Source organism: Corvus hawaiiensis, chromosome 24 (assembly GCF_020740725.1).
Source record: "Corvus hawaiiensis isolate bCorHaw1 chromosome 24, bCorHaw1.pri.cur, whole genome shotgun sequence".
NCBI lineage: Eukaryota > Metazoa > Chordata > Aves > Passeriformes > Corvidae > Corvus > Corvus hawaiiensis.
In genome coordinates this window covers 10647129-10934002 of record NC_063236.1, presented here as the reverse complement: position 1 = coordinate 10934002, position 286874 = coordinate 10647129, and the positions used below count along the sequence as shown (strand labels likewise).

Genomic DNA, 286874 nt, shown 5'->3' with positions numbered 1-286874 from the left:
CTGCTAAAAACAGGGGGCCCAAGGTTCGGAGGCAGCGGCACCAGCTCCGCCAGCGAGGCTGCGAGAGGTTCCTCGCATCTGTCGCCTGGCAGAAACCCAAAGTATTTTTCTGGTACAAGGGGCTTTTTTTCATCACCCAAGAACAGAGCTGCTATTTTTAACTCTAATAAGCATATTTAATTTCCTACTGCCTCGTTTCTACTGTTTTATGCAAGTGGCATTTCTGAGCATGACCCTGGGGAGCAGGTGAGGATCTTGTCTGCATATCTTGATGCATCCCAAACTGATGCTGTTCCCCTCAGCACCACCAAACCCTGGATTCTATGAAGAACAATGTACTGGGGCTGCCCCACATGTAACTCCAAGGCTCCCACCTCCACTGGGGACTGTGGGGTCCTCTGGGCAGGGACCCTGCACACCCCCCAGGACTCCTGTTGATATCTAGGGCAGCAAAGCGTTTCCATTACACAAATAATTAATCAACACAACATCAAAGGTCGCTCATTTGCATTCCAAAGTGGCCACACTGTGCTATAACTCCCAAACTGCCACTGCCATCAGCTCACGGACACCCTGGGCTGTGCTTCCCATCAGCATCTTCTTCGAGGGAGGGAGATTCAAAGCAGGGTCCAAGTTCACTTTCCATCTTTCATTGATTTTGGTTACAAGGGGAGGGGGTGCAAATGCTGAGCTGTGTTATATGACATAAAACCCCCCGGCATCCCCATAACTCACTGCCAAGTCCGGGCTGCAAACACACCCCTAACGAGACAAATAAAATGTATGGGCTGTTCAAACCCCAGTCCTTATCCTCCACTAATCAATATGGCTCATCAGGTTTATGAGACAATCATGTCTTCTGCTACCCGGGCCCAGAACCTCTGAGTAATGGCTTGCCAATGCCTAGTGATTATAATGATGCCTTGCAAGTGAAGCAGAAACAACCAAGTAAACAGATTTAAAGCAGTTTAATCGGGCTGACTTTTCCTTGAGTTCAGTGCCATTCCAATGTTCTTTCAGCCCAGTCTTGCACTTTATGAGATTTACTTGTTGGCTTTCAATAGCTACCCCTCCCCTCCAGCCCTCTGCTCACTGGCCGTACCCTCGGCCTCAGAGCTCTGTCCATGAGGGTGCAGAGCCCTGGGACAGCTGCTCAGGGAGAGCCTGGAGTCTCCCTCTCTGGAGACATCCCAAACCCACCTGGATGCGCTCCTGTGTCCCCTGCTCCAGGTGACCCTGCCTGGGCAGGGGTTGGGCTGGATGATATCCAGAGGTCCCTTCCAACCCTCTTCTGTGATTCTGTACCAGCAGAGCCCATGGAGGAGGCTCAAGGATGGGAGTTTCTCTCCCTACAAGCAGCAGCCAACGTGTTTTGCTGGTGTCTCTTCAGCCCACCCGACACTGTCATCTTCCCCACCAGTTTTCCTGTCCCCCACCCCCCTGGCTGCAGCTGGGCACTGCCCCTGTGCCCCCAGACATCTCTCCCACCACTTCGGAGGCAAGCCCAGCTCCTACAGGCTGATGTTGTGTGGATTACTACCTTGGCAGGGCTTAAATGTTTGCTGCAGACATAAGCCTTGTCATGGCTGATTTTATTTATGGTTGTGTAAGTGTATTCCCAAACAAAACACAAAGTGAACAAATAAACTGGGTGACAGAGCCATAAACCCTGCGCCTGCTCATTCACTTGAAGAAAAGCCTGCTTCAACTAATTAACCTGCGCAAGCCTTGTGCTGTTCATAAACAAGCCAGGAATTAATAGTGGGGGTTTTTTTCACATAGCCAGCATGTGCCAGTAAATATTTATTGGGCAGCAAAACAGAAATAGCTCCCCTTTCTAGGGTAGGTACTGCAACGACAGTGAGAGGCTGAGATCTTAAATGAGAGTAAAATATTAGAACAAGTTTATTTTCTGCTTTTACTGCCTGTACTGAGCACATCTGGGATGTGCTGGAGTGAAGGTTGTGTGAGTGGAAGCTGCAGCCTCCTCAGCACCAGGGGATTACAGAAACAAGCACCAAAACATGGCTTTTCTGCACCAAATCTCCTCACAGATGCAGCGGGAGGATGGATTATACAGTACAACAGTCTGAGAAGCTGAGAGGAGCAGAGACGAGCCTGTGGAATGAGTAAATAAAGCTGGGGATCTGTGGGGATGAGGGGAGGATGATCATGAGATGTGCAAGGAGCGTCTAGGAAAATAAACAATGGGAAATGCTGGGGACAGGGATCTCCTGGCCCCACACAGGTGTGGGCAGGAGGTGTCTGAGGCTTTGCTTTCAGACAAGCCCTGACTGTGCACTGGTCACACACACGTAATGGGAGCCCTGGGAAAATAGAGAGGGGGCAGAAATACAAATCAAGGAGTAACACTTTTGAAGGAGAAATTATAAATTGCAATTTAATCACATAATCACTTTGACACTCTCAAGCAAGCTAATTTCTTCCCTTGCCTCATTTCACCCACTTGGCAAGATGAATCTTGATGAATAATGTCCTATGAATATTTAATTTTTTTGATCAATTTGAATTTTTTTTTTTCTCCTATCCCTACCTGCTGGATAATTCACTTCTCTCCTCTTTTCCTCTCATAAACATACCAAGAACAACAGCTTCTTCTTCAACTTCCATCCTCCCCTGTTTTCATCCTGTTTTCCTCCCCTTTGGAAGTCCTTTTGGCCAAGCAGTGATCATTGTCATCACCCCCTGCCCATCCTCTGCCAACTGGGAAACTGGGGCCAACCAGGGAACTTCCTCAAACCAGGAAATCTTTGCAGACAGGCAAGACAATTGATAATCTCAAATGGTTTAAAAGCAATTTAAATATATCATATTGTTTGTGCAGGAATTTGGTGACTGAGGAGAGGGGAATAATGATGTCCCTGTTAATGAGCACTAGCAGCACCACCCTTACACGTGGGTGACGGGTGGTCTCATCCACAGGACCCTTGGGGTCACCTCCAGCAGCCCCACAGCTCTCGTTCCTTCATAACCACAGATAATGGTGTGGAGACCTCTGCCCATGCAGGCTCCCAGGAATGGGTGTGCCTGCTAGGGTTTACCTGGGAACAGCAAACCACCTCTTGGAGCAGGAGGGAAGGATAAATGGTCCACCCTAGTCCCTGTCTATTTTATTCGCTGTTTTTCTTTGTTTCTCCCAACTGTTCAATACATTTCTGCCTAAAATTGCCAAATTAGGAAAGTGTTTTCAAAGTTAACACTGATCTCAAGCTGGAAATCGATGCCCATGACTTCATAGCACAATCCATCCCCACTACTGCTTCTCCCAACAAGCTGCAGGAATAACCAGACCATGCTGAGGCCACGAGAAATACAGAACTAACTTTACCCTGAAAGCCACTGGATTTGGGGAAAGGGGAAAGCATCCGAGAGCACAAGCCAGGGCTGCAGGAGCCTTTGGATTCCCCCTCCACGCTGCTCCAGCCGAGCTGTTCCACCAGGCTGGTACATGAGCACAAATGCTTCTCTTAAATCCATCGCCCAATATTCAAATCCGCCAACTGTTTGAGCAAGTGAGAGGCTGCAGGAGTGGTTGGCACGTGCTGTTTGTTTAAGCTGTTTATTAAAACTGACAGTCAAATCACCAGCAATCCAGCTGAAACGCCCCCATGGATTTAAGGAAGGAGAAGGAAGCCTGAGTGCTGTGCACAGAGGGTTTATAAGCACGGGGACTGTGCACTGAGTGCTGCCGAGGGAGGATGGAGGGCAGCAAGGCCTTGGGAAGCTGCACAGGCTCTGGATTGCTGTGACCTGTTCCTGCCTCTGCCCCACACTCCCCATTTCCCTCTGTGCAGTTTGGTAGCTCAGACTCCCCCGTGCCCTCTGTGCAATGGCATTTCTTAGAGCCTGTCCTTGCCCTGAAGCTCCCACAGGGTGCAGTGATCCTGTGCACCCAGCAAATGCTCCAGACCAAGCTTCCCACTCTGCCAAGCACCAGTGGAGCACCCAGATGTTTCCTCATCTCCTATTTTTCCTCCGTTGTTGTTGCTTTTAGTTTAGAAATATTCATTTACTGTGTCCTAATCTGTCCCTGCATTCAAAGCAGCTTCCCATGTCCATCATCCCACCTCCACCCATTCCACTGGAATTTCTCAAGCGTCACAGGGAAGTGAGTGACAGTTTATAGACAGAGTTCAGTCCTGTTAGGATGATCTGAGGGAGAGACAGCAATATTCCCTCTCTCAGGTACATTCTTCAGCACGGAGTTTGCCTCTGATGAAGATCCTGGACTGGCACCAGTGGAAAATGGATTGTTTGGAAAGAGCAGCGTGAGCAGGGAGACAGGAGCAGTCACTGCAGGGAGTGACAGAGGCTTCGTGTGCCTGGGGATGATGGTGGAGGCTCTGGGGTTGGTGCTGCAGCCAGGGCAGAGGCAGAACTGCCTGGAAGGAGCTGCTTGGCCACGTCACCTTCTGGCTTTCAACTGCTGCTGTCAGTCCAAGGGCCCGATCTTGTCAGCACATGAAAATGAATCCGAGGGAAACGTGTTTTAAAGCAGTTGTGACACAACACTGTCTGAGGCTGTGGTCATGTTTGATTAGTGTGTGTTGGGTGTGAATCAGGGTGACACAGGCCCTGGTGGCTCAGTCCCTCTGACATCGGGTGCCACAGACACCTCCCATCACTGGGGAAACAGAGGACTCTGCAGGCTGGGCTGATTTTCAGTATTTCCACATTTTCAAGGTATAGAGGCAGCCAGAGTGAGTTTGAACTTACTACAGACCTTGTTTGCAATACACCTGTTCTGAAAGGCTCCAGCCCCTCACCCTGAATCTCAACAGCCATCGACTGGGTGATGATAGTTTCTCTACACTAGAAACAGTTAAAATCACACACAAAGCCTTTCGGAACGATCTGTGATATGCTGGAGAGCAGAACAGCTCAAACAGGCATTTCTGATGTGCAGTGGAGACAGGAGTCCTGCCCAGGGATGAGCTTGGGAGGAAATGAGGACAGAGGGATGTGGGAATAGTAATGAAGAAATGAAAACAAAGAGAGATGGAGATGTCTGTGGGAGGAAGGGCGAGATTCAGATCACAGTACAGCTGGACAAACCATTCCTGCTGGAAATCAACACAGCAGTCCCCAGCTCTGCAGGACACGCACAAGAGCTTTGCTCTTTCACCTGCCCTCATCGTGTTGCCATTTGCTCTCCTGAAAGCGGAGCAGAGTCGTGCTTTGAGACAAGCGGCCCTTGCGAAAGGTTACCCTCCCTCTGGCATTTCCCGAGTGCGAGTCACAGACAAGGAGCTGAAGTTCACAGCCAAGCTGCAGAATTAATACTGCCCCGCACTGCCGAGTTTATTCATTCGATGGATTTAGAGCCAGGGATGGAATTGAAAACAAACCCACCGCAAGAGCCCCCCCTCACTCACTGTCAGAACACTCCAGGGTGAGGTGCTGACACTGAGGGTCCATTCCATGCACAGCACAGTGGAAAACTCCCCTGGAGCAGGTTCAGAGTGGGCTCTTGGAGGACACTGAGCCTCTGCACAAACTAGAGCCCCTCTGCCCTGGCTCCCACCACTGCACTGTTCCAGAGCACCTTCAAAATCTGCCTCCCTGGGCCAAGAAAGCATCTGACAAAACTGCCGGACAGAGACCAAACCTGCTCTTTGTGCGTGCAGCTGTTGGGAAGCATTTCCAGGTAAGCCAATGGATTTTGAATTATGAATAATTAAGTGATTTGGCACATGAAATACGGGAGCCTCATCTCCACATATCCCTTGAATCTCAGAGTCCTCCTGTTACTGGGCTGGAGACTTCCTGGCTACTTCCTCTCCTCTCTCCATCCCTCTCTCCCTCCCACTCAGCAGCATCGATGCAAACCCCTCCTCTGCCCTCAGCATCCCATCAAAACCAGCTGCCACCTTCCCCTTACTCTCCAATTATCCCACAGCTCCTGTCTCTGAGCCCCATCCCGTGACCTCTGCCTCTCAACACCTTTCTCTAAAGCTTATACTAACATGAAGTTAGTCCTGCAGAGACTTACAGGGCGAGAAATACTTCCCATCCATGAAAATTCCAGCACAATTCTCTCTCTCTGTTATTTTAAAGCCTCATCAGCACAACTCCCGTGCTCTGCTGCTGCACAGAATCACATCTCTCTGAAGTCACCTCAACTTCGGTGCTGTGGCTGTGCCTCTCCATGCCCGATTACGTCCCGTCTAAAGCATTTTTCTTCATTTGCAGGAGCAGTGGTGCTGCCTAATGAGGGACGCCGTCCCCTGCTAATGGGAGTCACTTCATTATGAGCTGGGCTCTGCTTCCAACTGTGGCTCCACACTACCAGAGACCTAAATCTTACCACAAGGATTTTAATTTGGGGTTAACCGATCGGGAAATTAGATCACTTGTTACATCAGTCATTCTGCTCCCCCTGTTACCTCGTGGTCCGGATGGCTTGGCTACAGTAGGAACAGGCTCCCCAGGGAACAGTCAGGGCCTCAAGGCTGCCAGAGCTCCAGGAGTGTTTGGACACCACTCTCAGGCACAGCGTGGGTTTTTTGGGTGTCCTGTGCAGGGCCAGGAGCTGGACTGGATGATCCCTGTGGGTCCCTTTCAGCTCAGGATATTCCATAATCTTTATGCTTTAAGTAGGAACCACTTTTATTTGAAAAGTGACACCTGCCTTTATTTCTTTGGGATGAGTCTGGCAAGCAGGTGTGGATCATAAAATCACACAATTGTGGAATGGTTTGGCTGGATGGGACCTTAAAGCTCATCCTGTTACAATCCCTGCCATGGGCTGGGGCACCTTCCACTGTCCCAGGCTGCTCCAAGCCCCACCCAACCTGGCCTTGGACACTGCCAGGGATGGGGCAGCCGCAGCCGCTCTGAGCACCCTGTGCCAGGGCCTCCCCATCCTCACAGGGAAGAATTTCCTCCCAATATCCCACCTAACCCTGGCCCCTGGCAGTGGGAAGCCATTCCCCCTTGTCCTGGCACTCCAGGCCTTTGTAAGCAGTCCCTCTCCACCTTTCTTGTTGTCTCTCTGCAGGTACTGGGAAGTCACAATTATGTCACCCTAAAGCTTCTCTTCTCCAGGCCGAGCAATCCCAATTCTCCTGGATTTTATGCTATGGGTAGACAGGAATTCTTTTGGACTGCAAACTATTTCCAAAAGAAATCTAAATAAAATATTTACATGCTACAAGTAAAATGTGGGAATCCCTTCTCCAAAGTCAAAATTAATTTATTATCCTGTTAAAACCAATATTCTGGAGTACCCATCACCATTTGTGTGTGTGGCCCTGCAGATGAATGCGCACACACGTGCACACACCTTATCTTGTAAATTCCTGCTTTTTGCTCGCACTTCTAGGGCAACACTTAATAGAAGATGCAACATAATAGGAGCCCCAGCTGGGGAAACCATGACACAGCCCAGGCCCCAGAAAGTCAATTACTCTGTAGGAGAGGGTGACGATAACGAAGGAGATTTGCATGGAAATAACTGATCTCCTGACAGAAGGGATCGAACAGGCTGTGCTGGCAGGCAGCGCTGAAGGGAAAGGTGAAGGCAGAGGATCAAAATACACCAGGCATGGCCGTGGTAATCAGCATTTCTTTGTTCCTTTGTTGGAGACGGCCAGGCAGGAGACTGAACTGGTGGAGATCTGGCTGCATTCTTGCAAAAGCCATTCATTGAAAATTAATGGCAGCTTAAGTTTTCAATTAAATTTTAATTTAAACTCTGTGACTGGCGCAAATCAGCATAGTGCCACTTGTGTCAGTGATTTATCTTAGCTGAGGATTTGGCCCCACATGTCAAGCTCTGCCAAAATAAGCTGCAGTAGTGATCCTCTGGCGAGATTCCAAAATGTGCTAAAGCCCTGAAAGGTGTAGATAGGCATGAAATCAGTGCAGCCTGGGACCTCTGAAAGCTCCATTAGGGGCCTGTCTGAATCTCCTGATGTGTAAAGTACTGCCCCAAGTATAAATTTACCATAAAGGAAAAAATCCTGCAATCCCCAAAGCCTCTTTTCTTTACCAAGTGGGATCTGTTCATGGCTCTGCTCAGGGTCCTGGTGAATATCAGAGAATCCCAGAACCTCAGAATGGTTTGGGTTGGAAGGGAGTTTAAAGCTCATCCAGTGCCACCCCCTGCCATGGGAGGGGACACCTTCCACTATCCCAGGCTGCTCCAAGTCCTGTCCAGCCTGGCCTTGGGCACTTCCAAAGGTGTCCTTGGCTGAAACACAGCCTGGAACAAGGAGATAAAACCTGAATCTGTATCTCTTCCATGGAACAGCCTCTCCTGGGCTCACCTGGGGTGCTCTCAGGTGAGCTGGTGGGTCATCTCCCCCAGCCTCCACCAGCATGTGGGGACACAGGGACAGACATGGGCACATTCCCAGTGGCTTCATTCGAGAGGAGGGCTTTGATTTGGACTCTCTGCCTCCTTTACATCCCATTTAATAGATCTGTGGCAGAAAGTCTAATAAGTTAGGAAGTTTAACACACTCTTTTTTTTTCATATGTAATGTAGTCATTTCTCAATCTGCCATTCTCAAGAAATTATTTTTTTTCTCCTTGCTGTTGAAATCTATCTGGATTGAATCATTGAATCATTATTCCCGATGTTCCACAAGTCTTGTTCTGAATATTTTTAGAAGAAAAAAAAAGAGATTTCTGCTTGGGACTTTTTTGTTTATAAATTTTGCATAAATCTGCAATACAAAAGCAGCAAAAAGAATTCAACTGAATCTTTTCAAGAACAGGATCAGCTTGTGATGTGCAGAGCAAAACCATTGGATTTAACAGGCTGAGAGGCTGGAAGAGAATGAAGCAATTAAGGGGAAGGAGGGATGTGGAAATGAGGGTCACTTGCACTTTACAGAAAACCAGACCAACACGGAGTTATCTCTTAAGCTGTGTGGGCTTGGAAAATCCAAGGACAGCAAGGCAAAGGCCCTCTTGACGTGGCTGCTTCCATTCTGACTGGCAGTTACACTGAGGGTGACGAAAGAAACACCTGTCACTGCAGCTTTAGCCCTGAAAGTTCGTGGTTTTGTGCATGAGGCTGGAATAGCCGGTTCCAACTCATCTGGTGATGATTGGGCTGCACCGAACTTACGGAGAGAAGTTCAGGGGAGGTGAATCAGAGCCTCCCCACCCCCGGCATCAGCAGTGACTGGACAAGTTTGACTCACACCTGCAGACTCAATAATATTAATAGAGCACCTTGAAGTACAAGGCTGTGATGAGTGGAATTTGTTGGGCTCATTTGCACTGTTTGGAGAAAACATATTGTGGGTTTGTTCTCAGTGATGTTTGGAAAACTACAGAGCGAGTGGCAGTGATGGATGGGCCCGAAGGAGCAGAGCAGGCAGTGCCAGCTGAGGTGGGAGATGGGAGCTGACAGCAGGAAAGGCTTCTCTGCACATCCACTGCCTCCTCCTGGGGCTCTGCACGTGGGAACAGGCGCGGGGAGCACCGGGATGCTCCTCTGTGCACAACACAGCTCTGGTCCTCCTGGGTGGAGCACAGACCTGTGCCACTTCAGGGTGCTCAGAGCAGCTGTGGCTGCCCCATCCATGCAAGTGTCCCAGGCCAGGTTGGACGGGGCTTGGAGCAACCTGGGGTAGTGGAAGGTGTTCCTGTCCAGGGGGTGGAACTGGATGAGCTTTAAGGTCCCTTCTAACCCAAACTGTTCTGTGATTCTGTGACTTACGGTCACTCCTGGCAGAGATTTTTTGTTTTGGAAGAAAGCCCCTTCCCTCCTCAGCTGCTGCAGCTGCTGCCACTGGTCCCACTGGTGACATGGACAGGCTTTATAAACGTGGGGTTTCTAAGACGGGGCTTAAAGCTTTTAATGCTCCCACATCTCTGAACACAGCAGATGAGAAAGCAAAGTCATTTTCCATCTGTCTGCAAAGGCCTGTTAAGTTCTCATTCATACGTAAAGCAGAGCCAGCAGAGATTGTTACAGGCTCAATGACAGTGCTCTACAAATGTTAATATGGTTTTTAATTGGGAGGAATAATAGCTTGCTGCTGCACGCTTGGCAGACCAGGCTCTGCAGCTACTTGATCCTACCCCTTTTTTAAAACAGAAGGGGAAAATTGCAATTCTGCATTGCAGTCAGGATTTATTTTAAGTAGCTGAGGTGCTGAGCTGACAGCGATGGTGTCCCTTATCCCTCTGGTTATCCTGGGGACGGCAGAGGCAGAGGCACCCTTCCACTGCACAAGTCTTGCTGAGTCCCTGCCACAGCAGGAGGGAGCACCCAGGTCCCGTGGAGGGCAACAGGACTCAGAGTCACTGAATGGTTTGGGTTGGGAGAGACCTTAAAGCTCATCCAGTGCCACCCCCTGCCATGGGAGGGGACACCTTCCACTATCCCAGGCTGCTCCCAGCCTGGGCTGGGCTGAATTCAGTGTGGAGCTTGGTGCATCACCAAGTTCTGCTGAAGTTAATGAGGGCCTGTGTGCCCAGTGAGATCAGGAAAATAATCAGAATTAACTTTTAAATGTATTAGTCAAATTGCATTAAATACCTTTGTAAACACTTTTGTTTAGAATTAAGGTGGACTAACTCGATTTTGTTTGCTTCACTTTAATTCCAAGTAGCACCACATAAACAGAAGCTTGAAGAAATTTAACCAAGCTTACACCTTGATTAGTCCCTAAATCTCCCTAAGAACTCAGAGCAGAGTGTGAGAGACTCCTCAGCTGCCTTGTGGGGTGGGATCTCCATCCTGGGAAACCTCCCAAGAGGGAAGGGACTGCTCTGATCAAGCCTCTGAGTCCCCATGGCCTTGATCTTTGCATTCCAGCCACCCTGTTTACATCTTTCCCTGGGTTTTTGGTCCTCATTGCCAGCTTTGGCACATGGCAGGGCACGGCTTTGCTTCCCCTGGAGCTGGGAGGGCAGACAGAGGGTCCTGGTGCTTCCCAGGAAGCCCCTGGCAGCCCCCGGCCCCTTGTCAGGAGTGTCTGACCTTCAGGAGCCGGCTCAGCGATTTAATTCCTTGCTTCATCTGTGTGGGGAAAATAGAGGCAAAGTGAGAAATCCCACTGTGGCCATGAGGGCACGTGGGGTAATGAGGGTAATGGCTGGTGCTGGCAAACACCAGTGAGTGTTTGCTGCCAAGCCCCTGGCACTGCAGCTTGGCTCGGAAAGTCTCTGTGTCCTCACTGGTGGTGTCCGGGGCAGGGGCTGGACAAGGGCCGTGGGCACTCTCCTTGGGAGAGGAGAAACGCTGGGAACGTGAGACTCCGAGCAGAGCCCATCCTCGGCTCTTCCCTCACACACCCGGGTACGGCTCATCCCGGGGGCAGAGGAAAGGGTGGAAAAAGAGAATTTGCATGCATTCATTCAGGGCATGGTCAGCACCGGGAGGCACTGGGCAGAGCCACCCCACACCACTGTCTCCCCGGCTGGCTCCTGACCCCACGGCCACCCGGCACCCACTGGAACTCTGGTGCAGGGGAAAGGTGGGGGGGGTCTTGGAGAATTGCGGAGTTGGCTGGGAACTGATGTCAGCTGACAGGATTGTCAAGGACAGAGGGAGGTAATTCCTGCCCAGCTTCACTCCCTGTGCAGAACGGAAAGGGCAGCCATGCAGCTCTCTCCCTTTTGGAAGAATTACAATGCAGTTGAACTATTTTTAGTAAGGCCTTAATTAAATCATCAAAATATTTTAGGCTGATGTTCATCAGCAAGTAAATTCAGGGAACAGGACAAGAAAAGAAGCTGTGTATTATTTTTCTGAGTAATGATATTTGGATCTCTGCACTACAGAAAGAGGGGAAAAAAGGTAAATTATACAGAAAATGCTTTCAGGAAGGTTTTAATCTTATTACAAACCTTCATTATAATGTATGATCAAGCATGTAAGTGAAAATCTTAGGACCCAGGGGTAACATATCGATTCCGGCAGACATTAAAATTTCTATTTGATGCTTAAGCAAAATATAATCTGACTTCTGATTTTTCAAAATATTTTAGGGTAATTAGACATGTTTGTGCTTTATTGATTCTTAAAATGAACATAAGTATGTGGGGAATTGCTAACACTCTGGATTAGAGAGAAAAAGACTCCTTGCTTTGCAAAAGTTCCTGTAATTAAATCACTTTCTGCAAATGTGACCCTCATTATCCTGGATGGAAATGAATGCAGAAACAGGTAAGAGAGTTGAAAATCATAATGATCGTAAGAGTGAAGCTTTAGTGTTTAAATGAAAGTTTGTTTTCTCATCGTTTCCCCACAGGCTTTGGGATAAATCGATCATCTGGAGGACTGGGGCTCTGAGCAACCTGGGAGAGTGGAAGGTGTCCCTGCCCAGGGCAGGGGCGAAAGAGATGAGCCTTAGGGCCCCCTCCAACCCAAACCATTCTGGGATTCTGTGATAAAACCCTGAACAGCCTCAGAGCACAGGCTGGGGGAGAATTTCTGTCGGAAATGGGCTTTTGAGAAGTCAAGCTCAGAGCAAACACCGAGGGCAGGGTCGGCACCGCCAGCCCAAGCCCTGACCTGATGCAGACTGTCCCTGTGCTGTGCCTGCCGAGGGAGGGGTCACAGCACCATCCCGAGCATTTCCTCCCAAGAGACCAGTCCTGCCAATCCATCCCGAGCTACAGAAATATTTACTGCTCCATTAACTTTTGCTGCCTTTCCCACAGGAATTTTGGAGGAACGAGGCCAGTTTCATGCAGGAAACCACCACCCCTCCGGAGAGCTTCCTCTCCACGTGGCTGAGCCAGTGTCCTCAGCATCACATCCCTCTCCACTAACCCCATGGCATGCAGCACCGGAGGCTGCAGATCCAGCCCAGCCATGCCAAGGATGCAGCTGGGACCTGGGAGCACGGAGGACAAGGTGCCCTTGGGAGCGAGCCCCGTCCCCACCTCGCAGGGCCCGCACTCCGAGCACCGACGGCTGCGAGGGTGTGAAGTCTGCTCGAAATGCACGAAAGGACAGAAGTTCAGCTGGTTTGAACAGATGGCTGAGTAACATTTGCTGCTGGAGCCCGCAGGTCCCCAGCAGGGCCTTTCTGTTATCATTTGCTGCTCTTGCTGTTTTCCCGGCGATGCAGAGCCACGCGCACGTGTGTGCGCAGCGCTGGGGATGCGCAGCTCGGCCCCTGGCCCCGGCACTGCAGCTCCGATGAAGTCATAAATAAGCAATAAGCAGAGATAAGTGTCTGATTTATTGGGGAGCTCAAAGGCAAAGACAAGCAGTAGCAAGGTCACATCCACGGTTAAGCACGTCCCTGACACAGCTCGCTCCTCTCTCTCCTCCCCTTCTGCTCCCACCAGGTCTGGGAAGGACCAAAACGGAATTTTTATCTGCACTTCCCACTACAGCTTCCTCTGCATGCTGAAAACAGCTCATTTGCTCCAAATCCAGGCAGTTTTCTCCTGCTGCAATGCCAGTGCACCACAGCACAGCGGGGTGATGGCCGATGGCCATGCGGCTCCTGGCTCTCCGTAGCGTGGCAACAAGTGCTAAGCAACACGGAGGCTGCCACCAGGCCCTCGGTCTGGCTTTTATCTGGTGAGGGACCACTTATTTAAGAGCTGATGTCTGTACAAGACTCTGCCCCTCTGCAGGGCTGGCAGCCGTGTTACTCATTGGAACCTGCCTGGAATGGGTGCTCATTTAAGATATATATATCCCTGGTCTGACAGGCAATATGTCAATAATGGGAGCCCACTTTAATCCACATAACTCTGACCCAGGTGCTTTGTCAGGATTACAGCTTGTGATTTTCCATCTAATGGCTTCCCACCTTCCCTTCCCAGGGACGGGGCGGCTTTGGCAGAAGCATGTCTCATGCCTGCTGAGGTTTGTCTCCCTGTAGGTCCCTGACTCTCCCCAGGGGTGGACCCCAGCTCCCCAGGCTCTGATGGATGCCCATTCCCAAGGGCCAGAGCAGTGTCCATGCAGCCCTGTGCCAAGGCATTGCCCTGCTCCTGGGATGGTTTTGGTTGGAAAGGACCTTAAAGCTCATCTCATTCCCACCCCTGCCATGGGCAGGGACACCTCCCACTATCCCAGGTGGCTCCAAGCCCCATCCAGCCTGGCCTTGGCCACTTCCAGGGATGGGGCAGCCACAGCTTCTCTGGGCACCCTGTGCCAGGCCCTCAGCACCCTCACAGGGAAGAATTTCTTCCTAATATCTGATCTAAACTACTCTCTTCCAGTTTAAGCCATTTCCTCTTGTCCTGTCTCTCCAGGCCCTTGCAAAAAGTCCCTCCCTGGCTCTCTTGGAGCCCCATCAGGTTCTGCAAATTGCTGTAACAGGGCTGCTCCTGCCAGGGCTGTCCCGGGAGCAGAGGGGTACCCCCTGCACAGACACATCCCTCTGGAGCCCTGAGCTGCACTGAACGTCAGGATTTCACTGCAGAGCAAGAAACAAGACGAAGTTCCATGTGGCAGGGAGGCGGCTGCCTCGCCTCCAGGCCAGGAACGCAGGCTGGGCAGCAAAATGTGCACTGGGAGAAGCCGTGCCTGAGAGATATCTGGGAGGACAGACTGCTATCTTCTGTCTTTTTGCTGTCTGTCATCACCCGCAGCAGTAAATAAATCCAGGTGGCCAGAGAGAGAAGGCTGAAAGCGATGCTTCCCCATGACACACTGGATTTTCTGTCACTTGGTACTAAATAAGCCAGGGCAGGTTTAAAAGCACCGCGATTGCTGAAAAAATAACAGTACTAAAGTGGGTATAAATAACTGTACAGCAGTATTTCTGCATATTGGAATTGTTTATGCAGGTAAAATTTAATAGCAGAGGTGTGACTGCATTTATAACAGAATAATCAGTGTGTAATTCCACAAACCCAGTGTGTTTGCTCTCAGGAGACAACCCTAATGTCTTTTAAAAAGTCGTTAGATTTAAGTAATAGCCAGCACCCAAGTACTCGATCAAGCAGATAGAGAACAAATCAACTTTTATTGCCAGACAAAAACTAGAAAACCTAATTCCTTGGAAGCTAATAAAAATTTTATAATTTTTTTTTTGAGTCGAATAAGCGCCAGGTTTATTACTTCGTAGAGGTCTTCATAAAACCTGGAGCAAACCTAATCTAGATGAAAACAACAGCTGTGAGGCACAATATATTTGACCAAGATGGATGCCTCAGAGGTATGATATTCATTAGCTCACTAATTCCAAATGGTAAACAAGGTTTAATTAATTTTGATTTCAAGCTACAATGGTCTGCTGGCCATGCAGAGGAATAGAGAACATACAGCTCCTCTAGGAGCAAGTGTCTGCTGGAGAAGCTTGCATGTTCTCCTGACATTTCTGCAGGGAGAGGTTTTGGGAACAGAAGAGGGTGAGTGTTCATCTCCTAATTTTGATCTTTTGCAAGAGCGCTACTGGGGGTGCACGGCGAGGATGAGGAGCTCCTTGGATCAGTGATGTGGCTATGCTTGCATGTATGTAAGTAGAAACATGGTGCCTAATTCATTAATTTTATGTCTAATTTGTACATTCAGTGATGGGGGCAATGTTAGATCTCTTCCCTGGGAGGGTGGGCAGGCCCTGGCACAGGTTGCCCAGAGCACCTGTGACCCAGATCCCAGGATCCCTGGCAGTGTCCAAGGCCAGGCTGGACGGGGCCCTGGGATAGTGGAAGGTGTCCCTGGACTAGTGGAAGGTTTTGCCAGGGCCCTGCCAGGCTGCTGCATCCCAGCCAAGCACTGTTAATAATATATCTTTCAGTGATGGAATTGAGGGAGCCTCCTGATGGGAAGCATTTACTCAAGGAGTATCTAAACAAAGTGGAAAGCCTGAAATATCAGATTTGTGTTGCTGACTTCGGTGACCCGAGAGAACAAAACACTCCCACAGACAACAGTCAGATGCAAAATGGAGATGCACAGAAAGAAGAGGCGAAGAGGAGGCGCTGCCCCGGTGCTGTGTGCCTGTGGCTTCCCAGGCGCCTCAGAGAGGCGTCTCCCTCCCGGACTCATCCGTCATGTCCCTGCCCGCGCAAATACCCCCGGGATCAGCAGCACGAACGCCCTTCAAGGACAAGTGCTTATGGGGAAACGCATCCCATAATTACCGTGATAAATGCCGTGCAGGATGAGTGAGGAGCAGAGCACACACTGCGGTGCCAGGGGCTGCGCTGAGCAGCACCTCCCCTGCCACCCCCTCACTGTGCCAGGGTGCCCCCAGCCCTGACCCCGCATCCCCCATCCTCACCGCTGCTGTTCCCAATTTGGCAAGCCCCTGGAGAGCACCATTCCACCAGGAATTCCCCCTGCCAAGCTGGGTGCAGCTCGCTCCAGCCCCGCAATCCCACCCTCCCCTCCCTGCATCCCACGGGCACAGCATCGCTGTGCCGTGCTACCCCACCTGCTCCTCCAGCTGCGTCAGTTCCTAATCCTTCATTTCTGACCTTCAAAAGAAAAAGACTGTTGATCTCATGGAGGCGCAAGGGACAGGGAGGAGCCCTGGGAAGCTGGTGTTCATCAGGGTGCTGTGGGCTGCCTTTGAAATAACCAAACAACCGCCTTTCAAATCACCTTGCTGTGCTCGCAGAGAACCGACCATTGTTTCCCATTTCTGGCAAAATTCCCTTCAATGACAGTGCAAGAGACAGATTTTTGAGAAAACCTGACATCCTCATCCCTTCAGTGTCCTGACTGGGGTGTTTCACCTCCCTTGTTGTTTCTCCATGCCGTTACCTGTGCTGTGCTTCCACGTGTGAAAGCTCCACTTGCACCGATGAGACTCCAGGGAATGGGAAAGCCGAGAGCAGAGCTCTCCGGAGGGAAGCTACAGGGTGAGAGAGAATCTGTCACTGAGCCATGGCAATGCCCAAGCCTGCAGCAGGAGGGGAGCAGGGCAGGTTTCTCTGAGGAACATCTGGCCCAGCTGCAGCGGTGCCGGAGGCTGCGGAGGGCGGCTCGGAGCGGGAGCACGGCCGCAAGGCTCAGCTCTCCAAGGGCTTTTCACTCCCCAAGGGCAATTCCTAGAAACGAGCTTACAGCTCACGTCTGACTCTACAGCCTTTTTTCCAGCTGCATGAACTTCCCTGCTCTGCACATTCCTGAGTCGCGGTGCCTCCCCCCGGCACAGCTGAGCCCGCGGCACTCACCCTCTCCTGCAAACAGCACCTGCTTTTGAGACGCAGAACTCCCCCAGGCTGCCCAAAATAGCCCTAAACACAGCACGCGGGAGATTTAATTGTTACTCTGATGGATGTGAGTGCCTCCTCTGCTTGGGTGCCCTCGTGCTCATCAGCAGCTGTGCTCGGGAGAGGTTTGGACAAGCTTGGAAAGCACCACGAGCCCGCACGCTCAGAGATTTCCTTCCCTGTGCCACCTCTGGGCAAGGACAGGCATTAATGGAGCTGCTTAGAAAAGAACCTGCTGTTCCGTCTGGAGAAGAGAAGGCTTCGGGGAGGCCCTAGAGTCCCTTCCAGTGCCCAAAGGGGCTCCAAGTCCCACAGCCCAATTCCATGTTAAACAGCCCCAGCTCTGCAGCACAGAGCTGCTCGAGTGAAAACAGGGCGCAGGAACCAAACTTTCATGGACAGAAATCGAAAGTACCACAGGACATAATTTGCTGAAGTATTTCAGAGTTAATGACACGAGCACTGCCTTTATCTCCTCCCGGTGCCCGACAGCTCCGTTGTCCTGTGGGAGGATGGGACACACTGCACCCACCAGTCACGCACCCGTGGAGGGGTCTTGCTCCAAGGGGCCGTGGAAGTGTTTACTGTCACCTCTGAGTGACACCAGGACATGCACTTGTCTTGTATTTGTGAACTAGAAATGTATTTAGTTCAGGCTTGAGGCAAAGTCACGCTCACAGCCCTTTAGTGCACTGCTGAATTTGAAACCAGCTTGAAAAACTGTTCCCAAAATAACCCTGTGAGTCTCTTTTATCCAGAGAAATGTACAAAGTATTTTTGTTCAAAGACAGAGGTGCAAAGAAACTAAATGTCAACACTCCCGTGGAAGGAGAGGATGGGTTTGGGGGTCTATTTTCCAATATGAGTCGGTGCTGGATCCCCGGAGGACAGAGGCCGCGGGGTGTCAAATCCTTGTCTTGGTGAGGTGTGCCTGTCTCCACAGCAGGGTGATGGTACCACTGTGAGAAAAGCTTTCAGAATATATAAAAACCTCGTGCCAGCACCTTTTCCATGGGTTTCCTGTAGCCATCACTGCATATATCCACTTACCTGTCCCCAAAGGCTGCAGGAGGCTCACGTTCCCTGCTACAGGTACAGCAGCTCTCCCTGGATCCTGCCCAGGGCTGGGGACCTGCCAGTGGTGTCACATGCAGGGCTGGACTGACTCAGCTCTCACATGGCTCACCAGGAACCTGCAGCATGGAGATACAGTCATTTATCCACAGGGAAGCTTTGCTAATAAATAACCAGAGCTGGAAATATGCTTTAATGAAGCACAACAACAATTAGCTTTATTCACATTTTCCCCCTCAAAACGTGGACAAATGTATGCACTTAAAGAATGATGATGTTTTGGGTAATCACAGCTAAATAAATAGAATGGAAACTTTGTATACTTTATGCAAAAGACTTTGCTGGCTGCAATATTTCAAGTTTCGTTTAAAAATAATAAGTGGTTGGAATGAAGCCTATACCCCAAACCCATAACTTTGCATTTTTAAGGGCTGTGGCCATAATGTAGCAAGGAATATATGAAAATATCTGTCTTCTTTAGACCATCATCCTATAGTTGCTGTGTCTAGCACAATCTGTCATAACACACCAACAGAAAACCTGAAAGGCACTGAAAAGAAAATTGATTCTCTTGCAAGCCCCTCTTTGTCTGGTTTCTTCACTTGCCCATTAATAGCCCACAGTGCAATTAATTACACACGATTCAGGTACAATCCTCGTACCCCTGCAGAAGAGAGTTGATCAAGTCCTGCAGACATTTCCAGCCTGGGGGTAACATTTCTTCTCCTGCTCTGTGCTGTGGTTTCTGCGGGGACCTGGGTTGCGCACGGCAGCTTGGAGAGCCCAACAGCACCAAAGAACACGCAGGACAAAAACAGTTTGCTTAAAATATTCAGGTCAGTCTTGATGAATAATGAATACATCCATAGAAATGGGGCTCAACCACACACAAAACAGTGGTTAAATTAATCAGGTAATTTAACGGCAAGGAGTAATTTGACATCTTGTGTCTCACGGGTGCTACTTCCACAGCTTTCCTCCAAGCAGCCCGGCTTGTTCTCATCGCTGCAGGCTGGACTGTCTTAATGCAAGGCTTTTAATTATGCAGGCTGGACTTCTTTAATGTGAGGCTTTTAATTATCCTTAGATCAATACTTCTCATCAGCTCTAAGGAAAACCTTCCCCTCCTGGTGTGAGCTGGGCAGTTACAGGAGCACACTCTGTGTTAAAATATTCCCCCTCACCTGGAGGAAAGGGACAGTCCCTGTCCTGAGCTTTGAGCTACCAGGGTGTCACCATCCTGTTCTTTGAGGAGTGGGGGTGTCACATCCCCTGTTTGGAGTACAGGGGTGTCACTGTCCTGTGGTTTAGGAGAGCCACTGGCCAGGCTGGGGGTACCACAGTCCCCTCAGCACCACACTGCCCTTCCAAGACAGACCTACAGGAGGTGGCTGCATCCTCCAGCCTGGATGAGATGGGAAAAAATCAGCCCTAAAGAGCAGCTCCTGCTGTTGTCCTACTGAAACACAAGGAGAATTAATGACGTTATTTTTCATGTTGAGAGCGACTTGAATTATTTACAAAACTCCCATCAAGACTCTCAGCCGGGCATGTGCTTTTTCTCCTTGTTGTTCTCCTTTCCATCTCTCCCTTTGAAAACAGCTGCAGTTGCACCTTCTCACATGGATTTTGCTGCACCATTTCCCCATGTCCAGGACAGCCTGGGGCCAGAGCCCATGTGCCCAGCACTGGCTGGTCCCGTCCCCCTCCTCTCCCCTCCACAGCATCCCTGGCTCCGTGTCGGCATCCCTGGCCCCAGCAGAGGAGTGACTGGAGCTAATGAGTTTGGCCTTGGGCAACCACCTCCCTCGCTAGGTTATTTTAATTTTTTTGGAGCCTTTCAGCCCAGGGTGCTTGTTGCTTCTCCAGCAGCAACAACATTAACAAGCTCTGACATCTCATAAATTTCCCTTGGTAAAACAAAGAGAAACAAATAGAAAAACAAGTTTCAGCAGTACAGGGGGTTTGGTGCTTTGAAATTTTTCCTTCCTTTTCCATGCATTGGGTTTTATTGTGAGCAGCCCCTTTTATCCTGCTGGTGTCTCTCTGCTGCAGCCAAACTGTCTGGGACAACACCAGCTAGAACACACTTGTTTTGGCTTTGGGTAGAAAATGCTGAGGTAAAGTGAGATCTGATTAAGAAAAATATAAATAGATCCAATGCAAGCCCAGCCATAAAAATGTAACAAGTTCAGAACTAAGACAAAGGAGATTAACCCCGCTGATCTTTTCATTCAGCTTAAAGCCATTCCTTGTCCCGTCATAACGATCGAATGATTTATAGAACGTTTTAGGTTGGAAAAGACCTTAAAGATCATTGAGTCCAACCATTAAGCCCACACTTCCCAGTCACTTGTCACACTTTAAGCCATGTCCCCAAGTGGACTATGCAGCTGAACAAGCATCACTGCAAGGTCACTCCCACTCACATGCCTCAGTTTCCCCCTTTAAAATCATGTATAATAATAACTTGTAATTGTAATAAAAATCTTTGGTAATGCTTTATTTAGAAAGTGGGAAGTTAAAAATTGGGATTGATCATCACTGTCACAAGGAGCTTGTTCAAATACTCTCTGCCACGGCAGCCCCAGGCCCTCTCCACACTTTCCTCCTTGCTCTCTGTAATTCTTTGCCAGTGACCAAAATATAAATTTTCTTTCTTAGGGAATGAGGAATCTCCTGCCTCGGAGCCCAGTTTGTGCTCAGGGATGCAGAGCCTGCAGACACTGCCTGCCCCTTCCACCACTGGGAAGCGCCGCTCCGCCGAGGTGCCATCAGGAACTGCAGAGGGATGGAACAACCACGAGCCATTCTCTCTTTTCCTTGCAATTGATTTTCTTAAAATACAGATCCCAGAGCTTCCCAGAGACACCTGAGCAGGGCTCTCCTGTAACTCACTTTGTTGTTGGGAGCTGTATGTGGCACTGCAGCAAGTCAAGCACAAGCTCTGTCCTCCCCGGGCTCACTCTTGGATCAGAGGTTCCAGGAACTCAGCTGAGGGCCTGGCTTTTCCAAGAACGTGTTTTTATCAACATCTACCCCAGTGCAAAGGGGGTCTCAGCTGTGCTAAACCAGTAACACACGGCTTCCAGCAAGGGCACAAAGCCCAGCATCAATGGCAGAGGCCAAAAGGGACTTCACCAAACCCTGTCACCCCCTAACACAGATCCCCAGGCCGGTGTTTTTTCCAGTTACTGCTCCATTGTTATAACAATACATAAATTATCATTTAAATGATGCTACTGGGAGGGAATGTGAGCTGGAAGAGAAAAACTGATTTTCCAAGGACAAAATTATTCAGCAACAACACTGGACATGTGAAATGGCATTTTGGACTCAACATCCACTGCTTTAAAATGAGGCAGAGTATTTTCCTTATGGATCCAGTTCTTGAAGCCCTGGAGCTCCTGACTGTGTCCTCTACTTTACTGCCACAACATAAATATCAGGAGTTATGGTTGCAGCAAGCATTCTGCACACTGCTGAGCTGGTTTGAATTTAATATGAATTTAATATCAGCATCCCATAGTGCCACAGCAGCTGTCAGGAGGCAGCTGTGTTTATCCTGTTTTGCTTTCTGCATTCAGCCTTTGACCCCAGGCACATCATCACTGTGCTTTGGGTGCAGGAGGGGAGCAAGAGGAGTTTCCAATTAAACCACTTAGCAATAACAGGCAGCAGTCAGAAGGACACCTTGGGAAGGTGGACATTTTCACATTTTTGGAGAATATTTGGAAGCTGCTTTATTGTCACTTTTTGGTATTTTTTAATGGATTTTTTTTTATTTAAATACATTTTAATTATTTAATACTAAACACTTTAAATCTCACAGAATCAGAGAATAATACAATGACAGAAGGGTTTGGGTTGAAGGGACCTTAAAGCTCATCTAGTTCCAAGCCCTGCCCTGGTTTACTACAAATTAAGAAAAATCAGTGGTTCTGCATCACCCATCATTGTATATCACATTAACACAATAGCAGAGAGTGTCTGCAGACCTGCAGTAGGCAGGAACTGTTTGTTATGAATCCTGTTCCCCCTGAGATCGGTGCATTTCTTCAAGTAATATGATTTAGGGAGAAAAGTGTATTTCTGACAGATCCAGAACAAATAAAATCTGTGTTCCATCTCGGAAAACTTTTTGGTTATTCTTTTATATTATGCCACAAAGAATGAAAGAAAGAAATAGATATCTAAGGAAGATCTCCCATTGCATAAAGATGAGAACTGAAACCCCCAGCCCTACAAACTGTGATTTATCGATCAGCCAAACCCCAGGACAGCTCCACTTTGACCCATCCTGTGGTTTTATGAGCACAATAAAGCAAATATTTCACAGCACAATCATGAGTTCTGATGTTTGGGAGACTGACAGGACATCTCTGTCAGTTATGTGGGCTCAGAAAATAAAACATCTGAAACAGCATATCTGATTAAAGAGAATAAAACCCTGCGCACATCAAGAGACACTGGAGATGGAAAAAGCAGCAGAGACTGGCAATGCTGGGCTGCTGAAGGCAGTGGAGAAGTGATGGATATTGCAGAGGAAGGAATGAAGAATTTACCAATATCCTGTGCCCAAGAAGATGAATATAATCACAGTTTTAATGTAAATGACAAACTCTGAACAAATCAGACCTCACGTGCAAGTCCCCCACCTCACCCCAGGCCTTCAGCCTGCCTGTTACTCAGGCAATATTCACGTGGGAAGAAACTGGAAGAGCAATCCCTGGGTGAACAGTAATTGGTTTGAACACGAGCTTTCTTCCCTCCAGGGAGACTGGAGTCACAACAAAGATAAGGCACATTTTAAACTTAATTCCCATGTAATTGTATAATGTGCTAAGGGAGCGTGAACACCAACAGATTGATTCCCCCATCTTGGTTGAGAAGGGTCCCAAAGCTGGAGAGATACAGGATGGGAATGCCTGGATAGCAAGATCAGGCCTGGATCAAGAGAAACTGCTTCTGGTGGGATACGGGATGGGAACTCCTGCACATCAGACCCAGCCTGGACAGAGGGGAGGTGTTTAACGAAGGGCTCAGCCCTACTGAAGGGGAAATGGCTTCAAGTTACACCAGGGGAGGTTCAGGTCAGATATTAGGAAAAATTTCTTTGCTGGAAGGGTGGTCAAGCATTGGAATAGGCTGCCCAGGGCAGTGGTAGAGTCACCATCCTCGGAAGTGTTCAAAAACTGAGTAATGTGGCACTTTGTTAAATGGTTTAATGGGCATGGTGGGATTCAGTCAAAGGTTGGCCTTGATGATCTTGGAGGTCTTTTCCAACCCTGATGATTCCAGGATGTGCCATGGAAAACTGAGTAATGTGGCACTTTGTTAAATGGTTTAATGGGCATGGTGGGATTCAGTCAAAGGTTGGCCTTGATGATCTTGGAGGTCTTTTCCAACCCTGATGATTCCAGGATGTGCCATGGAGGGTACAGATGTGCTGCTTGACATTTCTTTAAATCTTCCCCCCAGCCCAGCCCTGCTGAGCGACACCTCCCTCTCCACTGGCATCTCCTCCCAGCAGGATTCTCCTGGTCCTGTCCGGCTCCATCCGTGCTCCGAGGGAGCTGCAGCCTTGTCCATCTGCTCCGGTGGCCCCGTGCCCACCCAGCCCACCAGGCTGCTCTGGGAAGGGCAGTGCCAATCAAAATGGGATTAAATGGGCAGCTGGGGAGAGCGAGCAAAAGCCGCCTCTCCTGCTGGGTGTGTGTGGCTCCTGCCTGGCATTGCCGGCTGGCACGGAGCTCCTTGTCCTGCTGGGAGGGCAGGAATTCAACCCCCTGGGTCTGTCAGCACTGTCCCAACACGAGAACATTGGGTTTGGCACCTCATCCAAACGTAAACGGCCCACAGAGGGTGATGGCACAGAGCTGCTGCCCTTTGGGAAGAGCTGGGCTGGGCTGTGTGCCCGTGGCAGCGCCTTCGGAGTCACGCTGGGGGTTTGGCTCCTTCAGTAGCAACCCCAGAACCAGAGCAGGACACCAGCAGGGCCTGGAGGGGATGAGGGACAAGCACACACGGGCACAGCAGCGAGGTCCTGAGGGGACACAAGGAAGGATGGCAGTTTTTTCCCTGGCTCTCAGAACCACTGGCTGGCTTTGCCAAGAGGAGATAAATTGATACAAACCAAAAAGATTTGAGAATGAACTCTGTGTCAGGCAGCTCTGGCATTATTAAGCTTATCTTGGGAGCAGACAGAAAACTAAGAGACAGAATGTCAATTAATTTGAGTGCAAGTATTCCCCGGGCCGGCGGCTCAAGGAAGGCAGGAGAGATGCCCAGATGGCAGTGTCAGAAGGAAATGGATTTCTCTGCACAGACCCAGAAACTTGAAACCCTTCTCATTTCTATTTGTTTAAAGATTCTGCTCAGTGTAGAACAATTTGGGCTGGATGAATGCTGACTTACAGCAGTAATTGATGCCCTAACAGAGAAGAAAACTCCATATGAACAAAGCCAGTATGGGGCGAGGAGTTCTGGGAAGTGAAGACTCATCCATCAGGGCTGGGACCTGCTCCCAGCAAAACCTTCTCCTCTTGTTCCTTCCCACATTGTCACTGCCATTATTGTTGCAAGGAGGGGACACCTGGGGCTGGCACAGCCCTCACACTGCACTGTGAGGAAAGTGCTTGGCTTGACTTTGAATTTGATCTATAGCAGGATGTTGGGCTTGGGCCGTGGAGGAGCTGACAAATAATGCACAACTCACTGCCTGGCCCTGCAGGTAATTGATCAGCTGGGAATCACACACATCGAGGACGAGCTCATTTAATGTACTCCTGACCTGTCTCCGTGTACCCACAGCAGGCCTAGAAATGCTGTTTGCACCTGGGAAGTCCATCACCGGTGACAGGAGCCAACAAAGTCATTGTCATTATGTCCAAGAGAACAGAGAGGCTCCTCTGCTTTGATTTCTTTCCTGCTCAAACACTGAATTTGGTGCCTCCAACAATCCCCAGGTACTACAGTTTTGCTTTCCACCTGCAAGGCAGGTACAGCCTGATGCCAGAGGATCCCTTCGCTGGTCTGCCCTCCCAGGAGCAAAGGGCAGGGGAGAGGGATGAGGCTGGGACCTGGTTGTTCTTCTCCCTGGCGTAGCTGCAGGCTGATCTAAAACCCGGGGTTCAGCAGCCAAACCCCTTTGAATTCTGTTCTTCTGCATGCCCTGAGACCGCAGCAGGAGCCCCCGAGCTGGACACTGCCCGAGGAACACGGTTCCTGCTGGGCTTGGCACATCAGCGCCTGGCACATCAGCCCTGGCACGCTGCTCCGCAGGGAAGCTGCAATCCTGCATCCTCGCCCCTGAGGCGCTCCCAGAGCGTGGCACAGGGCAAGCCGGGCTCGCCAGCAGCCTCCCCGTGCAGCAGAGCGCAGCCTCGCCCGGGCTGCGACCGTCCCGCCGCTGCCGAGGCTCAGCTCCGCAGAGCCCTCAAGTATTTCAAAGCCTCAGGTGCTGCTGTAATGCAATGCTGACAATGAACTCTGTGGGAACACAGATCCATCCCGGACAGCGAGCAGCGTTTAACCCCGACACGCTCCCCTGCTCACACCCAGCTCCCCCCTCCTGCTCCGGCAGCTTCTGCTGCCAAGGCACTTTCGCTGGTCACAGTCCCGTGGTGCGTGGAGCAAAGTCCTCTTAGCTCCTCCCAGCCAGCTTGGAAGCCCACAGGGCAATATTTAACACCTCCTTTATCATTCTCGCGTTCTGTACAATATGCATTTATGCAGGTTTTCTCCGGAGGATCATTCCCAGCAGCCACATTATATATTTACACTGAACGAGCTCTTGAAGGAACTTGCTGTACCTGCAGCGTGCCCCCGGAATAGCGGAGCTCCCGAAGGATGTTTTCCCCTAAACACTGCTCAGAATAAGCACGATCAGAAAGGGTCAGATTTGTGAGGGGCAAGAGGGAAAATGGGTCTGGTCCCATCTGCCTGCCCTGGCAAGGTCACAGCCAGGGAAAGCCTCCCCTCAGGCAGAGGGACAGCGGCCCCATGGCAAAGCCAAGAGCAGGAGCAGACCTCCGCGAGCACTCAGACATTTGCCACGCCATGAGAGCTGTCCCAGCAATCGCTCCATATGGCAGCACTGCAGGATCCCACCATAGCAATTATGGGATACCTGGGATGCTCTGTGGGGCTCGGGAGCCCTGGCCCACCAATCACCTGGTGGTGGGATATTCCTTCCAGCCCCATCTCCTTTCAAGCTACAGGCAAGCAGCTGTCAAGGCACAAAACTGTTCAAAGGTCTCTTGTGGCCTGATCCATCTCTTTTGGTATTTGCACTAATGTAGGGCAAATTAAAATTAGGTGAGAGTGGGGCTGGTCTGCCGGCTCTTTCTGCATCCCTCCGTGATACTGTGTGGAAGAAAATTTGTAGCTGATGGCCACAAGGCTTGGGGAAAGGTTCCTGCAGATGTGTCAGGAAAATCCTGATGAAAAGCCACATGGACCACGTGCCATCCCACACACTACTCCCCAGGCACAGCCTGCTCTCCATCAGCATTTTCTGCTCTTGATTTCAAAGCTGCTTTTCTCTTGCTACAGTGAAGTGCTGAGAGTTTTCACTCCTGTTAAACACTCCTGTTCCTTGTTTAGGCCCTCCATGGCTGGTGGAAAAAATTTTAATTAAAAGCTGTTCTGCTTTTATGTCCAACATGCTTCAACTGGCAATACATCTTTTTGATGCTGGAATTGCCTGCTTGGTATTTCTTACACCCTCTAAGCAGCTGGTGCAAGGCAGCACTCAAATTAAGAGTAGCTGGATGGAAACTGCCTGGTGTGGCCACAAAATCCTCTGCATCTCTCGTAATGCTGCTAATTATAGCAGTGGCTGGATTCCAGCTGATGTCCTGGGAAAACAAAACTGTAGGCCCAGAGATTAGGGGAAAAGTGCTAAAACCTACCCAGCCACCTCCTCACAGGTGGCTCGCTGTCTTCTGCCACCAGCAATTCATTTCATGACACTGGAAAATGTCTCAAATAAAGGATTGCTCCTCTGCAGAGCCAGAAGGAGAGGTTTCATGGATTAGGAGGAAATCTCCTCTCAAATTTACATGCCCTCTCCTCAGCCTTGAGATGCACAGGAGGTGGCTCACCCACAGCACCTGTGGGTCGGCACGGCATGACCCCACCAAGCTGATCTCAGCCTGTGGGTGACCCACAGGAGCACGGCCTGGGTCACCCCTTTGCCTTTTGGGTTAAAAAAACCCCTCGTCACCTCTGACTAACGGGGTTTATTGTGCTCCCTGGTTCAGGGGGATAATTGCCCACAGCACTGAGTAAGGCACACGGCTTGGCAGAAGAGAAAGCGCTGGGGAATGAAAGAGAATGGGAAATAAGAGGAAAAAGCAGCTGCTGGAGCTTCTGGGCTGCAGAACCACCTGTGGGGCAGCTTTTCCAGCTGCTACACCAGGCACCAACTGCACTTTAGCAGTGGCTCTATCCCCCATGCCCTTATTGAGAACCAGGAGAGGTTTTGGGGTTTCCTTTGGGATTTGCTTGTGGCTGCTTTAATGTCTGAGTCAGGGCTATCCTCTGAGAAAGCAAGACCCAGCAAATCCTGACCACGGCCAAAGAAATTGTGTTTTTTCCTCTCTTTTATCAAGTGAAATGTTAGTAGTAAGCTGCAAAATTGATTCTTTGTCCTTTTATCAAATCAGCCTGCACAGCCTCAAAGCTCCTACCCCTTTCTGGATCTGTGGGATTTTCCAGGAGCCCCAAAATCTACCACCCATCCAATGCCATTACAGGTAGAAACACTGTCAGGCTGTGTACAGGAGTATAGACATTTAAGATGAGAAACTACTTAATAAATTCAGAGCAACTCTTTGTGACATTTCCCACAAGACTTTAGTGCTGTTTACAAATTCTGAAGAACACCCCAAGTCATTTCTGGCACGGACTTATGATTTATTTCAAAGCAAAATGGGTCGGAGTGTGTGGGTCTGTGCTTAATGCAGAAAGGGATTTGGAAATGAGAAGTCAACTGGCATGAAAGATTGCTGGGCAAATGTAAAAGCAGTAAAGCGTGTGGGTGGTCTCTGAGCATGTAATAGGATATTTGTAAGGAAAAGAAACATGCAGGATTCCAAGCTTTAATAAAACAGTTCCTTTTTACCCAATCAATAACGTAATTGTAATTTTCCAAGGCAAATTGCCTCTAAACTGCCTTTTCTCAAGGGAAGAGTGGCACAAATGGGACAAGGATGAGAAATTACTGCAGGACCAACTCTGCACACGTATGGGGGTGACCCTTCCCTGCCTCCCAGGCTGGGGTTGTGCTCCCAGCGGGAGCACCTGCAGCGAGCAGGATCAGGCAGAGCAGGGTTTGGCTCAAGCCAGGGATGGATAACACCCAAACAGGAGGGGTGGAGGATTTTCTGCTCCATCTCAGCTCCATCTTCCCACACACCACTTTAGTGCCTTTGCCAAGGGATGTTCTTGAGCAGCCCTGGTGCTCCGAGTGGCTGCGTTGGGAGAGGAGAGGCCTCACCAGGGAAAGGCTTTGCAGGAGACAAAATGAGGACTGCAGTGGAATTTGGAATGCAGCAAGGTGGTGGAGGAGGTTACAGGGATTGAGGAGGAGCTGGCACAAGGTGCCAGAGCCCAGGGTGGGAAGAACCTCCCCCAGGGACAGAACAGGCAGTGGCAGGACAGGAAAATCACTGATTCAAAATGCAGATAAGAGCAGGGAGTTATTTCTATCTGAGAAGACTTCCCACTAATTGGGCTTTCTGAATCTGCCCAGTAACAGAATCATGGAATGATCACGGCTGAAAAGATCTCTGAGTGCAAGCTCTACATCAGCAGTGCTGCATTCCCCATATCCCATGTCCCCAAGTGCCACATCCACACTCCTTTCGAACACTTCCAGGGATGGTGACTCCACCACTTCCCCGGGCAGCCTGTTCCAATGCCTGACCACCCTTTCAGGGAAGAAATTTTCCCTAATATCCAATCTAAACCTGATGGAAGCCAAGTTACATTCTGAGTCGCATCATCAGAAGTTCCAGGGCATCACATTGAAAACAAATTAATCATTATACTACTGCCTCACATGAAACTAAGCTCCACCTTCTGTTTCAATACTTAGAGAGCTTCAGCATAATTTATTTTTCAAAATTCAGAGGAAACACTTAAAGATGAAGGGCTCACAGGAGTATCTCTGACTGCATCACCATTCCTCAGCAGCTCTCATTGCTCAATGCAGAGCAGACAATTTAATTGCTATGGATTAGTGCACAGCGTTGGCTCAGGCTCATTACTGGGCTCTGTCCCTCTTTTGCCTCACAAGGGTGATTTCCTCCACGTCTTTATTAAGATGCACATCAGCTCCCAGTGGAGAAAATTATACAGGCATGGGGGGGTCTGCCCATTTTTAACCTTTAGGAAATACAACAATTTCAATAGGAAGAAAATGTAATCGCTGTTAGATGTTCTGGACTTGAGTCAAGCAATAAAAACCAGCACGAAGATTGATGCTCCTGTTGGGATGGAATCACAGAATCATGGAATCATAGGCCAAACCTGTGTGATGGCTGGGAAACCTCCCCTGCATCCATTTCTCTGTCAGTGACTCCCCTGGGGGAGTGGCTGGACGTACCCTGTGTGCCATGGAGCAAACTCTTCTGCAGAGGGATTCATCCTTCTGGACAGTTCAGAGGCAGAAATTGGCTTCAGGTCTTCTTTTCTGTAGAGGAGAAAGGAAAACAGTTTGAAAGGCTCTGCCATTATCCTCCAGGACAATAACACAATAATTAAAATCACTCTACACAGTCCATTTTCCTTCCCGATTTGGAAGGCTATAATAGAGAGAATAACAATTGCTAGGACCCTTTTCTTCTCCCCCAGAAGAACCTCACAAGTGACAGAGACTTGAAAGCTCAGAGCTGGCTCTCAGGGAGAAGATAAAATGCTGCTCAGAATATAGATTTTGGTGCCAGCTGGGAATTACAGCCCTGATCCATCCTCTGCTGTCATTGGAGTCTGTGTTGCTCTGTGGGCTAAATGGAAGTGAATACAGTTACTTTCCCTGTCTTGGGGGAAAAAATGACATTCCATTTTGTCTCCAAAAAATACACATTATTTAACTTATAAAATATTTAATCTGTGTAATTAATCCTCTCATGACAGCGCTTTGCACATTTTTCTGGCAATCCATACTTTGAATGGCCTATAGTTATAGCTAACTTTGTTTCCTTTTTCTCATGAAATTAATCAAAGGCTTGTATTCTAAATTATTCAGGAACTGAATGAAGCCTGCTTTCTATGGCTTGCAGCAAGAAAACTCCTATTTCTTTCATGTGCCAGCAATACGGAAAATCCATTTCTCCAAGGGGGAAAGGACTGGAAAGCGGAGGCGATCCAAGGCTGCGGGGTGTCACTGCTGCGCCCTGGTGACACGGCACGGGCTGAGCAGGGGCTGGGTCCTCTCACATCCTCCACCTGCCCGCAAGGAGCAGCAGCATCGAGCAAGGGACTTGCAGGCACCGAGGCTCAGATGAATCATCCCAACAGCGGTGGCCCAATTCCCAGAGAAGTTGGGAGCAGCTGTTGCTCTGCTCCCTTTGATTTGTCATTCCAGTTGCAGTTCTGGGGCTGAACAGGGTGACTTTTCCCTTCAGGACACTCCAGCAGAGGTGAACGGGGGTCGTGGGGGCCACGAGCTCTGGGTACTTTGTGCTCACACCCTCGTCCCTGGGGTGTCGGGGCCGGCAGCTCAGGCTGCTCCCCAAGTGTTCCCTCAACCTGCCCAGCACCACCCTGCCCTGCGCACTCTGCTCTCCTCCCATCCTCCCCTTCCACACACTTTGTTTGGGGGATTTCAGAGCGTTTCATCAGCATTTAGTCCCCACTGGTGCTCAGGGCTGGCCAGAGCCTGGCTCCTGCAGTGGGAGAAAGCTGATCACAGGCTTGGCAGGGTTTTGAAGTGCTTTATCAACACTTGCTCCTCTCAGCTCCACGACGTGCATAAGGCTCTTGCTGGATTCAGAGTTCAGCCCCTTTGAAGTTTTCACCTTCAGGCTAATTTTTTTTCTGCAGAAAATTTTCTCTATCGCCACTTGTGGAGGAGTCATATGGAGAGTCTCACTGCAAGGGAGTCACACTTGCTGTGTCACTGACCTGCATATGAATTTCTTGAGATCATTTTATTTTTCTTAGCAAAAATATTTCCTTTCTCTGAGAAGCCACTACTTGCAGCCCCCCAGGCATATTCTTTCACCTCTGGCTCTTGCCCAGCATCACTCAGGTTTCAGTGACTCCACGGAGCACGAGCAGCAAGAGCTCTGGGTCAGATTTGGGGGCTCTGGACGTGAGGTTTTGGTAGCAGGCAGAACATCACCGCGTTCTGTCACACAGGTTCTCGGAAACCTTCAGAGCTCACAGAGCCTGTCCCCTCCAGACTGACAGAACCTGTTCTCAAGGAAATCAATTACCACTCGGCACTGAAAGGAGACCCAAAGGAGACCCAAAGGGGGCTGACAGTTCATTAACTGTACCCAGGAAAATGTCCTAATCTGCCCTTTACTCTTCAGGCTTTACTTTGGAACTCTGCCTTTGCTACCAAATAATATGTGAAATTGATAGAAAAATCTATTTTCTGGCTGTCCCACTGCCCAGTGGGTTGTCAGCTGCTGGCACTTACAGAAATTCATCCCAGAGCACCCCAGCCTCGTGGCAGGGGAAGGGGTGATGTTTGCTGGAAACCATTCCCAGGGAGCAGTGGGATGGAACAGCCACAATTTCAGTGAGAAAACCTGAAGAGGAAACACAAAGCATCAGTCTTGCTTTGGGAGCCAGCAGCTGCTTTGGCAGAACACAGCAAAGTTTCCATCTCTTGTATCGTTAATCAGCTCTGAAATTCACAGAGAAAGAAACGTAATAAAAATAATTACAAGTGCAAAAGCAAAGCCTTGGTTAAATCATACCCTGCTGCACCACAAATTTCAGTATAGAGAGCTTTGCAGGGCTCTGCCCTAATGCATCAAAACCTCCAGTGCAGCACCCTGGTCCAGATACAGGAAGTCTTCTAATGATCAACCCAGCATTAGGAACATCATTGTTAATCAGGTTTTATGGATTTATGAAACAAATATACACACTTGTCTTGTTTAATATTATTTTCCACTCAGAACCTTAGTTTAATACATATGCCCTGAAATTACACCATTCATAAATAATGCAAGTAATAAAACCTTTCTCTTATTCTCTGGTGCACACAAATGCAAGATTAAATGTGGATTTAACAAAAAAAAAAAAAAAAAAAAGGTAGAACTTCGGGTTTAAAAAACAAAAAGCAAGTGCTAAGTGCCAGCTACTCTGAGAGGAGGAAGTCAGTGCAGCTTCCAGGCTCCAAGGCACAAATGAAAATTGATTTTTAAGGAGAGATTTCATGGCCTTGATTTCGTGGTTAGATTTATACGACTGGGCTGATCTATTTGGTTGGTCTGGACGCAGGGCGTGGGTGCGTGATCCAAGTGGCAGTGGAAGCCCACGCACCCACCCCGGGAGTCATCACCCTGGAGAGCCTCACGGGGCCACGGGGGATGCAGGGGTTGTCATCCCCTCTGCCCACGGGGTTGTCAGAAAGCCCCCACGTTCACACTCTCGGAGGGTGGTGGGAGGAGAGGGAGCTGCTGAGGGAGCTGCTGCAGACAGGTGGAGCTGGACACCCGGCTCGGGAAGCTGCGCTAAACCTGCCAGTGCTTCAGCTTATTTGCTTTGCATCTTCTACATAATTCATGGCCCAGAGACTGCTGAAAATCAGGAACAATAAATAAATAAAGCAGCAAAATTAGTAGTTTGGGCTGGCTTTCACATGGAAAAACACATCTGAAAGAAAACCATGGTCTCCCTTTGCTGAATTTGGCCAAAATCTAACCATGGGCAGAACTGCATTCCCACTCAGTAGGAGACAACTGCCTTTTTCCTTTCGAATTGGACGAATCGATGTGTTTTTAGTGCCCAGAGGCCTGGGACTAACAGGGAGAAGGAATGAAAAGAATCTGTGACCTGTGGGGCATTTTGTCTGCTCTGAGCCCCACCAGTGCCTGCAGAGGCAGAAATGCCAACGAGGTTCCCTGCAGCCGTATCTTCCGCCTCGGTACTTCCCTGCTGCGCATTTCCCAGTATTTTCTAGTCATTTCTCCAGCCAATTCCCAGCTCCTCAGCCGTGAGTCCTCCCCTTCCACTCTGGGCTCAGCACCACGGAGGGCTCAAGGCACAGAGCTCTGGTGACAGCGGCTCCTGCTGCTGTTCCTGTGGCTGTCACACTCTTCCTCCCTCCTTAGGCATGCTGGCACATGGTTTTATGGAATGCATTAGGTCCTCTCTCCTCCAGCCTGCTGGACAGGGAACAGGGCTCCACCGCCTTCCCGGTGAGCCGGGACCAGCAGGGACAGGAGCTGGTGGCACGTCCCGAGCTCCCGGCTCTGCCAGGCTGGGTCCCTGTGGCACCCCAGCAGGACCCAGCAGGACCCAGCAGGACCCAGTACGACCCAGTACGACCCAGTACGACACCTGGCTGCCGACAGCCCCTCTGTGCTTGCCCTCTGCCCGCTGCACACGCGATTGCCCGTGTGAAATGAAATCTATCCCTCAACAGCAGCGAGTCCATCCTCCTCCCAGCCCACGCAGCCCCAGCCCCGCACACGCCTGGCTGGGTGGGAGGCAGGAGAACGGCGGAGGCTGCCGAGATTAGAGCCCGGTGCTCGGGAAGCGCTGCTGACAAACCGCACAGTCATCACTCCCGGAGCCGCCTGCCCAGCCAGCAAACGAGGGGAGGAAATAGGCTCGGTGGCTCGAATAAGCCCCAGAGCCCGCATTTGAATTTACAATGAGCTGCTCAGTGGAGCTCAATCTGTCAGGCACCATGTCCCATTAAGATGAAAATTTGAAGGTCTCAATAGAGGAGATGGAGAATCTCTTTTATTCTCTTTATTAGAGGATGCTTGTGAGGATGGCAGGTCGGGCTGAACACAGAGCCCAGTTTCAACGACCAGGTGATCCTTTTCTTGCTTGTTTGTTTGTTTCTTGGGCTTTTACTGATTCTCAGCTCCCCACATTTGCATGTGCTTATGCCAGTGCCTCAGTCCTGGGGCTCCCTTGCTCCATGATGCTGCTCAGTGCAGGATGTGCTGGGATAAAGCCTCACCTCACCTGGCACCGCCCAGACCCTGCCACAGTTTGGGTAGCCGTGGGCAAAGCTGCCCCATCAAAACAGGCGAGTCGTGGTGGGGCTGTCTCTGAACAAGTCTGAAAGGAGAAAATGGGAATGCCTGGGTTCTACGTCACCTCCTGCCCAGGGTCTGCAGGAGCTGAGCACTCACACCCAGAGCAATGCTTCCATCTCCTCTCTCTCCCTCCTGACAGTAACCCCTGAAAATCCAGCCCTGTGTGAATGCAACTCTCTTCCAAAAAGTGAGAAAAAACTCACTTTTCTGGTTCCTGCATCATTTTAAGAAACAATATTCCCCCTGCTCAGAAATACATTGCACAGATGCAGCTTTGAGAAGGAGCTGCCTTGTTCCCAGTTCAGAGGTGTCAGTGGTGGCAGCTCCTGTGGAAAACCGTGTTCAGATAAAGGATGCTTTTCCCAGTGCCAAAGAAGCAGAAGATGTATGCTGGAACCCTTTCCTGCTGCCCACCCCGGAGCTTCGGGCATCATTACTCCTCCCTTGCCATGTGTTTTGGCTCCTGCAAGCACGGAATATTTGCAAAGCATTCAGCGTTTGTTGAAATACTCTCTCTGGATCAAAGCTCAATATTTCTTGGCTTCTCCACACTTTCTGAGCTGCCTTCTGCTCACTGTTACATATTTGCCTTTCTCTCCTAGGTTGTTAATGGATCTGAACAGCTTTTGTTTATTGGTTGGGCTTCTCTTCCCAGAGAAGGGCAACAGAGCTGGGAAGGGGCTGGAGCCCCAGGAGCGGCTGAGGGAGCTGGGAAAGGGGCTCGGGCTGGAGCAAAGGAGGCTCAGGGGGGACCCTGTGGCTCTGCACAAGTCCCTGACAGGAGGGGGCAGCCGGGGGGGTCGGGCTCTGCTCGCAGGGAACAGGGACAGGAGGAGAGGGAACGGCCTCAGGGTGGGCCAGGGAAGGTCCAGGTTGAATATTAGGGAAAATTTTTTGAGGAAAAATGACGTGATCTTGCCAGAAGCTGCCAGTTCTTCTTACTGAATTTAGAATCAATAGTGCATCAAGTGGCTTGGGATGTTATTAATCAGAAAATTGGCACGAAGGACCAGGAGGTAGTAACACCACAGTGTGCCCACTCTTTTCTTGTGGAGTGGCTGTTCATTACTCCAGATAGTGCTAATTACTCCTTGGGACCTGCTTTTCAGCTGCCTTCCAGACAAGGCAAACTCCAGCTCACAGCGCTGCAAAGCTCAGCTGCTCCCAGTTATTTTCCTGTCACTGTTGTTGTAACCTGCAGCAAAATATTCCATTGCCTTCCCTCCAGCCCAGGAGGAACAGCTGGGGGGAAAGGCACAATTATTTTGGGTCAAAAGACACTAAAAAAAAATATGGGACATCCTGCCAGTGCTGGAAGGGACATACAGCAGCTTCTCCTGATGCTGTTCCTCCCTGGGTTAGTAGGGATGCAGGGGCAGCCACAGCTTCTCTGTGCCAGGCCTCCCCACCCTCCGAGTAAAGGAATATATATAAAATACATGTATTTTCTTTCTCTCTTGGCTGCAGCCACCAACTGTCATTCATCTTTCAGACATTCTCTGGGCCTCAGCTGCTTTTCAGGGAAATTAGTTACTTGTATTCAGAGCATTTAAACCACCTCGTCTACCACCTCCCTGGCACCTCCATCCCAGCTCCCTAAAATGCAGCAGTGTCTCACAGCAAGTTCCATGTGTGTAGCACTGCAGTTTATTAACAGGGAAGATGCTCAGCCCTTAGAAGATTTTCCTATTTTGAAAGATTTGAAACCTTTTCATTTCTTTTTTCACTTGCCTTTTATAAAAATCTCTCTGTTTGCAAGACCTGTTCAGGGTCAACAGATTTAGCAGTATCTCTATAAAAATAACAGGGAATTTCTGAGCCTCTGTATTCCTGGCCTACACAGCACACCAGGGAAAGGAAAATAACTTGAAAAGTATTAGAACATACTTTAATAAGCTCAGGCCTCCTGCCTGTGACCCTGAAAGTGTGTTTATCTTTGGGCTTGTCCTCAGCAATCGTTGTTCCACCACCACCTTAGGATAACCATGAAAGCATGAATTTACAGCTGTAAATCCCATTTGACTGCATGTAATCTAGTGGTTTTCCATGGAAAAAAGGTTTGAAATGCTGCACCTGTCCTGCTTTTGCAGAGAGGGGATTATGGTCTTATATAATTATTGTACGATTGTGTCTAATTGGATTTCCAATGCCATTTATTTCGTCATGAGGCTAACCTGGAAGTCACCTCCAACTGAATTCATTAATCCTAATGAGTTATTAAATTTGTGATTAATAAACACCAAAGGGAGCAGAGGCAAGTATAACCACCACCCCACTGAAATGAGTGCTAGGCACATAAATGAGGGATCTTCTCCCCAAATCATCCTTCCAGATCTCACATATCTCTCCATAACCACAAGGAGTTGGTCTGTCATCAAACGACCTCTAATTTATCAAATTTCTGCTTTCCTGCAGCCTTCCTGGTCTCCCGGGAGAGAGTCTGAGAGTGGATTCTTGTCCCTGCTTCTGCTGCAGCATCTGCCTCAGATTTTTAACCAACATCATCCAGATGCCCTTGGGTTAACACAGACCACGGGGCTGTAAATGGAAACCTGCTGCTCCCACAGTGGGAGCTGGATGCACAATAGAGATGACAAAAGCGACCAGAGAAAGAGATACAGGAGATGGGGGGCACTGGGGGCTTTTCACAGCACCCAAAATTGCTGATCTGGGGGGAGCTGGAAGGGCTCTGGGAAGGAGCAGCAGGGCTGCCTCAGCCAGCACTCCAGTAGATCCCTTCCAGATGAAATATTGTCTCTTCTCTCTTCTCTCTTCATTCCCAGTGCATGGACAGGAGGGAGACAGGGAAAGCAGCTCACATCCTCAGCTCCAGGAGCCTGAGGGATGTTCTCCCTTTTTTACAAGAATCTGGTTGCTACTTTGGATTCTTACAGAAAGTACAGAAAAAAAAGTTGAGAGAGACACTATGGATACAAGACCCAGCACGCCCAGCCTGGCACTGAAAACCCTGCTGGTTTAGAGCAGCTCTTCTGTTCCAGCCACTACTGCTCCTCACCCCCTATCTGATCCCCATGTAGCAGTGAACTAGAGATGCAATTAGCATTTCCCAGATATTATCTGCAGCAATCCATAGCCATAAAAGCCAAGAAGTGATGAAGGCAGAGCCCAGCACAGCACCCACCCAGCTTTCTGCCCGGGCAGCAGATGTGTTTTATATGCTAGGATTTCTGACAAGCACAAATAATTGGAGTTTAACTTTAATTTAAAATGTAGCAATGGCTCCTAGCATAAAACTGGGCTCTGGTTTGTTATCAGAGCACACTGGTGGATAAACACCTCTTTTCATTGCTTTTTCCCTGCAGGTTCCCAATGCAAACACTGACCTGCTCAAGGCTGGTGAGGTTAGAACAGAGTCACACTGTGGAGAGGCACAACTGCCTCTTATTGACCTGCCTGGAAGGAGACCTGGACCCTAAGGTGTGTTTACCTGGACAAGGGGAGCCCTCCAGCCCCACAGCTGACAAGGCAAGGGACCCAGGAGCTGCTGCTCAAGAGCGTGGGCACATTTTCCACACAGTTCCCATCCAAGCCTGTTTGGGGAAGATGAGCGTTGGCACCATGTCAGAGATGAGTTTAATCGCATTATGAATATTCACTTGTTCCATGACAGTTTTCCTTGGAGTCTCAGAGCAGCGGTGGCCGGAGCCGGGCTACTTCCCTGCAGCCCTTCTGGCTCCAAATGCATGGAAACAACTCGGGGGGAAACTCCAGCGTTCAGCAAGTTTATGGGCAATGCAATTTATTTTATTATCAAATTACACCAGGGTAATGCTGCCTTTTGCATCAGACAATTCAGTTCTAGTAATTGCTACCCTGGGGGTCTCTTCTCTTCTCTGAACACCCAGCCCATTTATAACACTGATGGTAGCAGTGTGTGAGCAGAGGGAGGATAATAGACCTTAAATAGCAGCAACATCTTGCTGGAGGAAAGAGAGCTTTATATTTCCAAGACTTGTTGAGCCTTATGGGGTGTGTGCCTGTCCCAGTGAGCTGTGACACATCCCCAAGAGCTGGTGCCACAGGAATGATGGGATCAGGCTGCTCTCCCAGGGTGTCTCGAGGTGTGTTCTGTCTCATACACATGCACACATCCACTGGCCAAGAGTCAAATTTGACTGCAGGTAAGTTGTAAAAAATTGAGGGAAACGTGCAAAGAACTGGTAACAACAACTGGGTACCAAGGACTGGCCCTAAAATCCTTTTACCACCCTCGGGCTGCAGCCCTGGCAGTGGGGCAGCCCCAGGGCTGAAGCTTGGATTTGGGAGGTGTAGGTCCAAGTAGTACCTGCCTGAGGTGCCCACAGGCAGGAATTCCTGCTGCAGAGCAGCCTGTTCAGCCACAACTTAACCCTTCTGTTCTTCCCTTTCCTTTCTCTGAAAGGAAGATCACAGAATCCCAGAGCGGTTTGGGTTGGGAGGGATCTGAAAGCTCATCTCATTGTGGGCAGGGGCATCTTCCACTATCCCAGGCTGCTCCAACCTGGGCTTGGACACCTCCACGGATGGGGCAGCCACAGCCTCTCTGGGCACCCTGTTCCATCTGGAGATGGCATTTTCCTTCCTCAGAGTGCCAGGGGGCCATGCAGCTGATGCCCAGGGAGCTCTGGCACGTGAAGGTCAAAGCCATCGTGTTCAGCACGGATGGATGGGAGGGAGCAGGAGGCTGATCTGTCTCGACTCACGCCTGTCAATGGGGAGGAATCGGGACAAATGACACCGGGTAATGCATTCTGAAAGAATGTCCTCTAGTTTGGGGAAAGTCACACCACAAGCCGTGTTGGAAGCAAGTCTTGATCTATTTAAACTGTTTTGCTTTGAGTTTCAAAAAGACAAGAATTTCTTGGGGGGGAAAAAGCAACAGCAAACTTTCAACCAGCTGTATAATTTCCTATAAATATTCCACTGCCCCTGGGATCCCAACGCCCTCGCTGAACACACGGCGGGGAGCACTGTGGATCATCTTCCCAGTGTGATGAGGCCAGAAAGTGGCTAGAGAAGTCCTGGAGGATGCCTGGATGATTCCAAAGATGAAAGGCAGGCCTTCCATGCTGGCACTGAGTGCCTGGCACTGCCGAGAGCTGGACTAGAGCAGCCTTTTAACCCTGAGTTAGATGGACTCCGAGAAGAAGAAATTATTGACTGATTTTTACCAAGTGCCTCTGTCCCCACCCTTGGAAAGTGGCAGATGAATGGCAGGAGCAGGTACACCCCAGGCTCCTGGAGAAGGTGTTTCTCCCATCCTCATTCCTCATCTCTCATCCCATCCTATCCTCACACTTCCCTCGCCTCAGCTGACTCCTCACCCACTCCCCTGTACTCCACGGGGAGCTCCGTGCCTGCCCCTGTGCTCCATCCGTGCCTGCCATGATTTCCCTCTACCTTTTACCCGTTCCTCCATGTGGGCTGCTTTCCAGCCCTCCTTGCTTTGATCTGGCCCATTAATCTGGTCAATAAGCTATTTTTGGAAGCACCGTTCCAGATGCCTCCGGATCCCGTCGCTGTCTCCGCGGGCGCTGAGCGCACACGAGGCCGTGGCCAGAGGGGACTGGAGGAAGGAGGGAGCAGGGAGAGTCAGGAGGGAGCAGAGAGTGTCAGGAGGGAGCAGCGAGTGTCCCACACAGCCCCTGGCTCCCGGGATCAGGCCGGGGCTTTGCAGGAGCCCAGGTTAACACGAGGTTGCCACGTGCCCTTACACGGCAAGTGACAAAAATCCACTGCCGGCCACAGCAGCCTGGCCACAAGGTATTGATTTACTCTTAACACTTCGTTCCTCAGCAATAGCATAAATCAGCAAGACAAAAAGAGGAATAGGAAATAGCTTCCAGCAATGCTGAATGGACTCTCAGTGCTTACGTGCTGCAACCTTGGATTTACCCAGCAAGGTTACAGCTCGGAGGAGCTGCACCAGGAGCTCAGGGCTTGTGGTTTCCCCCCGTATCCTTACAATAACTTAAAGTGGTTAAGATATTCCCATAAAATCCCTGAGTGAAGAGCAGCTATTGTTCCAGCAGCCAGCTGAAGGGACTGGGAGGACTGGGAGCCATCCTGGAGCCATCAGAGGGGCTGGGGACACGCTGGGGCAGGCTGTGGCTGTGTGGTCCCCTCGGCCACGGCTGTCCCGGTCAGCAAAGCACAGCCCTGGGCTGTCCATCGGCACCCTGCACCTCTGAGCTGCCCCAGCCTCAGCTTGCAGCAGAGGGGAGCAGGGAGGGATGGGCACTAGCAAAGAGCTACAAGGGTTATTTTAAGAATTACAGAGTTCCTGTTAGGAAAAGTGAAGACTCTGCTGATTGTCTTCCATGTGTTGGAGACCTGAAACTGCATAAAGTAACATTATAAGGGGCAGGAAATGGGGACCTGCTGAAACAAAAAATAGACTTTTTCAGCTGAAGATTTCCATTTCTTGTCACGTACGTAGACCCATACACTTTTTCTATGGAATTATTGATCCACATCTGCTCTTAAACATATTTCTCATTTCTTTTCTCCTCTCTGCTAACCAGCCATTCTTGATAAATCTCTGTTCTGTGTGTATAGGCACCTGCACCTGGATGTTCACGCAGTGTGTGCACACACACATCACAGAACCACGGAATGTCCTGAGCTTAAAGGAACCCACAAGAATCACCAAGTCCAGCTCCTGGCCCTGCATGGAACAATCCTGAAATCGCACCCTGTCCTCGTGTGCCTTTGAACACAACTGCTTTGGTGCTTCCAGGTACTCACATCCATGTATTTGGTCTCATCCACTCAATCTGACAGAGATTTCCTGAATAAAATGTCAGTCTCCTTATGGAAATGAAGCTAAATATAAATCTAATACCTGCCTGAGCTCCTGAGCACTTGGAAATGTGGGGGTTTTGGTGTCCAGCCCTCTCTAAACCCAGGGAAAGCACAGCCCTGCTGTTCCATGTCTTGTTGTATCCCTGGCAGGCTCCCTGCCTTTGGACACAGCACAGGGACCTTCTGCAGACAAGCCAAAATAATCCTAATTTGCCAAGAATTTTTGGAGTCTGCACCTCCCACATACCTGTAAGGGTGGATGGGAGCAGTGGGACATTAATCTCAGCCTTTTGTACCTTTTATCAAGTGGAGTGAATGTGGAAACAACATTTTCATTGGCATTTGCTTGTCCTTAGAGCCCGAGTGTCTCGGCTGAGGGGGACACTCATTTCAGGAGCTCAAGCAGCCTGAAACCTGCCAGGTTTTAAATTTATTATTGATTCCTTTTCTGTCTCCAGGGATTGCTGCAAAAGAACCAAGCTAAACCCCTTCTTTATGATGCATGGCATTTTCAGCACAGGATGCTGATGGGGGAGGATTTTGGGTATGGCAATTATTCAGCCACAAACACAGCACTGTTTAACTAATCATCAGTTTTAACATAAAGTCCTCTAATCCCTGAGGACTGGGACATGCCATACATCATCTCACAGTGCCGGGGCTTCTTGGCCTCATTACTAAATAAGCAGAATGGAGTCAAAGATGAGCTGGGTGGGAAATGCACTCCCTGGAGTGTCCTGGGCAGCCCCTCAGCAGGATGGGGACATGGGGAGAGGATCTGGGCACCCGATGGGGACAGGACAGGCCAGGCCAGGCTACTTGGCCAGATCCTGACCCTGCTCCATGGACCTGCTGGAATGAGCGGGTAGGAAAGACTGGGGAAAATATTAAAGGACTAAACCCAATGAAAGTCCTATTCAATTTTTTGGCAGATTCCTTTGGGAGAATGTCCTTAATCAACATCTGCTCTCGAGGGTTACAACACTGGGGGAAAATGTCCTGGGAGGTCTCGCGGGGGTGGAGAGTGGGAAGCCAAAACAGGACCATCTCCAGCCTCGACCCTGGAGGAGCCAGAGCAAGCAGCACCATCCCCACGTGTGCTTGCAGGTTGCTGTGCACCCTTTAGTATTTTAATGAGCATTTGGATTTTGCAGTGAATGTTTTCTATTGTGCCAAAAGGCCTTTTAATGGCTGTGCTGACAGTGAGACACACGTTTGCAGAGAAAACCACTTCCCCCAGAAACAGGACCTCAGATGAGCAGCTCCTACTTGCAAGAAATGAATCTGACAACAGAACTTTTCCTCCCCTTTCACCCTTGGAGGAGAAGGGTGGGGAAGGATTAAGATGGAAAGCGGGTATGGTGCTAGTGAGGTGCAGCAATCCTTTCAACCCCACACCATGCTGTGAGAGAGAGAGAATCTGCACATCATTCTCTTTTTAACTTTTTTTTTCTGCCCTAGAATTGTTGTTCTTCATCCCAATATGGAAACATGTGATCTGAAATATAGTAATGTTTCTTCTTTCTATACCTGGAGTATGCCTGAAGTCAAATACAGATTAAAAATTCACTTTGCTGCTGCCACCACAGATCTTTTTCCGGTAAATTATTCAGCTTTATTAAGTACATAAAGACCTACAAAGTTGGTCTTTTAATGTACTTATATAGACATAAACTAATATCACTGCTATGATTGCATTTTAATGATTTTTTTAATCTTTGCCTAATTTGTATACTTAACAATCACACCAACAGAAACAGAAATGCTCACTGTGGAAGCTTTCTGCTCAGAGATTAGGTGCACGTTTACGCCTCATCCCCAAAGCCGATCAAAGCTTCCTAATTCCTGTTCCCTGCTCTTAATGGCTCCTGTGGAGATAACCCAGCTGCTGTGGTGCCCTGCCTGGTTTGCTCAGCGCCTTGGCACTCTGCAGAGCGGGTTTGAAAAGCTCAGGCTGCTCTGGAAATGCAGCCTCAATCCCATCAGGGCAGATTTGCTCTTCCCTCAAGCCCTGGCTGAGGATTCTGCTGGGACACAAGGAGCACACGTGCCTGGACCCAAGTTTTATGTGGAAAAAGAAAGAATTGTGTCCTAACTTCTTCAGAAAGCACACAGAGATCCAGAACTGCTTGGGATGGTACCACTTGCACCTCACGCTGCCTCTGGTGGACTTTTTGGGTGTGGTTGGGAGCATCCCACGGGCAGGAATCAGGCTAAAGCTTTGCTCTCTCCCACGGACACCCAGGTCCTGTAGGGCTGGAGCTTCTCCTGGCACAGCACTGGGAACTGCCCTGTTACATTTGCCTCATGGGTTGTGATAAAGTTTCCCCATCCCTGGAAGTGTTGGACGGGGCTTGGAGCTACCTGGGACAGTGGAAGGTGTCCCTGCCCATGGCAGGGGGTGGAACGGGATGAGCTTTGAGGTCCCTTCCCACTCAAACCAGTCTGTGATCCTATGAAATACAAGCAGTATTTTAAACTGCCTAATTAACCTTAATTTAGCATTAGTAACAGTTTAGTAACATTTATATCTGTAGATTGCGATGAGTGAGCAAAGCAGAGCTGTTTGCTGACAGCATTTAGGATCCTGTCGGCTGCCACGCCATTCCCAAACAAGATCTATGCACCAATGGTTAATTAAGTTCTCAGCTGAGCATTCCTTGTAATAATTTCTGGTTATTTAGAGAGATCAGAATTACAAATTATTTAACCCTGCTAATAATTACTCTAAGTGGACATTAATTAACATTGACTAATCATGAGATTCTCCCTACACCCACTTGCTTATCCGGAGAATTTCTGCTGTTGATTGATACAGAAATTAAAGCCAGATGAATCAGTAATGTTTAGAGCTTATGGAAAAGGATTGCCCGAGTCAGAAGGAATAAATTAGCTGCTCATTCCAGAAAAGTCAAATGTATAATTATGCTGCCATGAGGTGCCTTGTCCTGTGTCAGGCTCCTGCTGCCGTGGGCAGAGCACAAGAGCCCCGGTACCACCGCACAGGCTCCAACCAGCCCTGTCCAGAGGGAGATCACCCTTTGAGGGCTCTGAGGGGTCCCTGGGCAGCACTGGGGTCTCTTCTCCAGCTGGAGGATGAGCTTAGAAAAAACCACTCAAGCACCGTTAAGGGCAAAGAAGCTGGGAGAGCATCTTCAAGTTCCACGGATGTTTTTTCTTTAAGTAATAGATGTCGAGAGGACTCGAGGCCCCATGAGCGTGTCCTCAAGCGCAGATAGGGATCGAGCCTCGTCTCCCGCCGGCTGTCGGGAGGAGTCCTGCTGTTCCAGGAGCAGAGCTTTGTGCCTCGGGGAGGCTCTCTCTGCGGCACGCTGCCGTGCTGTGCCCTGCTCCTCCCAGCAGCAGTAAATAATCCCCTTGTAGTTAAACTGCAACAAATGAAACAGTTAAACACCTTACACGGGGAGCTGCAAAACCTGAATTCCAAATCTATCCTTTCTATCTTTGTCATGATTTCAAAGTCTTCACATGATGGAATTGGGGTGGGGATTTTTTTTCTCTCTCTCTTTAGCAAGCTGCAAAATGTTTCAGCACACTTTGAGCATTTCCTCCTGTTAACTTCTTATGCACGTTTAATTTTTGTGGGGTTTTTCATTCAATCTCTGAGAATGATGCACAGGTCTCTGCAATCCTTTTCATCTTGGCTCATTGCACACGCGGAAATGGGGCTGCAACACAACATGTTATGGCAAAGTTCCCCTTTCTGCTTCAGGAATGAATTACATTGCAGGGATCTATATTTGGAGCTCTCCGGCACCGCTCTCCATCCTGTGCCTTTTGATGTTTTATACATTTGTCTGAGCCGCCTGTCTGCTGGTTGAGCTGGCTTGAAGTTATCAAAATTTTATCATTTTTCAAGTAGAAAAACACTTTCTCCAGCCCCCTCTCTCCCTCCCCGCTTCCAGCATTTTTCTTCCAGCCTGCAGAGCCCCGGCCCCGGCTCCCGCCCGTGCTGGGCGCTGTTCCCTCGGGATCAGCTCTTGCCTCTGTCACAGCTCGGGGAGGGCAGATCAAAGCGCAGCTGTGGCAGGATTTGGGTGTGGGAGCGGTAGCAGTGGTGATGCTCTGAGCTCCTGACACAGCCCTCATCCAGAGAGCTCCATCTCTTCCCATCACCCCGCCAGCCCTGCACCCCTCAAGAGCCAGGGTGTGCTGTAGGTGTTGGGTGAATGGGGAGGATGCTGAAAATTGCAAAATGCCTCATGTTCTCTTCCTCCTCCACTTGCGTATTTGTTAGTCGCTTGATCCAAATAATTTCAAGCTGCTTAGAGCAGTTTAGCCATAGGGAGTTCAGGTGGAAGTGCTCACCTAGACGGACACAGGACACCTGAAGCTGTGGCTTTGTTCAGCCATGCTGAGTTGGGGTACAACAGCTAATCCCAAACCTTTATCCCTCCAGTAAGCCTTGCAGTTATTTCCAAGTTTTCTGGTGTCTTGAGATGGAACCCACACGACCTGCTTTTCTTGGTCTTCCTCTTTGGAATTGGCAACCCTCTCCTGGAGCCTGCAGCTGCCTGGTGCTCCTGCCAGCCTTTGGCTCAGAGCTGGGGAGAAGGTGGGAAAATGTCTTCTGCTGTAAGTAAGGTCTAGCAAACTGCAGGCAAAAATGAATTTTCATTGCTTCTTAATGATGATTAGTGATTTTGATACCACTGATCACATGCATTCCCAGAACATTTGATTAATGAGACCATTTCTAAGCAGAAATAATAAGCCTGTAGCAAAAATATGACAGGAACAGTGAGATCTGTCTGTACATCTCCCTCATAAAAGTCCCTAACTGTAAAGAAATTCCTAAAAGTTGTAAACAAAATGGTTTTCTTCCTCCCATTTTCCTCTTGCTCTCCCCCAAGACACTTCCATCATTAGGAATCAATGCATTAACTGGAGATCTCTTGCTCTGGGGTTGCAGGCAGAGAATACCAAAGTCTTTCTACTCATAAAAAATGTGAATTTTAGAAGTAAAGGGGAGTCAGAGATCAGCTCCTGCAGATCAGTGGGAGCATCTTCTACCACTGGGAAATCAACACACCAGGTGTCTGTGGGATGGAGCCAAGGGCTGGTGACTGCAGGTTTAGATGGGATGTTGGGAAGGAATCCTTCCCTGTGAGGGTGGGCAGGCCCTGGCACAGGGTGCCCAGAGCAGCTGGGGCTGCCCCTGGATCCCTGGAGTGCCCAAGGCCAGGCTGGACATTGGGGCTTGGAGCAGCCTGGGACAGTGGGAGGTGTCCCTGCCCATGGCAGGGGTGGCACTGGGTGGGCTTTAAGGTCCCTTCCAACCCTGACCACTCTGGGATTCTGTGATTCCATGAAAATGTCTGGCAGACGATGAGTCCAGACCTGGCTGCGAGAGGTTTCCATAACATCCCCTGGATCCAGGGAGACTGGAGCTCTCAGCCACCGGCACCGCCTGAGCTGGGCATTTGCTCTGCCCCAGCCCTTCAGCTCATGGTTCTGGGAGTGAGAGTGGGCAATAAAGGTGCAATTAAGTTGAGACGCAAGAAGAAAGAAGATAAATTATGGCCTTGCATTTATATAGCACATTTCATCCCAAACCATTGAGTTACGTGATTGATACACAAATTACATTTTGAGAGATCACTCTACTCTCTCCATGCTTGACATGCAGATATATATAATGTAATCATTATTTTTTAAAGCAAACTTACTTATTAATGCAAACCCTACAATTGGGGTGAGCTCTTCTGGGCAAAGATGAATCAGAAATGACAAAACTCCACCATCTCATGACGAGCATGCTTAAGAATGAATGGAATAATTTAGATACTTGGATCCCTCCAACACAGCAAGTTCAAAGCCAAACAGAAAACGTCTCTCTTCTCTAAGGATTCAAAACAGAGTTTGCTAAAATGTAATTAAGCAAAAAGTCCCTTGAAATCAATCACTTCCAGAAACTAATACCCACCTTGCTGATTAGACAGTGGGTAAGCCAGGGGCAATTAATGCATTAGTATGAAAATTGTTAACTGTGAGAGCAACCAGTTTTGATGGGATAATTGCTCTGAGAAAGACTACTTGATGGTTAATATCAGAAAAAGTGATGTCTTTGGGAGAGAGGAAGCTACTATGTTAACAGCAGCTAATTAACAGTGACCTACTTCTCATTAATAATCTTTTTGATTGGATACAAACTTGAATCTGGGAGTCTAATTGGAACCATCAGCACATGTCACCCCAGCTGATGGCAGCTGGGAAGTTTCTGCTTTGTCTCAGGGAAAAGAGGGGCTCTTTTCCCACTCTCGTGGCAGTGAGAGGTATTTTGGATCAGAAAGGTGAAGCTCTGGCTCCTCGTTAAGTCATTTTTCAGCCCGTACCAGGGTACAGGTCCATCCCTGCCCACCAGCTCCAGCAGCTCCCTGCCTTGTTCTGTGGAAGAGGGGTTGTAGCTGTGGTGTAATGCTGCAAATGTGGCAGCCAAACTCCGTTCAGTAACCAGAAACCAGCCCAGGGAAATGCAATCCATCGTGTTTAACCACTTTGAGTAACGTGTGATGTTTCTAAATTTTCAAGCATGTGTTTGCTCAGTGTGGCTGAGTGGAAGTGTCAGGGAAAAATGTTTGGTTTTCATACTCCTGCAGTTAATGACTGATTTTCCACAAATCATAATAGTTTTACACCATTAGCTTTATAATTAAGTCTTTATTACGTGATCCTGTTTACTCAGCACACGCTGCAGTTTGACAGCCGCCCCGTGGCCATCAGGCCAGGAATGATTTGTGTCACGGAGCAGCTTCCCACATGACAGCTGAGCTCCTCCAACAGCACCAGAGATCACTCTCCAGGCAAAGAGGAGGCAATTTCAGCAGGAAACACAAAATAACCATGGCACGGTTGGAGCCGGTGTGTGGAGCGCAGCGCTGTCCGTCCCAGCCACTGAGAAACTCCACGCTGGAGCATCGCCTCTGCCAGCTTCCAGGGGGATTCCCTTTGCTCCAGAGGAAGAATCAGCTGTGATGCTATTACAGGCAACTGCCCAGGGGTGGGGAGGACACCCCACACCCGTCAGCATCCCCAGCAGGCAGCGGGTACACAGCTTGGCCTGCTTTGATCACAGCCTCCCAGAATGGTTTGGGTTGGAAGGAACCTCAAAGCCCATCCAGTGCCACCTCTGCCATCAATATTCATTCCAGGAGGGAACAAGGGCTGCAGTTGCTTACATCCCACAGAGGGTGAAAGGTGGCAATCAGTGAATTAATCACTAATTGAGCATTATACCGGTGCCTCCATGGCTGAACAATTAATGACAGAAAAACAACCACAAATAATGTATTGACCAAAAATATCTAAATTATTTGTGTAAATTATTGGCAATAAATAATCTGACCAACCACTGTGAACTCCTTTGCTCATTTCATAGAATCACAAAATATCCCAAGCCAGAAGGGACTCACAAGGATCATCCAAATCCAGCTCCTGGCCCTGTACAGGATGCCCCAAAATCCCACCCTGTGCCTGAGAGCATTGTCCAAATGGTCAGTGTCCCCCAGCCAGGGTCAGCCCTCCCCAAGCACAGGTACCCAGGGAGCAGCACTCCACTGCTGGGCACTGAGCATCACCCTGGGCACTGCCCAGTGGGTGTTTATGCCAACAAAATACCCCAAAAGGCACTGAACTGAGGGGCAGGGCTTGGTGTTCCTGCCCTCTGCTCCATCCCTGCAGGATCTGCTCTTCCTCATTCCCTCCCCCACCGACCCCACCCTCTGCTGCAACTCATTTCACGCTGTTCCAAAACTGCCTCCAGTCACCTCTGAGAATATTCACCAGAGCTAAAGAGGAATCAAGATCTGCTGGACCTGCCTCATTGGCTTCACACCATTTCAGAGAGGATTTAGAGCAGCATAAAGTTGTTGTGGCAGTGCAGGAGCTGAGCAGGTCTTTGTATTTACATTGCGTTTTTCTGCTCGAGATAAAGCCCAACTTAAAATCCCTTAACTCTTTTTGACAACAAATTAGTTTCAGATCAAGGGCTCTTGCTCTGTCTCAAAATATGACTTTCACTTCCAAATTATTCATCTTGCCAGAAGCTGTTGCTCACCAAAAAAAAAAAAAAGAAAAGGCAATTTTTAAGTGGTTTGTATAATGTCTTGTTCACTTTCAGTTTTCTTCATAGAAAATTCTCTTTGTCACTTCACGCCAGAGAGTAAACTCTTCTATCACATTAATTTAGCAAGGCAGCCCAGGCTTTTGGGTAGAAACCTCCCTGTGGGTGTTTTGTGCGACCTCAGAAGGCAGCATCCCCTCCACCTGAGCTGCAGGCTGGGCAGTGATCCACAGCAATCCACAGCCTCAATAACAAAAATAAACAAAACTTAGGACAAAAGTCTCCAAAATCAGAGATATCCCAGTATCCCAGGATACTGGGACTGGTTTGGCAAAGAGTGTGTTCAGTTGTTTTAATTGGTTGGAGAGAGAAAAGCAACTGCAACCCCCCAGGAGCTGCTGGTGTCCTGGGCCAAGGGTGGGCAGGATGCTCCATGAGGATGGAACCCTGCCCTCCTCCTCCTCCGCACCCACTGGAGCCTTTCGCCTGGGAACAGCACATTCCGAGAGGCTGAAGAAGGAATACTACACAGTTCAGGGAGAATAAGGGTATTTCTCCCCTTTTAATTGTTTGCTGCTTGGCTAGTTATTGATTAACTTTTTTGCAGAGTTGCTATTTGTTTTTCTTTGCAATATATTGGCTTCTCGAGGCTTTTAATCAACTGCAATTGATTGTGATTACCACTAGCTGCTCTCCAGCCTGCCTGGCTTACTCCACGTGCTCAAAGCAGGGGTTGCCTTGCTCCGTGTGTGTGGAGACTCCTGCATGCCCTGCCTCCCTCCTTTCCCCCAGCCAAGCCTGAATTTTGGGACAAGTGACATCAGCCAAACACATCAGCAGAAATGAAGGCATTTCTTCTAAAAATTCCCAGTTGTCCTCCACTCCTTACAGAGCTCAAATTGTCATCCCAGCTTCCCTCTCCGCTTTTTAAAGGAGCCCTGGAATATGGGATTAAGCTTTAGGATGGAGCCTGAGTTTTTAAATGGAAGTTTGTGCTTGCTGAACTCGGACGTTTCAGCAGGTGTTCTGGCTGCAGCTGGAGCAACGCTGGGACAAGTCTTCTGTTGGCTTAATGATTAATTGTATCCAGTGGAAAATTATTCCACAGGCACAACAATCAGTACTCAGTGTTTCCAAATGTTAGTTTCTTCTATAAATGGGTGTTAGCAAAAAGCAGATGGCAAAGATAATTCACTGTCTGCTGCACTACCCTCACCCATTGTCTTTGCCTGTTGCTGCTCTCTCCAGTCAGGCTCTATTTACAGTTCTCCCCTCAGCTGCCAGGCCCGTGCCGTGACAGGCTGTGATTTATGAGGATTTTGTCTGCTGGTTTATTTACAAACCTCTTGTTCTGTGATTTGCTTTGAGATAGGAAAGGTCCCTGTGGAGCTGAGAGAAAGGGGTTAATTTTGATGTTCTCCTCAGAGCAGCTCTTTCTACCCCAACAGGTGCTGGGAAGGAGCAAATGCTGGAGGAGGACAATGACATCCTCCAGGGCCGGTGATATTTGGACTTTATGGCTTCTTAACCACTTCCTTTGGCCACCTGAGCAAAGAAAGGTTCAACCACCTGTTAACAGGGAGTACCTGAGTCACAGAAATCACCTGTGGTTCCCTGAGGTTTCTCCTGGTTTCTCCCTCCTGTGCCTTGCAATGCCCAAGAGGAAGACTGGAATGACAGCAGTCCTTTTACAGCATCAAAGGGTCCTGTTTAATTTTTTTAGATTGCTTTTGAGTGAAGAGACTTCCCCTTTGGTATTTGACTGCCCAGATACCCTGGAGTCACCACCAACCTCCCACCAGCTGTCTCTAAGGTCTTTCCCATGTGGATCTCAGCATCCACCTCTGACTGCAGCTGCTGCCATTTCTCCCTGGTGTCCCTTGAGCCAGGTGTTCTCTTTGTTTACTCTTCTAGTAAGGGTTCCTTGATTAAATAAGACTTGGTTGCTTCTTCTGCTTGTCCTCCCCTGCAGACTTTTCTCCACCAGAGCATCTCCCACACAAATGTTTCTGTAATCTGAAGATGAAGTGGTCCCTGCGAGTTGTTCCTTGGCCCCTTTGAGACACCGATCATTGAAAAAGCCCAAGAACCTTAACACTCCCAGCTGCCAAGATGTCACGGAGATTTTGAAACATGTCAACTGCTTATCAGCTGGTGAGACAAGAAATCAGCTAGCTGGAGGCTTCTAGAGAAGCAGCAGAAACCATTCTCCAAACTGAACAATGCCAATTTTCCTCCCCGCATAGCACTGAGAGAAGGTTCTGCTTTCAGCCGCTCCAGTGCAGCTGCTTCATTGCTGTGATTTCTGTGACAGCCCATTAAAGATCATCACTGCCATCTGTTCCCTCTGCCACGGGAAGGGCTGATTTTCCTGGAGCAAGGACTCTGCCCATGCAGCTCCAAGGAGCTCGGGCACGGCACCATTAGCCCTTGGTGGGAGCTGCTGCCCCTGTGGGAGCCCAGCCGGGGTCAGGTAGAGGGATAACCCCTCCAGGACTGCAGAGCCACCCACAGAACTCTCCCCCATTACATTTTCCAGGATGGTGACCGTTCTCTATTTAACACTCTACAGCGTTTCTCCTGAATGCTGTTGTGTTCCACAGAAACCTGCTGATTTAATCCCTGTCAGTGGAAAATCCTCTGGGGACCTGGTGCCTACCAGCTGCTACTGGGTTTTAATGGACATTTAGCAGGGCCTGAGACTCGTATGGGGATCTTTCCAGGCACCATTCCCAGGGCAAAGCTTGACCTGTTCGTTCTGAACATGCAGGTCCTGCTGCCTCGTGCATCAGGGGCTGACATCCCACCTCCCACAGCTCCTCCTGCTTTCTCCTCAAGGCACCACTCACTTGAGAGCAAACCAAAGAAGTCACAGGGGGTCAAATCAGCAACACCGAGAAATGCATTTTCTGCTTCAAGAAAATATCTTGCCATTAAAAAGAAAAGGAGAGCACATCAGGGATGTGTCAAGCAGATGTGATGAAAGACACATGGTCACTTCATTTCTTACCCCAAACTCCAGGAAACACAAGCACTGAAAGCTGCTCTCTCATGGACTTGGAAATGTGAAAAAAACCCTCAACAAACATCAAAGTTTCTGTTCAAACCCATTTGTTTTGGTACTCCAGCTGCAACTTTTCATGGTACAAAAGCATATCCTTCATGATACTCAGATCTGAGTGCTCCTGAACATTGAACTCAAAGTCAAAACTCAAAGCCTTGAAGTCCATGTGTATCACAAGGACAGAGAAACGTCTCTCATCCTCAGAGTCAATGAGTGTATAACTCTCTCTGAGGCCAAATTGCCTGTGTAGGACGTCCCTCACTACAGTAACACCAATAGAAGCCTATTTTGGTACAGCTTTAGCTCTTGGAGACAATCCAGAGGCAGCTCTTACAATCCATGCTGACTCCAGGCTGACTCACACCCTTAACTCACACATGCCATTGTCTTTATTCAGATTTCCCACTTACACTGCAGGCATCTGACATTGCTTAATTACAGCTTTTTTTTTCAGCCTATATTCCTTTTGTTTCTCCCCTTTATATTTAGTACGTTTATAAAGGGGTAGAGCAGGCATTAATGAAGATGTTCGGATTTCAAAAGTCTTTGGTAGCACTGGAGAGGGATGGAAAAATTCTCCCCACAGAGTGAGCAGAGATTTTACCAACCACTGCCTGGTCCTGCCTCGTCAGAGCCACGAGAGCCCGGCGCGGTGCCACCAGGGCCAGCAGCCAGCACGGGCCCAGGGACATCCACCACCTGGAGTAAAAGGCCACTACAGGTCCTTAGAGATGAAATGGCATAAAATTAATTTTTACATCAGAATTTGCCTCCAGCCAGGATCTCCCTGAGGGGTTTGCCGAGGCTCTCACAGTGCAGCTGCCCAGGGAACCAAGGCAGCCTGGTACCAGGGAGAGCCCAGCCCCAGCCGTGGGCACAGGCGCTGTGGGAGCATGGAATCATGGAGTGGCCTGGCCTGGGAGGGAATCACTCTCTCTCCCTTGCCAGTTACACAGGTTTCGAAGCACCCAACCACAACATCCTTGGCTTGGCATGCCTTGCAGCACCAGGAGTGGGATTGAGAACTGTGTCCTCCCCTCTCAGCCAGCATGGCTCTCCTGCCTGAAGCATTCTGTCCTCTGCGAGCCCCAGGCAGATGCAGATGGAAAGCCTCATCCTGCCAGATTTTATGCAAGATGTTTTATTTATACACTCTTCCTCCCTGATTATACCCTGCTTGAAATAGAGCAACACTTTTTATTTCCACCAGTGCTCACCAGTCCTGTGTACTGGTTAATTTGCCTGCAGATGGTGAAAGAAAATTAAAGGGATAAAGATCTCCCTGGCTGAGCACAGCGGCTGGGCCGTGGTGGTGTCTGTGCCCAGGTAAGGTGTCACCTGGCAGCTGTACAAGTGTCCCCAGGGCAAGAACAGAATGAACAATCCCTGCTGCAAAAGAGAAGGAGAATCAGATGGCACAGAAACACCTCGATGACAGCCCAGCTGAGCCGTGAGCCCCGGGGCTGACCAGGAGCACGTCCCTCAGAATTTCCATCTTCCGAGTTATCAAATAAAGTTGGTGCTAGCAGTGCCCCTCACTCCATGCTGGAACCCCTGCCCGGACACCTTTGTGAGCACAGGAGAGCCTTGCTCAGTTTGGTCCCGGCCTGGGGGGACATGGGGAAAGCAGGGGGGTCCAGCATTCCTCCGTTGATTTTACCAGATGTTATTCCCACTTTGTTCTGCCTCCTTTCCTGAGGCTGCTTTGTGAAAGCGCAGAAAATGCGAGAGCTCAAAGTCAAGGCGGAAATGCAGAAAGTGCTGAATAAAACGGCGGCAGAAATCCGAGGGGAAATGGATTTAATGGTCCGAGTGGCTGCTCAGAGCTGCCCCAGCCCAGAGCACGGGGAGTAAGGACACATTAGACTGTAACTGCAGAGGAGAATTGGCCCAAAGCCGCTGCATTTAACAGATTACAGCAGATTATCCTAAATAATGATTGATTTCTTTGGAGCTGGATTTCACACGCCTGGTTTACAGCCCAACCACACAAATTGGCAGAGAGCTGACGTGGGCTGTATGAACAAATGTGAGGGGATGTAAAGCGCTGTTAATGGGCTGTTATTCACAGAAATTCAGGTGTACAATAGTGCAAACTTACACTGACATTTTCCTAACTTCTTCCTACACACTTGTTTCATACAAGGCTGAGATGAGCTGCAGTTGCCAGAGCTGTCTGCAAGCTGTGGAGGTCAACAGAAAGCTTCAAAGAATAAAACTTTGATGAAAACCAGAAACAAAAGTGTATGAAAAGGAGAATGTTCTTTCTGTTTCAAAGAAATTAAGAATTTTTCAGAACATACCATTGGCACTTCTAAACCCAAATACCTACGGATTTAAAAAGAAACAAATTGAGATGTCTCCAGAAACACAAGCAGATAATAAAGACAGCCTTTACCCTTCCTTCCCTTGTCTGTTTTATTTCACAAGGAGAGAGGAAAAGAAAACTGTATGGAAGGCAATTGGAAAAGTCAACACTCAGCAAAGAATTCAAACGGTGTGACCAATGTGGCTTTCAGAATAATAAATGGCTCATTTCACTTATCAGCTGCACTTTTTATTATTATTATTATTTAAGACTGGCTTCAGAATCTTTATTCAGTTACTTGGATCTATTGATGTCTCTTGTGCCAAATCAATACTCCTTCCCAGAGAACATGGAGTAAAAATCCATACTCGTCCTGCTCAGCAGTAAAATCATGGGAGCTTGGAGGTCGTGTGCCCAAGTGGTTGCTCTGTGGCTCGGTTGTTAAAGCTGTCAAGTGTGGATGCTGGGTAATAAAGTAAAAAAATATCCCATTTCCTGCACTGATCTGCACTTGGCCCCTCTTGGCCACTGACCTGGAGCATCATTTGCAGAATACAGGTGCAGAGCACTCCCAGGTGGGGCCCCAAAGGCTCCGGGGCACAGGCAGGGACTTTTCCTACTGGCCCAGAAAGCACAACTGGGAGAGAGATGAGGGCTCATGAGATGAAATATTTCAAAGCTCCTCCTGGAGCACGGGCTCTGCGGAGTGGCTGTCCCAGAGGGAATTCCTCCCGCAGCCCTGGGTGTGGTTCAGCACTGTCACGTTCCCTCAGTGCCTGGGGAGCACAGACCTGCGGTGATGCTCAGTTCCATGTGCCTCTGCTTCTCCATTCGAGTTGTGTTTGTTGTCGGGCTTTTTGTTTGGTTTTTTGCCTTTTTATTTTTTTAAGGAAAGAAGAGAATCTGAAGAGTTATACAATATTTGTAGAGCACGCAGAGACTCATGTGAGACAGTGAGAGTCCAAGAAACGAAACAGGGATGAGATAAAATTTTGGCTTATCCTTATTTTTCCTACTTTATAACAGAATTATAGATGAACTTTTTTTCTGTTTGAACTTTTTTTCTGTTTGAACTTTCTTCTTGAATCCAACTGTCTTTTATTTTCTCTGAATTCCCTCAGGACTGGCCTCTCCATTTCCATGCCTGCTTATTCCAACCTAGGCCAGGCAGCCAGCCTGGATCTGCTTCGCTCCAGAGAAAACAACCAGGAGCGTTTGATTTTGCTCTTGTCTGGGTGCTCCTGCTCAGCTGATGAGCAGATCCTGACTCCTCTTTGAAGAGGCAGATACCGGGCTGGAGTGCTGGGAAGCTCCACACAGTTTCCATAAACAAAGTTCATCAAAGCATGAATAGGAAACTGGATAATTAAAACTTATTAAACCTGCTCCTGTGAAATGCTGGTCCTTGCTCAGGAGAGCAGCACCCTTCATGTACCAACTTTCCCTGTTTTATCAAGGACAAAAAGCCAGAACTGCTCCTGAGACAAAAACCATTTACAAGGATTTGTTTTTTTTATTGCATCTCCAAACCATTTTTTTAACACGGTTGAGTTGATACAAAGTATTTTTAAGCAATTTCTTATTAGCCAGAGAATTAGAAAAGAAAATGTTAGTTGGAACGAAGTGTTCTCTTCAGTGCAAGGGTTTTTCTCTCCCAACCTTCAAACATGCAGAGAGATTAAAGTTTGGTTTATATTGGTTTTTATTTGGTTTATATTTATTTTTTATTTGGTTTATATTACCAAAGGTACTGTACAAGTGTGTATATTTAAGACTGGTTTTTGAGATCAGATTTATTACAGAGTTTAAACCAATCTACATTAAAATGAAAGCTGACCTCATTCACCCCATTTTATGATCATTATAACAACAGCCTAATCTGGACCATTTCTTCCTTCGTGTACAGTACAGGCACTTTGAATGAGTTTGTTGCCGTGGATTTGAGTGGATTTGTATCTTCCTCTCCTTGGCTTTACTATGCCAGGGTTTTTTTAAATTTTTTGCTTGTTTTTCTTCCTTTTTCATTTAGATGTGGGTATGTTATCCCCATCCTGCAGGGCCCGTGGAACCAAACAACCCTCTGGCCATGCCTGGCAGGATGCAAACCCCACCACCCTTCTTCCTTCCCTGCCCCGGTGAACTCAGGGAGCAGGTTTTGTAAGAGGCATGTCAATAATTGATCTTAAAAGGATTTCTGCCTATCTCAGTCATGCTTTCCCTGCCACATTTACTCCAACATATGTCTGCAATCTACTGGGGCAACACGAGCGGATCAGCGTCCACATGACTGCACTTGGGAGCTAAAAATAACCTGCTGAAGCGAATACATTAAGTTCTTTATGCAAAATGCCTCGTGTTAAGTCTCTGTTTGCACTGCTGATAAAATGTGTGTTGAAATATCCACGGCCTTGATGTCTCGTATTCACAGAAAAGGGCTTTGGCAGCCAAAAATCCCACCTACCACAAAGGCTTAAATAGCAGGCACATTAATCTGTTTAATTTCTCCATTCTTGGCTGTTTTGAAGGTCAGGTATTTGCCTACTACACCTAAACAGCTTCCAACCTGCAAAACAAAGAATAGTTAAAATTAGACAATTAGGGCTTAGAGAGAAGTGTCTCCAAGTAGTCATTCAAATCCAAGAGGAAATTTCAATTAGATCATGCTTGTTACTCCTTGGTGTTTGCTCTCTGCTAATCTCCGAGCATTCGAGCGCTGAGAACACGAAATAGCCTGTCTGTCCCTCCGAGTGCGAGCTGATGGAGGGCTGGTGAGGAGGAGCCAAACCTCCACCTCCATCTGGAACCGAGCGCTTGCAGCAGCTACAGAAATTACAGCCAGTGCTCTTCTCTCACTGGTAGTAACTAATTATCAGCTCCTAAACGAGGAGGAGAAATACTGAACCTTAGAATCACAGAATATCCTGAGCTGGAAGGGCCCCACAAGATCAGTGAGTCCAAGCGCTGGCCCTGCACAGCACACCCCAACAATCCCCCGTGCCTGAGGCAGCAGCTGCCTTTGCTCCTGCCGAGAGAAACATGGAATTACTCGGAAACCAGTGGGATTTGCGGCAAGGCAGCAGTGACTGCAGCCAGGAGCAGAGCGTGGCACGGGCTCCTCAGCACCAGCCCTGGGGCAGAACCAGCCGCCTCCTCCCTCCACGCAGCTTTTCCAGGGATGTGAAACACAGCTCTGGCCTTTCCATTCCAGTGCAAAAGTCAGCCCTGAACTACTGCAACCACAGAGTAATTCTTTCACTGCAGCAGCTTTGGACAATCCATACTGTCAACGTTTGCTGCTTTATCTAGTTTGATTACATCCTTTAATATTTTTCCAAAAGATCCAGTGCTTAAAACAGAGTTCACTGAGGCTGAACGCTTTCCAAGGTTCAGATTTTTGGTACAAGTCCTTAAGCATTTTCTTGATTTTCTCAGTATTTGCTTTTACCTGCAATTATTGACTTTTAATGGATGAGTGTTTATGGGCACACTCCCACAATCACAGAATCCCCGAGGTTGGAAAAGCCCTGTAAGACCACCCAGTCCAACCATTCACCCAGCACTGCCAGGAGGGAACGTGTTCCCAAGTGCCACATCCACACATCTTTTAAACCCCTGCAGGGGTGGTGATCCCACCACTGCCCTGAGCAGCTCTGCCAGGGCTGGACAACACTTTTGGTGAAGAAATTTTCCCTAATATCCAATCTAAGTCTTGTTCCCTGGGAAAAAAGATCAATCCCCCACCTCTCTACCTTTCAGGGACTTGTAGAGAGCAATGTGGTCCCCAGTGTGCTCAAATATATACACATTTATTTATTCACAGGTCATAACCTTTCCCATTAGTAACCTCAAAACATTTCTGTAAAGCAAAGTAAAACTATTTATGGGAGGGAGGAGAGACAGCAGAGTTGGTTTGAGGACAGACTCATTTTCCTCCATTCTGAGCTCTCTAGCTGGATGTTGTGCATCTGCATAACACAGCTCCATGCCATGAAAATCAAAAAGCCTGAGCCCTCTGAGTAACAAACATTAGTGAAAATGCGTTAAAAAAAAATCCATTATAATTTTTGCTGCAGAGCAAGATACAGCTTTGGGGGTTTATGAGCTTTTCATGAAAGATGCAAAGGACTGCAAAGAACTGAACTGCCTGTCTGGGCAAAGGAAACACAACTTGGTGCTTTCATGTTGGCAGGAACTTCTTCCTGAATGGGCCTTTGTGCCATTCATCCCTCCCGGAGCCGAGCCAGAGCAGCAGAGGATCCCTGCAAACACAGGGATCTGTTGTCAGAACAGCATCAGCAGGAGCTGACTCCCTCCACGCTGCCCAGCGCTCCCAGCAGAGCGGGCTGGAGGTGAATGCAGTGGATTTGCCATCTCTGGGATGTGCGAGCAGGAATAAAGAAGGAGCTCTGTGACAGAGAGAGCTGGGATGGAGAGAGGAGGTGCATGGGCAGAGCAGAGGAACGGGCTGAGCTGGCCTGGGAGCCTTCTGGCTCAGAAAATCCTCATATTTTGAAAATAATCTCTACTTAGTATAACACTTCAGGAGCAGCCTTTGTTCTTTCATGAAGAAATTACTGCATGGGAGCTGATGAGTGTTGGTACCTTTTCCACTAAGATAGCTCTGCTATGGGAACTCCTTGCCAGCAGGAACACCTGACTGCCCTGGAAATGCAATCCTGTACATGAAACCAGTGCTGAGGGGAGCAGAGGACAGCAGCTGCTCCCCGTGGCAGAGCAACGTGCTGGCCACTCGTCCCAGCTGCCCAGAGCCCCATCAACAGTGTCACCCACGGTGTCACCCAGGTGACACAGGCACCTCCCCCTAACATTTCCTGAGGTTTTAGTCCAAGAATCTTCTCTTTGGGGCTGTCAGCAAATGTGACACGCAGATACAAAGCAGCAAAGACTGCTTTTGACAGCTCACGTAAAAGAAATATGAGGGAAAACGGATTGAAATAAAATAAAGAATGAGGTGACAGAAGGGGCTTTATTTGATAGAAAGGATTTTAAAGTGGGATGTCTGATGGGCCTCGTTAATCATCATCTGCAAACAGGAAAAGGCTTTCATTTAGGATCATGGAATTGCTAAGGTTGGAAATGACCTTTAAGATCATCAAGTCCAACTGTCAGCCCAGCACCAGCACCGTGTTCACCACTAAACCGTGTCCTCAAGTGCCACATCCACATGTTTTTTGAACACTTCCAGGGATGGGGACTCCACTGCCCTGGGTGTTTGGTTCATGCCCCTGTTTTATTTCTACTCCTGCCTGAGAGCTCACCTGAGAATTGCTGGGAGCGAGGCTCTGGGCACAGACCAAAGGGACACCCCTCACCCCAGAGCCGGCTCCCCCTGCCCAGGCAGCCGAGCCTCACTTCACTCCTCCTGCCTTGTCCCAAAGAACTGATCTCTGAGTAAACTTCACAATGGAAAAACCTACAGAGTGCATTTCTAAACCTCAAATGCTCCACGCACCCTCCTTGCACTGATCAGCCCAAGCCTTTTGGTAGGCTCACACTGCAAAAAAAAAAAAAATCCTTTGTCAATTGTTTTGAAGTGAGCAAAGTCTGGTAAATGTTCCTAATTGCTGTGGGGGTCCTTATTCTGTGTGCTGGTTTAGACCACATTTGGGTTATTACATTTTCGTGTGAGCACTTTCACATTATGATGAGGGGAATTATGGCTTAGGGGAAGGTGCCTTGGGAATGGCTTTGGGAGTGCACAGCACTGTGTGTGTGTTTCTAGAGAACTGATGCCACTGCCACTTCCAGCATTTTCACATGGACCTGGGGCCTCCCTCCCTCCCCAGGCAAACAGGGAACACGGGAGGTGGTGACGCCGAACAACACAACTGGGCGATTTAAAGGATTTTCCAGGCCCTGCCCTGGTCCACCGCCAGCCCTCTGGAATATCAATATAATTTTTAAACCCCATCTATTCAACAGGATCTCAGTGAGGGCTGCCTGCTGGCTGTGGCACTGGCACAAGTGCCCTAAGGTGCTTCTCTAATTCTTCTAACTGATATTTCCATAATAAGCTTTTCACTGGAGAGAGAACTCACATTAAGTAGCTTTTCTTGTCCAATGTTCCTTCTCATTTTTCTTCCTTGTCTCTTACTAACATCTGTTGGACAAAACTGATAACAACAGGGGATCCATTGCAGTCATTCCAGGGCTGCACCATCAATCCCGATGCTTGGGAAGTTAAAATCAAAAATACCCTCATGCTCAAAAGGAAGGGCAAAGCTCAGTATATCTGCTTTATCACTAAAAAAATGAATCTTTATGGAAGCTGTGATATCTGGTTACGCAGCTTATGAATGTTCTGTGCTTCCCCCGTGTGTAGCTCCCTGTTTGTTTGCTGTTGTTTATTTAGAGTCAGCCCACGTTATCTCGTGGCATCGCCCTGTCCTCGTGTGCCTGGCATGGGGCCAGTTTTGTCCTGCCAGGAGATTAATCCTGACAATGCACCTGGGGTTTGGCTCATTCTTGCTTTGCCTTTTAATAGACATGTCCCCACGCGCTCAATTTATTGCCTTGTTTATATCAAAGAGCCAACTGAAGAGCTGTGCACCTGAGTAAATCACCTCAATTTTCAAGCTCAGCTACTTGACCAAAGGCTTTAAACCACTATATATTTATAGTTAAAACTCTGCACTCAGCTGCACAAAGGTATCTTAGTTTGCATCCCATAATACATGTCCACCCCAGAGAGACAATACACTTGTATGGGTTTGTGTGCTCTTTATATCAGCAATCCTTTAGGAGTTCTCTGGGCAGGCAGCTGTTCCAGGTAAGGATCTGAAAGCACTTGAGGGCTGTAATGATGTGCTCAAGTGGAGAACCTCCCATCCGCGGCTGCTGATCCAATATTGCCACCCTGGAGACTGCAGCTCTTGGATTTCCCACCCCAGGTTAAGATAGATTTGAGTAGAACATGCAAACGCTTTAGACATGTGGAGAATAAATAACAATAAGGCAAGTAGTTCATCACAGATGTGCTAGCAAAAACGAACAAAACAAGGTCCTGTAATGACTGAGATAAATGAAAGCAATCCCTCAAGCCCCTGATAGTTTTTCTACTTCTCCAAAGCCTTATGAGTCTCTTGTTTCTGCAAAATTAAGCCAGAAATCTAAAAATCATTAGCTATATTCTAGTTTTTTTCCCTGCTATTGCCATTTCTGGTCTAATTAGCAATCCCTCAAAAACAGATTCTCTCCTCTGGTGTTTCAAATCCCTGCAGGAGCAGTGTCTGCTGTTCAGCAGGAGATGCAGCTCCCGTGGGGGCAGAAGCCTGAAAACCCGACCAGCTCTGGCTGGAGCAGGGCATTGCTGACACCACAGAGGCTCCGTTCCCACCGAAATCCTGGGAGGGATGTCAGGCTCAGGTGCCACCGAGCCAGCTGCCCTCACACAGATCCAGCCAGCAGTGAGGTTATTGATGAGCACTGGGGGAGGAATCCTCCTGAGCACCGGGGAAATCAGAGCTGAGCTGTTGCAGGGAGCAGCAGCAGCTCAGGAACACAGGCCACCGAGTGTGTCAGCAGCCAGAGAGCCAGGCAGGCTCTGGCACACTCGGGAAACCTCCAGAAACACCCTTGTCTGCTTTCAGTCAATATTTAGACTTTCACTAGGCATCAGCCCCTTATTCTGTTAACACTCAGAGCTGGGAGACAGGTTTGGAATTGAAACAGCCACGTTTCCTGGCACCTTCTCCTCCAAATAACTGGCAAATTTATTTTTGATACATATTTGCATTTCGACAAAGCTCTCTGTTCGGATGGATTTTCCCCATTTTTGTGCAGGGTAATGTAGCACTCAGAGTTTCCCTGTCTGGAGACAAGGACAGGACACAGTTTTGTGAGCAGAGGGCACAGAGATTTGGAGTGAGGGGGTTTAACATCATTCGCTCTTTTAACATCATCCCCTGCTCTCTTTCTCGTGCTCATTTGTACCGGGGACTGGGCTGCAGAGTTATCACTTCTTTCATTCCACACCACAATCACTTTCACTTCCCAAAGCCTCTCTCTGAGTCCTGGCTGTTTGTTAATGATCACTCCATCATCCTCAGCCCAGAAACCCATCCAAGCTGGCAAATATTTGGGTTTATAATTATGCTGGTGAATTCCAGATTTCGCATCTCGTGCCTCAGTGGGGGAGTGAGACTGACGCCGGTGTGAGTTCATTTCGCACTCACAGCAGACAGACTCACATTTGCAGACAGCTGCTGTCTCTGCCCTGACTGAAGGATGCTGCTACCGAGGCCTCGTACTCAGAAAGCTCCCAATACTTCATAAATCCCACCACAGCCCAGTTAAACATTTTCCTGAGTTTTAGACCAGGCTCTGACTCAAAGCAGGCTGCACACAGGAAAAAAAAAAAGGTATTTTTGACATGTTTTGACCAATTTTACTGTTGCCACAAAGTGCTTTTTTCTTCTGACATCCAGAGGAGGAATTGTTCCGTCTCCACTCCAAAGGGATGTCATTAATACAGGCGTCTGTGTTATAAATGTGTGTTTTGCTGATATGTTCTGTGTGTCTTTCAAAGCCAAGCCTCTCCCATCTCATAGTTCTGCAGCACAACAACTATCACAGTCTGGAGCAATGCACCATTGAGGAAAATAATTATCCAAAAAGTAATTAAATTAATTGACCAGGGAAGTGATTATGTGAGACTGTGGGGATAATTAAAACTAACACATGTTTTGATGCATTTATAGCATAAATGCTCAGGGGCACAATGTTAACTGGCCTTTTCAGCACTGCTCTTCAGCCAGTGCAGCCGTCCAGGCGTCCATCATCCTGTCCATCAGTGCAAGCTGCAGCCACAACTGTCACTGAGTCCCAGAATGGTTTGAGTGGGAAGGGACCTTAAAGCCCGTCCAGTGCCACCCCCTGCCCTGGGCAGGGACACCTCCCACTGTCCCAGGCTGCTCCAAGCCCCATCCAGCCTGGCCTTGGACGCTTCCAGGGATGAAAATATGAATATGCAGTTTTTTTCTTAATGGTATTCCTGTGAATGGGACCGCCACTCTCAGGGTCACAAGGAACACAACTGATATTTGCAATGTCATAAAGGCAGAAGAGAAGATCAAAGCAGAATCCTTCACCAAATCCCTCAGAACTCATGGAAGCTGCCTGGGATGATGTTTGAATGTGATAAAAGAGGGGTTCTTGAATTGTCTGGTTTTAGTTCAACTTTTAGAGCAGATAGTGAGCTGGGAAATGTTGCCAGGGGAGGCTGTGAAGCCAGAGGAGGGAAAAGGAATTAAGTGGATTCATGGACAGCAGGTCTGTAAACAGCTACTGAGAGCAGCAGGCAGGGACTCACCCTGATACGGAGCTCAAAGAATCAGATCTTCTACCCCTGCTTGGCCTGGGGTGTCCCCTCGCTCTGCTGGGGACAGACCTGGGGGCTCTGTGCCACAGGTTCCCTCGTGCCAGGAGATGTCCCAGCACCCCTGTGAGTGCCCTGGAGGGACATCAGTGCCCCAGTTTTGGGGAGCACCACGAGGCTCATGCTCAGATGGCTGCAGAGGCTCTGGTATCTGCTGAAAGCAAGTTTCCTTGGATGGACATAAACTCCAGAGAACAAAGATCATCTGAGCAGGAGAAAGATGGATGGACAGTCTTAATTAACTGTTTCTTGTGTCATATTCTTAATAATTTGGTTGATATTCCTGCAGTCTGTTACAAACTTCATTAAATTTACTTCCCTCAAGGGCATTTCTACCTCTTATAATCAGCCTCTCTCCTGTCAAAGATAAATTGCCTGATGGGATAAGTTGATCCTACACAAACGGGGCTTGCTTTGAACTTGAGGTGATAAGTAGCACCAGACAGGAGGTTTTTCTGTGGTTTATCTTTGTAGTGATATGGCATGAAATAAAAATGGGTGTCGCTTTGCTTGCTGAGCCGCATCCATCAGGCTGAGCAGAGGTTAGAAAATACTACTCACCCTAAAGAAACAAAAGGAAGTAAACTGGAGCACTTAAGAATAGACTTTTAGTCTTTTGATGTGTGCATTTAATATTGATGTGCTGATGTGATCATCTTCAAAATTTAATCTTTTCCAGTAGATCAAAACCAAGCTCCACAGTTTTATTCATTGAATGGTTTTGGGCTGGAAGGAACCTCAGAGCTCATCTCTGTAGCTCCTATGTTTGAGGAACAGTTGACAAGAGTCCCTGTGTCCTACACCTGCTGTGACTTCACAGCCTCCTAACATCTCTGTGCTTCTGCCCTCTCTTCTCCAAAGGATGGAACTCCTCCCACCTGGGGAATGCCTCAGCACGTTCCTTGGAGCAGAACAAGGAGCCTCAGCACAGCTCTCCAACCCCGCTGTTTAATTTGCTGCCCCGCGCCTTTCTAAGTTCTTTTCCTGGTGTGGGCTGAGCCATCCCACAGAAACCAGACCAAGGGGACTCCTGGCTGCTCTGTCATGGTTGGAGAGACCAGAATCGGTTCCATAATTGCAGCAGCTACAGTGCTTTAGTGCTGATGTGGATGTAATCTCTTAATTAACTCATATTTTAAAAAGCACTTAATTCCTATGATAAAAAAGCATTGAAACTAACTCAATGCACTAACTCAGTAACAGCATAACCTACTTTCTTCCAAGTAAGAAAGCAGGGAATTATGAGACATCAATGCATCATTCGCTAATGAGTTGTAATTCTGTATTAATTTACCAACTAGCTGATTAGATACGAGAGATTTACAAAATATATTAGAGATTGTGGTTCCAGGAAACCAGCTCAACATCAGGGAAAAGAAGTTATTAAATTTTTCTCCATGGTGCACCTGAAATTATTAATTAGTTGGCATTTAAGTAAAATTCTTTAAAAAATAGTCTGAACTGACAGATTATAACATTGGAAATAACACAGGCAATAGCACAAACACTCCACTGCAGTGCTCAGGAGAACAAGGATTGCACACATTAAAGCATTGCCAGGTTTAGGTTTGAGAATACTTGTGTAAATTCTGTATACTGGCCCCATCAAGGATCAGCTGCTACTCAAAAGTCCTATCAACACCATCCTTATTTTTAAAAAATCTACAACAACCCAACAATTTTCCAATGGAATTTCAAACCTACCCACTTGGGATACTTGAGGGGCTGCAGAACTGCAGATACCACACATCAAAAGGATCTGTGCAATCAGTGAAACCAGTGCTTCACACACCTTACAGGTAGGTCAGACTCTAAACAAGTTCCTGCTTGTTTTTTGCTCCTTTAATACAGCTTTTTGTCATCTCAGTCCTACCAAAGCCCTGACAGGAATTTCCAGAGGGTGGGAAGTGCTCAGTGTGCACTAGGAGAGAACTCCCTCGTGCTGCTGAAGTTTCCCTTCTCTGTTTTAAACATTTACTGCTTTGTTTTTCAGTTTCTAATTTTGGATTCCTTTAAGCACGTTGGATTTCTGTCTCTGGGAAAGAACTGTGATCACACTAAAATACTGCACATTATCTTGAGTCTGTCATAACTCAAAAACATACATCAAGGAGAAGTGTCACAATGTTAATTTTGGGAATAAGATCAGTAATTTTTCTGTTACATGTCCCCTGCTTGTTTTGCCAGTTGCGACACAAACTCAGATCTATTGACTATCTGGAAGTGCAGCCCATAGATGTAAAGACTCAGATTCATCTCCCACTCTTGAAGGAAACTGATTTTAGATATTTTCAGGATCTGCCTAATTATATTCTGTACAAAGCAAATGTGAGTTTTTCAATTGTCTCTTTTGTGTCAGATGTTTTTCTTCAAAATGGCTGAGGAATTCCACGCCTCCCCTGCTTTTGAAACCACCTTGAAAATTGCATGTTTTCTATGAGCTGAGTTGTGACAAAATGTTAAATGCAAGTAAGAAAAAAACACTGCAAATGAATTGAACTAAATCTTAAAACAACTTGTTTGAGCAAGAAGACACAGAAATCCTCCCATGCCTTTTCCCATTTAATGTGTTAATCCCAACAGTTCCTGACAATGGTACCAACAGGAAAAATCAGGCAAATCCAGTGCCTTGTGAATAAGGAAGCAGAGTGCTGAGAGGTCTCAGAGCAGAAAGAGCAGCAGAAAAGCAAAGATGACATTTCTCACAGTGAGAAGTGTCTTGCCCCGCTGAAACTTGAAATAGGCAAGAAGAAAGAACTTACATAAAAAGCTCTTGCATATCTTGAACAGCTGCAACATCAGGAGGGAAAATAGCACAAGAGACATGAGTTATTGTTGCCCTGGACTGTGAAGTATTTTTGTCCACACACCCAGAGCTGAGCTACTTCTGTACATTAAATCCTAAATGAGAAATACCCACAGGAAGCACCCAGTGATCTGCTCACACCATTTGTCATTGCAGCAGGGGGAAAAAATCCCACAAAACCTCAAAACCCACAAGACCCCTAATTCTCTGATTTCTCTCCAGCCAAAGGGAAATCTGAGCTCCCATCCCGGGTGTCCTGCACAGGACACAGCTCTGTGGTCGGTGCTTCTGCCCCAAGGGGCCGAAGTGCTCCCAGTGTCAGTAACAGATGCTCCAGGTCTGATAAATGAAGCGAGCAAATGGCCTTGGAGTGAAGAAATGCCTCTTTCTGTGCACTAAGGTGGGGCTCAAACACCAAAGTTCTCCCTGTGCCTCCTCCAAACCCAAGGCTGGCTGCACATTCCCTCTGTCATTCCTTACCTTTCTCCATAGAAGATCTGAGCTGACAGTACCTAGATTATTTATAAGGATTAACTCCCACGGGGCTCCCCTGCATGTGCAGCCAACACTTGTTATTCTGCCATCCCATCCTGGTGGAAACCCCCCGGTGCTGGACCAGGAATCGCTCTCCTGCAGAACAAGGACTTTTAAAACAAACCCAGCAGGCTCAAATGGGGAAGTGGCTCAAGGTTTGCTCTCATTCCCCTGTGGCTCTAATTCCCTTTCCAGTTCTCACTCTGACAGACCAGCAACAGCAAGAGTAGGTGCTTCTCCATAAAATTGGAGCTCCTCACGATGCCCCATGCACTTCCTTCAGGAGCTGTCCCTCTGCATGGAGAGCACACCCAGAGTGTGACACATCCAAGCAGGGATTTTTAATTTTTGTATTGGCCCTTCTTACAGAGTTTATCAGTACAATACCTCTAAAGCCAGAGCAGATGTTTTGGTGCAAGCACTATAACCTTTCCAGGGCCTGAGTTAAGGTGACTCTCGCAGCTGCAGGAAATGCCAGGCACCTCATTTGAGTCATCCCATCAGGAGACATCCCCAGCCTGCCAACCCCAACACATTTTAGAGGCTAATCAGGGTCAAATGAGGGGAATAATTTGGTGCGCATTCCCTGGCCATTTCCGAATTCCTTGCTGCTTTTCACAAGGAGCCAGGTGCAAAGGGCAGCACCTTGGCTGAGCTGGCACTGAGGAACAGGCACCATGCTCAGCAGATTCCATGCACTGGTCACGCTTGTTCTTTAGCTGCAAACTGGAAACAGCCAAAGAGACCCTCAGCTGGGCTGCTGCCAGCAGGGACAGCCGCTGGCAGGGACGTGGCTGTGTCACAGACCAGCCCGGCCCCCACGAGGAGTCCCCAGGCACCGGAGTCCTTCCGCAGCCAGGCCAGGGGTACAGAACCAGGGCATGAAAACTCCTGGGCTGGGGCCCACAGGGGGGATGAAATGGCCCATTCTGGTTTTGGAAACACTGACATCTTTGGAAATAAAGTGTTGCACTTTGCTACCGAGAGAAAAATCAGCTTTTCTTTTTGAAATCAGCTCAACTTCCCTACCAGGGAGGGAACAGAACCTGCAGCTGTGCTCCCCCAGCTTGGGAAGAACATTCCCGTCAGGCCTGACCTCACAGCACAGCACCAGCCCAGGGCTGGGATCATCTGCAAATATCCCAGCAGGGAGAACCCTTTACAGCAGCCCCTAATCTGCAAGAAACACCATAAATGCTAAAACAATAACCCTCAGCTCGTGCCCTCCCACGCAGCCCTGCCCTCACGGCGCCTTGGAGGGCCCAACTTCTGCAGTCACAGTCAATGTAGGTGGGTTGAAAAAAGGAAAACATGTTCTTTTCTGATAAAGAAAAGCTCCAGCAGCCACAGGAAAGATGTGAGAGTCCAGCGTGGTGGGCCCTGCAGGGCACAGAGCATGGGGCATGGTGAAGGCAATGGATCAGGCACTATTTCAAGCTTCTGATCTGTTCCAAGCTCTGCCTAATTACCTTTACTTCACTCCAAATTTAAGGTTTCGTTGAATTCAGTTTAAATTCCAGTGCAGACCTTTGATAAGAGAGTGAGCAGGAGGCTCAGGACTGGGGGGAGCATGGTGAGGGCGATGTGGGGCACAGCCCAGTCCTGGCTGCCTCGGCAGAGCTGGGGCTCCCACACAAACCCCAAAGCCATGTCAGGAACACCTCTGCCTCACTGCCCACGCAGCCACGCTGGCCGGGCTTGCTCTGCTCCCAGCTTGCATCTTCTGCATTACCCCAGCCCTGAGAAACACCATTTCGTTCTATTTGGGCTTTCTTCTCCCTGCTGCAGCAGGGTATAAACCCAAAAGCGTGCACGATGCTTGATATTTTCCCGAACTTTATGCATAACCATCACAGCAGACAATAAGGGCCACAAATAATTCCGGTGCTTCCAAAGAAAATCAATGCCCTTATCAACAGCAAATGGTAGCTGCAGTTATGAATATTTAACATAGAGTGTTGCCATGAGTTTAGAAACGCCTTGTATGCCCCCAACACAGCCCTGTAATAAATGCCATGGTCTTGTGGGATACTTTTTAATAAAAAGAAATCAGAAACATTAAAGCTAAGCCATTAAGTGCTGGAAGTAGTCCTGAATGCCAAATGCAATCTGTGCAACTCATTGCTTTATCCCAGCCTTAAGTCTGGGCCCTTCCTCATAGATTTCGAATTTATTCTTTTTGTATGAATAAACAGCAAGTGCAGGTCACTTTAGCATGGTACCAGTACTTAAGTGAAATGAATAATAAATCAAGGCCAGGGCCAGGCCCATTCTTGCACATGCAAATGCTGTTATTGTTGCTGCAGTCCATCCAGGAAAACCAGAGTTTTCCCAGATTTGCCATTGTGGGATGCTGGAGGTGATGGAGTCATCACTCAGGAGCACCGAACCCAACACATCTGGCCGAACACCTGGACTGAACCTGTCATTATTAGAAGGTCCAAGCCAAGCCATCCCCACCCCTCTGCGGCCGTAGGGTGAGGACACAGCCCCTGCCCAGCGCCCTGAGCCTCTGCTCAGCCCAGCAGCTTTCACTCCCTTCTCCCCCACTGGGAATTTTCAGCTGCTTTTCCCAGTGAGGAGTTCTAGACCTGCCTGGCTGCTGCTGTTCCTCTCCTCTCTCTCACTTGCCAGCTAAACCCTGCAGGTTCCCAGACAAACACAGAAACCAGCCCAGTCCCAGTAACAACACATCCAATTGCTCCTTCCCCAGGCTCAGGAAACACTTTCCAGCTCATTCCAATGCATTTCCAAGAAGGATATATTCTGGCTTTATTTCTCAAAAATCTTTTCAAATCCTTTCAAAATTTATAAAGTTATTAACAAAATTAATATTTGAAAATGACAGTATTTTGTAGCTACATCCATTACATTTAAATAACAAGCCAAAAATGGATTTTTTTTCTTAGAACATTAAGTCCTGAAGTCTTCCTGAGAAGTTCCAGTGCCAAAGTGTTGGAGTTTGGGCTGTGTTCTGCTGCCACGTGTGCAGTGATGCAGCAGCCCCTGCTGCAGGAGGGGGTCGTGCCCATGCTGGGGTGAAAGTATTTGAATTAATTATTTTTGTATTTTTCATACAAGATCGCGGATTTTTAAAGTAGGTTATACAATTTCTGGATTAATACTCAAGCTTTTAATGGAGATCACCCAAAGCCATTTTCTGGGTAGGAAGGGATGGGAATTAGTGAAGTTGAATAAATACTTGATGTTAAAATTTCACTTAAGTAAATGACTTGTGTGCATAAATAACATGGGAGCTGTCAATAAAATCATCCTCAAATTCTGTCAAATAGAAGAGTAATTATGGCGTCTGCTTGTTACTAATAAAGTGAAACGTTAGCTGAGCTTACACAAAAACAAACACCTTCTGATTTCATTGAAGATTAATGCTAATGTGCCAAATTGCCAGCATAAACTTAATTGCTCTTTTTTATCTCCCTTAAATGATGAGAAGCAGCCACAGAAGTGGTTCTGGTGACCTTGGATTTACACAGGCCTTTGGTCACAGGAAATTGACTGCTTTTATTTCTGACTCAGTAACTTCACTGGGGGCTGCAGGATCCCAGGTGCCCTTCCAGGTTTCTATCCTGCTCTGCAGAGCTCGGCTTGAGGTTCACGTTTAATGGGATTCATCTGAACCCCCACAGTCCAAGGGAATCATTTTTCCCTCTGTGTGACGACCTAAACCCAAATTTTGTACTTCTTTAGAGACAACGTGGCTCCTTTTCCTTCCCCGTTTGTGTTTTGCAACAACGTATTTGCAGAACTAAAAAATATCGCCCAGCTACTTCCCATCTCCATGGCAACCTCCTGCTCTGGCTCCAATTGATAAATGCTTCCCAGAGCCTATTACTGTAGGTTAGTTGCTGCAAAAATTATACATTATCACTCACAAAGAAGTCCACAGTATTTAGCACATTCCCCGGGTGGACAGCACAGCCTGATTTTAGCCCTTGTACACCTGAGCATCCTTCATTTATCCTGGTTTTCCAGTCAGTAACTGCAAACACGGTTCAATCCATTTCTGTGTCCAAGCTGTGACTTCGCAGGTTTTTGTTAAGGGTCACAAGCACTAAACGGCTTCACCCGAGCCCACGGGACAGGGGGAAAACAAGGCCCCTCCTCCAACCCCCAGCCAGAGAAAGCTGCTGTTGCACATCTGTCCAACACCTGCTCCTCCCACCCCAAATGCTCCTCCATGGGCTGGCCAGAGCAGAGGAATGTCCTTGCTCATCTCCTGGGGCTGAAACCTGAGTAGGACTGAGAACAAAACCAGGGGAGAAGGGAAGTTTTCCACGTTTGTGCCCAGGGGCAGAGCTGTGCAAATGAACTGGAAATGCCTGTCCCTGTCCCTGTCCCTGTCCCTGGCCTTGCTCGTCCTTGTTGACTCTTGTTTAGTGGGAGGTGTCTTCTTTGAGCTGCAGCCTCACAGGCTGGCCCTGCTGGAGGGGCCCTCCAGGCAAATCTCAAATGACCAATTACTGTCCCTGGGTCCTTTTAATCTGCTATCACAGCTTGCAAAGGTTGAGTCAGTAACCTTTAAAATGCGAAGTTTATCGTGGGATGTCTGCAGCTGCACCCTCTCCCATCACCGCCTGCTGAGGGAACTCTGGGGTTGTGGTCTCATCCTCTCCTGTCTGAACTACTTTGAGACTTTCCCAGCACACAAACCAGATCCTGACCCGGGGGAACTGGCCAGACCCCAGCACACAGAAGAGCCCTGGAGGGTGACGCTGCTTTGAGCCCAGCCCCTGCTCCTGGCTGGTCCCTGCAAGCCGTGCCTCAGCCAGAGCCTCAGCTGCCAGAGCAGCCCTGCACGCCCCAGCCCAGGCAGGACACCTCAGGAAGGATGACACAGCCCAGGAAAGCACCTGGGCAACATCTTGGGATATTTGTGGATCCAGAGGGTAAAATTATCTTGGGCTGCCTGGGAGGTAACAGGCAATCAGTGCCTGTGACATCAGAGCAGGTCACTCTGGAAAGTGATCTGGATCTGAAGGCATCCAGAATAGAGAGTACTACTCTGTACTGCAGTCAAATTTTCTCAGTAGCTAATGGTCCTCAAAGTTCAAAATTTCTACCTTGTTAATTGGATTTTTCTGGCTTCAACTTAAATCTATTAGGTCTTTTTGTGACTTTCTCTGAAGAAAATGCCTTTCAGGACCTGGAGCTGCGAAGGTACTTATCCATAGAAATTAAGTTACAAGCTTCTTCATGATAAGAAACACAGACTGAGCTCCTTAAGTCTATCACTGTAAAATATCCTCTGCAGCCCTTAATCATTCTTTATTAATCTTTTCAGCTCGGTGACATGGCAGCAGAAAGGTAAAATAAATAAATAAATCCGGAAACAAGCAGGAAAAGAGAAAGGAGATACAGGGATATGATCTCCTAGGATTTCACAAAGTGTGTTAAAACCGTGATACAACTGTATTAGAAATTTATTCCAGAGACTTCCCGAGGTGCAGCACTGCTGCTCTGAGTGGAGAGAGGCTCAGGAAGCCGAGGGAGCTGCCTTGTGCCAGGCTGAGATAAATGTACATCCCCTGCACTGCTCAGAGTGTCTGAGACAGGGACTTGGAGTGGGACTGATAACGTCAGGGATGTCACCATGGAATTCACCATGGAATTCAACATGTTCTTACAAAACGCCTCACAGATGCACATCAACACCAGAGGAAGAGGCAGATTCCTATCACAGCACTTGGGAAACCGCAGCAGGGACCACTTCAAAGATTAGTTCATAATGAACATAAACTGGGCCTGAATTAGGTGGTGCAAACCAGTCAGCTGGGATTTCTGCACATTACAGTTATTGATTTACAGATTTATTTGCAGTGTGCAAGTCAGCAAGTGCTCCCAGGGTAAAGCAGCCCCCTGAGATCACACTGGGAATTCCCAAGGCTCTGTGCTCACACACAGCTCCTTCCTCTGCTCACAACTGCTGTGCCAGACCAGAGGGGCACCACAGCCCCCAGATTCCCTCAGGGATGGTGAGAGCAGCTCACCTGGCCCTGGGGCACAAGCTGCTCCTTTCCCAGCCCAGGGAAGTCCACAGCAGGAATGCCCTACTATGGAAAACACAAAGAATTCATTTTGGTACCAAAATAAAAGTCACTATTTTTGAACTGGTCATAACAGTTCCTCCAAGAGGGAAATTTGGGATTGGCTCCATGGACAGAGATGTCCAAGGGGCTGTGCAGGTGCTGGATTATGCCCAAGGAACACGGCACAGACAGAGAACCAGACCCATCTGTGTTTCCCTTTTCTGGAAGCCCCAGGCCAGCGGGAAGAGCAGGACCCCCGTCCCCCCACGCTGCCCCAGCCGTAGCTGTGACACAGCGATGGTTCCTCTGCCACAACACTGAGAATTAATGCTCCTTTTTGCTCCTTTGGCAGATGCAGTGAAGGAAAATATGGCCAGAGTAATTCCTATCTCCTAAAAATCCTTCTCTCAACTCTCGATAGCCAGCACCAGTTGACACTTGCAATTCTCATTTCATTTTAAAAACCTGGTTCACTTACATATGACAGTGACAATGACAGTGTCATTTGTTATATCACTGACCCTTTCACTTGATTCATTTATAATTTAATTGTCAGTTCAATTTGATCAAATATTTCTGAATTGAAACTATTTGCATTAAAAATAACACCTTTGTCTTTTTAGTCCCTGTATTGTGGCAGGTATTGCTTGAAAATTCAATTGATGCCAGCCAAAAGCTGATGTTTAATTAATAAGAAAACGGCTAATAAGGGAAGAAACCATGGGCCTGGATGAAGATCCCTGATGAAAATGTATCTTGGTAAGGACCATGAAACTCCGACATTCTCGTTTCCACTTTTGCTGGATTGAGACCTGGACCTTCCTGAGGATGGTGGTAAAGGCACAGCCATGGCTGTGGGATGGGATTCACAGACCCCAATCTCCAAGTGATACATGCATATATAATATAGATATAATATAGATATATCAGTGAGGAACAGGACTTTTCCCTGATTCATATATTGTAATTAATTCTCTGAAGAATCCTTGCTTAGGAACGTTATTAAATCCCATTAAGGCTAATGAATTGTTGTTGTTTCCTAATTATACAGTTGTTTCTAGTTTAATGAAGTGTATATTAATTGACTTATAGAATAGAGATTTTACTTTCAGGATGGAAATACGTTAAATAAGAGATATATATTCTTGCTAATGGCATCAGTTGTCAGTTACAATCTCTTTTAATGAATCTGTTGGAAAATCCTGTCCTTTTGAATACAGATTTTGCTTATTTTGTTAGCTAAAGAGGCAACAAAAGGCTCCAAATTAAATGTGTTCTGATGTTTTATGTATAGCTGATATTTTTCCTCTGATAATTCAATTTCTCATTGCAAAACAAGATCTCCAGGCCTCTGCAAGCAGCTGAATGCTTCTGACTCGAGTGAGATCACGAAGGAAAAGCGGAGCAGTGCAGGAGGGAGCCCTGTGAGAGGTTTGATCTTCACAGGATAAATCATGGATGCTTTTCCAGCTGAAACCCACCTGGAATGAGGCACCTGTGCTGCCAGACCCGCCAGCCCAGCCCGGGCCGAGCCCTCCAGCACCACGCGGCTGGGAGCAAGCCCTGCTCAGGATGCACAAGGCAGCAGCAGGCAGGACAAGCTGGGGTGAGCCCCACGGTGACACTCAGCAGCTGCTCTGGCCTGGCCTGGCCTGGCCACACACCAGAGCACACCTGCCCATCGGGCAGAGGCGCTGACTGTGTCCTCCTTACTAAAAACGCATTTTCAGGACAATTTGCAGGCACCCATCAGTTCCTCAGCCCATGCAGGTGACAGCCCTACGTGGGGGGGGCTGTGCTTCATTAATTCCCTTCCAGCCTTCCTAACCAGGTCCTTCCTCAGCCACCTCAGGAGTCATCTGTTACCTGAACCAGCTGAACTGAGAAGCTGCTGTACCTCCATCAGCTTTGGAGTCTCACTGCAGGGTCCACATTGGTGTCCAGGGCAGGAATAAAGGACAACATGGTCAAAAATTCGGGCCTTGTCCATCTGTTTTCCATGAACTGGCCCAGCACGGTTCAGCAGCTGCACAGTCACGCAGCCAATTTCATCCAAAGAAGTAAACCCAGTTCCTCTGCCAATGCCTCCTAAACTTTTCCTGAGGATGTTTTGTAGGGTGAAATAGATACACTCCTAAAATAGGAGCTGCTTGTAAAATAAGAACTGCTACTGCTTAAAAAAGTCATCATCTGGAATGCTAATACAGATAATCTTCAACAGACTGCAGCCACACCACAGATTAATTTCAGTACAGAGATTATGTTAATACATGAAAAAAGAAGTTGTGATATTGAGTTAGATCAAAGATTTTTCATTTTAGTCACTGTCTTTGGCACCAGGCAGCAATGCCTGTTTCAAAGTAAAGTCAAAGGCCTCCATAAAGCACTGGGTTGAACAGTAATTATTACAGGGAAAGGCATAAAGTTTAGACCAGAGTGTTGCTTGATCTTGATCTGACATTAGTTGCTTAAAGTAAAGGGAGTTTGATGAGGAATGACAAACTTGTAGGGAAGTCCTGAAAAATCCCAGCCCTTTGGTGCTCCTGGAAAAGGCTTTTTGCAGGGAAGAGGGTCCGAAGGTGTTGGCAGGGGGTGATGTGCTTCCCTGCCTTCGGAAAAATCTTCTTCCCCTCCCTGCGGCTGCAAAGCAGACTTTAGAAAACAGACATCCAGCACCTCAGACTGACAACTGAGTGCTTGAATCTTGTCACAACATAAGCCCTGAGTACTTCCCAGCCAGAGGAAAATAATGCCATTAATACAGCAAAGGGATGGAGCTGCATTAGCTGCACCCGAGAGAGGGCTCGCCTGCACAGCTCAGCACCCGCGACAGCAGATGCAAAAGCAGTTTGAGAGGAGTTTGACAAGCAGGTCTCTTCCCTTGTTCCATTTAGGAAAGCTCTGAATCACACAGGCATGGAAACAGAGGCCTCCTTCCCCCAGGAAGCACTAAAGGAGCTCAGGCTGCCTGGAGCAGGTTGTGTTTTGGTGCTCTGAGGAGCCCTGCAGAGGCTCCGGCAGGCAGCTCTGTGTCCGTGGAGCCCACGCCAGTCCAGCACGCAGGGACACGCGGCCACTGCCGTCAGGGAAGGGCTCCAGAGCTGCCTCTGCCCCGGGGCAGTTGTGAGAGTTCATGGCTCTGGAGAGGGAAGCCCCAGCCTGCCCAGGCTGCCACCATCTCCCTGCACAGGGAGCAGCTCTGCGAGCCACGGGTGTTACCTGCTCCAAACGCCAGCCACAAACCCCAGCTACACGGTGAGTTGAATTAATTCTTCCCTTATGCATCCATAGGCTGTGACATGGATTGAGGAACCAAGAACATACAGAGTGAGCCATCATCATCTTGAGGCGAGTTTAAACTTTACAGGTTTAAATCTCAACTGGATTGTTTTGCAAAAAGAAACCAGAGCTTTGTAATATTCATGTGAAAGTGCAATATTGAGTCCCCAGGCCTGGAGGGATGTAAAAACGTGTGAATGTGGCCCTTGGGGACATGGGTCGGTGGTGAGCTTGGCAGTGCTGGGGGAATGGTTGGACTCAATGATGTTAAAGATTTTCCCAACCTAAACAATTCTGTGATTTCCACCCACAGCTGAAGTGAGCAACAGGGTAGCAGCCAAATTCCTTACACGTCACCTCAAGGATCTGAAGAGGCCTGGAGCCAGCTGCAGGCTGTGCACCAGTGCTGGCGTGTGCCACCCAGCCGGCATCTCCCTGTGACACGGAAGGAGGGGAGCATCGCCGGTTATGGCTTGAGAGGGGACCATAAAGAGCATCTTGCTAAGAGCTTTCTCGTTAGTAGTAGAGAGCTGGAGATGGCATGATTCATCATCCCCTTTTTGGAAAGCTTGCAGAGTACGGAAAGAGCACAAATACAATTCCAGCAGCCACGAAACACCGTGCCTTTGCACATTAGCTTTTCAGGGCAGTCATAATCATCTCCATTTATTTTATTTAATCTTTTAAGTGCACAAATGTGAAATGGTTCTGTAAGTACTGAGAGGATAAACGAGGTTAAAACATTCATGGGCAGTGGAATCAAGTGAGGCTTACTTTGGTGCTTTGCACCTTCAGCCCTCTGTCATTTTTGTTGGAACCATCACTGAGCAATCAGCTTTAAACATTTCAGACCTTGGTGCAGAGCTTCTGTGTAAAATGTCTCTGCTTTTAGGGAAATCCAACTCTTCATTATAAAAGAGCTGCACAGAAAAGATAAAATGGAATAAACACCCCTCACTCTAGAATAATTGGAGTGGAATTAGGAAGAAACTGCAGGTTTTTTGACGAGAGACTGATTTTAACAGAACCCTGGGAAAGCAGATCAGCTCTGGTCTGCTGGATCCCAGGATGGAGGCAGCACAGCTCCAGATCCCAGCTCTCTGTGGAGAAGGGATGTGCTCACAGACAGCCACGGGGAGCTGAAAGGGAAGAGAGGCTGAAGCAGGGCAGGGAACCAGCAGCCCCAAGGGCAGGAGGAGAGGGAACCCAGGCTCCAGTTCCTCTTCCTCAGCCACTGCTGCTGCCACGCCTCCACAAGTTTTTAAGCTCAGATACTTTAATTCATTTCATTTACCACCTTAATGTAAATTTACAGTATGAAAATGAGGAATAATTTAACACTAGGAAAGGAAAAGATGAAACAAAAGCCTGGAAATCTTGGCAGTCTCTTTGAAAGCAAAGGAAATGTCACAACTCTTTTAACAGCATCTTTGTTTTTGCAGGCAAATTACAAGTCCAGGTTCAGAAGTGTTTTTGTGCTGCCATTCTGCTGTGACAGTGTCTGCTGGCAGCCTCTAATTCATTCAGGAAAATCCACAACAGCAGTGAAGAGGAGGAAATGACAACAGCTTTGTGCAGCTCTTCTTCCCTCCCTGCCAGGCAGCAGCAAACACTGACTTTCAGTGGAAAGGGGTTTTAGGACTTCTTAAGCCCTTCTTGACACTGCTCAGGCTCTTGTCTGTGCCTCTGGAGTTTTAACTCCGGATGATCTACGGCTGAATCACCCCAAGCCCTTGGTTCACCTGACAGCTCGTTTTATCTGACGAGCTCCTGTGCCTTATCAGACCAGATATAAAAGGCAAATTAGATGCACAATAATTAACACAGAAGATCTGGGCTGCTCCTGTAGCCAAGATTAATTCAATACATTTTCAGAGCCCTCGGGGATATAGATTCTGGGAGTCTGATCTATGGTTATTATTCTTTTAAAGGAAAATAGATTTACCTAATTTACAATCAGTTCTGATGGTGGGAGGAGGAATTTAATTCTTTTTTTCTTTTGATAAATATACTGCAACTTTTCTATAATCCCTATTAATCTGATCTCCTAGCGAAAATTTTGCTGATCCATCATCTTGTGGCAGCCTTAATTCCCTTAGTGCCTCCAGGCAGGAGAAATGGATTTCCTCAGACTATGCCTCTAAAACCTCGAGTGAAAACTCTCCGGGGAACTCAGCCCCTGTCCGTGAGAAGGAAACTGTCTGTGGAGGCCGGAGCAAAGGGGCTGCGGGGAGTCACTGCAGCGATTCCTAAAGCATTCCCATGGAAAAGCTGCAGTGCTGCAGGTCCCTCCCTCGCTGGCTGCTCGTGCAGACACAGACACCATTCACCACTCGCCGTTCAAAAGCAACAGGGAGAGAACATCTGTTGAAAAATAAATGCAGGACTAATTATATATGATTGAGGATTTGAAACTGCTATTTTTAGCTTTGCCTTAAAAAGACGCGATGAATCAAAGGTTTGTGCTCAGCATTTTGATCGAGAAGAGGAGCGGGGTGTTGACCTGCCGAGGAGGAACCCCCAGAGCGGCGGTGCCGCCGGGGGGCTGTGCCTCCCTCGGCACCGGGGCACACGGGGGCAACCAGAAAATCATTTCAGTGGCAACGTCTCTGGTTTTCCTGTCAGGATGAGAGGCAGCAGGTGAACATCAAGGCTCTTTTCATTATCAAGTTTGCTTCAGCTCGTTCTGCGGGAAGATCCAAGCGGGGCGTTGTGGTGGCACATCTGAGGACGAGCATCAAAGGGCCGGGAGCATCCTCTGGAAGGCAGCGCGTCCCACGGGAGGGCTCCTGGCTCCTGCCGGGCTCTGATCCCGCATCCCGCGATGGTGTCATTGGCAGAGAATCACAAGAAAATCCTGACAGAATTGGTTTTCATCTGCTGCATTAAAAAGTAAATTGAGTCAGTGGAGGTGTTCGAGAAGGGCCATAAATAGAGGGAGGGCGAGGCTGCGGCGAGAGCCTGGCAGGCTGGATGCCCCCTCCAGGAAATTCTGTGTTTAAAGAACAATCTGGAGACATAAAAGGAAGATGGACTCGGTTCTGGTGGGTGCCAAGAGAGCCATAAATGCCCAGAGCACACATATTTGCTCAAGTGATGGGATTGCTCCCAGCGCCAGCCTCCGAGCCGGGGGTGCTGCTCTGAGCCGCGGGCTCCCGGGCTGGGAACCGCAGGAGCAGCAGGACAGCGGCTCCTGGGGCTGTGAGGAGCCCCCAGAGCACAGCCAGGGGGGCGCGGGGGGAGCAGCGTGTGTTCCCCACATCCCCCAGTGCTGGGAAAGGCAAAAGGAGCTGCTCTTCCTGCTGGAAACCCGGGAGCTGCTCCACAGCCCAGGGAAGAGCGAGCCACGTGCAATCCAAAGAAAAGCTGTTTTTCACACTTATTGCCCTTGAATTGGCAGAGGGAGACATCATGTTTTATATTAACTTCATAATAATTACAGTTATTACTGAATTCATGTATACCAAAGAAGCTACAGCTCCCTAGGAAAGCTCATAATATTTTTAAGAGAGATGCCAGTCCATTGGCAGTCTCGTGTAACAAGCTAATTCAAACATTTTGATATTAGACAGCACACCTCCAAAAATGCATGGATTTGTGCCTGGTCTCTGGGATCAATGGCAGCGACATGTCTGGCACGCACGGAGTTGTCCTTTGGGAAAAAAATGCTTTATAAAGCACAAGTATCACGGCCCAAGAACAGCAATAAGTGCTGCCTTTAAAATTTAAAGCAGTGAAAATAAAGCTAAAGATTTTTGATATAGGGGAATGCTGTGAGAAATGAAGGAATTGCAGCTAGCTGTGGAAAACCAATGGAAAGGAAGATTTTGTCTGTAAGAGATGTTAAGGAATTCACCCAGCCTCTTCCCATCCTTTCCGCACGATTAATTGCAGAGATTTGATTTAATTTCTCTGGGCATGTGTTCACATCGGCAAACAAACTTTTCCATCAGATTAGAAGAGGTGACCCATCTCCAGAGCAGCTGTTGTTGTTGCTTGAAGTTCTGCAGAGTGGCTAAAGGAGTCAGAAAAGGTCAGCTTTGCACCAGAAGCTGGGGGGGGACAGCAGCTGCTGGCAGCAGGCAGGGAAATCCTGGCACAAGGGAGAAATGTTTGTGCTCGGGATGTCAGAGATTGGGGCAGATCCATCCCATCCCTGCACGGATAGTGGAGCAGGGATTCAGTCTTGTGACTGGTGTCAAAGTGACATAAACTCAGCCTGGGCCTGTAACCTCACATCGATTTTTACTGTAAATCTAATACTTGAAGTCTGCCATCAAATGAATTGTTGCACATAAAACCCAACCGTCCAAAGCCAGGAGGAAAATCAGGCAGAGCTTGATTCCAGGACTGTTGCAATTTCCTCCATAATGTCAGGCTGTAGCAACACACACATCTTTCACAAAAATTAAATTGCTATTAAACTTTCTGCCCATCTTTGTAAATTAACCTCTCTTTCATCTCAGCTTTTGATTTAGCAGGAAATAATTTTTGGAGCACTTTCCAGACTTCTTCCATTAGGCGTTTGGGCTGTGGTCAATAAGGCTGAGTTAATTGCCTGCCTAACCAGATCACACTGCTGTGCAAACTGGGGCCTCATCTGTGCTGCAAATGCTGCGTTTCTTTCTTCTTAAAGGTGAAGCCAAACCCCCAGGACAACCCCCTGGAAGCTGCAGCCACAATTTGCTTTACATTTTTCCAGTGCAGGGCTTGGGAACCTGGCACCCTGGACCGTAAGGACTTGGGAGAGCAGCTGGGAACATCCCAGATGCTGGATTTGCCACAGCCTGGAGAACCTTTGCATCCACAGACTGGGAGGGTGACCACAGGCTGTGGTCAGCACTTGAACCCACCCCGCAGCTTCGGCCCCAAACCAGCAGCCCACGTGCTCAGCCTGTACAGTCAAGGGCGAAAAACAGCACCCAAACCTCTTTCCCTCCTTTTTAATGGGTGCTTTTCACGTGAAGGTCCTGGCCCACAATCAGACAAGGCTGTGTCCAAGCCAGGTGAACCCTCACTTATTCAGTATCAACAGAGCCCTAACTGAGAGATCAATTGGGAACCTGCCTCTTCATGCACAATTTGGAGAGCTGACAAAGGCACCTGTAGGGGCTGGAAAATAAGTTCTGCCTCATTACAAAAGAAATTGCATCTAAATGAAAACCAACATATAATAAGAGCTCTAAAGCACCTGCAAAATGCTGCCAAGCAGACAGGTAATGCGGTGATGGATAGCACACACCCTGCCTGGGACAAGGGTCACCCTTAATTATTCAGCAATTGAAGGAGCTGAACTCATTTCCCCAAAGGATTAAATGTTTTTTATGATGATCTGTAAATTCCAGGGCAGAGAATTAGCTGTCCAGACCCTAAGAATTGCATCCTTTTGATAGATTAGAACCTAAAGAATCACATATAGCAATGCAGGGACACATTTTTCCACTAATACTTGGAAAAGTCAGGATACCCTTCAAACATTCTCCTCCCCTTCTGTTTGGCTGTGGCTGTTTTTAAAATTTTAATGGCCTAAACAGCAAAATATTTAATAAATCTGGGAAAGGCTGCATTAGCACATCTCCAGCTTTATCTTGTTTAGCTGAAAAATGTGCACTTTATAATTACTTACATAATTACTCATGTACTACTTGGAGGTTGGACTTGGAGGCAATTTCCAGCATTAATGCTTCTGTGATTCTATTCTTCCACAAGTAAATTTGATCCCATCACATCTACTTTGTGTGTGATTGAGATCTTTTAAGTCATTATTTATTATTATTTTTGTTTTTTAAAGCAGCTCCCCCACCTGTGGGCATACAGGGGCGAGTCCAGCTGCCAAGGAGACCTGGCCAGCCTGGATTTCTCCAGTGGGTTTGGTGGGGAGCCTTGGGCTTGGGACTGGTGCTGAACAGGAGCAGAAAGGCTCTTCCCTCTTGCCGCAGTCTTTCATAAACCTGAGGGAATAGAGCCAACCCTGTGCCACTTTCTGGGCTGCAAAATGAGATCAGGATAATAAAAGACATCCTGGAAATAGACAATAATGGTAAAATGATGTTTTGACACGGAGGCCATATATGGTTGATGGGAAAAAATGAACAAAGTAGATGATTGAGGAGGTGCTGGAAAAATAGTCTCCGTCAGCTGATGAGGCTCCTATTCAGCAGATCCCAGACAAATGTGATGGATTTCATTGAATAAATCCTTGGCTGTCTTGGTTTATCTCCACACTTCTCCACTTTCTTTCCTTTAGGGTTACATAATCCTTTTTTTTTCTTTCCCCTTTTTGAGGGCTGTTTCCATTGTGTCCTGCAGTGCAAACACCCCGTGCAAGTGCCAGGGCAGAGGCGGTGATGGAGTTTAGAGGCCACCTGGACAGGGAGGAGCTGCAGGAGCCGGGCACTGGCAGCTCGCATCAGGTCACCCCACGGCTGTTCTGTGAGAGACCCCTGGTGCTCCCAGGGGACGATGGTGAGAAACCCCCGGTGCTGTGGGCACAGGGTCACCTCTGGGGTCCCCAACCACCCTCCTGCTCTGTCCCCTCTCCTCCACGAGGGTCCCACCTTTCCCCTCTCCCTTCCCAGAGCCGCATCCCCACCACGCGCAGGACCCCGCACCTGCGGCCCGCGGGCACCTCCAGCACTGCCAGTGCCCCTGGCCCGGCTCTCCCAGGGCACAGACACCACAAACCGGTGCCTGAGGAGGTTTTCCCCGCCTCAGCCCTCCCTGAGGATGCGCTGGAGCGCTGTTGGCGTTGGCAGCCGCGCCAGCCCACTGCAGAACAACACCTCAATGCAAGATTAATGAACAGAGGGGAACATCGTCAGCGATTAAAAATAAAAGGTACAAGATGCTACTGTTGCAGGCAGGAGCCCCAGCAGCTGCATCGGGATCTATATTGTTTAATAATGCACATTAAATTATTACAGACTTTTTTAAAAGCTGACTCTGTGTAGCACCGATGTAAATCTGTTGCCAATGCAGGATAATCCTCCAACACATTTCTTTGTATTATTTTATTCCTTCCACATGTTTCTCTGTAGCCTCAACACATTCAGCAAAGTACAAGTTTGTGCCACAGCACCCCAACATCCTGCTATCCACCTCTAGTTTCATATCACTTGGGAAAAGCTTGGAAAAACAAGCGCAAGACAAGCCCAGAGACAGAAAATTCCACTGAGGCCAAGGGGTGTTGGAGCACCCGCCGGGCTCGTGTCTGCAGTCAAGGGGCACAAACGCCCTGCTCCAGCTCAGCAGACCTGGGGTGATGGATTTCTCATGGGCTAAGCCAAAAGAATGGGGGAATATTTGGAATCAACCTGGAAAATGTTATGTTTTCTTTCCAAACTGAAGTCGCCCAATATTTGTTTATAATTTTTGTATTTTGTTGATTTTGAACCTTAGCAAAATACTGGTTTGTTTTTCAGGGGTTAGTATTAGTTTCAAAGTAAATCTTACTAATATTTAGAATGAAAAGCTATTTCAGACCTTAAAATGTAGATGTTGCATTTAATAAGCATCAATAGTAAATGTTTTGATTTTCTGAAAAATGTTTTATGTACTGAAACCCTTTGACAAATGCAACATGAATTTACAAGCACTTGCAACTGATTCAAACCTGCATTTTTTTCACCAAATAAAACATTCAGCTGCAATGTTTTTCCCAACTCTAATGTTTGTCCTGTGCCTAGGGGTGAATTTCGCTCAGTGTGAATAACAATGCAGCACAGACAAGATCAATAAATCTCATATTTCATTTGATTCACTGTCGTGTTCTGGGCGGACCTGGCACAGCTGTGGCATCACCACCCAGCACTCACAGCGTGCCTTTAATGCCATTGAACAAGGAGAAAAATGCCTTCAAATGGAGGTTGCACGCAGAGTGGATGGGGAGCCCAGAGGGTGCTTGGGGTGCTCAGAGGAGAGTGGGGACGTGGCTGGGGCTCTGCGGGGGCCCCGTGCGGACCCGGGGAGCTCCACCCGGCACAGCCCCTGTGCCTGCAGGGCACTGGCCCCAGCAGCTCCCTTCCCTCCCAGCCGAGGCAGGCAGGGTAACAGAGCTGAGCCCTGCTTGTTCTCTATCCCCAGGGAGAGCCCAGGCAGCTCCCCAGGGACGGGACACCCAGCTGGGGACAGCCGCTCCCACGTGCGCTGGGGCTGGCACGGGCACCAGGGCCCTGCAGATCCCTCCTGCCCGTGAGCAAGGGCTGCCCCAGGAGCACAGAACCACTGATGATCCAAGATCCTCCAGTCCAACCCCCTGCCCACTAAACCATAACGTGAAGTGCCACATCCACCCTTTTGTGAACATCTTGTTCCTTTCCAGCCTTGCACTTCATTCCTCTGCTGCCTTTGCTGCTCCCTGCCATCCTACCCAAAACAACCCCTGCTCTGTTTTATTTGTCTTAATATGAACTACAAAGGGATTCCGTAAATCGGTGGATTTGGTATTTCTCGTTTGGAGAACAGAACAAACAGATGTGAAGGGGGAGTTGCCCAGAGGTTACAGCAATAACAATGGGAGGGTCAGAAAGTGATTTATGACTGTGCCTTGTGGTGCCTGAGCCCAGCAGGGAGATGCTGGTGGCACAAGGGGACACATTCCCAGCACTCTGTGACTGTGTAATGGAAACAGGTTCATAGAATTATGGGATCAGTAAGGTTGGAAAAGACCTACAAAATCATCAAATCCAGCCTTTGACTGAATCCCACCATGTCCAATAAATCATCAGTATCGGGCTGAGGAAAAGGGAGATGCCAAACACCAATTTCTGCTTCACCACGGAAAGGTTTTAGGACGATGTAATGCTGTTAGAGCATTCTGAGGAACTTGTAATACGTTGGCCACGTTACAAAAGTGTTTGGGTAATGAGCTCCTGAAAGGAGAGATTAATCCGCTGGAGTGAAATAATTGTGGGTTCACTTTGGTACGTGCTCTGTTCTGCATCTGATGACTAATCATCAGCATCTAATAAGAGAATGTTATCTTTAAATCATGAAAAGGGTAAATGCTTTTACGTGGTGCTGAAGACTGCCCACATGAGAAGGCTGAATATTTCTTTTATTGCCATGTTTATCTGTTTTTATCCGCATTGAGTAGAAAATACTCTGCTTTAAAAATACGTTGTGGCTTCTTTGATTTCCTAAATAGATTTATAATTATCTCCAAATTGAACACACTCAGCTTCTGTCCAAGTAATTGCCAGGCACTGTCCTTCACAGGAAGTGCAGCCCTTGGCAGATTTTCACCGGGCTCTTTGGATGCAGGAAATGAGGAGGAATGAGATAAATCAGTGCAGGTTCTGTGGAGCTCTGGGGTGAGGGCACACACACGGTCAGGCATTCACAGTACTGGGTTGGGTATTTTTTCCTCAGACCTGACTGCAGGAAAATTTAGGACCGCACTGGACAAGGCTGGAGCAAAGAGTGTGGAGACAAACTGCAGCTCCTCAGGGTGCACCTGCACTGGCTTTTCTCTCCCACATCACTGAAAGCACTACAAGGTCCTGATCCCACACTCTCCATCCTCTCCTCACGTCAACCTTCCCACCCAGCTCCTTCAGAGCTCTCTCTGCACTTCACTCCAGCGGCCATCCCAAGATTCCAAAAATTCATCCTTCTTAGAGCTGTGATTTATGCAAGCCTCCTCTGCAGTCTGTGGGAACAGGCACCTCCAGAGCATCATTCAAAGAACAAAGCCAAAGATTCAGGATCCTGCTGTGAGTCACCATCCCAAAGAGCCTCTTGCCACTGGCGAGACTGAGAGCAAATGGGATCTGGTGGAGACAGGAAGATGCCAAAGCTGACAGGATAAATCTGAGCCAATATCTACAGTGGGGGCATCCAGTGAGCCTCCAGTAGGATCCAGCCCCTGAAACTTCACATCGACTCAGAGGTCAGCCTGGATATCAAAATTCTCTATTCACACCAACAAAGGGGCAGGAAAAGTGAAGTGCTGGGGGAAGAAAAGCGAAAACTGCTCCCAGGTAGTTCTGGCCCTGGTTGAGAGGGGAAGAGCTGAGCTTCCTGGAAGAGATCCCACTCTCACACGATCACATCAGTGTCACAGCCAAGGTTCATCTGATCTCTCTGTGCTTTTCTGAACTTCTCCCTTTTTTTTTTTTTTTTTTGTGATCTAAGGTTCAATCCTCCAGTGCAAATGGCTCACAGCCAGCTGTTTCCATGCCAGATTTAGGAATAATTTGTGTAATTTTTGTAACCTGAGAGAATGTTGTTAGCTTGTCCTCAAAAGAAATTGAGCAAAATAACTACAAGGTAGAACAAAATAACATAAGCAGGTTTTAACTCTGCAAAACCTAGGGAATTAAAGCTCCTCTGTTTAAATACCATTCAGTGCTGTTAAATTAAACACATGGCCAAAAGAAAGGTTTTCTGAGAACAAATAAGAAAATAATCACATCTAAAACAAATGAGTTTAGGTTCAGGGCTATTGCAGAGCCCCAGTGTTTCAGTGACACCTTTCAGCAGTGACGTTTCTGGAGCCAGGAGTCAGCCAGCAGAGATGGCAACAGCCAGTTTGTGGTCTGTTAGAGTTTACACTTGTTTGCTGTTGTGGAAGTAGACCAGACACTGATCTAAGAAATTGGGAGGGAAATTGTTTGAGCAAAGTGTGTCCTTGTCAAGAAAATCATTTGACTCTGGTCTTTGTGCCTCAAACTGCAGCAATAACCCCTTGTAGGAAGACTGGCACTGCTGAGAGCGAAATGGGAACGTGGAGGAGTCAGCAGCTCCTGCAGCACAGCCCCACTTCAGCATTAATTTAAAGCTCACACTGGACATCTAAGTGCCTTTTATCACAGAATATTTTAAAAGGAACAACATTTTCTGACATAAATGTCTCTGCTAATGACAAAGACCAGAAGTAGCTTGTGGCCAAAGAATAAATGTTTTTAAAAAGCTTAGCAACAGCTCACGCTCTGAATGTCATCATCCTCCTGGGAAGCCTGTTGCTGTATTCTCAAGATTAGGTAAAATTATCCTGAGTCCTGTTTGCAATTTTTTGTGGCTGTGCATCTTATCCTTCTGTCTGAAGGTCAGATGAGAATTCTCCATCCCTACTTTTGTTCCTGAAGAAAAGCTATGAGTAGAAGTCAGGAAGTGGTAATCATAATTATTTATTCTTAATAGCACTTTTTGTTACTATAGCACTTGTGAAAACTCCAGGAATTTGAGCTGGTGCAGAGAAAAAGGCTCATTTAGCAGCCCTGGGCAGGGCTGTCGGCAGGATTGACCAGTCCCTGAGGCAAATTCTCTTCTCTTCTGCTCTGATTCTCCCCTGCAGGAGCTGCTAATGCCGAATCTGGATCTTGATGGAAGCGAGTTAGAGCAGGTGCTGCTCCAGGAGGGAGATCTGGGCCTGTACCATGACTCATCCCTTGCACGGCTCTGTGTTCACAAAGAAATGTGTTGGAAGTGTGATCCCAGTCCCTCAAGCAGCTGGGGCCTCAGGTAAGTGATACATATATTGGTTTAGACAACATTCCAGCACTAGTTAGAACCTAAAGTCCTGCTTATTTCATGATTTCATTTTGTTGTTTAGAATTGTAAATGCTTGTTTTCCTTGCCAGCAGAATTTGTTTTTCAGACGTGCTCTCCTGCAGGGTCCCTCAGGATGAACCCAGGGAAACGTCTCGATGGCGTGCGGGGCTCTGGTCTTGCTCTGTGAACCACCAGCAACTCTAAATGAACATTTTTCATGAGTCTACTTGCACTGGATTAATTAGTAGATAATCATAACCCCTCTCTTCTCCTCGGTGCTGTTGCCATGCCAAGGAAGGGCTGTAGCTGATTCCGCTCAGCTGCCCGAGGAGCCCAGGGCACAAAACCTCCACTGCAGCAGCAGGTCCGAGTGCCATGTGAGAGCTTTCATTATCAGCTGGGTCTAAAATCCACATTTTAATAGGGGCTGGGATCCTACAGAATCAGCCCCTGGCTACAGCCCAGCGAAGCACTTAGTGCCTGTTTACTCCATGTGCGTTAGCAGCCTCTTGACTGGCTGGGCCTTCAGGATCTTCATTTCAAACACAGGCTGAAGTATTTCTGAATGCTCCAAAGAGCCAGCACCTCGCAGGGCTGAGTGCTCAGGGTTAGCTCTGCCGGGCCCCGGGGCACAGCCCTGCTCTGTGTCCTCTGCCATGGACTGAGCCACCCCCAGCCTCTCCCCCAAAATCAGCTTTCAGGAGGGACTCCTGGAAATAAGCAATCACAGAAACTCAGCAAGCAGATTTACCCCTACCTTGGCCTGCATGTTTGAGCACTTTAGATGATTTATCTGCTCAGAGAAGGATTATTTTTGAGCCTCTCTTTGCCAAAAAATGTAAGCCTTATCAGATGGAAATCAGAATCTATTCTTTGGATCAGCAGCCTGGATCACAGCTCAGGTAAAAAGCAGGTCACATAAAATCAGACCTTTCATGAATATTTATCTTGCTTTTCATTAAACTTTACATCTGAGGATCTGATCCTGAACCCACTGAGTGCCTGCACAGAGTGCTGCCGGTTCCCGGCCCCTAACGCAGCCAGGGAATAAGGTACAGTCTTGTTTGGATCTATAATATATGGATAATAGATAATAAATTAATTCCTTTCTTTCTGCTGCTGTTTGCAGTAGCAATAAAGGCATTGTCAGATCCAAATTCCTAATCACCCGTGTCATTCCTGCAGGATAATTTAACCCTGTTCCTCAGCTTCCTCATGCAGATGAAGGCCATATCCCAGGCAATGGGTCTTTGCAACAAATAAACTGTGAGGAAAGATTCTTCAACATTTTCAAAACTGAGAAAAAGAGGAATTTTATCTGCCTCCATTTCTGCCATCAACAGAAATAAAGAGCTGCTTCTCGTGGTCTGAGAAACTGAACAATGTCTGCAAACTCAGAGCTCTCCAAACAAGAAGTGTCATAAATTGAGACATTTCATCAAGAGCAAAGCCATCATTTGGATGGAACTCCATTCAAATGCTATAACATGGAGTTATTGTTGGCCATTTCAACGTTTGCTGTATTCCCATTTAAGCTGGGTGTATTGTCCTGCTACATCATCCCAGACTGTGCCGTGTTCTGCATGTTCTTCCTTGTACACAGGGTTAGAAAATACATTATCTGAGCATTCAGCTACAACAGTAAAGGTTATCTTATCTAATTGAAAAAAGGAGCTGGTGTAACTCATTCCTTGGTGAGCAATATGAGTTTTCATTACAGAGGATTTCTTGGTCAGAAAGATGAGCACAGTGATTTTGAAAAATCCCATTCTTTTGATTTGCCAGCTTCTCCCCTTATACAAACCCAGAATTACCAATGACTTTGGCCCTGAAGTTTGCTATAAGCAAACCCAGTTGTATTTAACAAGACGTGCCAGTATGTCTTGATTAGCCTCCCTTCTCCCTGCAATAAAGGTAACATCACTCAACACCAATAAATCTTGCATTTTGGGTGATGTGACACATTTTCCTAACAAGCCCGACAGTTGTGTCTTTTTACATGAAGAGCAAGAACACCTCCTGCTCAGATAGATGTTTGCATAAATATCCCTTTTGAGCTCCTTGAAAGGCTTAGATGAGAGATTTTCCATTCATGAAGAGCTTCCTTTGGCTCTGGACTATCCAAAAATACTAACTGAATTTACTTTCAAGCTATCAGCTACTGCTGCTGCTGGGAGCAAGTTGAAATTTTTGCATTAACAAAAGCTTTCTTTCTCTCTCAAAGGTCTGTACTGAGGATTAAGATCTGAATTCCAGGTTAGCCCTTACTGACACATAGATGCACCTTCCCTTTAGCTGGGAGACTACATCCTGCTAGAGCATGGCAGAAATAATGATCTTATTAGATTCAATATTAAAAAAAATAAGATTAAGCTTGAATTCTAGTTAAAGAATTTGTCTGCAGGTAAAGTTATTTTTAATCTGTTCCAAGATAAAGGAATAAATTTATTTCTGCCTATTAGAATTCTCATATATAGAGAGGAGTTCGGTATGATAAATTGGTTTGGGGCTAAATCCACCTCTTGGGGTTTTTTTCCTCAGCAATGTGTGGGGACCCTCCAACCCTGGCCATTAGGAAATGTTGGGAAAACCTGTCCATGTCTGGAGGTCCAGGCTCACCTGGTGGAGGAACATGGACAATCTCACTCCCAAATTTCTTCTCCATTCCCCCACATATAATAATAATAAAAAAGAATTATGATAGTACAGGACTCATTCCCCAGACAATATCTAGGCAGGCTGGATACTGCTTTATGGCTGTTGACTTGATTTAAAACGCACTCTTTGAAATGAAAGAACAACTCCTTAAATTTGCAGTAAGTGTATAGTTCCCCAGACCTGATTTACTGGTTATGAGCCACCAAAAAACTGCAATTCCAATTTATTGTGTTGTTGACTGTGGCAGCAAAACCCTTGGCATCACTCAATCTCTGGTAATCATTCCAAACCTGATAATTTAACATTGATCATTTATTTTAGGTTGGCTTGGGCTTTGTTGGGGGTTTTTTGCTATTCTTTAATTGGGCTCTCCACTGGCAGCAGCTGAGGATGATTGCTTTGATGGTGACGGGTTAACCCACGAGCGTGAGATCAAAGCAGTGCACTTGCCTTGTGCTCTGCTCACTTTGGAGCTTTTTAGCCTGGGTCGGCTCATAATTACAAGAATTCCCAACTGGCTGGAAGCAAATCTTGCAAAAGGAACTTGCTGCAGAGCAGTTGGATAAAGAGCAAAGTGTAAAGTCCTGCCTGGGCTGTCAGACATGAAAACTGCATGGGAAATGGGCCTGGGCCATGGAGTGCACCGGGAAGGGACACAGGACAGAGGACAATCAGTCAGAGCCCTGATTCGGTGTCACTCCTGCCCTTCAAGGGTCTTTTCCCTCCACTGTCGTGTGTGACCCTTTCTCCATTCATTAACATCAGCTGCGCAGAAAATGTTGCAGCTGCTGGGTAACTGTCACTGCTGCTGGACCCCATCCACGGCTCCTTCCTCTCCCCTTTCAGGAAGAAGTGGTAGAATGCAGCTGAGGCTTTATTTTGGGTTGGAAAATCTCCAGACACAGAGGGGGAAAAAACTGATCACGATGTGAATCAGAGATGGCCTTGAACCAAAGCCCTTGGTTTCCAAAGGCCCACAGGCCCGGCGAGGCTGCAGAGCGGGGCTGGGATAGGGGCTTCCATCGGAATCCAATGTTTGGCAGTGTTTTTCTGTCTCAAAGAAAATTTAGATTGGTCCTAGTGAAGATCATTTCCACCCCCAAAGCAGACACTGCATTTTCTGCACGAGAGACACACGAGGAAGGGGCTTGAACCGATTTTGCCAGACCTGTGGCATCAAGGCGCTGAAGCACACTTTTAATTTTAAGGTTACAAAGACCGACTCTTTCGCATAATCACATTAATGACCTTTCTTTAATTTATGCAGGTGTTTTCACCAGCTTGGAGCCAAAGCAAGGGAACTGTTAGCACAGTCTATGGGACACAATCAGACTACAAAGCTCCGGTGTTATGGGAGCTGTAATTTCAGGCAGCCAGGCTGTGTTCCTGCAGCTGTCACTGCAGAACTTCTGCAGCACAGCCACGAGGTGAATGGGGTATTTAGATGCAGAATTTATGCAGAAGAGTACCCAATGTAGAGAACAAACACAATAAATAAAATACACTATAGAGGCATAGGATAAAAACACAGAAGAAAATGTAAGGGGAAAAAAATTAAGTGAACTATATTTAATATTGATATTTAACCATGATAGTTCATTCCATAATTTCCCTGGTTACATGGCTTGTTTTAACACCAGCAGGTTCTACTTTTCAGTAGTAGAATGAGAAAAAGTTTTTCAAAAAGTTTTAATAAAATCTATAATTGGGGCAGTAGGACCTAAGGAGTAATTCCTAGAAAAGAGAGAGAAGGGGAAAGGCAGAGTGAGAGAGCAAAACGAAAAGAGGGAAAGAAGAGAGACTTAAAGAGAGAAGAGAGAAAAAGAAACAGAGAAAATATATTGATTAAAAAAAGTAAGAGAAGAAGGAATATTTTCACTTCAGACTATCTGCAGCAAGCTTGCTTTTGACTTTCATACTCTATTTAAAAATACGAAATTGGGAGCATTGAAAAAGAGTTCCCAAATTAGCTTTTTAATAGAGATGGGAAGTTAAAAGGGGCCGAGTCATGGGGGAAAAGCGATTCAGAATCACAGCCAGGGCAGCACCAGCAGAGAGTGAGGCCAGAGCACGCCCCAGCGAGAGAGGAGTCAGGAAGTTTTATGAAGTGGTGACACTGTAAATCACAGAAAAATCTCTTATACCAGCAAAAGCCAAATGACATTTCTGGTTCTGCTTTCTTCTGAGCATCTGCAAGAGGGAAAGAGCAAGTGGAGATACAGGGAGGGTTTAAAAGTGGAAAGCAGCTCTGAAGACATCTAATAAAGATGGATTCAGGGTGCTCTGATATGTTTAAATTCTTACAGCCGCTGAAAGTTTCTCATAGAAGTTTTAGGATTCAGTTTGCACACAACTATTCTTGTGTCCAGTACACAACTCTTAATACCCGTGATCCAAAGATTATAATGCACTGTGTTTGCATGAACTTGTGAACTACTCTGCAGACACTGTAATGAATATTACAGATGTTATTGGGGAAGGACTGGGTTTGGGAAGGGTTACTCAGGACCTGATATTCAGAAATCAGTGTTGTTTTTTAATAATTGCATTGAATTATCAGAAATTAGACCCTGAATTAGATCTATCAGGTTGAGGTTGGGTTTTATCTTAGGAAAAATTTCAGCACTGAAAGTGTGGTCAGGCATTGGAACAAGCTGTCCAGGGAAGTGGTGAAGTCACCATGCCTGGAAGTGTTCCAAAAATGAGTAGATGTGGCACTTTGTGATACGGTTTAGTGGGCATGGTAGGATTCAGTCACAGGTTGGACTTCATGATTTTGGAGGTCTTTTGTGGTCTTACTAATTCAATGGTCAGGGTCCTGGTTTCAGAGTTTCTAGAACCAGACCGTTGATGCGTTGAAATATTGAGTATCTGGAGATATTTCCCTATTTTTATTTGGTTGGGGTTTTTTTGTTTGTTTTTGTTTTTGGTTTGGTTTTTTTTGTTTGTTTGTTTGTTTGTTTGTTTGTTTGTTTTGGTTGTTTTCTTTTTCTTTAAGAAGGTCTTGGGTTTAGAGTTCTGGGAAGAAAGGCACCTGGAAAACGGCCCCTGGTCATTGCTGGCTGTACCAAGTCCCTGTTTCCCTTATTTTAAGAGGCACATCGGACCTCCCAACACACACCCCTTGCTCACAGTGATGCAGCTGAGGGAGCATCTCCTGCCCCTGACAGTGCAACCCCTGCAGCCCCCGGAACCTGCTGGACCCCTCCCTACACACCCCTCCTCCCCGGCTCGGGAACTCGGGCGCGGGGCCCCCGTTGCGGGAGTGCTGTGGCCACCGGCCATCCCCTGCCCTGCGCTGCCCTCTGCCCTGGGGGTCCCGCACCCCTCTCCCCTCGCCCAGCGCTGCCTCCATCCCGGGGGTCCCGCGCCCCGCTCCCCTCGCCCAGCGCTGCCTCCATCCCGGGGGTCCCGCGCCCCGCTCCCCTCGCCCAGCGCTGCCTCCATCCCCGGCTGCCGCGCCCGGCGCCGCTCGCTCCGGGTGACACCTGCCGGCGGCTCTGCGGGCGGGCGGCGGGCGGGGACGCGGCCGTGTGCGGGGAGCCCCCGCCGCCCCCCGCCCCGCGCCGCCTCCCCTCTGCGCGGAGCTGTCCCCGGCCCCGCCGATCGCCGCCGTTCGCCAGCCCCGTGCCCATCGCCGCTCTCCGCCGCGCGGTGCCGACAGCTCCTCATCACTCCCCATCGCTCCCCATCGCTCCCCGTCGCTCCCCGTCGCTCCCCATCGCTCCCCATCGCTCTCCGCCGCCGCCCCGCGCCCGCGCACTCCGCGCAGCCCCGCGCTCCGCTCCCGGCAGCCTCATGGCCGCGGAGGCACCGGGCGGGCGGCCGCGGCCGGGAGCGCCCTGCGGAGGTGAGGGGGTCCACCGGGAGGGCGGGGGCAGGAAAGGGACCGGCCCCGGCGGATGCGGGGGACACTGGCCCGGGGGGATGCGGGGCGCGCCGGCCCGGGGGTTCACCTGCGGGCGGGGCGGGGGCAGCGGGTGCCCCCGGGCGCTCCCACCCCCGGCCCCGGTTCCCTCCCGCCCCTCGCCGCTGCCGATCCCGGCCCGTGGCCGCACAGCCCGTGCCAGCCCCGCACTGCCGGCGATAAAGTGCGGAGCTGAGCCGCGCAGGGAGGCGAGGCAATGGCGAGGCAGGCGAGCCTCGCTCGCTCGTGTACGTATCGCTCTCACTTTATGGAAGTCATCAACTATCGCTGCGGCGCATCAGTCACCGCCGGGAGCTGCCCGGCAGAGCAGGGCAAGGCTGGCTCGCTCTGATTTGGGCTTACGGTTATTTACTTAATGGAGATTCGACAGCAAACAGATAAATGAGCGAGGCTGCCGGGTCTCTGAGCGTGCCGAGTCCAACTTCTGACCGTGGATGAAAGAGGGATGCTGAGGTGGTGTGGAGACAGGACTGGTAAGAGCTGCAAAGGAGCAGAGCGAGCCAGAACAGCAGGGCGAGGGGCAAAGGGAAAGGTGGTGGGAAGGAAGAAGGGAGAAGAAGATAGGGAAAGACCGGTTTAAATCTGAATGATTTCTTTTTATTCCTGAATGTAGCCTTCTGCCCTGGCCAAGGTGTTGGTTGTAGGTTTGTGATGCCGGAGGAATAGCTCAGTTCCTGGTCCAGAAGGAATCCCTCCTGCCTTGTCCCCGCCTGACCGAGAGCCAGGAGGGACACACAGGGAGCTCCGGGAGAGACCCGCGAAGTTCATCCCATACTTTTCCCCCCTTCATCTCCCCCTTGGCACATTAGCATGCAGGGTAGGCTCTGGTGTGTATTTAACGACTCCATTTGCCGGCGTCTCTGTCAGCTCACACCGCCCTTCTCCAGCCGCGCTCCACCGCCTGCCTCCCTGGACCAGCCGGGTCCAGCTCCGGCCGCGGCCACCCCGGCGGATCTCCCGGACCCGGGTGCCGTTCCCAGCTGGGCTGGGCAGCGAAGGGAAAGCTCCGAGCGGTGCTGGAAGGGAAAGGGGCAACGCGAAGCGAGCTCAGGCGAGAGAGGCAGGGAGAGCCTCCGTCTCGGCAGCAATGAGGGAGAAGCTGTTTAGTCATCTCTCTATATATACTTTCACAATGATGATCACATTTACTGATTGCTTCTGACTGCATTTAGAGAGGGAGTCAAGAGGCAGGCAGCACAGTTCACCTTTTATCCTGAGGAGTGACTGCTCCCCCTTCCTTCCCGTTCCCCACATTCAGCCCTACTTTTGGGCGCCGAGTGTCTTTTCTTGCCAGGTAAGGCAGCGCTGCGAGCCGGCAAGATGGGGTTCTCTGGGCTCGCTGAGAGGGAGGGAGGGGAGAAGTTTGCATGCATGTATCCTAAGCCTGTTGCTTTTGCTCCTAAATCTCCCCAACAGACTGAGGGAGTGAGTGTTTTGCAGAAAGTTTTATTTTCTGGTGTTGCTGTGTAGGAAAAGGAATGTGTGACTGACAGAAGACACCGAGGCTTTAGCTGACATATTTTGCTTTAAAGCAAAGGTGTCTTTGCTGCCTGAGCCTGACCCAACAAGGATAGGAGAGGGAAGAAGGAATGATCTCCAGGCTCTTCACTCCCGTTAGCAGTTTTCATCAAGAAACTTGCAGTATGTTTATCGGTTGGATTTCAGACCAGCCCTGTCTGCTTCTAGAAAGGGAAACACTGAGATTTTTGGTTTGTCTCTGCTCTCTTGAGATGATGAAGAGACACTGATCAGTGTGGCATTGCTGTGGGAGCTGAAGTGGTAAGAATCCATCCTTTATTTCTTGACCCTTTAGGTGAACAGTCATAACTGTTCTCTATCGAGTTTTCCTCCAGAGCTTTCCTGGCCCAGCCTTGGCTGTTGGGGTTTTGTTCCAAACTGGGATGAGACCACGGTGCCCCCGGAGCGGCTGCAGCGGAGTCAGCAGTGGTCGGGAGGGATCCGATGGGGTCGGGAGTCCTGGGAGGGGGACGGAGGGCTCATGCTCAGACTTTTCTATCAGATTTGCTTGACTGTTTCACTGTCCCCACAGCTACCTAAAGAAAACAGCTTCTTCTCTCTACAGATACTTTTTTAAATCAGGAGGCAAATCATTCTATTTTGTGTACCAGTCTTCTAAATGTCATCAGCAGGGTGCCGGTCTGCTGTCAACCAGTTCCTTTTAAATTACATGCAGAAATTATGGTAATTAAAATTAGAAATATGGATATAGCTAAATATATGCTTGTTAGAATTAAAGTGTGTCTGTTTTCTATGAGAGCTCCAGAGACTGTCAACAGTACATTAGATTTTGAGTCCAGCCAATTGCTCACCAGCCTAAATAGGCTGGTTAGCAGTTACCAAAATCCAATCAGGCAGAAAAGGAGGATTCTTTCTACATTCTGGAATTCTACATTCTAGATAAATTGGTTACTTCATCTTTTTTTTTTTACTCAGCTTAGGTTGTGCAGTTCAGAATTATAAATCCAGTCCTCTCTCTCTCCCAATTTTCTTTCACTTCCTTCAGGGAGTGGTAGAGTTTCAAGGAGTCATGGACAAGAAAAAGCAAAACCTCTGCAAGAGGGAATTTCACTACTCTTCTCACTCTTGTTCCTTCAGATAATTTATAGCTGAAAAAGAGTCATCTTTTGTGTCTTTTGAGGATCAAATGGGACAGATTCAATGTAACTTTGAAAATTAAGCTGGGTGCGCTCTGTTTTCCTATCCCGCCACATCTCTTGGACCCAGAGAAATGGGAACTAAACTTCCACAGAAGAATTCCCCTTTCTTTCTCTTTTGCTTTAATCTCCCGTCCCTTTCATAGCTGAGATATTTATAGCTTCCCCACATATACTGCCAGCATGAAAGGACCCATTTTATCTTTTAAAAATGGATTTAAAAATGTCTAAGTCACTTATGAGTTACCAGTGCTTTATTGGAACAATTATATGTGAAGTATTTATAGTGCCTCAGCAGCTAATGTAGGTAACCTGGAATCCACAACCAAAGTTATGAAAGTACAGAAGAGATTTCTAACGTGGTTCCCCTGAGAAATCAGGGAAGATGAGGATCCAATGTGCTGAAACTGGTCAGGTCACCAGTCAGTCCTGGCAGAAGGACTCTGGTGATGGTGCTAAGTGAAATCAAAACCCAGGGAAGACAGTTTGTCAGCAGGGAAAGCCGGAACGAGATGCCTTTTCTTGGTTTCTCAGTTATTTGCCTGTATATATTTGGTGATTAATGAATGAAATAGTTCTTATTTTGCTGCCTCCTGTTCTTAAATGTTTCATAAAAGGTAAAGGATCCACCACTGGCGGTAGAAAGCTGCAGTCTGAGCCCACTGAGCCCCTGGAGATGCCTTTTCAGCTGAGGGCTGGGGGAGATTTTCAAAGTCATGCGGAGAAAGTTTTCAGTGCTGAGCTCTGCCTCACGCAGATGACAGAGCCTGGTCCCCAGGGTGGCCAGTCTGGCACCATCAACGCAATAACTTCTCTCTTTAGGGGGAGACAAAAAGTGGTGCTTTGTAATACTGAACAATTCTTTAGAGGGAAATATTGTGGGATGTTTGCTCCAGTGCCATGTAGATGAGCAAAGTGTCTCCTTGGGATAAGCATCACTATGGATTATTACATGTTTCGTAATTGCAAAAGCTCTCAGCAGCAATAAGATGCTCGCACGAGGGATTTCAATTGTCCTTTAGATAGTAAAATTGCAGAGAAAGATGCTCCACATTAAGGTGATGAATGTTAATTTGCCCCGAAGAGGAAGAGCATTTCTGTGAGCACTTCAGTCGTTTTCACCACAGACTGATTCCATCATTTTTTATTCAGTATTTTGATGGCCTGTTGGAATCAATAAGGCTGCAGCCTTACTGGCTGGAATGGCAGCTTTCATGTAAGTTAAAAACTTTAGAGTAAAACTGCCTACAAAGACACAATTAAGCTCTGAGGGCCTGAGTCAGTGGAATCAATGGAATTTCCATTGATAAATTGACTTTTGATAGGGCTCCTAATGCATCTCATATGATGATGGCACCTTTGTTCAGATAACTTCATGGTAGAATTAGAAAAGCTCTAGGGAAGTGAAAGTAAATGCAAGTTAAAACAAAAGTTAATGACTGTAGGAACTCTGACCAAAGATCAGAAAGATAAATTCATGGCTAGATCAGAACACAAAAACTACTCAAACTTCAAGAGAATGCTGGCCTCCAGTGGCTGAGGATCTGGACAACTTGGGATATTTCTCATACAAAAATCCAAGAGTGCAGTAAACATACTTTGTTTCAGCCTAAGAGTCCTTCAGTTCTTCAGCTGAAGGACTTCTGCCCCTGTTAGCCAGGAAACAGGCAAAGCATCTTCCTGCTGGAAAGAAATTCTCCAGCTTTGGAGCCTTCCTTCATTCCGATGTTCTTGGTACTTGGTAGCTTAATCCATCAGCTGTCACACCTGGGATTGAAGCTTACTGGTGCTCAGGTATTCTGAACAAAGTTTCCCCAAAAATCAGAATTTTGCTCTGGTCCAGTGGAGGGCTGCAATATTTCCCAAGAATAAACCCCACCTCTAAATGAAAGAGAGCAGCAGCAAACTGCTGCTGAGGCCAGGCCTAGCATTAAAGATGGAAGACAACTGGTGAAAACCAGAGAAAACTTTCCATTTCTTTCAACTAAAGATGTTCTTAGTGCGAGGTTCAGAACATACTGAGCTTCTTTAGGACTGGAAATGCAGCTAAGCCCAGTCGCGGGTTTTCGTGGTGTACGATTCCACTGCAGGCTGATTTCACTGGAGTTCCCAGCTCTTTCTTGACAGCTGTAGTTAAACTGATGAGCACATGAGGCTTACACCTGGGGAATTATGGATTAGTCTTGTTTGTGAGGAAGCAAATATAAATTACTGTGTTTATGCTACTTTTAAAATGCTTTTAATGAGGAATCATTTGCTATTCAAAATTTCAATCCATAATAATGCCATAACCCCGCTGAGCTGATTATCATGTGCCTTGTTCAGCATCATTCTTCACCTGGGAGGTGGGGGCAAGCCAGTGGTTTTAAATTCTCGCGTCTGTGCTGATCCTGGACTCTTCAACCCAACGGGGCAGGACGCCCCGTGTGACTGTGTGCTGTGTTCTCTTCTGTTTTGTGTTTTAGATGGAACTGGTCTGACTCCCAGCAGGTCCCAGGAACATCCCAAGCCTCATCTCCAGTAACACGGCCTGGGCTCATCATGGCAGCAGGAGTAGCAGCGTGGTTGCCCTTCGCCAGGGCAGCTGCCATAGGATGGATGCCAGTGGCCAACTGTCCCATGCCACTGGCTCCAACGGAGAAAAATAAGAGGCAAGATGAGCTGATCATCCTCAATGTGAGTGGCAGGCGCTTCCAGACCTGGAGGACTACACTGGAGAGGTACCCGGACACTCTCCTGGGCAGCACAGAGAAGGAGTTCTTCTTCAACGAAGACACCAAGGAATACTTCTTTGACCGGGACCCCGAGGTCTTCAGGTGCATCCTCAATTTTTATAGAACTGGCAAGCTGCACTACCCCAGGTACGAGTGCATCTCTGCTTACGACGAAGAGCTCGCCTTCTACGGGATCCTCCCTGAAATCATCGGGGACTGCTGCTACGAAGAGTACAAGGACAGGAAGCGGGAGAACGCAGAGCGGCTGATGGATGACAACGACTCCGAGAACAACCAGGAGGGCTCCATGCCCTCGCTGAGCTTCCGGCAGACCATGTGGCGAGCCTTCGAGAACCCCCACACCAGCACCTTAGCCTTAGTCTTTTACTACGTCACCGGGTTCTTTATCGCCGTCTCTGTGATCACCAACGTCGTGGAAACCGTGCCCTGCGGCACTGTGCCGGGGAACAAGGAGCTGCCCTGTGGGGAGCGCTACGCGGTGGCTTTCTTTTGCCTGGACACGGCGTGCGTGATGATCTTCACCGTCGAGTACCTGTTGAGACTCTTTGCGGCGCCGAGCCGCTACCGCTTCATCCGCAGCGTGATGAGCATCATCGACGTGGTGGCCATCATGCCCTACTACATTGGCCTGGTGATGACCAACAACGAGGACGTCAGTGGAGCCTTTGTCACACTAAGGGTTTTTAGGGTTTTCAGGATTTTCAAGTTCTCTCGCCATTCCCAAGGCCTGAGAATCTTGGGCTACACTTTGAAGAGCTGTGCCTCCGAGCTTGGCTTTCTCCTCTTTTCCCTCACTATGGCAATCATCATCTTTGCAACTGTGATGTTTTATGCAGAGAAAGGGTCCTCGGCAAGCAAATTCACCAGTATTCCTGCTTCCTTTTGGTACACTATTGTAACCATGACAACACTGGGGTGAGTATTACTTTTCCTTTTCCTGAGCAGCAGGCAAGCATGTACTGGGAGCTTGACTTCAGCTCCTCCTCAGCATTTTCCTAGGTGCATGTTCGAGAAGGGGCTCAAAGTGTTGAGGGTTTGATTGTTCTTTGCCTTACAACTCCTGCAATTTGTGTGCAGTTGTATAAACCAGAAAAAGCACTTACACCCACTTGGCAAATGCTCGGCACCACGGTAAATGAGTGCAGGAGGAGCAAGGTGGTGGAGTAGCAGGTCCTGATTCATTTTTGCAGGAGGGAAAAGCTGACCCGAGTACAAGGGGCTGGGAGAGAGAGCTCTGCTCTCTCTGACATTCACTCCAGCCATGCCGTTCACACAAAGCTGCTGATGTATCTGTTGTGTCTCGTTGCGGTGTCAGTCGTTGTTTCTTCACTTGACTTGCCAGGAACTACAGATTTGCTGAACTCAAGTGGATGTTGTGGGTCGCCGTACTGAAAATACTCAGTGATGGCCAGGACATGATCTGGTTTCTACTTAATCGAGCAGGATAGGGGCTTCTTGTCTGTGTTTAGCTGTGAGTTTGAAAACTGAGTGTGCTGCAGCAGTTGCAGTAGAATTTCAAACATTACCATGGACAGGTACAAAGATAATGAAATCAAAGCAAGGGGAATGTAGCCTGGAGGGCACTTTTCCCCCTTATATTTCATTTCCGTCTTACAGATGTTGCGACTGAGATTACAGATTTGAGCTTCTGCTGCTCTGAACTAAAACCTCTGCGAGCAGAACGGCCAAACCCTCACCCTGACAAGGTTATGTAGAGGAAAGTAGGCATTGCAGGCTGCTGCTTTGGGCGCACACAAAGCCAGGATCAAGTGCAATCTCTGCATCCCATTCGTATGGGAAATTTAGAGTTACTTTGCAAAGAGGTTTCCCACTGGAGAGTTCACATAGTTTAATATTCAGAGGTAGACAATTCTCCTCCTTGTAATGCAGTGACCACTTTTTCTCTAAACTGCTTTTGATTTTAAACACTACTCTGTGCCTATTATACATGAACAGGCTCACAGTAGCACTTTTAAATTATTAAAATCATAATTCAGCTGTCAGAAAGGCGCTGAATCTGGGCATATGACAACTGAAAGTCTGAATTTCTTCATTAGGTGAAATGTAGAACCTGTTTGTCATAGTCACCTAAAGATCTCTTATTCTTCCTTTTTAATATCGAAGCAAAGTTTGCAAATTCATGGCAAAAGCTGTTCCTTACCCTGGGAAGGCCAGCGCTTACTTAGAAATCAAAGCTGGGCTTTGCATCCCAGCACTGCCCCACGCTGTAGCTCAACTTCCCATGTTCTGACTGGTCCATACTGGTCTGTTCCCTGCCCATCCCACCACTGTGTCTGATCAGCTTCAGGGGGACACCTGCCTGGGGTGGCTCCTTCACGTGTCTCTGCACAAGGGGAGATGCGTGAAAATCCAGTTCTATTTTCAGATTCCTGTTTAATAATGATCACACCCATCCTTCCATGGACACAGGCCTGCACCCATTCACGCTCGTGCTGTTACATCTTTGTGACAGGAGACTTGGGGCCGAGGGACCGTCCTGTGCTGCTTGGGAACAGCCCCAGTACGTGCAGAATGTGCTGGAGAGCAGCTGAGGCTCTGCTCCCGCCAGGGCAGTGCCTTGGTTTGCATCCCTTTCCCTCCCTTTCTGAACGCAGGGACAGACCCGAGTGCTCCCAAGGACCTCAGAGGGTTCTCAATTTGTTGTAATCACAGAAATCATAGAGGTACAAGTGCTGGAAATGAGCTGACAAGGATTTAAGAAATTAGACATTTAAACATGGCCTTGTAAGGGTTCATTGGAAAGGGACCTATAAAAGGCTGTCAAAGTCTTAAAACTGAGACTTCTGGTGTTACTGATTTGGGACTTTGTAGTGGTTTGGTCATTTTAGGTCATTTCCACCTTCCTGACTCCCATCATCCTGGAGGAGTTCACCACCCAGGGCTAACCCTCCTGGCCCCCTTCATTTCCCCAAAAGTCCTTCCAGTTCTGACAAACTGGCACTTTCAGACAATATTTCATATACATCTCTCTTCAGAAGTCATTTCAATCTGTTTGGAAGGATCTTGTTACTAATGAGAGTCCTGGCAATTCCTCCTGCACAGACGCTGCCAGAAATGCAGCCAAGGTCTCCAACGTGCTCCCTAATCCATCAGACTTCCCCTCCTCAGTGATGGCCACTTCACTGCTTGGATTTCAGCAGCACTCAGAGCTTTTATCGAGATCTTAAATATTTCCTGCCTTTTGCCCTTAATAATTCAGCCAGCATTTAAAACAAGAAACTATAAAGCACAACAGTTTTTAACTCAAAACCATGCATATATATATATATATATGTAGCTTGCTTTCACCACCAGTACGTTTAAATCCAGGTAAGTGAGGGTTTCCCTGATGCTGGAATCTCAGCATTGCTTTGACAGAGTGCCTTAGAGGAGTGATCTGGAACATGCAGGATAACTTCTTCCCTGTTACTAAGATTAGCTCCATTTGTATAAAACAAAAGTTTACTTACAGCAAACAACCAAAGCGAACAGTAGGAGACCATAAACCCTCCCCCTGTACTGTGCATCCGCTGCTCTCCCAGATTCCCAAGTATCTTTAGGATACAATCACATTTCCAGATTGTCTTGTAAAAAAAAAGGCAATAAAAGTGTTTTTCTTCTTGAAGGTGAAGCCCAGCGTCAATAAATAACCACTGCTTTTGGTGGGGTTACCATGCAAATCAGTTTAGAGAAATTCGGGATGGCTTTGGGGCTCCTTAGGCAGTTAACAGCCCAGGGAGACAGGTACAGCAGCTTTTCTGGAGTGGGAAACAAAGCAAAGGAATTAAATTATACTGACCCTGCATCTCTGATCCCTCTGCTGTGCTCATCAGCCCTGGTTTAACAGAGGCTGTTTTTAATTTAACACGATTTAAATTTTGCTCAGGAGGCTTTATAATGAAAGCATTATTCTTGGGTGCATCTTAAATCAATCTGAATTACTGAAACAACTATTCAAAATTAATTCAAAATCGGCTCTCCAGTTCATGCAGAAACATTTTTCTCAAGAGGCCAACAGCTCCCATCTCCTCTCTCGTCCCTCTCGAAAGCCCCAGTGCAATGAGCTCTGCCTTTGCCAGACCCTTCCTGTGTTCTGTGGGGGGTTCTGACCCCTGGGACCCCCCGCTCGGGAATGCAAGTGCTGCCAAGAGCAGCAGAGGAGCGGTCCCTGTCCTGGCTTTCAGCTAATTCCATATGCGATCACTGGGTTTACATCTATAGGTAAATGTGTTAATTAGAGTGAATTTGGTTCCCTTGTTACCAGTGCATTGGTTTTCATGGAATCATAGAGTGGCTGGGGTAGGAAGGAACCTTAAAGGCTACCTCATTCCAACCCTCTGCCATGGGCAGGGACACTTTCCACTAGCCCAGGTTGCTCCAAGCCCCACCCAATATTCAGTTTTATTCACTTTTAGGGAGTGATATGGATGGGGAAGCCTCAGGTTCTGCTGCTGCCCCTCGCGTGCAACACAAACACGAGACCTCTCTCACCCCACTAAACCCCATGCCACTTTTGCCCAGAGAATGTGTTTTTCTAAGCTTTTTAGAGCTGCTTTCATTTCATCTGACAGCAGCAATATGTTTCAGACTCCTAGGCAGTGTCTATGACCTGCAGCAGAGGCATCAAACTGTAGCTGTGAAACCCTGAGTGCCACATCCTCCTGCACCACTGCGGGCACGGAGAGGCTCCCAGGGCCCTGCTGGGCATCACAGGCAGGCTGCCCATGGTGCCCCAGACAGGGGAAGAGAGTCCTGGAATGGTTTGAGTGGGAAGGGACCTTAAAGCCCATCCAGTTCCACCCCTGCCCTGGGCAGGGACACCTCCCACTGTCCCAGGCTGCTCCAAGCCCTGTCCAGCCTGGCCTTGGGCACTGCCAGGGATCCAGGGGCAGCCGCAGCTGCTCTGGGCACCCTGTGCCAGGGCCTGCCCACCCTCCCAGGGGACAGTTCCTTCCCAATATCCCATCTGACCCTGCCCTCTCACAGTGGGAAACTATTCCCCCTGTGTCCTGTCAGTCCATGCCCATGTAAAATGTCCTGCTCCAGCTCTCCTGGAGCCCCTTTAGGCACTGTAAGGTGCTATAAGGAGGGAATATTCCTGGGGGAAATTGTGATTGTCATGGGGGAATTTGAGCCATTTTTGTCAAGAAAGCAGCAGCACCACAGGCCAGGGAACAGAGGCTGGTGCTGGGTTTGGTTTGTCCTTAGGGACATACTGTGTGGTTTTCTCTTGCATAGAAAGGCTGAGCTCCCTCAGCTCAGCACCCTTGGGGTGCTCCGTGGAGAATCTCTCTGGCTGAGTGTCGCCCTCATAATCTGCAAGAACATAATGGCTTTGAGAGCACTATCCCTCTTTCAGGTTCAGCTGCACTGGTCAATCAGTTTGAAAGACACAGCTCAGTGCACTTGGACAACACAGGCCCATCTGTATAATTCATTTAAGGAACCAGGTTAACGCTGGAAAGTCGATAAAACAGCCCTGCTGGCCTGGTTATGTCAACAGCCTGATCTGGAGAAAGAGCTGAAATTTCTTAGAGGGTTTATTAGCCGAGTGTGTAGAGAGCGGGGATTTGGGGGTACGGTCTGGTTTGGTCCAGTTTTGCCTCTGTGGAATGTGGATCAGAGAGAACAGGAGCGAACGGGCGCCTGAGCAACCGCCCTGAAAGAAACATCAGTCTCTGTTTTGCTTATTTCTTGGGTTTTCTTTTTTTCTTGGTGTTCGGTTGTGGACAGGAGTGGGGAGGGAGTGTGAGCAGTGCAGTGGCACGTGAGGGCCGTGGTGCCAAAGTGCTGCCAGCTGGGCTGAACCCTGAGCACGTTTCAGCGATTGGTGCCAGGCACCGTGAGAGCAGAGCGAGCTCTGCTCTGATTTCTGCACAGCAAAACCACTCAAGCTGATAGTAACCTTCATTCACCCTCCTTCTCGCAGACTAAGAGGAGTTTGCGAAGTAAGGAAAATAATAAATCATCTCTGGAGCACTGCCATTCCCACTCCTCTGGAAAGATTGTTGTTTGGGCCAGGAATCACACTGTGCGTGTCAGGGCTTTGGGAACTGCCATTAAACTGAATCAGGAAAAACTTCTTGAATAGAAACACCACTTTGCATACTTAACATCACCAATGGGAAGAGGGATGAGATGTGGGATGTTTCCTTTGTGAAGGAAGGTGCTGGAATTTCATCACTCTCACCATTTCCCACACAGTCAGCAATTCCTATATCCATGGGCCAAAGAACTACTTGAATTTAATACACACAAAGTCCAATCAAACCATGAATTGATGGAGCTACACAAAGAGGCCATTTCCTTGAGCTTTCATTCTCTTCACTCCGGCTTCATCTTATACCAAACGTGTATCAATTCTCTCCTCCTAATGGATTTACAGATATTGTGTGCGAAATGTCTTTGTATCAGAAACTACAGATGGAACCTTTTCCCTTCACCATCTTGATATAAATCTCAGGCAAGCATCTCATTTTTGCGCTATTTGTATTCACCAGAACCCCAGAAGTATTAAGACACCTTTATTCATTCTCAGAGCAAGTGAAATTCACTGGATTATTTTTTTTCCTCTCTTAAAAAAAAATTATCCATCCTTGTGCTTTTCGTGGCTTTGGATATTTGTAACGATTGCACGTATGTGCAAACGCACCATTTTTAATGTGCAAGACAAAATAACTTGCCTTTAGGGTAACTCATTGTGTGAGAAGTGAATTATTTTGAATAAGGCTAAGAAATGTTGCTGACTAAAATTGTAACGTGACTGCTAAATTTACCAGTGGAAGCCTTGGCAGGGATGCATCTATAGCAACTGATTTACAGATTTTTTTCTGATCTCCTCTTTCTTTTTTCCCCCCTTTTCTTTCTAACCTGCCTTACAGTAAGTGCCTGAGAAATACAGATTAAAGATAACATTGCATTTTCATTGGAGATGAAGGGAAGTGATTGGCGTGCTGACTGGATCTGGGCTATTTTTAGTCGCATAAAATGATAATTTCATAACAGAGCTGACCCAGTAAAAGTAATCAGTTTACAGACATCAGCTGAAAATAAGGGACAAAGTAGCCACTGTCAGTCAGAGAGCAGAGAGAGGGGAAGAGAAGTTAAAGGCCCTGCAACAAATTAGCCAAAACTAATTACGTGTCTCAGCTGATTACAGCCCATGGGAGTGGACAGGGAGAGGAGCACAGGGAGCTGCTGAGTGCCCCCAGTCTCTGCAGGAGCTTCATCCCGCCAACACCCATCTTCATCCTCACAGGGACATCCAGGCCCCACATCCTTGCCCAGCCCTGCTCCCTTGGCACGGGTTTAGCATGGGGCACGAACCTGAGATAAACCCCCGCCACATTTTGATGTCAGGAAAATAATAAGAGAAGTTTTTACTGCAATTTCTTAAGGGATCTGTGCTTTCAAGAGAATGAAGTGACAGGGCAAGGGGGAATGGCTTCAAAATGCAAGAGAGTAGGTTTAGATTGGATATTGGGGAGAAATGTGAGGGTGGGCAGGCCCTGGCACAGGGTGCCAGAGCAGCTGTGGCTGCCCCTGGATCCCTGGCAGTGCCCAAGGCCAGGCTGGACTGGGCTTGGAGCAGCCTGGGACAGTGGGAGGTGTCCCTGCCCATGGAGGATTAAAAACAAGATGATCTTTAAAGTCTTTTCCACCTCAAACCAATCTGTGATTCTGGGTATGGGGATACCTGTGACAAAAGCCGGCCTATGTCCAGGCTGTGTCCCAGGCGCTGTAATGGAATCACCTCATCAAGAAAAAAAAAAATACAAAAAAGTGTAAGATAAACAGAGAAACTTTTCCTGAGCATGAACCAGCACCTTTCCCTGCCAGCCACCTCACACCCAGCTCGGCACCTCGGTGCTCACGGAACATTTGCCCTCTGATCCACGGAACGGGTTTGGTGTCAGGGGAAGCAATGAACCATTGGCACTGAACACAGGTTGTGGCTTCCTGCCCTTGTCCCCGGTGCCTGCAGAGCACACAGGAGCTGCCCAAGCTCACTGCCAGAGGATGGGGCTGGCTTATGGTTTATTTATCTTTATCACAGCACAAGCTCCAGACGGGGATATCCGAGCGGGGCAGCCGGTGCTGGCACTGCCCGTGGACAAAGTGCAGCCACAGGAGCAGGGCCAGCCCCAGGCAGCTCTCGAGGCTCAGGCAAGGCTGCTGGCAGTGATATCCCATCGTGAGCATCGCTGCTCTGTAGAAGTTGAAGAGGAAAAGAGCTGCAGTTTGGTCCTTTACCCACTGCTTCCCACTCTCGCTGCCTTCACCACCCAGCACAGAATTTTTCTTCTGTCAAATCCCACCACATCCATCGTGAATTTGTTAATATTTTCCTCCAGTGAAGGCAGATGAATGTTTTTCCTACAGACCAGAAGACAGGCAGCATTCAGCCAAGCTCTGCCTTCTCCTGGACAGACAATGCCTGCAGAAACAGATTGTGTCTCTTTAACTACTTACCACTGCTACATTACAACACACTCAAGGGCTGTAATTCACCTCTTAAAGTTACAAGTAAGTGTGGAAGAGGTATTTTAAAATCAATATCTAACAGAATGCCATTGTTCCAACATTAAAACCTGCTGGGAAATTACTGGGAGGCATGTGGCAAGTCAAATCACTGCCTGCCAGAGGAGGAAACAATTCATTACTCCTTTTAAAGGTGCAAGCCTTTACTGGCTTTTCATTCTGCTTTGCAGCCTCAGAAATTACGCTGGAGCATCTGGCTCCTTCTTTCCCTCATTCTTCCCTGATTTCGCTCTTTTGTTCTGCCTTTCCATTGTGGGTTTTTCTTACTTTCCACACGGGGCCGTACGGCGTTCGGGGCTGGCGCCGGGCGCTGCCAGGGCATTGTCCCCGCTGTCGCTCCCGATGCCGAGTGGCAGCTCTGAGGATGAATTGCCTCTCACCGCTAAAAGCATCTGCGAGGAGCAGCAGCGAAGCCGAGCCGGGCAGGCACTCAAAGCCATTTCCCGAGCTGCCCTTCCCGCTCCGCTCCGGGAGCACTGGAGCGGCTTCGCCCGGGGAAGCTGCTGCTTTCATCTCGGGCTGCCATCTGCAGCACAACTAAAACACAGATCAGCTTAACTTTTTGCCTTCAGGACTTTGCGAAATTTGGCTGATGTGCATGCCCAATAAAGGCCTTGAGGAGGATTGTTTGCCTGTAAAGAGAGGAGTCCCGCGGAATGAGGCTACGGGCCCCTGGAAGCTGAGCTGGAGCAGGGCTGCTGAGGGCTCGGTGGATCTGTGCTGTGGAGCCTCCTCATAAAAAGGTCAAATAATTCGAGTAATAAGTCTTAAACACACAGAGGGAGGCAGCTGCTGTTGCTGAATGTGCACCGCGTTGGGGTTTGCTGAACACCCTGGCACCCCCGAAGCTCCCCAGCCTCGCCCAGTCTGCTGGGGTCACTTTGAACAGCTCCTGGTAGCCCAATCACACATCCCCAGCACTGCGAAGAGCCCCTTGCTGTATTCCTGGTGTCCGTGTGACTCCCCTTTGCCATCGAAAAGTCACAAACTGCTGCTGTTTTTCTCATCCTGCCTGTAGACACAGGGTTCCACATCAGATGTGAAAACAGCAGATGATAAAATCTTGAGTCACTTTCAGCCTTTAATATGCAAATATGCAGCCTTGATAACAAGATTGCACCCCAGCACCAGGCAGCCCTTTTTTTCCTTTTTTATGCTAAGGAAAACACTTCTTACTATCATTTAGTTTTGCTTGTATCTCATGTAGTTAGACTCATGGAATCCCAGAAGGGTTTGGGTTTAAAAATCTCCTCCATTCCCACCCCCTCCCATGGGCAGGGACACCTTCCACTATCCCAGAGCCCCATCCAACCTGGCCTTGGCACTTCCAGGGATGGGGCCACAATCCTCAATTCCATGTCTGTACGCTCCACATGCACTTCTGGGGTGTAATTTGGAGACAACACATGCACATTTTTCTCTGTATTTGTATGATCTGGAGCACAAGGGAGCCATCCTCCTCAAATATTAATTACAGTCACTGTGGTAAGAACAAAAATAGCATTTTATTTTTCAATGGAAAAGGATTGTGCAAGCCAGCTCTTCTCACAACCTGGGCAGAAGTAAGCTGTCTTCAAAGGGAAAGCTAAAGTGAGAGAAAGCTGCTCTGAGCTGCTTTCTCCTGAGTCCATCTACTTTGGGGTCTTAGTTTGGACCAGGAATGCTCCGTGGAAGCAAACCCAGCCCTCCTGTCCCCGCTGCAGTTTGGCTCCCAGTGCAGAGCACGAGGACCGATCCCTCCTGGATGAAATACCCCTGGAAGAGGCACTCCAAGAACACTTGATGTGCTCTTACTGCTGATGGGCTTTCAAGCACTGAGCAGAACAGGTCTGGCCTCCAATGAATAGTCCCCAGGCGTGTGCAGGGGACGCCCAGAACTCTGCTCCAGCTCCTGCTGACCTGCACCGCCTGACAGTGCAGGTATAAACTTATCCTTTCCCTACCATTGAGCTCAAAACTCATTCTCAATTATAATCCTGTTTTAGTCGGGCTTTTTTGATGTTTACATCATTTCTTGGGCTTTGTCATCAATATTAATGTGGGAAAAGCTCCACTTGCTTCTTTCTGCCTCTCGTGAGGGAAGATGGGAACAGGCTCTGACACCTCCGTTACTCCACTGCATCAGAGCCTTTTTCTAGTAGTCAGCGTCTGAAATGAGTAGAAACAGCACCTAAATTTACCACTTTGAGCACGAATCAATGAAGCATTATTGCCAACACATTCTTCACTGTCACACATCTCAGTTGTGCTGCTGGTTCAGGAAGATTTAAAACCCCGTCTCCCACCCAGCTTTGCATCTGAGATACCCTTTTTACCAATCTCGCTCTCTTATCTCTGCATAATTAACCAAAATATGAAATTCCCAGCTTCTGCCATGCCTGTGTGTGCTTCAGAACTTCCCCCAAGACCACAGGATTGTGTGCAGATGGGCAATCACGGGCAGCTCGCAGGAGGCAATCACAACTTTTACTTGGTGCCTCTTTCGTTTTTCTGCCTACTTACATCTGCCCAACCGTCTGTTCATCAATCCTGGGAGCATCCATCACGGAATAGGATGAGTCCTACTGAGTCAGACACTCTGCTTCAGTTCATGAAATGAGCTGGCAAGATATTCTAGCCCTGGCACACTCGATGCAGAAGATTTCAGCCCTCTTAGATGTTTTTCTGCTAGAGAGGAATAGCAGGCCAGATTAAATAATAGAAACAGTCATTCAGCAAAGCAGCCATTGAATGAAAACATGGGAAATGGATGATATTAGGTAAAAGTCATCCCTCTAGCTAAGGGTCAGGACGAGTAGTAAGCTGGGCTGAAGGGACACAAGATTTTGGGCTGGAGAGGGCTGAGCAGGATGAATTCCACCACTAATGAGCTTAGCGAATAAGCTCATTATCTAATGAGCTCTATTGAACAAGCTTGAATTCCTGCCTGGGGAAAGCCCTGCTACAGATCAAACATAGGTAAACAGCTCCATCAGTTTACACACAGACGGGCATCTGAAGCACAGCAGCAAACTCAGGGTCATTGGCTGAGCCTTTCCCGAAGGTGTGGATGTCAGGAAGGATCAGAAAAGCAGCAAAGAGCAGAAGCTCTTTTCCAGTTCTGTCCTTTCTGCTCAAACTGGGACACGAACGAGGATGCACGGACACGACTCGTCACCACACCCGTGGCCTGGTAACTTTCCTTCACCATTTACATCAGGCTGCTCCACCCTGCTCCTAAGACACTGCAGAGCTGGACTAGGAAACCTCCAAAGGACCAAGACTGTAACCAAAAATGCTCCCGAAATGCTTCATCTCTGTGAATCTCCATCTAAAACCCCAGCCTTGCTTTGGCGCCTGGGGAGATCTGCCAGAGCAGATGCCAATTCCGAGGGTTTGGAAAAGGCCCAAAGGAAATCTCACATCCACACTGCCTCGTGGACAATTTATTGCCCAGAAAGGCAGAGAGGAGTCTTGGAGTGCCTGTAAGGAATGGCCCATCATCCCCACAGGCTGCTTAGTGCAGTTTTCAGTTCTCATGACTTGGAAGTGAAAAGGGAAAATGGGATTTCAGAAAAGGAGAAGGGATCTACAGATGAAATCTTCATTTTGACTTCACATAGCATCATTTGCATTTATTTTTACCATTTCTTCTTAGATTTTCAGCACATACTGAAATATTGTCTAAAGCATTCGTTTCCTGTAGTTGTGCCACTCCAAAACCTTGGCACTGTCCATCATTTGTCTGTTACCATCTGAGCAGGGCTAAAAAATGTTGGAAGAGGAAAAGGGAAGGAAAATACATGAGCTTTCCAGTAAAATATAATGGCTAGGTTCGTGGGAGAAAAAGATTTTGAGTAGAATATGGGTGTTCAGTGTTTAAAAATATATATCTTTAAAGCTCTGCACGCATGCCCTGAAGTGCACAGCCCAGGGTAAACAAACGCAGGCAGCTCCTTGTACGTGTCAGGATATATTCACATGATTGCAGCAGGAAAGTCTGGCACCAAATGTACTGTGAACCGAAAATGAATTTCAGCAGCTTTTATGATTCATTTTTTGTCAGAAACAAAGGCTGTGGCTGGAGCTGCTCGTGTGCCGTGTCCAGCGGTGCCAGCAGCACAAACCCTGCATGCAGGAAAGGCTGTGGCTGTGTGTCCTTCCAGGGGGGTTCTGGCAGCTTGGACACCCCCTTGGAATGTCATCTGTGAACTCATTTCTGCTGGTGCTGCCCACTCTGGTCCCAAGGTGCAGGGGAGTCACTCTGTGACAGCCATGAGTCACAGCAGGGAAAACAAGTGCTGCTGGCAGGGAAACTGCCTTGGAATAGGCCAGGGTGGGGCCTGGGAGACACTTTATGCACTGGTTTTATGGGAAAGCCGTCATGGCAGGAGATGCCTCCTGGGGCAGGTCCTCTCAGAGCCCCATCTCATCATTCCTGTTTGCCAGGGCTTCCCTGGGGCCCCGGGGAGGTGCTGATCCCCAGCTCCCTGTGTCAGCTGCACTCCCGTTAAGGCGCTTAAGAAAACTGTTGGATAGAATTTCTGTGCCATTAATAACTGCTTCCCTAGCAATAGCAAAACAGAGTGGGCAGCCAGCACATCCACCGCCTATGGCACGTGACTGTACAGTTAATTAAATCCACCCGTTAAATCACCACAAACTGAGAGAAAGGGCATTTATCTGAACATCCCTGGATGCCGAGTGCTTTGTTTGCAAGGTGAAATACTCAGGATGAAAACAATTGGTGGCTAAAAGCAAGTCAGACAAGGATTTCACAGAATCACAGAATATCCTAAGCTGGAAGGGACCCATGAGGAGCATCAAGTCCAACTCGTGGCCCTGCACCCACGGCAGGAGGGCCAGAATGAGAGGAGCTTTTAAGATCCCTTCCAACCCAAACCGTTCCATGATTCTGTGAATTCCCAGCCCTCTGGAATTAATCAGGTAAACGTGCACAGTCAGCTGTCCCTCTCATCCACGCTTGGGTTGCTGCAGTTACAATTCTGCTGCCAGCCAGGCTCTGTCCCCAGCACACAGCTCAGAGTGGCCCAGAGAGAGAAGGGGACGTGGTCACCCAGCGAGTGGGACAGGAACCAGCTCCAGTGGCTTCCTTCCAAACGTGTGTGCAATCTAAACAAAACATCAAAGAACTCCACCTCCTCTCACAGATAAAAGGAGAGAATGGTGAAAAAAATCACAGAGCATTTTAGACGGCAGAATGAAAGACGTTCCACAGGTCTGGGTTTTCCGGCTTTGTAGGGAACATGATTTAGCAAAATGCAAACAGGAGTTGTTTCTCTCCCAGACGTTGATTTATTATTTAATACAGAAATACTATAAATAGCAAATCTGCAGAATCATCCAGCCAAGGAAGGGAGGGATGCATGTGCAGAGCCCCACACATCTCAGCAGGCTGTGCCAGAAGGTTGTCAGGCGGCGCAGCCGGGGCTGTTCCACACCTGCCATGAGCTCCCAGCGATTTCTGTCACTGTGCTGCCCTTTCCTCAGATTCAACTTCACCCATGAATTATTGGTTTTAACAGATTATAGTTACACTTCTAGCCAGAAGGGAAGCCAGTTCATCTGTGCACCAGGCTGTGTTTTAAGTCAGACTCTGCCATGGCCCAGGCAGTTGGGCATTCCTCAATATTTTACCCAGTGACTTATTGAAGTGGAATAGATGCACTCTGTGACAAGTGCTGCCACACAGGATGGAAACTGCTAAGTAACAGCAAAATCAGCTCATTTAAGCTACAGTATAATGTAAGGTTTGGGCTTTTACTATATAATCCATTTTAAAGTACTCTTAGATATGTTGCTCTATGGTAAAATTGGATTTTTAGCAAAAATATAGCCCAAATGCTCAGCATAACAAACTGTAATCACAGCAGTCAGTTTGCCATCGAAGATGCAATGCATCCTCTAGATCTTTTTTTTTCACTTATCTTTTGAATGCAATTTTCTGTCCCACTCTGTTGAAGACCAGGCTAAATCAATGAAATAAAAATAGTGTTGTAATATTATATCCTGTGGCTAAAGACTAACGTTGCCTCTAGTCAGGAGCTGTAAAAGTGATAAACCCAAACCAGATTTCATGGAACTCTGCAGGTCTTTGAGTATCTTTGCTTGTCAGAGGAACAAGGCACTGAACCCCTTTGATACCACCCCTGACTTTCAGTTGTTCCAGATCCCTTGTCCACAAAAAAAACCCCACCTTTATCAAGAGCACCACATCTTCAGGTACAGAATAGTGATTTCAAGGCTTTTAAATCGCATTTGCATCCATTTCAGAAGAGCTTCTTGGTTTTCTTAAATAATCTGACCTTTCACAGGACAGAGCATCTGCCTTCCCTCAGCTGCCAACCTGTTCACACACAGGGCGAGGTGTCCCAGGCCCAGGTGAACGGACAACAGGCACTTAAAAATAGGGATTAATACCAACTATTAATATGCAATCCTGAAGTCCCATGAGCAGAGTGAGTGTATCCATGACCCTACAGGGATTTGCTTGGGAGTAAATCAGATTGAGAGGATATGAATAGGCTTCTTGAGGATTATGTGTAAGATGTGAAAAGCAACCGCACCACCAGATATGGTAAAACATAACCATAAAACAAAGCACTGAAGGCCTGAAGGATTTGGCATTGAAGCACAGGGATTTTTAAATTTCAGATATGGTAGAAAGGTATATCCTTCTTGCAAACAACCCTCCAGTACTGAGTGGTAGGAAAAACCCACAGATCTGAGGAAAGACACAGCAGAGGGACAGGTCTCCTCTGCCCAGCACATCTTTTCCAAATTCTTTTTCTTTCTTGGTATTCAAACTTGTACATAATTCAAGAGGAGCTCATTATGTGCTGCTAGAACAGGGGAAACAACAGGGCTGGGCCTGTGTATGTTTTGCTTGTCATTCATTTCTGAAAAGTATCACGTGTGGGGACTTTACAACAAAGTCATCATCATTTCTTAGTACAGAGACAAAAAGTTGCTCCTGATGTGCTGATACACTCCAAGTTTGATCTGGGACTGGTCAGCCCTCAAGAGGAATTCAGCCCTTCTTGGAGGCCCCTGTGCTGGGCAGGTCCTGTCTGGGCTGACGTGACTGGAACGGGCTGAATCCTGCTCTGAGGAGACACCTGGAGCACGTCACACCCCACAAGGAGCGGTAGCAAATGAAGCCTAAATTTGCAGAGATTTGGCTGATGAAGAGATTGCATTCAGCTGTCAGGGAAAGGCCTTTTCCTTCTCCCCGCATGCCCCCCGCGGTCACAGATCACTCACAGCAGCGTGGCAGGAGGGTTCTCTGAACCGAAGGGGTTTTGGCTTTTTGCCCACCGTGAGTAATGGGCTTTGTCAGGAATGATCTATTTAAAAACCAAGCACTGCCCAGGGTTGTCTTTCAGACAGACACAACCGTTCTCGAGGCACCACTGCGAGCACCCAGCGAGGCCCTGGGCCCACGCAGAGGTGACCAGGGCTGCCCTCGGCTTGTGGCCACCACCACGGACACGGATCCTCGTGGCCACCCCTGCACACTCCCACACTGCATCAGCATTCCCAGGGACACGGGGAAAGGGAACACAGTGAGAGCACGAGAGGTTAAGGATAAATTGCGTATTTCCTTCCCCAGATCCTGTCACTACAGGGAGAGCATCTCTCCTGCTCACTCCTCATCCGTCCTGTCCTCAGCTCAGGAATGGGAGCTGCCCAGCAGGGCAGCACAGCTCAAAACCACTTTTCTTCTGTCCCACTCTGGTGTTCGTGCCACTGCAAGCTCAGGGGGTTAATTCCTAAGCCTAAAAGACTCTTTTTTAGGGAGTTAGGGAGAAAAGAGCTGCTACAGAAAGAAAAGAGCTTCCAAGGGCTGGGCATTTCTGCTGCCTCTCCTGCTGCTTCTTTTCATGATATGCATCCTCCCAAAGTGTCATTTTTTCCCTCCAAGCCACGCAGTGATTTTGTGGCTCTGTTTTGGGACTGGTTTGGAGGGGAAGTGCCGGTGCTGAGCCTGGTGGGGGACCTGAGCACAGAGCTGCCTCCAGCAGCTGCCAGGGCTGTGACGTGGGACAGCTCCGCGGCCACAGCCGCTGTCGGAGGCGATTTCAGGGACGTGAGATGATTTCAGAGACTGATGTTCTCCCAGCTCACTATTGACACATGGGATGGGTAAATGAGATTTGCTTTGGCATCTCATTCACTTCTCAATCCATCTTCTCTAGTACTTTTCTCCCCTCCAGCTGCACATGGAAAGGTCAATCAGTTTAATTACAGATGTGAGACACATCAGCACCATTTGCAACCCAAAGTGTGCTCATGCAGCTGCCACTCTTGCACACTCCTACTGACTTTTGCACCAGATATAATAGCAACAGGTTCCTTTGCAGTCAAGAAACCTCTCCACGTATCACTGGACTGATAACAAAAGGAATAAATAACTCAGGAGAAGTGAATTTTAATGACATTTCTGTACCAAGTCTGTCAGAGTACACTACAACCATTTATTCAAGTTCACTGCCTCCCCAGATAAACACTGACATCTCTATTTTGCAGGTGTAAAATCCAAGTCAGAGAAAGACTGAACTTCTACACAACCAACACAATAAAGAACTCCCTGCAGCCGCTTTGGGGCACATTTCTCAGTGGAGCAGGGGAACCTGTGCACTCCCTCAGCCCAGCACCTCCTCCAGAACCACGGCCTGAGGCAGCTTTGATCAAATCATCCTCTGTTTCTATAAAGACCTTGATGTCCACAGAAGGCGACCAGAACAGGTCACCTCCTGCAGACAGGCAAGGGGTGGCACTGAGATTTTCTGATGTGTGTTCAGAGTCAGTCTGGCACCTTTCCACCTGTAATTTTCTTGCTCATTACCAGAACATCTGTAAATTCTGCTGCCCAGGTGGGTCGTTTTGACACCGCTCATTTCAGTTCTGTTCCCCCACATTCACGACCCTTTGAAGAGCAGAGGCACAAATCCATTAAGGAGCTGTTTATTAAGGACGACTGAGACTGGTGTGTTGTTTCTATCCCTTTAGAGAAATCCACAAAGTTCTACAGGGGTCAAAACAAACACCCAAATTCATGAACAGCAGCTGCCTCAGCCTTCCGAAAGGACTTTGTAGCATTCCAGGAACTCGCACTGCAGTATAAACTTCACTTTGAAATAAAGGACACTTTGTGATTTTTAATTGCCTCCTAACCTTTCATTAATTGGGCTTTATGCAGTGAGCAACATCACAATAATAGGTCTGCACCCTCTGTGCAGAATGCAAATGGGCCACAATGAGGGGAGAGCACCTGACTATGCCAAGCCCCAGCCACAGCAGGAGCTCATGGTCTCACCCACCACAACAGAGACTTCCTAATTATCCAGTGGCCTTTGTTTCACTGGAATTGCTTTCAAAACAAGCAACATCTGAAGAGCATTCCCGACACACCACAGATTTTGGCATTTGCTCATTGGAGAGGCACAGAACAGCTCTACAAAGTGATGTCTTTCGGCAGCTCTGAAAAGTCACATTTGAAATTTATTTCCATAATAATGAGTCTAGTGAACAATTTTGTCAGAAAGATTTATTTGCATACCTCACATTTATGTTTTCACGTAATTTCTGAACTTCCCATAAACAACAGGCTCTGTGGTAATAAAAGCAATAATCCCAAGGGCAGGAACTTTGTTTATGGCCTCGGCTCCATCTGTGCCACGACACCCGAGGGGCCGATCCTGCAGGAGCTCAGCATAGCCCCAGCCGTGTCTGGAGCTCACCTGCCAGAGCTCCGGGAGCATTTGGACAACGCTCCCAGGCACAGGGTGGGATTGTTGGGGTGTCTGTGTAGGGCCAGGAGTGGGACTTGGGTGATCCTTGTGGGTTCCTTCAGCTCAGGACATTCTGTGACTCTATTCTCTGATTCCATGAACCCCAGCTATAGGAACACAATTCCTCTTCCTTCCTGGCCATCTCATCCTGCTCCTTCCCGTGCCTCCAGCTGTTTGCTGGAGCTCCTTGGGATTGGGAGCCCCTTGGGATCGGGAGCCCCGGGACCCTGCCAGCCCCACCAACCCCCTGCTCTGCAGAGGGACTGCGGGAAAACCCAGTCCCTGAGCATGTCCTGGGCACAGCAGCAGATTCAGCTCGTGAATTTTAAGGGTGAGGGTCCCAAAGGCTCCAGGAGAGCCCCCGTGAGGCTCCCCACAAGGGGCTCTGGGCGGTGGGAGGGCTCTGGCTCCAAGAGCAGCCAGAGCACCTGAGACCTCTCCCTCCTCTCCCCGCAGTGCCTGGCTGGAAACATTTCCCAGCAGATACTTGGTGTCTCTTGGGGCTTACAGTGCCGTTTGTTCTAATTCTTGTTGACATTTCATTTCACACGCTATTAAATGACCCCCTTCAGAAGGATGAAACAGAAATTTGCTTTAGAAGAGGGAAAAAAATAATGTGTGCTTTAGGACAAAACAAGCTCCTGATTTATTTTCCTGATAAAGTTAACACATCTGGTGCAAAGCAGCCAGCCAGCCTTACCCAGTGCTGCTGTGGTGGCCATAATTCTGTATTTGGGAACTGTGGCAGCGAAGTCTCTAATGGCACAGCACACGCTTCTGTGATTATTGTCATTTTCACACCATCAAACTGTTCCTACCCAAACTAATGTCTCCCTTTGTTTGTGAGCAGGGTTGCAAAGCTCTCTGCAAATAGCCGGGTTCGTACCTGCAATTACACCAGGCTGGGTAATGGAAGGACAAGTGTGAGGGAACTCCTATGAATCATTTTTTATGTGAGCGATTCAGCAGTGACACGTTCTATCAATCACTGCTCTGCGGGGTCTGTGGGGTGAGCAGATCTCCTGACACTTTTTATACCCTGCTTTGAGCACTATAAAATGACCTCAGGAGATGGAACGAGGCACTAAAGGTGACTGGGAATCTTTTCATGGGGCAAGGACGGAGAGTTAGTGGGGTCCTGGCAGTCTGGGGACACGTGGGGACAATGGCTCCGAGAGCACCACAGTCAGAAAATGCCACGAACTGATGTGAACAGAGCTGGAAAATGCAGTGAGAAGGGCTCCTACAGAAACACAGCTTCCTCTGGCTTTCCATGGGCTTTAGCTCCCAACGTGCTACATTTATCTTTTATGGTGATTAAAGCTCAGCAAAGTCATTAATACTGAGACTTCCCTCACTATATCACGTTCAGAAATAGTCTTTTTTACTTGCTTAAAGAAAACAACCCGCTTTTCCCCTCCCAAACCGGCTTTCCTGGGGGCAGTGCAATACTGAAAGTGTTGTGAAGGAGACCATTTGTTTACGGCCAATCAACAATTTAATGAGTGCTGGAAAAATACAATTTATGGGGATAAACAAAGACCATTATTGGCAGAAATCCCACAAGATCATGATGGGATGCACTGAAGCAGCTGGCAGGGAATGTCCCACAGCATCGGCCTGGGGGCTGCAAATGTGGGGTTGGGGGTGGTGCTGTCCCCACCCACAGCTGGGCAGAGGGACAAAAGGACAGGGACAGCCCGACTGACCAGGCTGGACTCTCCCTCCTCCAGCTGCCAAAAACCCCTAAAAATTAACCTTGGGAAAACTTCTTTTGAAAAATGGAGGAATTTTGAGGACGATGTGAACTTCGGCTTTCTCAATTTTTAAACTAGGATTATGTCATATAACATTCTTAAAGATATTCCCCAAGGCCAGTCGCTTTTACAGTGAATAATATCTAATCACCCATTTCTTCCCATATAATATACTACTGCCTTCTAAATTTGCCAATCTAATTAGCCCTTTCCCCTAACACTCAGTATGATTAAATCTGTATTAAAACTTTCTGTGCAGCACAAGAGCAGACACACCTGAGCATTTTCTAAATTTAGCAGAGGACAATATTTAATGGGTTATTTTTAATGGATGCTGGAATTGCTGCATAAATGAATTCTGATTTGAATTTCTTCAGCCTCCTTATTTTTTCCTCAACTCCCTCAAATTGTGTATCAAGCAGATTAGAAAGAAAAATGGAGAAACCTACCTGGAGCCATCTATCAAGGATCTTTCAGAACTAAATTAACAATGAGCACTTTATGCAAAAAGAGGAGGAAAAAACTGGGTTTCTTTATACTTCAGCTTCATCATTTTCTGAGATGTGTCAGACCAGGGACATTTGGACTCATCTCACGGCTCCCATGTGTTTTAAACAGGGACAACTTAAGGGCTGGAAGCAATTCCTGAGGATTTTCATTACTTGCACATAACTTTGATCTGAATTTTAGGAAGATTTGCAAGAAGTTGGGGTGGTCAGAAAGCCTGTTTGTGTGTTGTGGAGCAATGACCTGATCCCTAAAGCCCCATGCTCAGGAGGTGGAGCTCAGGGATCACCCGAGGGCTGCAGGAGCACAGGGCAAGAGAAGCATTGCAAATGCTCCCCCAAGAACAGCAGCGGCTCGGGGCTGGCTCCTGAGCTTAGCAGCGATTTTAAATTGTTCGGGCAAAGCAGGAAGGATGGGAGACCTGACAACATCAGCTCCAAGGAAAAAAAAGGCTGAAAATCTGTAATGGGATCTCTTCCAAATCCTTTCACTGCCATTCCTCAGGCAGGTAGCTGGGAAACCATCCCGTGCTGCCTTCAGAGAACTCCACAAAAGCCTTTGTGTGTCTCTAATGGGAATATTTTGTGTTGCCAGTGCAGGAATTTACCTGAATCGTGTTGTGAGGGTTGAAAGTCGGCTCTTGGCCCATTTAACTCCACAGCCCCTCTTCCCCTGGAGTCCCCTGGCAGAAGGATGAGCAGATAACCAGTGCATCTTCATAAGGACAAAGCATCCCCAGCAGGAGACAATGAGGTTGTTTCTCACGAGGATTTGAATGACTTCAATTACCCAGTCCCATTCAGGGGAGGGTAAGGTTTGGGATTACTTTGGAGTGATCAATTGTGCCTGATTGGTCATATTCAATAAAACGAGATGGAAGAATCTATTTTTGTTCCCTTCAGGCAATACAAGCTCAAGGCTTGTAAAATCTCTGTGCCCCTTCAGGGCTGTCAATTGAACAAAGCCAAGGCACGAGCTGGAGAGAGGAGAAACCAGTGCTGGGAGTATTTCAGCTGCCTGTTCCTGAGAGAGCAGTTTGTCCTCACTGAATTCCAGGGCTGTCCCAGGCAGGTCAGTGCTGGCACCTCCCTCTGCAGGTGAGGAAATCGAGGCACAGTGGGAAGGGGTCTGGGAGTGGGAATCATTTCTGCTCCTCTTATAAAGTCAAAGGCAAAGATGCTCCAGGCCAGGCCGGACAGGGCTTGGAGCAGCCCGGGACAGTGGGAGGTGTTCCTGCCCAGGGCAGGGGTGGCACTGGACGGGCTTTGAGGTCCCTCCCAACCCATCCCATGACCCTGGGGCTGTCTGGCCAAAGGATGGATCCATTCCCAAAGTGCAAGCGAGACCCAGCCAAGCTCAAGTTTGACCTCCAGACAAATGAAGTTCTCAGGACCAATTAAAATGCACTTTTTCTTTCTCTTCTCTCTGCTGGTCAATAAGATAAACACAGGCCAGAGGAACACAAAGAGCACTGTACACTCTGGGCTCTCAAAGATGCTTTACAGCATTAGACAGCAAACACAAAAGCTGAGCTGATGATTTTTATTTCTGGGTATATGTGTGTCCCTCTGGTGTTATTTTTGGCATGAAGAAAAGAAATATGTTTCTGCCTAAACATTTCAGAATGGCCAGAGGCCTTAAAGCAGGTCCTCATTAAAAGATTTTTAATCCTGTGTCTGGAAGGCATGCAGAAAAATGGGTATGACTCAAAAAACTACAATACATTAATTTTTAAAAATTAATCCACCCCTGTTTAGCCAGACCACCAACTTACATTTAATTTGAAGCACAGATATGAATTCAGACTGGTTTAAAATTCTACCCTGAATAGAAACTCTTTGCTGATTTGAGGCCATAGCTATGATCTTACTCTTATCTCCAGGACTTGTTGCTGACTTTTGGAACTCCACCAAATCTCTGGACCTCTTCCTGGCTCAAAACTTATTAAAATTCCTAAAAGTTTTCCCTAAGAAAATATTATTTCCACCTCTGATCAAAATCCTAACATCCTAACCTGAACACCCTGTGAAACTCAACCCAGACAATACTTTCAGGTGTGTTTCTTCATTAGCCCTAAAATCTCTTTTGGGGAGGTAGGAGAGTTGTTCTTTTGGCATGAAACACGGAATTCTGGAAGCTGTGGTTGCTCCGCTCATGAGAACAAGGTGCCAGCTCTCTCCATGCTGGGTCCACCAGGCACTTCAGCACATCTTCCCCTCGGCAGGCATTTAAACCCTGCTGCCCTCAGCAGAGCCCCTCCCCACGCAGGCTGTGGGACAGACGGCTCAGCACCAGCTCTGCCCAGCTCTGGCTCCAGCTCAGCCCTGCCCGGTCCCTGCCCAAGGCATCACCGCAGCCTCCCCCAGGAGCCAGGCAGAGGAAGCTGCTCGCAGTAATATCGTGCCCTCCCCAAGGAAATCAAAGTGCTCTTGTTGGAGCCAGTTTCTGCAATGGAGAATGAGAGATGTTGCATTATCAGTGAAGTATAAGATATTGTGATATATGGCTGTGCTTTTGCAGCTCCTGCCCAAGCTGAAGCTCTCTCTTAGCTCAGGGTAACCTCCCAGTCTGCTCCTACGTTTGCTTCGCAAAGAAAAGGAGGACATAAAAAAAATAACGAAAAAGGCACTTTTCCCCCTTTACTTAAGCATCACCTGAAGGTTTAAATGTAGTAATTAAAAGTCCCTCTATGCTTCTGCATGAATTTTTAAATATAGTCATTAAAAATAAAATAAACTCTTAGCATGATCTGCCTTACATAACTTCCTCCACAATTTAAAAATAACTTGTACAACTTTCTAGTACTCAGTGTGCATCAGAGCAATTAGAGAGAGGCAAGTAACACCGAGCTCCCCCCAGCCCTCACCCAGATCTGCCTTCACCAGAGCTTCACCCTTGGAGAACAGGATCCCACAGGGAAGGGTGGGGCAGATTTCTGGGAGAGACCCAAACCCCAGGCCAGAAGTCCCCCCTGGCCCCAGCCGGGCACACGGAGCTGCGGTTGCTCCTGGCGAGGAGGCAGCTGCAGCTGCACATCTGGACTGTGGGATTCCCTCCCTTCCTGCGAGTGCGTGGCGGGCTGGAAAGAGCTGCTTCTGTCTGAGGCTGAAAGCAGCAGAGCTCTGCATCACAGCCGGGCTCCTGCCCGACTGAGTTACCAGGGAACCCTAAATCTTGTGTTATTCTGGTCCAACAGATATTAAAGTCAGGGGGAAAGCTCATTAAAACCCCAAGGTTTTTTTAATGGAGCTCTGTGTTTGTGCTGGAATCACACAACTCATTAATCGCATTCTGTAAAACCTCCCTGCCTCGACCCATCCAGCTCTGAATCCTCTGCTCTGAACCAGGGCAGGACAGAGTCTGAAGGCTCTTCTGCTCCAGATAAAGTTCCTGAGAAATTCTCAGGAGCAGCCAAAAAGTTAGAAGCCACTAAGAATTGCAGAGTGGAAAGGAATGACCATGTGAGAATGATAAATGCGTTGGAAAATAAGGAGAGCAAGGATATAGATCAACACAGGTCCATAAATCATGGCTCACATGATGAATTTGTTATGCCAGCTCTGCCTGTTGAGCTGTTAAAGCAATGCTAAAATATGATTGAGGCACAAGTGAGAAACTCTAGGCAAGTCTCCCAGGCCTTCATCCCTGTAAATTATTACAGCTGTACTCACCTAAGTTTACATTAAATTAGGATACAGCCAGCTTTAGCTACAGAGAGAATTATTACTGAGCATCCATCAGGCAGAGCATCATTAGGGAGTAGGGCACGCAGTCATTCTCGATTTCCCAGCTGTATTCCACCCCAAGATTATCCACTCCTTCGAGCTTTCTTCTCCTAAACATTCACACACCTGCCTTGGGCGTGCAAGAGAAATCCAGGTGAGCTTCACCTGGAGCTGAATGGAACGCCGGGGCAGGAGCAGGGACCAGCCCCCAGCGGGCACAGAGCGGGGCAGGGCAGAGGAAAGGGCTGGGGACCTTGAGGTCCCCCAGGGGAGGAACAGCATCCCTGGGCAGCCCCAGCCCTGCTCCTGCTGCTGGAGGGGAGTCCAGGGATGTTTCCCCCGAGGCTGCCGGGCTGGCTGCTGTCCCCAGGCCAGTTTGCTGTGTCACTGCACGGCTATTTATAGACTCACGGTTGTATCCAGGGAACTGGGGGATGTTGACTAGTATTCATCTATGAATAAAACATGGCTATTTTCCTGGCTGGAGGAGCTGCTTTAATGTTTCACTCTCTGATTAGACTCGGCTGCTGAGGCAGTTACTTGTGCTTCAGTCACAAAGCGGGATTTGAGACCTGGACTGAGAGAAAACCTCACAGAAAACAAACACGTTTGTCAGGCAGCATCAGGCCTGGCAGACACTGCATTGGTGTAGATTTAAGTCAGGGATTAGGAAGGAATTCTTGGCTGTGAGGGTGGGCAGGCCCTGGCACAGGGTGCCCAGAGCAGCTGGGGCTGCCCCTGGATCCCTGGAAGTGTCCCAGGCCAGGTTGGACATTGGGGCTGGGAGCAGCCTGGGACAGTGGGAGGTGCCCCTGCCCATGGCAGGGCTGGCATGAGCTGAGCTTTAAGGTTCCACCAGCCCCAAACCAGTCTGGGATTCTACAGAGTTAAGGGCATTCTAGAGAGTTAAGGGCATTAAACCAGTTGTTAATCACCTACACCAGCTCCATGGGCAGGCAGAGAGCACAAGCAGGAGATTCACCAGCCTGGGCACAGCATCTCCTTTTGCTGATCAGTACAAACACGTATCCTGTTACCTGCAAAGTTCCACGTCTGACCCAATCTCTCTCTCTTTCCTGTCAAAAATTAATGCCAAGTTTCCTACAGTGACACCTGAGATGCGAAAAGGCAAAAGGAAGGTCAATTTGGTGGCTGTATTTCTCCATACAGCTTTGAAGTAGGTCAGGTAATATAGGACTTGGCATCACTCTCAAAGTAATCATAACTAGAATTAAATTTAGATTTCAATAATGAAGGCACTTGAAAAAGTCAAAACTCCAGGCCTGTTATTGTGGCCCCCCTTTCCTTCCTGCAGGAGTCACCCCACGGCTCCAGAGCTCCCTCAAAGGACCAGTAACACACAGACTGTGCCAATGCACCCAGGAGAGTCTTTAACATTTTGCCAGTATTTTTGTCAGCTTCCCTGGACAAATTGTCCCGTGGGTATGCAGAACACTTTCATGGCAACTTTCACTGTCAAATTTCAGTTTATTTATAACAAACATAACCTTACAAGTGCCTTTGCCAGATGAATAAACAACAGCAGCCTCTGCTGCTGCAGCTTGGGGAGGGAGAGAACTGCCCAGCTCTGCTCCAGAGTGACACAACCAACCCAGAGAAAGCTCAGGTTCTCCTGATATTTAAATCTTCATTACTCAGAAAATTTCATTTTCAGCTTCAAAAAGGCCTAGGTTTAATGTATACTTGTCATGGCTCACTCAATTGCTTGGTTTCAGCTGGATTCACAAGAAAAATAACAAAACAGTGCAAGAAGTTCATTTCCCAGTGTTTCAACCCATTCTACATCAGAAAACCTGAGAGAAGAAAGCCTGACCTAATGAGATTACCCAGGTTACTATTTCAGGGCTAACTGCACTTGGGAAAAACAGAAAGAAAAGCCCATTACTGACTGATAAATAAAATAAAACTCATTTTCCAATGTATTCTGTAAATCAAAATACTCAAAGAACCTTTAAGGCTATATTAAAGCTGAGAAAAACGTAACATGAAATCAGTGTTAAAGGCCATCTCAACATCCTTTTATCTAACCAAAATTGTAAACACACTGCTCCATTCCCAAAGCACAAAATCCATTTACACTTTGCATACTTGAAAAGAAGTCTAATGCATTTTGAAAACCAGAGACTTAACTGCATGTTTCTCCCATTTAATACAACACAGCTTAATAAGATTTGCAGGAGGCACGAAAGGCAAATTGAGCCCTATAGCTGAATAAACAACCTCAGGTTCCCAGCAGAGAGGCAAACCTGGTGATGGGGAAAATGTAACAGCAGAAGGGACCAAAGCAGGATGAAGGATGACTGGAAAGAAAGAGGGAAAAGCCAGGAAACACAGACTCAGTACTCAACTTCTTGCAGTACTTCTCTGAACACTCAGCAGACGATTTGTAGCAACGACAGAGAGTCGGTTTTCAAAACCAGTTCCCAGAAGGATTTTATTTCTTGTGGATAACTGCCTTCCAGAGCTACCCAGGTCAGTTTAGCTTTGGGTAACACAGCCAGGCAGAGATCTTCAGGAAAAGGCAGCTGTGGCTGCACAAACCAGTGCTGCTCCCCCCAGCAGCACGGGCATGGAGAAGCTGATCCATCCTCAGGGAGAATCCCATCTCTCCCTCCTGCTCTGGCCACTGTCTAACAGCAGGTCAGCACTTCTACCCAAATATTGCAGCCTTAAATTTCTGAATATGATAAAAGACCACACAGGCACGAGCTTAGAAAGACAGGTCTGGAAACATCCAAGACTCGGAGCTGTTTGAAGTGATACCTTGAACTGGCCATCCACCATCCATGGACGTATCCCTCACAGTTATCCAGTGGCTTTTGATCTCTTCACTGGCATCTGGGTGTCCTGCAAGGGCTGCAGAAGCACTGAATAGTGAGTTTCTCATCTTAAAATCCTCCTTAAACTCTCTGCCCTGTTCCCAGCACTCACACTCCCACAGCCTCTATGAAGCCCCTGCTGCTGAAGCACAAACTCAGGTAACATTTTTCCCTCTGCTTAAAATTAGAGAGGCAGACATTAAGCTTGGTTTAAAGTGGTGTGTACACAGCAGAAAGCTGAGAGCTCATCCACAAGTGGTCTGAGGCATGGCACAAACTCAAATGACTCAACACAGCAGATGCTCTTTATACCTGTCTGACTCTCTGCACAACGAGTGCTTTGATCCAAAAGCTTTTATGGCAAAGCTCGAGCCAAAGCTCGCTGGGGAAAACAGAGTCCTGTTGACTCGAGAAAGCCCTGGCTCAGGCTGTCAGATGGAGGAACTGAGCATTGCTTTTGGGGTCAGGAATGTAAAATGTGCATGCTCAAAATTAAAAATAACCCTCCTGTGCAGTCACTGTGATAACTTTTGTTAATAACTTTTGTTAAAAAATACCTCCCAACACTGGGCTGGGAGCAGAGGATCCCCCTAGGAAATCTCTGCATGTGGCTCTGGCCCTCTCTGGACATCCCATGTTGCCAAGACAACCCACAAGGAATGAGCCCTGCTCTGCCTGCACAGAGCATCAGTGCCCGAGGAAAGGGGAAGGGGTCCAGCGGGCTGGGAGCAGATTTCCATGAAAAAAATCAGACAGTGACTTTGGAGGAGGCAAGGAAATTACCAGGGTTAACATTTGTCCTTTTTCCCATTGCTGCAATGTGCCACATTCCCTGGTTCTGACACAAAGTTCTGAACTGTGCAAATAAATCCACAAAAACCTGGGATCCCTGTGAGGAAAGAATCCTGGTGGGGCTCCTGCACTTTGGCTTTTCAGCCTCCCGAGCACCTCCTTCTCTCACCCATCTCCATCCAGCAGGTGTTTCCATGGCAACACCATGTAAAGCCATCCTTCCCTCTGACATGGGAGAAATGTTGAATGGCTGAAAAGAATTGGCTTGGGAAAACCTGGAAATTCAACTAAAAATAGGAAAGGCAATAATGGAAGTTGAAAGTGGGAAACTGCCCGGGGGCTTCAGAGCCTTGCAGAGCTCTCAGTACAGCCAAGTGCAATTTGTGTTTCTCTTTCCCTCTGGTGAGAGGGAGGAAGGATCTTTGTCTTCCGGAAAGATGTGGAGCATCCCTGGCAGTTCTGTCCCTTCATTCAAGCCTCCTCTCAGCAGTAATTCTCCTAATTCTGTTTTATCACATTGAAATGATTCTGAGGGACCCAGAGAGCAAGGAATGAGCAGGAGAGCCCCAGATTCCCCCCTAAGGAATGGCTGCACTTGAAAGCTTATAACTCTTCCAGTAAATCAGTGTAATTTGTGCTCTGATGTCCTGCAAGGCTTTACAAGTGACAAATCAATCATTATCCAAACATCCTTTGATAATCAGTGTGGTTCCATTAATTATGATAAATGCTTTCAGCAGCTACACTATGTGGATGCAATGCATAATTGCTTGGAAATCGTATTACCCTACTTTTCTACTCACATCCTGAAGTACAAAGTCTCTCAGAAAGTGCCACACTCCAGCAGCTGAACAGTTTACACAATCCACCCTTCCAAGTGTTTAATTGGAGCAAATGCAGAGTCCATTAGTATTACTGTTATTAAATATTAAGTAACATTCCTTGGAAAAGACCCATTACAGCTTTACAAATTACAAATATGCAGGAGGAGTGTCTGAGTCTCCTGACCCTGGGGATTAATTGCAGCAGTTGTTGCACAGCAACACGGCACAGGCGATTAGGACCTCACCTAATGAGTAACACTGCATCCAATTGGAATTGCAGGGAAATTTAGCCTGGCAGAACACAATTACCCAGTCCCAGATCTGACTGGGCTGCAGCACTGCTGTGTGCTTAAGATTGCATCTGGAATGAGTGGGAAAGGGCAGTGGATGAGGAATGTGTAATTCCCATCGGTCTTAAAGACACGAGAGGGGAGGGGGCTGAGAGGCTTCGAATCCAAATGACAAATTCAACAAACAGAGCAATGGATGCATCCCCGCAGGATTAACCTGGGGAGTCAGTGCCACAACACTTCCCTGGGAGCAGGAGTTCAGCTGCCTTTTCTGAAAGAACCAACATTTCTATCAAAACCAGGAGCTGTTGTCAAAATAAGGCAATGTGAATTTAGAAAAGGTTATAATTCTTTTGAATTCATAGAGAAACAGCCCTGCTGGCAGGTTTTCCACTTGCTCAGGGTCTCTTTTTTAGGAGCAATTCCCATTTGTCACTGTGAGTGACAGGATGCTGAACTGGACGGATTTTCGGAGCGGCTGCTCACGAGGGTGCCTGTGCTCATATTCCCCCCCATCCTAATGATCACAAGGAGTCGGATGTTGGATTTACATCTATCATCAGGGAGCTTTAAGGGAGTTTTCCAGGGGATTTTGGTAAAGCAGAACAGCAACATTAATTGTCTGGGAAACCAAAAGCACATGTTTGAGTGCTTGTGCAGCATCTGTGTTATTCCTGCAGGAGCTGTTGCAGGGGAAAGGATCTGAAGGTCAGTTTTAAGCTAGAACAGTCTTGTTTGTTGGAAAAGTGAAAAGAAGTGGGCAAGGAATAAATATTTGGATAGACTAAAGCAGCACGGAGAAAGGAAGGGCAGTGTGCAGGAGCAGGGCCCGGGGAAGGCAGCAGGGCAGCTGCTCGGGGCTGCAGCTGCTCTGCCTCGCCTGGAACGGGCAGGGAGGCAGAGATGATGGAGCAGCTTCACAAGGGCCAGGAGATTGCAGCATCATGGAAGTCAAAGCAAAAAAAGGGTGCAGGAAGGGGAGGAATTGGGATACAGACCACAGCACCAGGCAGGGCTCAGCAGGAGCCTCACAAGGAAACTCCTGCTGTGCTCAGTCCAGATGGGAGCGAACAGCCCCGGGGCAGCCTGAGGCCCTGGAAGGAAGCACAACAGTGATCACCAAAAGAGCAATATTTAAAGCATGATGATAAGCAACGATTCTGCTTAAATGACTGCTTAGAGAGGATTTCCCCCCAGAATTTGACTTTTAAAGACACAGTTTTCATTAAAATAATGAGTTTAAATTCTGAGTCTAAACATCCTATTCCCGATGCTCTGTACTTCAGGACATCCATTTTGCAGGGTAAAGGATCCTTATTTGATGCACCTGAAAGGTTTGGCAGGGGGGTACAGAAATACTCATATTTATGTTTCCAGAACAAAACAAAACAAAACAAAATAAAACAAAACAAAACAAACCACCACTTCAGAATAAAGGAGCCTGAGTCGACTTGAAGCCCAAGGAGGCTCCTGAGGCACCTCCATGAGATACTTTCAGCTGCCTTCTAGCACTTTATCCTTCAGGCTTTGACCAGAGCCTTTTCTTTTCTTCTTTACACGAGTTCTCCCAAGGAACTTGTGTTCTCAGGTCCCCAGTGATCCACCAGCCCCAGTGGTCTCTCCCCACCTGCCCCTTTCCTGCCTCCAGGGATGTACCTCAGCACAGTTCCAAGAGTTGCATGTCTTTTTAGCAAAGAGGGGTTTAACCCTGTATTTTCATCAATTTTCCCTAAAACTCTTGGCATTAAAAGTTCTGAAAATAAACCTCCTTTTATATTTGGTGTGGTTTTGGAGTCTAATTTAGAAATGGTTTGAGAAGAGCTTTTTTTTTCCTTTGTAGCCTTTATATCAGACATTTTATCTGATATATTATAAGCTCAGATGAGTTTAAACTGATTCATCCTATTTTGTAATGTTTAAATGTACTTTGCTGAAGCTCCATCATAATGTCACACACTTTTAAAATGAATAATTCATCCTGCCCACCTTTTCTGAAATGCCAAAAGGATACTGTGCCTTTCCAGAGAGAAGCAAATACCTTCACGAAAGAGTACACAAGGAAACAATATAATTTAAGAGCAAATACCAACTCAGCTGCAGCACTGCAAATCTCAATGCGGTGACTCCTGTGGGATAACGCCTGAGAGCCCTGCAGGGAGGGAGAAGGAGCTTTTCCAGGGAGGGGTCAGCCCTGCCCTGGGCACTGAGGGGAATCAGGCACAGATGAGGCTCTCCCAGCACACGCCTGTCAAGGAGCTGTGCAAGGACTGGCATTGATTTTATCCCCATGCTGGCACCGTTCCAGGGAGAGCTTTGTCACTTCTATATTTAGCTGTGGATTATGTATCTCACTAATAGCCAGGTAGAGTTTTGTCAGTTTGGAACCCAGCAGGGATCAGGTTAAGACCCTGCAATGAATGGCACTTTGTGAGGAACCAGTGTTTGCCAACCAGAATAAAACCCAGGTGTAATGAAAGAAACCTGGAGAACTGCAAATGACAGGGAGCAGAGCTTGCCCCAGCTGGAGAACAGAGTTTTCTGCTGACAGGGCCCACCCCCAGCCTGGGCTCGGCAGGTGGGCTGGGGGTGTTCAGCCTGGAGAAGAGAATGCTCCAGCGAGACCTCGGTGCCTAAAGGGGCTCCAGGAGAGCTGAGAGGGGCTTTGGACAAGGGAAGGAGGGACAGAACATGGGGCAGTGGCCCCTGCTTTGGCCACAGCCACTCATCTGCCCAGGAACCGAGGAGGTTTTATCTGAAAATGTCAAATAAATCATTTTGCCCCAGGGTAGCACTGAGGGAAAGGTAAGAGGAGGGAGCAGGGCCATGTGCCAGGACTGCCTGGCTCCAGCAGCCCTGGCTGCCTCATAGGAGCAGATTCCCCTCCCCAGTGCCATAAACCCAGCGTTTGCAGCCCAAGGTTTGAGGGCCTAAATCTTCATTTGTGTTTCATAAATATTTGATGCAAGGGTATTTTTACTGAATCATGGAGAAGGCACGAGATGAACTCTGCATGGAGGTACTAAAGGCATCTGAACACTTTGCTGAACATTTGCAGCACCCCTGGGAGCGTTGGGTGCGATCACTCAGCGCTTCAGACACGTCAGGAGCAGCAAGGCAAGGACAGGCCTGTATCACACAGCCCTGCTCATGTGGAGGCTTTCAGTCAGCTCTCCAAACACTTATGAGTCTGGAAGAAATAAAAATCAAAGCAAACTAAAAAACCCCATAAAACTCTGTAGTCATTTTCCACCAAGAGGCCCATGCTGCTCATCAAACATTGAAGAGCAGTCTGTGAATATCTGTGAAAATGACCTCATTGTCATTCTTCAAATCTTCCCTTCGAGCCTCGGAGCTCAGTGGTGCTTGCAAAAGAACACCAGATGAGTCTGGAGCCCCGTGGCCAAGTCTGCACGTTCACCACCGTGGTTTCACTCCCAGCTAACTCGTTTGATGGGGCTGAGTTGCAGAACGACGGCGCTGCCAAGCCCTGCCCGTTCACCCAGACTCCTCCTAAAGTAACTTGTGCAGGGAAAGGGAACAAAGAGCCAGATCCTTCTCACTCACAGGGGATTGTGCTGGTTCTGACACCAACAGGGACATCTTCCACTGTCCCAGGGTGCTCCAAGCCCTGTCCAAGCTGGCCTTGGACACTCCCAGGGATGGGGATCCACAGCCTCTCTGGGCAATGAGGGCACAGCCCTTTTCAGCAGCGGGGTCTTGTAAACGATGGGAGGCAGAAATTCCTGTGCATCCAAGGAGTTCCTCAGTGCTCTGCATCCCGCTGTTCCAGGTGGCAGGTCTGGTGTAGCCCTGCTCTAAGTGAAAAATGAGCTGTCTCATCCCTCTGAGGGCCAAGACACCCTTGGGAGGAAAATTAAATCTCCTGCAGCTCCTTTGGGAACACAGCCCTGCTCCACAGCATCCTGTCATCTCCATGCTTGTCTGGGCCACTTCGGAGGGAAGCACTGGGGACCTGACTTCTGTCCAGAAGTAAAATCTAAAAGGGACCATATGGTGTAGATTTAAGCATTTGGCTTCTGGTTGAGCTTGGGAAGAAGAGATAGCAGTGAAGGTTTGGATGCCAGTGAAAGCTCAAGGTCCAGCCACAGAAAATCCATTCCTGGGGAATGAGGCTTACTTAATGTAACTAAATTACCTTTCCCTGGCTTCACATTCATGGGAGGAAATAGTGTGTGATATTTATCTCTATCTATGTCTATAGGATTGCACAATGTTCTCCTAAACCTGAGCATCCGATCAGTGTGGAGAGGCCCCTTTCCTATAAAACCCATCCCTCACAGCCCGGAACTGGTATTTATAGCTGGATATAAGAGCAAGTTATTCATTTTGGATGTTTTTCCAAAGCTTGGGCACCCAAATGCCCCGTGGGAGAAGCAAGGCAGAATGCACCGGTAAATAAACAGAAGGTGGCCATGGGAGATCAGGAATTCATTAACAGCTTTTAGGGCCAGAAGGGAAATTGTGATCGCCCTGGGGTTGGCAGCAAGAGGCCAAACACCCACGTACTGCAGGTATGTCATAACCAGAGTGAGCTCATTATTCCTTTGCTGACTTTTGAATATCAGTCAGGTTTTCTGTCGAGTTCAGCCCCCCTTTTCACCATCATTATTTTTTGGGTGATTCAAGTGATTCCTTTTCTCCATACAAGGCTTCTAGGGATCTTTCCCATAGCTTCCCAGAGATAGTCTCTGCTCCAAAAGCCTCCCAGCCCAGGAGGAGAGGATTTAGAAGTGGAAGGGCCCCACTGTGCAAATGAAAAATAGGGGCCCACAGTCTGACTCCTGAACTGTCCTGGACTCTGCTCCTGATGCAGCAAAGCCAATCAGCACTGATTTAAGCAGTGCTTACAGTAAAGGAGGCGCTTAAGTGCTTTCCTGGATGATGACTGGGACACTTTGGGCCTTGATGGATCCAGCCCAGCACTTCCCTGTGGCAGTTAAGTCACTTTTGTTTAATTTTGTTATAATTCTGTCACTTTACGAAGAATACCAAGCTTTATCTCTTACTGGCTGTCTGCAAAATGAAGCCAACTAAAACTCCTTAATGAGGTCTCAGTGCAGATATCTTCCCACCATCCACATTTTTGGCCCCTTTGACCTCACATGCCCATAGAAAATCACCCTTCCCACACCTCAGGGCTGTGCTCTGCTAACACCGAGTTTTACATTGCATTCTTATTCCCTGGGACATGACTTAGAGCTGAACCAAGACAAGGGCAAAAGGTCTGAAAAAATCCAGTTACAGCTTCTTTATAAGCAATGATTCCATTTAAGAACTAGAAAGTCTTGTTCAAGGGAGAATAAAAGATCCCCTCCATAGGAACACATACATTTAGAAAGGGGACACAGTTTTCCTGACTCATGGGAGGATTTACTATCTCTGTTGTCTTTTATCACACCACTCTAAAGCTCATCTGTTGCTAATGGTTTCAAATTAAATTTTTGGGGTACAAATATGCAGAAAATGAGCCCGAGTGCCAAAGCAGGGGGGTGACTGTGTGAGCTCAAGGCTCTCCAGCTCTGAGCCTACGTGACCACGGGGTCTCTGTGCCTCAGTGAAGGTTGTGAGTCATCCAGCTGCTGCTGGAGTAAGTTAATAAAAGAGAGAGGGCAAACATCCTGTTTTGTTCTTAATTCCTATCATTGACTAAGATGCAGCCTAATTAACCAACCCTCTCTCCCTGTAGGATGGTCCATCACCACTTCCATATGTGAAACACGCAGAATGGCCTGAGCTGGGAGGGACCCCCAGGGATCCTCCAGTGCAGTCCCTGGCCCTGCCCAGACGCCCCAAAATCCCACCCTGGGCATCCCTGGGAGCACTGTCCAAAGGCTCCTGGAGCTCTGGCAGCCTCGGGGCCGTGCCCATTCCCTGGGATCCTGTCCCTGGTCACAGAGAGCAGAAATCAGTGCCTGCCCCTCTGCTTCCCCAGTGCCATTAAATTCTGTTCTTCATACCAAAAAGACAATGACATTTATACAATGCCACCACAGTAACTGACCCTACTGTCAGTGGTCGAGACAGAAATGGCACAGGTGTGGTGGGGCAGAGTCTGAGATACCCCTCAGCTCCCCAGCTGCTGTCTCCCTCCCTCAGCCATATGTGGTATTGAGACCGTGTGTGGAGCAGAGCTAATTCTTGCTGAATCATTCCAAGGCCTTTTTCCTGCTTCTCAATTATCCTCCACCCAGCTGCTGTGCTGCCACAAGCATTAGCACAGAGCATTTCTCAACCAAAACATGGAGCAGGCAGATCCTCATCTGTGAAGTGCCGTCAGGCTCTCCCCTGGTGACATCCTCTGCTCTGAGTCTGTCAGGGACACCTGTGAGAAAACAGCTTCAGGCATCCCCCTGCACCCCCCTGACAGATTTCATGGAACCACAGAATGGTTTGGGTTGGAAGGGACCTGAAAGCTCATCCAGTGCGACCCCTGCCCCAGGCAGGGACACCTTCCACTAGCCCAGGCTGCTCCAGCCCCGTCCAGCCTGGCCTGGGGCACTTCCAGGGACGAGGAGTCCACAATTTCTCTGCAAGCATTTACAAAACTTATCTCAAACTCTCCCCTCAGCAGCCTGGGTGCAGGTGGAAGCCCCTGGAAAGGTGCTGCACTCAAGGAGAACATCTCAGCTGCCACTGCAGAGTGTCAAATGCTTTATCTGCTGCCCTCACCCTTCTCCCACTGCCAAGTGGGTGCTGGGGCTGGGAACTGGGACTGGGCACCTGCCAGCCCCATCCTGCCAGTGACACGAGGGAGAAGGGGGAAAGAAGGACAAAAAGCCTCACAGCAACCAAAGTAAGAGAGAAGAGGAGATTCTTGTGCTTGACAGCTAATGAATAATCATCCCAAATTGCCTGCTTCACCCTAATCCCCTGCTCAGTCACTGGGTCCCTGTTGATACCCCGGACTGGGTGACTCTTCTCTCGGAGCCTGCCAGGGAATTTTGCCATATGGCAACAAGGAGATTTGATTAGTTGACTGTTTCCTATTTGTTTTAATTAGTACTTTATTAGCCATATGTTAAATTGCACATTTCAACCACTCAGCAGTGCTGTTGGAAGTCAGAACGGATCTAGATGGGGTTTCTGTTGTCTCCTGAGCCATGTGGGGATTTGCTTTAGGTGTGAAGTCACCTGGTGGCAGGGCAGGACTCTCCTTCCTCTCCCCCTACCTCATAGCATCTGATTTCGTCTCTCCTGGTTGTGTTTAATCTCAGCTGCCACCTCTCCCAGCACCAGGCAGAGGAGCAGGTCAGGCCTCTGCCTCCCAGAGCCACTTGTCACAGCAGCGGATGCCGATGGCATTCTCAGGCTCTGCTGACAGAGGAACAGGGACCTCCCGGGAGAAGCTCCCTCCCCGACAAGTGATTTGGTGCTGCTCTGTCTGAGTGGCAGATTACCAGGAGCTTGAAATCTCTGTGCTAATCACACTGCGGGGTTTGCACCTCTTTGTTCCTGCATTCCCATCAATCAGCCATATTAAAAGTTAATGGAAATAGATAAAGAAGGTCATAAACAGCAACAGCAGAGATTCATTTTAAACCTCACTACAATATCCACAAGGACCTGAGAGCAATTCTCCCCCAGCACGGGCTTTTACTGCAGATTCTGGCACCAAGGGCTGCTGCTGCTGCTGTGTGTTCCACCAGCACACAGCTCCTCCTAAGAACAGCCAAACAGCTCTTAAACAAATCCCAAACACCATCCCACTTCTTGACGGAAAGCCACTGGAAAGGTACTTGCAGCAGGTGACTAAAAACACCATCAGGAAGTACGGGGCAACTCGGGGAGCATCCCACAGCCTTTCACCACTATCACACCCGATGTCAAAGTAATTGCACAGAAACATCTTTCCATTAGGATTTCTTGATTCTCATGCAGTTTAGAAATGCAGATTCCTGGGTGTTGGGGTTGATTTTGTATCCCTTTCTTTTCCATCAGCTCAGGGCCTAAAGTGCAGTAACTTCACTCTCTCTAATGCTGTGTTTAATCAACACATTACTCCCATCCCCTCTCATGCACTTGCTCCCCGTGTGAGCTCACATCAATTTTTAGATGCTAATGACTGACACACTTTTAAAATACATTTCAGTGCACGTTTACAATGGCTCCAGGTACAGATCTGCACGTGCAGATGGAAACAGCCCCGGCCCTTTGTCACCCACCCTGCGGAGGCCAAGCCGTGGGTGGAGTGAACCCATCCTGAGATGGGAGCAGGGGAAACTCCACCACCCCCTGCAGCAGCTCCTGGGGCACTGGGGCTGCCTCCTCCTCCTCCCAGAAAGTCTCAGAGTCATAGAATGGAACCACAGAAAGGTTGGGAAAGCCATCCAAGCTCATCCAGCCTAGCCTCTGACCAAGTCCCACCATGCCCACGAAACCACAGGACAAAGAGCCCATGTCACCAGCTCCAGCCCAGCAGAACACACAGGTGCCTTCCAAGAGGCCAGGGCTGAGCACGAAGCCCTGACTTTACTAAATAACCCTGAGCAGAGCAGCAATGCTTCTTTCCTTGGCTCAGTAACAGCTTCTTGAGCAACCCTGTCCCACTGCTCTCGAAGCAATCAGTGCATCAGCAGATTGAAATTCTCAGTGTTTAGAGAGGCAGGCTCTCCCAAACCCCACTCTGCTGGTGGTCTCTCCCCACGAAATGAATCCCACCCATCCCACACATCTGCTTTGCAGTGCAATCAGTGACACTCCTCCTGCAGCTCGAGATGCTCAGTTGTGTACAGAGGCAGAGAGAGAAAACTCCCTCCAAGAAGGGATGAGGAGCTTCATGTTTACTCAGCCTGGTGTATGAGAGATGATAATGTCACTGGTCGTTAGTAAACACTGACAAATGTGACAAAACGTGAAGCTAATCCTTGGAGCCTGCTGGAACCAAATATTCTGTCTGATTTGGTAACAAGTACAGATAGAAACATGCTCCCTGGCCTCCGTGTAGTCATATTAAATATTTAAAGTTACTTACTGAATACACACAGGGTCTGAACTTCCAGCTGATCATTGGAACAAGCAGGTTCTGGGGAAGAATATGGGAAGGCAGCCATGCCAGCAGCTCCAGCTGGGTGTGAACGACTGGAAGTCACCCTTCAGCTGGAAAGTGAGACAAATGAGACTGCATTAGGGCATCAGATAAGAAAAGATGTTCCCTTTATTAAAAAATAGCAGTACATTCTTTACATTTAGCATAAAATCTGCTGTAATTACCTAGCAGTTGGAGAGCAATTTGCAACAGGCTTTATTGTTCAGCATCTGTACCAAATTCTCAGGGAAACATCCACCAGGGAATAAAGGAAAATGAGATGTGCCACAGTAACTACACCACTCAAACGCTTGCACAATGGGAATTTCAGGGAGGCTTAAACGAGCTCCAGTGCAATTCTACTTCTGTGTTTCTGGTTTTGTTTTGTTACTTAAAGGGCTCTGGGTTTGACTCCAGCTTCTCTCTGCCCTGTGTACACACACCCAGCAGGATGCTATAATCCATACGAAACCCGTGGGGTTATATTACAAAAGAAATATAACTATCAAAAGAAAAGCCAAGTCTGTTGAAGCCACAGAACAGGAAACATTCTGGCAGTACCACCACCAGGACTTCACTATTTATCAAGCACAAACCTCTTTGGGTTAAATCTCTACAATAAAGGGAAAAGGTAGCAACTGATGGTCTACAAATTCACCCCAGCATCCCAGAGTAACTGTTCATCCAGGGGATAAAACTGGAGCTCACACAAGGTTTTGGGGATGAAGGAAGGTACATTTTACTCCTGCTTAGGCTGGAATAAATGTGGCCTCACTTCCCCGCTAGTGAGACAGTCAGGAGAGCTGTGATGGAAATAAATCACTTCAAGTTTGTAGCAGTTTTTAAAAAAAGACAGAAAGAGTTCCAGTTCTGCATCTCCCTGAGGCAGGAGTGCACACACGGAGCCCGTCTGGAGCTCTGTCTCAGGTGTTCAAACCTGTGCCAGGCAGCGAGGGAGCACGAGCCCGATGCTCTCCAAGCAACTTCCCAGAGGACCTCCCACGTCACACAGTGAGAACCAGGAATTGATCAGATGCCTGTTTATTCCTTCTTTCTTTCCTTTCTCCCCGATTAAATAACATTCCCCCTGATTTAATTTCAGACCATCAAATAAGATAGGAATGTGTCTTTGCAAGGAAATGTATATTGTGTTCTGTTCCAGCCAGAAGCTAAACAGCCTAAACAAACCCATCCCTTTTGGGTATGAGGAGTAAGCAAGAGTGCTTGGAATTCAGGAAAATTAACAAATTCCCTTCGATTTGCTCCTATCCAGAGTTTCAGAACTCTGCCTTGCTTGCTGCCCTGCATCTCCCTGCCCGCCGAGGCCGGGAGCCCTGGAACCCCAGGCAGGCTTTTATTCTCTCAAATGCCCAGGATTAGACGTGCACGTCTTTAAGCTCCACAGGCTGAATTCCACTCGGCGTGATTGCGTGGATCCCAATGAGAGCAGAGCTGATCCGGGGTGTTTACAGGACCCTGCAATTTGCTTTAACGCGCTGCCTTCTGATGGGAGGCGGTCCCACGCCGAGGAAGTTGATGGCCGTGTCCTCTCACGTCAGAGCAAAGCACACTCCAATAGGGAAATCAAAGCTGTATTATTAGGCAAAATAATTCCCTCATTCAAGAGAAAAAAGGAAAAATTCAACTGATGTTCAAAGCAATGGAATGATCTGTGAGTGGAAGGAGGCAGCATAGATGTGATGACAAGAGGGATGAGGCTCTGTGCTCTATGGGCTGGTTGGAAAGCCAGGAATAATAAAGAGCAAGGAGAATCAGACAGACATTTACAAAAAACCTAGACTTTATTCAATGAATTATTTAAAATCTATTTCTGATCTGGCACAGGAGGTCACTCGATCTCCAGAAGGGAGCAACGGGAGCCCCATCACTTCTGCCGTTCAAAACTCCAGTGAACAAAGAGTCTGGAAACACAGGGCACAGAACCCTCATCCTGTGCTCCGCTGTTTGACCTCAGAAAGCTTCTCTTCTTTCCAGGATCACTGAATCCTGGAATCCCAGAATGGTCTGGGTTGGAAAGGGCCTCAGATCCCACCCCATCCTACTGTGGGCAGGGACACCTTCCACTTTCCCAGGCTGCTCCAAGCCCCGTCCAACCTGGCCTTGGACACTTCCAGGGATCCAGACTTTGTCTTTATTACAGCCTTGTCAGAGAGTTGGAAAAAGGGATGGAAATACGAGCTGAAAGTGATGAACTAAATCACACGAAGGTTAACGACTTGGCCAAGGTCTCACACAGAATTCCACAGCAGCAATTTGGGAACACTGCTGTCCCAACCCAGCTCTACAGCCCTCAGATCATCCTTCCTGCTTTGCTTCAGCGAGCACAGACAGATTGATGGAAGACACATCTCCCCCACACACCCTGAGAGCTCCCACAGACCTGACAGCTCCAGCAAGGGCCCAGTTCCCAGGATCTGAGGGAGGGCAGTGCATTTGTAGAGAATGGAAAGTGTATTTTAGGAGCAGGGTTAACACCTGCAGCTCAGTTTTCCAGGTCCACTGGGTGAGGAGAGATTGTCCCCCACCTTTCCTGAAGTCACGGAGGTGTTTATTCATTCTCTTTCCAGCCTCTCTTTGCCTCCCTGTCCTACAAACATCCTTGACCACGGAGCTTGTTGTCAGGGAGGGATCTAAAAACTCACACTTGGTTTGCCTTGTTCAGCACATTCCCCACGGCTGTGCCTGCCCAGAAATAACCAGTGCCAAAGGTGATCACGAACAGCGTGAGACGTGGAACCACAGCCAGAGACTGGGCAAAGCTCAGGAGCAGAGCTGCTCCCACTTTCATTCAATGGCAGCAATTTCACGTCTCTGGGAAGAAGGGAAAAAGCTTCAAGCACGAGATTATTACATTTTGTACATTACACCCTGATAGAAGCTAAAAATAGACTCTGACTGTTGCTAAGTGCGTTTCAAATGGCTTTCCTTAGAGGTAAAAATGGGATTTATTTGAAAAAGCAGAAGGTGGGATTTATAACATCACATCTTGGGAAAGAGCTGAACAGAAAATCCCCAGCTGTGGGAATGGAAGGAGCAGGGACTTTGCCATTCCTTTTCTCCCTGGGAGAGAAGGCAGGAGGGGCTCACTGACAGAATGTTCAGGGCTCCCAGAGCACCCCATGGAGAACACACCTGGACACTCCTGCACTTCTCAGCCCCTCCCTTGAAACAAAACCTCAGGGTTCCTCCTGGTCCTGCCACACCATGGGACAAAGTAGAAATACCTCCACTGGCTCCAGGAGTTTCACTTAGGAAAGGGGAAGGGAAGCATGGAGCCCCACATGAGCCAGTTTCCCTTTTCCTCCACCTGCCTGGAGCATCTGGGGCTCTGGGACAGGAAAACTTTCAACTTTAGGCAATGCTAGGGTTGGAGCTCAGGTGAGCCTGACCCCGGTGCTCCCTGCCAGGTAACCCTCAGCACTCCGAGGGTGGGAACAGCTCTTCAGCTTCCACAGAGACCAGCTCCAGCCCATAATTCCTTCCTGGCTGTCCCCTCGGTGTCACAGGCTCCATGCAGAAGGGCACCAGTAAAGCAAAGCCCGGTTGGTCACCGCAGCCGGGACAGCCTGGGCAGGTGAAGCCTCCTTGCCTTTCTCCAGGGTCTGAAATATTGAGCCGTTTCAGAACACTGCCATTCTCATTAGAGCACCGTGGTTATCATTTTCTAATTAAGAAAATGAACTGTTATTATAAAGATTAAGAGTTGTAATTGAAAGACATCTGATGTCAGAACAATTTTTGAGACACACTCCAGGTATTAAGAGAGCCATTTCCTGCAGTAGGACTGAGCACTTGCTAACAAACCTACTTGGAGGAAAATAGCCTCGAGATAATTGGAATTACAGCCATGCAAATAGCACGAACACACTGTTGCAAAGGTTTGGATGATGCTAAAGCTTGTGCAGAAACAGCCACAGGCAGACAGGGAGAGATGAGGTGGGGAAGGACAATAACCAGAAGCTCGAGCATCCCAAGCACACTTTGGAGCATCAGATTTCTCTGAGGCCTCACAGCTCCCAGAAATGAGAATTACTATCCAAGGGGGATTAAAATGAGGAGAAAACTAAAATAATGGTTCAAAGGAAACAGGTGTTAAATTAACAGTTACTTATGCATTGATGTGGGAACACGTGTACTGAAGGAAAAAGGAAAAGATTAGCAACCTCATTTATTTTCCCAAATAACTTTTCCATTACAAACTCACTGTGTCCTTATCAAGACAATTTGGAAAAACAAAAAAAAAGCTCATTATCATGGCTGAGAAAGAAAGGCTATTTTTAATCAATTCTGTCAAGAGAAATACACATTTTTTGCACGTTGTCAGCCCCCAGCTCTGGGTGTCTGCTGGACAGCAGACGAGAGATCAGTGCCCCAGAGGAACTCTGGACACCAGGGGGTTGCTCTGTGCCACCTTTCCAACAGTGCCAGTGCTGATATTCAGAGTGGCACCCGTGGCCAACAGGAGGATGTTCTATATTTTACAGGAATTTCATAGGACGCCAGTGTGCATGGGAAAGAACAGCTTGAAATAATCTTGGGAGGGAGCTGGGTACACAAACAGCACCTGCCTGAGACCAGCTGCTCTTTAGTTGTGTCAGTTGTGACAATTTGAGATAGTCTTGGAGAGTGCTTGGGGGGCTTTTTCTGTTCAGGAACTTGCCTTGTGCCAGAGTCAGAGCAGAACATTCCCTTCTCAGGTCCCCACACCTCCCGCTGGATCCAAAATACAATGGGAAAAGATAGAGGAAAATCTATTGCACCAGAATGAATTTGCCTCTAAACCTTCCATTATCAGATCAGATTTATGAAAGAAAAGCAGGCAATTAAACTCAACTGAATGTTTCACAAACAAAATCACCCAGGTTCAGAATTTCCTTTAAAATGACAAAACCCAGGAAATTACAAACTTGAGAGTGACAATTTATCCCAAGCACCTCTGCACAAAGGCCTCGCAGCATTATTAATGACCCACTTTGTCAGCAACTTCCTTAACTTTAACACACTTTTCCTCTTTTGCTGTAGAATTTGGGACGTTTTTTATCAAGCAGCAGATAAATCTCAATCACGAGGAAGGTCAGAACGTTTAGAGGGAAAGCAGTGATGTTTCTGTGACGTGCTGGGTAATAACCTGTGACAGGTCCTTCTCCACTGGGCTCCCAAGGCACCAGGAAAACCTCATTACAGCAGAGCCCAGGTAGCCTGAGAAACATCTACTGTTATTTATTATTTATTTAAAATGAAAAGCACTGTTACTTTTCATTCCTGACAGAATTCTCCATTTCCTGTGCAAGTCAGCAAATGATAAAATAGCAGAATATTCACCAGTGTCAAACAGAGGATTTCAGCAATAAGCTTCAGCGCAATGTGAAATATTGTAACAATTATTCCTTGTGATCAGGATGTTAATCTTCCTTTTTCAAATCAAATCTGAGGTTATCCAGTATGATCTTGCTAGATCTTCTCAAAAATTTCCTATTTTGTGAGTCCCTGTATTCACTGTGATCCCAAAACCAGTGACATCATTTAGCTCAGAGCCTCCCATTTCCACTCTGTGCAGCTTTTTGACTGAATGAAATCTAAATTTGTGGGTGTCTAAAGATGCCTAAGCAATATACATACAGATATAGATATGTATTTGTGTCTATATGAATATATACAAGGTTACATCTAGACTCATACAACGGACTGGGTTGGAAGGGCCCTTAAAGCTCATCTCATCCCACCCCCTGCCACAGCAGAGACACCTTCTAAATAGACAATAAATGCAAACTTCATTTTAAAATGTCACGGAACCCATCCCCAGTTCTAGTTCCTTATACTGCAGATACTTGGGAGACAGTGACAAGACTCCTGAGTAAGCCCAGAGCAGTGAGAAAAATAAAAATGTTTAAAACATGTCCAGAAATAAATACAGATGAAGAGTATTTTTACTGCTAACACCTTATGCATCTGGATTTAAGAGTCTGGATAATGTGATGAATTATTAACATGCTAATGTAAATGTAATCAAATCTCCTGACTCGAGTGTACAGAGATCACCACAGGGAAATAAATAATGAAATGTTTAATCTTCTCTGCTCTCAAGTACCTGTTCTGCTGCTGGGGGTGTGGATCGGGGGGGCGGACAGGAGTCTCCTTCTGCCACAGCTCAAGGTGGGATGTGGAGAAATAGAGAGAAACCAACGTGCTCAGCCTTGGTTTCCCAGACTGCAAACACTCCCCAGTCCTACAGAGAGCACAGAATGTACCTGTGGTGTTCCCAGAGCCTGGAGCCACCCTGCTCCACATCCCATCCCACCCCACCCCACCCCACCCCATCCCATCCCATCCCCACCCCATCCCATCCCATCCCATCCTATCCCACCCCATCCCATCCCATCCCACCCCATCCCACCCCACCCCATCCCACCCCACCCCATCCCATCCCATCCCATCCCATCCCATCCCATCCCATCCCATCCCATCCCATCCCATCCCATCCCATCCCATCCCACCCCATCCCATCCCACCCCATCCCCATCCCATCCCATCCCATCCCATCCCACCCCATCCCACCCCACCCCATCCCATCCCATCCCATCCCATCCCATCCCATCCCATCCCATCCCATCCCACCCCATCCCACCCCATCCCATCCCATCCCACCCCACCCCATCCCATCCCACCCCACCCCATCCCACCCCGCCCCATCCCATCCCATCCCTCCCATCCCCCCCTGCTTAACAGGACCAGCAATTTGTGTGTCCCAGTCTGTGCCTGGTATCATCTGCACCCACTTCAGGTCATCTCCACTCTTTTAAATGGCTACAAAAACCAGCAAGTATTTGGTTTCTGGAGCCTTTTATGACCTGCTTCACTCCACTTCAGAAGTCTTGGCACAGATACAGCATTAAAGAGCTCAAGAGAACTCGTTATCATCATAACCCTTTAGTCCCATAAACTGCGTGGAGCAGATCCTGATCTCGGCCGTGCCGGGAGAGGAATGTCCAGGGCCAGCCCACAGGGAAAGGATGCTGGGCCAGCAGCTCCTGTGGCACAGAGCATTTCCCGAGGTGACGTGACCCCACAGGAGCTCTTGTCAGGGCACTCTGTGCATATTGAGAGCTTCAGAGTCATCCAAACACAGAAATCCTGCTCAGTGCAGGAAAGGCAAGAAACTACGGCAGAACTGTGGAGATGTTTTTCACTGAACTTTGAGCACTGCCAGACACTGGTGATTCTCATCTCAGAGACAATGAATGGAGGAAGGAGGGAGTTGGAGAGAGCCCAAAAGATTTCACATCTCTCAGTAAATCCCTGCGTGAAGCGGCAACATGCGACTCCTGTGTCATTCTCTGTCATGTCAGCACTTTGTGGTGCTTGCCAGGCACGGGAGGGAAGGAGCTGGGAGCTTTCACAGCCCCCCAGCCCCAGAATTATCCAGTGAGACCATTCCTGGTCAAGGAGTGGGAAGCAGAGGCTGACTCCAGCCCCTGCCCAGGGCGCCGTGTGTGTTCCTGCACCCCTCCCAGCACAGCTCTCTCAGCCATCTGATGCTGATAAGAGGCAGCATTTTCTCACCTCAGGCAGGGCTCAGGGACTGATGTGACGAATGTGTGCAAAGAGCTGTGAGGCAGCTGCATGGAGTGCTGGCATTATGATTAATTCCACAGACTCCTGTGGATTATAATGAGCATGAAACCGAACCACAGCACAGAGGACACGTGGCATTATACTGCAGCTATCTTTGTGGTGTGGGAGCCTGGCAGCACCAGCACCCACCCAGCCAGGCAGGGCTGCACTTGGCTTCTCTGGGACACCCAGCAGCTCCTTACGGCTTCCACGGGAAGGGCACACAATGGGAGGGAGCTAAAGGGCAGGAGAGAGAACACAGGAAAGTGCCTTCTGCTCTTTGGTGGAGGGAAGATGTGGATTTGCCCAAGGTCACACAAGAACTCATGAGAGCATCAAATAGAATTTGTGCAGGAGCACAGGTACCAACCTCACTCCCCAGAGCCCTCCGGGGCCGACCCTCACAAGCAGCACCAAAGCAGCGGCACCACTCTGGGAGTGTCTCACTGAAGGGAGGCTCTGGCAGAGTGATACCAGAACGGGCTGCTCAGTCACAGAGGGATCTCCAGTCCTTGGGAAACGCTTCCTTGAGGGTAATATCTTACACGAAGCTGTCAGCTTTCCTCCGACACTGAGCAAACACATTTCTTTTGCTAACACAGCACTCTTCATGCAAGAATACAATGAGTGCAGACTTTGACTTGGAAGTCTGGGTTTGTATTTTTGGGGGTTGTTTGTTTGTTTAATTAAGATAAAAATATTCAAGGCCAGGTTGAACGAGGCCCTGAACAATGTGATCTGTGAGCAGCATCCCTGCCCAGGCAGGGGATTAGGACTAGAGGAGTGTAAGGTCCCTTCCAACGCAAACCATTCTGTGATTCTGTGCTGTGTGAGACCACTTTTATGCAATCCACCTCTCTGGCTGAGAGACAGCTTTTCTACAACCACCCTGTGGTCACAGGTACTGCTGCCTCTGTGTGTGCCCTTCACAGCAAAATCAAATTGCAACGATCATGAAGATTAGAAGATTGTGAAAACACACACAGGCAGAAACACAGCGTTTTCAGCATCCCCAAGTAATCCCCCACTCCTGCCTGCCTGCAGATTCAGTGAAATGTAGCCAGGACACACATTGTCATCAGCACTGCTTCCCTCCTCGGAAGGACAGAGATTTGGTACACCTCGCAGGGGAGGTGCAGCAGAGCTTTAAATAACCACTTACGAACTTTCCTTCCAAAGAAAATTACAAGTCAGTTAATGCCAAGAAATCCCAGGCTAAGATTGATAAAATAGGACTGCCTTCTGCACTCGTGTGAAAGGAATTAAGGAGTCGTGAAAGTTTGTGGCACAGCAGCCAGGAGGAGAGAGAATTCTCACTTCTGAAACTGTTTCCAAAGCAAGAGCTGTGGCTGGGTCCTGGGATAAGGCATGGCTTGCTTAGGATCAAAGGAACTGCATCCATGTGCAATGGGAAGAGTTCAGCACAGGAACTTTAGAGCCAAAGGCTTCACCTGAAGTCCTGTGGGAAGTGAATTTTCCTGCTGGGTTACAGCAGCAGGACGTCAGGGTTCAAATCAGGTACCCACAGCCTGGTAAGACATTTCACCTCTCTTTGGCCAGTTAATTTAAAACAGGATTAATATTTCCAGCATGATTAGAATTTTATGAAGCTTAATTAATTAAAGGTCATAAAACACAATGAGACCAGCATATGACAGAGACCAGATAAATTCAGACTCTTGGTGCGGAAGTCCCGCTGTGTTTGAGGGCTGCAGTGGGGGTGGGGGCTCAGCCAGCAGCTGAGAACCCCCAAAACAATCCTTAGGGGAGAAGAGGAAACCCACAAGACCAAAGTGTGGATTCCCAGTGGGAATGAGCACAAAACAGGGAGCAGTCTGATTCCTGAGGAATCACCCAGCACCACACGTGGATGTGGCACTTGGGAACAGGGTTCAGTGGTGAACAGGGCAGTGCTGGGTTAATGGTTGGATTTTGTGGTTTCACAGGGCTTTTCCAGCCTTAATGAGCCCATGATTCTGTGAGTGTTTGGGCACAAGGAGCTGTGCACACCCAGGCCTGAGTGTGCACACACATCATTCCCTTCAAAGGAACTCGCTGTTCTCCGGGACCTTTAATTACTAAAAAATGCAGCAAATCCCCTTAAATATGCCAAATTAGGGTGGGCAGAAGGGGCTGTTCAGGATTGAAGTAGGATAAAGAGAATAAAATGCAAATCTCCCTGCAGTTTATACTTATGACTAATACCTATCACAACAGATTCATTTAGGAACACGCCTGTGACGTTAAACTTGTCAATCCTCCCCACCTCTCCAAGCCTCTGCTCAGGGACGTGCCTGTGCAGCTTTTCCAGCTCTGCCCAGCAGTGGCTCAGGAGATGCTGCATCTCTCCAGCTTTGGATCCTGCTGCTGGGAGTCAGAGAATCATGAAATCGTTTAGGTTGGAAAAGACCTCTGAGGTCACCCAGTCCAAGCATCAGCCCAGCGCCACCACCATGGTCACCCCCAACCTGTGTCCTCAAGTGCCACATCCACATGTTTTTTGAACAATTCCAGGGATGGGGACTCCACCACTGCCCAGAGCAGACTGCTCCAAAGCTTGACAACCCCTTCTGTGAAGAAATTTTCCATAATATCCAATCTAAATTTCCCCTGGGGCAACTTGAGGCACGAGGTCTTGCTCTGCTCCGTAGAGGAGCTCCCATCTCCTATTTGAAGAAGCTCATTGGTTGGGAAGGGCTCCAAACCTCTTAACAGACCACTTCTGTCTCAGTGAAATTATCAGGAAGGATAAGAGTGCAATTTATAACTACAAAAACCAGCCTGCATTTGAATAAAGCCAAGCCAAATCCATGGATGTCTGGATTCACTTCCCCAGGCCAGGTAGCAGTGGTCATTTGGGCATCTGCTTTGCCACCAACCCCCTAAAAAAGCTTCAATCCTGTGAATCTCTGTAAGTACATTAAATAGAGAATGAAAACCGCATTGAGATTAGATTTCCATCTCTCGACATCTACGCACACGACAGCTGGGATTAGTAAATGAACAGACCACTGAAGGAAGGAGGAGGATTAACAATGGAAAATAAAAAAGGTCGATAATCAGTGGCAGCTCTTTGGAAAAGAGACTTAGGACAAATGGCACAGGCGGCTTCAATTTATTGACTCAGGCGAATGAGAGCTGCAGAATATGAAAATGAAAGAACAATCTTCCCTTAATCTGCGGGGGCAGCGGGGCCGGGAGCTGGGGCAGGACATCATCCCCCTAACGAGGGGAGTTCTCTGCAACAGCCTCTGACAACTCCAATCATCCCAGGGCCCGGCAGGCTTAGAATCCAATTTCAGCTCCAGCTATTATTGCAGAAGTTTTAATCTCCGTTCTTATGCAAACAATTGGAGGGAATGATGGATAGATAAATAAAGGAACAAATGAATAAAAGTCAGGCTGACGCACGGGAACGGTTTCTGGTTGGGATGAGCAGCACACGCCTGTGTGAGCCTGTGAATGGCAGCCGTGGGGAGATGGACATGACAGAGGTCACCCCCCTGCTCTGGCTGGCTTTAGATCAGCTCCAAATTTGATATTCCAGACACAGCTACACAGAGGCAATGACTGCTGTAACAGTGAGCACAAATGTAGGGGGGAAAAAACTTAAAAAGAGCTGTTCTTCATTTATGTCCAGACAAAGGAGATCTGACCTAGGAAGTCAAAATTTATGAGGGAGATAAATACACTGGCAGTGGCTGGTTTGACCAGACCCAGGCAATGCAATATAAAAACACACTCACTGTACAGAATCCCAGGATCACTGGGTTGGAAAATCCCTCCAGGATCATCGAGTCCAACCTGTGACCCACCCCAGCCTTGTCACCAGCCCAGAGCACTCAGTGCCACATCCAGGTGCTCCCTGGACACCTGCATGGATGGGACTCCAAACCTCCCTGGGCAGTTCCAATGCCTGACCACCCTTTCCAGGAAGGAATTCTCCCAGAAATTCACCCAGGCACTTGTCTGGACTCCAGTACAGACCCACAAGAGAAATTTATAGATGTTTTAAATTTTTTTAATACACATTTATGAGTTTGTGGATGCTCAATTCCTGCAGCAAACGGGACCGCAGTATTTTTATGTGCTACAGAACCCAGTGCTTTGCTTTACTTCCAGTCTGAGGTTGTTGGGTGAAGCAAAAGCAGTTTGGAGACTCACTGGTCTCAGGACTTCTTGTCTGGGGAGATTTAGAGAGAGAAGGAGATTCCCACCACAGCTCCTGCACTGCAGGGAATGGCCGAGAGGAGGGAGGGAGAAGTTCACCTCACCCCAAAGTCACTGGGGGGCTAAAATCCAATGTCCGTGTTCAGTCTCCCATCTCCTAAACCTGTATTTAGGAGAGCATAACTTCTGCACAGACTAATCTGAATTCTGTTGGAAGGAGACCCATCTCCCCCCTGCCCAAATACCCACTAAAGGTCCCTTTTGGAACACTCCCTCCTAAAGTGCCACAACGTTGATAGAATAGAAATTGCTCGGTTTGCTCAACTCATGGAAGGTTCTGCCAGGCTGTCAAACTGGTACCTTTACTGACATTAAATCATTTCCCTGCACCAAAAGGAAATTAAAGATTATTTTATGCTATTAGGTTTTAGCCCATTTACAACTTTCTGCATTAATATTAAGATATACAATCTCATTTTTGTCCAGGCTGTAAAAACTACATGAATACAAGATATTTGAAAATTATTTAAGAACTGTGCCCTCTGAGCAGCTCCCTCAGAAGGTGAACTACGAGGTCTTGGCCTCCCATTTGGAGCCTACTCGAAAACACATTTGCTGCTTGTTAGCAGATTAACAGATGAGACAGAGGGGAGTTAAACATAGCCAAGGTGTGAAAACTAATTACAGGCTGCTGCATCAGGCTGGGAATAAGGAAAGCCAGTGCTAAGTGTCTGCCCTAAGAGGTGATATCCATCTCTACTGCAGGAGAAACAAGGCAAAGCTGAACCTGGTTTTATCTCAAGGAGTTGATCTGAATCTCATTCTGTATCTCCAGGTGAGAAGTGTTCACACAGACTGCACTCAGATAAACTTCACTGCCCTCAAAGTTGCCCTTTTTGGAGGCAAAAACCACAGCCAACTCCAGCAAGAGCTGCTGGAAATACGAGCTCAAATAACAAATAACAAACCCCCACCAATTTACAACCAAGAGTGACGTTCCCCCACTCTTCAAGCCATGTGAAGCAAAAAACCACATTAATCTGAAGCCTTGAACCTTTTGAATAGTTATGAGCAAGAGGAAGGAGCACTGCCCGTGGCTGCTGTCGCCCAGGAGCAGCCTGGCAGGATTTCCTCGGGAATCAGGGAAAAAACATCTGTGGGAAACAGGTTCCAGCTGTGCTAGAGCTGCCCCTTGCTTCTCCTGTTGCATCTCCTGTTGTATTTTGCTTGTGCTGTGGCTGAGGCAACACCTGTGGCTTTGTCTGAGTGAAACCCAGATGCCATCACAGTCCGGGGGCTTTGTCACATCGGCAGAGGCAGCTTCTCACCACCTGTGATTGTGCTCATTGTCCATCTCTGGGATCCCTGGGCACCCAGCACTGCTCTTGCACAAATAACAGCCAGTGATGGAATATTATGGGCCCTACTACTCTTATTTTCTACATTATTTACTGATGGGGTCAAAATTTTGTTGTTGTGAACCTTGTGCATCTTGGTGCAAATCCACACCAGGAATGGGAGTGAGGCTGTATCAGACAGGAATACTCTCCAGCAATTTCCCATCTATTTTAAACCTGCATAAATAACTGCACCAACTGCAGCACAATGGAAGATCATTCCCTCTGGGGCTGTATTTCTTTCCCTGAGCCTCTCCTCTGGTTCCTCAGAGGCAAAGCTCTAATGTAGGAACTGTGCACCAAAGAAGATCAGAAATAGAAGAAAATAGATGATTTTTCTTTCTTTTGAACACCCCAACCTCAGCAGCATTTCAGTGATGAGAAAACCACTTCTGCCATGGAAATGCAGTAGTTTAGCACCAGTAATTCCACCAGTCAGACTTGTGCATTTTTGGAGTTCATGGCTGACTCTTTATGCATGCACAAGAGCTAATTGCATCCAAGAGAGCTCCGTGCCTGTTGGTCTGGAGGTGTATTGCCATATGTTTGGTGTATACTTAATTAACACAGTGCAGCTGCACTGCTTTCCATCTGTATTACAGATCAGATTCCTATTACATATCTAGGCAGGAGTCCCACAATTCATATTTATTAAAATAATTGCCCCAAGATTTAGGTGGTTGGAAATACTCAGTCAAGCAGCCCAGCATTGCTTTGCAGAAGGAAAATTATCCATCCAGGAAGCCAAAGGGAGTAGGATGAGGACTTCAGGGGCTGCCATGTGCAGGTAGAGCTCAGCCCTGCAGACAGAGGTTAAAACAGAGCCCGCTGAGCATTTCTTCCAGGGACTGGTTCTCCAGCTCTGGAGCTTATTGAAGTGTGACTTGCTGGTATATTCATATTCACCATCAGATTCAGGGCTTTTTTTAGCTCCCTGCAATCTTTTTCTCTAGGCATCAGAAATTTAATTTTAAAATTCGATTTGTGTAACTCACGCCTTGGTCTGGACTATCTGTTTCTGAAGCACCTGTGTTCAAAATTCATCTGCCTGTGAAAATCATTACAGGTGTAGGAGCTGAGTAAAGGTGCAAACTGTACATATGGATTTCAGTTGAGTTTCACTGCCAGAATCTCTTTTCCTGCTGTACAAATCCAGCTTACACAGAAATACCCCAAAAATACACCGAGGTACAAGAACAGAGCAAATGCAGAACACAAAACCACAAATTAAGTGTGACCTAATGGCAATGTTTAGATCCAGGACCTAATTACAGCCTTTCAGGAGACAAATCCAAGGACCCAGAGGTGTGCTTTGGGTTTGATAAGGAGAGGACATTTAGCTTTTTATGTGACTGTTCTTGTCTTGTCCAGCCCTGCGCCAAGGAAGCAATCTGACTAATGACAGTCCAAATCTGTGCAATTATAGACAGCAACGCATGGCTGAGAAATAATCAAATTTACTTTTCTTATCCATTCATAAAGTCATCAATATAATTGTGCAGAGCTGGTTAAGACCTGCACGTGGGAAGGTGAAGATTTCCAATCACCTGGAGAGCACAAAGGGCAGGGCCCAGCAGCCGGAGCTGCTCGCACGCCACACGGCCCTGCTGAGCTGCCTGTCCCCAAACAGGGCTCTGCCGGGAGCAGAGCAGGGATTTACAACCCCTTCAGCCGGGCTGGGGAACAGACACCAGCTGGCAACTGCACCTGGCAATAAGATCCAGGTGCTCCAGTGCCACTCCTGTGCCCAGCACAGATCAATGTCCTGCTCGGCTGTGCCTGCCAGGGAGGTGGGGTGGGCAGAGCCCAGGGGTGAGGGAATCCCTTTGGGCTTTGTCTGAACCAAGAACAGCAACTGGAGGGGAAACAAACCCAGGTCCCCCCTGAGCACCTGGTGTGTAGGGCCAAACGTTACCAGAGCTGCAAATCTGGGAGACTGGGGGAACTGGTGGGGAACTGGTGGGGAACTGGTGGGGAACTGGGGGTCCCTTCGAACCAGCTGCTGCCACAGCCCATCTGTGCTTATTAGCACAGACATTTCTATCTTTCCAGCTGAAGAACTTGGCTGTTTTATGTCTAGATTTGAATTATAATAGCCTTGCTGTAACTGGAGAGCAGAGATAGGGAGAGGTCTGGGAAATGTGCTTAAAGAGCTCATTGCTCTTTCCTCTTAGGGATTTTTTGCCCGCTTTGAGGGGGCTGTTGTTTGAAAACAACGGTGAGCGCAGCAACAGTATTATTAAACATTAAATAGACACTCCAGGAGAGGATGCAAGAGAAGGAACATGGCAGATTTTGCTTGAGAAGTTAAATGCAGTTCCATTGATCCATCCAGCAGCCACAGCTCAGAGGCTGCTTTGTGCATTTGAGCTTTACAAAAATCTCCAAATCCTCAGGAGCAGGCTTAAGGGACTTGATCCATGTGTCAAATCCCCAAACTGAAGCAACATCCTGATAGGCCTCAGTTATCCTAAACAGCAGGTGGTTGCTGTCACCCCAGAGGGCAAAAGCAGATTTTGAAGGAATAACTTCAAATTTTTTCTCTTGTTTTGCATTCCCTCCTCTGCTCTGTGCAATGACATCAGACAGCAGCATCAGAAGCACCACAGTTTTTGAGCACAGGAGTGATTGCTGCTCTCTGGACCAGTGGTGTGGCAAAGGATCTGCTGGGAGCACCCAAACCAGCCCAATCCTCAGTCCTGGGCAGAGGCTCAATCCAAACCAAGCTCTGAAAGCAAGAGCCCTCTCCTTGAGATGCTCTCACACATTCCAGCAGCCAGAGTGTTTCTGGGCTCCTGTCACAGTCTCTTGGTCCTCTGAAGCAGCTGTTTGAGGGTTTGGGGGTGGATTTTTTTGGTTTTATCTTTGTTTTCACCAAAGGCCACATAATTCAATGCACATCAGCAGCAGAGCAGTAGAAACCACAAGCCTGATGTGCCAGAGCAACTCAAGTAATTTAAAGTGCAAACTAAACCCTCCCCTTTGGTGCAAGCCTCTGCTCTCAGGTGTCCCACAGACAAGCAAAGGGAACAGACTGATTTACACTGGTCTTTCCCCTCCTTAAATTGCCATTTTAATTAACTTTTCAGTCTTTAACCATACTAATGCTTGTGACTTGTGCATTGACAGGAGAAGTAGAATCACATCTCATAGCAGCAAACAGAGTTTTGCAAATGAACCTAATCCTTTCAGAGCTTTCAGCACATGAACACACATTTTCTTGCTGGCCAGTGGTTCATTTTCATACCTGAATTCTCAAGCAGCTCAGAATCATGGTAGGAAATTTCATGCTGCACAAAGCTGCTTATCAGCATCAAAAGAAATGAATTAAGATGGTTGGGAGAGGGAAAAAAAAAAACATTTTTCAAGTAATGCTTATGTTCCATTAAAGGAGCATAGGAGGTGGGTTTGCTTTTTAACTTCAGGAGAAACTGTTCCCCCTTTCCTGGCCCCTTTGAAGTGCATCTGAGTCTCAAAAGCTGTGTAGGAATAACTTAGCTGTTTGTACATAAAGAACTGCCAGGGAAAGTTTATAGCAGTAATCACCAGCTCCTCCAGAATCCTCAGCAAAGGAACATTAATAAACATTAAAGAGGAGCGTGAGCTCGGCATCTTTCTAATTAAGAGTGGAAGAGCCTGGTAGATGAGGTCAGTCCCCAGATGGGGTTGAAGGGCAGTGTAAGCATGAGAGAACAAATTCAACGTAAAGGTCATCTATATGGATTAAATGATCTGAACAGTCAATTCCAGAGCCATCTTCTGCAATTAATATTTAATTAAAAATAGAAACACTATAAAGTTTAGCTTTTAACCAGCAAAATTATTTCATGTCCCATAAAACCTTTAAATACAAGGCCATGCATCCCTTCTCTCTCCCTATACAAAGCAGGCTGCTGTGGCTGTGAGTCACTCAGAAAGGGCATTCCAAGGGCAGACAGCCTTTGCACCTTTAAAACACTTGAAATCTGTTTCTAGTGACCAGAGACAGCATTTAACACCTGAAGGGTTTTATCCTTTTCATTCAACTGAGAATTAAATGCAATTTCTAATCAAATATTCATCCAAATACATAATGAATTTAAAGGACTGGATTAACCCACGGTCAGCAGCAATTCCATGTTTCAGAGGAGAAGGGGGTGCAGAAGAGGCACTTGAGGATGGTTCAAGTGCAATCTGCTGATCTCCAGACCCAGAAGGATCCGAGCCCGGCACCTCCCGACCCCGCTGCCCTCAGCTCCTCTCCCCAGGAGCTGTAAAACGGCTCAGAACCAGCAGCTCCTAAAGAACCAATGGCATCTTTTCACTTTGCTTTGCATATCTCTCTGGACCTCTCCTGAAAGTGCCTCCGGCATTTGTTTAGTGTGATTTGAAATGTTCTGTCTCCTCTGACTTTGCTGCCCCAGAATTAGGCCACCAAGAAGTCACCAGAGGAATGTTTGTTCTTCAGCACTCGAGTCCTTTGTAACCTACTTCTGAGTGTTTAACCTACACCACCACAAAGCAGCTGGAAAAGGAGTTTCAGACTCATCATGTGAATTCTCACGTTTGGAGAATGTAAGAAAGAATCACGTTGTTTCTACAAGTCCTTTCCCTGGGCTGAAGTTGGAGAAATTTAGGTCTGGTTCCCAACTCTGTCACCCATTTCCTTCTTGATTTTCCAAAGGCTCACACTCTCCAAGCTTCAGTGCCCTGGGAGTGTAGATAATACTGACTTGTTTTCATATGAGCTGGAGATATTTTCCACAGTGCTATGAAAATAAGAAGTAATCCAGTTCAAAGACTTGTTTTTGCTTCCCTCAAAGTCAACTGTAAAATTCCCTCCACTTCAGTAGTGCAGGATCAATGGTTTTTTCTTTAAATGTTTGATAGAGCTTCCCTTTATTCTTGGGACTTGGGGTCCTACTGTTTATTTTTACTTATTACATGAGATTTGTCATTGTTTTCAAGGGTACAGAGGTGTAAGTGAAAATCTCCACGGGTCTGATTGCCTGCAGCCCTCTGCCTCCCTCACTGCTTTTAAACAACATTCCTGGGAGCCGTGACCTGCCCCAGTCAGATTTTCTGGTTCACCCACAGCTTTGCTCAGGGAAATTTCTCAGAGGGGTCACTCCAGTGGTTATTCCCTGGCTTTGGAAAGCTGCTGTTAAACCTCTCTGAACCCACAGCTGTAGCCTGGGTAATCCTCCGTGGAAGGAGGCAGAACCCTCAACATTCACGGGAGCATCCATCCATCCATCAGGAAGAGAGAGCAGGCAGGGAAAGGCAATCAGCTTTCCTGAGGTTCTAATAAGGCAGCACAATTCATCTCTTCACTTCTTACCCAGCCCCTGCTGCATATATAAATTAAATTAGCAGTCATATGTGTGTGTGTATATATATATGTATGTATATATATATATATATACACACACACATACAGATATATGAAATATCCCAACCTGAATGACTCTTCTAACATGGAGATAGAAGGCAAGAGATAAAACTGTTGAAAATCTCAGAAAGCAACACATCCTCCATCGTTCCTCCTGTGACCCAGGGATGATTCCCATGCAATCACATGCATGTAAAAAAATCCCTTTTGAAGTATCTCATATTTTTGTTACTAATTCTGGTTTGCAAACAACTGCCTGGTGTTAGTGTTGAAATATGTCAGAGCTGTTAAATGCTTGTATAAATAATAAATGGGAGGGCTTGTACTAAGACTAAGGTCTCTCTGCATCAAGACATAGACAGTGTTATGTTTTATTAATAACGATTTGAAAACCACAGTGAAGTGGGGAAATGGCTCGGTGCCAGGATTTTAAACCCCTGGTTCACAACCAAGCACAGCCCAGAGGGTCACGGTTCTAAGTCTGTGGCACTGACTTTACCAGAACACTTAGACTTGCACAGACAGATTTAACACCTGCAGTTATCTTTGGTAGAGCTTGTTGTTCTTCTGCCCAACGTTGTAATGATGGACAGGCCTAGGACTGGTGGAGAATCCAGTGCTGCTGAGAGAAGCAGGGCGATGGTCAGTCTGTAATCACTGCCCGGAACACCCAGAACACCTTGCAGTGCTGTGCTTTTCCAGACACCAAAAACATCTTTCTATGAATCCCAGAATCACAGAATTGTTCAGGTTGGAAATGACCTCCAAGACCATCAAGTCCAAACTTTGACCAAACATCAGCTTGTCACCAGCCCAGAGCACTGAGTGCCACGTCCAGGCATTCCTCTCCTCCTGTCCCTGTTCCCTGGGAGCAGAGCCCAACATCCCCGGCTGCCCCCTCCTGTCAGGGAGTTGTGCAGAGCCACAAGGTCCCCCCTGAGCCTCTATTCCCCTTAAAAACAGGAAAAGGGGAAAATATATTTTTTTTTAATCTTTTCTACGTCTAGCTTTGTTCATTCACAAGGTTTGTTCTCTGCATGATCTTTACGCCCTGAACCACTTCCCTGAGGTCCTGTCCTTCGGGAGAAGGTGCAGTCCCTCCCTGGGAAGCAGCACCACGATGATGCCAACCCCCCTGCTGGGGCTTTGCACCTTCACCAGGTCGTTGGCCTGACCTGACACCCCTGTCCCAACTCAATATTCTTGTTCTGCAGAACTGAGCAAGACTTCTGCCTCTAAAATATCAACTTTTCCATTATACCTCTAGGACAGCTGTAAGAATCATCCTCTGATTTCTATCCATGGGTAATTGTGCTACAATTATGGAAAAAGATATTGTGTCATGGAAGTGCGTACAGTGGTTATTTCTGCAGAAATAGCCTCGTGCATTTCTAAAAAAGCGTTTTCCAACCCCTTTGCGTACAATAGGCAGTGACAGACGGAGGCCGATTTACATAAAATGACACAAGCATCAAGTTCTTTTCAAGTCAGCCAAAGATTCCAAAATAGCAAAGCAGAGAGCGCTCAGCGCGGGGATGGGCGCGTTACCCTGCGAGTTCCCTGCCGAGAGTTGTGCTTCCTTGACTTCTGCTCCTCAGAAATGACTCGTCGGAGCACATAGCCCTGCACAGATGGGCTTCAGGAGCAATCAAATTCTTTCAAACAAGAGCTACAGCCTAATCACTTAAAACACCAGGACTTGGGGGCAACTTTTTTTCCTTTTTTGTTCAACTTCAGAATTCAAAGATTCCCTCCCATACAACAAATCTGCAGCAGAGCAGCTGAAAGAGCACATTTTACAGTTTAGGCAGGTTCTGGGGATTGTCCTGCCATCCTGCCCTGCCCAGAAGGGCATCTTCACATCCATGCTCACAGTGCTGGAGAGCCACAAGGACAAAACTGCAGCAGGGTGAGCTCCTGCGTGTTCAGAGCCAGGCAGCAGCACCCAACACACAACAAACCCTCCTCAGCATGCACTGCACTGAAATATGTAACCACAAATAATATATGGCATCGACTTACAGCAACTCCAAGGCCAAAAACTTGAGCACTGCTCCAGATATGTCCCCTCCTTTTGTAAATCTGAACACCGTCCTGTGGCTGTGAAATAGTGACTGCCAGATAACTCATGAATATAAATACACTTTGAAAATTGCCCAGCTGAAGGCCAGCCCTTACTCAGCCACAGAGTTTGTTACGTGTGAAAAATCACTGAAAGTCAAACTAATCCATTTACTTGCCCGGAGGACCTTACAGGAATCTACCTCTGAAACAGCAGTGAACTAATACCTTATGAATATTAAAGAACTCCCCAAACAACCTCTTCTGCCCCTGGTGTAAACTGGAGAAGTGAAACACCAAAGCAGCCTCCAAGGAATGAAATTTTTTGACAGTTTACTTAGATAGAAAACTGATCTTTGTTAAGCTGCACCTAATGCTGAAATACCAGCAAGTCCAAAGGCGGAGAACATCACACTGGCATGCAAAAAAAAAAAACTGAAAAAAAACCCCTTACAGAGATCTGAGCTTGGTCCAACATCCCCCCATGCCTGCCCTTCAGTGGAGCTCAGTCAGGTAAGACCCAGAGCCTGTGCTCCACCTGAATCCCAGCACACACACTGGCGTTCCAAAGGGAAACTGCAGGGAACTGTGGAAGGGCTCTGGGCACTGGACAATCTCTGAGCTGGGGACGAGGTCGGTCTCTGTGTGGCTCCAGCAGCTGCTCCCAGGTCCCCGAGGCCCTGGCCAAGCTCCTCACTCAGCACTGGCTGCATCTTCATCCCCAGAGGCTCCAGCGGGGCCGAGGGCAGTTCCTGCTGGGCATGGGGGGCTCGTGCAGACCCTGCTGCCCCACAGGGACCCCAGCACCCCTGGCTGTTGGAGCTCCTGACACCCCAGGGCTGGCAGGATAAATCCACACACATTTGGTTTGCATCCCAGCCAAACAGATGGCTTGGGAGGACTGAGGGGATATTAAATTAAGCTAAGGTGAACCTTCTGGGAAAATTCAAAGGAACTTAATTGCAGAGTATTTGCTTTTACCTATTTCTCCCTTTTTATTTGGCAAATACTTATGAGCAAACTCCGTGTTTAATGAGGAAGAAAGCACTGATGAAAAGATACATATTTTTTTTAGCATCTTTAATCTGAATTCCTGCTGGTGCTGCACATTTTCCCACTAGAATGCTTCCAGGTGATGAGGTTACCCTGCAATTTTTTACTGATTACACCCCAGACTAAATCAGATACAGGAGATAGATGTATAGATATATACATATGTATGGATGAAAACTCCCGGATAAACACAAAATGTTGAGCTCAGCAAACACAGCCCCAATCCCTCTGCAATTTGAGAGTGCAAGTGTTGTGTATCATATGCAATGTACACAGATTTATTGCAGACCAGAGAGAGGAGCCTTGCTCTCAGTGGCATTGATCACTTGACATCCTTGCTCTGACTCTAAACTTGTCCAGGGTACATGGAGGTGTCATTCCCAGCAGGACTGGGAATAGAATCCAGGCTCTCTCCCTGACCCAGCTCTGCTAACAGATGATGTCCTGAACAGGGAACTGCTCAGTCACCTTGAGCCATGTGGGGCTGGGGAGGAACAGCCCCTCCTGGGTACCAGAGTGTCCTGGGCAGGGGCTGCCAAATAATTCTCTTACTGGGAGCTGGAGCTATCATCTGCAGGCTTCTGCTTTAAATCCAAACAGGAATTCATTTAAATCTTGGTGCAGACTAAAAGTTACCCTCTCCTGACAGGGAACTGGTTGTGTGAGAAACACATCTCAGGATTCTGTGCAAGCCATGAACAGCCAGGTAACCACAGCAGCTGATATCAGCATTGATAAATATAGACACTTCTTATATAAGAAGGGACATTCAGGTCACTGATTTTTTAGGAAGATGTTCTCATTGATTTCCAACAGGAAATTCTGATCTTACATATTGTATAAAATGGCATTTTGATATTATTAATGCCATGCACTGAATAATATGAATGCTTAATCTAAGTGTAAATAATGATTATGAAAGCAGTGAGTGGACACTGCCAGTGCAAAGAGCAGAGTCCCTTAGATAAAGAGCAGGAGGAAACGCTGGGATTAGGGGAAGGAAAGGATCGCTCCTCACTCTTAGGTGAGAGAGGAAGAGAAAAGAGCTGCTTAGGCTGCCCAAGGTCACATAAAGGGCCACAAGTCACATCCCTCAGAGCCTCTCGCTTTGCCACCTGCAGGTGACACCTCCAGGGCTCCTGTACCAATAAATCTCCAGGCAGAAGGAGAGAGGAAGGACTGGGAAGCTGCCTTGGGGCTAAATCCCCTACTAGAGATGACAAATGAAGGACAAACATGTAAAGTTTATCGACGAAATAAATCTTAAAACAAAAGGATTTGGGAGCACTGTCGTGATCTCAGTGCTTACATCAAGCACAAGCTGTGCATATCTTCACATTACAGTTACTGGTAGGAAAACATAAACTGGATTACCAGGGCTTAGTGCTTAAGCAGTCTGTTCCACCAGCAAGGCAAGGAACTTTGGCTGTTCTGGTATTACAGACGAGATTTAGACAGGACAGAGAAAAGACAAGGAACAGTCTGTTTTCCTGCTCAAAGCACAACGATTATACTCAATAAATAAAATTAAAATCAAAAACCTTCCCAGCTCATACTCATAAATCCGAGCAAGGCTGGAGGTACGTGAGCTCTGTGAAGCCATCCAGAGTTTTACCCTCATTTTCCTGACACAGCATCAAACCTGCCACTCTCACTGACAGGCAGGGAAGTTTTACCTCAGTTTTCAGGGGACAGAGTTGCTATATGAGATAAAATTTTTAAGCACAATGATGGGAATAAGGCTGATTTCACTGGGAAAACTCTGGTTCCATTAAAACCTAAACCCACCCATTCATTTCAACAATAAATTATTTAATTTAAAAAATATAAACAGCAAGAAAGCTTCGCTCCCAACAGAGCAGCAGTGGCAGTTGGGATGCACCGCCCGGGTTCCTGCAGCAGCCAGAACCAAGCACAGGGGATCATAAAGGTTGGAAAGGACGTCCAAATCCAACCTTTTAGGAACAAACAGCTGTAGCTGCTCAAATGTTTGGCTCAACCCCCCATATGGGATGACTTTTAAGGCCCCTTCCAACCCAAACCATTCTGGGATTCTATCCCGAACTTTGGCAGCTCCGCAGTTTAGGGAAGGACATCTTCTTGTCTGTTCTCTTGCCTGTCTTCCTCAAAATGAGGCAAAGGTGATTCCCCTAAGAACTGGTGAAATGTGAGGTATTATCCAGTGCTAGATCAAAAATGTCTTCTAAAAAAAGAGGGTTTAGACTGGCAGGGGGTTAAGTGCCCCTGGGATACAAAAGGCACAAAATGTGCTGAAATCAGAGGAAATCCGTGGACTGAATCCAGCAGCTTAAAGCTCAGCCACTGATTTTACTAAATCAGGAGGAGGGAGAAATCTGGTTTGTTTCCCATTTATTCCCATTAGTCTCTTCTCGCAGGTAAGAAGCCACAGGACAAGAGGAAATGGCCTCAAGTTGTGCCAGGAGAGGTTCAGGTTGTGCATTAGGAGAACTTTTCTCATGGGAAGGGTTGTCAAGCACTGGCACAGCTGCCCAGGGCAGTGGGGGGGTCACCATGCCTGGATGTGGCGCTGGAGGATGAGGGTTAGTGGCGAACACGGGGGTGGTGCTGGCTGGTGGTTGCACTGGGTGATCTTAAAGGTCTTCTCCAACCTTAACGATTCCATGATTCCGTTCAAGACCTGTAATAAAACCCCCAAACATCCAAAGAAACGAATCTCTGGCACTCAGCTCTCCCTCACCTGATTCCCTGGCCAGCCAGGGAGGGACTGTTTGTGACTTGAGTCACTCTGTGGGGCTCTTAGAGCTGTCACAAACCTGCAGGGAGAAGGGACAGGAGCCCCCATGCCCGTCACTGCATAAATCCCTGACAGATCCAGGAGGTGAAGCTGCACAGCTTGTGCAGGACACACTGCCAGGCACCTGGATCCTGGCATCCCTCCCTTCTCTATAGCAAAGGCAAGAAGAAAAATGCCTGCTGCAGACCTGGGCTCCTGGCTGTTTGTTTTAGGGGTTTTATGTTCTGCTTTGACTTGGGTTTTGTTGGCTTGTTTATTCCGAAATCACCTTGGGAAATGAGGCTGCTGCACATCACTCCCATAGATAAATTCCAATAAAGGTGTCTGGGTGGTTTGTACCTGCAGGGAGGATGGGGAATCAGCAATTGCAAGAGAATGAAATCACAGCCAAGTGTTTTATGGAGGCATCAAGGCAGACTCAGCACTCTGAGTGTTGCATCTACAGGGAAAAGCTCAACTTCCCAAGGTGCATAAATAGCAACAGGAAGGAAAGGATATCTCAGGAATGCTCACCTTCCTCCTGGGAGATCTGAGAGAAAGTAAAGGCTGGGGGGGAAAGGGGAAATTCTTCACAGCAGACATGGGAAAGAAGTAACAGACGATGGTTTAAATCTCATATTGTGCAAGTAATGATGAAAAATCTTCTAGGACAGGAAGGGAATTAGAAAATAAAACCTGGTGACAGGGAAGCTGTGAATTTCCCAACTGTACAAGCAGTGATGGGAAGGGCCAGGCAGGGGATTTAGGATCAGATAAAAGATTTACTGGTGGAAGCTGCAAAATGGTAATTTCACTGTGTAGTTGTGGCACCAGAAAACAAACCAGGCAACTGAGTGATTTGTTTTTTCTGAAATACTTATGAATGTGCATAAAAATCTGGCTGCTCAAATGTAAAACTACAAAGAAAAGGACCTGAGGTATCTAGAGAGACAAGACGCATCATTCAGCTTGGTCCCGAGATGCAGATCTCAAGTGATTTTATTCTTATAATCTGCTCCTATTCATGCAATACTCAAACACTCTTAGAGAAACAAAGCGGGGTTTGATTTTGGTGATTGTCCCTTCGTGTACTAATTATTTTTATTAGCAAGTTAATTTTCCACACAAGCTGTCTGCTTTCTCATCTGGGAGAAACACATTTGTAAAGCCAGAAGTTCCAAACCAACTTTGTGAGCATTACCCGAGGAAAGGAGCATCGAGCTCGTTGTGAAACCCTGCAGGGAACAGCCAGAGCAGGTGAGGGGCTGGAGGAGGCAGGGCAGGAGCACGGGGGCACACGGGGCACCCCCTGGCACAGCCCTGGCACAGCCCTGGCACAGCCCTGGCAGCCCAGCAGAGGCTCTGGGGCTGCTGGAGGGAGTCCAAAGAGACGCTCAGAGCTCTGGGACCCCGTCCCTGTTCCCAGCCCCGTGTGGGTTTGCACTGAGAACTGGCCAGTGCTGCTGGCTTCTCAAACTGCACAAAAGGGAATTTTACACTCCGGCAAACTGCCAACCCGGATTCTGGAGGAGGGAAAGAGCGGAAAACAAGTTTTGACTGGTAACATTTAAGGTGACACTATCCATCACTGGCAACCTTCAACAACTCCGGTTAATTTTTGCTGAGAATGATAAAACACTCCAACGGAGAAGAAATAACAGGGACTTTCAGGCAGGGCTATTTTTCTTCTTGATTTTCTTTCTATTTGAAAGAAAAATCCTGTTAAATCTGAGGTGGTTTTAATCAAATACAGACAAAGGAAATTGAACTATTCACAAACCAGCCTCTATTTTCAATTGGGTTCTGTTACTTTCACTTTAAAAGTTTGTGGTTTCAATTGTTTCCTAACAAAAATGCAAAACGTTTCAAGCGAAATTGACATTTGTGAGCATAGCCCTTTAGTCCGTCTTTGAAAAAACTCTGAAATTGAATAAAATATTCAACCAGCTCTAGACTCAGAACACTTCCCTGGAGGCGTCGAGCTGGCAGCATGTAGGTGAATGTTATTTTTTACTCAGAAAAATTATCTGTGTGTTATTAACACCTGCTTAGAAGAACAAATGGAGAAGATGTTCTAAAGTACAGATAAAGTGGGTCCGAGCCTGAACTCCTGGGACTGCAGGGGAGGAGGGCCAAGCATCGAGAGGCAGTGAAGGTGTCAGAGGGTTGGTGACTTCCAGGAGGTCACTTTGAGGCTCTTGGTCACTGTTGTGGAGGGGACGGACTCTGCCTTTCCTCGCTTCCCACCTTTGCACCGGAAAGCAGCGGGTGGGAAGCTGAGCCTGCTCCATCCTGGCACACAGAAAACCCCACAATGCTTGGGCTGGGAGGGACCTCCGGGACCATCCCATCCCACCCCTGCCAAGGCAGGGACACCTCCCACTGTCCCAGGGCACTCCAAGCCCTGAAAAAAAGATTCTCTGATCTGGCTGCCCCGCACTTATCAGAATGAACGTCCTATGGCAGCGTGGTGTTTAAAGCTCACCTTCTTTTAATAAAAAAGATAAAAGAGATAAAAGATGAAAGAGTGGATAGCCTAAGGAACAGCTGTTTGTTTTCACTGTCTTCTGTGACAACCTTTGCTGCCCTGCACTAAGTAGGTTTGCAGAAGGCATCTGGATTTCTCAGGGATTTATTATTTATTTTTGTATTCTGCTATACATGAAATGAGGGGCAGAAAATTGATTTCAAGGCTTCCAAAAATTCAAATTTTATTCATAGAAAAGAAAGCAGAAGGAGCAGAGCTATGAGGAAGGAATGCTGAAGTCACCTGGCTTTTAATAAAATCTGTAGTTAACCAGCCACACGTGCTCCTTACATCCCAGGAAGAGATGAGAATGGAACTGGGAGGGATGGGATGATGGTTCTGCAGCCATAACACAGCCCTTGTGCAGCACAGGTTTGCACCTGCTCTGAGATGAAGCATTAATATTTATTTAAATGAGACCGTTCAGGAGGAGTCATTAAGCGCCTCACCCGAGGTAGAACAAAGCCTGCCCACGCCAGCACCAGGAGGCTCCTGCATTGCAGAGGGAGCACCCTGGGTGACCTCAGAGTTTAACACGCCCTGGGTGCCACCTCCCAGGTTCTCACGGGGTCTCTCTCAGTCCGTGCCTCTGCTGCAGCCAACCCTGGCCTGGCTGACGCGAGCCAAAACCAGATTTTGGGATCTACAGAGTATCTATGGCCAGATTTGCAAAATTAAATAGGTGTGTAAAGATGCAAATAGCATTAGGCCTGCACCAGTGCTCCAGTGATCCCTCTTACGAGCTCAATTAACTTCGTAAATCGAGCCCTGCCCCATTGTGATTCTGCTCAGGTGAGGCTGAGATGGAGCAAAGCCAGAGGAGCAGTGGCCAGGCTGGAAGGACAGAGCCTAGGAGGATGTGCCCAACGGGAGCCTACAGGACACATGGAGAGGGGATTTTTACAAGAGCATGAAGTGAGAGAACAAAGGGGAATGGCTCCCACTGCCAGAGGGCAGGGTCAGATGGGATTTTGGAAGAGATTCCTCTCTGTGAGGGTGGGCAGGCCCTGGCACAGGGTGCCCAGAGCAGCTGTGGTTGCCCCTGGATCCCTGGCAGTGCCCAAGGCCAGGCTGGACATTGGGGCTGGGAGCAGCCTGGGACAGTGGGAGGTGTCCCTGCCATGGCAGGGGTGGCACTGGGTGGTCCCTTCCAACCCAAACCGTTCTGGGATTCCATGAAACCATTGAAACACAACATGACCAGTCTTCACTTCCCCCCGGTTCTGCTTTGCTTAAAGAAAAGGCCCAGAAACTGGACACAGACTGTCCCTGCCCAGCCCCTCACAGGAGCTTGTGAGCTCTAAAGGAGAGATCCAGAACCCTGAGCGCTTCCCCGACCCCCAACACACCTCTGCAACATTTGCGATGTTATTTGGGATTTGACTGAAGGGCAACGAAGCCAACTCCTTCCAAATCTTCCTGATCTCAGTAATACCCTGGACACACAGAGTCAGCCCACAAGGACCCGGCCCATGTTTGAATTTCTGGATTGACATTTGGCCCATTATTAATGGGATTTGTCCCTTACATTTCCAGACCTGAACAGTCTGCACTCGAATAGCTCCTGCAGAGCTTAACTGCACCACGAGCATTTGGATGCTCCTGCAATCCCTCCTATCACTGGAAAATGGCTTTTATTTACAATGCAGGCCTGATCCAAGTAAATTCACAATTCCTTTTATCTGTCACTGTCTGATGACAAACGTCACATTATTGGGATCACTTTCCCTTGGAAGGGACAGAAGTAAATATTCAGGGAATAAGAAGACCTTGGATTGCATTTTACATCTCAGGAAAGGGAAACTTTAATCAGCTCTGTCCCAAAATAACCGGAATTTTCTTGACACTGCCCACTATGCAGTGAGTTTCCAATATCATCATTTAAAGAAATCCTGGTGGAGGGAACTGGTCAGGGACAGAGAGACGAAGATTTTGTCCCTCTCTGATCAACCCCCCAGAAAGGCTGCAGAAACCTGACACAAGATCTGGGCATTATGTGGCATTTCTCTGCATAACAATTGCATTTCTTGTCTCTCTATATATTCTATATTCAGCTTCCAGTGCATCTTCTGGCCGGTACAGAGAAGCCTGGGGTGTGGAATACTCTGTTACAAATGCTCCATTACAACTCATTCCCTTTTCTTCCAGTCACTTCTTCAACTTCTTTGAAACTGCTTCCAAGTTCAACTTTTCTAGAGTCTGAGGCTTTCAAAAAGCCAATTCTTAAAAAGCTAATTAGTTCCCCATAGGCTTTTTTTTTTTTGACTCAGTAAATATTTCTGGGATTGCTTTTTGTATAATCACTGTTAGCAACTCATTAAAATGCACAGTATGTGGATCATTTGGAATGTGACATGGCTCAGCATGGACACTCAAGCTGCTTAAAAAGACAGAAAAGAAAAAGATGAGGATAAAAAGAAAGCAAAACCCCAGCATTTCCTTTAAGCTGACACCACAGTTAAGGATTTAAGACAGGGCAGGGAGCCTTCAGCCCTGCTATTCGGTGAAAAGTCCAATTGCTCAATGCACTGCCTGCCCTCTCCAGCCTCTATGTTCTCCAAAAAGTTCCTTTTACAGAGAGTTAAGATGCTAAAAAAAATGGATTCTGTGAGCAGGTAATTGTGTACGGTTTTCACTCCGAGTAATATGAGGATTCTTCTTGAATTAATAATGAATGAAGTAATTTTAAAGGCCTTTAGTGTATGCAGCCAGAAATAAATAATGCTTTAATCTGGGACATTTTATTTTCCATTAAAACAAACACTTTTTAAAGAGTGGGCATTACTGAGCAGCACTCAGTCACTCACATGCCAGATGCCTGAATCAGATGGACAATAATACTCAGGACATTTTCTTAATATTTCAATCATGTTCTTCATGCTTGATGGAAAACAGGAAGGTTGAAAGTATTACTTGGGGTCACAACGAGAAATTCCAGCTGAAGGGCTGCCAAGCTGCTGCTGCCTGGAATCCCAGGATGGTCGGGGTGGGGAGGGCCCTTCCTGTGCTCCTTACCCCGGGCTGGGAGAGAAGAGACCCCAGAGCTGGCCCTGCAGCCTGACCCGCACTGACCTGGGGTAGAACAGAGAAATGAACCCAACGATCAGCCCCCGGTGCCTCCTCCCAGCCCTGCCCCAGCTCCGGGCCAGGGGCCAGAGAGGACCCCGGGTGGTGACGGCCCCGTACCCCCCAAGGGCCAATTCCCATGAACGGATTTGAGTCTTAGCGCCCACATCAGAACTTAAATTAACTTAAATATTGACCGAGAAGAACTTGCTGTCAGGCTCAGGGTGAACAGCTCCAATTACCAAGGAAACAGGAGTGCTTGAAAATAGTATCACACTCTCACCCTTACTGGGAAAAACCCCACGGCGTGGAGAGGGTGGGCTTTTGTCAGCAAAGAGTCAAAGAGACTCTTTTTTTGCTCATGTATGACAATAAATCCCCACTGCTATGATAAACTAGGGAGCTTTTTCTGCAGGGATAATGGTGAGTTGAGGGGCTAAACAGTCCCTTGTTGTGAACATTTCTGCATTTTTCAGTTGTGCTGACAATGGATTCCCCTCGAGCACGAGGCTGCCGCAGAGACCCGCAGGTGCCCACGCTGCTCTGAGCACCTGCCCAACCAAAAATGCTGTTAAATTCAGCAGGCTAACAAAAAAACCCAAACAAAAAAATCTTAGAGAGCTTTTCCTGATACATCTATCGCTGCTGGAACTGAGATCTGAGGATCAAAATCTTAGATGACATGAAGCAAAAAAAGCCTGAGATTACTTTTTGCCAGATCTATCAGCTTTGCAAGAACTAAAGGGAATAGAGCTTCCTCTGAAAAGCTGAATTTATAAACATCAGGAATAACCTCCACACTTAACTGCCTTTTAAGATTGGAGGTATTTTCTCCAAAGTGAAATTCAGCTTTTCTTATATTGATTCTACATTGAAGTAAATTCCACTTTTTCTCTGAATAACTGTTAAATCAACAGTTTAGAATTCCTTTTTTTTTTTTTTCCTGTTAAAAAATATCCAGTGCTTTAACAAGTTTCATGGAAAAACCTGAGCTATCATAAAAAAGGACAACATCTGTTTTCCTTCCATGAGTTGGGTATGACGCAGTAAAATGCTATTTGTGATAAGAATTGCCCTGCAAACACTCCTGAGCTATACCGGGGTGGGATACTCCAGATTTCAGCCCCCACCTTTGTCACCTGCCCTGGTGACAGTGATGGCTGAGGATCAGGGCAGGTGGCAGCACCCAGCGCCGAGGGAGAGCAAGCACGACGTCTCCAACACTCTCTCTGGAAATGTGTTTGTGGCAGGGCTGAAATGCAACAATTCCCCACTCAGAGGAGGGAATTTCCAGCAGCATTTGGAGGGGAAAGGGAGGGGAGCGATGCCAGTGCATCAGCTGGGGGGAGCCAAATGCAGAGGACAAACATCCACCTTGGTACTTCCCAAAAGCATCTTTGGTTTAGCACATCACCATCCTCACGGCGAACAGGAACTAGGGACGTGCTGCTAATTGAGAGCTGAAACAATGAGCTGGACTGGGACCACTGGGTGAGCTGGGACAGGCTCCCCATTTGCTCTGAAAAATTCCTGTCAGCTACAGCAAAGAAAGGCTTCAGCAGCTGACACACGTTTGAAAAGGATGGAGAGCAAAGAAAGCACGGACAGAGTCTCAGCTTTGTGCAAGTCCCAATCTAATCCCAGAACCTGAGTCAGGGATGACAGAGGCAGCGTGGAGAGAGGGATTAGGGAGAGGCATTAACTGAGGATATGCAGAGAGGCTCCTCTCAGCCCTCCTGTGACTGAAGCACGAGATAAAGTTGTTATGTCTCCATGAAGAAAACCATTCCCATCCTGCCGTGGCTCCAGTCCAGCCTGCAGGACTTTGGGAATCAACATCCATGGTCATCCCATCTCCCACTGAAACAGGACTGTGAGGGCACAGGTCTCCTTGCAGGGAGAAGGATTCTCACACTCCCATTGTAATCCCTTTTTCAAAGGTCTCTAATAATATTTCTTCCCCTGCTCCGTTTAATGAATGGTAATAGGGAACACTTGATTAGAAGCCTTTCATCATTTTAGGACTAGGGGCTTTAGCTTTCTGACCTACTTTCCTTGCCAATGAAATTCCATTTTTAGCTTCGACTCAAGGTCTGAATGTTACCCAAATTCAGACCATCTGTTTTAACTGCCTACAGGCTGAGGAGCTGATCCAAGCCAGGAGGAATAGATGGAACCAGTGTGTTCATATATTAAGTATTCTCCACCCTTTGTGTATTAAATAACCTGCTTAGTTGGTTCCCGACTCCACACAAATATTCCTGTTTCCTTGGGCAGTACCTGCTGTTGTTGTGAGGAATATTCCTGCCACCAGTTGCTCTCAGGTCACCTCTCCTGTACAACTGGAGGAATGAGCAACCTACAACCGACTCCCAGTTCACCTTATCCCTTTGTTTGGCTCTGGTGAGGGTTGGTCCAGGCTACCCTGGGAAATTCATCAGGGAATAACCCTCCTCTCTTCCTTCCTAATTCTCACCATTATAGAAGCAGCAGAACTTGCATCTCCTCAGAGGACAATCTTAGATACATCTCAGCCCTTTCATCACACAAAACTCAGTAAGAAAAATGAATTTGTGAAACAGAACAATATTGAAAAGGCAACTTTACCTGGAAAATCCCCACTAGACAACTGCTGACCACAGCTTTACTAAAAATCAAAGTGAATCCAAGTGCTGAAGATAAGCTGCTGCTGCTAGAGCTGATAGGCATCTCCAGCCCTCATCCCTCACAGCTTGGCTGAGGGATGGAATTGCAGCAGAATTTCTAGAGCATCCATGAAAACATTACCAAATGAATTATGCCAGGGAAAAAGAAAACAGTAGTGTGAAACCATGCCAGATCTCACAGTTGAATACCCAGCTGGGGAACTGCCCAGCTCCAAACAAGGCAGAAAATAAGTATATTTAATGTAAAAGAATCCTAGCATGAAATAGGCTCTGTACTTCCCCGGCCACGGCTGATTTACTGTTCAAGGCTGTCATTTGACAGCCTGTTTGCAGATTCTCTTGCTTCAAAGGCATCGTGGCTCTGTTTACAGCTCAGCCTTGCAGGAGGCACCAGGAGCCCTCATGGCCCCAACCCAAACCCGTCTGTGCTTCTGTGATTGTACAAAACCCAACTGGACACCCCTGGAGACATTCGAGGTCGAGTGGACGGGGCTCTGATCAACCTGATGCAGTTGAAAATGTCCCTGCTCACAGCAGGGGGTTGGAATAAATGGCCTTTAAAAGGTCCCCTCCAACCCAAAGCATTCCCTGAGTCGGAGGCAGAGCAGCCCAGGGGAGCAGCACCTCGCGGTGCTCCAGGGCTGTGGCTTTTGGGGGCTCATTCCAGCAGGGCAGATGAGGAGTGGTGAATTAAACCCTAAACAAAAGATCCAAGTACCCCAGCCCCCTTGCCACAGCTGTTAATTCCCTGCTCTTTCATCATGTGCAAAACCCAGAGAGGAATGAGCAATATTCGCTTTTGTTTCCGCTGGATCATTGGAAGTGACACGATCATTATTTCACCGGGGGTTCAAAGCAACATCAGCAAGATTACCTTGGACTTGCACCCTTGAGATGGAGGGGCAGGAGCTCCTCGGAGCTGTCACGTGCAATATTCACACTCGGGCAATGCTACTGAAACCTTCTGGCTGAATTTTAGCCATTTTCCTCTCCTTTGTGCGAATCACAACATTGCTGAGTGAATTACTTGGAGCATAAAAAAGGACGTCTTGCACCTGGAAGTCTACATGCTAATCCATGCTTTATTCCAGCTCTTTCATGCAAAAGGCTTTCAAAATCATGGTCTATTGTACAGTACATAATGTTATTATTCTGTCCTTATTGTCCTAAAAGCAGACGCTTCCAGGCTGGAGCAAAATCTTCTTTTGAGTCTCCTGTGCCGGGCAAAAAGTTAGAGAGATAAAGCAGCTCCCAAAGAGCTGTTAATGCCCATGTGAGGCAGAAATACTAAATCAGGGGAGAGCATTGTTTCTGTTCCCAGCTCCAGGAGACATTTCAGCTTTCCCTGGGTGTGAAAACCACAAAGTTTTGCACCACTGGGCAGCCAATGTCCCCTGACCACTTAAACACTGCGACAAGAAAAAGCACAGCCTGACTGTGGCATGAATGAGCCACTGTCCCCACGTTCCTGTGCTGGCCCTGGGACTGCCCCCAGACCACCAGGGACACCTGGACTCTCTGGGGGGCTGCTCCGAGGGGCCTGAACACCCCCCTGAGCCAGGGGAGGAGGGCTGGAGCTGATGCTCTGCCCAAAGACAGCTCTGGTGGTGAGAAGGAAGGTGGTGTCCCCCCACCCCAGAACTGTTGGAATGAGCCCAGAGGAGGCCACTAAAGTTGATCACCAATCCTATGGAGCTGGGCTGGGAGAGCTGGGAGAGCTCACCTGGAGGAGAGAAGGCTCCAGGGAGACCTCAGAGCCCCTTCCAGTGCCTAAAGAAACCCATGGAGACAACAGCTCCACGGTAATGGCAATTTATAACCAGAACCCCCTCCCCAGCTCTGTGCCTCATCCAGAATGAAAAGTTGGCCCAATAAAAAGGCTGCTGGAAAAGAGCATCCTCTGCAAAGCTGTTCCATTGCCACCACAGAGCTGTCACCGTACCTCCTGATGTCCCTATCCCGTAAGATCTTCCAGCTACTTTACTCCAGCTGCCTGTTCCCGGGGCTGTGGATGTTGCACAGAGATGCAGGATCATCAGAGATGCTGCGAGGGGTTATTTTTAGAGGGAGTCATTTGATGAGCTCTCTGGCACCTTATTTACTTCTGTCTCCAGCTGGGGACCTGAGCAATGTCCAGACACATGTGTGGCTAAAACCAGGGCTCGGGAGCAGCGACCTCTATTTGATAACACTTCTCTGCTGACAGGGAGAAAAACAACTGCACATTATGTTGTCAAGACTAATAGCTGCTCATTAGGGTGAGTGACATATGACCCCTTCTCTATCCAAAGAACACAGAAGTCACATGAGAAATTAAAAAAAGAACGTTGAAGCTCTGTGTACAGTGCTTTCCAGTCTAGAGAGTGACCACTTAAAAGTCATTTTCTGATTTTTTTTTTTCCCCTGCTTTGCCTGTTTAGGGATTTACTTGAAGTTTATGTTGTGTGTACAGTGAATCAGTCTCGGGGTTCACAGGGTTCCCTTGGGAGGAAATGGAATTGAGGGGACAGCAGGAGTAGAAAGGGGACACACCAAAGGTGTGCCACTGGAAACACGGGATACACCTGTGTGCAGGCTCTGGAATCGCTGCCGGTGCGCAGAGGGCACTGAAGGGATGTGGCAGCAAGGGCAGCTCCCCCTGACACTGGCACACCTTCCACAGGTGAGCTCATCTCACTGGCACAGCCAGGGAGCAGAGCAGGGAACCCTGGAATGTTTCAGGTTGGAAGGACCTCAAATCTCATCTGACTCCAGCCCTGCCTGGGGCAGGGACCCCTTCCACCAGGTGACCCTTCCACTGAATTCAGCAACTGCAGTCTGGTGCCACCTAAGTGGATTCCTGGCAAAATAAACGGGGGATGTATTTCCCTCCAGGATGCTGCCCTGGCCTCCCAGCCAGTGCAGATGAAGGAGGCTGCAGCCACGTGCAGGCTGCGGCACCCCAGACCCCCACACTGATAATTTGCATCATCAGTGTTGGCACTGCTCAGCGCGAGGGGTCACTGCTGGTGCTGGGGACAGTCAGAACAGGGGGCAGCTCCTGCTCTGAGGAACCCAGCACCCCCTTAACCAAGCAAAGAGCAAGGAATTAATTGCCATTTCCTCAGCGGGGAGCCGAGGTACAGAAAGTTACAATGATTTACTGGAGGTCACATTAAAAGCCCACGGAATTCACGGCCTCCTGTTGTGCTCGTGCAGCTCAAACACCCCGTTAGACTCGCTGAGTGTTAATCATTACCCAACTCCTCTATCTTCTCACTGCTATAATGAGATTATCGATGAATTACTTAAAATGCACTTTCTGTAGAAGTTTTTTAGATGACAAGTTGCCTTTTACTAAACAAATTAATGGGGAAGTTGAGTTCTCTCATTCGAGTCGGGGGAAAAGAAGTTTTGGGTTTGAAATGCCTAATTAGTACTAACTGAAATCCAATAGCTGAGTTTATTTGGCACTGTACCTGGTATAAATACGCCGTGGGGCCATTATGCTTGTGGTAGCATCAGGACAGAAATAGTCTCTCCAGCAATTAATATTGCAGTAGCTGTGGCTGTCAATAGAGGAGCAGAGCAATTGCAGCTTCAGAGGTTCATCCCAAGCCCTGTCAAAGTCAAAGGGAGGCCTCTCAATAAGTGCAAGACATGGAGCTCTAGCTGGGTTTGCCTCTGATAAACAAAGCTGAGCTATTCCCAAACCTCAGGGCTGACATTTCCACATCTCAGGTCAGCCCAGTGAGAAGATACCCCCAAGTGCCTGATGTCCAAGTCAGCAGACTCCCAGAGGAAGGAATCCAGGAGAATCCTCCACAGAGAGCTGCAGTAGATCAGAATCAGCGTTACCAGTTCCAGGTCTTGTCCCTGCTCCAGCCACTGCAGAGCTCTCATGGTAGTATCTCTCGCAAGAGTTGTGCAGATGAAGTTCTCCATCTCCCCACAAAATCCTTCCTGCTCCAAGGGTTTGATCTGTCCTGGTGGTGTTTTAAAGCACCTTCTCTGAAGTCCCAAGTAATGAGGTAACTCTCAGTCTGCATGTAAGAACAAAACTCCCTGAGACAGACTGTGAGCCAGACACTTATTATTATCCTTTCCACAAATGCACAGAAGGGCTTTCTCTCCATGCTCCAGGTCACTGAGATCATGTTTGAGGCATATGATTAATTTTCAGCCTTATTGTGTTAAGGGCCAGCAGGAGAAAAGAGAGAGTTTTATTTTTTTTAGACCAGTGTCAAATGAGGTAGAAGATCTTGTCACTTAGCAAGAGCTTTGAAATGATCTTTGCATAAAGCAGCAGCTAAAAACTCAGTAGACACGAAGAGCAATCTATTGATTTGAGGTATTCTGAGGGGTTTTGATGCAAGTGGAGGCAGGAGAAGGATTCTGCTTGGGATAAATAAGCCTTGGCTAATGGTGCCTGAAGCATTTAACATGCAAGGAGTCCTGCTTCTATTCAGCCCCTTGTAGCAACAAGTTCTTGCATGGGGACAAGAAGTTCAGTTGATAAAAAAGGTGTTTTGAAATATTTGTTTTTCCTCTTGGATGTAAATTATTCTTCACTCAGCTCTATTCCCCTCAAAGCTCTTTGTTGGTCATAGACTGACATCAAAAGTAAAAATAAAGCCTCAGTTGTAATAAATCATTTCTCTTTTCAACATTTGCTGCACCAAGCACCAGAACACCCCAAATACCATCTGATAGCTCTAGATTTCAATTTTCAGTTTTCAGATTTTTTCCAGAGCACAGGGGCTCCAGCCCTCAGAGCAGCTCCACAGTCTCCTCTGCACTTGCTCCAGCAGCTCCGTATGCTCTTTATGCAACACAAATTACAGCAGAAGATTCTTGGGTCCAACCCAATGCAGAGCTTTGTATGAGTATTTTTCAGCTGGTCTCATATCCCTGAGAATTCACCTTTTACTGAATGCACACTTTGAACAACCCCCAAATTTCTGACTGTGCAGATGGCCAGGAAACTGCTGGGCTTTGAAATGGAAGTGTAAATCAGTCCTCATTTGCACCTGGATACAAGGGAATGAGAATATATGAACCTGCTCCCCAGCAGACACAGAGTTTTAAGTTTGCTGGAGCTCACCTGCATGGAGAGGTGGGTACAGAAGGAGTGAGGATGTGACTTTAAGCACCCGGCAGCTGCCTGGAGCAGCTTCTGTTCTGCCACAAAGGTGCCTTTCTTAGGTTCAGCTCAGCTCCCAGCCTGGGCAGGGCGTCCGTGCTCAGCCCGGGGTGGCAGCACCACGAACTGTCCCTTGCCTGGCAGAGTTCTGAGCCTCAGTGCCCACCCTGCTTGCTGCTCAGGGAACCTGACAAGGCTTTTGGTCTGAAGGAGGGGCCTCCCTCTCTGTTTCTGCCCTGCAGTTATGGTGACATGGTGCCCAAGACGATTGCTGGGAAGATCTTTGGCTCCATCTGCTCGCTGAGCGGGGTGCTGGTCATCGCCCTGCCCGTGCCGGTCATCGTGTCCAACTTCAGCCGCATCTACCACCAGAACCAGCGGGCAGACAAGCGCAGGGCACAGAAGGTAAGTGTCCCCAGGGGCTCCTGGGGCACAGGGACACTGTGGGAACGAGCCTGGGGGCACCGTGTACCCTCACACCCTGAACAGGCACAGCTCAGTCCCGCACGCTCAGCTAATCCCCTCAAAACGATCCCCAAAACAAGTCCCACACCGTGTCCAAAACCTACCAATCCCCCCAAGGCTCTGGAAGAGGGACACAATAGACAAAACCCACCCACAGCACCAAACACAGCACAAACAACACAGAGGAAGTGCCCAAACTCGCAGCCTGCAACAGACGCTGATGTAAAGCCACTGCCCCAGAGCAAGGTGAGGGACTGAACTGCCAATGCTCCCCAAACAGAGCACCCACCCCTAAACAGAGCAAAATACGCCACAGTAATTCCTGCTTGGCTTTTCTCCAGGACCTGGTCTGAAATCCACTGTTGCCAAATTTCAGCTGCAGAATCCCCCCCCAGGTGTTTTAGTGCTCTGATGGCATCCCACTCTGAGCCACATTTCACACCAGGTTAGTGTAGAAACTTCACGCACAACTGGATGGATCCTTGTATAAAATTTTCATATTACATGTCACAAAACGACACCCAGATAACAACTTATCTAATCACATTTCTATCACAAGGAAAATAAACTCATATGACCCTACAAAATTTCAACACTGGTCGACCCAAAGTCCGACCAGGACAATTTATACATCCTACCTTGGACAGAGAAGTGTGTTCCCATCAAATATGCACCACCTAAAGTCCTCATTCCTGCACACACTGTACTTGTGTATTTTCAGCATCAGAAGCAACAGGGCTGTTATTACTCACCTTTCCTGCATACTTGTCTGACACAAATATATATCTGTGTGCACATAAACCCTTAAATCGTCCCCAGGAGCTGTTTATCCTTCTGGCTGCTTCATTTCTTGTTGTCTCTCTGTAGTTTCAAATACACCCATCCAGCAACATGCACTTATCAGCACACATACCCCTCAAAGCTGTGACTGGAACACTGGGAATACACAAAAGCCCCTGGAAATGTGAAGGGGATTACTGAATATTCCAAATTCTGAACAGTTTTTGCCAGTAGAAGCTCACTGAGTCACTAAGAGAGTATAACAGATTTACTATATCTCTATTTCAATCTGCTAAATTACACCACAGCCAGAATCAGGTTTTTACAACAACTGCAAACTAAAGGCCTGAGGTTCTTTTTCTCCCTATGGAATGCTGTCTGCCAGATATTCAAGACTCAGGGGACCTGATGGAGAACAGTAGTAGGAAAATGTGCTATTTCTGCTTCAGGCAAGCATCTGGGCTGTGCCTACTTCTTGCATCTCAGGGAGCTGACAGCAGAGAGCTCAGATACAAGACCTACAAAACCACAGAATTTGGCAGTCAAAACACAAAAGGGGAGTAGCAGAGAGACAGAATCGTGCAGGAAGCAGCTGCAGCCTCGGCAAGTCACTGCTGGGTTTTGCAAATCCCTGCCTGAGGTTTGACACAGCACATGTGGAACAGGGGAGGTATTTTGAGGGACAGTTGTTTATTTGATCAGTCACACAACACAACAGAGATAAAAGAAGTGTAAAGGTATCATAAAGTCCACTCTGTAGCATGCACTGTTCTGTCAGCAGCTGGCAGTGGGATCCAGTGTGGATCAGCACATTCATTTAGAGAATTTCAATCATTTGCAGAGTGAATTGTCTAAAGTGAGGCTGCACCCAGCATGAGGATTTGGGATTTCATTTGGGACAGGAGCAGGTGAGGTGTCAAAGCATGGGAAGGACAGAGATGCTCAGGGAGAGGTTTATGGGGATAGTGTCCAACAGCCCATTTCCAGAACTGACAACTTTGAGAGAAAGCCCTTGTTCTACTGAAACAGCACCAAAACAGAGACAGAACCTGCTCCACAGCCCAGCCCAGGCACAAAGAAATGGGCCAGACAAGATTTGGGCATAACCCTGGGTCACAATCAGAGAGGCTCCAGAGCTGGCTCCAGGTCCGTGCTCCGGGACAAGGCAGCCCCTCTCTCCAGGCAGCAAACCAATGTTTCTTCCTCTGATTCAGCTTTTCCCTTTATTCATTGGCCTGTGATCCACTTGGTGACAGGGAGAAGTCCCACCACCTTTGATGCCAATATGATTGATTGCAGCTTTTATAAAGGTTTGCTGTATTGACACACACAGTTTATAATTTCCCCCCATTTGAATTTCTAATTCCCTTGATATTGGTGGAATTTCTCAGTTAAGAAACTTTTCTCAAGTCAGAAGTGTGAGTAATTTTCACATGATCAGCACTGCATGAATGCTAAAAAGAAGGAAAGAGAGAGAAGCACATTAATGACAGTCCCTCCAGAGATGGTCAGGATGTACAAAGGGACATTAAGGATCTGCTTTGATACCACACTTGTTCCAGCACCATCCCACACTGAACTGAATCCCATCTTCAGAAACAGTTAAAACGCTGCCCCCATCTAGTTAAAGTTACAAAGACATTTGCATGGTTTTTTCAAGAAGGTTGGAAAAATCTCTTTGCTCTCTCGGCCCATGAATATGAGGAACCCACCAGCAGGAGCTCCTCACAGACAGAACTTGGGAGACGGCTCTGAATCAATGCAATGTCTTCCTTTAGCACACCACAAACTTAGTGAATTCTTTTTCTCTTTTAACTGAAGAGTAGTTTCTTGGGTATGTATTAGGATAAATGCTTTGGAAGTTCTGTTTAGTTCGAGAATCATAACTTTTATGATGTACAGGTAGATTTCAAGATAAGGCTATAGACCATATTAATTTTTTATATGAACTCAGACTGAGTTTTCCCAGTGACAAATAACAAAGGCAGAAGCACTGTACAAGCATCAGGCTGGCTGGATTGGCACTCACAGATTGGAAGGGTGGGGTGTGAGAGAAGCTGGACTCTCCAGCCCCATGGGGTTTCTGAGGGGCTGTACCCCAAAAACCTGGAAAACAGCCCAGCCCCCTGTGTCCCTCTGGCTCAGTCCTAGCTTTGTCTCTCAGCTGTTGAGGGGGCTCTGGTCTGGCAGAAAGAGGTATTTGAGTAACGTGAATCAAATACCAGGAGGTGGCTGTTACTCATCAGCATCTATTCTTCAGCTAACTGAGGAGAAATGTTCCTTAGAAAGAAAAAAAACCCAACAAACACAAAACCAAACTACCAGTGATCTAATCACTTTAAAGATAAATTATTCTTTGCCAAACCTGTACTGTGAGACAATTAATTACAAGGAGATCTGGCAACTCTTAATTCATTGTGCTGTGGCATCAAATTCTGTCCTCTGGCATGCAGCAAGGACCAGGTCAGTGTGAATGGAGGATGGATTGATCATTTGTGACAAGGTTCATTTTGGTAAAATTGTTGTGGTTTTTTTCCTTCCCCAACGACTTTTTTTTCCTTTTTTGACTGATGTGCTAAGAATAGACCTTCCTGACTTTGAAACGCTGCTGTTCCTCAGTGAATGTCACAGCCTTGGATTTAAAAGAGAATGTGACACTTAAAAGGCTTGACAATAGAACGACTTTGTAATTCAGATGATACTGGAGGAGCCCCTCTCGATGTGTTCAGTTTGCAGCAAAGATGCACCACGGAGGAGAAGGAAACGAGGAGCTGGTGCTGGGTGGAGGACAACACCTCCCACTTCTCCACCCCAGCAAGAAAAGGCAGAGGCAGCTGCTGACAGCTCCTGAAATGCTGCTCCTTTAGCAGCAGTGGGGAAGGAGAACAGTTCATTGTTTGGAAGTTCGAGAAGGAGTGAGCAGAGTCCCAAGGCACAGAGCAGGGCAGCAGGGACAGGCAGGGCTGGAAGGCTGGGGGTGACACGGGGGGAACAGGAGAGCCCCCGAGGGCTAAAAGGTAGCAGGGTCATTCTAGATCTCAGCTTGGGGGAAAGCAAAGGTTCAAAGGGGGAGCCTCTCACAAAACGAGGTACACACAACATCGGGAAAAACGTAAATGCTCAGATGCTGTGGGGGAAAAAGAAAAATCCAGGACTGTTTGAAGTGCATTTGTCATTTAATGGTTAGATTTGCTAAATGAGCCGAGATGCTGGACTATCTGATAATCTCAGGGGGATTGGCATTGGCCTCAGTGCTGCATTTCACAGGGGCTGCACGGAAGCTGCCAACAAATATAAACCCTTGGTAATCACAGTGCTTGGTTTCAAGTCTGCAGTAAATGTGCTTTTGACAACTACAGCCTCTCAGCGTGTTCAATTCATTTCATTTATTATCTGGTGCCCTTTGACTCCCTGAGAACAAGCAATGTACTGCAAAAGCCTTGAGACAGACTTCTCATTCCATTCTCCAGGCTGTAAGCTTCCAGGAGAGAACCAAACACAGATTTAGGCAAGGACTACCCAGGACAGAATAATTTTGTAGAGCTGCTCCCACATAAAACTCTAACATTGAGCTGAAAACTGTATCCCAGGCTATCAGAGAGCAGAGGGGATAAACGAGGTGAGGCAGGCAAGTGGACACATTGTCTGGGGATGAATTAAAGCACTCAGTCACAGAGCAATTGCAGCAGCAGAGAGGGACGCTGGGCGAGGGAGGAGCTGGAGCTTTCCCGATGGAAGTGCACGAGAGGCGGGGGACAGAGGGAGGTTGTTCCATCTCCTCGGGAGATGGTGGCACACAGGCAGCTCTGACTGCAGCTGAGGAAGAGGTAACTATGGAGATGCTTAAAAGGGGCTCCAGCCAAAAGGAAGGAAGAGCAAGGACACAAATGTCTGATTGTTCCTCGAGAGGCACGTTGGAAACAGCCTGTTCCAGAGCCTGGGGAAGCAGGGCGGCAGCAGCAGAGCGCACGGAGAGGGGAGCTGGTGCTGGGGAAAGGCTTAATTCTGGATTTGTGTCATCCCCATACCCATGAGGAAGGCGGCCCACACACCTGTCAATAACGAGGCCATTATAATAATTGATTTGCTACAAAGCAGGGGAGTCAGCTTTGAAGTGTTCTGTTTTTCAGCTGACACCCTAAATTTTGGAGGTGGGTTAGTGAACTTCAGAGTGTGGAAAAGAACGGCCAGAAAAAGTGACTGGAGCTGTCTAAGGAGAGCTCAGCAACAGAACATGACTCAGTTCCAGCAGGGGATGGGGTTGGGAACTTAAGGGGAGAGAGAAACAATAAGGTTAAAACTGGAGCTGGCTGACATTTAAAGAACATGTTTTTTTCAACCAGAATGAATCTGTGTGGAATATGTTTTTGTTGTTGTTGATATTTAACAGACTTTGACAGGGGAAAAAAAGCTTTTTTATTATTTTTTTAAAAAGACATTTCATTTTTGCTGGGCTAGATACCTCTTTCTCTGTCACATGCCTTAATGGAGTTCAGGGGAAAAAAAAAACCCAAACAAACAAATAAGCCAACCAGGAATCCTGCCTCTTTTCTTTCATATCATCGAGGAAAGCAAAACAACATTTTCCATCAGTTCAGCTAGTCCAAATTCCCCGAGTCCCAAATTGTATAAGACAAGGAGTTGTCTCCTCTGAAAGGAAGGGCTGAAGTCAGTGAGCTCCAGTTTATGGGTTCAGCCTCCAAAGCAAGCCCATACGTCCAAATATTAAAGCCTGCTGTCAACAGCGGCCCAATGCCCAGCTGGAATTCCTTCCACACATATCCAGAAGCTGCTCTACATTTATTTTCAGTGAGGCCCTTTCACATCATGTCTCAGTCATAGCCAGAAAACAGCCTACAAAATCCAGGGACCTGACTGATCATCCCCAGGGGCTCTCCTGGGTCACCTCAGCACCAGGGTGTTCCTTTCCCGGCTGCTGGACGCCCAGGTTTGTGGCAGCCTCTGGCCAGATGGCTCCATTCTGTAGCACAGTTGGGAGGATTTGTAATGGCTCATGTTGCCCACTCCATCCCAGATGTCGAAATAAATGCAGGCTGGAATTGCCTCGTCAAGGAGACCTGGATCGAAGCATTCAGCCAAAGAACGTTGGGAAGCCCTATCCTGCCTTGGAATTGGCTTCTCGTGATCGGATTCTATGCTGTTACCTTTATTATCCAGTTTATACTGTGCCACCCTGCCTAAATAACCAGAATGGGGCGGGCTGGGCACAGCTGAGCCTCCAGCAGCTCCCAAATGAGCCCAGCTCCCATCCCTGCACTGACTGCAGTGCGTGCTGATGTCTGAATTCGTGGACAGGAAACATCACTGGGGCAGGGGAAAAGTCGCTGAAAGTGGGTGCAAATTGTGGTCACCAGTTTGTCCCATGGCAGGGATCCAGAGCTGCCCTCCTCCTTCATGTCCCTGTCACGCCACTGTTTGGACAAACTGATGGCACAGCAGCACTGCCCTTCCATCCTTCCCTTCTGTGACTCCTTTAGTCACGCGTGTAGGAAAGAGCAATTCCAGCACTGCCCGTGACCCCCGGCACATCCAGCGGCGAGGCAGGACAACCAGGAGCCACTGCTGGAATGCACAAACCAGGGCCAGGGCAGTGTGTAACCACGACAACCCCACAGCCTGGGGACACCTGGGAGCGCTCCAGCCCCAGGATAGCATCCAGGCAGGATTGTCCAGCCCCCAGGACAGCATCCAGGCAGGATTGTCCAGCCCCAGGACAGCATCCAGGCAGGATTCTCCCTCCGCATCTGCCAGCCCGGCTTGCAGCCAGCGTGTTGTGGCTGTCAGCACAGGGATGTGAGCAGAGACACCAGTTCTGGAGTCTGCACTCCCCCCATGGGAGGGGTTTGGGATGCATTTTTCCCTCAAGAAAGATGCATCACCGCACATCTCAGGGGCAGTTTCAGTAGGAAAGGCGATCGTGACACGGCTTTGTTGTCATGTGAGGAGTTCTGGGCAATTCTGGTTCCCAGCAAACAACATTTTCCCAGTTAGTGCTGAAAACTGGCACACGGAGAAGAGGGGTGGAGCTCGGGTTGGTTCCCTCACTGCTGCCAGCAGGCACCTGTCCTGCAGAGGTGACAGAGGTGACACTCACTGGACCAGGTGCTGGGCAGCACTACCTGGAGCCATTCCCTTCCTTTCCTGCAGCTGCCACACCATTAATTAGTGCTCATCTACCAGGGAGAGGACCTTGGCATGTGACAGCAGATAAAATTCTGTTAATTCCTCCATCCCCTGAACACTTTATAGCTATTAATTAGGGGTGTGAGCTGTGTGAAAGAGGTTATAAAAGTGAGCTCTGGAAACACAGATAAAAAAAGACAGACAGATAAATCACAGGCAGACAGATGCTCATCACACTTGGCTGCCAGTGAAACACCGAGCCTCATTTTAGACTAGTGGAGAGCAGCAGCATCTCTACTAATGATGCAGAAAAACATGAGGGTCTTTTCCTGAGATTTTTTCTTAAGTAACACATTTCTAGACAAATTCTGACACCCTGATTTACACCCCATAACAATCCCAACTATTCCAGATTATTCCCACCACAATTGGGCACCTCTTTAACCACATCCTCAGAGTAATTCTGACCCAAGCTCTAAAAACCTGTCACAGCATTAATACCATAAAAAAGTGTGTGTAGGAATTTCTTCTATTATTATTTCAATAAGGGGGACAGAAGGGAAGAGAGGTGGTTTTGTCACTCAGCTGGGCTGGCAGCACGGGAACCTCAGCAGAGAGGGAGCTTTGAATTTCAGCCAAGTTGAAGCAACTGTGTAAAACATAATTCAATCAAGGGAAAACTCCCATAAACTCAGTCCTTACAGAGATCAAGGCCTGACTGTAACCCTTATGGGGTGGATGAATACATAGATAACTTTAAAAAGGTATTAAAAATAAACAGGGAATCTTCAGAGGATAAAAATATGAAATGGCCTCCAGAAAAGCTTACTACTTAAATTACAAGCAAAGGAATTAAGTGAGAATCACCAAGTTCTACAAAAACAAGGGAAGGTTATTCTTTTCTTTGCTGTAGAATGCAGCAAACACCAGAAAAGGGATGGTCCATGTGAAAAGAAAATGACAGTACAATGAAAACTGAGTAAGATTGGCAACAAATACACACAGGCTGGGAATCAGAAAAAAGAATTTCTGAAATAAATGTCCTCCAGGAATGAGAGCTTGGCTAAGTCTGAGCTAGAGCTTGTTAAGATCAAGATGAGAATGTACAAAAAGAAGTTTACAACAGGAGGGGACCAGGCCCAGTGCTGCAGGGGCTTCCTGACCATCTTAACAGTTTTGCATATTGCAACCCTTTGAAAATTCCCTGTTTAATCAGCCAGGCTATCTGTGACTGGTAGAGAGGCCCAGGTCCATTAAACTCCATATTCTGTGCATTGTTCTATAAATAGCCTGAACATGATGTTCCTCAGTGTTGGAAAAGATTAAATGATAAAGTTCATTGGAAATGATGTTCTGTTGCTTTAATGGTGCCAAGGGTAAGGTAGCATTAAAAGGAGAGGCACAGAGGAGGAGAGGAGAATCTTTCATCTCTGGAAAGTAATGAAGAGGCCCAAAATAAGATCAAGGTCTGACTGTAAGTGGTTCTATCAAATTATATAGGAATATAATGAGTTCTACACTATCTGATTTCCATATGCAGCTCTATATCATCTCCCCCAAAGCAAAAGCGACAGAATATTTGAACTTGGCTCAAAATCTGTTTAATGTAAAGATCTGAGAGGAAGTAAAATCCAACTGTACATACTTTGTTTCTTAGGGGGAAAAAAAGAGGTTAAAAGGAGAAGAAAAAGTTACTCTCAGGTCCTGTACCAGTGCTGTGCTCTGGTTCCTGCCCATTCCCGCAGCAGATGGGCTGTGGCTGCCAGAATAACAACTGCTCCTGACTGGATGGGCTATTTGCTTTCCAAACAGCCTCATCTCACCCAGCTCTCCAGCCCAGGGAGCAGCCCCAGCCCCAGCCTGGAACTCCAGCCTTTGGCAGAGATGGCAGAGCAGCTTCCCAGGGCCCTAAGCAGGACAGATGAGCAGTGCTGCCTCACTGTACTGAGCAAAGCACTCCACAGACAGTGGATTCATTGAATATCTTGTTTGCTCCATTATTTTTGAATGCTTTTTTAAAAATGAAGGGCTTTCCATGTTCTGCTTGGCAAGGAAAAACTACCACAACAGGCCAGGGAGCTGAGCAGGTTTGCACCGGATGAAGGTTCCATCCATTCCCTTTCCAAGTACATCTGTGCTCTGAGTTCCCACTCAGAAGTACAACCTGAAGTCTCTGCTGAATTCCTTCCGGAATTTCAGGCTAAAAAAATTAGTCAAAGGTTCCAGAGACAAGATCATTTCAGGAAGGTGAGAACATAACCACAAGAAAACACTTTTTTGTCATTCCAGACTCCAAGCCCTGTTGTTCAGCCTGTACAAACTCCTCTTCAGCTCTACAATCTGCTTGTCACCTTTTCCATCTTCCAAAATCAACCACGTTCTTTCCATCTAGAATTTAAAGCCCAAACCCCAAACAAGCAACAAATGCAGACAAAAGCAAAAAAAATCAAGTGCTTGCTGAATAGCTGCAATATTGCACCTTGAGAGTAAAAACCAGATCCAAAACACTCTGTTGATAACTTTGGAGAGCAGCTCCATTTCAGCCTTAAAGGCCCAGTGGTGCTCACCTACTGCAGCAATCACCACTAGTACTCAAACTATTAATTATTGAAGAATTAGCATGTGAAACATGGTTAATTATTTTGTGTAGCTGTGTTTTCTACCAGGAACCCTCATGGTGTGGTTTTAGCAGTAAAGGGAGAGGGAATGTGGACAGAGCACCCCTCACATGAGGAAAGGCTGAGGACTGGGACTGTTTGGTGCCAAGAAGGGAAGGCTCAGAGGGAGCTCGTTAATGGATAAATACCTTCAGGTGCTCAGGGCGTGGAGCTACTCAAGAACCACCTGGACAGAGGGTGGAGGTGGCCCTGCAGGTGAGATCAGCTGACCTCCTTATGAATAGCTCCAAATCCACCTGACACAGGGTGCAGGTGGCTCTAGATCAGGTGACCTCGTTAATGTACAAATACCTTCAGGTGTGCAGGTTCTGGAGCTATTCAAGAACCACCTGGACAGAGGGTGGAGGTGGCCTATGATTCGATTCCAGAGATTGTTTCCAACCTCATCCTGAGAGGGATAATGCTAAAAACAGCTCCAGTACACAGAGGGAGAAAAGGATGCAGGGCCTGCACAGAGAGTTCCTGACAGGCAGGCACTCCACTCACTGCTTGCTCAAGAACAGAAGGTCTGGAAAGCTGAAGTTGTCTGGCAAATATGCAATTGTGTCATAGGTTGTAGCTTAATAGTTTATTATCCCACATAAATCAAGAGTGAGCGCTATCTCCATAAGAACTGGATGAAAATCATTAATAAATAATAATTAGCTGTTTCCTGAGCCTGCCATCTGGTAAGCATTTCTCCCAGCCAGCAGCTCCTGCTCCCTGCACTTCTCCAAAAAGCAAAAAGATGAACTCAGGCTCTTCTCTCTCCTCTGCCAGTCCCTTTGGGAAGTGCAGACACCCAGGATGCTGCACCCTCCCCAGCCCAGCTCAGGTCTCCACTTCTGCAGCTCTTCACTGCCCTTCCTGCTTATTCCGAGCCTCCAGTTTCTTAAAAACCAGCAAGCCCCAGAAGTTACTGAGCCCTGCCTTCCATCCTGCTCTGAGAAACACGTGGGCTCCAAGATAACCAAATTAATCATTCTAACCTGTAAGTGGCTGTCATTAGTATTATTATTTTCATCATATAAATTATCTTCCAGATTAGGTCATATGCATTTTGAGATCCTGTGGTTTCCTAGCAACTCCTCTCCCCATCTCCATGCAGACACAGTGTGCCGTTTGCTTTTCCTTTTTTAGCCTCCCTGTGCAGGGGTTATATTCAGTAACAGTGATCTCAGGCCCAGCCCTGGTGACCTTTAGTCTGTCACATTTGGGGGAGAAGATGCAGAAGACAACGATCCTCCCCAAAATGACGCTTGCAGCAGAAGGGCAGAGAAGCACAGTCCTCCACTTGCCCATGTTCTGTGCCCAGACCAGGAGGGCTGAGCTGCAGGAGAGGGGTGACAAAAACATGCCCACATGTGGTAAAAACTGGCAGAATTTGGAAGATCTTAAACCCTTTTTTACTGTCAGGCTTGATCAAAGTGCCACACCCCACACAGGCACAGGACAGGTACCCAAGCACCAGGCAGAGCCTGTGTCCCTTGACAGAGACACTTCGATGCTTTCCAAAGAATTCACATTTGCACACAGACATTCACAGAAAAACCTGAACTGTTGTTTCAGAGTTGTTTCTAGTCCAACGGAGGAAAGTGTCTGGAGGGCCAAACCAATTTTAGGCACCAATTTTAATTAACTTCTCTAGCTGAGTTAATCAAGATATCTACCAAATTTAATCACGATGGGGACCCGGCGTTGGGCGCTGTGATGATCCCAGCCAATCCTTTGTGTGAGGAGAATAGGATTAACTTCTGTCCTGCCCCACTGACATTTTTTAAAATAACGTCTGTTCTAAACTACAAAAGCTGTGGGGCTTAATTATTTAGATAGCAAGTGGCCCTGTTTCAAAAGGAAAAGGGAACAGATCTCAGAACCATCTCCAGCCCACATGGAGTACAGCTATTAATATTTGATCCCCTGCTAGCCTGGAGGCAAAGGGAATAATGTTCATTACAACAGCCTGAGACTGAATCCACTTTAATAAATGACTGAACTGAAGATGAGGATGAACCTTTCCTGCTACAGGTGAGGTAAGCTGGGCACTGGCAATTCCTCCAGCAAAGGAGCTGGTATTTTATCAAGCACAGGGAGAAATGGGAATCTTCAGTGGTGACCATCAGAGCATCCCTGGAAAAACCACCACTGCATCCAAAATCCACTCCTGCTTACAGGAGAGAGGAGATCATTGTGAAAAGTGAGGAACACACACACAAAGGCACATACTTGCGTTTAAAAGAAACGATTTAATGGAAATGTAATTATCAGGAACAGAGGGACAATGCCATGTACCTGGAATATGAAACATCCCTCATTCCCTTATCCCGGCTCTCTCCCACAGCTCCCATTCCATAGCAGCAGTCCCCATGGATGTTGCAGCCTCAGGCCAGTCCTTTTGAGGGCCTAGAGCAACACAGCAGTTTGGGAAAGTCTGCAGGAAAAGTGAAGATCCAATTTCACTTTCTTGTTGTGTTCTCAGTCTGTGTTTTGTCCCTGTCTCAGGCCGAGAGCACCTTGGCCCAGCACAGAGATCTCACTCTCACACACCGATTAGGAGGCTCAGCGTTAAAATGGGACAAGGAAATCTAGGTGAGGTATCGAAAATAAAGCCAATTTCAGATGTCCCCATTTTGGGGGGTTCGAAAGATGACCTATTTTTCAGATTGGTCATAGTCTGTGTCACCCAATTAAAGCTGCAAACTTTACCCTGTGCATGTCTTTGCCTGAGAAATTGTCTGCTTGAGCACAAGGTCTTGATGTTAAAAAAATATTTCAGATATTTCCAATACTGAAGGCCAGAATGGCTCACACCTGGACAGGGACAGAGCTCCTGAAATGGCTCCACTCTCTGGACCCACTGCAGATATTTGCCTCCTGCCTTTCCTCTTCCTAGAGCGTTTACCCATTAGCACCTCTAATTAGAAGGGAAAATCACGAGCTCCATGTTATTTAAGGGATTAGGCAGCATTTTAAACTACAGCACAATGTAATTATTTTTTAATAGCTGCAGCTATTTCATGTATTTACTTTTAATGGTGTTTGAGTCATAAATTAACAGTAGAAAAGAAAAAAGGCAAATCACTTGACAGAGGAGCAGGCAGCAACTGAAAAGAAAAACTAAAACGCTAAAAGGAATTATCAAAAATAATCAAAAAGGAAGAGGTAGGGTCAGTTTTCCTTGTTTGCATTATTCTGGACTGCTTCTTATCATCTAACTTGTCCCCCTGGAGATGTGTATTTTTGGAGAGTGTTCTTTTATCAGATGCCAAAGTTAATGAAGTCCCACTGCCACTGCTGGGACACAGGTCCAGGCTCACTGAGGGCCCACTGTCCCTGTGCTGCTGCAGCACGAGCAGAACAGGGCACAGAGACTGCCAAGGACAGAGCTGAGGGGGAGAGAGAGGGGTTTGAAGGGCCCAGGGTGTTGGGGGAAGGTGGGAAATGAAGGCACCTCCGTGCAGAGCACCTGAACCCTGAACAGCACCCACGGCCCCCGTGCCCGCAGCACGGCCAGCGCGAGGCTCCAGTGCTCTGCATCTCACCCCAAAAAGGAACTCTGGGAGGCAAAAAGGAGCCAGCAGCACCCAGGGGCTGTCTCAGGGGGGTTGTTAACACCCTGTGGCAGACAACGTGCTCCAGGCAGCTGCGAGCTGTGCTCAGCTGCCCCCTGCACACAGACGGACAGACAGACAGACAGACACCCAGAGCCGCCTGTGCCGCTGTTCCCAAAAGCTCCTTGTCCTCCTGACAACCCCTGGTATTTCACCCCAGGCTTTTCCAGGCAGAGTGACCACCTGAAATCACCTCCCTCCCAGTACTGGCAACACGGGACAAATCCCCAGTACTCCCAGCTCTAACCCCAGCCCTAAACCCAGCCCAAACCCCAGCCCTAACCCTGCTCTGTTCCCCAGCCCTAACCCCATCCCTAACCCCAGCCCTAACCCCTCTCTGTTCCCCAGCCCTAACCTCTCTCTGTTCCCCAGCCCTAACCTCTCTCTGTTCCCCAGCCCTAACCCCAGCCCTAACCCCTCTCTGTTCCCCAGCCCTAACCCCTCTCTGTTCCCCAGCCCCAGCCCTAACCCCTCTCTGTGTCCCCGCAGAAGGCGCGCCTGGCGCGGATCCGCGTGGCCAAGACGGGCAGCTCCAACGCGTACCTGCACAGCAAACGCAACGGGCTCCTCAACGAGGCCCTGGAGCTCACGGTGAGTGCACAGCCCTCTCCCTCCACAGCTGCCCACCCCCCAGCCCCGCTCCTCTCCCCGGGCTCCCCCCGTCTCTCAGCTCACTGCTCATTCCCAGCCTGGCACACGGGATGTGCTATCACACACTGCACGTGGGGTGTGCAGGCACAGCTGGAACCCAGCTGCTCGACTGGATGGCAGGGAAAAGCTTCCTTGAGCTCCTCCTTGAGCTAGGAAAGGATCTGGCTTTCCAGCAAGGAGCAGGTTCACAGCTCCCTCTAATCCCTGGGTGTGACGGAGCTGTTGGAGCTGGACTCATTTACACAGCCCACACTATAAATATCCACTGCCTTCCATTTATTTTTTAAGAGTCTAATATCTACTATCTGATCATCTCCAACAGGACAAGGAAAATATTCCCTAGCTCCTGTTTCAGGCAGGCTGGTGGTGGGTTTATTTTTAAAGGCCTCCAGAGGCCTCTGGCTGCTCAGGAGGGGGAAAGTTTTAAATGCTCAGACTGCTCAGCAGAACCAGCAAACACGAGAGGAGGTTATTACATTAAGCCTCATCAACACCAGAGCAGGTATTAGCACATTTCATGGATTTCATTTCAAATAAATCAGCCTTTCATGTAGGTGGGGAGCGAAGAGAGAGATGAAGAATATTTGATTGAGCCCCAGAGCCGCCTAGAACTCATTTGTGCATCCTCACTTGGGATCTAATCCTCAATATCACTCTCCCTGGGACACAGCCCTGCTTTTGTGCCCAGAGAGGAGAAACAGAGCTGGGGAAGGGTCTAGAGAATAAGTTCTCTGAGGAGCAGCTGAGGGAGCTGGGGGGGCTTTTCCAACCACAATGGTTCTGTAAAATCAAAGCTGAAAACCTTTCCAACCCCTGCAAAAGCTGCTCCCCTGGACATGAGCCCACTCCTAGCCCAGCTCAGTGGGCTCAGCACAGGGGAGTCGTGCAGCACCTGGTTCTGCACGTAGGATGTGCTCAGTGCAGCCTGAGACAGATAAATCTGGCCCTTTACAACTGGAACTTTCTAAACTGTTCAACAAAAGCACTTCACACCAAGTACGGATTTGGAAGGTGGGGGCCCCAGAGCAGCTCTGTTCTCCCTTCCAAAACAAGTTGGATCCCTCTGACTACACATCCAACATTGTCTCCTGATCGGCAAATGGCAGCCACGCTCAGAAATCTGTTCCTTGGACCATACATCACTGCTGAGCAGTTCAGGAGGAGTTTCTGTATAAGGGCCATGACTGGTCACACCTATCCCAGAGCTTATCCCCACACAGGAAAGGCTCAGGACTGGGAAGTCAGCTCTGCTGGGATTCTGCTTTTTCATTACCCAGAAAACATGCAAAAATTTGACTAAAAATTTAAAATTTCCTTTTAAACTTTAGGTTTCTGGTCTTTAAAAATTGCCAGGAGAGCTTAGCAGGATCACTCAGTTTGCACTTGATCTTCCAGCCTGTCATCCCAGCAAGGATCTCCTCACTTCTCTTGTCAACCAAAACTCCCTGCCAAGACCACTCAGGGAAGAGCAGCTGACACACCAATGCTTAAGTCCAAAATGCACGAGGCTGAGAGAACTATTTGGCTGAATGGGTTCATCTTCTGGCACTTGAGCAAAAATAAGTGGGAAAAGGATCATTTTGGCTACAAAGCTACTGTAGACACAGGAAGGAAAACAGAAACATTTCTAAAGAGGTTCTAGAGGATTTTTTTTACCCATGAATAACTAAATTTAGATCTATAGGAGCTCCTATAGCAGTTTTCACAAGGTTTTCTGGCTGTAACTTCCTTCCTGGTGGGCTTATAGCTCTAAATCATAGAATCCCAGAAGGGTTTGGGCCAGAATCAAGACCCAACACGTCTCTCCATCCCCAGGCAGTGGCACTAATTAATTACAGAACTGCAGAGCGTTCTTCCTTTCAGGTGTACATGACCAGTTTAACTCCAGGAGGCAAGATTTTATGTCCTTTCATTTTGTGGCGGAACAACAAACTCTTCTGAAGAGTACAAAATGTGAATGACAGCACAGTCTAGACAGCCAAATTTTTTAAGCTGTAAAAACATAAAGGAACACGACTTGTGTAGCTGCAGTAACAGACACCAAAATATTATCTCCATACTGTGCATATTTGTCAGTCACATTAGTGTCAAACTGCTTCCCTGCTCAGGTACAAGCCCTGTTTTGACACCTTGCCCAGGATCTGTGTGAACAGTAATGGGCTGCACGTGGCCAGACTGCCACAGGGCTGCTCTGAACCCCCAGCAGTAATTCCAACTGCAATTACTCCACGGCCATGACCAGGCGTTCTCTCTCCCATCAGCAGTGATCCCACAGCTCTGGGCTCACTGTGGGTGTTTAGCAAGGGCCCAGCAGACTGTGTGACACTGGGAGGGGTCACCACAGCCCCACGCCGTGCCCTGGCTCTGGCTCTGCAGCCAAACCAATAAATTGGGAAAACAGGACTGCTCAGGGTTCCGGAACGTGTGCCGGAGTGTCCTTCCATTAGCACCAGAATGAACACACTGACACCATCTTCCAAGGGAACAGCACGTCTCCAGCCCGGAGCCTCCCATCAAAGTGAAGAAAAGGACTCATCCAAGGACAGCAGCAGGAAGGAGATCTGCTTCCAGCAAGAATGCAGGCTTGTGCTTCACAAACATGTGGATTTGTGGCATTTGCCACCTAGACACAAAGTCCTCAGACTGTTTTCTTCTCATTTTGAGATTTTTTTAGTGGGCTTTATGTCAAAAGTGCTCAAGGGATGGTGAGCTCCTTCCCATGGCAGCAGCCTACATATCCTCTTAGCACTAATCTCCTTGTACAGCAGCTGAAATTCCCTTTCAGCTGCAGTGCCAGGAGGTGCATATCCCGGGAGCAGGAGGCCGGGAGGTCCGGTGCCTTTTCACCAGCCCCAGATAAGCCCTGTGGCTGTTCCTGGGCAGGGCCAGCCCAGCCCCTGAAGCAGCTCACCAGGACCCAGTGATGGAGCACTGAAATAGAGGTAAAGTGGAAGAATTTTGGATTTCAGAACTGACACCACAGTGTGCTGCAGCCTCCCCCCAGGCAACCAGCAGTTCACGGAATGTCTTCCAAGAGCAAACTGAATTGTAACTGGCATCAAATCTTTGGCATCCCTGCTCAAAGAGCAAAGCTCTCCCTCCCCCATGAGCTCTTCCATTGCAGCCAAACTCTTCTGCTGAAGACACAGATTTTGTTCGCCTGCAGACGCAACCTCTGTAGGTTCCCTTTCCTCAGCACTACCCCCAAAACGCCAAGTGTCTGGGACGTTGGCACTGGCCCTGGCCCAGGGCAGCAGCTCCTGCAGATCTCATGCCTAATTTCCACGTGGGATGGCCTCGGGTGTTTCTGCCCTTCTGGAAACACTGAGCTGACTGAAAAAAAATCCCGAAGGAAGATAAGGTACAAGTCCCACTCCTTATTCCTGGTCGCTGCCATCCCTTGAGCCCTTTCCCTCAGGACCAAGCCCAGCCTTGAGGTGGAAGGCAGAGGGAGAGCCTGGGCTGTGCTGCCAACACTTAACAACTGGTTTGGGTCTCCTGCCAGAGCTGTGGAAGCTCTGTCTTGGCTCTCAGACCCCTTTTAGAGTTCCTCTTAGGCAAATCCTCATAAAAAGATACTGTTTGCAATATGTACTCTTCCTCTCTCTTTTCCCAGTGTTTTAGTGCAGCATCATCTCTGCTTTAGGGCTTCCAAGGGCCTCCATGGGAAATATTCCAACCCAGACTTCAGTGGAGTCAGTCATCTCAGCAGGAACCAACAGGACCTGCTGGATGTGTTACCTCACCAGGAGGATTGTTAATAAGAAAAATGGAACTGATTTTTTTTTTAGGCCACTTCTAAAAATACGTCTGGGAATGTTCATCCTCCAAAACAACAGCAACAAAAAAATCCATAACCTGCCTAAGATGCATTCCCACAGGATTCTATTAATTCTGTGTACGGGAAGTCAGCTTCCTTAATGTCCCACTTCAGCTGTGTTTTGGCACCTGTCAGAGACAGAGTTATTCCTTCACTTAAGGATCACAGCACCAGCCTGGGAATGGCATCCAGAGCAGGCACTTGCGGGGAAGCAGTGGGACACAGGGGTGCATTTAAATGCAGTGCTTTAACCACAGCTGAATTTGATCCCCTTGAGAGCAACAAGCAATGTCTTGGCAAGATGTTCTGCCACCCATTTCCTCTCCTGAGCAGTCAGATCCTGCTGTTTTGTGTCTGAGCAGCGATTCCAGCCATGCACATCCATTTCTGACTTTCAGATTCAGGCATTACAGAAGACACCAGCCCCCTTTCCTTCTGAGGCTCAGGGACACATCTTACACCACCTAATTGCTGCTGTAATGCACGTCATTGTCTTTGAGAGCGCTCATCCTCAAAGACATACAACAGATTAACGTGTCGTGAAATCACGGGCGGTTTCGAGACCAGAAACTTAAATAGCAGTAAGAGTATATCCTTAAACCACAAATGTTAACTGTGCCATTCCCTGCTCCCGTGTGCAGCCGTGGCTCAGGAGCTCTGGGCAGCGGCACCCGAGCTCCAAGGGCCCAGCACTGCCCGGCTCGGGCAGAGCCGGGGGAGCCAGGCAGCTTTGCTTTGCCTCCCAACAGAGACTCGGGGTCAGGGGACATCTGTTGGCATTCAAAGGTCACGGCACGCTTAGAAATCTTAATGTATTTTGGAAAAGTACAGCAGCACAGATTCTTTTTTTCCTTTGCCTTCTGGTTCCTGAGCTTGACATCGTAAGTCAGCAGCCCTTCCCGTATTTCCCCCCTAGCTACAGAATGCCTAGAAACACACAGGGTTTGAATCAGAGCTGAGTGCACCTGAGTGGACAAGTGAAATCACTAAGAAAAAAAATTGAGGAAACCTCCTAAGAGTGAGGAGAAAAACCCGAGAGCTGGCAACGCTGAAATTGTTATCTTTACCCCAGTGGAAGCTCCTGCTGGCTCCGTTTGTTTTCATGGTTTTACACCTGGTTTGGGTTTTGTTCCCCTCCTCTTTTTGTGGCTATTCAGGGATCCACCGAAGAGGAACAGCACATGACTAAAGGCACCTCCTTAATCGAAAGCCAACACCACCATCTGCTGCACTGCCTGGAAAAAACAACCGTAAGTACCAGCACAACCTTGCACACGCACGGCTCTGGGTGCCCGGCCAGGGCGCCCCAAGGAGGAGGTTACACACGGGGGGCTCTGAGGTGACCCCTGTCACACTCCCTCCGAGGGTGGCACTCATTCTGGGCTCCCAGGAACATTCTGCAATGGGTTAAATGCACTTCTATTTTGTTGTCTTTAAAATAATAAAAACAATTCCTGTGCAGAGGGATAAAATGGGATTATCTGGTACCCCTCAGTCACCCACGTCTGTACAGAGCCAGCAGCAGCTTCTTGGTCAAGTTCATCTGAACACAAATTTTCAGTGAGGGGTTAGGGACATCCTAGAAATAAGAAGTTTCATTTCTTCAGTGCTCCTGAAAGAGAACCAAAGTGCATTTCCCTTGTGCTGTCAGCCACACATCACACATCCATCACTGCTGCTGATCAGCACTAAGGGACAGTCCTGCTGCCTTGGGAGGAAGATGCTGCTGGTGACTCCAAACCACAGCCTGGTCACCAGTGCCCACAGGGTGGGAAAAAATAACCTTCGGCCTTGGAGATGGCTCAGAGAAGATGAACTCTGTTCAAGGGTTTAAAGGTTGCACACATCTTTTCTCATCTCTGTCTGCTTGCAAGGGCAGGTGATCTATCTCAAAGCCACTCAGGCAGCTGGTACAGCATGATGGTTCTGTTTGCATCCTGCAAGGTGTTGGGAGCCAGAGTTTTATTTTTCATTACTGACTGATTGTGTATGCAGAAGTCTCTGGGAACATTTCAGATATTTATTTGATACATATGTTTTGCTTCCAGGTTTATAGAAAAGGTTCTGCAGTAAAGGAACACATTATCTATACCATGATTCATTCTAGAGAGAATGAAGAGAGGTTAACACTTGAAATATTCATGCCTTTTTCTATCTGCATCCATCATCAAATGTACTTTTGATTTCTGACTTGCAAGGGTTTCTTTTAGACAAATCACCTTCACTTCCATAGTTTGGCTTATGCTGGAATAGCACCACTTAGGCCTCAGAGAAACACTGGAAGAAGCTGAGTAATTAATTACAGTGACCTGAGCCCAAGGAGCTCTAAAGGTCACCGTGCCAAGGGCAGTGAACTGATTCTTCCTGTATCAATGACTACTGAATTTGTTTTACACAACTCATCTCGCCTTTATTTCAATGTTACATTACCAACAGATATTTCACAACCTGACTCTTCAGTTTAAAACTTTCTGCCTCAACCCTTCAGTACTATGACCCATATTTCACAAAAACACTTTCATTTGAAAGCTTGAACAAATTGGCTGAAGCAAACAAAAGCTGACAGCCCTGCCTGCAGGGTCTGCCCTGCTTTTAGAAAGGCTGTCCAGGGGCAGGTGAACACCTCTGGGGCTGCAGGAGTTGCTCCATCGCTCATGAGCTGAAGTAACGTGGCCAAAGTGTGCCCTAATTCGTGGTGCGGCGCCCCAGTTAGTGGGCGTGGTACCCTAATTAGTGGGCGTGGTACCCTAATTAGTGGGTGTGATACCCTGGCTGTGTCAGCCCACCACACTGCTCACAAACCTGCTCAGTAAGTCTCAGCGATTGAAAATGTTCCAAATGTTCCTCTTTTTCAGCAAAGAATGGCAATGACAGTGATACTTGAATTTTGATTAAAACTCAGAAGGAGAAGCTGCACAACAGGTTTTTCCCTCATGTTTTTCAGCCAGTTATTACCATGGTGTAGCACCAAATCAGCAGATTTGGATTCCGGTCTGGAATTACTGGCCCAGAAAGTTCAATGGGTTTGTGTGGAGATCCTGTACTTCACGTAATCTATTAAAACACTATGCAACAGAAAATTTAAATTGTAGTAAAAGCATTTTTAAACACTGAAGAGTCATTTTGTGATCCAGTTGCAGGAATGGAATGAGGAATGTACCATGGTTGCAAACTTGTTTTAATGGGCAATTCACCTTTCCTGAAACGAGGCAGAGGATTCTCAGAGTACATTCTTTATTGACCTGGTCTCTGGGTTGTCACTGGCACACGCTTCCAGCTGAGTGGCTGTGAATGGCTCACAAATCTGCTGTGTCAGATGACAAAGTGACCCTGAAGTACCTGTAGCTGCCACAACAGAGATTACTTTGTCATATTCCCACAGCAGATGGAGTTTGTTCAAACAAAAGGAGGTTTTTTCCTCCCATTCCAACTCCCAGATTAAGTCTGGACATTCACATGCTGTATTTTCTCCAAGTGCTGAGTGCCCTGAACCCAGTCCTTCAACCCAAACCCTTCTTCTGTGTTTTCACAGAGTTTGATCAAACCCCACAGTCCATTGGTGACACAATGGCAAAGCAATCCCAATCTGTGATTTGTGAATCAGCAGCTGAAACTTTGTTTGCCTTTGCCTTCGGCTCTCAAAAGATCAAAGTAATAAAGTTGTTATGGGTTTTGTTCTGTTTCCATGAACAAAACACTCAAAAGCTGAATTGTCAGAAGGATTCTGGTTCAGGGTTTTGAGAGAAGGTCCTGTTGCCCATTCAAACTTGAGCTGGAATGCTGAGGTGAGAGATGCAGTGCTGGGACTAAACTTCTGAATGCTGGAATGGACAATGAATTGTGTTTTTATCTTCTGTTGGCATGTTGTCTTGTAGGGATTGTCCTATCTTGTGGATGATCCCCTGTTATCTGTACGAACTTCCACCATCAAGGTATTTCCTTTTCAATTCGATCTGTTTTCTGTATGGTCTCTGTGACATGTCTGGACAGTGTTTGCTTACTTCTCGTTCTGGTCTGGTCCTGGGGAGTCTGTGCACGTGGCTCCCTTTGGCTTCCCAGTGCTCTTGTTCCCTGTGAGAGTTGTTACTTGTTCCAGTGGAATCTGATGGCTGCCTTCAGCATGGTTGCTTTTGTTTCCCATCTTTTCTGAAGCCGACAGGGACTGGATGAAGTCTGTTCACTCTACCTGGGTGTTCATATCCACATGTAGGAGTTCTTTCTTTCAGGAGTTCCTGTTCCTTAGCACAAAAGCTCTTTACAGATTCAGCTTTCTGAATTTCCTTCCCCCTGAACACTTTCCCCTCTCCACTGCCATGTTTATTCCTCCCAGCTCATGCACTGCAGGGATGCTTTGAACCCAACAGCCAATGCAAGCATTAAGTTCTATGGCCAGGTGATCATCCAGATAAAATACAATCCTGGTCCCAGGGATAAAGGAAAAGTAGCATGAACTCCTTTTGGGTTTCATAACCATGTGGCATTCCAGACTTACTGAGACCATTCTGGAATCCAGACAAAAAATGAACAGAAAATCAAACCCTATGGATTTGAACCCAACAGACTGACAATCTCAGACTGTGTGAGCAAGGCAGCAGTGACATCCTCACGCTTTTGTCACTGCAACAGCTCCTCCTGTTTCCCTGCGGACACAGGAGACCAAAATCTTCCATGGTTGCAGTGAGGGCAGAGTCCTTTCTTTTTAAGATCTGCCCGGTGCAGCCCTTTGCAGGCACGGAGGCAGAGAGCATCTCCCACAGAGCAGGGGCTGACACCCCCCAGCCCAGGCTGTCGGTGTCCCCAGGGAGTGACAGCTCTGCTTCTCCCCTGCCAGAACCACGAGTTCATCGACGAGCAGCTGTTTGAGCAGAACTGCATGGAGAGCTCAATGCAGAACTACCCCTCGTCCCGGAGCCCCTCCCTGTCCAGCCACCACGGGCTGACCACGTCCTGCTGCTCCCGGCGCAACAAGAAGACCACGCACCTGCCCAACTCCAGCGTCCCGGCCACGCGCCTGCGGAGCATGCAGGAGCTCAGCACCATCCACATCCAGTGCAGCGAGCAGCCCTCCCTCACCACCAGGTACAGGGCAGGGGGCGTGCTGAGCGCTGGGGCCCAGCTGTGCCCAGCTGCAGGGCTGGCAGGGCTGTTCCCCAGCCAGGGGCTGGTGGCAGCATCTTTGTGTCCCTCCCAGTGATGACCCAAGGGAAGTGGCTCCTGGCTGTCCTGGGAAGAACCAGATTAAAGCCAGACTCCAGCGCAGCTTGTAGGTGGATATCAGGAAAAGGTTCTTCTCCCAGAGGGTGGTGGGGCACGGAACAGGCTCCCCAGGGAATGGTCATGTTGGCAAAATGAATGGGCCAGCAGTGTCTGTCAGCCAAAGCTGTTGGAGAGCTGATGTGGTCCCCCCGGGACACTCCACTGATTTCCATTGTCCAAAAATCTAAATTGCCACTCTAAGCATCACTGGAAAACAAACAAGAGGAATTTCACAATGGTGTCTTAGTAGCTGTGACCTAAAAAGCCATAAAGGACACAGTTGAAGTGTCCTTTAATACAAAATATTTTAAATTTAATTTTATACATAAATTGCTGAAAAAGAATCATTTATTCACCATATAATTCCTGCAAAAATTAAATTACTTTCTAAATCCCCCTCAGCCCATTAAGTTTTTTGTGCACCAGGGCTGGTTTTGAATGTCCCATTCCTCTTCTCCTCATTCCTATCAAAGGGATGTAAAAACCGAAACAAAGCTGCCTTTAGGGCAGCAAGCGATTGCTCTGTGCCAGAAGGGCATTTCAGAGCATGAATTATGAATGAATAAGTACAAAACAAGTCTCCAGCTATTTCAGTTTCAACATGACAATATTTTAAACCAGCACCTGAAGCAGTAATTCACAGGAGTGTCAACTGTTCTAGGTGCTAAATCAGATGCCAGTGATATTTTAAAAGTCAACACTTATTTCACTTGCTTACCAAACTGTGCAAGGATGGAGAGAGAAAAAAAAGCTTTTCAGCTGTTTTTCATGTGGAATGCAACCAAGTGGGTGTACTGGTTGCCACTGGCAGAAGCACCCAGTGCCTGAGGCTGCCCCACTCTCAGGTTGTGCCCGAGGCATCCAGGGAGCGGAGTGGGTTCTATTCCTGGTGTTTGAGAGATCAGAAACCATCCTCTGGTGAGTCACTTCGAGGTAACAACAGCAGCCGCTTCCCAACTGGGAGCTTTACATTCTGAAAGGACAGGCCTTGTGTTGAAAATGAACATGTTGGGCTGGTAATAGCAGACTCCTGTAGCTGTGCAGATGCACAGAAATCAACCTATCATTTTCCCTCTGTAATTAATTATAGGATGCAATTGATGCAGATCTAATAAGAATGCTCCCAGCTGTCAGATCCTTGAAACTACTGCAGAGAGAAATAAAATAGAAAAGATCAAGGGACAGTGAATATGAAAGAGGTATTTGAAATGCAAGGAAGACAACATCTTTCTCAGAAAGAACTACCTGTGCTCTGAAAAGATGCAGTACACAGGACGGTGTATTTAGATGTCCTTTTAAATAAACTAGAATTATGCAAGAAGGAAATGGAAACAGAACAATTTGCCCTGTGAAAAGCTGTATCCTAACCAGGGGGAACATTACCAAAGCTTGGTGTAATCTGTGTAGACATAAATGGTGCCTTGCAGGAACGGGGGGGGGGGGGGGGACGTTTAAGTGGAGTCTTTGAATATTTCAGCTGAATAAGATCCTGATTAAGAACCACAACCATTCCCATCCTTTCTACTACCTCATTTTGAAAAACAAGCCAAGCACTAAATTTGTTTTCTAGTCGTTCCAGCCTCAACATGAAATCAGACGATGGGCTGAGACCGAACTGCAAAGCTGCCCAGATCACCACAGCCATCATCAGCATCCCCACGCCGCCGGCGCTGACGCCCGAGGGCGAGAGCAGACCCGGCCCGGGCAGCCCCGGCCACGCCACGAACATTCCCAGCTCGGCCACCACCAACATCGTCAAGGTCTCCGCCCTGTAAGGCGCGTCCTGCGCGGAAGGGCCGGGGGGAGCCCGGAGCCCCTCTCCCTGCTCACCTCCACGCCCCCTCCTTGCTGCCGGGACGGACCGAGCCGGCGTTTGTCACCGAGGGGCCCGAGCGGGGCAGCTTCTCCAGACACGGACTGAGGCACGAGTGGGAGAGGGAGGAAGGGGCTGGATGGAGGGAAAACCTGCGTGGAGAGCGACTTGTGCCGTGGCACGGGGCAAAAAGCAGCTGCAGAGGCTGGAGGAAGGAATCATCATGGCAACCAGAGAGTCACTGAAGCAAATGGAAATATAACACTGTGTATCGCAGCACCTTTTTAAAGGTTTTTAATGGATAATATTTATTCATGAGGAAATGACTGAAAAGGTGAAAAACAATGGATTTTGTGATTTTTTTTTTTTTTCTTCATGGAGCAGAACCTTTAAACCAACCAAAATTTCACTTTTTTTTTTTCTTTTATAGGAAAAATTTAGACAAAAGAAGCCACCTGTCACAGCAGTTCCCCCATCGCTCTGTGTGTGTGTGTGTGAGTGTGCAGAGCCACCGAACTCGAGGGCAGGGCCTTGCCAGGGTGGGTGCCCAGCAGGACCCCAGGTGTGCCAGCACCCCCTGTGCACACCCACACGCACACACACACCTCCCACCCTGGATTTAGACTATTTTGTATCCACCTTTTAAGTCAATACAGTGCAATTGCAAACAGTGTGTTTGTCTGCTAATTATTGTCTGTGGAAACATATTTGTGGAGAAAAGCAAAAACAACAACAAAAAAAAGAGACAGGCTTTAGTAGAATTTTAGTCCCACCTGGGTATCTGCTTTCTATTTTTGTTATCACTTACTTGTAAGAGTGTGACTAGACTACAGTTCTGTATTTTTAAAAAGGAAAAAAAAAGGTAGGATTCTTTTTTAATACTGTGCACACAAATGGCAAAGAATGAAAGCACTGAACTCGACTGCATCAAGCGTTCCTGAGTCTAACAGAGGTTCCTTGTAATGTATGCCCATGATTTTTAAGTTTTGGTTTCTATATAGAAATTTCTTTGCTAGCACTGGACGTATAACCCATTGTAAATAGTAGCCAAATAATGTCTGGATTTATACTTGATAATAATTAACCCCGGAGCCAAATATCTTGCATGGACAGAGAGGTATTTGGCTTTTTCACAGTCTTAGGGCTCCAGTTGTCCCATCCATGGCTTCTGGGCTGCATTGATTTTGGGGATAGACCAGGTCAGCAATTTCAGTTCTCCAGTCCCAGCACAGGATCTGCTTGAGAAGGGGGAGCAGTACTGGAGTTTGGGAAACGTTTGATAACGCTTGGTACAGACAGCGTTTCCTTTTCACAGTTCTACACTTAGCTTGGGCAAAGTCTAATCATGAACTAACAGATAACCAAAAACTGAAGAACACTGTGTGGTACTGCCAGGTACCTCATCCTGTGACTGGCACCTCGTCCAGAGACCTTCCTAGGAATGATTCACCGTGAGGAAATTCATGGGCCTGACATAACTGATTCCCCCCTGCCAAGAGGAACCTTTTCCTGCCGTTCTGCCTTCCTGGAGCCCCCTTTTACAGGGGGATCCCTGAAGGGCAGAGTGAGGAACATCCCCCGCGTTCCCTCCCACCTGTCCCACCCTGTCTGGCTGATCCCTGTGGTCATGGCACAAACCTCTCCAAGGCCAATGCACTGCCCCCACCAGCCTGGAGGGAACAGGGAAAGACATCCCATGTCCTGTTCGGAGCAGTGATTTTACCAACATCAGAGTTAGAAGAAGGGCTCAAAGCGTGTTTGAGGCTGATTCAGCAAAGGGATGATTTTTTTTTAACATCTGCCATAACCTCTCCTGATGTAATATTTATATGCACATATACATACACATGTAACTAATTACAGACTCATACATGTATAGGTAATTAACGCTGACTTACACATACGAGCTGGCACCCTGCTTTGGTAGCGCTCCTGCTGCGAGTGAGTGATGGCTGATGCATTAACTCAATACCCTCCTTAGAATCCTACAACATCCTAGGAACAGTAGGGCTATGGCTGAGCCTCCAGTAGCTGCACCAGCTTCTAGTCATTTATTCCAGTGCTGTAATATGTTACCCAAAAACTATGTTTAGTCCTGTTTTAAAAGATTAAAATGCTCTGCCTTTTGCTGCTTCCTGTAGGAGGTTATACTGCAGTTAATCTGACCATTATTGAGTTTTTTTCTTGATGTTTTAATTTAATTTTTGCTTTAATTTCATCAACTGTCATCATCTGAGCACCCCTGCCGTTCTAGATCAGAGGCCTTGCTCTCCACCACTTGCCACCTTTGCAACCTCATCTCCACTGGCACAGAGTGAGGGTGAAATGCCCCCGTGCTGACAGGGGACAGGAATAAAAATTACAAAGAGTCAGGGATTCCACCTGGATTCTTGGTGCTGCCTTTCTTATTCCTGATTTAGTGTGGAGTGGTGAACAAAGCACTTCACATCTCTGTATCTGTAAATAGCCATCGTGGCAGCCCTTGTCCAAAGCACTATTGGGGCTTCTAATTGCTGGCAAACAAACTTTTTGGAAAAGAAAATATAACATTCGATTTTAAGAGTTTAAAAAAAGGAGGAATGCCAGTTCCAGGAGTTTCTGGCTGGCTGCTTGGGCTCTGATTGCCAAAGCAGCCACAGCCTCTGTTCCCTTCCCTAAACCAGGAATTGTTATCCTTGCTGAGGAACCACGGCTTGTGCCTCTGCCATGAACTGGGCAAGTGCTGCCCCACGCTGTCAGTTCCTCAGCACAGGCTCTCAGAGGATAAAAACACACAAAATTAAGGAAGTCTAAGCCTAGAGGAACAGGGCTAAAAGTATTTTTAATGGAGGCATTAGCTCCCTTTATCCTCTGCAGTAGCCCAAGGAAAGCTTCCGAAAGCGCCTGGGACTGCGCTGTGGAAACCCTGGGAGCCCCCCCGGGAGGGCACTGAGCACCCACGGGAGCTGCAGGGACAGAGATCCACCCCTGCAGGGGCTGCCAGGCAGCAACAGAGCATCCCCAGGCTGCACAGGGGGAGAAGGACCAGTGTCCGCACAGCAGAGCAGGGAGCTGCACTACGGCCCCTCGGCCCTGACCAAAGGGAGGCACAACAGCTTCCCCAAACTTCAGAATCCTTAAACAGCACCGAGAGCAGGCCAAGCCACTCCTGAGAATTCCTAAGGCAGAACTTCACCTGAAGGACGTGGATCATTCCCTCCAGTGCTCCCAGTGCTGCCCTGCCTTACCAGCACCCCAACCCTTCCCCGGGCTCACATACGTCCCTGGACCCCGACACTAAACCAGCACCCGGCCCTGCCCTCCCGGCCGTCCCCGGGCACCGGGCAGGGGCTGCTCCAGCTGGGGTCCCCCTGCCAGGAACAGCACCAGGATCAGGGGCAGGCTCTGGAGAACAGCCCCATGAGCCTGGCAGAACCTCAGTGCTGTGCTGGCACTTCAGTTCAAAGCCTTCCCCCTCCTCTCATTCCTTACGACTTTTTAGAATTTTAGAAAAGTTCCTTTAAAAAAGAGATAAAAATGGATTCTTTGTACACAAAGCAAGTGGAAGGGCATTATTTTTTCAGACTTTCCTAAAGCAATATTAAAAATATCAAAGGAGCAACTCCTTTTTCTGAGCATTTTATTTCCTTTCCAAAGCTTTTTTTGAAGGAAAAATATTTTCACCGATTTTCAGCCTCTTCTATCATTAGATTTCCTCTCTTCTCACCTGGCATTGAGCTGCTAACAGGATTCACACCCAGCTGGCAGCAAATGACGAAGAATACCTTTCACACATAGGCTTTGACATCCATCTACTCTTTCCAAAATCCACCCTTTGCTTTCATTTTCCTTAAAAATCTTAAGGACACCCCTAAAGAAGAGGCCACAGATAATACATCTTGGCACACAAAAATTAAAGAATTAAACAGTTGAATCCATCCTCCACTAGCACAAGATCCTTCACTGTGATATGGCATTGCTTTTTCTAGATTAGACTTCAAATTCTCCCAGGACTCCCACTGCCTCCCTGGAGAGCTCATTCCAGAGTGACAGACTTCAATGTCAAGGATTTTTCCCCAGCTGTTCAGCCATAATTCTTTCCTTGTATTTCCTTGTATTTCTCTTGCTGCCATTTATAGTCCCTTGCACCATTTCCCCTCCTTTCCACATGAGAAATATAAAACTTTCTGCACCAAATTCTTATCGCAGAGACTGCTTTTATCTATTAAATAATTACCTTTGTTAAAAGTGAACAGGGGAAAAGACAACCCAAGTAACACACATGGCTTTAGTGTGGAATAAAGTTCGTGGATAATTCAATGTATATCTTTAATTGGCCAGAAAGACTAAATTTAGTCAATGCCACTTGTTTAACCTAAGCCTGTTGCTAATACACCTGTACTGCAACCCAGCACTTGTCATTCTCATCTAGACAGCTTCAGGCATGTGCATGAAAATCAGATTAATACCAGCTAAAGAAAGCAAATTTCCTTCAAGATTTTGCTTTTCTAAGTAAAGAGGTTGCAAACATGCTGCATCTTGCATGTATTGTAAATTCAGGAAATGAAAAATCACATTTAATTTATGTGTTGCAACATCCCTGGGACTTCGTAGTGTTTTATCTGTTGGACTAAGGCAGAGTTACAAAGTCAGCACTCGTGGAGGGCTGGTGAATATCAATAGCTTTGAACTGCAAACTTAATTCTGTTTTTAAAGTTAGGTGAATAAAACACCTTTTCCACATGATTCACCCATCCAGTCTATCTCAATTAATTTTTTGTTTTAAAACATACATTTTTCTCCAACACTTGGAGCCAACTGCAGTAGATCCATGGGTTTAAAGCCCAAGTTTTTAGGCTTTGTGTTTGCCAAAAACTCTGCCCATGGTGATTTTCTCTTTCTAAAACTGTAAGAGCAAAGGGGAGGCAGTGAACATCAGGAGCTGAGCATCAGCAGCCTGGGTTCTGCTCCTGATTTCCTGAGCAACCACTAAGTGACCTCAAAGAAGTCATTTCACCTCTCTGCCAATTCTACAGCCTGTAGAGCAATGAGCACCTCCTCTTGCACTGAGTGGAGCTCAATTCATGCCACCCCAAAATCCCACAGGGAATTCTGGATACAGAGCGCCAGAACTGCTCCTTCTGTTCAGGGAGCAAAACCTGTGCCAGAAATGCTTTAGGTGGAACAAAAGACCAGGTGACAAAGAGCTTGTGAAAATCCCTCCTCCTGTTCTCAGTCAGGTCTGTTCCTCTGTGTGTATCCGTGTGTCCCTTCCCACTTTGGGTTAAACCAGTGCTACTCCAGAGCCTCAGCTGGGAGAAGGTCCCAACCACACCAATGCTCTTCCCCACTGTTCAACCAGGACTGGGAGCTCCCGGGGGCTCCTCGGGCCAACCAAGTCTCTAAAAATGGTGTGATGGTCTATTTTTGATAAACCAGTATGGCATTCCAATGCAATGGTGTTTTCTTTAGGAGTTCTATGTTATAAGAAGCTCTCAACTTTATTATTTTCTATTTTCGTACTTTAAATGGGCTTTGCTTTACAAACATCAGAGGACAGATACGAAATGTACTGGACACAACTGCAGGTAGCTTCATTTGAGAACAACTTTCTAGAAGAACCAAGTTTCCTGTTGTCTTCTTTTGGAATTGTAGTGCATATGTTGAAACTTGTATATCATTTACAGTATTGAGTCTTGTGCCACTGCTGTACCTGATGTATCCAATCCGGATTAAACAGAGTATGTGCCACAAATACCAACAGGATGCTGTAATTTCTTCTAAAAAACTTCTGGGAGGTTCTTTTGGAGAATTTTGGGTGTTGACCAAGGCCACTGAGTTGCATTTAAATACCAATTAACTCTTCCCCAAGCAATCATTAATGAAATCAGTGGGATGTCACAGGACAGCAATAATGCAGATACTGAAGTGCATCCCTCACCGTGTCCTCTTTGGGAATGTTAAGAGTTGCAAAAAAATCATTTTGGAAACAGAATCAAGCTGTCTTGGCCTTTTCCAACTACGAAGACAAAGGGAAACCCCTCCCTGGAGTCATTTGTGACACAAAAGGAATAAGGCAGGAACAAAGTACAAAAAGAAAACCTTTCAAAATTAGTGCAGAGGCAACCCGGGGTCAGCACCCTGAGCCAGCCAGCACTCCCATCTTTTCCTGCCCCAGGACAGCTCTGTACAAGCCAAACAGGAAATATCAATTAGTTTTAGCACTAATAGGTAATTCCATTTCTAATTAAAGCTTTCCTGTAAGTGTGGGAAGTCTGATATTGTTGCACCCAGAGGGACAGACCAATTATGATTGCTGCACATTTTCTACATAATTAAATCCTCTACCACACAGCTTGCTGCACACCTTGCTATAGAAATGTTATTTATTCAGTGTTAATTAACTGGATTTAAATTAGCAATACAGGCATTGAGATGCTCGTTTCACTCTGCCACTTCACAGGGATATAGTCAGTGCCTGGTGTTTACCAAGAGAATTAGGGAAAATGGGATGATCACCAACTTTGAACAGACCCTGGAGTCACACAGGGAATTCATCTTCACCCAACAGTCACAGGGAAGGCAAGGCAAGAGGGAGGTGAGGCCCTGGCACAGGGCGCCCAGAGCAGCTGGGGCTGCCCCTGGATCCCTGGCAATGCCCCAGGCCAGGCTGGACATTGGGGCTGGGAGCACCCTGGGACAGTGGGAGGTGTCCTTGCCCAGGGCAGGGGTGGAGCAAGATGAGCTTTAAGGTCCCTTCCCACACAAACCAGTCTGGGATTCCATGAAATACAACTGGGATTGCTTTGTATTTTCTCCTTTCTGACATTTCTTACGTGGAAGTGGCTGCCTTTTATCATCCTTTGTTTACTTTGGATTGAAAAGATTCCACCTGAGCATCCTTTCTTTTCCTTTTATTAACACATTGTAACATGGTCACTGGACCTCTGTAAAACATTTACCAGACACAGCTGCTTATAAAAAGACCCCATTTTTCTTCAATCTCAAACAATGTCTGTCCCTTATCAGTGTCCTTTAGGGCAGCACTGTTGTCACAGACCCTGTCCATTCCTGGTCCCAACCAGGAGCATCAGGACATCAATCCCCACCTTTCAGCAGCTCCCGGAGATAGACTGAGTTGACGTGGTAGGCACTCATCCAGCTGAACTGCCAGTAACTCCTGCTGTAGTGGGACACTGCTGCGTAGTAGCTCTGCCAGGCATCGTAGTAACGTTGCCAGTAGTCCTCGTAACTCCAGCCCTCCTGCAGAGCATCATCCCAGGAGCTGCAGGTCTGCTCCTCTTCAGTCCTCCTCGTGGAAGGACTGGAGAATTGATGGTTGTGGCTTTTCTTGTGTTTAGCACTTGGTTTCAGAACTTTCTTTTTCACTTCATTTTGCCTTGGGATGTGGGATCGCTCCCAAGGCTTCTCCGGTGCAGGACAGAAAGCTGCCGGGCCCTGCCGTGCTGTGGGCACAGCATTTCGGTCCTGTGTGTCTGAAAGTGCCCCAAAGCACGAGTTATTGGCCCCACTACTAAGGGAATCCCTGGAGCTGTCTGAGCCATCAGAGTCAGCAGACACATCCCCGTTTGCTGCCATCTCTGTGTGATGTTCCATCTCTTCCCACTCCACATTCCCACTTCTGGGCAGCTCACGTTGCTCTCCTGGGCCTGAATAACTTCTTAAAATCTCCACCTCTCTCTCTGACCCTTCTTTAATGAAATGCTCATAGTCTTCAACGAAATCTGAGAAGCTCCAGGGATTGGTGAGTTGGTTTTTGAAAGAAGACAAGCATGGAATTTTGGGAAGATTTTTTTTTAAGGCCTCCTCATCTGGAGCCTGAGTGCTGTGCTGTGCATCCATCCTGGAGATGGGTTTGACTTGATTCCTCCGTTCTGTGCGACAGTTGGAAGTTTGGGGGGTTCTACTATTTTCCTCTACATTTGCAGGATTTGTGCACTTTTTTATCTTTTTTTGCTTCAGAGTCTTTTTTGGCCTTTCTACAGAAGAATTATCCCTTGGAAGATTAGAGAGAGGCTGAGGTGTGTCTGAAAAGCCATTCTGGACAGGCTGCAGCACTGGTTCCTCTGGTTTAGGACACACAGTGTCACAATTCCCCAGAGGAGCTGTAGGTATTGCAGGTTTAACTTCTACCTCCCCATCTTCAAACTGCTCCATCATTCCAGGAGGGATGGGCTCTGCACAGCAGAAAAACAAGCAGCCACTCAATCAAGTGCATCCCTCCCTCTGAACTCACACAAGTACCCAAGTGAAGCTTCTCAAAATCACATGTTAAGACATCAAGTGAGGACCACAAACCAGCCCCTTCAATTCTTCAAGAGTTTAAAGAGCCAGAACATTTCCTTCATAGAAGGCATCAAAGACAGCTCAAGACAAACACTACATCACTTGTCAGGAGCAGAGTGTGAAGAACCTGGACTAAAAGCAAAGCAGCCCCAGCAGAAGAGCCCCACATCAGCCCCCTGGACTTGTCTGAAGCTCTGACTAGCAGAAAACCCCCAAGCCCAGCGGCATCCCCAGCACAGAGCCTACCCGGCAGAGGAAGAAGCTGCAGGTTGCACTTCTGAGCAATTTTCATCATCGTGTTCTCCTCCTCCCCACGGCAGCAGTAGGTCACAGATAAACCCAAGGTGCCTGTGAGATGGAACAGAGTTAATTCCCAAGGAGGGCCAGCAGAGCCCAGCAGAGCTGCAGGGTGCCAGGGCTGTCCCTACCGAAGCGCCCGGCTCGGCCAATGCGGTGCATGTAGGTCTCCCAGTCCAGGGGCACGTCCAGGTTGATGACCAGGTTCACCCTCTCAGCATCAATTCCACGAGATGTCTGCAGAAAGTGAGGAGGAAAAAAGGGCAGTGAGAGCTGAATAATTCAACAGAGCTTTAAATAAATACAGACCCAGAGAGAGGCTGGACGGGACCAGAGTGGGGTCATCTGGTCCAACCTCCCCAGGGTCATCTCTGCCATGTTTGGCACTCACAACACACTGCCCACAGAGTAAAACTTCCAGCTGCAAAGCAACAGATAAATTGAAAACTACTTTTGAGCCAGATCACAGAATGGGTTGGGTTGGATGAGCCCTAAAAGTATCATCCCATTCCAACCCCCTGCCATGGGCAGGCAGATGAGGCACTGGGGGTCATTTCTGAGCCTCACAGTGAAAAGAAGTCAGAAACCGCCACGGTGCTTATCAGCACATTCATGTTCTCTCCACTTCCAAGCCAAATCTAATCCTCTGAAGTAACTTTATGTGCAATACTCCTGCATGCTGTAAAATTTGCAGAGCAGTTAATAAGTTTGAAATAAAATCTCTAAAAAGCTTGTTTGAAAGCAGTAAAAGCTCACCAAGTCTGTGGAAATCAGAACTCTGCAGTGGAATTGCTTTAATTTAGCCATGGCATCAAGTCGCTGATTCTGATTCATGTTGCCTAGGAAGATAAAAATCAGAAGCAGGTTACATTCTTCATCTTTATGCCCCTCACATTTTAGAAAATGTTGCTTTGTATTGTCAGAAGTAAGACAGAAACTTCCTCAAACACCACTTCCAAATGAGTAAAGAAGGAACAAACAAAACTTGAAAACTCAGGTCACTCATTACAGAAATAATTCTTTTGCTTGTTGAGTCTTGAAAAGACCTATGAAGGTTCAAATGTTCTTCTCAGCCATTTAACCAGAGGCCGTGCAAGGCAAGATTCAAGATTAATTTTCCTATTTTAGGTCACATTTATGCACAATTTCAGTAGAATCAGAAAGTTGTAAATGGATTTACCTGAAATGCACTCGGCAGGGAAGCCTCTGGATGTCAGTATTTCAGCCAGATGTTGAGCCCTGAGGGAACACACACAATGAAAATTGGAAATAAAACCCCAGGCCTAACAACCCCGGGGCATTTCTTAGGTTACTCTCTACAGCCAAGGACTGCATTTCTGTATTTTCAGTATTTCCCGCTGCATTCCTCAGGGTGTATTTCAGACCTGAAGTTTGCAGACTGCTCTGAGACCTCACAGGTCTCATAAATTCATCCATATGCACAGAAATTTATCCATGGCTGGACATTACAACCGCTGCTTTCAAACAAGCTTTGTCCAGATGTTATTTCAAATGCATTACCTGCTGTGCAGATTTGAGAAGACTAAGGCTTGGTTGAATGGGATCTTACTGAACAACTCCTGCAGGTGCCGGGTTTTTTCCTCAAAGGTTTTATGTGGAAGGGGATGGGAATTCACAATTTTGTAGTACTGCTTCAGCCCTGAGCAAGAAACCAAAACAACAGATATGGGGTTGCCATAAAAACCTGTAGTCCTGTAATCATGTGATACTGCAGCTGAAGGAAAACTTCAAACAAAGACAAGCATAAGAACCTCCAGGAAAAGCTTTTCTTAAAAGGCTGAAATATTTTTTGAATGATAGAAAAAGCAAAGTTCCATTTGTCACTGGTATTTTAAATATACAGAATCACAGACTGGTTTGGGATGGAAAGGCCTTCAAAGACCATCTCATTCCACTTCAAGATTCACAACATCAACACTGGGAATCAATATTCGTAAACTGAACAACTCAGATACAGGTGAAATTATGGAAAATCATGCATTTTAAAGGCACGTGTTTTGGTTTTAGTCTCGTCCTCTGAATTTGTTGCTAACAGTGTCGCTCTACCTGCTGTTCATGTGCTTACCAAGGAGGCCTGGATCCGTGGGGTTCAGCCTCACAAACGTGGGCTCCCTCATGTACCTGGTGAGAGCAGCAGCCAAGGACTCAGGGTAAGTGGCTGAAACTGCCAACATCTGCTTATTGGTTGGGAGTGAGGAGTAGATCCAACTGCGGGACAAAGCCATGGGAATTATTTACCAAAACACACCTGATGTAATGATACAGGCATGAGGGAAGGGTTTTTCCTTACTTGATCTGTTCCTGGAAGCTGCCCTCCTCCAGCAGCTTGTCTGCCTCGTCCAGGACGAAGAGCCGGACGCTGGCTGTGCTCAGGTAGTCCAGCTCGATGAGCTGCTTGATCCGACCTGCAGGGGAGGGAAAAGTAAAAACAGCTTCAAGAACACGAACTGAAACATTCTAATGATGAACTTTTAAAGTATTTTTAAATTACCTTTGAGGCTGTGCCCTGTTAATGACAACAAACAAACCCAAGCCAGCCTTCCGAAGCCCCAGTTATTGTATCGTGGAGGATCACACAGGACACAAATCTCAGCAAAGCTCCTCCCTACCTGGGGAGCCCACAGCTATGTGGCACTTCTTCAGCCTGCTTTTGTCCTGGCTCAGAGGAGTCCCTCCAATGAAGACATGGCATTCCAAGCCTTCCATTTTTATGGCAATCGCTGTGATCACGGCGTGGATCTGCACGGCAATCTCCCTCGTGGGAGCCAGGATCAGGATCTGCGCGGGGCAAGGATTAAACGGGAGGATTAAAGCCGCAGGACGGCGCTGAGAGCTCGCTCCCAGCGCGGTGGTGCTTTCCAGCGCTGTGTCTCACGGCCTTCAACGCCGTATTTCCCCCCAAAAGAGCGATTTCCCCTCCTAAAGCACCCCCGGCCCGGGCCCACCTGCGTGGCGGGGCTCTCCAGCAGCACCGCGTCCAGGGCGATGGTGGCGAACACGCAGGTCTTGCCGGTGCCAGACTTGGCCTGCACGATGAGATCTGCAAAGAGCGGCCACGGGGGTCAGGGCAGCCCCCGGGGAGCCCCCGGCCCCGCGCCCGGCCCGCCCGCTCACCCAGCCCGCAGCGCCCCAGAGGAATGGCCTTCAGCTGCACCGGCGACGGCCGATGGAACCCGGCAGCCTCCAGCCCCGCTACCACCGGCGGCGACAGCAGGAGGGAGCCGAAGTCGGAGGGGCCGCCGGGCACCAGCACGTCCCGGGTGCGGAACCGGCCCTGCGCCTCCGCGGGCGCCGCCATCTTGGCGGGGCGGGTGGGCGAAGTCTCGCGAGATGTGCCGTAATCCCGCGCCGGGGCGAGCCGCCGGTGCCGCCGCCAGGGGGCGCCGGGGCAGAGGGAAGATGGCGGCGGCTCCGCCTCAGGGCGGGACAGGGCGGGGACAGAGCGGGGACAGAGCGGGGATAGAGCGGGGACTGGGGGGGACAGAGCGGGGACTAGGTGGGGACAGAGTGGGGACAGAGCGGGGATAGAGCGGGGACTGGGGGGGACAGAGCGGGAACAGAGCGGGGATAGGGCGGGGACTGGGGGGGGGGACAGAGCGGGGACTGGGGGGGGGATAGAGCGGGGACAGAGCGGGGACTGAGGGGGGGACAGAGCGGGGACTGGGGGGGGGACAGAGCGGGGACAGAGCGGGGACAGGGCGGGGACAGAGCGGGGACAGGGCGGGGACTGGGGGGTACAGGGCGGGGACAGAGCGGGGACTGGGGGGGGACAGGGCGGGGACAGAGCGGGGACTGAGCGGGACAGAGCGGGGACTGAGCGGGACAGAGCGGGGACAGGGCGGGGACAGAGCGGGGACAGAGCGGGACAGAGCGGGGACAGAGCGGGGACTGGGGGGGGACAGAGCGGGGACAGAGCAGGGACTAGGTGGGGACAGAGCGGGGACAGAGCGGTCCCGGTGCGGACGGGCCCGGAATACCCCAAAACCATCACTGCGCCCAGCTCCTGGCCCTGCACAGACACCCCAAAATCCCACCCTGCGCTCCCTGAGCTCCGGCAGCCCTGGGGCCGTGCCCATCCCCGAGGAGAGGACACAGCTCACAGAACACACAAACATGATTTATGAGCCTACAGAAAATTACTTACTACAAAAAATTAACAGTACAGTATTCACTCAGCAAAGGGTAAATGTGTTAATCTGTATGTGCGTTACTTACTACCCTCTGTAGACCACTTATTTTAAATCGTGGGTGGGTTTATGAATATCAACTTTTATTGTAGCACTTCAGAGGCTCTGGACATGCCGCTTCCATTCATTGCAAGGGGATTTGGAAAATCTCCACAGTGGCTTCTACTGTACAAGCACATACACTGTGTCATTATTCTTACAGTGCTGGGCAGCCTAAATGAATTTTAATGGCTTTGGTGTATCACAGGCTTGGTCACGCCTTTGAAATTCCTCATGTCTATATTCCTGGGGGAGAAAAGTCTGTCAGATTCTATTCAGTTATTTTTTTATTATGAAGATATTTTCCTGTGACTATCTGAGTACCGAGCACTGCAGGACAAAGAGCAGTTCCAGTTTGGGGAGCTCCCCTCCACCAAGGGGGACGCAGCAGGTGGCTGGGACTGTGCCCCAGAGCACAGGTAACAGGATGTGAAAAAGGATCTACAGGCATTCTGCTGGGCCAATTGTTTTTAAAATTTTAAGTGGATATTCTCATTGGTCCTCAAGGGGAAAGAGTCTCCAACGTGAGATAATTGTCTCTGGATAAATCTGGGAAAGGAGACAGACAAAGACACCTGGACACAACAAACATTTGATTAAATACAGCCTTTCATAACCCTTTTAAATTGATGTGATTTGAACAGACAAGAAAGAGCAGTGAGGAGGGACTGTTCCCAGGTGGGAAGGGCAGCAAGGAGGTGACAAAGCAACCCCCAGGAGCCATTGCAGGAACTGCTCCCCTCTCTATTTTTCTCACTTACTCCTTTTCTCCCCTGAGGTTTCATACAAGTTGCAGTACAGCCAAGGTGATCTGGAGACAGACATTATTCTCTGTGGTGCATTAATGAGACACTCAGACACCTCACCGTCATTCAGAAAGATACTGCTGTTTGTAGCTATTTAATTTTCCTTCAGATGTTCGATGCAGACAGACTCCAAACCATCTCCCTGTGTGTGACACCCTTCCCCACGACGACTGGCAGATCTGTTGTCCCTCTCCTGCTGGTTTTGGCCTTGACTGAGGGGGCTGTGTCACATTTCGGCTCCTGCAGCTCTGTCAGTCGACCCATGAAAAGTTTTGTTTTAACCCTTATTCCCATATTAAATCTTACCTGCTCCTGCTCCTCACGTTGTTGTAAGCTCTCTGTAAGTGGTGTGCTGTGCCATGAGTCACAGTATAAATAGGAATCTTCACCCTTCAGGCCTTGCTTTACTGCAGTGACTCTCGAGTGCTGAATTCCCGTTGTCGACATTCACATGTCAGCCCCGCCAAGAGGAATCTGCAGTTTTGCCATCACATTGCTTTGCTTTTGCTTGCAGTAGGATCCAAAGGAAGTATTCCTGCTCAGAGCAGCCTTTGGAAATCTTGACATTTAATCTGAATACTCTGCAGGCAGAGTAGGTCCTGGGAAAGGATTTAGGTTAGTAAAATAAGCAGATGAGACATCCTTCAGAGCTGGAGTATTACTAAAATAACAGGTTCTTTTGAAGGGATATTAACTCTAGCTCGGGGCCATAAAAATCCTCAAGGTTTTAGGATGTAGAAAAGCCCTGCTAGGGAAAATTCTTCCTCCCAGACACACTGAGAGCATGTTTTATTCCTCTGAGAAAGTGCTCAACACATTCTTGTCCCTGTCACAAAGTGCACATCACATATTTGATTTTAATTCCATGGCAGACTTCTTTTCCTCTGAATCTGTATATCAATGTATCAGCTTTAGATAAATGATATTCTATGACACCTGTGAGTGATGCTGCTGATACTCAAGGTCAGGTTCTCGCTATTTCGGACTATTTCAGCCTAACACCTGCAATACCAGGTCTTAGTACCTGTACTAAATAATTCCCACAGATTTATCCATCTCCTCCTTTTGTTATAAATTTACTCTTCATTTACAACACTCAAATTCTTGTTGTGACTCTTTGAAATACTGAGGTAAAGTACTCGTGGATAATTTGTATTGGCTTCCTGAACTGTTGGGTTGTGTCTTACGAATATATTCATTATAGATTTGGACATTGCTGCTGCAAACAGGCACCAGCTTTGCCTTATTCCTTTGCCTTCAAAGGATTTGTCTTTCAGATCTGCCAAGACACGGAATTATTCAGAGCAAATCTGGTTTACATAATATTTGTAGAATATTTTGAAAGTGAGATAATCTCATCCTCCTCTCCCAGATGTTTTCAGATTAAGACAGGGAAGCTTCTCCGTTCTCTGCAGCACGCGTGAGTCACTCTTTGGAGTGTGGGACGTATTTGTGTTTACACTGCCATGGAAACTGTGTTTGTTCTCTGTACAGTAGAGCCCAGGACCGTGAAAGGGCCATTGATCCCAGCAGAGACAGTGGCTGCATATTCGCCACCGAAAATTGACTCTGAGCACCCTGCACATTCACTTTCCCTCTGGAAAAAAAAGCTGCATGGCAAGTTACCAAGGAGCAGCAAGGCTTTGGAGCAGCCGAATCTTCTCTGTTGCTTTAGTAACTGACAAAGTTGTGGGTTTTTCCCAGCAAGTCTGGTGCATGGAGCTGTCATAAATAATGATGATGATGAGGAGGATGGTGATGTCTTACATCCATCTAGAGCTCATTTCAGTGCCCTCCTGTGGAATGGATTTGGTTCCTTGTCAGGCACATTCTTCACAAGGATCAAGGAGAACTCCCCAGACTTCAGATGGAGTCTCAAGTCCACGGGGGAGTGACCACAGGCACAGGCATGGGTGCAGCTGCAGATAAAAGCAAGCAGACCTCAGGGATCGGGTCAGAGCAGCTATTTCAGCTCTACGGTGAGAAATGCCAGTATTTCGCTCCTGTTGTTTTCCTCCAGATAAGTAAACATCACCCCATTTAAATCTTAGATACCAAGATTTGCTAAATTATTTTTTCAGCTCGTATGAGCACGATCTAGGTCACGAAAGCGCAGCGAGCCGAGATGAAATCCAGTAGTTCTTCAGCACGAGACAGCACAGTGGCTGCACAAGGAGCTTCCCTGGTACTTACTCCTGGCACTCCAGTGCAAGCAGAGTAATGCCAGGAGCTGGAATTTGGCTGGAGCAGAGTTAGAAGTTTTTATTTTGAGGATGGGGCATAGTGAGGGGTTGAGGCATGTCACAAGTGCAGAGACTGTATGCACTAAATTAGACTTAAGAAGAAATAGTCAGATTTTCAGGGATATTTTATCTCTGGTCAGATTTTCAGGGATATTTTATCTCTTTACGCACAAATATAAAACCAGGCAAAGTTCTGACATTATATCCTTACCTATGGGTGGATGTTTCTGCCCCAGTGGGTTTAAACAAGGATGGATGCAATTCAGGTCATGCTGCAGCTGAAGTGGGAGGAAATTCTGAAAGGTTTGTTGTCAGTGTGCAGGAAAGTCGAAAGGAAAGAAAATTCAGCGATAACTACGCTTGTTAGTTCAGCAAAGAACAGTCATGTGGGAGCCTGGAGAAACCAGATCAATGAACTGAAAGACAACAAATGAGATGAGCCTTCAGCTGTGAAGGGATGGATGTTTCCTCAATCAGGAAGGAACGAGGCAGTTAATAGAAGTGGAATACTCCACTCTGAAGGAGTATTCTAATTTTTGCCCAAGGATCTCAGTTTTTCATTTTATCCTGAAATAAACCATGTAGCTTTCTGCTTGAGGGTGTTTTATTCTTGGCTCTGTATTTTCTCGGAGATCTGATTTTCCACTGCACTGCACCATCTGCTCATGGTTTACACCATGACAGAGCGGAAGGAGTGCAGGGCCTGGCATGAGGTGTTGGTGCTGCTTTGAACCAGTTGTCTACACGCAAGAGAAAAATGCTGCTTAGTAAGGCAATCCCACTGAGAAAATATTTCAGATTTTTCTCTTCTCTTGCAAGTTCCCAGGAGTTTGGAGCACATGGATATTCTGGTCTTTTCTTTATTCTGTGCTCATGAACTCCTTTATCAGTCTCCTGGGACAGGAGCAGCCCCGGAGGCTGGAAAATGGATCAAAAAGATGTCCTTAGCAGAAGCCAAACAGAGCCTAGAAACTCTTCCTGTTCATCTGCCAGAAGATCACAGAGTCTGGTGTCCTGCAAGAGGTGCAGGTGCTTACAGCATCTGCCACTTGCCATGTACACGTGCAGGTGGCCTCCTGAATCCTTGACACGTGCTGAAGGTAAAACACTGTGTAAGCTCAGTTTGATCCTTCCAATAACCATGGCTATCATTGGTATCTCTGCTGTACTGCAGTAGTCAAAGGATGTGAGAGCATCAGTTAAATTCGGGAGCGATGCAGTGAACAGAGACCTGGGTGCTGAGCTGGCCCTTCCTGCCCATGTCTGGGACCCTGGAGAGGCCTGGGCAGCCGGGTCGTTCCCTGTGCCTCAGCAACTGCCCGAGCCGGGCGTTCCGGCCCCTGTGCTCCACTGGAGCCATCCCAGCTTTCTGATTTTTCACTCCTGCCTGGCTCTTCAACCTGCCATATGCTTGGATAGGCTGTGGACATCCACACCGGACCCCGGCCCGTGGGGAACAGCCAGCTGGCCAACAAATCCTGCCAGATTTCAGGAAAAAATCATAGCTGGGTTAGCCGGCTTAGACTGTACGAAAGACTCGAGACTGGCAAGTACCCACTCACATGATGGCACATCACATCCCTGTTGGAAGTGATTCACTTTTTGATAAGGTCATTTCTTTAATAAATTAATTTATTATCCCTGCATTCTACAGAGCCTTGAAGAGAGATGCTGTTCCCATGCTTAACAGATGGGAAATGGGAACCCTGAAATGAGCAGAGACAGGAAATTTTGATCCATAATAAAAGAGACAGTGGAAGGATCAATAAACATTAACTCTGGAGTGTTTCCCAAACACATGTGAAAGGGCAGATCGCAAATTTCCCATTTAAATTGGATTTTGACACAAAGGTCAGCTTTCAAAATCACAGAAACTGATTTCTATAAACAAACAAGCAAACAAACCAAATCCTATTACCATCTATAAAAAATGTTTTCCTCCAAAATATAAAGACCCGGAGAGGCAAACATTTTAGCCAGTCTTTGTCAAATCTATGGTAAAAAACCAAGTAATTACATTTTTAATCCCAAATTTTAGAACATAAAGTAGTATTTCTTCTCCTATCAAGTTCTTTAGCATTGTGGAGCGACTCAGACAAGCCTTGTTAAATTATCACAGGGGGCTCAGCATTTATCATCTAAACAACACATTTTGCAAATAAGATGAGAGTAATATTTATTTGTGAGAAACACTCAAAACTTCAAACCCTTTCAAATTCAGAGCAGTTATAAAGTCTGATGATCCAAAAGTGTTTGTATTTTTTTTTCCTGGCTCGCCTGTCCATCTGTTTGGTGTCCTGTGGTGACAAGCAATATTAGAGGTTGTTGATCCGAGATAAAAGAATCCTGGTCTTAGAGGGGCTCATCCCTAGCTCCCACATCCCCCATACCCCGGAGTTTTCCAGGTGCTCTGTGTGCGCAGACTCCCACGGGCTGAAACAGCGCCGGTGGAACAGGGATGGAAAACTGTTCTGGAAACAAACCCCGCCAAGGGACTCTCAGCACCTGTCTCTCGCGGCTCTCTAACATGTGCTGTCCCTGACAAAGGGCGCTCGGACTCCGGCACGGGCCGGGCTCAGTGCCTGTGCTGTGTGCCCGTGCCAGGGGACCGCCACATCCCCGTGGTGGCCAGGCACAGCACGAGCCCCGGCCGCAACCCAGCCCGCCGTGAGGACAAAACGGGGACACCGCAACTGGGTGGCTTCGCAATTTCTCGTGATTAAGGCCATGTAGGTTAATCCGTGCTTCTGGTGGGGTGGTCCGCGCCTGCGGAGCAACGTGCAGAATCCAGACCACAACAAACTAAAGCACCCAACTTGGCCGGGAGCAGGGCCCGCTCCGCGCCCGGCACGGGCGGAGCGCTGGGCTGGCTCTGCAGGAGCGGCTGCCGCTTCCAGCAGGGCTGCGGGCGCCGGAGCCGGGCGGGGGGATGCGGCTGCCCCCGCCCCGCGGCCCGCACACGCGGCCCCGCCGCCGCCGCGCTGCCCGGCCGCGCCCGCTGCGCGCTCTGCCCCGCGCCCTGCCCCGCCGGCAGCCGCCGCCCCCCGGAGCCGCCCCGCGGGCACCGGACAGCCCCCCGGACAGCCCCCCGGACAGCCCCCCTGCCCTCCCCTCCCGCGGCGGGGCCGCGCCGAGCCGGGCCATGGAGCAGCACCTGCGGCGCCTGCGGCAGGAGCTGGTAAGGGCCGGGGGTCGGGGCAGCGCCCGGGCCGGTCCCGCGGGGCTGCGCGGCGGGCTCGCCTTGTGGGCACGGAGGGGAGGGCAGGGCCCGGCCGGGGCGCGGGGGTCCCGCCGCTCCCATCCCCGTGAGCGGGGGCAAATCCCGGCTGTGGGTCGGGGGTCCCGCCGCTCCCATCCCCGTGAGCGGGGGCAAATCCCGGCTGTGGGTCGGGGGTCCCGCCGCTCCCATCCCCGTGAGCGGGGGCAGGTCCCGGTCAGCGCTGGCCGCTCGGGGTCCGTCCGTCTGTCGGAGAGAAACCGCGGCGGGGGCGTGCGGGGGCTTTAGGGACAAGCTGCCAGCACAGGTCAGAAATCAGAGAAGCAGCCACAGAGATGGATAGGAACAACTTTCCGGGAATCAAAAGGCTGTGAAGGGAGCGCGTTGGCACCTCCGATACGCTGTGAAAATACTTCTTTAATAGGAAAGCCTTTGTCAGAAACGAGCGGTGTTTTCGCCCTCCTGCCGCTCCTGCTCAGGGGTAACCTCACTCCCGGAGCTTGCTGGGGCTTGTCCAGCAGCCCGAAGGTATTGCTGGTGCTCTGGGGCTGGCTGGGGTGGGTTGGGAGGAGGAACTGATACTTCCCAAAATAGGGTTCCAGCGGGTCTGGCTCGGAGTCTGCGTTATCCTGATAAATAGATAATGAGAACAAAAGGGGAAGACAAGGCAGAGCAAGAACGGGTGGGTGAAGTTTCTGAATGCAAGAAGCTCCCGGTTTGGACTGGAAAGGATGTAGATTTCAGCTGGGTTTTGTGCTCCTCGGAGTTCTGTACAGTGCCTGCATTGCAGGAAGCATTCCCTGTGGAACAACCCTAGTGAGTCCCTGCGGAGCAGGCGAAGTTCCAGCTGCGCCCAGGGCAGGACCAGGGCTGGAGAGCCCTGTGCTCCTCCAGATCCCAGTGTCTTGTGAAACACGGGCTGGGGCAGTGGCCTTTTACTCTCAATAAATGTGGCAGCAGTGACATTTAACCTGCTGGCGTTCCCAGTGTTTCCCCAGCAAACATAGGAGGTGAATGACAAACTAAAACAAAGGAAAATGGGAGTCACTGGTGTGCTGTACACCGGGTGTGATGAATGAAATGCAAACTGCAAACCAGGACGTACAGAATAATGGGAGAGCTCTTGAAAATCTGAGTGAGTTGGACGGTGAGATGGGAGAAGGAGTAACTTCCAGAAGAACATCCTAAGAATAAGGTTCCTAAATCAGTGTTTTGTCTTCTAACCAAATCGGTTTTGTTATCTGAGCAATATTTTTGTAGAGGAGCCTAAACACTGCACCTCTGAGTCTAAAACATGCCTGTTTTGCAGTGCAAAAAATAACTTCTGAAGAGTCAATATATTCAACAGAAAGGCAGATCCCTCACACAATGTGAAAGCCAGAAAAAAAATACTTTAAATGAGAAAATTCTGGCTTTGTTCAGCCTTTGCTATAGTGAAGGAATAGATTTTCATTGTAAAAATGCAACAGTTTTTATTATATTAATAAACCATGAGTTAGCCTGGCATAAATCTGTGTATATGCTTGGCTTAAAAAACTGGGAAGGGGCAGTTGTCATCTTCAGCTGGACGAGTTGTGACTTGACTGAGAGCAGCCTGGATCTCCATACATTTGGTTTTCACCAGTCACATTCGTTCCCCCTCCCACCGCCCAGTTTTTGTTACTCAAACTTAAAAACTTCCTTTCGCACGAGTTCCCCGGGGATCCGAGCGCAGTCGTGAGCGCGGCTGTGCGGGGACATCCACGGGGTGCAGCTGGAGAGAGCCTTGGGGTCACCTCCTTCAGCCTCCCTGCAGCCCGAGTGAGCTGCAGACTGGAGTGAAAGCAGGAGCTGTAGCAATTAAAGCATCCACCAGTGATATCCCGAGCAATAACAGCTTTTAGAAATCAATTCTGTCCTGATAGCCCGGAATTAAAATAGATTAATGTTTCTCTAAGGAGCAGCTCGCAGCTCGAGGGACAGCTGGGCCCGTCTGCACCGCGGGCAGCGGGAGCTCGCCTTTGGATGCGCCAGAGCCGGGCTCAGCGGGCAGGAGTGCTGGGAACGGCTTTGGCCGCGGGGAGCCGGCGAGTGGGGCAAAGGGGAGTCCGGCCCCGGGGCATCCCCGGGGATTTAGGAACACCCTGGGTTGTGCTGTGTCCAGGGAGCAGCTCTGTTGTGCAGGGAGGTTCTGCAGAACTTCCCTCTGTGAGGAGCCGGGCTTGCTGGGGCTGCCCAGTGCCACATGGCAAGGTTAGAGACGGTCCCGTTTGCAGAAGTGTAGTTTGTCTCAGTGCAAACAGCCTCTGTTTTGGTAAACCAGACTCTTGGCCAGTTTTGAGGAGGGGATTTTCTCAAAAAATAGTGGATGTTGGCACAGCTCCCAGTTCCCAGGGAAAGGTTATCTTCCTGTGCAATTCAATCCCCCACCAGTGAGATAGAAGGATTCCAGCTCTGGTTTTTCTTTCCCTTGCTTTGTTTATTAAAAACATATTTAAATGCTGATGTGCTTGGCTGGGGTGCTGGTGAGCCCCCACGTGTCACCTGTGCCCTGAGATCACAGAGGGCTGTGCCAGACAAGTCACCGAGGAGCAAGCTCCAGGCATGCTTACCCTGCTCTTCCCATTTCCTCTGGGAAAGCTCTGCCACGGCTCCCCAGGATGAATCTGACCCCTTTCAGTCAGTGCGAGAGAGCTCTCCTGTTCCAGTCGCATGTTTTCCATTGTAAGCTGATAGTTTCTGGCATGTGTGGTGTCCCTTTGATTGGAATCCATTCAGAAGCTTCCACATGCAAATGCTTCGCAGCCGGGAGAGCCTCAGCTGACACAGCCCTTCATCCCGGCCGGGTGGGATGGGGCAGCTCTGCTGGAGCGGGGATCCTCATCCCGGGCTGACAGCGGAGCCAGCGCCGACAAGCTGTGCCAGCTCTTTGCACCTCATCCCCGGGTGCAGGAAGTACTTTAAGACCTTGTTCTCCTCCGGGAAGCCCCTGGAGATTTATGGACACAGCATGGCTTGTGGGAATGTGCAGCGCTGGTTTGTAGGTCTGGTGATGGAATAAGCTGTGCTTCTGCACTCCTGTCATCTGTCCTTGCAGTGGCAGTTGTGAAATGTGCCCCAGAGCTTGGGAATCTGCCATTCACGCAATTAATCTCGATACTCAAAGCCCTTTTCACTGTATCGGCTGCGTTCAGAATCTGCAAGCATCGTCCTGAGGCACAGCAGAGTTGTGCCTGCTCCCCGAGTCGCAGAGCGTTATCTCAGCTGAAAGATCAGATTTAACAAGAATTGTCTTGCTGGGGCATTAGCAGAGAGGAGTTTCATTTCCGTGCCTCCCGCTGCACACGGCAGCGCCTCCCTGCACTCGCAGACACCAGCACAGTTTGCACTGACATGTCCCAGCCTCACACGTGTGCTCTGGGATGGGGCCCTGGAGCTCGTCTGCAGTTAGAATCGATCATTATTTTCTGCTGGGGAGTCCATGGGGCAGATTGCTCTGGCACGTTGGGTTTGTATGGCTGTAACGGGAGGGGGCACAGCCACGTTAGCTGTGGTTGGAACTTTACGTGTTTTGGTCTCTCAGATGAATCCAGGATATATCTGGGGTTTCTGTTGCTTTCTTCTAGGAGGAAAAGTATTTAAGTACTGTTTAAAAGAAACCTCACCACTCTGACTTGAACTTTTAATGTTCTCCCTGCACATTTGTCATAAATGCATTGAATTACTGAGTTTGATAGAGTCTGACTCCCTTCTTACATTAATTTATGTCCTGGTAGGCAATGTTTCTTGCTATGAATATCCTGCAGGAATAGAACATTCGGTCCGAGTGAAAAATACAGCCAATTATTTTTACTCTTTGTCTCACACCGGCTCCTATTCCGGTAACTGTGTCACGCTCCAAGACGATCTGCTGTGTTTTCATTCCTGCCCTCTCGGGAGGGGCAGCTCGGGTGGTTTGCAGTCTGAGCAGCACAAGACAGCCCTGAGGGTCCAGTGTCGCTGCTCCCAACTGCAGCAGGTGGGACAGGCGGCTCCATGTGTGTCTCTGCTGGTGAAGGGGTCCCTTTTTGGGTGACTTTGCCCCTGGCTGCTGGAGCAGTGCCAGGAGGTTGGGTGCTTGTCACAGGATCTCATTCCTTGGTGTTCCTGAGGGGAAGGTGCAAAGGAGTGACTTGACAGCAGATGTCCTGTCACGTATAACTGGGGAGAAAAAGCAGTCACATGCTTTGTCCTCTTGGTATTTCCAGAGCAGTCTCCTAGAGATGAGGATGGATTTTTTCAGACTCCCAGCTTCATGTATTCAGGAATTTTAAAGAGCAGATTCCCAGAGAAGCTGGTCTGGGCTGAAAACTGACATTTTAACCATCATCTGCAGTGGCTGGTGTGTCCATCGAGGCCTGTGGTCTCTCTTAGCTTTGGGTTGTGAGTAAAAGTCTGAAGATTAAAGTTATTTTTGGTCCATTTTTATCCCGGTTGAGGAGAATTGATTTTTCTGATTTGCTTTTAAACATAGGGAATGTGATTGGGAAGCACAGAACAATACTCTTGCAGTGGGAAGGAAGGTGGATAATGGAGTGATGTGAACCACGTCTTTCATGGTTAACATCTGTTCAGGATCTATTTAAACTGTTGTGAGGGGGAGTCTCTGGTTCAGTGTCAGCATCCTTCCTCTTTCAGAAAACTGAGCTCACGGTTAACATCCTCATGAACACCTAAAATACCCTGGGAAGATAAGAGGTAAAAGAGAGACTTGGAATTATTGTGATAAAATGCAAGGACTGAAAGACAACTGCAGGCCCTTGGCATCCTCCAGGGGAAGAAAAAGAAAGGTGGAACATGGAGCTGGAGAGCAGCTCTGTGTGAGCTGTGCAGCGAGGGCTGTGCAGCCACAACTGCAGCCTTGTTGGAGATTAATCCAGTTAGTGACCCGAAGGGAAACACAGAAACAATATGATCAGCTCAGCAGTTCTAAAATAATTTCAGTCTCTATTATGTCATCTGCTTTAAATACCAATTGTTTGTTGCTGGGTCTGTTGCCCATCAGAACTATTATCAAGAACTATTTGCCATTTGTTCTTTCCTGTCCTCTTAGCAATAACTTCCTCTCTTTGCATTTCTTTTACCTAAGAGCTGGACATCTGTCTTCCTCCTGGTTGTGACAAACACTCTCAGGGCTCTTCTTCCCAGCTCTGTGCTCAGCTGAAAGCCGGGGATGTTGCTGGGCTTTTCCTTTCCATCAGCATCACAAAGCTGCTGCGGCCCTGGGCAGGCAGATGTGTGGATGGGCTGGAATGCAGACAGCTGTGGCTCCAGGAGATTGATTGGAACTGGATTCTGAGAGCTCCGTGAAGGGGGATGTTAACAGAAAAACACCAGTTCCAGAGTGGCTGGTAAAAGTTACTTACTTACCTGGGAAGTGGGAAGTGACAAGGAAAATCTCCCTTACTTGTACACTTCAGGTATTTGAGGCTGAATTTGATGAAATGCCAGTAACTGCTGGAGGAGGTTCCTTGGGACGGGCTCTTCTCCTGCAGTGTTAGTCATTGGTGGGAGATCATTGATTACCAACTGTGTAAAGCAGTTGTTGGGTTATCCTTGGGGAGTGAGGAGATGGTGGAAGAGGTGGCTCCAGAGCAATTGGTGCCTTTGCTGCTCAGGATGGGACACTGCCAGTGCAAAAACCCCTCTGTATCTGAACTCTGGCAGGTTTTTGTTTGGTTCCCCCCCCTCCACGTTGAATATTCCATGATGATCATTTGAAAGTGGAATTTTGAATTTTGCACTTCAGTTTTCAGTGCTTGGGGTGTCTGTAGTTTCAATGAGCTTTGCTTTGGAGGAGCATTGAGGCTGAGCTGGCTGGGTCACACCTCCACAGGACTGAGCCAGGTAATACCTCAGTGCTGGAGAAAGGAACCTCTCCCATCACACACCAGTCCCGGGCACTGAAGGGGAGCACTCAGCCCTGTGAGCACTTGTCTTGCTTTAAAAGGCATGAGTTGGCTTGTGCAGAATTAGACATAAAAGTTTTCATGCCAATTTTTAGGGATTGCAAGAGTTTCAGGAATAATGAGATCCAATTTGAGGCATCTGATTTTTAACTGGTTTATAGAGATAGATTTGGGTATTTGCAAGTTGTCATGGTTCTAACAGGGCTTTTTTTGGAAGCAGAGAAGCCAAACAACCACTTACATTGAAGGGCAGAGTGTCTCAGATTAGACACCCTGGAAATGCTGATGTATTTGTGCACCTTGAGCAGGGAGCAGCAGGAGCCAGAGGGGAGGGCAGGCTCTGTGCAGAGCCGAGTCTGGCAGTGCTGCTGCCCCTGTGCTCTGCTCTGCAGCCCCACTGATCCCACAACAGGTTTGGGGTTTGCAGCTCACAGAGAGGCACAAGCCAGAGCCTCTCCTGGTGCCCAGCTTACATAACAGCACTTGCATAAGCCCCAGCGTGGTCAGGGTCTCTCTCCACACCACATTAAGGCTCTCTGGGGTTCTGTGTCACATTCACGCTCTGCTTGGAATTGACTTCAGTTCATCACAAATTCAAGTTCCTTCTACATGAAGTGTGTGACCAAGAGCCAGTGAGGCTACAAGGGCTGTCCCTTCAGCCTGGAGTTCCCACTGCCTGCAGTACAGCATCCATTTGATTTCCAGCCCAGTCTGCTGAATTATTTGCAGAATCCCTTTTTCTTCTCGCAGACCAGGTAGTTCAGTCCTGACCCTCTGCCAGGGAGGTGATCTCTCTTCTCTAGGACATTGTTCCTTTGCTGGAGAGTCTCAGAGAAGCCAGTCTGAACTTGGGAGAACTGAGGTCTTGGCAAGGAGGAGAGGCTGGCAGTTAGACACTGGGGGAGGTTTTTTTCCCTCCAGAATTTTCTTTCCAAGGTGAGTACTCTTAATTGCAGGTGGGTGGAATCCAAGCCCCGCAGGCCGTTTGGTCACCAGGCAGTGACTTCACTTTGGGCTGGGCTTCCCCCGCTCTCCAGCTCTGTAAAAGACTGAGCAGATACCATGAAGAGCAAAAGATAAAGCAGAGGGGGCTGATTTGCTTCATTTTTTAACTTGCACAACCCGAAACTACAGCAGCATTTGCCAGCAGAGTTAAAAGGCTCAGGATGCTGAAAACTCTGTTGGTGCTGGTGGGATTCACGTTTGCAGAGGGACACTGAGGCTGGAGGGTGGGATTCACCCTTCCTGAGGCAGGCCACTGGAGCAGGACAGAGGAGTCACAGCCCAGAGCCTCCTCTCCTGCCCCTGTGCTGCGAGGGAGGCTGAGCCCAGGCATCCACATCTCAGTCATTCACAGGAGAGGGTTTCCACAGAGGAAGACATCCCCGCTTCTTTTCCAGCAGCTCAGGCTCCCCAGTCTGGTGCTGGCACCGGGTTTGGCAGCCCCAGCTCCTTTGTTCAGAAGGAAAAGTGCTGGGTTTGGAAGCGTCGGGGCTCAGGTGTGTTCCTGCCGGGGGCGGCTGGATCTGGCTGTGAGGAGCGAGCCCAGCGCTGCCCAACGCTGCCGAGGAAGGGTCAGTGCTCCCGAGATGTGCCTGGCTGAGCCCGGCAGGGCTGCCCCGTCCCAGGGCAGGTAATTGAGGCCGTGGAGGGAACGGAGCTGCCCAGCAGATGCCGAGGGCTCCAGGAGCCCAGTCCCGGGGCAGGACCCCGTCACTCCCCACGGCGCGATTACTGCGCCTGGGGATTTGGTGGGAAGTGGCCAATGAGGGGCCAGGCTGGCTCCAAATCCAGCTTTTTCCAAAGCCCCAGATCAAACAGACTGCCATTAATAAGGCAAGAAAGGTTAGGACGAGCAGCATTACAGCAGATCTGGAGAGGTAAGGTGATAGTTCTGTCTGAGGCTGGCAGAGCATCTGGCCCCAGCTTGGTGTGGGAACCAGGAGTTCGGTGAGGCTGGAATTGGGACGTTGTTTGCACGTCTGCAGCAGGAGTTTATTTGCTGATGTTAAAAAATGCCATCGCTGGAGGCTCTGGGTGGTGGAATCAGGAAGCTGAGCACAGATTTTCTGTATCTTTGTAGCTGTGTGCTCATTCCAGATGATAAACAACTTTCTTGAGAGAAAAGCCCTGAAAAATGACCATAACTTGCTGGTGAGTTTAGTTTTAGGTTCTGGGGTTTGAAGTGGGGATTTGTGGTCAGAAACTGTTGAGCAGTTTCCACTTACAGAGCTGGATTGTTACAATTTTCTGATGGCTGCTCTTTCTCGCTGCTCAGCCCCACGTACAGAGATGGAAATAGAGCAAGTAATTGAACTAGCTTGGTTAAAATGAAGGAGAGGTAGAAAATAAACCTTGGTAATGTAAAGCTGAACATAAAAAAAGAAAAAGCTGGCCTTTTTCACCCTAATCTTGAGATCTGTTGCTGTACAAAAAATGGTGGTGAGCCTTTTAACCTGTTTGTGACAGCGTAGGCTGGCTGAAGCTTCCTTTGACAGGGGTAATCTCTTCTGCAAACCACCTCACAGCAGTGGGACATGCCCTCACCTCCAGCCCTGCCAGCCCCTGCTGTTCCTCCCCTCTCCTGCCCCTTCCCCACTCCCCCTCCCTGCTAAAAAAGAGTAAGTGGCAGCTGTTGGAAAGTGGAGCCCGTTTGCTTTATGGTGCTGCTTTGGGAATATGATCAGATCCTGCATGAGAGAGAGAAAGCAACAGAGCGAAAGAGAAGGGGGGGAGTTGGGAAGCTCTGGAGAATAAGTTGCTTATTTTAAGTCTGGTATAGAAAGTTGAATCTTTGTAGTGAGGTTCAGGGATGAAGCAGAACTGCTACTAAAGATTGTAGCCTGGGAATCAAAGAATTCCCGATTGAATGTCAGTAATCCTAGAGTTTGTTGGTTGTTCTGTACAAAATTTCCAATGCATTGAAATGTCTTTGATTGTCCTCTAGTGAGAGGTGCCTGCACTGAGGGCCTTGAGAGCTGAAGATGTGTTATGGAGTAACAACAATTCTTCTTGGGGTTTATTTTTAATCTACTTCAGCATTTCAGGTAAGGAAGCAAGGCTCTCCCTGGAAGGCACCTCTGTTCAGTGTTCTGGCTCCTGATTTCAGCTGGTGACAGGGCACAAAAGACAAAAAGGCACAGGAATATTCTAAAACTGGCAGCAGCCAAAACCATTCATAATTCTACACCTTGGGCTTCTGCCAAGCAATTAAAGGAAACTCAAACTCTTTATTTTTGTTGTCAGGTCAAACAAACCACTTCTGTCAGCTCCTCTTATTCCTAGAGGGACACTCCTAGAAAAATCTAAGGAAAACCTGAGTGCCGTTGGCTGAAATGGATGTGGTGCAGGTGGGATGCATGGCAGATGCAGTCAGGAGGGAGGGGGATGTCTCAGGGAGCTGCTCAGCCCCGCTCTGCTGCCCTGTGCTCGCTGTCCTGCTCCATGCTGGGGACACTGACCCGCCTGTGCTCTTCCCTCCGCAGCTCTCCATGAAGGAGGTGGGCGACGGGCTGCACGAGCAGATGAACTGCATGATGGGCGCCCTGCAGGAGCTGAAGCTGCTCCAGGTGCAGACAGCCCTGGAGCACTTGGACATCTCGGGGCGCCGGAGCCCCGCGGAGCAGCGCCGGTGCTGCCGGAGCAGCGGGGCCGGGCAGGACATGCAGCTGGGGCAGGCACAGGGACATTGCCCCCCGGCCCTGGCGTGTCCTGTGCCACGGCCAGCGGGTTTGTCCCATCCCACTGCATTCCCAGAGAGTGACCACCCTCGAGACACCCCCTCCTCCTCCCAGAGCCTCTGCGGGGAGGACCTTTGTCCCCCAAAAGGACCTTCCTCCGTGTCCAGCAGAGTGGAGCACGTCCGGCCGCGGACATTCGAGTCCAGCAGCCAGGGCACAGCTGGGGGGTGGCTGCTGTGCCAGGAGTGCCCGGGGTGTGATGACGGCCACGACTGGACATCGTCCCTGATGTCCCAGAGCAGGAACCGGCAGCCGCTGGTCCTGGGGGACAACATCTTTGCAGACTTGGTGGGGAACTGGCTGGACCTGCCCGAGCTGGATAAGAAAGGGGAGAAGAGCGAGGCGTCCCTGTCCATGAGCAAATCCCAGGAGCTCTGCAGGAAGTTCTCCCTCACAGCCAACATCTTCAAGAAGTTCCTGAGGAGCGTCCGGCCGGACCGAGACAGGCTGCTCAAGGAGAAACCTTGCTGGCTTCCTCCTGAGGACAAACGGCCCGAGATTTCCAAGAGGTCCAAAAAGATCAACAAACTCAAGGGGACATTTTACTTCCCCCTTCATGGGAACCTGCAGAACCATCACAGCAAAGCAGAGAGGTGCCCCAGGGCAGAAAGCTGTAGTGAGCACCCCAAAATCGGCACCAAGAAAGTCCACGATTCCAGAGACTACAGCCAGGCGGGGTTTGACATCAACACGGCCGTGTGGGTCTGAGCCTGTCCTCTGCTCTGCCCAGCGTTTCCACACCCACCAGCAGCTGGAGGCCACACTCACCTTTTTGGGAGACTCCTGATCTCTCCACAGGGACAGGAGAGGAGTCCTGCAGAACACGCTGCAGGCTTCACTCTCCTGCACATGGAATTTTCTGGAGAACTACGGCTTCGGGGACTGCCTGAGCAGCAGCTGACACAGCCCCACGTGGGGAGACCTTTGGGGACCGGTATTTGCAAAAATAATCCGAATCTTTAGCAGCTCTAGGATGAGTGGTGCCACAGGTGAGCAGCTCCTGGTGCCAGGCCCATTCCATCATCTCCAGTTCCATGGCTGCAGCACAAAACCCACGCTGTGCATGTGTGTGTATGAGTGTGCAGATATATATAGAGAGAGAGTTGTTTTAAAAAAATCTATTCCTGCTTGTGTGCACTTGAAACTGGGTTATACACCAGGCATCCCAAGCCTTGTACCTGAAGCACTTGTTATTTAAGTGGAAAGAAATGTTTGAATTTATAAGACTTGAACAATTGCTGAGTGGGGGGCAAACCCCCAACTTTGGGGGGGTCTCCCCTTAAACTGCATCCCTGGTGCCCTCCCAGCAGCTCTCCCTCCCCTGCCAGTTAAACCAGTGGGGCACAAGGCTTCTTGCAGGGGGTTTGTGACCTGGGGGTCTCGGTGGGTTTGCCCCTCTCGCCTCCCCTTGTCCCTACAGATCGCTCCAGATAAATCACTGCAGAAGTTTATTGTTGGGTTTTCACCCAGATGCAAAGTTCCATCCCCTGTTTATTGTTGTGTTCCCTGTTGCTGTTGTGTACAAACCTCCTCTTGACAGAACCAAGTTCTTCAGTGTCCAACTCTCCAAGAGTTTCCAATAAAGTGGAATCGGTCTCATCTCTGCTGTGGAACACCCTCGGTCTCTTCTCTCACTCCGGGGTTTTCCCTGGCTGTTCCCAGCTGGGACCGGGGAGTTTGGGGAGCAGCCAGGAGAGTTTCCATTCAGGGAGAGGTTGTAAATCACGGCAGAGCTCCCTGCCAGGGTGCCAGCACTGCTCCAGAGGCACATCCCCTGCAGCCCCTGCACAGCCCCGAGAGCCTGCAGGGCTTCTGCAGCTTCCACACCCGTCCTGCCTGCCCCAGCACCAGGAGAGGCAGAGGGACAAAGGTTCGGGGCAGAAACTGCTGCCAAGGAAGAGCCCCAGAGCCACACGGTCCCTGGTTTGAGGAGGGGAACAGGGCCGGGGGTCCTACCACAGCTGCAGGGAGCACAGAGCTGGTGAGGGCACTGCAGCCCCCATTCCCATCAGCCAGGAGCCCCAGCAGATGCTCCATGTGCGCAGCAGGGTTGTGTTCCAAAAACCTGTTCCACTCACTCCGAGTTTAGGAAGGGTTTATGTGCGAGCAGGGGGATTATTTGTTTCAAAGACACAACTCTATTCCTGTTGTAACTTCCCAAGGCAGAGAGGCCAGTGGGGCAGAGGCACGGAGGGAGAATTCTTCTTCTTTGCAAATTAAATATAGGCACAAGGCAGGCCCTGTTTGTGCCCATACAAGGAGAGGAGCGGGGCAGCACCCGAGCGCTGTGCTCAGCACTTCTGCAGGAACCTGAGCAGGCTTTTGTCTTTCCTCCTCGTGGGCTTTTGGGCTGGTTGTTCCCCCTTCCTAATTTCTCTCAATGCTGAAAAGCTGCTTGTAAAGCATTTTGTTTTCCTCCTCTTTTATCTGTAGTTCATCCTGTTTGTTACCTCCCTGCTCCTTTCCAGAGCAAAGGGGAGGAGATTTCCCAAGAGAGGAACAGCTTTTCCCGCACCTGCCTCAGTCCCCAGAGAGTGTGGCCCCAGCCCTGGGCTTCCCTGCAGCCCAGGCACAACCTGGGGGTCCCAGCCCGGAGCCCTGGGGCACCCCCATCCCAGATGTGCCCCATTGGCACCAAGGGCTGAGTCCCACGGGGAGAGGAGCACTGTGCTGGATGGGGATTTACTCAGCAGAGCTGAGCACTCCCACCTGGGCCTTTGTGAGCTCGTCCCTGGCACTGCCCTCAGGTGTGATGGGCAGTCGTGGGGCCAGGCTGAGCATGGCACGGCCACGGTGACATTTGGGATGGCAGGTGAGGGACACATTTCTGCAGGTGGCTGCCTCTGCAAGGCCTTGTGTTACCCAGGACACAGGATGTGTGTGCAGGACAGGGAAATGTGCAGCCCAGAATGCACACGGGGAACCTTCTCCATGGGAAAAGACGTTCTCCAGGACCGCCCCACGTTCCCTCCGGCCGGTGCCAGCCCGGTCCAGCCGCAGCCCAGGGCTCTGGGAACGCGGCCCCGCTCTGGCAGCTCCTGTCTCTCCTGAGTGCTGACCCCAGCAGAGTCAGCCGTTCCCCAGCGCTGGAGGCTCCTCAGGAGCCACGGGAAGTTTCTCGGGAGGAGCAGCACTTGTGGCCCCCCGACAGCTGCCCCCGGAGCTGTGCCAGGAGCAGCTCAGATCAGCTGCTGCCCGGCCTTTCTGTCCCTGCTCCAGGGAGAGCCCATTGTTCCTACTTCCACGTGGAAAAGGCAGTTCTTGGCCCCAGCTGCCTCCCACGTGTTCCTTTCCCACCCAAAAGGCTCCTGCTCCAGCCAGCACTGCCCAGGCCACCTCCCTGGGAGCAGGGACAGAGCCGGGGAGCTGCTGGCACCCCACAGCCGCTGCTCCTCCCTCCCCTCGGCTCTAGGGACAAAGGAGGAGCACCTGAGGACAGGGGGTGTGGGGGTTCCTTAATTTGTTCCTTTTCCAAAGGATCAGATGCCCACCGGGACACTTTGCATGGACAGCTGACCAAATGACCAACGTGGTTTCAAATGTGTTGTGTTCTCTCTGCCTGTTAAGTGTATCTTCAAAGGATGTTTTGCATTAAAATAGGATTTTCCAGGGTGTTTGCAGTGACTAATCCAGTGTGGTCTAGGCTTCAAACACTTGGGAATAGCGAGTAAATGTAGCTGCGTCTCAAGGTTCTTAAGAGAAAAAATATTTAATAAATATTCTTTATAGACATTCAAATAATAAATAATATCACCCAAGCCAGACATCCTCCCTAATTTAGTCTCCAGAGCAGGATCTGCTAATAGATCAGAGTTGGATTTGTGAATTACCATTTCACTTCTCCAGGGACTTTTCCTGAAATTATAATGGCTTCTGCTCCTCTTTTTTTTCATGAAACTGCCACAAAATTGTGCTCCATTATTGAGTATGAAACCCACCTAATTAGCACAATGACAGTGTCTAATGAGGCCCTGGCTGCGTTCTGCATGGCTGATAGGAGTGGCTAATCCCAGACATGGGACAGTAATTACAGGAGTAGGTTCCCCATGAAGCTGCCTGGGAAGGCAGCGATGGCAGAGGCAGCCTGGGCATTCGGGTTTATTGGGAATCTCTGTCCAGCCTCGTCCAAGGGCCGAATGAGCAGCACATCCCAGAGCTTCCAAAGCCCAGGCACCCAGCACTGCAGCTCCACATCCCTGGGATGGATGAGCGCTGGGTCTGGCCCATATGGCTTAATGGAAAGAGAGGATTTAGCTCTTAACATTAATCGAGTGCTTTTCCAGGAGCTGCTCTGCTCGGCCGCCCTGGGCTTTCCCTGCCCGGTGCCCACACCCTGCTCTCTCGGCCAGATGGCCTCCAGAAGGCTCCCAAATGTGCTTGTAATTAAAAAGCCTTTATTTTCAAAACCATTGCACAGCTTATTCTTCTGACAATGAGATGGGGCTTCTTAGGCTACTGCGGGGCAAGAGGAGAGGAAAACACGGCTGGCTGCCCTTGGGAGTGTTTCCCTTTGCCACTGACACGCATTCTATTTACTGTTTGTGGAGTGGCAGGACAAGGGGCAGTGGCTTTAGACTGGAAGAGAGTTGCATTAGATGGGATATTGGGAAGGAATTGTTCCCTGTGAGGGTGGGCAGGCCCTGGCACAGGGTGCACAGAGAAGCTGTGGCTGCCCCTGGATCCCTGGCAGTGTCCAAGGCCAGGCTGGAGCAGCCTGGGACAGTGGAAGGTGTCCCAGAGGGTGTCCCAGGGGTTGCAATTAGATGATCTTTAAGGTCCCTGCCAACCCACACCCTTCTGGGGTTCTGTGATTTACCCGCTGGAACTGGGGGTCCCTGTGCCCTGCAAACCTGCACGGCTGCTGTGTGCCCAGCTGACCTGAGAGGCTTTCTGAGGGCACACTGAGCAAATACAGTTCCCCTCCATTCCCCTTGTAGAGTCCAGCAGGAAAGGAACCAATCGCTATGTCCTGGCTGCACTCAGATCCATCTGAGTCCAAATCCAGCACTGGTTTATTCCCTCCAGCACATTCCCCATCACCTTCATCGTCATATTCATCATCATCAGAATCCCTTCTTCAAGCAGCGCTTCCACAGCACGGCCGGTGTGGCCCTGCAGGAGGAGGCTGGGGTTTATTTCTCCTCCCTTTTGTTCAAGTTCATTTGTATCCACGTGGCATTTCTAATCAAGGACTCGCACCCCTTCCAGCTGGCAGGCAATCTCCTGTGCCGCTCTTAGAGCACAAATAAAAAGGAGTTTACTGCAACAATTTGCCTCTGCGAGGCTGAGCTGTGGCAGCTTTGGGGACCCCCAGCACCCCCTGGTTTGGCTCTGCCCAGCCAGACTGGGCTGATCTCTCCGGGCTCCTCGTGGCCTTCCTGCAGCTGCAGGGGTCATTCCTGGCCAGGACCAGCGACTCCTCATCTGTGGTTTTTTGGGAGCATTTCCTGCAATAACGCTCCTAGCAAAGCCTCTGAGCTGGCTCAGATTTCCCAGCTTTCACTGGACAGGAAAGCGAAAGGGGGGAAAATCAATATCCCAGAAAGAAAAACAACCGGGTTCTGTGCCAGTCCTCACCTTGGCCAGGCTGGAGGTTAATTCGGAGGGCGCTTCCCACATGCTGTAACCGCACCCTGAAATCCCAGAGGGGCTGGAAGGACACGAGCTCTGGGATTCAGAGGGGAGGCTGCAGGGTCCCAGCTCAGCCCCCTCTGCCCTCAGCACCAAAGCCCACCTGGGGAAGGGGCTGGATGTGCCCTGGAGGAGCGGAGGGAGAGTGGCCTTGTGCTGTCCCCGCTCTGTCACCTCCCCAGGGTCCCCGGGCACGCAGAGGAGCAGCCCTGGCAGGGAGCAGCCCCATGCCCTGGCACAGAGGTGGCACAGAGGTGGCTTTGCCCGTGGGGCTCCCGCAGCTCCAGAACGCGGGGGCACGTCCACTCCTCATCACCAGCCCACGCCAGCAATCCAGGCTGGACCTTCCCCGAGGGCTCTGCCGCCTTCCCCACGTCGGGCTGGAGCTGGCCGTGTGACATTTCGGACCCGCAGATAACGAACGTGACGTCGTGCCAGGGTTAATTAGTCCCTCTGCTCTGCCGGCGACAGCCGCTCTGGAGGCACAGCCTGGCCAGGGCGGGCAGGGACAGGGGACTGTCACCTCCAAAGGCTCCAAGAGCCGCGGGGAGCAGCGGGGGAGACTCGGGCTGAGAAAAGCAGCTGCATGATGAAGCAATTGCTTTATTCTTAAATGTGTGGGCTAACAGCAGCCTCCTCTGCCTGCTTGGGATAACTGAAGGGTCTCTCCAGGCCCTCACTCTGTATTTTCTGTACTGTTTTGTCTGTAACAGCCTTCTGGGGCTGGAGAAGTCCCTCAGCGGGCTGGCCGGGTGTTGGCAGGGAGCAGGAGCATTGCAGAGGATTGTTCAACTCTGGCCCAGACCGAGGGCATTGCAGCACAGCTCCGTCCGAAGGGCAGCAGGGAATGGGATCCCAGTGTAGGGAGGCACCTCGGCAGGGCCGTGGCAGGCAGTGGGGTAACGTGGCGAGGAGCGAACTCGCTCAGCGCATCCGTGTGTCCGGCCACTCTGCTGACCACGTCCAGCCGCACGCTCTGCTGCCAGACAGCACAGATGGCCAGGGCAGCAGGAAAAGCGTCCTGGGGACCTGAGGGACCTGGTCTGTCCCTCTGCCGTGTGCAGCCAAGAGCAGAGCTTGCGTTCCTGGGGCCACTTGCGGAGCCCAAGGCGTTCCCTTCCCCGGGGCTGCGCTCACGGCTCAGTCTGGGGGTGCTGCTCCCGTTCAGCCCATCCTGGGATCGCTCAGCTGCAGCTCTCCCGAGCTACCTGCCCCGAGCTTCCCCCCCTCCTCCGCTCTTTCTGTTCCAGACCAATTACCGGGAGCTCGCACCCAAAGGCAGCCAGCCAGGCGTTTATGCTGCAGCTGCCTGATCTGCATGTGCTCATGCTAATGGTGTGGAAACGATTCATGGTCGGCTTTGTGCTGAGTTTCCTGTGCCCTGAATTGAGCTCTGCTTGGAAAAAGGAGAGACCGCGTTCTCTGGATTTGAAATAATTAAAGAGGGGAACTTTTCTGTGTGCTGCTTACCTGGTTTTCAAACGCGTCACTGATGTAACGCTGTTGGCAGGACGATCGGAGCTTTGCGCGGAATCTGCCTTAAAGAGGCAAATAACAGATACATTCCTAAGAGGAATTCTTATTTATTCCTCAGAGGAATGGGAGAAACATTCTATTTGCAGCTAGAGAGTATTGGGAAATTCTCTGGAGATAAGATGCATTGCCAGGAAAGTCGAGCAGAAGTCCTCCTTCCGCAGAGGTTTTATGGCAGCTCTAAATCACTCGGAGATGGACTGGATAAGACACCTTAAACAGCCAGACCTGCGGTTTCTTCCCAGCACCCTGCAGGCAATTCCTCCCACTCCTCTTCCTCAGCTCGGGCACAGGGGCGGGTGCAGCCCCTGGCTGGATCAGCCCCGGGTGACACCGTGGCACCGCTGGCTCCAGCACCCCACCGGAGCCGCCGCAGCCGGGCAGGAGCGCCGGGCTCCATCAGGGAGTTCTCTGTGTGTGTTTAAAGCTCCCTGGAACAGCCTGTCGCTCCTGCAGCACGTCCCAGGGAGCCTTCCCGCTGTCCCGACCCGAGGGGGTTGTTCCCAGCAGGGTTCAGGTTCTTTGCCATAATATGATTTCGTGGGACGAGCGTAATTAGCTGTGACACATCTTTGCAACGATTCACCACCTTGGAGAATCGCAGACGAGCCGAACATCCAGCAGGATGCAGAGCCCCTCATCCCTCCGTGCATCGCAGCTGGAAAAAATAAGCACCAAGTTGAGGACTTTGCAGCGTTTCCTTTGGGAGACACCGAAGTCCTGAACACGATACTAAAAATTAATTATTTAGATTCCAGCCCTGCAATGAGAGCCATCTGGCCAGATGCCTTTACCCTTTCCAGAGCCCCCAGGAGCTCTCAGCACTCCACGCTGGAGGAGCGAGCTCTCCACATGTATCTGAACAGGCTGAGGCTCCTCCTGCCCTGGAGGAAGCACGAATAGAACCAAAATGACTCTCAGCACTAGGGTTCCTCAGCCATTCGGTTTCCTCTGGAATGAAGGCAGCCGTGAGCCCTCAGTGCCGCAGGAAAGGCGCGTGTTTGTCCGTGGGGACCGGGACTGCGCAGCGGAAACCACCCAGGCAAGGGCTGTGCCCCGGGACAGGGACTGGGGGGACGGCTCAGGCGATTCATTGTGCACGGCGAGGTAATTCCCATTTTGTGGGGCCTCTGTTCACAGTTCGGGTGCAGGAGGGACGTGTTTTCCTCTGCCACAGTCTCGGATTAGCCTGGATTTAAAGGCAGTTCTGTATTCTCAGTTTCAGATGTTTGTGGCCTTCAGGTGGTGGCACTGCCAGTGTCCTCCGCATAACCCAGGGATGGCGACTGTGGGGAAAGCCAATCCTGGTCTGGGAGAAGCTCTGGAGGAAGCAGGGAGAGGCTTTTTTCTGATAAAACTTCAGCGTTGGCTGGAGCAGGCCTGACCCAGGGGAGCCCTTGCCGGGGAAGAGACAAGAGGGAAAGGGTTAAAAGCTGTCTCCAGGCAGGAGAACAAAAACACCATTGCACTCATCTCCCTCACTGTGCTCATCTAATTACGTTATTTAACAGGATACCCTCTCATTGATTTTAATTACTCACATAATTTGGGAAGTAATTCACAGCACATCCCTGCAGGGTGCATGAGGCTGAGTCGGGAACAATGTGCTCGAGTCTTCCCGGCCACATGGAAGGAGGGGAGGGGAGGACGAGCCCCAGCCCCGCAGGCCAGGGGGCCCTGGGGATCTGTCCTTTGGGGAAGGCTCCTCCGGCATCGGAAGCCGGGATCCCCCGCAACAAAATATTGTCACCCGTGCGGTGCCGCAGGTCTGCCCCGGCCAGCACGGCCCCGAGTCCGGGGGTTTTGGGGATCCCTGGCTCGGGAGCGGCGATGCCCGGCCCCAGCTGCTGCCTGGAGGGATCCAAGCAGGTCCTGGTGTCCCTCCATCCCCAGTGCGGAGCAGCTGCGGATTAACTGTCCCTTTGATATTGGTGGGGTCCTGCCAGGGACGATTCGCTCCTGTGGCACTGACGGGGGGATGCTCATCCTGCCAGAGCCCCCCTGGCTTCCCTCAGCCAAACATTCTGGAGAGAGGAGCCGCTCCTGATCCCCCAGGACGGTTCACCAAACAGTCCCCGTCACTGGTGACTCTTAAAAAGCTTTTAACCACAGTCCTGCAATTTTAACTTTTTTTTTTTAAGGCCAGTTGCACACGGTTTAGCAAAATTGCACCCCCAGCACGCACTTGTTTGGTTTCTTCGCTGTCTTTTGTAAGTTCCCCACTTAATTAGGATGCAAACAATCCCAGAGGAATGTTTAATTAATATTATAAAGCAACAATGGGATGATTAAGCAAGTCTGGGCAGCTGCTATTTATACACAGGACATGTGGCACTTGTTGGGGGCGAGCGTGTCAAGGAAAAATCATTCCATGGATCTCTCCGTGCAATGTTATTGCTTGTTTTAATTGTCTGGTTCAGGCCTTTCCTCCTCTTTGTGTTCGCTCTGGCAGAGCGAGAGAAGCAGAGATTTAACTCGGTCTCTTGTTCAGCTTAATTACAGTGAAAGCTTTCAGGCGAGGAGCCTCCCTGCCACCCCTGCCCTGCCCAGCCACGAGGGCTCCACAAACAGCCCAGCGGAAGCTTCAGGCAGTGAATGCCCTAAAACTGGGCCAGGAATAGCATCTGGGAGGCCCCTTCGAGCAGAAAAGCATCCCCGAGGAGGGGCAGGCTGGGAGAGCTGGGGGGCTCTGCCAGGAGCAGCAGCGCCCGCTGGGCTCCCCCGTGCCAGGGCAGGGCTGGGATGGGGTGTCCGGAGATGCCCCAGAATTCATGGAATCACAGAACGATCTGGGTTGGAAGGGACCCTCAAGACCAGCTCATTCCACCCTGCGCCGTGGGCAGGGGCACCTCCGCCGGGGTGGAACGTGCTCCTCAAACGGCTCAGTGATGCTCTCATCCCCCAGCGCCTTCGTGGCACTGGGTTTTCGGGCATTTCCCATTTGGAAATGATTTCTCTGTAGCTTCTCAGAAGCCTGTGCACAACCTGAAGTAATTGTATTTGCCTTGGGTTGAACTCTTTTGGCACTTTCTAAAAATAAGCACTTGATTTCTTCTCCTTCCCATGGAGCTGCCTCTGCTGGGAGCAGAACCAAACAAACTGGTAAAAAATTAAAGGAAGTGGGAAATCCAACAGAAGGGAAGTGGAGATGGCAACAGCACAGCCCCAAGTCTGTCAGGAAGGTACAACTCACATCAGACAGTGGCAAATAAATTCGTGTCTTGCAGGGGATGGCCCCAGCTCTGCATGCTGGGTGCTGTCCCTCCCTCACTGCTCCTGCCCTGGCAGCTCCAGCCTTGGCACTGATGAGGCAGAATCCCAACCCCGAGGGTGCTCCAGGGCAGCAGGAGCCCAGCCCTGAGCCAAGCACCCAGAGCAGCACGATTTGGGGAGCTCTGCACCCCAGCACAGCCCCCAGAGAACTCCCTCCCTGCCCTTTCCCCCAAAAAATCAGGTTCTGGCAGCTCGAGGGACTTGGTCCCACCTCGGGCAGCAGGGGAGCCACCCAGGAGCCTTTCCCTCCTGCCCAAGAGCAGCTCTTGCTCTGACTCATCCTGACGTGTCTCATTCACCACCTCACACTTATTCAATTATTACTTCAGCCCTGGCCCCACTCTGGGAAGCTTATCTCACACCAAATCCTTCTCAGTCAAGCCCTAAACGCTGATTGTTTCAGAAAGAAAGGGCCAAAAGCTGCCCGTGGGCTGCTAATCAGCCTCTGCATCGTGCACTGAATAGAGGGAACACCCTGAGCTCGGCAGGGCAGCACATCCAGGTCCTGTTCCTGCCGAGGCTGGTGGGGAATGTGCCCCAGCTGGGACAGTCATTTCTAACACACCAAAATCACAGCCTGCCTCAGTGCACAGAGCCAGGGACAGCCGCTTCCTCGGGTCCTGCTCCTGACACCTGGATCCAGCCAGGTTCACCCAGCACCCCCTGGCAGAGGGTTTTGAGGCAGCCCAGTCCCTTGTCCAAGTACTCCTTTAGCTCAAATCCATCTCCTGGGGATGCTCAGCACCTCTGAAATCTTGGGGAGGGGGGCAGATGGATGCTCTCCTTGTTTCCATTGAAATCCCTGTACATTTCCAACAAGAGTTCAGAAAACAATTGGCTCCTGTTTGCCAAATTTCAGTTTCTTGCCAAATTTTGCTGCTTCTGCACTGGACAATATCGAGAGTGAGGTGACTGAGATGCACGGGACAGCACAGAAACCCTCAGGTATGGAAGTGTTGGTTCATCACAGTCACTGAGGTCGGAAAAGCCCTCTGGGATCAAGTCCAGCTGTCCCCCAGCACTGGCAAGGCCACCTCTGCCCCATGTCCCCAGGTGCCACATGCACAGGGCTTTGGAACACTCCCGGGGTGTTACAGAGGATGCTCTGTTCATTCTGTGTTTGGGGGAGCTCTGATGGTGCTGGAGCTGGAGCTGCTGCTCTGCCCACATCCAGCCCTGCCCTTGGCTCCGCTGGGCCCTTCCTGTTCCTGCACATTAATCCGTGACTGGAGCTGGAGCTGGCCGGTGTCAGGTCTCCCTCATTTCAAACATCATTTATCATAACGGATTATCCTGCAGGGGCTCCTGTGCAGTCATATTTAATAACATAAACTGCTTCAAATCAAATGATTTCTCCTGTGAATTTAAGCCAAACTGACGCAGCAGCTTGACACTTCTTATTCCAAAGCCAAATGAAAAATGGGTGTAGAGCACTGGAAGCCTGCGGCCCTCGAGACGTTGCACCCACGCAGTAACCATGGGCGGGGGGGTCGAGGTGCAGCGGGGCTGGAGTCAGTTTATCCAAGGATTTGTATCAGCCTGGGTAGGAAAGGGCAGCAGAGCTGCAACACTGCTCCCTTTCGCTCCGTTCCCCCATCACTCACCCAAAATGGGTTGCAAGAAACCGGATTTCCATGTAAAACACCTGCAGGGAAAGAGGCAGGATTAGAGATCACTCCCATGTCACAGAGGGCTCGGCTTGGGGAGCTCCTGCTCTCCTTGGGGCTGCTCTGGAGGAGACCCAGGCGCTTCTCAGGTTTCTTGGCTGGAAACCGGCGCTCCATGGAAATCAGTCCTGGGAGCCCCCGGCAGCACCCCCGAGCCGAGGCGGTCCCGACGGGCACAGAGGGGCCCTCATCATGCCAGAGGCTCCATAAAGCTCCAGTGTCCCCAGCCCACGGAGCCGCTGCCGCCCCGTGAATTTGCCCTTTGTTGGGTGCCTTGGGGCGGTGGCAGCGGGAAGCAGCTGCCACCCCGCCGGGCTGGCCCCTCGTGGGCGCTCGGAGCATCCTCCCTCCCCTGCACAACGCGCTCCTTGTGCCCCGGAGCCCGCCTGCCGTGCCAGCAGGGATTTGGGGCTGGAACGTCGGTGCCTCCCGAGGAAAATGCCAGGGATGTTTGACCTCAGGCGTCTGCCAGGGCCGGCGCTGGGGGAAACGGGCTCATCTGAGCAATCCCCGAGTCCCCAAGGTCCGTGGGGCAACCGGGGTCGAGTCCAGAGCTGGCAGGGCCGAGCCAGGGCGGGCACCTCCGACTCCAGCACGGGGCTGCACTCCCAGCTCTGCCACCGACTTGTCCAAAATCTCTGGCAAATGATTTCAACTTCTTCTGGAGCTGCTCCCTCTGAAGAGCATCCTGCTGGATATGAGGGACAGAGGATCCAGGACAAGGTGGTAACGGGGTGTCACTCACCACAGGAGGAACGAGCAGAGTTTCCTTGTGTGCAGCTTCCTGCAAAGGGAGGAGAAAAGGCTGGTTTCAGTCCCGGGATAATACAAAGTGTTTCCCCATTTCCCTGGAGTTGGGAAATAACTGAACTGGAGAGCTCAGCCCCAGGCAGGAGCGGCCGCAGGGGCAGAACTGTTCCAGGGCTGCTGGGAGGCTGCAGCATTGGCTAATTGGCCGTGGCTTGGGGCTACTGAGCCCAGAGCCCCCACTCCTGCTCCTCTCCCTCATCCTGCACAGGGTTTGTCTCCAAATTTGGGGAGTTTCTTCCCAGGAGGAAAGACAGTGCTGTGGCTGCAAGCCAGACCACTGACCAGCTGCTGCAGGGAAAGCAGTGCCAGATCCCAGCCCCAGCCAGGAGGCCGGGAAGGATGTTCAGCCCCAGCCAGGACGGCTGGCACATACTGGTTATTCACCAAATGGCACCTGGGCCTCTGGAAAATCCAATTTCATTCCTCAGTGCCTGGTCCTGGCAAAATAAATAGAACATTCATTAGTTTTGGTGATTTTGCAAAGGTTAATGGTGAATTTAACATGAATTTTCAAGTTTCTCTAGTGGCTGCTGGATGCAAGACGTCCCACACCAGCCACTGCAATGGCAGGAATGCAGCTCAGAGCCAGCGGAGCAAACCTGGATTTGAGCAGCCTGGGAAGGTGTCCCTGTCACTTGTTCGGGTCAACATTGCAACCTGCAATTAAAACTTCCCAGTGAGGCAGGACGTGTGGGATCATCTGATCCACACTGGATGGGAAAACATGACTTAAAATAACCTTTAGAAAACACTGAAAATAGACAGGTAAATACAGGCTGGGGAGTTTGAGAGCGGCGCGTTTGCAGAGGTGGCCGGGAATCTCTTTGGTGGAATTTGTGCACGGCTCAAAGAGGAGCTCGATGGCTCCAGGGGCTCCAGTGAAATTCTAAATGTGCCCCTTTGCTCACAGCAAAATGTTACTGTGCTCGGCTGGGTTCTGGTCAAAAGCAGAAGCCTGGGACTTCTGGGAGGTTTTTCTTCTCCCCTTTCTTTAGGACACGCTGCAGTGAAGCCACTTTTAACCAAGTGCTTCAGGACATTTCTGCTTGACACGAAACGGCGCAGCGGCTCCAGCGTGTCCCGGGGCGGAACTGGGGCTATTGTGCTAAAAACCCATTAAAGAAGAACTCTTCCTTACCCAGTGAGCAAACGGGAGAGGAGAGGGGTGGGAGCCGGGGCTTCACCCCGCAGAGAAGCGGCGCTGCGGAGCCGGGCAGCGCTCCCCGCCCGCTGCGCTTCTCGCACACTCCCATCTAGCGGCGAGCCCCGCTCCGAGCGCTCCCCGCCCGCCGCACGCACCGCCCGCCCTGCGCCCCATCCCATACACGAGACGTCTGGAAAACACCGCGCTCATTGGAATTACTTTATTACTAAAATATTTTTACATTTAGTAAAGAGAACCAACCTGCAAACAGCGTGCTTCTGGCTCCTCCTGAAAAAGGAGGTGCGGAGTGGGTTGAAGACAACCAACTGAAGTAACTATCCTTGTCCTAGTGCTTGGAAGTAGGCAGATGTTGTCACGTTATCCAGATGTTTTCATACAGTCTTGTTTGGGCTGCATTTAGAAACTGGGATCTCTATAATTCAACAGCTGCATCAGGAACACAGTTTTAGAAAAACCTATTTACAAAAAACTTTTTTCCCCCTGGTTTCCAATAAACTCTACAGCGGGTCCAGAACATCTGTCACACTTTAATTTCCCATTTTAACCAGCAGGACAAGGCCTGTGCTGAGTTTTCTCCACTGTGAAGATACATTTCTCTTCTCACTTACTGGGAAGTGAAGCAGGAGCAAGTCCTCCATCCCTGCGGGGATTCCAGCAGCATCCCCCGAGGACGGGACTGGGATCCCACAGGTGGCTCTGACTGCACACAGACAGGAGGATGGAGCACCCACGGGTCTCTTCATATCCTGCTCTTTGAAACTTTATGAAAGCAACAGGTATTAAAAAAATACAAGGAACAAACCCAAAATGAAACCAAAACCCCCTTCAGCTGATCAGGGACCACCAGCCAAAACAGGCTTTGAAACCGAGGATCATCCTCCAAGTCAGACCTTGGAATGAAACCAAACTTGTGCATATCAAAGCCATGGTACAGAGGAAATATTTGCAGCAATACAATCTTTTAACAGCCAAAAGAAAACACAAGAGTTGCCTGCTGTCCTCTGGGAGGGGTACATTAAATACAACACGGGGGGAGCGGAGATGCTGCCTCGGCAGAACGGGATGGGGGCACCTCACAAACATCCCTGATCCACCAGGACAGGAGAGGAACTCACAAAACATGGAGCAAACCCAAAGTCTGGAAACAGTAACAAAAACACAGAAACAAAAATGAAAATGTACTAAAATTTAATCATTCATAAAAGCTGTAATTTAATCTGTGACAGTAACACAAGAAGCAATATTAGAGTTGGTTTAGTATATTATATATTTTTGCTTTTAAAGCCATAGAAATCAGTTATCCCAGTTTTTTTCCTATAAAAGACCCATTTTTCCAAAGCATTATGCACAAACATTTTTAATTAGAATATAATGGCAGAATGAAAATAATGATATTCCGTAACTTTTAAATATAAAATGAAGTCAATGACTCAAAAAGTTATTTGTTGCAGTGAGTTTAAAGGGAAATTTTGGATAATATATATCTATAGTTATAGATATAAAATATAACAGTGGAACATTTTTAGTGCTTGATGGGGAGAAATGATGATAAAATGGTCAATATGAATTTTAATTATAGTAGCAATCTCTAACATTTGAAATGCATCCATGCTCCTTGGGATAATCATATGCTAGAGTCAATTATATTTATTTTCACATCTGTTAATTGCTGTTGCAAAGGAGGAGGAATATTGGCTTAAATTTCCAAGAGATAGACACAGAGCAACTGCTTTTTCCAGGGACTGTGTGCAAACCATTTTTAAGATCTAAATTCTTCTCGTAGTATATAAAAAACAGGAGAAGCTTCTTCCGATATGTTGTTCATTTCCATCAGGTTTTGAAGTTGGGAATGCTGGCACTTTCCACTTAGGCAACAGTTCTTCATTCCTGCAATCTGGCGAGAGTAAAACGAAATAAAAACAGAAGGTGATGGAGGGACATTTCTTACTCTGCTGATGAGATCAACGATCCCAAAGGCCCGAAAGCCAACGGCCCGTGCCCATAGGCAGCAGAACTCATTTCTCCCAGAATTCAGCTCTGTTTCTAGGTACAGAAAGGAGGAGATTGTGGGAAGTGTAACTCTCCAAGATGTTGTTTTATCACGGCCACAGAGCAGTGACAGACAACTGCCACCCGTCTGTCACTGCCCGATACCGCCAGTGCCCGGCTCAGCAGCTCCGAGCCAGGAGGCCTCCAAGGGCTCTGGAATTCACCCCTGGATGAGCAACACGGGCGAGAGGGATTTCATCTTTTGTATTTTGAGATGCTCTCAAAGCCTGATGAGTCAGAGATCTCCTGAGCCTGGATCCAGGCAGTGAATCAGGAGGAGATTTAGGGAGAGTGGTGGACGGTGGAAGGAGAAGGGCTTTAAGAACCCTGCCAACCCAAACCATTCCATGATTCTGTGATTCCAGGTGACTGAACAAAGGAACTCCTGCAGCAGTTCCCAGTATTTCAGTGCTGCTGCACACGGGATCCTGGGAGGGAGGGAAAGGGCAGAGATCGCTTCCTCCGCCTGGGGAAGCCCAATTCCATCCTGGCTGAGCAGGAGGGATCACCTGAGCAATAGGAAAAGCCACTTAAGGCTCTTCAGTTTCTTTTTCTAAAGCCATTGTTTCCCCACAGCCCTGAGCTGTTATTTTCTGGCACCCAAAGCTCGGGCTAAGAGCCTCATCCATCAGGGCAGCCCATTAGCAGCCGCTAACTGCAGAGCTCCACTGATCCTCCTCAGCCACACCTGGGCTGCCCAAAGGGCCATGGACAGCAGGGAATTCAGGCCTGGCAGAGTCCCCTGCCCTCAGGAATTCATCCCTGAAAGCCTTCTGAGTTTATCTCTAATGCTGCAGGACAGGCTTGATCAATACAGGACACACCAGAGGCTCTGGTGGGTCCCAGAAACCCTCTGAGGGTGACAGCCTGTGCAGCCCACCGTGACAAAGGCAGGTGGCAGAGCTGGGCCATCACCCAGTGCCCTCCTCTGCCTCTGAACGGGGACATTTCTGTCCCAAACCTGGAGCTACAGAGCTGCTGTTTCCTTCCAGGAGCACGACACAACAGCTGTGAGCACACAGAGTTCCCTGCCAAGATACACAGGAAGATTATTTATAGCTGTGTCCAGCCTTGGCATGTTTTTTTGGTTGGCTTTGGGTTTTTTATGTTTGTTTTGGTTTTTTTTTTTTTTTTTTGGTGGGCAGCTTTTTATTTCTGTGCCATTGAATCCCACGTCCCACGCAAAGCAATTTGTAACTGTCCCCAAAGCTCCCAGCACGGGGACAGCAGTGGCAGCACTAACACCAGAATTTCTCAGAGGATAAAAAGGAAGCAAAGCGAGCCCTGGTGGCTCAGAGCTCGGTGTCACAGGCCAGAGAGAGAACCCAGAGGAGTCAAAAGGAAGCTCCTGCTCAGCCACACTCCAGGAAGAGCAGCAGGGGGAAGGGGAGCTCTGAGAGGAGCAGCTCCTGCTCTGCTCACCTGCCCCACGTAGGGCTCAGACACCTCTTACCTGGCTCAGAGCTGCTGCGTGATGGGAGTCTAAAGCAGCAGACATGATTTCTTTTTAGGCTTCTTCTTTTCCACTGGTGTTTTTCTATTTATCTGTCTGACCAGGTCATAAAAGATCTGCAAATGAAAAACACAAGCTGAAAAATTCAAATAATAAAACACAAGCTGTCCAAACTGAGGCAGGCTGGGGAGCTGACAACTCTTTCCTGGTGGCTGTAGCTGTGTAAATTGAATTAAACTGCTTGAATTTATTAAATGTTTCTCAAGCAGCTGCTTATGGAAGAAGAAACACAGAGCTCCCATCCGTGTGCAGAACATAAAGGAGTTGAAAACTCAATTTATCATCACCAAAGCCTTCAGAAGAGCACAGCAATGAAATGGCAACAATTTCCTTGCTTTGGAAAAGTGGGAGAAAACTCGGGAATAACAAAGGGTTTTTTAAAGACAGGCATAATATCCTCAAGGATCATCTTCTCAGTGGTGCCCTCGGGCTGGAGGTGTCTGCAGACCCTGCCCCACCAGCCCAGAGCGTTCCCCCTGCAGGGAGGGGACAGGCAGCCCTTTCCCAACATCTGCCCTGAACTCCGACATTTCCACCAGGGGACATTACAGGGACCTCTTTCAGCTGCAGAGGTTTTGTGAACGCTGCTGCTGTCAGTTGTTTTCCCAGCAAGACTCAACCCATTTATAGCAAAATGAGCTTTGCAAAAATGCTTGGAGCTGGGTCACAGCACTGAGGAGAAATATTTCAACCTTCAGAGGGCTCCACCCTTGTCCTTGTTTATTTTTTTTCCCCTTCCTGGAGTGGCTGACAGCTCACAAATTCTTGTTGATTCCAGAGAAATTCAGAAGACAAAGAAACAGTTTATAACATACTGTAACAACTGAAATTTAAGATTTTCCTTTCTCATAAATTAGATTATTTAGGTGCCAGTACTGACTGTGAGTACAGAAGTCTGCAACAAGGTTTCAGGAATGCCACCATCCCTAAAAAAAGTCAGTGTGCTGCAAGAGCATCTCAGAGGTCACCAGAAGGACACTTGATTCACTCTGGATTAAAAGCTTATTATCTGAAAGGTTCGATTCACATTCAGCAAATGCATGCAGGAATTTATCACTCTTTCCCTAGATTTTAACAATTTTAGAAGCTCCAAAAGTAGCGAGAAAGCAAGAACAAACCCCAAAATAATGCAAATGCTTCCCGGCTCAGGAGCCAGCAGGACAAACTCCCAGTGCACTGAGCCGCTTCATTCACAGTTTCTCTTTGATTTCCTCAGCTTTTGTACTTTTCATAACTAGAAAATATCAATTGGCAGGAAACCAGAAAATGAAGATCACAATGAAACCAGAAACTCATTTTCTCACATTCTTCTCTGATGTGACCTCACTGGAGGCTGCAGAGCCGGCAGGGAAAGAGGGAGACCCAGGATTCCCACGTTAGGGATGAGGGGGTGTCAAACCAGGCTGTGCACCCACCCCGGCGCAGCCCTGGGCTCTGCCCCCCACAGAACCCCCTTCCCACGGGGTGAGGCACCTCCGCCTGATGAAGGTCAGTCTGCACCCCCAAACTGTGGAAATGCAAACAGCCCAGGATTTGTCACATCCCCTGGGGATGAGTTTGATGACTGAGCTGCTCGTTGCTTCATTACCAGTCCCAGTTTTACTCCAGCTCAGCCACACAAATAAATCCCTGCTGGCAGCGTGGCTCAGCTCTGCTGGATCCCTGAGCACTGCAGCCAGGCTAATCCCAGCCACAGGAGCTGCAATTCATGGAGCCTGCAGCTCCCTTCCCTGTCCACCAGCCCCACGCAGCACATCCTGCTGGCTGCCAGATCAGCCCTGGGCCCAGTCCAAGATCCTGCTGCTCCTGCTTATCACCCACCCCCTGAACGGTCCCACTTATCTGCTGGCACCAGCCCAGCTGTGCTGCACGGGGTCACCTTAGCTTTGTGCCTGGAAACTTGGCCTCTGTCACAGGCCGATAATTCCCAGCGCAGAATAAAAACGTGGTGCCTGACGTGGAGCAGAGCTCCCTCAGCACAACCCCACAGCCCCAGGCAGCAGGAAAAGGCACTCCAGAGCAAAGGGGGTCTCAGTGAAACTCAGGGAACTGCTCAGATCTGGGTTTTGGGCACTGTTTTGGCAAGTTGGGGCTTACAGAGGGCTGTGACGAGGTGTGTGCAGCCAGAAATGCAAATACTTCAAAACCGACAGCCAACACCACACAAGACAAGGAGTACAACAGGGCATAAATCCACGTTCAGAATAGCAGCAGTTATCTTGACAAAATATTCTTTCCAGATAAAGTTTATCTAAGCTCAGAGTCATGCAGCCAACTGGGCTTGCTCAGGACCCTCTGCTATTCATGGCCCCTGACAGAGGCTACAGACACACTCACCTGGGACGTCACCCTCCCTTGCAAAGAAAAGGGAGCAAATCTTAAAACAGACAGAAAGTACCTAAATACACTGCAAGGCAACCCCTCCTAGGCTGAGAATCCAGAATCATCCTGAATCTCCCCAGTTCAGACACACATGCTGGTTTAATGTCACGTTCATGCTGGGAAGACAGGGGAGCAGGTGGTACTTACCTCATTTACGTTGATTTTCGACTTTGCAGACGATTCTAGAAAGGCACAGTTACACCACTGTCGTGCTAAGTTCTGCCCTTGCTCTTTGCCCACGACTCGTTCTTCCTCCAGGTCACATTTATTGCCAACCAGAATCATGGGAACCTGCAGAGGAGCAAGCAGGAGCAGAGATCCATCAGCAAGTTCATGTACAGCGAGCTCTGTGCTGCTGTGGCTCTCAGACTGAGGAGGGGGAAATGCACTGAAATGAAAAATACAGTATGAAAAATACAGTATGAAGTATGAAAACCAATAAAAATCAGGAGTTCAGCGGAGCTGACAGACCAGGCTGGAATTTAGATGCCTGCTGGGAAAGGGTTGAGCAAAGTTCACACCACACACCCCCTGGTGCACTAGATTAAACATATACAAAACCAAATTATAGTATTTCAGCAGAATTTTAAGTCAGTAAAGTTGTATTTTCTGGTCTCTACACCTTTCTAGTCCAAAACCTAGTTTACTCCTGAAATGCATTTGAAGTGCCTTTCCTGTGACAGAGGCTGAGCTGCTGCCAAGAGCCCAGTTCAGAGCTCTTCTGTCTGTCCAACACACACACACACACACACACACACACACACACACAGTGTTTTCAGACATGTATTGCACGTTTCAGCCCCTCTGACCTGCCCTGTCAACCTGCCAAGCCACAAAACAATGAATGGAAGCACCTTTGAAAAGCACTGCCCTGACGCAGAGTGAAAAGGAACAGTCCCGTGCAGCCAAGTGTTCCCCAAGCCCCGAGCCCTGTCCCACCCCAGCACAACCTCACACACGGACATGTCCTGCACACACAGAAAAGGGGATGCTCACCACAACAGGCACAAACACTGCCCAGTACTTATTAGCTCAGAGTAATGCACATGTCCAACGAGTGCCCACCCAGCAGCTCAGCTCCTGAAAGCACAACACTTCCCCAAAATCATCCCATGCAACATCAACACAAACACTTGATTTGTGTCCAAAAGACCCATTCTACACTCATGATGCACATGCAGGCAAATCATTTGTTCAAGACAAGGGTGAGGTGGCATCTGCCCCTCTCCAGTCTCTGTCGTGGCTGTGGCCCTCCAAGATGTCACAAATAGGTACAAAAGTGTCCAAGGCCAGGCTGGGTGGGGCTTGGAGCACCCTGGGGTAGTGGAAGATGTCTCTGCCCACAGATGAGCTTTAGGGACCCTTCCAACCCAAGCCACTCTGGGCTTCTGTAACACCTCAAACAAGGGAACAAAAACCATGCAGGAATGTCTCCCCAACAACCGCAGCTCGCGCTGCCAGGTGCCATTTGCACACCTGCACGGTGACAGGAGCGGCCCCAGGCGCTGCCCCAGCTCCGTCTCCCCCACTGCCCCCAGTGTGAGGCAGCTGCAGAGCTCAGGGCTGTGCACACCCTGACCTGGGGGCTCTGCTCACGCTGAGTTCGCTGGGCCAGCTGCACCCTCGGCTCCGGGGATGACACAGGCTGAGAGCAGAGCAGGACGGTGCCGCAGCCCAGCGCCATTTCCTGTTTCCCTCACACTGAGCAGCAGAAAAAAAACCCTAAAGAGCTGCTGATAAGGGTGTGCACCCGCTCCATTTCCTCAAACATTTCATTCTTTGTGCAGAAAACGAGTCCTTTCCAGCTGGAAAATAAATCACTATCCGCTTCCTTTGGTAATTTACAACACACTGTGTGTTTTTAATCTACTTCAGTGTTAATATTTGTAGTCTCTTCCTGACACAACTACAGTCAAGATTAATTTCTGTCTTTAAAACTCCCAGCCATACCCATTAGAAAGTGATCATATTCTTATTTTTGAGACATAAATTTTACTTATTTCATCAGAAACCTTAAGTCAGTACAGATGAAGCAAATGCAAAAAAAGTTCATTTGAAATCAGAGATCTACAGGACATTTACAACTCTATCAGCTTAATCCTGTTCTTTACAGTTTTCTAGATAGTTAATTTTCTCATACTGAAACATGAAAATGTGTTTTGAACGTGCTCAGCAAAACACTAAAGACGTGAAATAGTAGGGCAAAAAGTGATACTGAGATGAGTAAGCAGTACAGGTTTGAAAAGACATGAAACTCTGTGTAAGGTTATTTCAAAAGGTGTTAATGGTTTATCCAAAAATGGAGTTTGGTGAGCCTCTGATAATTTCCTGTTAGGTGTAGAAGATTGGAATTTAAACTCTTCCAGACATATATAATTTAATGATTTATGTATTGGGACTTTAAGACACATTCTGATATGACAAACAGGGGGGAGACATTTCCTAAGTCAGCAAAATGCAGCTTAAACATTCAAAAGGTTCTCAAGCTTGGATTCAGCAAGTAGCACACAAAGCAAATAAATGCATTTTAACAATGCAATCAGATCCCTGCAGTCCAAAGGGAAGCAGCAGTGTCTGTTGTGGGATGAACCTGCCCAGCTTAGGGTGCAAATTCCCCCTGTGAGCGCAGCCCAGCTCCCAGTGCAGCCAGCACAGGATCCTGTCAGCAGGGATTTACCCCAGCATAATCCCTGCCTCAAGGAAAAGCAGTTTTGCATAAATAGAAGCTCAGCTTGTTAAACCAAGGAGGGGCCCAGAGCCATTCCAAGCAGGTAAGCAGCACACAGATGATGCTCCAAGGGAAGCAGCCACCCTCGGCCCCAGCCTGTCCCACCTTCTGTCAAACAGCAAACTCCCCACAGATGACTTTTCCTGATTTTAAAGAGTTTTAAACAACCAAAACAACAACCCAAGGCTCTATCAGACCCTTAATGGTTTAGTTCACGCAACTGTGTGACCTCCTTGGGTGACAGATTTTGCCAAGTGACCGAGAGTTGAGAAGCTGCTCCAGGGCTCCAGAGAATTCCCAGCTGACCCCTGGGAAACGTGACAGCTTGGAACCTCAACTTTCCCTTCTCACATTTGGAATAGCCCCTGTCAGTGCAAGACAGCTGCAGAGCTACCGAGAACATCATTACTGTTGAGTTCAGCTATTATTTTTCCCTAAATCTGAAGGAAATAAAGCACAGCTATAGCACAGAGGAAGAAGAAAATGCAAATCCTGGAAAGGAGTTTAAGGCACAAAAAATAAGTGATGTTGTTTTCAATCAACTCCCACCACTTCAAAAGACTGTGGCTTCCAGGACTTGGGAAAATCTGGTTTTGTGATGCCCCTTAGCAGGTGCTGGGCCTCAAACAACAACACTGGAAACTACAAGGCTCTGGAAACTTACTCAACACTAACCAAGAATATTCTTTGAAAGAAATTTTGTATGGAAACACACAGGAATTTGAGAGCAAACACTTTCTAATCATTTGCAGAAATAAAACCAACACATTCTACTCACATCTTCAGTGTCCTTAACCCGTAAAATCTGTTCCCGCAGGTCCTGTAGGTCGTTAAACGTGGACTGTGCTGTTATAGAATATACTAGTGCAAACCCCTGCCCATTCTTCATGTAGAGATCCCTCATGGCTGTGAATTGCTCCTGCAATCAAATATTTTTTAAAGTAATTAGCTGGTGAATGCAGCTAATGAATAGTTACAAAGGAATACTTTTATTCTACTGGAGACAAGAATACAGTGCCACACAGCATGGATTTACATATTTACCCCTCACAGAAACCCACTGAAGCATGGAAATTGAATAAAAGCATTAACACGCTCTTTCCCTTTGGGTTTTTTTTTTTCCTTAATAGAGAAAAGGGCTTCTTGAAAAAATGGGGAAAAGATGAAGAGCAGCAATAAAAACATTTCTGCAGACAGACTGAAATGCCAGAGCAGGCTGGACAATGCCAGCTTGGAGCTGCCTCTGTCCCACCAGGGAAAGGACTTTTACCATGCCCACACAACCACTTCTGCTTCTGCTGTTGAGAATTGTCAACGCTTTCTCAAATCAACTTCCAGGGAGCACCACCTGCCCTGGGATGGGCTGCCAGCCCCCACAGGGTTTGTCTGCTCGGGGACAGGGCTCTGCCAGCTGCAGGTGACACTGGCACGGCCAGGGGAGTCACCCCAGCTGTGAGGGACAACAAGAGCCTCCCCAGCAGCACGGGGCAGTGCCAGGGAGGTGCCACCATGCGAGGGAGGGTTCCTTGGCAGGTGCAAGGTCTGCTGAGGAAATCTCCCCACCACAGGCTGATGTGACTTGCTGGGAAGCACCCCCTGTGCCTGGCACTGGCTGCAAGCTGTGTCCTTGTATTCTGGCCACTTGCAAAATTAATGTTTAAAATGCTCCCGGACCAGAATGTTGATATGGGGGATGGCAAAGGGAAGGGCAGTGGCACAGGAGGCACCAACCTGTGTGTCCCAGCACTGGGGCACCAGCTGGGGACAGAGCTCACCAGGCCACTGGCACTCACCACACTGGGTTTGGGTTATTTAACAAAATCCTTCCATTTACCTTACTGCAGCTGATTTATTGCTTTCGCTTGGGCAGGATTATCATTCTTAACAAAGAAACTCCCCAGCAATGAGACAAAGAAATGCCACTTACTGTCCCTGCTGTGTCGAGGATCTCCAGCATACACTGTTGACAGTCTACTTCCACTTGCTGGGGAAAAAAAGGGAACAAACTGTTCAAAAATTGTCTGAAATGGGACAGGCAAGAGGGATCTCAGCTCAGTTTGTACTTCTGCCACAAAGGGCTCTTAGCAGAGCAGGCACCTGCACTTCCCCAGGGCTGAGCAGCACTGCTGTTAGAGGATTAATTATGCCCCAAGCCAGGCATTTGGGTCAGCTCACATGCTCCAGGACTCCCTTCACTAGCAAGCCTTAAATGAGTAGCTCACTGTAAACTCTCAACTTAAGTGAGATTGTAAATATCTCGACTTAATCCACTCTTACAAATCAAAGCACCTTAAAACTTTAATTTTTCTTTGCTGCTGGGGGAGAAGGGAATAAGGAAGAGAAGAAAATGCAAAATATTTCAGGATCCTCACAGTAAGACGTTGCAAATCTTCCACTCACTGAGAAATGTCTCAGATCTAATGAGGGTAATTCCAGGAAATTCAAGTAAATTTAACAGCAGAACTCACACCACAATTTACATTTACTTATCACAGGCACAAATGTCACAAGTTTTTAGTGTATGTTTGGGTGCCTTTAATGCTGGTGACATTTATGCTAATCCGTGAAACAATGGGTCACTTGACATCCATCCAGGGAAGAAAGCAGCTCTGTGGCTGGAATTATGTAACAGCTCAGGGATCCTACACAGACTTCTGCTCAGCAATTCCAGCCCTGCATCCAAAACAGCTCCCAAGAATTTCATATTCTCTGTGGCACTTGAAAGAAATAAAAACAATGGTGTTTTACCTTTCTGTATGAATCTTCTATTGTTGGATCATATTTTTCAACAAAAATTCCCTGAACGAACTGTACAGTCTGGGGAGGAAGGAAAGAAGAAAAAACCTAAGTGAGCTGAACACAACCAGAAACATTCACCAAGAAGCTCTTTAGGAAAAAGTAACAACAGTAAAACTGCTCTGCTGCTAAAAGTCAATAGTGATGACCAGAGAAAAAGACATAAAAATTACAATTTTGAAAAAAAAAATAATCGTGTATTTTCTGTTAAAATCCCTTTATTCAAGCATGTTTTCAAAACTGTTTTGCACGTCAACTGTTTGCTTGCTTTTCTCAGAAAAGAGGATATCCTCAAAAATGCCTTTACTCCACTGCCTGTGACTTTAGGATAAAAATCGCCAAATATGGAAGCCTTGAAATTTCAGCAGAACCACTGGCAACCTGTGCACTGTGGAAAATGCACATTTCAGTCCAAATCAGCCCAGAGTCACCGCGGAGCTGCCCTGGACTGCACACCCAGGGACAGGCAGAGCAGCAAGTGCAGCCTGGAGAGCCTCCAGACACTCCCTGTGCACAAACCACTGAAGGAGGAGCCCTCACTCCATTCACAGGGAAACTCTTTCTTCCCTGTAATTATGCAGAACAAATCTACTCAGCATTTCCCACCGAGCTGTCACATGGATGTGACCATCCCTGGACAGCCCAGCTCCGTGCCCTGGCTTCTGCCAGGACAGAGTTTTCCTTCTCCTCTGGGAGGCAAAGCTCCTTTTTCCTTTTCACCCACAATAACTTGCAGTAAAACAGCACAGGAGCGTCTGAAGATTTGGGTGATATCTGTAAAACACGGTGGTGTTTGTTTGTGCAGCTGAGATCCCAGCACAGAATTTTGTCTCTTGAAAATCAACAAACACACCAGATACCTTTTGCCAACTGAACCTTTCACAAGTTTTATACATAAATACTGCAAATTTGTGAGGGAAGTCTGAGAAGCCACAACTACCTCATTTCAAAATCATTATCTATCCCTAAATAAATGTATTTTACACTCTAATGAACGATATCCCTAAATAAATGTATTTTACACTCTAATGAACGAAGTCTCTGCTTCTCCAACATTTTCTTCTCACACTAAACAGTTGTCCCAGTCTGCCTGAGGTAACAGATCTCAGCAAAATCCTTACAGTAAGACACGCCTATGAACGTGGATAATCAACAACAAACCCAGCAGCCAGAGCTGTAGGTTACAGATTGTGTTTTAGGATTGTTTCTGTGTATTTCAGCATGGCCAGGCTAGCACAGCTGCTCCCCAAAGAGGTCCAGAGAAGGCAGAGGAGGAGGCAGCTCTTTGCCAGAGGCTCACACATGAGCACTGTCACATCTGTCCCGCTCTGTTTGGGGAACTCTGTGAGCCGGCCCTGAGTGTGAGAATCTGACAAACCACTCCTGACACGTCATACTCAATCTCTGATGGGCTTTCTTTTCACCTATCATAAATAAAAATACAGGCCAAGGGAGAAGCTACAAATCTGGGGGTGGTTTTGGGTTAAGTAGATCCAAGACTTTTAGAAGTTTCTCTTTGTTTTGGTTGTGCAGCCCAACTTTAGTTTCCAGTTCTATGTAAGACTCTGCACCACTGGACACCCTTGTAAACAGTGTCCCCCCCTGCCACTCCAGAAGATTTTTAGCCTCAGAAATGGGATAAAACTGCTGTACAGGAAACAAAAGTTGCTGAACAACGGTGGCTTTCTAACTGTGAAGGTTTTCTGCTACTCCCTCACTGTTACCAGAAGCACCATCGGCACTGTATTGGCACAGAAGAGTTAAAACAACAGGAGGATCTGCAGTGAAACAACCCCAGATTGTCATCTGCACTCGAATGGAAACAGAGCTGCAGATGAACACCAGGCTCTTTGTTGCACAGGTCAGTTTATACAGTTGGAAGAATGAAATTTAAAGTGACCCCCATATTATTTTAAATCCCACCTTGTAGCCTCTCCTTGCTAATGCTTGTAAATAAGTACACAGACTCTTTGAAAGCTAAATATTATCCACTCTTAGCTGCTAATTGGCACTTACTGTGTGCTCTTACAAACATAATGGATCTATGCTGCATATGAATTACCAAATATGCTGACTTAGCACCCAGCCTGTCAGAAAGAATTTAACTTTTGTTTACTAGACTATTTGAGTATTTGCATTTCAGCTGTTAAAAAGGTCAGTGGTGGTGCTGACTCAGACTTCACATCACAAAGAAGGAAATTCAACTATGTCAGACGCTGAGTAATTTTTATTTACAGCATACTACTAAGTGCCCTGTTTCACCTAGTGAGTCTTTCAGTGTTACACAAGAAAATTAAGATAATCGAGGAAGTGCTGGAGGAAAAAGTAATACAGATTGCTTAAACTGCTGTGGAAGAACAGAGCTTGTAAAAAAGTACACCTTGTAAACATCTTGTAAAGATTAGGATGGGATTGCTGAAAGAGTGCATCAAATTTGATATATAATTGAATAATCTCTCCTCCTGTTCACCTGGATCCCGCAGGTGATTTACCAGGACTCTTACCTGGTTGTACCAGCAGAATGAACAACGGGGCAGGACATGAAAGGCTGCTCAGCCATTATCATGTCTGTGACAAGGAACACTGCAGTTCCTTGTTGTAGATAACTTCACACTTGACCAGTTCTTTGCCTTTCTGTTGGAGAGAGCTGCTTGACTGGTGAGTGATAAATGGGTGACACAAGTCCCTCTCACAATGCTTTGCTATCAACCCTGCTATGCAAACCTCTCCTTGGGAACAAGACAGGCACTTAAGGAGTGCAAAGTGTCATCAATCTGCTCCTCCCTCTGCTCTGCACAGGCTGCAGAAGGATTCTCAGTCCTGGTGTTTTGAGCCCAGGTGCTCACTCGGGATGGAAAACACGCAGCCTTCGAGGTGTGCAAGGCTGAACCCCCTTAATCCTGTGATTGATTCCAGCCAGACTTCTCTTGCTGTAGCAGGCTGGTTGGGCTTTTGATACTCACTCCAGCCATGTACAATACAACACCCATGCAGGAAGCAAACATGAAATGCTAATTATCAGCAACTAATCACCTCTCCAAAACCATGACATCCCTCCACAGCTCTCTCAGCAGCGTCACAGTGGCTACGTGGAAGTCCTGGCACGTATTAAAAGGCACACAAATACCCCAAAGCCTCAGTAACCTGCTCTGCAGTGAGACAGGGCTGTGTATGGGCTTCAGAGCTGCTTCCCCAAACTCACCAGAGCGGACTTGCCCACACCTCCTGAACCAAGGACCACCAGCTTGTACTCACGCATGGTGTGGTCTGTTCAGAGAGCGACCTGCAAGGCAGGAGAAAAGGCAGCAGTTAAAACACAGAACTGTGACAATGCATCCTGAAAGCAGCAACACTCCCCCCTCACCCAATCCTCTTGAGAACGAGAATGTCTTTATTAACAGCTCTGGGTTTCGTTTTTCCACCTGGACACTCAAGTGGGGAAGGCCACTCCGACAGCCCCAGGTTACAGGAGTTTGCCAAAGCTGGATCCCTCCGCCTGGCAGTGCTCGGACAGGAAGAGGATGGACACACCATGGGACAAACACGGAGCCTGTCCCAGCTGTGCCGGGCACCACGAGCTGTCACCGCCTGCCCCCTGCTTCCTCAGCATTTCATGGCACAAACCAGAGTATGAGACAAGAAAATTAGATCAGAAAGATGCAAGTGGAGAGCTTTCCTTCTCCCCTCCACCCCCAGCAGGGAGGGATTTAGGTCAGTGTTCTCTCCCTGGAAAAGGTCAGGCCCAGCACACGGCTGCCAAGGCAGAGCTCTCTGCTCGCCCAGCACAGACTCTGCCTTTTTATGGAAATCTTGCAACTCCCGCAGGTCACTACGCAGCACCAGAAAACTTCTCATTCTCCTCGAGATTCCCTGACAAATAAGGCAAATGACAAAGCTGGTGATAAACACTTTACTCTCTGTTTACATTAGAAGCCAGGCTGGGCTGTCCCGCTGGCGGAGCTGCAGCAAACAATGAGCTCAGCACGAATCCCCCCTTCCCCACGGACAGCGCTTCCTTCCCAAGTAAGGCTGCACACACTCGAGTGCTGGGAGCCTGGGCAGCCTCCCCTCCTCTAAGGCATCTCAAACTAACGTTGCACAGGATATTTATGGGTTCACTGGCTACAGCCTTTAAAAAGAAAAACGTCTTCCAAGGAGTTTGATAGAGACATGTATCACCTTGTCGACTGCCGTGAACAAGCCTGTGAAGAACAGGGGTTGTATTTTTAGCTTTGCAATGTGGTCAACTCCCTGACAATCCATGTCGCAAGTTTATGTAATCATTAAATCGGGACAGGTTCTCTTCTGTCATTTCAGCTCCCAAGGGGAAGATGTAAAACAGAATCAAGACGAGGAATCCCCTGTGCTGCTGCTCACCCATCACCAGTCAGAGCTGAACTGGGACCTGCTGCTCAACAGGGAGCTGGAGACCCTCCCCAAATATCCTCCCTTAGCCCTCACCCTCAGCCACAGCCTGTTTCATGGGCTGAATGTCACACAAGTACGGGTTTAAACAAAAATTTTAAAATCCCACGTGCAGCTGGAGAGAGACGCAAATTTCTGTGTTCAGTTCAGCAGGACTTTAAGCTCATTCTGAAGGCAGAATAACAGAAATAAAGGACTTGCCTGTGCTGAGGCTCTCTGCAGTCACATGGCCAAGCTGCCCTTCCCTTATCCAAGCCCTGGAGAGGGAGTAAGGCTCAAGCTGTCAGTGCAGCCCATCGTTTTAAGCACCTGGAGGAGGTTTTTCTTCAACTCTTGAAGCCCATGTGAGCTGCAGTTGCCTAACTGCAAATTGTGAAATCAAGTCAAACTGAAAGGGGTTTTCCAGAAACTGTCTCAAAGCAGAGCAGGCAACGTCTGTGCACACCAGGACATTGACAACAGTTTTGGCTAAATTCTGGGAACCGTAAGCTCTTCTGCTTGAACATTTCCCTGAGAAGTAACATTCACTTCCTTTCTTTCAAAAATCATGATTTTTAATGGGAAGGAGAGGGGAATTCCAATTAACAATTATTTTCCCCTTGATAATCCCTAGGAATTAAAAGGTGATGCATTTTTTATAAAGCATAAATGCAACTTATTGATCCAGTTTGTCTTCATTTTCCTACAGCCCCACAGTCAGTCCCACCGAAGAAAACCCAGAAAGCAATCAAGCTAAGGGTTAAATTTAGCTGTGAACTATTTCACTTCTTATTTATAGTAGAAAATACTTGTGGGAAAGTTTAGGCTGGGAGCAGTACAAGACTAACTTCTCATTTCTTCTCTACAGTATTTGCTAATTTTTTTTTCAGGTGCAACAGGAAACCAAGATCCTGAAAGGCACGAGCCTTATTACTGTAAACCCCACATGCCTTAATTATCTTGTAGCTCTTTCACAAGTATGTTAATGTTATCTGTTTATACAACATGAATAGAGTGCTCAAGAAATTACTATGCTGCATCCCAGCCAACTTTTCATTTGGCAACTGTTGAAGCCCACCTAAATACAGTCAGACACAGCAGCATTCATTTCCATCCAGAGCTCTCTGTAGTAGAGTCACATGCTGTGAAGCAACAGCTCCATTTCAAAATGGAATTAAATTGTGAGTGTTAAGTGTTCCTTTAGAGTCAAGAGAAGAGTATGATTGCTAAGAAGTAAAAAAAAAATTAACTGTAAATGCTGTGAAACTGGCCACATTAGTTCTGAATGCTGTGGTGCAAAAACAAAGCAAAAGCTGAGTGTGTCTCCTTGCTCCTGGCTCCCTTTTCCCAGGCACAGCCACCGAGCTAGAGCAGGACAAGCCCGGGGCACAGAGCACGTGTCACACCCCCAGCACTGCCCTGAGCTGCAGCTCCCTCTGCCCATTTCATCACTCTCCAAACCACCTCCATCACCTACAGAGTGATCAGGCAGAGGGTTCTTTCTTCTGTAATCATGAAAAACTTTGCTTCTACACCATCAAACACCTGATACATCAGAATTCATCTCTGTTCTGTATCTTTAACAGGAGCATCTCTTCTCTGTTGCTGCTGTCACCAACACTGCCCAGGAAGAGACAGAAATGGACATTCATGTATTCACAGCATCAGCCCCAAGCTGCTCAGCTCCTTTCTGACAGAAAAGTGAAGGGCTCTACCCTGGGAACAGATGGAGAGGTGAGAAAAGCTGCAGGATTTTTGTGTCAATATCCAAGCGAAAGGCAGGGCAGGCAGAGGATCCCTGCGAAGGACCAGGGGGTGAGTGCAAACACAGCTGAAGCTCGGACCTGAAACGTGGCTCCCACTCACCTGCACCTTTGTTCAGCCAAGCCCTCGTGCACTCCCCAAACTGCACAAATCATCCTTCACCCTCCTGCAACCCAGGGGCTGAATCACAGCAGGAAGAAGCAAAACTTTCAGGGTATTTCCCAAGCAGCGGAAGAAGCGGGGCAGAGGCTGGGGGAGGTGGTGGGGACAAGGGCTGAGGCCCTGCAGGACAGAAACCTGATGCAAAAACGAGCTGCTTCTGTTACAAAAGTTTCAGCAGCTCATCAAGAAGTTTATAATTTGGGCGGTGGGGAGAGGGAAGCATAAACCAAAATAAGCAAACACAGCACTGAAATACAGTGAGTGCAAGAACCTCACTTATCAATTATCCACTCCAGTGTTCACAGAAATTTCATTTAAAATATAATGAGAACACTAAAAAACTCTTACCTTGGCATAAAAGATCTCTCATCAGTGTTAGCAGCTCTACTGAAGGTTCTTCCAGGCTCCCCACAAGGAACTGAAAAAAGAAGAATTAAAAAAAGTTAATCATTTTTCAAGTGTCAGCATTTGCAAAGCATCTCTGCAGTGCTTAAGCCAAACCACCCTCCTCCTGTGGACTTCTCCTCCCTAGAATACTCCAAGGAAGACTTCACTTACAAAAGACAAACTCAAGTCAAACTAACCGTGTCTGAAGTTGCATCAAGTTCACAACTAATTTTAGAAGATGAAAACTTAGTACAGGAAGTACTACCAGAAAGACAGGAGAAAGATTTAGAACAGTCCAATGTCTCGATGATGTTACAGGGGGGAAACCATCGCTTATCTGCTCCCAATCAGCACTGCCATGGTAAAATCCAATGCAACACCTCCAAAGCACAATTATTTTACGGAATCCATCAGGTTTGTGGCAGGGGGTGGAATGAGATGAGCTTTAAGGTCCCATCCAACCCAAACCATTCTGGGATTCCGTGACAGTCCTCAAGAGCAGAACAATTCCAGCAGCACCATCCCCCCGCCCCAGGAACCTGCTGGCTCCTTGTGCGAGAGTTTTAGAAGGTGGTAACACTTCCAGTATCCCAATCCTTTGTTCAGTAACACTGAACAGCAGCAGTACTGATACTTCAGACAGTTATCACAGCATTGGCTACACCCTGCTGCTATGACAGGCAAAGGGTCCTCTCATTTATAGGTTCAGCACTTTATCCTTTCTTTTCAAGGGATAAAAAAAGAATCAACTGTTCCTCTGGAATCATAGGAAGTTTAAATGAAAACTTAGTATGCTGGTTTTTTGAAAATAATTCTTTTTAGCAGCTCTGCAGTCACAGAAATCAAAATTGTTTAGAAACAGATAATGAAACTCTCATAATCCTTGTCAATTATTTTTCCAAGTATAAGAGAAAGCAAGACTAGAGGGCAGGGTTAGATGGGATATTGGGAAGGAATCCTTCCCCATGAGGGTGGGCAGGCCCTGGCACAGGGTGCCCAGAGCAGCTGCGGCTGCCCCTGGATCCCTGGCACTGCCCAAGGCCAGGCTGGACACTGGGGCTTGGAGCACCCTGGGACAGTGGGAGGTGTCCCTGCCATGGCAGGGGTGGCACTGGATGGGCTTTAAGGCCCCTTCCCATTCAAACCATTCCATGATTCCATGATTTTTTGTGAAGGTGCTGCCAGTCCCAGCTCCAGCACCGCAGACGGCAGCGCTGGCTGCACTTGCACTCAAAAAGCACAGCCCGAGTTTAAAAGAGGGTGAGAGAAAAGGAACAGAAAGAAGTGAGGCACGGAAAGGAGCAGCACAGAAACCACAGCATCAGTTCCTAGAGACAATGTGAGACGGCCTCTCAAGGTGCAGCTTCTACACCCACGTGCACTGTGAGCCTGAGGGGAATTTGCTCTCTGCTCTTCCCCAGAAAGGTGCACTGGGATAGAGAAAGATGTCCCCGGCAGAGAGGAGAGAGAGGCGGGGAGCAAGGACCACTCACCTGGCTTCAAGGAAGAAAAAAGGGAATAACTCCTTGCTTGCTCATCACTCACACCTCCCTCTTTCTGATTTTCACCAGAGGAAACCGGAATATGGAAGGTTTCCAAGGGAAAAGTGCCGTCAGCACTGTGCACATTTGGGAGAGAAGCACAGATGTCTCTGTGAACTCCAGCACCTCCACTCCAGGCTGGCTGTGCCACTCCTGTGGCCATGCCCTTCCCATTTCCCAAATGAGAGGCAGATTCTTGGGATGTTGCAGCCACACGTCCTGGTTATTTTTATCCTGGCAGTTAAATACTGAATCGTGGCTACTATAAACAAACCTGTTTAATTTTCAACTTGTAAATGTTCTCCGTGCCAGTTTTTTTCAGTTACTATAAACTAGGCCATGGAAAGGGGTGGATTTTCTTTTTTTAAAAGTGTCAACTAAACATTGCTCAACACTCTACCAAAATCCCTCCATTACTCAGAGCCATGTTGGCAAAACAAACCCAAACCCAGCACTTCTGCAAGGGGAAGATTTACAGTGATCAAAACCACACTTAAACTGACAGATTCCCTCCACAATAAAAAAAAAATCCAAACAAACAGAGAGAATGATACAGCAGTGAAGGCTGGAAACACCAGACCAAGGATCTCTCCTTGGCTTGAACCAGCCCAGCCGCCGTTCCCGGCACTGCCCAACGACAGCTCCACTCAGCACCTGCTCCCTAATTTGTTCTACACCATGTTCTGAGATATTAAATTATTCAATGAAGTCGAAAGCACATGAAATATTCCCCTAATGCTCATCAAAACTGTCATCAACTACGCAATGGTTACACACGAGCCGTGCCGGGAACAGGGATGTGCATCCCAAATGAAAGGGGGTTTGTCTGGGAATCCCACAGTTCATTAGCAGATACCACCCCTAAACAGCAGCAAGACAAACACTGTCATAGATCACCCTGTTAGTTAACAGGGAGTTTATTTAATTAATAAAAATCACTGCCATGGATTCACTTGCCAAGCCCCTTCCCCAAGGCTGTCAAACTCCTTGGCTCTAGGGTGCAGGGAAAACCTCCTCCACCTTTCCTGAGGCCAACAACACCAGAAAAATGAGAGGGAAGAGAAAAACAAAAGACTAAAAGACCAAACTAAGCAGAAAGCAGGACTTCAATGTGACTTCAAAATTAGTTTGACAAGCTTCCGTTCACAGACTCTGCATTTACTTTCTTACTCGTTATCACTGCGGTACCTGACACCAAAGTGTGTTTTACATATTAACATTACGTAAGAGGTAACATTTTATAATTTGTGCCAGGAATCTCAGCCTCAGTTTTGTGATTTTAATAGTAAAATCATTACCATTTCCACTGACTGCTTTCAGCATCAAATCAAATACCCGTCAAGGCAACAAATGTGTAATTAGCTATGCACAAGCGTGTTGTAGGGTGAGTCATGACCCCACTATGGTGCATTCCTGATGCTGGAACATGCACACTGACCCTTGTCCAAGTCATCAGCAACTTAAGTCTAAATATATTTTCCTTTTGTTTTTTGCATAACAAATAACCCCAAAAAGACACAGCAAGAAGCACACACAGAAAACAGAGATGGTGACAAGCCAAATAAGCAACCAGGTATTTGAGAACACAGGAGAACAACGACACCGGCCAGAGGTGTTATCTGAAGAGTTCTATCAGGAAAGGCAAGAGAGCAGCCGTCAAATCTTGCATCTATTCCCAAAAACTCAAGGCCCAGCATTCACATCCCAATGACCACTTTCTCAATCACTCCGCATCCTCCACGGTGCGTTGGGAGGTTCCTGAGCAAGGGCCAAGGCCATAAAAGCCTGGGCGAAGAGTAAAGTCCTCCAGCAACAGAGCCCTTCCGACTCCAGTGTTGTGCTGAGCTGGAGCTTTGAGCAAATTAACTGCAGCCCACACAAACAAGGCAGAGAAACAAACTTCTTGGAAAACAGCAATAATTCTGTCATTGGAAATAGTCATTTTGTGCACAAACACTCTGGGATTGATCCTCCTCAGCCTGTAATCTTTTGTGCAATCAGCTTCACTCTGAACCTGGAATCAAATAACATAATCTTAACTTCTATGGAAGTGACTGCCTAATTATTCATTGGAAACTGCTTTGCTGTAGAAGCTCTCCAGGCAAGGAACAAGGGCTCTGGGCAGCTAAAGCCTGCCATGCTGAAACGGCTAATTTATTTTTTGTCCTATTGGTCTGCACTTGCAGAAAGTTGCTAGGGACATGTGCCAGCCAGACAAAGGCAGGGGAAAGGAAGCCAGCAGCACAACTCAAAGACCAACACAAACTGCATCCCCAAATTAGAACAAAGCGCTACGTCAGTGGCTGGAGTTGGCAGCCTCCCCTCCGGACGGACTGCGGCACTCTGCAAATTAATACTGACGAGCACCAAGCTGCAAACAGGACACAGCCACCTCAGCTCAGCACATCCAGGGCAAAACACACTTTTCTCAGTTACAAATATCTGAAGCAGCTTGATAGGAAGGATTGTGAGGTCACAGGTCCTCCCAAGCAACACCACAGCCGCATTCGCCATTTCTCCTTTTCCCACCTAGCCCTACTGGAGTAGTTCAGCAGAGGGGTTTACACCATTCACAGGAGTTCTCCACAGCTTTTTTTGGAAGAAAAAATGAAAAAAATACTTCCTTTTCCCCTTCCTCATCAGCCAAACATGTAAACGTTTACGGGCATCGCCATTAGACGCAGCAGCCGCTTAGGGGACCTCCTCCATCTGCTGTCTACCACATCCCCAACTTGCCACTGATTTTTAAGCCCTATAAAGTTTTTTATTCCTCTCCATTTCCTTTAGTGGAAAGAAATATCCTGACCTTTTATAAAACAGATTAAATTCCAGACAGACCCGAGGAGGCTCAATCATAGCAAAAGACCAACTCCATTCTACTTGGTAGGAATAATTTGTTGTGCTGATAGTAGCTTGGCAACATTCGCCACTATTCTTCCTGGTTTATATAATTAAGAGTAAATAAGTGACATGAGGTAGATGGATTGTCACTGCAATTTCAGCTTGCACGTTAATTATTTCATTTCTGCAGCAGCAGTGACCAGACATTGGTCATAAAGCCCAGTTTGACCCTATTTGGTCTCCAGCATAAAAAATTTAATGGAGAGGAGAAGCTTCCAGCCCACTAGGGGTTCTTTGAAACTTCTCATTAAAATTGGAGAGGTTTAAACTGCTCTTCCCATGTATTTCAAACTGACATTGGGTAGGTTAAGATTAGATATTGGGAGGAAAGTCTTTACTTAAAGGGTAGTGAGTCCCTGGCACAGAGAAGCTGTGGCTGCCCTATCCCTGGAAGTGTTCAAGGCCAGGCTGGAGCACCCAGGGACAGTGGAACGTGTCCCTGCCCATGGCATGGGGTGGCACTGGATGAGCTTTAAGGTCCCTTCCAACCCAAACCATTCCATGATTCTATGATTTACACCCACCAGCGATAAATCCTAAGACTAATACCAAGCCCCTAAACATGGGGCACTTCCCAGCCCTACAGGAGACCGGGCTAACTCACAAATTCCAGAAAATATTGAGATTCTTTAAATCTCCCTGGCACAGCTGCAATAATCAGTGTGTGTGTGTGTTTATACACTGGATCTGCCCGTGCAGCCCGTTCTAAAGGTCAGCTTTGCATGTGCAGCCCAGAGATTTTCACTTGCCTGGTGTGTGGCAGCCACAAGCAACCAAACCCCCCCCACCCCGTTCCCACGCAACTGCCGCTCATTAAACGCCTCTTTTAACAACGATTTTCAGAATGAAAAGCCCCACTGACCATATGGCCACTTATTAATACTACATTTGTTTATCAGTTTAAATAAACCCCCTACAGCAATGAGTATCCACGTAATGAGGACTTAAACGCAGCTAACAACGGATGTGTTTTAGCACTGCCAAGTAGGACTGCACCTCCTGAATGCTTTTCACGGCAGATTTTAAGGCTTGATAGGTACCTGAATAGCAGTAAGTGCACAGAATTAACTTCAAATAGAGGGGAAAGTAACAGTTTCATTATGTTTCGTAAAGAAATGAAGTTATTTAATGTGGTGCTTAATCCTTCAGTATTTAGCTCAGCCCCTTAATGCTGCTTCCTGGAACCTTGGGGCAGAGTGGGGGTGGAAACTGAATTTTCTTCTACAGCGAAAATGAAACTTTCTTCTGTGCGAAGGTTTTGACTGAAGGAATATTCAAATAGTTATTAACACTTCAGTGCTGGAGTGAGAGCTTTGAGGCCAGGGGGGTTTTAACCAAACCACTGCCAGACCTGGACTCTGCACTGGGGCTTCTCTGAAGTTTTTTAATCCTCCTGAACCTGCTTAAAAGGGCAAAACTCCTTTGACAATTCATCCTGGAATTTCCTTTAGAGTGAATAAAAGGTGACATTAAAGGAAACAGCTCTGATAGTTTAATCATTTTTATATGAGCCATTTCAGTATTTATAGGTCAAGCTTGATTACAACCAAAATAGACAATTATACAGCTGCCTTTAAACAGCAACAACCCCCAAGCCCAGGGGCAGCTGGAGTCCTGCTCCCAGAAGAGGGGCTGTGTTTGACTCACACGGAAGGGAGGACACATCCTACCCATGAGCAGCACTGGCATCAGCCAGTCCTTCCCCTCCACCTCATCAACACTATTCAAACAGGAACAAAAAAAGTCTTATTTTTAGAATGTGTCTTTGAAATGATAAGGCATAGGGCAAAAGGAAAAAAATCATCTCTCCCATATTAGTATGTAAATTTGTCAAACACATGGCCTGGGGACAGCCGGTTCTGCACTCTGAGCAGGACCTGAGAACACACCACACTTCACTGGGGTGTTAATTGCCATCTCCCACAATTTCTGTGCTTTCCCCGTGGTGAGGACAGCTTCCCACCAAAGTTAAAACTCCCAGTCATCTGTTTTTTCTAGAGTAAATCTGCAAATACAGCATCAGCCAAACCTGTGCCCGCAGCACAGTTCTACCATCACTGGTTCAAAGAAAGTTCCTGAATATATTTCAACTTCTGCCCATAGAGATGCAGTGGACGTGACCTTGGCATGAAAAGGACAATGGAAGAACTTACAGCATCCCAGCTCTGCAGACACAACTTCATTCTTCTGACACCTGCTAAGCCACCCCAGCACCCAGCTCAAGTTTGCTTTTGGGCTAAATGGATTTGGACTCGATACTGTGTTTATGACCAGGATTTGGGCAAACAGTTCATTTAACAGAGGCTGCAAATACTGAAAATTACAGAATAAAGGACAAGACCCACTTTCTCAGAATCACACCACCGAGGAAGGTGCCCTGGAGCATTACAGTATCTGTTTGATCATTTCAAATGGGATTCCTGAAAAAGCTTTGACTGCATTCTAGTGATCAATATGCCAATGCAGTGTATTCACAAAACAAGGCAAAGCTGTAATAATATTGTAATCTCCACAACTTCATAAGTGATCTGATGAGTTAAAAGCCCTAAATGCATAAATATTTCATGAGAAAGGCTGTCTGGAACCACTTCAGTCGGTATCTTTAATGTTATTTTCAGCTACAATTACTGTTACAATCTACAGCAGAAAGCAACAATTGCCTAAATTTATCTTCACCCTTATTTACTTCATAAATCCATCAAGATTTTTGTTCTTCAGGCCTGATACCCAGTAACTGTTACTCAGCACAGGACTAACAAACACATCAAATCTCAGGGTAAAACAAGATGTGCTGGAATGAGACTGTTACACAAAAAAAGGAGAATTGCGCCAGAAATAGCTTTGCCCAGTGAACTATGAGTTACTTTTAACTATCACGTGGTGAGTGGCATATAAAAAGATATTATTCTGCATGTCAGCTGTCCGTAATGAAAGTTTTCCTCTTCTCAGCTGCCCCTCCCTACAACTTCAAGTTTATTTGCATGAGAGAAAAGAATATTACATAAAAATACAACATAAAAGGCACTGCAACCAATACATCCAGCTGAACTGCTCCTCCCACCTCCTCCGTGCTTTCCAGATTAAGGGTCTATTTCCAACTAAAAATGTGAGAAATGCCTGATTCCAAACAGATTCTTCACTTGGACAAAAACCTACAGCAGCCTTCCTTCCAGCGGCAGGGAGCAGTCACAGCCCCAGCTGCAGCCAGAGATGCTCAGATCCATCACGAGCAGATTGCACTGCCCTGAGTTCACACGCAATACCCTGATTTAAACATGACAAGTTCGCATTTTTTCAGTATTAGAACACTGCAGAACACAACATCATTGAATCCAACAAATATTTCAACTAAAAACATTCCAGCCAGCCTTGAGTCTGCAGTTGTAGCCACTGACAAGTGAAATGCAAGTGTCTGTTTTCCTGCAATGCTCCAGCAAGCAGCAGTTATGCAACACAGCCCCTTGACAAACACACTACTAGTTGCAGTACATTCCCAAAAAGCAGGGGGTTTGACAAAGCAACAATCACCCATTACAGAAATGCTCATCCTGCTCATTACATCGAGCATATTTCTCAGTGTATTTTGCCTCACTGAAGTGATGAATAAAGATTTTGTTTCAGCCCTAACACAGCCACTGCTGTGGGCACATCCAGACCTCTCGCTTCAGTGCCCCAGATGGATTTAAGTATTTTCCATCTTATCAATATTCAAAATAAATAACAAACCACAATGCCTCGGGCCACCTGCTCAACAGGACTGCCATTGCCTGGCTCCCCACATTTTAAGTTAAACAAAGTCAAACAGGTGAAAAAGCCAAGACAACCACCTGCAGCCATGGGCTGTGAGCAGCCCTGGAGATTCCTCTTTGGCTGTTTGTCCTGTTACCTGCTTCTTCCCTGGTATAAAAGCCCTGTGCAGGGTAAGACTTCCCCCTCAGACAGGTGATTTTGTTATCAAAAGAAAGCAACCAGCAGTTTTCAAAACATACCAAGTCTGCTTTTGTCAGCATCTGGATTTCTCAACCAAAAAAAATCCAATCCGTGCCTTTACCTGGGTTCAGGTCAAGCCACTGCAGCTGCAGTGAGGAAGTGCCTGTTCAGGTAGAGCAGGTATTTCCCAACTCCCAGCACCCCATACCTGCTGGAGCACTCGCAGCAGGGAGCAGAACACACATCAAAACATCAAAACACCGTCTTTATGTGGCCACGTCGGGGTTCAGCAGAGCCACCCGACCTGCTCCAGAAGCTGACACGGTGAGAAAGAGCCCCAGCCCTGCCCTGGGTACTGCTGCCACAGGAGGAACAGAATCAGGCAGTTCTGAGCTCACCTTCACCCAGGTGTGCTGCCTGCTACAGGGCTTTGAGTGCAGCCTGCCAACAGAAAAGTTACAGACCCCAAAATGACTGGAGATCCACATTACGGATGGGTTCTGGTGTCCCATTTCTTCCCACACACGCCCCAAAGGATCTTCCCACAGCACTGGAATGCAATTTAAGTTTAAGCACAGCATTTCTGATTAGGAATGTAACACTCAGTGGCTCCTCCTTGAGCACCACCCTTCTTCCCACAGCCTCCTCATTTTAATTTCGTTAAATGGATTACTTTAGACAACCTTAATTATTGCAGTATTTGCAAGGGAAGAAGTGATCTCTCAGTAACCAGTTCCTGTCCCTTTGCAGATCAAAACTTGTTTCATAGCAAACCTGGGAGTGACATGGCAGCAGAGGTGCAGCACAAAGTGCTTCAGTGTAAAAACCTGGCCCAGGTGTGTCCTGACTGATGCTCTGCTGTCACTGGGTCCCTTTTTCTTCAGAGGGGAGCTCATAAAACAGGCATTAATTAACAAAATTATGCTATCACAGGAAATAACAGGAAGCTTCTAATAATGAGCCATTTAGCTCTGAAGGGCTTCAGTCAGACATGTCAAACCAGCTCACAGAGGATGTCAACAGTCACCAGCAACAAGCACAGCCAGCTGAAAAACAACCAGGGGAGACCCTCAATTTGTTGCAACAGAAAGGCAGCTCAATGGAGCTCCCATAAATGCAGGCTGGTTCTTGCAAATAACAACCTGCTACCTCTGAGGACAGAGACCAAATGTCACCTCTTTGGTATTATTCTGGCAGCCAGAATAAGCCACAGGTCACGTTCTTCCCAGTTGTCACAGGCAAGCACAAGGCTGAAGGATGCTGCCCTAGCTCAGATGTGTCAGGAACTGCAGTTTCTTGTTCTCTTCTCAACTCCCTCCCTCCATCAGCAGCGGTACTGGCACAATAAAAGTGTATCTTCCTCATGCCTACTTTAATCCTTTCTCTTCAGGTTCAACAGTTCAACAGTTCTTCACTTAACCAACACAGATGGCTTTTTCACTCTAATATTTGTGCTGGAGACACTAAAACTGTATCAGTCGGACTCTACTGGGTTCTTGCTTCCAAGAGTTCCTGAATGCTCAACAGTAAAAGCTCACCAATGGGAAAGCAAAGGAGTTCAATCTCTGACTTGCCTTACTCACCTCACAGCGCAGCTGCAGAGGCTGAGTATCCCACTACTGCAGAAACCAACCACTCTGGGAAATGTCTTACCCACAAAAACCGGGCCTCTCCTCCTGGCCTGACCACTGCCATCCATCACCTGTATAGGGAGGATTGGCATAAACTCATCTTCACAACTTCATGCTCTATTTCACCATTTTTATTAACTGAAATGTACTGAACTTGATTCTACCTCCCAGCACCTGCAGGGAGCTGACGGGAAGGATGGAGAGGGACTGTTTACACCTCACACAAGTTTTAACATCTGAACAAGATAGGCTGGACCAAGTAAGAGAGCTCAGCAAGATGAACAGTTCTTTCAGAAAACTTTGGGACATTCTTACTTATCTCTGCCATTAGGTGTCATGTTTCCAGCAGCAGCAACTTTCCTAAAGTGCCAACACAAATGCCTACAGGAAAATCTGACCCTGGAATTTAGGAGCACTCCTTTCAGAAGATATTTCTATTAAAATTCTGTTTAATTTCCCATCCACTACTAAATAAAAGAGTAAAAGCAAATCAGTAACTACTTCAGAGCTCAACATAAAATGAATTGAGGCTTTACTTTAACTGCCATCCTCACTACCTCATCTTCAAAAAATAACCCAACATGCCCCAAATCAAGGCCAGAAAATCCAAATACAACCCTAGGACTTCACCAAGTTTTAAAAGCAGTGTCTCTCTTGCATCTGCTTCTGCAGAATTAAATACACAAAGTTATAAGAAGTGATTGATGTTCAACATTAATGTGGCCCATCAGAAATTAAAAGAAAGTGATAAAATAGGAAGTCTCCCATATTACCCTAAAACCCGAAAGTTTTGATCAGGATCCACAGCCAGAGCCAGCTGAGCTGATTTCAGCAAGGTTGAAACTAACACTGGATCAAGGATAATCCTGAACTTCAAACAGCTACACATAAAAAACATTTTGAATATAAAGCCTAAAGATTTGAGCTTACATATGTTCAAAAGATTCACTTTGTTTTCTCTAGGAAAACAGATAACATGTTCCTGTTGTCAGAGTATTAGGATTCCTCTTGAAGATGTTTTTTTTTAAGTCTGCAGAGTTGCACAGAAGCAATCTGTTCTCTAAACACTGAGCACAAGTTCCAAGTGCCACCAAGTGCACTGTGCACGTGCAGGGTACAAGAAAAAGCCCTGCAATATAAAGTACAAACAAATGCTTGGAGTTGTTTATGCCCAGGACGATGATTCAATATACAATTAAAACTTCTATGTTCAAGTACATCCACATGTTACACTCTTGCTATTTAATTACTTTCAGTTTTTTTAAGAACAGTCCTCAGACTGGCTGAGCAGCCACGAAATGTATCACTAATAACCTATGTCTGTATATTTGCACCTTATGGTTTCAAATATAAACTGTTTCGATGCTCTGTGTAAACATGAGTCTCCAAATAAAAGCATTAACCTGTCACTGGACTTAGGCTGTGCGAGTAATTCAGCCCGTTTGGCAGGGAGATCCTCTCAAAACCTTCAGCAAAGCTACTTACCCTAAAAGCAGCCACGCCAGAGCCAGGACACGTGATGGCAGCCAGCGCTCAGCGCCCTGGCAGCCCTAGGGGTGACAGCCCGGCTGTGGCACCGCCGGGCCCGGATGGCACCGAGGCTTCCTTTGCACCGCCGTGGTCCCCTCGTCAGAGCCCTACAGCCTCCTGGGCACCCCCACACACGGGCTGTGAGCAGGATCTGCTTTTAAGGGGGACAGCTCAGCTCCCTGAGGAGGATCTGAGGAACACAAACACTGAGTCGCAAGCACTGCGCACGAAAACAGATTATTTTTAGAAGCGGTGCGAGCACAGCGCTTCCTGACGACTCCACCTTGAAGAACGACAGACGCTCTGTCACCCTCCATTCCAAAAGCAGGATTTCACAACTTCTGCTACCTGCCACAACAGAGAGAGGCAAGGGACAATCTGCCGAGAACGGCAAGTAACAATTTCCCAGTTTATAACTTGGCACTAAGAACTTCTGTTGGTATATGCTGTCAGTCCTCACTCACGTCGATAAATCGATGCCTTTTTTCCTGCCACAGGGATGAACAGAACATTAAATGTTTTTATTTATGACACTGATTTTTTCCATAGCAACCGGATGTGAACACGGCATTCCCAGCGCAATGAAGTCACTATAGCAACGTGATAATGATGTCAGAATAATCAGACAGCATTTCATACTCGTGAAATACATCACTTCTGTGAATTCAGAAAGTTGCAGAGACCACAAAAGCAAGAGAGCTCCATCTGGAACTTCCCTTTAACTTGCCTGGTTTTGGATAACTTCTCATTAAAGGCACAGAGCTTTGCTAATGCACCATTTTCTGTTTCTCCAAGCTTCATCCATTACTTCCTGAAAGTCTCACAAATTCCCACATTAAAATCCTTTCAGATCCGAGGATCTGCTACACCAGGGAGAATCACTGACACACCATTTCAGCATGAAAAAAAGCAATGACACAAATCACAACAATGAAACATTTCACAGCAGACAGGCACCGTCAACTCAACAGCCGCTTTCCTCAACTCTTCAGATAGTCTGATGTCTCTTTACGTGAAGCAACACAACTACTCAGAGAGAATTACAACAGCAACAAAAATTACAGAGTGCCAATACAATACTCCGAAGGCAGACAGGTGTTTTCAAGTCAAACAACTATTTTAAGAAATATTATCTCCCCTGTTAAGCTACTGAAAGGAAAAAACCCAGAATGTTCATGTTTTGCCCTTCCTGTTTGCAGCTCTTTCCAAGCTGTGAGCAAAGCAAAGCCCAATTCCAGCTCTGTGTCAGTCGGAATTGACTCGCTGTGTCCAAACCCCAACCCTCCCGCTGAGGAAGCTTCGCAGGAACCCCTGCACCAAACCCAAACATTCTGTACCTCAAAATATCACAAGCAAAGACACCAATTAAAAAGAAGTATCTAAACACCAAAGTTTCCCTATGCAGAGAACAGTTGCTCTTTGAAGCGACTGAAGAAGTGCAAGAAACCTTTTCAGAGCTGAGGTGGTCCGAGACAACCAGTCCGTGAAAGTGGAGGGTGAGGATGGGCCGGGGAATGAGGATGGGCCGGGGGATGAGGACGGGCCGGGGGATGAGGACGGGCCGGGGGATGAGGACGGGCCGGGGGATGAGGACGGGCCAACCCGTTGTTCCATGCGGCTCACGAGGGGCTCCCCCTTGGCTTGTCCCACCTGCCCAAACCTCCTGCCGCCCATCCGGGCCGGCGAAGCGGAGCGGCCGGTGAAGCCTGTCCCAAGTCCTGCCGTGCCCTTGCCCTCGTCCTGCATCCCTCGGTCCCAGCCCGCCCTCCGTGCCTCCAGCCTTTACCTCCGGTGCTCCTCGGGCCCCGCACAAGCCCTTGCGCCCCTTCCCATGGCGCGGAGCAGCGAGCACGGGACGCCCCGCACACACCTGGCCCCGCGAACACCACAAGAATTCCGGTTATCTCCCGAGCTCGGCGACACGCTCGGCGGCGCGCAGCCCGCCCGCTGCCGCGCAAGATGGATGTCCGGCGGGGCTGGGACGGGACCGGCCGGGGCAGGACGGGGCCGGGGCCGGGGCCGGGGCCGGGGCTCAGCCGCCTCCCCCTCGCTGCCGGCCGGGCTGCGGGGAGGGAGCGCTCGGCGCGGCCCCGCTGACACCGCCCGGCCCCGCCGGACTCCGGGCCGGCCCCTGCCCCGCTCCGCCCGCCCCGCGCGGCCCCGCGGCCTCGCCAGGCCCCGCCGGGACGGCCGGACCCGCCGCTTCCCCCGCTGCCTCCCCCGCTCCGGCCCGCGCCCCGCCGCGTTCCCCGCTCACCGCTGCCCCCGGGCCGGCTCCCGCCGCCGCTCGGCTCCCCCGGTGCGGGCTCGGGGCTCGGAGCTCGGCTGCTGCTCTGCGCGGCGGCGGCGCCGCGTCCGCTCCGCCCTCCGCGGCCGCGGCCCGGGGAGGAGCCAGCGGGGCGGGCGGGGACGGACGGGGCCGCCGGGCCCCGGCAAAAGTTCCGGGAGGGCCGGGGCAGGTGCGGGGCTCTGGGCGGTGTTGGTTCTGTGTCGGGAATGTGCGTCCAGCGGGACCGAGCAGGGCTGTCCCGCGGGGCAGGCACGGGCCGGGGCTCTGCGGGCGCTGTGTCCAGGACTGGGCCCCTCGTGCGGGGGCTGGAGCGTGTCCAGGGAAGGGAGCGGAGCTGGGGAAGGGGCTGGAGCACCAGGAGCGGCCGGGGGGGCTCAGCCTGGAGCAAAGGAGGCTCAGGGGGGACCCTGTGGCTCTGCACAAGTCCCTGACAGGAGGGGGCAGCCGGGGGGGTCGGGCTCTGCTGGCCGGGAATAGGGACAGGAGGAGAGGGAACGGCCTCAGGCTGGGCCAGGGGAGGGGCAGGATGGACATCGGGAGGAACTTCTCCAGGAAAGTGTGGTCAGCAAACAGCAGGGACCAAGCGGGTAACTGGGCTGAGGGTGTTTCCATATGGAGATGATGCTGCAGCAGTCACGCATGGGACAGGACAAAAGCAGCTCCGAGGTCACCAAGCGCTGACACCACAGGGCTCAGGACCAGCACCACATCACCTCCGCCCCTTAAAAAGTTTTTCTTGAAACACAGCACTTAGAAGTGTAGGGGGTTTTATTTATTTTTTCAGAAAAGCATAAAAATAAAGAACTGTAACATTGAAGTGAAATACGCCTGTGATCAACAATAAACACAAAATGCAGGAAGAGGAAACGGCACATAAATGTCCTGATGGTGTTTTTGTCACTGAGGGTTTGTGAATGACAGCAGCCACACAGAGAGGATCGGGTCAGAAGTCCAGCACAGTCACTGCGTAGGGTCTCATGATCTGGGAGATCGCTTCGTTAGCCCCGACTTAAGCTATAGTTCAGCTCTAAACTACACACTCCAGAAAAGCTAATGTCAACAGTCAATAAATTTCAAGGGCTTTTTGTCCTTGTTAAGAATGTATAAATACCCCAGGAGGAGCTGTAGTTGCTTCCGTGATTTCAATGGCATCTCTCCATGAAATGCAGAGGGATCTCTCGTGTTTCCAGGCAGTGTCACCTCCTTACATAACCAGGGACAGGACGAGGACTGCAGCCACCACCTCTGGGGACGCTCCTGGTGAGGCTGCAGAAGACGGTGCCAGAGGCAGCAGCAGCACACCCTCCCCACACTCCTCTATCACCACTTGCAAAACTTCGGGGGCACAAGCAGATTTGTTGAAGTCTGAGGCTACAGCAACAATATTTTAGCAGTCATACTGCCTTTCATCCAGAACTCCAACAAAAATGCTAAATATTACTTGTCTGGCTGTACAGATGAGAAAACAAAGATTACATTACTTATCCAAAATCCCCAGCAAGCGAGCGGCCAGGAGACACACAGAGCTCAGAGTCCCCACTCACCCTCTCTCATTGAAACTGCTCCAGTTCTCCCTCTCACAGCTTTGTGTGTGCAGCAGAAATAAATACACAGCGCAGAATTTTGCTTCCAGGTACAACTTGTGGCTGCTGATACTGATCTGTAAATCCCTGTTTTTATGGCTTAAGAGGTGTCTCCTTCCCTGGGGACCACCGTGCTGGGAGTGAGCAGGTGAATCACTGTTTGATTTGAATCGCTAGAGGCAGGGCGATGTCAGCAAAGGATTTCCACACTTTCTGTCTCTGCAGGACTTGGCAGCCTCAGCAGTGAGAGGCTCAGTCACACTGGGACAGTCGGTGTGGCAAAAGCATCTGCCTTGAAGGATGCTCAGCCACTTGTTTCTTCAGAGTACAAAAATTATCGTGAAATCTGTGAACTTAGGAAGTTACTAGCTCGATGTTTAAAAACATGAGGCTGTGTCTGGAAAACAAGCAGGGACAAAATATCACCAGTAATTTCTGTTTTAAAAGCTGTGCAAAAACATCATTCCTATGGGCAGAAACTGCACAGGGATGAATTCCTATAAGAGGCTCAGTGTGCATGGAGATGTTTGAGAATTCTGCAAGGTTTTACCCCAAATTTCCTTTAAAATTAAATCTGTAACAAACTTTGCCCCAAATATCAACACATTTGCAGCTTTTCCCACTCAGCACTGACTGAAGAGTTTTATTGTATCCAAGGAATCACACACTTATCAATTTCATGGCTTGTGGACCATCTTCCAAGTTTCAGAACAATAAGGGTCCAGGCACACTGAGGACCTGACTCAGCAAGGCAGAGCTCCTGTTTGGTGTCTGTTCTGGGAAGGTTGACTTTTTTCCCCATTTTCTGCAGGTTTGAGTGGAAGCTGATAACATTTATAGCTGAGTCAGACTTTGCAAGTACATGAAATTAGATCTGGATGAATGTGAACCTGGTTATGAAAAGATTAGAAGGGGAGAAGCAGGTCCAAGTTCAGCTGAAATCAGAGGCACTTTTCCTAATGACTCCAACAAGGGGTAAATCTGGATCTCCGTTTCTCCCAGTCCCAGATTCTGCCCTCCTTCAGGCAGACAGATGCAGCTCCTCAGACAGAGCTGTTTCACTCCTGTGCTGCTGCTCCTTATCTCTGGTACAGCAGGGGATTGCTCGTCAGCAAATCCAGTCTGTCAACAGGGTGTTAAATCCCGTGTCCACACCTTGTCTCTCCCTAGGTCCATTTCCCCATTTCTAACAAATCCCATTATTTCAGGGACATCTCCAGGGTGACTGACAGCACTGACACCTGCCCGGAGGGCTGGGACCTGCTGACATCCCCAAAACAGGGATTTCTACTCCACACCAACTCAGCAACAACACAAGGTTATGAGGCAAAGAGAATCGATTCTCTGCATCCTGTCACATACAGGACACAGCCTGTAATGTCCTGGATACAGCCCAGAAATCCAGTGACCCTTCACATTGCAGTTTTATTTTAAAAATAGTGTAATTTATCACAGCCCATCTATTTACACAAAACAGGGGTTACCACAATAACTTTTTTCCCAAACTCTGAAATCTAAACCCGTTCATATTAAATCATACCAAGATTTCACTCCCCCTTTCCTACTATATGGCAGCAGTAAAAGACTGAAAGGAGAGCACTTATTTATCCCAGAACCTGCAACAGGATTGCAATTTTTCACCTGGTTTTGCAGCTGAGTTGCAGAGGCTGTATTGAGTCTTCTGCAGGCAAATTAATATGAAGCAGAATCCCTCATGACTTCTTTTATTCCAAAATAATAATTGGCCAATTGGATAAATTATCACAAGTTCAGCTGATGTAAATACATAGCTGAGGCCCATATGCTGATTTAATGAAATTCAGAAACAATTTGTGATTGCATAATGACCGTGGATTCCTGGCTGATTGAATCAGAGGGCTGGAGAGTAAATGAAAGTGGGTTTGACACCGTGCAGGCTAATAACACATTATTGCTCTGGCTGTCAGAAGTAAAGGTGCTGACTGCATCACGGTCCAGTCCTGAGTGTCTGAACTTAAACTGCACAAGAAAGGAACTGGTGCTCTCTAAACTTACAATAATCATTCTTTAAATTCTAATCATGGAAGAATCAAGAAAAAATGCCCATTCCAAGGACCTCAACACAAGCCTTTGAAGTGCAAGCGTAATTATTTTCTTTACAGATGAGATTGCAGTGTATCATTATGAATAATGACTTAATGATGTAATTAATAGTGAGCACCCGCATGGCTGCCAGCAGCTGCCCTGGCTGAGGGTCACCGAGTTCACACCTCACCTCCCACGCTGCCCTTGCCAAGGATCCGACCATAAGGGATCATTTAACACAGCCCAACATCCCAGGTTCTGTAGGGGCGGGTGAGCGCCAAAGGCCTGAGCCTGTTCCCAGAGCAGACAGGACCAGATTCCCTGAAAACCCCATCCCTGCTCCCACTGCAGACCTGGTTTGTTCCATGCCCACTGGCTGGCTGGGTGAAGCCACCAGGTAATTAGGCAGATGAGCTGGGAGCTGTGGAATCTGGGGAGGGATGGCTGATCCCAAGGCAATGCTCTGCAGAAGCTCCAGCAGATTTCCAGAGGGAAAGCCTGGACTGGCTTTTCCATGCACTACAGCCCTGGGGCAGCAGTGCTGGGGCCATACTCCTCCCCCAGCTCATCCAGTGTCCTTAAAGTTGCTTGAAATCACAGGAAAGGCTGGATCCCAATGCAAACATGGAGATATTTTCCAAGTTTGAGCCCTAAGGATGTCCCACTTGTGAGCACAGGACTGCAGAAAGGGTGAGGAGGCAAGAACAAGGCTTCCTCTACCAAAAACACCAGCAAGCCTGGCCTTTCCTCCTTTGTGACTGTCACTCGGAAAGGGACATGGGATGGAGGCTTCTTATGCAGCTTCCCAAACATTTCCCTACCTTGCAAGCGTGCCAGAAAAGCCCGGAGTCAGTCTGGTGTCTGCAGTTCTGCAGAGTCAGGGGAAAGGCAGAGACTGATAGGGGTTTCTGGTTCAAGGGTTTTATAAATACCATCAGAGGCTGTGAAACTCACTGGGGAAGGAAGCACAAATCCCACTTCCCGTGCTCAGCTACGGCAGGGAACTGCCAATTACCATACACAGGGATTCCCATGTTTCAGGCTAATAGCAGCACAGTGGGCTGCTCTTACTCTTTGCTTTCTACAAGCAAGAATTTCCTTGTCCAAAGCTGTAGCAGCCTGGAATTTCCTACCAGAGGAGCCTGTGAAGGAAAGGACCCTTAGAAAGCTAAACAGGAGCAGAGCCTGGGCACCTCTCCTGGCTTTAATCACAGGTGCTGGAGCTCTGTGTGAACGAGTCTCCCCGGCAATCTGTTATCTGTGCATCTCCCCCCTGCACAGCCAGCCGGGCTGTGGCACAGAGCTGCTGCCAGCAGTTTGCTGGAGCTGTTTCTGGATGGGAGAGGTGAATTTGTCTTTCAGAAGCTGGGACACACGATGGGAGATGGTCCCATCTTAGGGTGGGAGCTGACCCAGCAGCTCCTCATACTGAGATCATTTGTCAGATACTTCACAAATCCCCTGGTAGGGATGGGTGGCACCTCCACAGAGACCCCCATAACACAGCCCAGGGCCTGATTCTGCCCTCGCTAACCCCATCCACAGTTTGCAACGTGGCTTGGGCAAAGCTGCTGGATTTGCACAAGAAAAAGCCAAAAGAGAGGGGACTGAGCTCCCTGAGCCCCGCACAGCCACAGCCAGGAGAGGCCCAGTCTCAAGCAGGAAAAACTGGGACAGCACAGCTCAACAGGAGCAATAACAAGTGTTATCCTTTCAGCTGTCAAACTGTGCTCACTGCTCAAAGGCAGCTGCAAGCACACAATTTCTGCTATTACCCAACTTCTTCCTGCACAGCCCTGTGGAGCCCGGCACCCGCTCGCCCCGTGGCTGGGCGGTGCCTCCAAGTGTCTCTGGGTACCAAACCTCATCCTCCGCTGCCAGCTGCTCTCACCCACTTCTAGGGCACACGCAGCTGCCATTTTCCTCCTTCTATTTTGTAAAATCCAGGCAGCACAGTATGGGGAAGTGGGGGGAAAGGAAAGAAAAAACAAAGATAAAATAAAAGTAACTACCAGAGGAAGTCAGAGACATCCTTTGACTGTGGAGGTCTGGTGGTAGCCACACAGTGAGACAAATATTGCCTTGGAATTAAATGTCATATATATTGAAATGAGAGAATGTCTGATTCAAGAAGTACTCACTCCCGTGTTTCCTTTCATGGGGTTTAAACACTTGTTTTCTTTAAGCATAGTCACACAATGACTGCGTTGTAGCAAGGGGTAATTTTTGGTTAGCAGGTAAAAGTAACAATCCAGGTATTTGTCTGTCAGCTTCTGGAAGCCCTGTAAGATCTGTGGAATTTCTTCATTACCTGTTCCTGCCCTCTCCCAGTTGATAACTGGTTCCATTCAGGGTCAGTGCCAGTATCCAGGGATCAGACACTCCTTGTGCCTCAGCCCAGCCCCAGGCCAGCAGCACGCCCAGGCACAGGGCTGCAGGACAGGGTTTGTAAAGACATCAGTGAGGAAATAATGAACCTGTACCTGGAGAAGAGCTGTGTGTTTCCAGTTAGTGCTGCTCTGCTGTCCTAACTGGACTTAATCATCCCACAACCTTGGAGACCCTCCAGCACCTTCATTCCTCCTGGTTTCAGGGGTTAGCGGGAGCTTGTCTTAAACCAGCCATGTCAGGAGAGGCTGTTCCTGAGCTCCCTTTAATAGCTGCTGCACTGTAATTATGATTACAGTAACACTTAGACTCTTGACAACACTCTTTGTGTTCTGATTGCTTCCTGAACACAAGCGAATAATCCTGGCTTTGGGCCTCTTTCCCGGGAAGAGCAGGTATTTTCCTTTGGGAAGGCTGTTAACAGTAAAGCAAATGCTGGATAGGAGGGAGCACGAGGCACCTGTGTCTCCTCACAGACGGTGCTGAGCTTCCCCTCCCAGTACAGTCAGTCACCCTTGGTCCTTTTGGGCCGCAGCTGAGTGTCACAGCCGCCATCCAACCACCCCTGAATCCAGCTCTGCAGTCAGCTGTTGCCTCCTTAGAGGATCATGAGTCACTTCCATTCCTGCTATGACTCAGAAACTTTGACTGGAAACTGCCTGAGAAATGCCTGAATGTCCTGGGTCTCTCCCACCCTGCCAAGGTTTCCCCCGGGGCAGGGGTCAGTGGTGCCTCGCCAGGGCCGGGCAGGTCAGCCCGGGACCCCTCGGCAGCGCACACGGATCACACACGGATCACACACGGATCACACATAGATCTCCTTTCACACACGGATCACACACGGATCTCCTTTCACACACGGATCACACACGGATCACACATAGATCTCCTTTCACACACGGATCACACACGGATCACACACGGATCACACATGGATCTCCTTTCACACACGGATCACACACAGATCACACACGGATCACACACGGATCACACACAGATCACACATGGATCTCCTTTCACACACGGATCACACACGGATCTCCTTTCACACACGGATCACACACGGATCACACACGGATCACACATGGATCTCCTTTCACACACGGATCACACACGGATCACACACGGATCACACACAGATCACACATGGATCTCCTTTCACACACGGATCACACACGGATCACACACAGATCACACATGGATCACACACGGATCACACACGGATCACACACGGATCACACACGGATCACACACAGATCACACACGGATCACACACGGATCACACACGGATCACACATGGATCTCCTTTCACACACGGATCACACACGGATCTCCTTTCACACACGGATCACACACGGATCACACATGGATCTCCTTTCACACACGGATCACACACGGATCACACACAGATCACACACGGATCACACACGGATCACACACGGATCTCCTTTCACACACGGATCACACAGATCACACACAGATCACACACGGATCACACACAGATCACACACGGATCACACACGGATCATACACGGATCACACACAGATCACACACGGATCACACACGGATCACACACGGATCACACACGGATCACACACAGATCACACATGGATCACACACGGATCACACACGGATCACAGATCACACACGGATCACACACAGATCACACACAGATCACACATGGATCACACACGGATCACACACGGATCACACACGGATCACACACGGATCACACACGGATCACACACGGATCACACACGGATCACACACAGATCACACATGGATCACACACGGATCACACACGGATCACAGATCACACACGGATCACACACAGATCACACACAGATCACACATGGATCACACACGGATCACACACGGATCACACACGGATCACACACGGATCACACACAGATCACACACGGATCACACACGGATCACACACGGATCACACATGGATCTCCTTTCACACACGGATCACACACAGATCACACACAGATCACACACGGATCACACACGGATCACACACAGATCTCTTTTCACACACGGATCACACAGATCACACACAGATCACACACGGATCACACACAGATCACACACGGATCATACACGGATCACACACAGATCACACACGGATCACACACGGATCACACACGGATCACACACAGATCACACACGGATCACACATGGATCTCCTTTCACACACGGATCACACACGGATCACACACAGATCACACACGGATCACACACGGATCACACATGGATCTCCTTTCACACACGGATCACACACAGATCACACACGGATCACACACAGATCACACACGGATCACACACGGATCACACACAGATCACACACGGATCACACATGGATCACACACGGATCACACACAGATCACACACAGATCACACACGGATCACACACGGATCACACATGGATCTCCTTTCACACACGGATCACACATGGATCACACACAGATCACACACGGATCACACACGGATCACACACAGATCACACACGGATCACACATGGATCACACACAGATCACACATGGATCACACACGGATCACACACGGATCACACATGGATCACACACGGATCACACATGGATCTCCTTTCACACACGGATCACACACAGATCACACACGGATCACACACAGATCACACACAGATCACACATGGATCACACACGGATCACACACGGATCACACATGGATCACACACGGATCACACATGGATCTCCTTTCACACACGGATCACACACAGATCACACACGGATCACACATGGATCACACACAGATCACACACAGATCACACATGGATCACACACGGATCACACACGGATCACACATGGATCACACACGGATCACACATGGATCTCCTTTCACACACGGATCACACACAGATCACACACAGATCACACATGGATCACACACGGATCACACACGGATCACACATGGATCACACACGGATCACACATGGATCTCCTTTCACACACGGATCACACACAGATCACACACGGATCACACACGGATCACACACGGATCTCCTTTCACACACGGATCACACACAGATCACACACGGATCACACACGGATCACACACAGATCACACATGGATCACACACGGATCACACACGGATCACACATGGATCTCCTTTCACACACGGATCACACACGGATCACACACAGATCACACACGGATCACACACGGATCACACACGGATCACACATGGATCTCCTTTCACACACGGATCACACACGGATCACACACGGATCACACACAGATCACACACGGATCACACACGGATCACACACAGATCACACATGGATCACACACGGATCACACACGGATCACACATGGATCTCCTTTCACACACGGATCACACACGGATCACACACAGATCACACACGGATCACACACGGATCACACACGGATCACACATGGATCTCCTTTCACACACGGATCACACACGGATCACACACGGATCACACACAGATCACACATGGATCTCCTTTCACACACGGATCACACACGGATCACACACGGGTCACACACAGATCACACACGGATCACACACGGGTCACACACGGATCATACATGGATCTCCTTTCTGTGCCTGAAGACTGTGGGAGGCAGAAGCCCCCTGCAAGCTGAGCCGTGCTGTCTGAGCCTCACCAGCAGCGTGCGCGGCTGCAGCCCAGCGGAAAATCCCAGTGACACCCTCGAAACGTTTGGGTGTGCTTTGGCTTCCAACGCTTCCCTCTGTTGCCCTTTGAAAAGAAAGTGTTTGCATAAATAACAGCAGATGCAGTTGAAAATAGCTTGTCTCCCAGCCCGTGTTTAGCAATGGAAGGGAGCAAAGATAAAACAGTTGCATCTGATGTGAGAAATCCACCAGATGGGTTTGCCGGGAGCAGCCGGCCCGGACAGGGAAGAAGATTATGGCTCATGGACTGAAGTTGTCTCAGCATTTATGGGAGGGATTGGGAAAAAAGCTGAACTGACGCCACAGCACTCAGCCCAGCAGTGACCTGAGCAGGGTGGGGACAAACTGCCAGGTTTGGAGTCACCCACAGCTGTGGCTTCCCTCTAAAACATGGGTGGATGTCGGACTGAGCCGTGCTCCATCAGGCAGAGCACAAGGAGCAAGTCCCCAGCGTTGCATCTGCTTGGCGGGAGGGCTGGGATGGAGCTCCCAGGGCTGTTTTCTCAGGGAACAAACATGGCAGGGATGAGGGTATTTATCTGCCAGAGCTCACTTTTACTCTAAACAGACAAAAAGTGTCCCAGGAGCTGCTGTCCCGTTCGATAAACCAGGATGGGAGCTGAGCTCCTGGGGGGATGGGGGCCGGTTCTTAAGGTTGCCTTAATGACAGAAATCTCCACTTGTCTCTCCAGAGTTACAGAAACCGCAGAGCTATCAGAGCATTTGATCACTTGTTTCACTGCCTGGGCTGTGTGTTGTGGTGAGGAGCTGCATTCCAGTCTGACAGGATCTCCCTGATGGCTCCTGTCACCGCCGTGCGCTGCTGCTGGGGCACGTCCCCAGCCCCGGCAGCAGCTCTGTGCTCTCGCACCCTGCTCCGTGCCCTGCAGCCCTGGGCAGGG

General features: G+C 48.4%; 4 protein-coding genes and 1 long non-coding RNA gene across 16 annotated transcripts; 2 read left to right on the top strand and 3 right to left on the bottom strand.

The window, feature by feature from the left end:
• The first annotated feature begins 94496 nt into the window (after window positions 1–94496).
• KCND3 (potassium voltage-gated channel subfamily D member 3) lies at window positions 94497–207123 on the top strand. Of its 6 annotated transcripts, none has more exons than XM_048327667.1 (8): window positions 94497–94762; window positions 99981–101165; window positions 176429–176591; window positions 190333–190434; window positions 195472–195564; window positions 198190–198246; window positions 199146–199393; window positions 201141–207123. In XM_048327667.1, exons 2-8 carry the CDS (start codon window positions 100057–100059, stop codon window positions 201343–201345), a joined length of 1977 nt encoding a protein of 658 aa, XP_048183624.1. In that variant the 5' UTR covers window positions 94497–94762; window positions 99981–100056; the 3' UTR covers window positions 201346–207123. The 6 variants fall into 6 exon arrangements, with proteins under 6 accessions (XP_048183624.1, XP_048183629.1, XP_048183627.1 ...); XM_048327670.1 differs by lacking the exon at window positions 94497–94762 and adding an exon at window positions 94964–95067; XM_048327668.1 differs by lacking the exon at window positions 94497–94762 and adding an exon at window positions 95080–95313.
• A 1138-nt stretch (window positions 207124–208261) lies between these two features.
• Window positions 208262–213297, bottom strand: DDX20 (DEAD-box helicase 20). The gene is made up of 11 exons (XM_048328278.1): window positions 213102–213297; window positions 212933–213027; window positions 212597–212765; window positions 212278–212392; window positions 212053–212195; window positions 211488–211626; window positions 211147–211205; window positions 210723–210805; window positions 210098–210203; window positions 209916–210017; window positions 208262–209560 (listed from the first exon to the last, which is right to left on the bottom strand). The coding sequence occupies exons 1-11, from the start codon at window positions 213283–213285 to the stop codon at window positions 208461–208463; spliced, it is 2295 nt and encodes a 764-aa protein (XP_048184235.1). The 5' UTR covers window positions 213286–213297; the 3' UTR covers window positions 208262–208460.
• Window positions 213298–220333: 7036 nt separating this feature from the next.
• On the top strand, window positions 220334–231745 carry INKA2 (inka box actin regulator 2). 6 transcript variants are annotated; one of them, XM_048328264.1, is made up of 3 exons: window positions 220396–220440; window positions 229653–229756; window positions 229892–231745. In XM_048328264.1, exons 2-3 carry the CDS (start codon window positions 229742–229744, stop codon window positions 230852–230854), a joined length of 978 nt encoding a protein of 325 aa, XP_048184221.1. In that variant the 5' UTR covers window positions 220396–220440; window positions 229653–229741; the 3' UTR covers window positions 230855–231745. The 6 variants fall into 6 exon arrangements, with proteins under 6 accessions (XP_048184217.1, XP_048184221.1, XP_048184218.1 ...); XM_048328261.1 differs by lacking the exon at window positions 220396–220440 and adding an exon at window positions 224727–228286; XM_048328262.1 differs by lacking the exon at window positions 220396–220440 and adding an exon at window positions 228296–228560.
• Window positions 231746–238031: 6286 nt separating this feature from the next.
• Window positions 238032–240048, bottom strand: LOC125337818. Its single transcript, XR_007208137.1, has 2 exons — window positions 238852–240048; window positions 238032–238706 (listed from the first exon to the last, which is right to left on the bottom strand). It is a non-coding gene; the product is annotated as an uncharacterized LOC125337818 (long non-coding RNA).
• Window positions 240049–245396: 5348 nt separating this feature from the next.
• Window positions 245397–276303, bottom strand: RAP1A (RAP1A, member of RAS oncogene family). 2 transcript variants are annotated; one of them, XM_048327976.1, is made up of 9 exons: window positions 276201–276303; window positions 262372–262441; window positions 258896–258976; window positions 255646–255714; window positions 254825–254881; window positions 253676–253816; window positions 250317–250460; window positions 247728–247843; window positions 245397–246119 (listed from the first exon to the last, which is right to left on the bottom strand). In XM_048327976.1, exons 3-8 carry the CDS (start codon window positions 258950–258952, stop codon window positions 247757–247759), a joined length of 555 nt encoding a protein of 184 aa, XP_048183933.1. In that variant the 5' UTR covers window positions 258953–258976; window positions 262372–262441; window positions 276201–276303; the 3' UTR covers window positions 245397–246119; window positions 247728–247756. The 2 variants fall into 2 exon arrangements, with proteins under 2 accessions (XP_048183933.1, XP_048183934.1); XM_048327977.1 differs by lacking the exon at window positions 276201–276303 and adding an exon at window positions 275814–275898.
• Between the last annotated feature and the right edge of the window lie 10571 nt (window positions 276304–286874).

Excerpts from the sequence above, each read along its gene's own strand:
- RAP1A (XM_048327976.1), bottom strand. The coding sequence starts at position 258,952 with ATGCGTGAGTACAAGCTGGTGGTCCTTGGTTCAGGAGGTGTGGGCAAG. Across the intron at positions 255,715-258,895 it reads GTGTGGGCAAGTCCGCTCTG|ACTGTACAGTTCGTTCAGGG; the intron begins GTGAGTTTGGGG and ends CTTCCTCCCCAG. Across the intron at positions 253,817-254,824 it reads TCCTCGACACAGCAGGGACA|GAGCAATTCACAGCCATGAG; the intron begins GTAAGTGGCATT and ends ATTTGATTGCAG.
- KCND3 (XM_048327667.1), top strand. The coding sequence starts at position 100,057 with ATGGCAGCAGGAGTAGCAGCGTGGTTGCCCTTCGCCAGGGCAGCTGCC. Across the intron at positions 101,166-176,428 it reads GTAACCATGACAACACTGGG|TTATGGTGACATGGTGCCCA; the intron begins GTGAGTATTACT and ends TCTGCCCTGCAG. Across the intron at positions 198,247-199,145 it reads TACGAACTTCCACCATCAAG|AACCACGAGTTCATCGACGA; the intron begins GTATTTCCTTTT and ends CTCCCCTGCCAG.
- DDX20 (XM_048328278.1), bottom strand. The coding sequence starts at position 213,285 with ATGGCGGCGCCCGCGGAGGCGCAGGGCCGGTTCCGCACCCGGGACGTG. Across the intron at positions 212,393-212,596 it reads CATAGCTGTGGGCTCCCCAG|GTCGGATCAAGCAGCTCATC; the intron begins GTAGGGAGGAGC and ends CCTCCCCTGCAG. Across the intron at positions 212,196-212,277 it reads AGCTTCCAGGAACAGATCAA|TTGGATCTACTCCTCACTCC; the intron begins GTAAGGAAAAAC and ends TTTGTCCCGCAG.
- INKA2 (XM_048328259.1), top strand. The coding sequence starts at position 228,507 with ATGATAAACAACTTTCTTGAGAGAAAAGCCCTGAAAAATGACCATAAC. Across the intron at positions 228,561-229,891 it reads AAAATGACCATAACTTGCTG|CTCTCCATGAAGGAGGTGGG; the intron begins GTGAGTTTAGTT and ends TTCCCTCCGCAG.